The sequence below is a fragment of the Kogia breviceps genome, chromosome 2, assembly GCF_026419965.1.
Source record: "Kogia breviceps isolate mKogBre1 chromosome 2, mKogBre1 haplotype 1, whole genome shotgun sequence".
NCBI lineage: Eukaryota > Metazoa > Chordata > Mammalia > Artiodactyla > Physeteridae > Kogia > Kogia breviceps.
The window spans coordinates 26,093,491-26,309,686 of record NC_081311.1 but is presented as its reverse complement, the minus strand read 5'-3'; the positions used below and the strand labels follow the sequence as shown (position 1 = coordinate 26,309,686).

The window sequence follows — 216,196 nt, the reverse complement described above, 5'->3', positions numbered from 1 at the left end:
GCAGGGATTGTCAGAGATATTCTATTCAATCTTATCATTTAACAGCTGAGGAAAGTGAGGCCTTGGAAGATCAGGCTTGTGTAAGGTCACACAGATGGCGATGACAAGAATCCAGCCCTCCTGGCTCCTGGTTGGCTGCTTTTTCTAGGGGGAGTAAAACTCTTGGATTGAGAGCATGGGCCCTAGAGTCAGAAAGGTTTGGGCTCAAATTCTAGCTTGACCACTTTCTAGCTATACGACTTAAAATGTTTTATTATGTTAAAATAGACATAACATAAAATTTACCATTTTAAGTGTAAAATTTAGTAACATTGAATATACTCACAATGTTGTACAACCATCACCACTATCTACTTCTAAAACTGTTTTCATCACCCCAAACAGAAAGTGTACCAGTGAAGCAATAACTCCCCTTTTCCCCCTCCCCTCAGCCCCTGGTAACCTCTAATCTAATTTGTCTCTATGAATTATACCTATTGCACATAAGTGGAATCATGTAACATTTGGTCTTTTGTGACTAGCTTATTTCACTTAGCATAATGTGTTCGAGGTTCATGTACTTTGTAGCATATATCAGAACTTCATTCTTTTTTATGGCTGAATAATATTCTATTATAAGGATATACCACATTTTGTTTGTCCATTCGTCATGGACACTTCGGTTGTTTCCACCTTTGGCTACTGTGAATAATGCTGCTATGGACATGGGTGTACAACAGGGGTCCCCAACCCCCTGTTAGGAGCTGGGCCTCACAGCAGGAGGTGAGCGGAGGGCAAGTGAGCAAAGCTTCGTCTGCTGCTCCCCATCACTTCCCATCGCTCCCATTACCGCCTGACCCATCCCCCCACCAGCCCGCCGTCTGTGGAAAAACTGTCTCCCACGGAACCAGTTCCTGCTGCCAAAAAGGTTGGGGACCGCTGGTGTACAAGTATCTGTTTGGGTCCCTGTTTTCAATTTTGGGGGGTATATACCTAGGAGTGGAATTGCTGGGTCATATAGTAATTTTATGGTTACTTAGCTGTTCAAAGTTTCAGTTTCCTCCTCTATAATGGGGATAAGAATGGAATATACTTCTTAAGGCTGTTGTGACTCAGTGAGATAATGCATGTAAAAGTGCTGCCTGGCACGGAGTAAGTACTCACTCAATATTTACTCTTAACATTGCGATACCAAAATGGCCTTCCTACTTTTTCTGAACTCTTATCAGTGGATCTTCCTGACAGACAAAATCCTCACTTTCTGCTGCAAATCTTCAGTGGCTCAGTTAGTATTTATCAATGATTTGATAATACCAGGTAAGGTCACAGTCCCAAGACAGTGTCAGTCGTCACCAGCGTGACTCCTGGTGTCAATCATCGTAGAGGAGGTGGGTCCTCAGGTGGGCAACCAGGACTCACTGAGTGAGACTCACAAAGGTGAGAGATGGAATTTCTGCCCCTCTCGGGGGTGATCTGCCAATGTCTGTACTTTGAGAAAGGACTGGTGTGAGGGCTGCTGGAATTAGGCAGCCAGGCAGCAGGGTGGGGACCTCATGATGAAGATGAATCCTCAAGGCCTTGTAAAACCAGACTGTTTGCCCACTACTTCAACAGTTCAAATGTTGTGCAGACTTTTAGGCCCATTTGTGGTCAGAGGTACGAGCTGGGGTAGTCTTCGTGAAAGAAAGGGGATTTGAGCTAAGCCTTGAAGGAGAGTTGGGACTATTTATTAGGCAGCGGCATGGGGAGTGGGGGAGGAGGGTCACGCTGGAAGGGAGAGCAGCAGAGTCAAATATGTGGAGGCCGGAAGGGGCACGATGTGTGTGGGATGGTGATGGTCCTGACTACAGACGTGAAGGGGGTGTACTGTGGGGCGTCCCTGAGAAGTAAGATCTGACAGGTACATTGAATCAGGCTCTGGAGCCCTGAATTGGAAAGCTAGGGAGGGTGGGGAGCTATTGAAAGCTCTGCGGCAGGGAAGTGACGGGTACAGTGGTATTTGAGGCGGGTGAATCTGGCATCGGTGCTGGGGTAGATTGGATGAGATCTTGTGTAAAGATTGACAGCTGGGTGAGAAGTGGGGAGGCCTGTGATCCAGGCTGGGCCCTAAGTGGGGTCAACCAGCTGGTAGAGAAATACAAATGAGTACTTTCTGTTCCTAAAGTGAATGCCAAGGTGATTCTCTGACATTTCACCCCCAATCACAAACAAGAAACAGGAATTTTAAAAAATGGTTGCTTCACATCCTTATCACTATATTAGAAAAGTTATACATGATAATTGCAAAAAATCTGGAGAATGCAGATAGCTAAAAATAAATTAAAAATTTGAAACATATTTTTTAACCTACATGAGGCCATATTGCATTTTTTTGGGCATGGATATTTTTCTATGTTATTAAAGACTTTTCTACAACATTTTTTTTTTTTTTTTTTTTTTTGCGGTACGCGGGCCTCTCACTGTTGTGGCCTCTCCCTGTTGTGGCCTCTCCCGTTGCGGAGCACAGGCTCCGGACGCGCAGGCCTAGCAGCCATGGCTCACGGGCTTAGTTGCTCCGCGGCATGTGGGATCTTCCCGGACCAGGGCACGAACCCGTGTCTCCTGCATCGGCAGGCGGATTCTCAACCACTGCGCCACCAGGGAAGCCCTACAACATTATTTTTAATGGCTGCATATTATTTCATTGTCATAGGTTATTTCATATGCAGAGGATAGGTTAGCTGACCCTGTATTGTGTTCTTTCTGTTTTTGTCTTTGTTGTTGATATAAACAACACTAAGGAATAGCCTTGTGGTGAAAGTTTTGTGCATAAGTGTTATATTTTCTTAGGATAGAATCCTAAAAGTGGAATTGTTGGTCAGAGGCTATGTATACATATTTTAAAGACTTCTGACAAATACTGAATTATTTATGAGATGCGTTATATTGGTAGATTTCTTGGTATCCCACCATTCCTAGAATAATACTAACTTATCCAGAGTGTCTTCTTTTAATACAGAATTGGATTCTCTTTGCAAATTACTTAGGATTTTCTTTCTTTTGCATCTTTAGTCATATGAAAAAATGGGTTGTAGTTTTCTTACTTATGCCTTGTTAAATTTTGGTATTATGATTTTGCTAGTTATTTAAAGTTATTGGAGAAACTTTCCATCGTTTTCTATGTCCTAAAGCAGATTAAATAGCATAGGAATGATCTATTCTTCGAAGCACTAAAGAAAGGTGCCCATGAGAAGTGTCAGGTCCTAGTGCTTTTTTTGGAGAGATAATCCTCTAATGTAATTTTCCAGTTTTTTCAATAATTATTAGTCTCCTCAACTCTTCTGAGTCTTCCTGAGTCCGTTCTGGCAATTAATATTTCTTAAAATTTTACGTTTTCTATTTTTTTCTTGACTTGTCAGAAGTTTTATTAATCTTTTCAGTGAATCTCCCCATGGGTTTATTCAACCAGTCTTTGATTGTTGTGGTTTTAGTTCATTCTCAGTATTGATAAATGATCAGTGCAAAACATCTTGTATAACTTTATACTAGAATTCAGGCTGAAAGCTTGTATGAATTCTACTTCCCCTGCATCCCTGTTTTCCTTGTTCCTTGTCAAAACATAAGACCAATTATCTACTAGAGCTGAACCTATGACCTGGGAACTCTATCCTTAGGTGTATAACCAACAGAATGTGTACATATGTTCGCCAAAAGGCATGTGCAAGAGTGCTTACAGCAGCACTATTTGTAATAGTCCCAAACCCAGATATTTATGGATTGTAGAATGGATAAATTATCATACATCATACAGTGGGATATGATACAGACATGAGAATGAATGAACTGCAACTCCATGCACCAACATGGATGAGCTGCCCAAACGTAATATCGAGTAAAGAAACCAGACTTACTTTAAAAACAACGTTGTGGGCTTCCCTGTTGGCTCAGTGGTTGAGAATCCGCCTGCCTATGCAGGGGACACGGGTTCGTGCCCCGGTCCGGGAAGATCCCACATGCCGCGGAGTGGCTGGGCCCATGAGCCATGGCCGCTGAGCCTGCGCGTCCGGAGCCTGTGCTCCGCGCAACGGGAGAGGCCACAGCAGTGAGAGACCCACGTACCACAAAAAAATAAAAAAATAAATAAAAATAAAAACAACGTTGTAAATCAACTATACCCCAATATAAAATAAAAATTAAAAAATATAAAATACACATGAAGAAAAAAATTTACTTTAAAAAGTTGGGGGGACTCCCCTGGTGGTCCAGTGGGTAAGACTGTGCACTCCCAGTGCGGAATTCAATCCCTGGTCGAACCCTGGTGGTGTAACTAGATCCCACATGCATGCCGCAACTAAGAGTCTACATGCCGCAGCTAAGAAGTCCACATACCGCCACTAAAAAACATGCTGTAACAAAGATCTCACGTGCTGCAACTAAGACCCGGCACAGCCAAAATAAATAAATATATATTTTTTAAAAATTAAAAAGTTGGGTGTCCATGGAGTTTGTGACCTACCTGAGATTGCATGCAACATTTGCATGTATGTATAAATATATTTTTTTCTGGAGAGAGGATCCATAGCTTGCGTCAGCTTCTCGCAACAGTGAGTTCACCATTGACTCAAGGTTCCCTGCATCCTCACTTATTCCCATCCCCATCTTTCTTTGTTATTCTTCTGCTCCACCCATCCAATTGCTTTTCTCCTTCTCTCCAAAACCTTTCCCCTGACCCCTCTGGTATTCTCTGTTTCTAGAACAAGCATACTTCCTTTTTTTAACCAATAGATGATATTTTTAAAAATATTTATTTATTCGGCTGCACTGGGTCTTAGTTGCAGCATGAGGGCTCTTCACTGCAGCATGCGGGATCTTTAGTTGCAGCATGTGCACTCTTAGTTGTAGCATGTAGGATCTAGTACCCTGACCAGGGATCGAACCCAGGCCCCCTGCACTGGGAGTGCGGAGTCTTAGCCACTGGACCACCAGGGAAGTCCAAGCATACTTCCTTATTTTCCTTATCTGGCTATAGAATGTTCTCTCTACCTCCTGCCTTACCTAAACTGGCCTCTTCTTCGGACAGCCTTTCCCCCATATGTCTTTTTGTTTTCTTCCAATTTTATTGAGATATAATTGACATACAGTACTGTATAAGTTTAAGGTGTACAGCATACTGGTTTGGCTTCATATGTCATGAAATGATTACCACAATAAGTTTAGTGAACACCCATCACCTCATGTAGATACAAATTAAAGAAACAGAAAAAAAATGTTTTCCTTGTGATGAGAACTCTTAGGATTTACTCTCTTAACAACTTTCTTTTTTTAAACAACTTCTTTTTTTTTTTGCGGTACACGGGTCTCTCACTGCTGTGGCCTCTCCCGTTGCGGAGCACAGACTCCGGACACCCAGGCTCAGCGGCCATGGCTCACGGGCCCAGCTGCTCTGCAGCATGTGGGATCCTCCCAGACCGGGGCACGAATCCGTGTCCCCTGCATCGGCAGGCGAACTCTCAACCACTGTGCCACCAGGGAAGCCCCTAAACAACTTTTATATATAACTTACAGCAGTGTTAATTATATGTGGCATGTTGTACATTACATCCTAATATTGGGTTGGCCAAAAAGTTCGCTTGGATTTTTCCGTAACAGCTTACAGAAAAACCTGAATGAAATTTTTTTGCCAACCCAATATTTATTTATTTATATTTATTTTTGGCTGCATTGGGTCTTCGTTGCTGTGCGCGGGCTTTCTCTAGTTGCGGCGAGTGGGGGCTACTCTTCGATGCAGTGTGCAGGCTTCTCATTGCAGCGGCTTCTCTTGTTACAGAGCACGGGCTCTAGCGCACAGGCTTCGGTAGTTGTGGCACGAGGACTCAGTAGTTGTGGCTCGCGGGCTCTAGAGCGCAGGCTTAGTAGTTGTGGCACACGGGCTTAGTTGCTCTGCGGCATGTGGGATCTTCCCGGGCCAGGGATCAAACCCATGTCCCCTGCATTGACAGGTGGATTCTTGTTTTTGGTCTATAAGTCCTCATCAAGCACTTAAAAAAAAAAATTATTTATTTTTTACTTTTGGCTGTGTTGGGTCTTCATTGCTGTGCGTGGGCCTTCTCTAATTGTGGTGAGCGTGGGCTACTCTTTGGTGTGGTGCGCGGGCTTCTCATTGCGGTGGCTTCTCTTGTTGTGGAGCACAGGCTCTAGGCACCCGGGCTTCAGTAGTTGTGGCACACGGGCTCAATTGTTATGGCTCGTGGGCTCTAGAGCGCAGGCTCAGTAGTGGCACCCGGGCTTAGTTTCTCCTTGGCTTCAGGTGGATTCTTAACCATCGTGCCACCAAGAAAGTCTGCAACCCAATATTTATTTATCTTATAACTGGAAGTTGTACTTTTTAACTACCTTCATCTAATTCCCCCTCCTTCTACCCTTTCCTCTGGTAACCTCAAATTTGATCTCTTTTTCTATGAGTTTGTTTGTTTTGAAGTATAATTGATCTACAACACTATGTTAGTTCCTGTTACACATATAGTGATTGGATATTTCTAGACATTTCATAATTTTTTTTTTTTTTTTTTTTTTGTGGTATGCAGGCCTCTCACTGTTGTGGCCTCTCCCGTTGCGGAGCACAGGCTCCAGACATGCAGGCTCAGCGGCCATGGCTCACGGGCCCAGCCGCTCCGCGGCATGTGGGATCTTCCCGGACCGGGTCACGAACCCATGTCCCCTGCATCGGCAGGCGGACTCTCAACCACTGCGCCACCAGGGAAGCCCCTCTAGACATTTCAAAATGATCACCACGGTAAGTCTATCACCATACAAAAATATTACATAATTATTGCCTAAATTCCCCCCACTGTACATTTCATACCTGTGACTCATGTATTTTGCAACTGGAAGTTTATACCTCTTAATCTCCCCCATCGATTTCTTTCCTCCTCCTATCTCCCTCCCCTCTGGCAACCACCTGTTTGTTCTCTGTATCTATGACTGTTTCTGTTTTGTTATGTTTGTTCATTTGTTTCATTTTTTTAGGCACACGTATAAGTGGTGTAGTACCATATTTGTCTTTCTCTGTCTGATTATTTCCCTTGGCATAATACCCACTTGGTCCATCCATTTTGTTGCAAATGGCAAGATTTTATACTTTTTTCATGGCTGAGTAGTATTCCTTGTATATATATACCACATCTTCTTTGTCCATTCATCTATTGATGGGCACTTAGGTTGCTTCCATATCTTGGCTATTGTAAATAATGCTGCAATGAACATAGGGGTGCATATATCTTTTCTAATTAGTACTTTTGTTTTCTTCAGATAAATTCCCAGGAGTGAAATTACATATGATAGTTCTATATTTAAATTTTGAGGAACCTCCATACTGTTTTTCATAGTGGCTGCACTGGTTTACATTCCCACTAACAGTTCACAAGGGTTTCCTTTTCTCCACTAACATTTGTTACTTGTTGTCTTTTTGATAACAGCCATTCTAACAGGTGTGAGTTGATACCTCTGCTGTCCTTTTGAATGAAGACACCTGATATCCTGGTAAGCAATGGAATTGACATTCTCTTCATTCCCCACAGCCTCCAGACTACCACTCCTCCACCTTTGAATTCTTGCTCCTTTGAAGTTTCTAACCGTTGTTATTGCAAATCCTTATTGACCTCAGGTTGCTCATTTTCATTGAAGATTCATTTTAAGATTTTGGGCACGAAGCTTACAACTTTCCTCTCTTCTTGCCGTCATCGTGCATGACGTTACAGTCCTTAGGGGATGATCATCCAACATCCCAGCCTTACAATTCCTTCACCTCAAATCCAAAGATTGTCACCCTTTCTTCCATTTCAATTACTCCTCTGAATTTCAAACCCCATTCTCAACCCCTTTCCTTTCATGCTCAGGAGATAATCTTTCCTTTTACTTAAGGAATCTGAGACCATTAAGTTGTGTCTCTCTTAATTTCCACTTTATCACTTCCTTTCCTTCTACCTTAAAGATAAAGAATTGGTACTCCTGATTCTAATCAATCTCTTTAACAATTTGGCAAAATAATAATAACTTTATTGAGCATTTGCTATGTATAATATGTATTATTTTATTTAATCCTTAATAAGGTAGGTGCTATTATTATCAACATCTCCATTTTACAGATGAGGAAACAGACACAAGGACTTGCCCAAGGCTGTAAAACTAGTCAGCGATGAAGCTGGAATTAAAGCAATCTAGAGCTCTTAGCCCTTAACTGCAATGCTATTCTGCTTCTCATGATATAGATTGAAATTTTCTGTGTACATACCTTTGAACCAATTATTCAAGTTCTAAGAATTTATCCTGCAGATGTCTCACAGTTCAGTGTACGAAAACAAATCATTTCTGCAATGTTTACAATTGCTAGCAGTACATCTCCAGTCAATAGGAGACTGGAATAAAATGCAGTTCGAAAAAGGAGGAAACACTTTATATGCTTATTATAGAATTATTTCCCAAATATATTGTTAGGTTTAAAAAAAACAAAAATAAGGGCTTCCCTGGTGGTGCAGTGGTTGAGAGTCCGCCTGCTCATGCAGGGTACACAGGTTCGTGCCCCGGTCCAGGAAGATCCCACATGCCGCAGAGCGGCGGGGCCCGTGAGCCATGGCCGCTGAGCCTGCGCATCCGGAGCCTGTGCTCCGCAAAGGGAGAGGCCACAGCAGTGAGGGGCCCGCGTAAGAAAAAAAAAAAAAAATAAGAATTATGTGTATTGAATGCCCCCATTTGTGTAAAAAAAAGGAGAACGTATGTATTTTTTTTTGCTCGTATACGCATAAAGTAACTCTGTAAGGACACACAAGAAGCTCATGAGGGACTTCCCAGGTGGTACAGTGGTTAAGAATCCACCTGCCAACACAGGGGACACGGGTTTGGTCCCTGGTCGGGGAAGATCCCACATGCGATGGAGCAACTAAGCCCGTGCGCCACAGCTACTGAGCCTGCGCTTTAGAGCCTGAGAGACACAACTGCTGAAGCCCTTGTGACTAGAGCCCGTGCCCTGCAACAAGAGAAGCCAATGCAATGAGAAGCCCACACATTGTAGTGAAGAGTAGCCCCCAGTCGCCGCAACTAGAGAAAGCCTGCGTGCAGCAACGAAGGGTAAGCTGGGATGAAGTGAGAGAGTGGCATGGACATATATATATATATACTACCAAATGTAAAATAGATAGCTAGTGTGAAGCAGCCGCACAGCACAGGGAGATCAAGCTCGGTGCTTTGTGACCGCCTAGAGGGGTGGGATAGGGAGGGTGGGAGGGAGACGCAAGAGGGAGGAGATATGGGGATATATGTATATGTATAGTTGATTCAATTTGTTATACAGCAGAAACTAACACACCATTGTAAAGCAATTATACTCCAATAAATATGTTGGAAAAAAAAAAAGAACCAACGCAGCAATAAATAAATAAATAAGTTCATTTTAAAAAAAAGAAGACACTCATGAATTTGGTTGTCAATGGAAAGAACTAAGAAGCTGGTGGGAAGAGGTGCCTGCCTTTTTGGATATTTTAAAGCGTTAAATAAATAAATAAATAAAAATAAAGCATTGAATCATGTGAATCCATTACCCATTTCAAAGTTGAGTTAAACACTAAAAAAAAAAAAAGAAAAAAGGAAGAGAAGACTAGAAATTGAAACTGTATTCATGACTGTGTTAATTAATTAATTAATTTTTATTTATTTATTTGTGCGGTACGTGGGCCTCTCACTGTTGTGGCCTCTCCCGTTGTGGAGCACAGGCTCCGGACGCGCAGGCTCAGAGGCCATGGCTCACGGGCCCAGCCGCTCCGCGGCATGTGGGATCTTCCTGGACCGGGGCACGAACCCGTGTCCCCTGCATCGGCAGGTGGACTCTCAACCACTGTACCACCAGGGAAGTCCTGTGTTAATTTTTTTTTTTTTTTTTTTTAATAGAGGCCTCCCCCTACACTCTCGACACTGTTTCCTCAGACCTCCCACAGATTCTTGTTTCATTCATCATCTTCCTCCTGCATCTTCAACTCACCCTCTGTGTTGGCTTCTTCTCCTCAGCTGACAAATACGCTCAAGACTTTTATCCCAAACAAAATTTAAAAATCCTCCACTGATGCTGTGTTCCCTGTGCCCTTTTAATTTTCCTTTAATTTCTCTCCTTCCATGTTCAGACTTCCTGGTAGAATAATATGATGAACACTTGGGTCTCTATCTTATTCCGCATTCATTGTACACTCATGGTAGTTTGGCCTCTGAGCCCACCACACTGCGAAATCCATTGGATGTCTTTCAGACCTTCTTTTATTTATTTATTTATTTATTACTGAGATATAGTTGATATTATATTAGTTTCAGGTTTATAACGTGATTCAAAATTTTTAAAGGTTATACTCCATTTATAGTTATTATAGAATGTTGGCTATATTCTCTGTGCTGTACAACATATCCTTGTAGCTTCTTTTACACATAGTAGTTTGTACTTCGTAATCTCTTACCCCTATTTTGCCCCTCCCTGCTTCCCTCTCCACACTGGTAACCACTAGTTTGTTTTATATACCTGCAAATCTGTTTCTTTTTTGTTATATTCACTAGTTTGTTTTATTTTTTAGATTCCACATATAAGTGATATCATACAGCATTTGTCCTTCTCTGTCTGACTTATTTCACTTAGCATAATACCCTCCAAGTCCATCCATGTTGCTGCAAATGGCAAAATTTTCATTCTTTTTTTTTCTTTTTTTGTGGCTTAATAGTATTCCATTGTGTGTGTGTGTGTGTGTGTGTGTGTGTGTGTGTGTGTGTGTGTGTGTGTGTATTCATCCGTTGATGGACACATGGTTTGCTTCCTTATCTTGACTATTGTAAATAATGCTGCTGTGAACATTGGGGTGCATGTATCTTTTTGAATTAGTGTTTTCCTTTTTTTTTTTCAGATATATACCCAGGATTGGAATTGCTGGGTCATATGGTAGTTCTATTTTTAGTTGTTTCTTTTTTTGGCTGCTTTGGGTTTTCATTGCTGCACACAGGCTTTCGTTAGTTGCAGTGAGTGGGGGCTAGTCTTCCTTGCTGTGCACGGGCTTCTCATTGCAGTGGCTTCTCGTTGTGGAGCACGGGCTCTAGGAGCATGGGCTTCAGTAGTTGCAGCACGTGGCCTCAGTAGTTGTGGCTCATGGGCTTAGTTGCTCCGTGGCATGTGGGATCTTCCCAGACCAGGGCTCAAACCCGTGTCCCCTGCATTGGCAGGCAGATTCTTAACCACTGTGCCACCAGGGAAGTCCCTATTTTTAGTTTTTTGAGAGAAACCTCCATACTCTTTTTCACAGTGCCTGCACCAATTTACATTCCCACCAGCAGTGCACAAGGGTTCCCTTTTATCCATATCCTTGCCAACATTTGTTATTTGTGATCTTTTTGGTGATACCCATTCTGACAGGTGTGAGGTGATGTCTTATTGTGGTTTTAATTTTCATTTCCCTGATGGTTAACAGTGTTGAGCATCTTTTTATGTACCGGTTGGCCATCTTTATGTCTTCTTTGGAAAAAATGTCTATTCAGGACTTCTGCCCAATTTTTAATTGGGTTGTTTGTTTTTTTGATGTTGAGTTGTATGAGCTGTTTATATATTTTGGATATTAATGCCTTATTGGTCATATCATTTGCAAATATTTTCTTCCATTCAGTAGGCTGTCTTTCTGTTTTGTTGATCATTTCCTTGGCTGTGCAAAAGCTTTTAAGTTTAATTAAGCCCCATTTGTTTATTTTTGCTTTTATTTCCTTTGCCTTAGGAGACAGATCCAAAAAAATATTGATACTGAAAGAGTGTTCAGCCTATGTTTTCTTCTAGGAATTTTATGGTTTCCAGTCTTACATTTAGGTATTTAATCCCTTTTGAGTTTTTTTAAAATATGGTATTAGAAAATGTTCTAATCTCATCCTTTTACATGTAGCTGCTTTCGGACATTCTCTTATAAAAACTCTCAATTAGCATTATTGATTTTTTCATCTTCTTTAAACCCTCTCATATGAAATATCACATAGCTCTGGATTCTTGGTAATTCTTTCGTTCCTCTTCTTGTTCCCTCTGTCCTCTCATGGATGTCAAGGTTCCCTAGTCGCCTGTCCTTGGCCCTTCTCCATCAACATTCTCCCTGGATGATTTCACTGTTCTCAAGGTTTTATCTATCACCGATATTCAATCTTTTTTTATGGTCTTTTTTTTTTTTAACTAATGTTCAACATTTAACAAACAGATACTGCTCTTGACCCTCATAGAGTTTAGAAATGGATGGCTCCTGTACTAGAGATGTCAATCATTGCCTCCTATACTCATGTGACTTCATCCACAGTTTGTGCCTTTGTGTCTTGTGACTGATTGGAATAGCAGCATATGGCTGAAGGGGAATCAGTTCTCAGACTGAGTTAAGCTAATGACATTCTTTTTGAGAACTTGACCCTGCACCATCATGAACCATGCAGGCAGTGGTTTCAGATGCTGATTTAACAGCCCTACTCACAATGTGGTGTGGCTGTACATTTTGCTTTTCATCCTTCAATATCAGTGATACCTCTATCATCTATCTGATTGTTGAAGAATCTTAGTTTATTAAAACATTTATATTTTAATTAACTTATAAAAAATAAAGCTACCATTTCAAAATTAAAACAAAAATCCCCCCAAACAGCAGTCTATCCGTATCCACGGGGTATTGGTTCCAAGACCCCCATGTATACCAAAATTTGTGGATGCTCAAGTCCCTTATATAAAATGGCATAGTATTTGCCACTATCAAAAAATCCCTCTTAGGGACTTCCCTGGCAGTCCAGTGGTTAAGACTTTGCCTTCCGGTGCAGGAGGTGCAGGTTCAGTCCCTGGTCAGGGAGCTAAGATCCCACATGCCTCGAGGCCAAGAAACCAAACCATAAAGCAGAAGCAATATTATAACAAATTCAATAGAGACTTTAAAAATGGTCCACATCAAAAGAAAAAAATCTTAAAAAAAAAAATCCCTCCTAGAGTGTACGTACCTGGTGAGGATGTTTATGACCCCCATTTTCTAGATCAGGGAACTGAAGCTTAGAGAGATTAATTAGATCTGTTCAAAGTAGATTCCACAGCTGGAAAATGAGAGCGCCAAGGTTCAAATCCAGGGCCTGTGCTATTAACTACTGTGATTATGATGTGGCAGGCAAGAGAATCAGGAACGGGCAAGGAATCACACTCCCACTCACAAGTAGGTAGACAGTGCACAGCTCAACCTCCCAGCCTTCCCCCAACACATACTCCCCCCTCCCATTCATTAGCACCCAAACAGAAAGGCAGAAAGGAATTGGAGCTGCTCCTCATAAAGGATGCCAACTGAGGTGTGTACCAGAACAAAGTCTTTGGCGATATGTTTACTTTGGAAGAAGAATGCCAAGGGACACGATTCCTGCCCTCAGAAAACTTAGTCTAGTTTATACGCAAAGATCATTTCCTCAGTTTGTCCGCAAATGGGTGGTGTGCTCAGGGATTATAATAATGTGCACATATATATCACCACGTGTAGTAGAAGTAATAGTCATGTAAATGCACATGCATATGGAGAGCACTGTAGATTCTCTAAAAAAAAAGTCCTAGTAGTGCCACTCTACTTATTAATAATGTAATACCTCATAGAGCTGAGCTAAATGTACTTTCATCCTAGCTATGAGAAAAAAGGATGTCTACTAAATATGAGTATAACCTAGGCTTTAAGGATTACTGGTTAAACTATTAAGGAATCTTTCAAAGTAGGCTCAAGCACTTAGAAGTATCCATTTACATGCAAAACCAAGGCTCAGGTAATTGCAGATTCCTTAAGGAGCATGCTAGGTAACACGTGATTTAAGTTATATATATATATATATTTATGTAAATATATATATATATATATACACATATATATATAAACACACAGACAAATGATAATATAACATTCCTTCAAAAATACTGTATTTAAGATTTTAAGCTAATTTAAACTGGACTTCCCTCTACTTCCTCAAATATTCCAAGTTAGTATGGCTTTATTACACATGAAGAAATAAAGTAATGAAAATTCTAAGAGCTAAGCAAACCAATTATGAAAAGGTGAGAGATCAGTGTAATGAAGAAAATTAGTTGTCACAGCTCAGATTCTAAGATCATATACTGCAATTTTAAATGGAAGTGAGGGGCTTCCCTGGTGGCGCAGTGGTTGAGAGTCCGCCTGCTGATGCAGAGGACACGGGTTCATGCCCTGGTCCGGGAAGATCCCACATGCCATGGAGCGGCTGGGCCCGTGAGCCATGGCTGCTGAGCCTGCACGTCCGGAGCCTGTGCTCCACAACAGAAGAGGCCACAGCAGTGCGAGGCCCGTGTACCGCAAAAATAAATAAATAAATAAAGTAATCCAAAATAAATACTAAAAACAAATATCCATTTTAATCAATGTCTTATTTTCTTCCATTAATTATTTCCATCCTGTTTTAGCTAGAAGGATTACATGAGGGAGACAAAGTGAAGAAAAGGGAAACACTCTTTAAAAATTATAAATTTCCTAGGACCACAGTAGAAAATATAAAAATTGGATCTGTAGGGGTTCAGAACAAGCCTCCCCTAAATGGGCTACTTTTGCATGAGGCTCATTTTGAACTAAATGCAATCGAGACCCTGCGGGTTCAGGAGAAACTCACTGCCCCTCTCTTAACTACCTAGAAGAATTTAAATTGGGGATTTTTCCTAGAAAAGGTAATTACCAGAGATAAAATTTATCTTAGTGGCCCCATCTACATGGCAGAACAAACATCTAATTATCAAGCATATGCTCTCCTTAATGTCCTGTGAATGACCCTCCTGTCCTTGGAAGACCCAGACCCCTGCCCCATTCCTTAGCTCATGATGGCGTATATACCTCATTTTACATTTCTGTCTCTGAACCTCTTATGTATGTGGGGTCTTTGACCCTCTTATGTGTGTGGATTACCATACAAAGTTAAATTTGATTTTCTCCTGTTTATCTGTCTCATGTCAATTTAATACTTAGGACAGCAAGAAGAACCTAGAAGGATAGAGGAGAGTTTTCCTCCTTCCTGACAAGGGCTCAATCTTGAAGGGAGAGATCTCGTCTTACTCTCCCACAATAATGCAGATTCTCCATTTGGTTAGAGGACGGGATAAAAGAAATGAGAAGGTACATTTCTGTGATCTTTAAAGTTCCACACCCTCAAGTAACCGCACTGCCCATTAAGGAGGGGACTAAGACACTCCCCTCATACCTCACAAATCAAAAAGGGGGAAGGGGTTCAAGATTACACAAATGATTGCTCTTCTGCATTATAAAAACCCAGTATGAAGTTTCAGTAAGGAGTGTTCTTGATTAGGAATTGGGCTTGTTCTCTGCTCACCCCCCTCACTGGCCTTGTGTCCCATCTACCTGAAAGCTCAATGGATATGAAATGTAAGGGGCTGTGATGACTGTTATTATAAATGACACTCTTCCTACCAACACTAATTACCTTCAATGAACTAGGAACCCTAGAGTTCAACAAATGAGTGAAGAGGACACTTAAAAACCCCCGGGCTTCCCTGGTGGCGTAGTGGTTGAGAGTCCCCCTGCCAATGCAGGGGACACGGTTTCGTGCCCCAGTCTGGGAAGATCCCACATGCCGCGGAGCGGCTGGGCCCGTGAGCCATGGCCGCTGAGCCTGCGCGTCCGGAGCCTGTGCTCTGCAACGGGAGAGGCCACAACAGTGAGAGCCCCGCGTACCGCAAAAAAAAAAAAAAAAAACCAAAAAATAAAAATCCCCCAAAGTATCTTTAGTGTTTCATCTTCTTAGTTAGTCACACTCACTTCAAATAAGAATACACATTAAAACAAATTATTTTTTCTTCCCTGGCCTAACAGGCAAGCCTCAATTAACAAAACAAAACAAAACAAAACATTTTTTGCTGAAGTAGCCTCAGGGAAAAAAGGGAAGAAGAAAGAAGACCACAGCTAAGTTTTTAGATAAGACAAAAGTTACTCACTGAAAGAAGAGAAATTTTCTTCAGGAGCTGTTCAAGTTGATTGAAAAGATAATGGAAGTTTCCCCTGCTCATCCAGACGTGTTGCCAGGGCTTTGGTGACGGTGGTTTGCTCGTCTTCATGGACAGAAGTGACTCGGGAGGGGAACTTTAAAATTCCTCCTGTCTAGTCTTTGAAAAAACCAAGGGAACAAGAAAAGAGTTGAGCTACACCAAATGAGCAGAATCTTCTTGTAAAGCCAATGTAATTTGACAACCAGGGTTACTATATGCTATTTCTTATTCTAAATCCTCTACCCAGGACCTCTGATCTGTTTAAATTTGTAGGAGTCAAAATCATCCCCTTTGAAAGAACTTATTCACAGATGACTCCTGGAGCAACTGAGGAGAAAGAGTAAGTCGGTCACAAAAGTTACTAAAACCTCCCTCCCTGGAGAACAATCTCATTGATCAAAGCACCATCATGGTTTCCATGCTGGACTCAAGAATCTTGTCTCTAATTATGAATGGAATTATTCCTTTTCTTCATGCTATTTTTAGGTAGAGCTTAAAGCTGCCCGAAAGATGTGGAGAAGTTTATGATGGAAGAGAATTTCAGTTCACTCAAGTGACCTTGGTGAAGTCAGCAAAGAATGAGCTGAATTCACTGGATGCTGTAGGTGGGCTGCAGAACCTAGATCCTCCCTACAGTTGTATGCTGGGTTGTGTGTATGCATATGTGCATTCTTCTGGGGAAAAGGGCCATACTTTTGATAGAATTCTCAGAAGGACATGTGAACAAAACTTTTTAAAGAGCTGCAGACCTAGAGGCTCCTTTGTGGTTGAATGAAAACACTTCCAATGAATGTGTGTCATTAACTTCCATTTGCGCCTGTGAACATCCACAGGTTTCCATCCAAAGGTATTAATACTCACTGACTACAGTAAGGGTTTGGGGGCCTGTTTGTACAACACTTTGCAATTTTCAAAATCAAGTTATCTAGTACACACAGTGGGTTCCTAACAACAGGTCTCTAAAATTATCTCCAGCCATAGTTCAGGCCTTCACATTGAGGCCTCACAGAGAAGCCCCTGGTCTCTGATCTTTGGCTCCTGTCTTAGTCTCTCTGGAGCCTTAGTGTCCTCTAATTTAGGGAAAATAATGATAATACTGGCACCAAACATTCATATAATTGTTCGGAGTTGAACCAGTGTTGAACCAAAGAAGCTAATGTTCCTATTGCACTGGGCCATCTTGATGCCAGTTTCAGCCAATTAACACTGTCAACACCTTGTCCCTGCAAAACAAACAAACAAACTTAAAAAACAAACAACCCTAGCACTTTCTTCTAGGAGGTTTCTTATGCAAGTATAACAACTCAGGGCACCAGTACCTAGAAATACCCTTCATACATCACCATCGCCTGAGGTCCTGCCTCTCAAGGGTAGAGCCATGGATTTCTTCCCCCAATTCCACTACAACTAACCTGCTTTATCCTCTCTCTGTCAGCCTTTGTTCTCCTAGAGGAAAACACTCATCTCACTCCTTTATCCACCTCCTCTTTTGGTTTACTCACTGCAAACAAGGGCTGAGATCACTTCCCCGGGCAGAAGGAGGGAGAGAAGGAAGATACTACTACATATATTTTTGCTTTTCATCCAGGCACATACATATGGCAATGATCTTTGTAAACTTCTAAAGCATTATAAAACTACAGTAAGGAGAAAAATCACTGTCAATGAGCTTACCCACCCTGAAAACGAATGGCCTTCCTCAACACTCTCCTTATCACTGATGCAAAAATTTTGCCCGAAATAATCAGAAGCTGTCTCAAATCTAGTTTTCATCACATAACTCACATGTTTAAGGACTTAGAAGGGGAGATCCTTATCATTTATCTCATAAATACATCCTACAGGTGACTGTTTTCAAGCCTCTGGAAATTTTTCAGTCACATGCACACCCCATAACCATCATTTTTAATGGTATCTTCAGCTCAGTTTCAGTCACACTCACCTTACTCACCCCTATCCGAGCACGCCCATGCTGAAGCCTCCCACTGTCATCCCAAGAAGACCCCTCTCCTTTCTATGATTTAGCGCATGTCATACACTGCGATGTTGGGATCCCCTTCCTCAAGGGAAGGTCTGTTACTTCCCCCTCACATCCAGCATGGGCGGGCCTCAATGTTGTGGAACAGTGAATAAGCCTTATCTCCCCACCTCTGAGGCACTGATTCATGTCCATCACTCTTTTCGCAGACTTGGCTGCAGATTCATATCGTCTCTGCAGCCTTCTCTGATGGAGGTGTTCTACACCAACCCTTCTGCTGCTACCATCACCGTCAAGCAGTCCTTCCTGCAACAGATACTCACTGAGCCTCTAGCACAAAGCCAGGCACTGCTCTCAGGCTGGAAAGGAAGCAATGAACCAAACAGATAAAAATCCCTGCCCGTGTGGAACGTACATTCTAATAGGGGAGAAGTGGGGTGCCCTGGAAATCTCACGTTCAATTTGAACTTCATTATAATTTAGTTGTTTTGAGTCTATATCGAGTCAAGTGACTGTCTAGACTCCTGTGGGAGATATTCTGCAAAGATGGGTACCAACAACTCCTAAACCTGCAGACATAGGACTACTCTTCCTGTCAAGAGGTAGACTCTATTTCCTCTCTACCTGAACCTGAGCTGCCCTGTGACTTGATCAGCAGAATCATCAGAAGTGACTGCTGTGCCAGTTCTGGGCCTGGGCCCTAAGAGTCCTGACAGCTCCCACTGCCTGGGAAACCAGGCACCACGTAAAGAAGCTCAGCCTATCCTGCCAGAGAGGAGGCCGTGCGGAGAGCAGGCCCCGAGGATGAGAACCGTGGCACTCCGGGTGACAGCCAGCGTGAGGCCGCAGACACGTGAGTGAGGCCACCTCAGACCTTCCAGCCACCAAGTGAACGCAGCCCCGTGAGCGAGCCCAACACACATCACTGGAGCAGAGATCACCACCCGTGATAAATTCCTGAACTTCGCATCACCACCAATAAAATGGTGGTTGTTTTAAGCCACTAAATTTGGAGGGCCGGGAGGGGGAGTTGTTGTTAGGCAGCAACAACTTAGCCTTAACGAGACAGCGCTCTTAACCACAGCCAGGGGTGGCACCTTCTGCATGTTTCTAAGCCTTCATTATGTCCATTATGGTTAGGCAAAAAGGAGACATCCAGTCAAAATCTGACGAGGGAATATTTATAAAACTAAATGAGGGAGGGGATTCTGGGAAGACGTCGCAGCATGAAGCACCAGGAATCTATCTCCCACCTAGACAACAACTGCATTGGTAGAATGTCTGATCCAGCCATTTTGGAACTTTGAAGGCTTGCAACTTCCACGGGAAGACTTAGATGGTAAACTGTGGTGAATGTCAGTCAATTTGGGCTCTTAGCACAGTAGGAGCTACCCATCCTCCATCCCCAACCCCTTGGCAGACAACTGTGCATGTTTTCCTGGAACCACTGCCCACAGCTTGTGGGAGCTAGGGTGGGCCAAAAGGACCCTGTCCTCCAAATATCGGCATCTCTGCTCTGAGTGCTGATGGCTGCTTCTGATCACAGAGCGCAGACAAGAAGGTGGGCGGCCGTTGTTGTTGTACCTTCCCCACATTGTCACAGCCCCTTCATTTCTGGTTGAAGTGACTTCCAGGGGATTTAAAAGCCTAGAGCCCTTCTCCTCCCCTCCCTTCCACCTCCTGGTCGTTTTCGTTTTTGTTTTTGGCCACGCCACGCAGCTTGTGGGATTTTAGTTCCCTGACCAGGGATTGAACCTGCATCCTCAGCAGTGAAAGAGTGGAGTCGTAACCACTGGACTGCTAGGGAATTCCCGCACCCTGGTCAGTTTTTACATTTCCCACTTTCTGGAGCCAGACATTAAGGACTGGGACATTCAAAAATAACTGCATGTATGGAGAAAATTAGAAAGTGACTGTGTGTGCCCAGGGAAAGGCTCAGAAAAGACCGGGAAGACCTTCAGTTTACACTTTGGCTGATCCTCAGCAAAGAGACTGTGTGCAACAGTTAAAAACAAAAACAAACAATAAGGAAGACAAGCAGACCCTGAGAAAGGGGAAAATCTGGTTTCCAGAGTTATCGCATTATTAAATTCAGAAGTCCAGTGTTCATAAAAAAAAAATCACAAGGCATACAAAGGAACAGCAAAGTATGGCCCACTCAAAGGAATAAAACAAAGCAGTAGAAACTGTCCCTGAAAAAGACCTAATGTCTGCTATACTAGACAAAGATTTCAAAGTAACTGTCTTAAAGATGCCCAAAAGACTAAAGGGAGTTATGGAGAAAGAAAACAATGTGTAAACAAAATGGAAATATCAATAAAGAGAAAACTTATAAAGAACCAAAAAGAAATTCTGGAGCTGAAAAGTATAATTGAAATGAAAAATTTATTAGAGAGATTCAAAGGAGATTTAAGCAGACAAAAGACTCAGTGAACTTGAAGATAGGACAATGGATAGACCCTGATTGCTTGCTTTGCAAAAGGGATTCACTGAGGTGAGTTGTCATCGACTGAATATATTTCAAACAAGTTCTGGTGGTATATTAGTTTTCTATTGTGTGTAACAATATTACCACACATGTAGTGGTTTAAAACAACACATATTTATTATCTTATTATTTCTGTGGTCAGGAATCCAAGAACAGCTTTTCTGAGCCATGTACTTAAGAGTCTCAGAAGGCTGCAATCAAGGTGTGGGCTAGCTTCTCATCTGGAGGCTTGATAGGAGAAGGATCTGCTTCTCCACTTGCCTGGTTGTTAGTAGCAATCAGTTCCTTGTGGTTGTTTGACTGAGAGCCTCCTTTTTTTGCTGGCTGTCAGCTGGAGCTCAGCCCTCAGTGACTACATGACACTTGTAGTTCCTTGCCACATGGAGTTGTCCAATATGGCCACTTTCTTCCTCACAGCTAGAAAGGGAGAGACTCCAGCAAGAAGATGAGCCTTACAATCTTATGTAATGTAATCACATAGTCACTTACATATAATCACATATCCCCCATCACCTACACATATACTATTGGTTAGAAGCAAGTCACATGTCCCACCTACGAGAGGTGGAATACACAAGGGCATGAACACCAGGAGATAGGAATCATGGAAGCCAGCTGTCAGTGGCCAATCTGTCTACCACAGGTGGCTACTTGTTACCATGGCTCTACCATGGCTCAATCTTTTCCTAAGTTTATGGGTGTGCAGCAACTGGAGTCTCTTACACTGCTGTTGGGAATGCAGTGGTAAACTTTGAGAAATTGTTTGGCAGTTTCTTGAAAAGTTAAAGACTTACCATATGACCCAGCCATTCCACTCCTAGATATTACTCAAGATAAATGTAAACAAACTCACATAAAGACTTGTATATGAATGTTCATAGAAGCTTTATTCATAAAACCCCCAAATGGAAACAACCCAAATGTCCATCAACAGGTGAGTGGATCGACAAAATGAGATATATCCATACAGTGGACTATTTCTCAGCAATAAAAAAGGAACATACTAGTGATATACACAACTAAGTGAATGACTCTCAGAATGTTATGCTGAGAGAAAGAAGCCAGACCAAAAAAAGTACTTCTTGTATGATTCCATTTATATAAAATTCTAGAAACCCAAATTAATCTATAGTGCTAGAAAGCAGATCCATTGTTGCCTGGAGTGAGGGATAGATGGTCTACAAAGGGGCACTTGGAAACTTGTGGGGGTGATGAAAATATTCTGTATCTTAATAGTGGTGGTAATTCACAGGTGTACACATCCATCACACTCATCAAATTGTATGCTTTAAAAGAATGTAGTTATTGAACATAAATTATACCTCAATAAAGTTGATTAAGAATAAGAATTAAATGAAAGAATCAGAGACATGAATCTAGACACTTGGAAGAGAAAGTAATGTTGATATTGAGTATAGGTGATTTTAAACATAATTCGCCAATTTACCATTGTCATCTCTCGTGCATTAGCTAAAAAAAAAATAGAGCTACATGAAACACTTAAGATACTAATTCTTTTCAAGGTGATAATCAGTTTGCTTTAAATAGAACAAAGGGGTCATTTATCACTAAAAATTACTAGAGGTGGAAAACATTTGTCATACCTATTGACTATCTTATCTACTTTTTTAACTGCCTGTTTGTGAACTTTGCCAATTTTTCTATTAGCTTGTTCTTCCTGGTTCTTCTGTTTGTTTACATGCCTTCCTCAGCCTGGGAGCGCACTGGAGACAAGGACTGCATCTCTTCTCTTTCTTTACCTCAGCCCAGCAGTGTTTGGTATTTCGTTCATGAAATGTTTGCTAAAATTGAATTGATCTTAATTCATTCTCATACACTTTGCAGAATTTAACTTTATTCTGTTTTACAGATGAGGAACACAAGATGTTGCAGAGGCTGAATAATTTGCAGTCACACAACTAAACGGCAGAATTGGGACTGTAATCCAGGCCTTCTGATTTTAAACCATGGGATTAATGAAATTGTATTCCATCCCCTCCATTGATGTTTGCCTGGGCCCTGTCTTGTTCAGGATATCAACTGAGTATTTTAAGTTAATTTAAAGTTAGCAAAGCTCACCCTCCGCTACGCGCATGCGTCCCTTCCTTTTCCCATGGTAGGAAAAAAAAGACACCGCCTCCTTTCGCTTTGCTCCTCTTTTGGCCCCTGTGCTTGCCGTCGCCCGTGGGGAGGTGTTCACTGGTTGAAGTGATGGCGACTGGGACCCCAGATTCCCAAGCACGATTCGGTCAGTCTGTGAAGGGGCTTCTCACGGAGAAAGTGAACACCTGTGGTACTGACGTGATCGCGCTCACCAAGCAGGTGCTGAAGGGCTCCCGGAGCTCCGAGGTGAGCTGGGAGTGGACTCTCCGGGCTTAATACCCGGACACTCGACTTTCATAGCCGTGGGAAGAGGGTCGCGTTGCATCCTGGGAATTGTATTCCTTGAACTAGTGGAGAAGGGAGAAGACCTCTTTCCGGAGGGCGCGTGTTGCATTCTGGGGTGTGTAGTCTCTTTGGGTAGGACTAGCGGTCCTGTGAGCCGGAGGGGGGCGGGGAAGAAACGAAATGATGGGAATCGGTGCTTCAAAGCAGGGATCGCCGCAGACGACGGATGAGATAGTGGGCCTAACGAGTTCCTCATTTGTTTCTCAGAGTTGTCTCTAGTGAAGATCTGTCTGTTTCGGCCCCTAAATTCCGCGTGGTTTTGCCCTCAGCATTCCAGATTCCTTCCACACTTTTATGCATCGTCTGTCCACAGATTTATTCTTTTCTGACTTGTCTTTCTGGCCACATTCTTGGTTTTCTGCTTCTTAGATTAGGTTTCTCCTTTGCCGTGATTTTCCCCTCATCATCCTCTGGCTGATTCCGTGTGTGGGATTATTTGATAGCTTGTCACACCAGCAAGCTTTATATGTGTACACTGTCTCTCTCCATAAAAGGACCTATCCATTGTACCCTGAGGTATTCACCCAAGTGAAATGAAAATATATGTCCACACAAAGACTTGCACATGTTCATAGCACATTTATCCATAATAGCACCAAACTGGAGACAATCCAAATGCCCACGAGGCAGGTGATTGGACAAACAAAATGGGTCTAATGACCCAGCCTTTAAACTTCTAGGTTTTAACCAGGAGAAAAGAAAACATATACATCATTTTGTTACATAAACCAGTCATGCACATAACATATCATCTAAGGTGTCCAGGTTTGGAGTCTTTAAAGTGGAAAACATCTTGAATACACTTGTAAAACAATCTGGGGACAGAGTCTTTAGAGTTCTATGACTTTCTCCTGTAGGCCATTGTCTTGCTCATAATTAAGTCAGTAGCAGTGTATCTTAGCTACTTATTTTCAATAAGTATTTTTGATTTCCAAGTTAGTTTTCATAACAGTAGCACCTCTTTCTCTCCCACTCTTTTTTTACTCATGTTTCATCACTTTCTTATTATTTCATTGTTATGTAGTTGCAGTAGCAAACATAATATGTTTGCAAGCCTTCACATTTTATATGAATGTTCAAAGCAGCTTTATTTATATTAGTTTAAGGTCCAGTAGAATTATCCTTACAAAATTAGCTTTCACGTTATGTCCTTAGCTTCTGTTGATAGTGGCTGCAAGAAAAAGCTGAATGAAAAAAGTGTTTGTGGAACTTCCCTCGTGGCGCGGTGGGTAAGAATCTGCCTGCCAATGCAGGGGACACGGGTTTGAGCCCTGGTCTGGGAAGATCCCACATGCCACAGAGCAACTAAGCCCGTGTACCACAACTACTGAGTCTGTGCTGTAGAGCCTGCGAGCCACAGTTACTGGGCCCACATGCCACAACTACTGAAGCCTGTGTGCCTAGAGCCCGTGCTCCGCAACAAGAGAAGCCACCACAATGAGAAGCCCACACATCACAACGAAGAGTAGCCCCTGCTCGCCACAACTAGAGAAAGCCTGTGCACAGCAACGAAGACCCAATGCAGCCAAAAATAAATAAATTAATTTTTTTTTAAAGTGTTTGCGTTTACCATATACTATTGTTGAAGTCACTGATCTGATGATCCCAGATATGCTTTGTATGAGGTCCACATGGCACACTCATTTTAGGATTCAGTATCAGAGGAAAGTTTATCTTTTTTGAAGAATTGTTGTGTTGCCTTTTACCAACTAAGAATTACGCAACTTATTGTGTTTCACTTTTTGCCTTGGTTGCACAGAAGTTGCTTTGTCAGTTTTAGTGGTAGACATATCTGCTTCCTTCTCCTTTTCATGATTTTTAGATTCTATTTCAGCTTTTCAAAAAAAAGGTGTGTGTTTTATGTTGTTTAATTCATTAAGTCTTCACAATCACTAATAAAGGAGGTACTTCTCTTTTTTAAAAAAAATAAATTTATTTATTTATTTTATTTTTGGCTGCGTTGGGTCTTCGTAGCTGCTCGCAGGCTTTCTCGAGTTGTGGCGAGCGGGGGCTACTCTTCGTTGTCGTGCGCCGTCTTCTCATTGTAGTGGCTTCTCTTGTTGCAGAGCATGGGCTCTAGGCGCGCGGGCTTCAGTAGTTGTGGCACCTGGGCTCAGTAGTTGTGACATGCGGGCTCTAGAGCGCAGGCTCAGTAGTTGTGGCACACAGGCTTAGTTGCTCCGCGGCATGTGGGATCTTCCAGACCAGGGCTCGAACCCATGTCCCCTGCATTGGCAGGCAGATTCTTAACCACTGCGCCACCAGCGAAGCCCGGTACTTCTCTTACAGAGAGGAATTTCATTTGTCCAGGGTCCCCCAGTAGCTAGGAAGGGGTAGAGCTAGGATTCAAACCTAGGCAGACAGGTTCTAAGCCCACACTCTCTTGACGTCACTTCTCATGGCCGCTAGCTGGATTAAGTGGCCCAAAAGCCACAGTACCACCACTGACTGCCCTAATATGGCTTGCTGCTTCCCGTTCCTGCTCCTCGTGTATTTTTCATGAGGGCTGCTTCTGTAGTAGATTTAGACATGGTGCTCAATAAGCAGTGTGGATTAAGTTAAGCTGAAGCCAGTCCAATTGGCTTCAGAGTTGACACATATCTCAAGTCTAAACCTTTTCTTTTTTACTGGATCTCTTACATGACACTTACCACATACCATATTGTACTTTTCTGTAGTTATGTATTTTTGCCATTTCCTTTACTAGGCTCTGAGGTTACGGGAGTGTCTTACTGATTTTCAATCCTTCTTAGCCCACAGAGCATTGCTTCTCTCTTCAGCAGTCTCCAGATAGCTATTTTGTTTGAGTAACTGACAATTTCCATGTGTAAAACACTCCTTTCACAGCATCCACTTAACACATTTATAGAGTGTCTGCTATGTGCCAGGAACTGTTCTAGGTACAAGGGAGACGTTGGTACACAAAACGAAGTCCCTGTACTTAGAAAACTTCTATTGTAGTGAAGAGACAGACAAAAAAATGAAACACGAAAAAGGTGGTAGTAAATGCTACGAAGAAAAATAAAGCTGGGAATAGAGTGCTGACAGGGTTTTCCGTAAATAGGGTGGTCAGGGAAGGGCTCTCTGAGGAGGTAGTGTTTGAGCAGACGCCTGAATGAAGTAGGGAGCAAACCATGTGGACATCTGGAGGCAGAGAGTTCCATGTCGAGGACGTGGCAAAATGCAGAGGCCTTGAGATGGGAATGTACGTAAGGAATGCAGGGAGGCCAGTATGACTGGAGCACAAAGTGAGGAAATCATACTAACTTATGTCCATGGCACAAAGAATGCTTGTGACCTGCTCCTCTCGTGCACACCTGCGCTTCTGCTCCTCCCGGTGAATTGTGTGCTTGGTAAGGGTTCCTTGTGTTTTTTTCCTAAACCTGTGTAAGGCACTTGTGCTTGCTATTGCAACTACACTGTTTCATGGAATAATATGGGAAATGATGAAATACGAGCACAGAAAAAAAGAGGGTTTCTGTTGCTATGAAAACTAAGTTGAAAATTAGCAATACGTGTTGCAGAGAAGTACCAAGACAAACCGGTATTGAGTTAATTATGAGCAAGACAGTGGTCCAAGCCTGGGAGGAAGTTCATAGAAATCTAAAAAGATTCTGTACTCAGGTGGTTTTACAGGTGTATTTAAGATGTTCCACTTTAAGGAAACTGAAACTGGAAATCTTCGGTGATATGTGTGTGGTTGGTTTATGTAAGAAAATGATGCACAATGTCAATGACTACATCGTCATCACAGAAAAGGCCTTGGCCCTACATTCCAACAGACCCTGCATTCCAGGCCATCACAAGTCCCGTCAAGCCTATCTTCTAAATACCTCTCAAGCCCCCTGTGTCCCCCCCCTTTTTTTTGCGGTACGCGGGCCTCTCACTGTTGTGGCCTCTCCCGTTGCGGAGCACAGGCTCCGGACGCGCAGGCTCAGCAGCCATGGCTCACGGGCCCAGCCGCTCTGCAGCATGTGGGGTCTTCCCGGACCAGGGCACGAACCCGTGTCCCCTGCATCGGCAGGCGGACTCTCAACCACTGCACCACGAGGGAAGCCCACTGCCACTTCTGTGGTTCAGGTCACTCTCATTGCTTGCCTGGAATACTGCAGTGTTCTCCTAATCCGTCTCTCTCTGCCTTTAGTCCCCTGTCTAGTCCATCCTGTTTACCACATTCTAAAACAGTAAATCTGATCATGCCACTTTTTTTTTTTTTTTTTTTTTTTTTTTTTTTTTGCGATACGCGGGCCTCTCACCGTTGCGGCCTCTCCCGTTGCGGAGCACAGGCTCCGGACGCGCAGGCTCAGCGGCCACGCCTCACGGGCCCAGCCGCTCCGCGGCATGTGGGATCCTCCCGGACCAGGGCACGAACCCGCGTCCCCTGCATCGGCAGGCGGACTCTCAACCACTGCACCACGAGGGAAGCCCACTGCCACTTCTGTGGTTCAGGTCACTCTCATTGCTTGCCTGGAATACTGCAGTGTTCTCCTAATCCGTCTCTCTCTGCCTTTAGTCCCCTGTCTAGTCCATCCTGTTTACCACATTCTAAAACAGTAAATCTGATCATGCCACTTTTGTGTAACATTATATTACTTCGGAATTCTAAACACCAGCCATAAGGTCTCAGCTTAGAAGTCACTTTTTTTAGGCAGCCTTCCCTGAGTACCTACTCAGTAATGGGTTAATCACTCCTGTCCCCCGAATTCCCAGGGCATTCAGTGCTTCCCCATCAGCACTTACCACAAGGTATTGTAGTACCTTTGTCTTCTTTGTCATCCCAGCCTGTGAGCCCTGTAAGGATGGGGGTTAGGTCTCTAACTGGCTCATAAGCACTTAGTAACTATTTGTTGACTGAATGAGGAAGATTCAGTTAGAACTCTTTCTTTTCTGCCATCGGTTTGTCAGTCACCATCCATAGGAGTTTGGAGTTTGTCACTTAAAAGTGGCCACAAGGAGGGAACAGGAACTCTCATACCTGGTGGGTGGGAATGCAAAATGGTATAACCTTAATGGGGGGGGGGGTGGCAATATGTAGCAAAATTAAAACCCTCTGATCCAGCAGTCACAATCAAGATTCTGAGTCTTTCCAAAGACATGCTGGCAAAAAGATACAAAGAACTATGAGGTTTTTTTGTTGTTGTTGTTTTTTCTGGTACGCGGGCCTCTCACTGTTGTGGCCCCTCCCGTTGCGGAGCACAGGCTCCAGACGCGCAGGCTCAGCGGCCCAGCGGCCCAGCCGCTCCGTGGCATGTGGGATCTTCCCAGACCGGGGCACGAACTCGCGTCCCCTGCATCGGCAGGCGGACTCGCAACCACTGCACCACCAGGGAAGCCCCTATGAGGTATTTTTTGTAGCACTACTTACAATAGCAAAAGACTGGAAACAGCCCCAGAGTCTTTAGCGAAGGACTGGTTGAATAATCTTATGAGACATCTATTCAGTGGAGTGCTCAGCAGCCCTGAAAGAGCAGGGTGGAGATTCAGTATATACTGCTGCAGATCCATCTCAGTATATATTATCAAGTGAAAATAGCAGGGTGCAGAAGAGTGCACATGGTAGGTTACATTTTATGTAAAGGGGGCAGAATATATACATATGTCCATTGTTTGTAAAGGAACAATGGAAAGATAAACCAAACACTAATTTAAAAAATATTTTTGCATAGGGGAGAGATACTGGGGAGGGGAAGAGGCTGGATAGGTCTTAGTTTATTGTTTTGCGTTTAGAAGCATGTAAAGTTTTATTTTTTAATTTTTATTTGTACATTTATTTATTTTTATTTATTTATTTTTGGCTGCAGTGGGTCTTTGTTGCTGTGCGCAGGGGCTTTCTCTAGTTGTGGCGAGTGGGGGGCTACTCTTGGTTGCAGTGTGCGTGCTTCTCTTTGTGGTGGCTTCTCTTGTTGCAGAACACGGGCTCTAGGCACGTGGGCTTCAGTAGTAGTGGCATGAGGGCTCAGTAGTTGTGGCGCACGGGCTTAGTTGCTCTGTGGCATGTGGGATCTTCCCAGACCAGGGCTCGAACCCATGTCCCCTGCATTGGCAGGTGGATTCTTAACCACTGCGCCACCAGGGAAGTCCCAAGTTTTATTAATTTTTAAAGTTAAGAAGAAAAATAAAAGTTGCTGTGAGGGAAGGAATCTGGAGGCTGGAGCAGTGCTGGTGTCCTGGTTAATTTGAAGTCATCTGTCCCCCTTTCACCAGAATCTCTCTGACCCAAGGGAACAGGGAGGGTTGGTAGGACACACATAACAGTAGCTCCCTTTACATGGTTGGACTGCATGACTGCCAGGAACAGGGTGCCACAGGAGGCCAGAAACCTCTGTTGATCTCGCCTCTCTGTGAGGAGGCAGATCTGCTGAGCACAGGCCACCCAGCTGAAACAGAGCTCACTCAGCCTTTCACTCTTGGCCTCAGGGCCCAGCTATCCGTGAACTCATTAAAGTCTGCTGCCGCACTTTCTTTTCTCTTCCCCAGCTCCATCTGGCCATCCTTTACACGGTGGTTTCCCACTTCTAAAGCCCAAGCTTCTCCCCAGGCCTTTTTACCCCCTCTGTGTCTCTCATTCCATTTCTGGACAGCTACATTCCTTCTGTTCTTTAAAGCCCTATCCTAACTCCTGCCCTCTCATTCCTCTCAAACTACCCCAAATCTCAAGTTTGCCTTTAAAGAATCAGAAGTTAGGTTCTCACCGGGCTTGTGGAGCCAGAGTTTGTTTTCGCAGACTTTGCCTCTCAGCACTTGATTAATAAACTCATCAGTTATGGAGGACTTGATTTCTCAGGCTGTGGCCTTTAGAACAGATGTCGAGCCCATGCCAGAACTGCTGTAGTGACAATGAAATGGATTTTCAACATGAACAAATGGGAAATTATCCTCCTTTACATTTGGAGGGTTTATATTTGTGTGGGGTGGGGGGTTGGGCACAGAGAAAGGGTGGTGGTATAACAGCTGCAGAGAGAAGATTACAGGAAGTTTGGAAGTTTTGATTATTACCATTTTATTTTTGTCTTCCAGCTGCTAGGTCAGGCCGCTCGAAACATGGTACTACAGGAAGATGCCATCTTACACTCAGAAGATGTAAGAAACAATTTCTATTATGATTTGGGTTTTATATGCACAGTTTGTGTGGCTTCAGGGAAGTGGAATGTTCTATTTCTCTGTTTTTCTTTTTTTTTAAATTCAGAGTTTAAGAAAAATGGCAATAATAACGACACATCTTCAATACCAGTGAGTATGCCCTCTCCAGTGCCTACTGTACTTACTAAGTAATCGTTTTCTACAGGCTGTTTCTTGTGGCCTTTGTGCTTCAGCACATTTTCCTGTGGAGGCAGGAGCTGGGAGTAAAGGAGTGGTTAGTCAAGGATGTGTTCCCTCTGGAAGAGATGCTAGAGACTGTAGAAGAATTTGGGGTATGGGGTGTGATCAGAGTGGGGACCACCTTTGTGAACCTCTCTGATAATTTGAGGACTTCTCAGAAGGAGAGACTGCAAACCCCATAAGGGCAGGGCCCATCCAGGACCACACACATGCATAGCACTTGGCACCCAGTAGGCACTTAACCAGTATCTGTCCACTGTCTGTGCCTGAGGTCTTTCCTGGAGCGTCTGCACCTTCCCTGGAGAACCGAGTATAACTATGTTCTTTATCTTACATTCCCATATATAACCCCGCCCTAACTACATATAAATCATGCAGGAGATTTTGAAATATAGAGACCCCTTTTGGACAAAATTATAATTTATTTAACTTTTCATCTTATTTCATTTTGCTTTTTATTTTATGTAGTTGACATTATACTTATGTACCTATTAGAAATATCTGATTGGGAATTTAACTCTTGATATTTAAATAGCTAAATGTTCATTTTTTGGGGTGTGTACATATCAGGTATGTGACCGTTTGGCTGCATATACCCAGACTGAATTTGAGCCATACTTGTAGTTTGTTAGACCACATCCCTCACTCAGATAGAATATTATTACATCTTTAGGTTTAGAATCATCCTTTCAGCAACTCTGCACTCAGATATTGAACAATATCTGTGTTCAATAGCACAATCTTAGGATAGGATGGACAGAAATATAAAATGTGACAAGCTGGAAATTTGTTCTGCCTATATATACATATCTGACCAAAAATAACTTTTACTAGTTCACTGCATTTTCTTATCTTTATTTTCCTCTTTCCTTTTCTGATTTAGGCAAGAAGCTATTCAGAAGAAGTAAGTAACCCCAAAGGTAGAGGAGTGGGGGGCCAACTAACTGTAGCAGGCTGGGGGGAATTATGCTGCTGGGCCTAGGATCAGTACAAAACTATGGTTCACAGAGGCCCTTAAATTGCCGTGTGTTCTAGGATAGCTCATTGGGAATATAAAGAATATTTCAAAGGCATGCAGTAAGTCAGTTCACTGCTAGCAAAGGCTTTCTAAAAGTTATAGGGTGTAGAGACCAACTTTGAGGGTAGGAAACCTTTTACATTGGTAATATTCATTAAGTAAAGTAAATGTGCTAAAGTCATTGAACAGCCTTGTTTTTGTTTTAAGTGGATTAAATCTGTCCCTTGCAATGTTGTTTACACTACTAGTTGGCTTTACAGATCTTTTCTTCATAGTTTAAATATGTCTGGGACCCTAGTGGACCAATAGAAATTTTGATTTAGTTCAACAGAACTATGCATATAATATACTTTGTGCAAATCATTTGCACAGTGAGATGTCTTTTTTTTTTTTTAACATCGACCGCATTTTTTTTTTTTTTTCGGTATCTAGTCCTCCATTTTTTCTAGGGAGAACATATGAAATTGGACTCTCAGGGACAGGAAACCATTGCATACAAAGAATGTAGAGGAATACCCCTATCTCTGCATCCAACCATGGATCTGACCCCATCAATAGCCCCCACATTTAAAGCCAAAAGAAAGTACTATTGCATAGAGAGGGTTGCTATGACAATGAGATGCTCATTCTAGATAAACCTTTTTCTCTATTCTAATTTGTAGTGTTGAGCAGTCATCAAATCTACAGGACCAGTTAAATCATCTGTTGAAGTAGAACGTGTTATGAGAGTGCAAAAGCGCTTTGCCTGACACTGAGGAGGAAATATCTTACATAACCACTGTGCTATGGGTTTGATTTTCCATTTTCTTCTCTAAAAGTTAAGTTAGAATAAGATCTGTGATGATAAACAGTTTCTCCTGAAAGGAAGTTAAGTGACTGAATTTTGAAAGCACTTCTTGAATCAAACCAACCCATGCTTTTATTGAATTTTTAAGTTGCTCTGTTAATTTGATGTTAAAGCAAAATTAAAAGATCTTAGTTTTTCTCATAGAACTTTAATATGTCAAAAGCCATATTGTCTAAATGTGTTTCTTAAGCAAATACTGAGTAGTGTTTTAAATTCAGACTTAAGAGCTTCTATTGTGAATGTATAAGAATGATTAATATTGGTTTTAAAGACTTTTTTCTTTTAATCATACATTCAGGAAATATTTTAATTTCATGGTCACAGAATGGTGATTAGGTAATACCTGTTGTTTTCTTTTCTTTTCTAGTAACTAAGAGGAGATAGTTATTTTATTTGTTGTAGCAAATTCCTGCATGAAAATTAGGCAAATGGTATCATATCTGGCCAGCTGCAACCTCCTGCCTTGACCTTCATTCCTAAGGTTTCTTTGTTGTTGTGACTGACTCTTGATTAAGTGGCCTTGGGTTCATTTTGTAATTTTGCTAGTCATCAGCAAATTCACTTGTATGACGTTGTCAAGTCAGAATGCAGTTGAGTTACTGTGATTCCGGTATAGAGTTGTGCCATGTAGAAAACCTTATGTTTATAGATGTTTACCTATGTTCATTGAATTTATCTCATTAAATGTCATTACCGTTGTCTGTTGTTAAGTCTGAATGTCTATGCTTTATTGGAATTTAAAATGGGACTTCCAACCTGTTTTAGCTCAGTTCTTAATTCACTAAGGTATTGGGAGAAAACTGACATAAGAAAATGGTGTTTTTTCCGAAATAAAAAAAGCAAATATGAGTCCAATTTAATTCATATTCCATATCATCAAGTTGACTAATCATATCAGATTACATTTATTCCTCATTTTATATATATATACATTAACTTTGGGCTTCCTTGGTGGCGCAATGGTTGGAAGTTCGCTTGCCAATGCAGACGATGTGGGTTCGAGTCTCGGTCCAGGGCCCGTGAGCCATATATACATTAACTTAAAGTAAAAAAACAGTATGAAGGAATTCACTTATACATTCATTCTATAAATGTTTATTACAATTATTAAATGTAAACAGGCTCAATTTACCTTAAAAAGAAGGCTTGCAAACTTACAGCAATTGTCATATTAGTAGTAAAACCTTTGATGTTACTATCACAGTTTCTATTCAACATTTTGCTGGAAGCCACACCTGGTGCAGAAATTAAAATTAAATGTAACTATTAACAAGGAAGAGACAAAATTGTTATCATATGGTAGGATTATCTACTTAGAAAATCCAAGGACTGATTTTTTTATAAAGTCACCAGTTTAGAAAACAAAACAAAGTTTAACCATCCAAGTGTACACAAAGCAAAGAAATGTTTAAGATGAAAAACGAAGTGTGGTCTATGTTTTCTTCCTCATGCTGGAACAAATATTAAAGAAGCAGTGACTACTTATGTTATATCTGATAAAATAAATTTCACAATCAAAATTTGAATGGTAAATAAAGATGAAATTTATATTAAATAATGAAAATCTAGTAGTACTGATTTAGTCATTTTAAAGAACATAATGCCAAAATACATGAAAGAAAAGTAGACAGAAATGTGAGAGCAGGCAGAAATGATACATACTTTGATAGTTTGTTTCTTATAGAAATAGGTTAATATGGAGACAAAAGATACTTCTCTAAAATAACATCTGTGTTGTAGAGGATATGTTGGAGGATAATTTCAAAATAATGACAATTCAAATCTGTGCAAGCAAATTTATGTGATGATACCCAAGCAGTACTATAAAGAAAAAAATCATGCTCTAAATCTCTGTATTAGGGTAAGGCATAAGTAAATGTTTTCCTTTTTTTTTTTTTTTGAGGTGTTTGTTGTTAGAATTTAGAAAGAGAACAAAAGAAATAAAAGTGGAATAAGAAAACCAAGCATGAATGACAAAAGTTAGAAAAATCTATGAAACCATTAATTGGTTCTTACAGATTAAATTGGTAAAATGTCAGCTCAGTCGTAAAAGTACAAATTAGTACATTTGTAATTGAATAGGAGATATATAAAATAAATCAATTAGATTTGAAAAGAAAGATCTGTCAACTTGATGCTAAAAATTTAATTACCAGTATCAAAATATCTGGCTCCTTATAATGATATGATAAAACTGACGTTTAAAAGAGAATATGTCCAGACTGGTTCTGAGAAATAATCCATAAATTGTCAAAAATAACCAATTAAAATGTCATCTGCTTGTGATGGCTGTCCTGAGACTTTTCCAAAGTATCAAATAACAAATCATTTCCATATACTCCCAAAGTATAGAAAATGATAGCAAGATACCCAGTTCCTTTGCTGAAGTAAATGTAATTTTCATTAAAAAAAATAAAAAGCAAGATAATATAAAGACATTTAGGAGATTCTTATTTATGAACATAGATGCAAAAATCCTAATAAAATCTCAGAAAATTGAATAGAGAAATATTTGGAAGAACTGCTAAAATAATTCTAGAGTTACAAAGTTCATATAACAGCTGCAGAACACATTACATTAATAAAAAAACAATAAAATCATACATCACAGTAATATATACCAAAAAGGCATCAGAAAAAGTTCAACGTCTATTTCCAGTTAAACTTTAAAAAAAAAATCTCTCTAAAAGTATGTTTTAGAAGAAAGAATAATAGAACCCCAGAATATTAGAGCTGTATGGGACCTCACAAGTGATTAAATTCTAGCCCCATATTTTACAGATGAAAAACATAGCCAGGGAGATTAAATGACTTACCCAAGGTCACTGAACTTGATGGTAGGTCTTCTGACTACTAGTCTAGCTTGCTATTATGTTACTTTTCTTATAAATAGAAACAAGGGTGCTTCCTGTCATTTCTAGTATTTAGCATCATAAAAAAGAAAAGGAAGTAATTGAATCCAATCCATTTACCCCTGATACTTCATCTCTGGTAAGTAACCAGTTGGTCATCTAGCTTCTGCTTGAATACTTGTTATGTTTGGAGAATCCTTTACTTAGTGGTGGTGGCCATTTTGGAAAGCTCTACTTGAAAGATGGTTTTGTGTACTGAACCAAAAATCTGCCTTTCTGGACCATCCTGGAATTGTCAGACCAGTAGCTCCCAAGGTGGGATGTGTGGAGGTATGCACAAGGCCATCCTTTGAGGTAAGGGAAGAAAATATCTGTGTATACTTATTTTTTATCTTAAAAAGAGAAAATTAGCTTTTTGCTAATATTTAAAATATGGCTTGATATGAGATATCTGACTTGGCCTACATAGCATACCTATCATTTAGCAGGGGTGATATTAAAAACAAAAAATTCTGTGGCTGAAGCACTGACTAATCAGAATGAATGGTGGTCACAAGCAGTCTGGTCCAAAATCAGCCCTGCACACTAGATACCTGAGGGAAAACTGGGAATAACTAAATGTAAGTTGATGGTGGTTTGTTTTATTGAAGTTTATCTGTGTGTGGTTAAGTGGATTTAAGGCTTATCAAATGATTCTTGTGAATAACCACAAATTGAAGATAATATAATAAAACAAGCACAGTGAACAAGTGGAAAATGATAGAGCCTTTTCCTTAACCTCCCACTAATCTGTGCTTTCAAGATAAAGTTACCATTTTAACAATGAGTGAGAAAGTGACAACTTTTCTAAAGGAACTAATTTTATGGAGAGAGTGTTTTGAAAACGAGTATTTTGGAGTGTTTTCACCATTAAACAATTGCCAAAAAAAAGATATCTATAAAAACTATAAAATTTTTACACACTTAATAGAGGTATTCTAACCTATAAAAATATTCCAATGAGGATCATTTCCATGGGTTTAATTTGCTAAAAATATAACACCTTCCTCTTAACATTTAACAACAACTAATTGACATCTTGGAAGATTATTATTGTCAGATGAGATTGAAAAATGAGTATAATTTAGTAAATCTTCCATTCAGATATCCTTTCAGTTGGAACCCCATATCGCCTTACTATCCTAATGAATAGAAATTCTTGTTATAACCACAAAAGGAAATAATGTATACAAGTGTAGGAGTGTAGAAATTAATTAAATTAAAATTTTTTTTCTGCAAGATGAAATGACAATACTTAGAAAACAAGTGAATTGACCAAAAAAATACTAGAGGTTAAAAATGAACTTAGCAAAGTTGCTTTCCTAAATACAATTCAAAATAGACTGAGATTGATTGATATGGAATCACTGATATGATTCCATCACTATGACATTCTGGGAAAGGAGGGAGAACAGATCTATGGTTGTTTAGAAGCTGGGGTGGGGAGATTTACTATGCAAAGGGGCAGGAAGAAACTTTCTGGGTGAGAGTCTTGATTGCAGTGATGTATATACCTTGTTAGAATTCACAGAACTGTACACTTTATAAAGAAAGGTGAATTTTACTGAATGTAAGTTCTATCTCAATACACCTGACTTTAAAAAGTAGATTGAGAAAAGGTGATTTCATTCCCAAAGGGGGCAAAAATCAGTATATATGTGGGTGTTCATACGAGCGTTATAAAATGAAAATCACAGTGGAGCAATAAAGGAAGATCCTTAATAGTAAGGCTCTTCCTGGTTGGAAAGCCCAAAGACAGCCAAGCTGACATTGGGCACACTAGAGCCGGAGCGCGAGGTGAGGACTCGTGGTGGGACTGCGCAGGTGGGTTCCTGCCCGGGGGCGGGGCCTCGGGAGCGCCGGGCCGCCGGGGCCCTGGGCCCGGAGAGCCGGCTGCTGGCGACCCAAGTCCTGGAGTCCGGAGGCCGAGGAGACAGTGAGTGTGGGCCCTCGCCTCCCCGCCCGCCCCCAGGGCAGGCCCTCTGCCCCTAACCCTGCTCCCCACACCGCCCACCATCACCACCCGCTGCGCTCCCGCCTGCCGCCCGCCCCTAGACCACCCCTCAGTCCCGGGGCTCCCCTACCGCATTCGGGCTCAGCGCCCTCGCCTTTAAGCTGCCTTTTCTCCCTCCCGGCAGTGGCCACCAGCCGCGAGGTTGAGATCCGGAAGGACGTGTAGGTGCCCGCAGTAGGGCCTATGGCTGCGGTGGAGCCTCAGCTGAGTGGGAACTTGAGGCCTTTGGAAGCCCGGCCTGGCCCGCCGGGATCCCTGGGGTGGGGTAGGGCTAAGTCCGGGCTTCGAGCTTTGTAGCGAGCAAAGGCCGGCCAGGCCTGTGGGGGCTGGAGGGGGTTGGTGGGGCGTACGGGCACCTCCACCCTGAGGACACCAGCTGCAGCTCTTCTTTCCTCCCCCCTCACCCCACCCTTGGCCCCTGGGTCAGATCTACTACCGGCAGGTCCTGAAGAAATCAGCAGACCTCCAGACCAAATGTGTGTGTCACTGCAGCCAGGCCAGTCCCCAGGCACATCCGGGAAGCCCCGCAGAATGTAAATGAGGAAGTATCCTTGAGGTAAAGTGCCCTGTGCTGCCTCCATGAAGACCCCAGACAGCATCTTTCTCAAAATATAGTGATGCCAGGTCACTAGGGAATTAACCCATCTTCTCCAATCCATAGGGCTTGCCTTATCTATTTATAAAACTGGTAAAGCACAGCACTGATGGATCATCTTACTGCTCTGTTGAAGAACTTCCAGTGACCCACACACATACACCCCCTTTACTCACAGGATACATTCACACTCCTTGGACCTGACATTCAAGCCTGCCCAGGTTGGCCCTCCCTTCCTAACCAACCTTGGCTCCCTCTGATGCACTATACTACTCTAGCCAGACCTTTCCCTTCCTCCTGCCATCAACACTGCCAAGATGATTTCTGCCTGCCCGGCATGCAGTTATCAATCTGGAATGCCTTCCCCCTGCTTTCTTTCGTTCTTTTTAAAAAATTAATTAATTAATTTTTGACTGCATTGGGTCTTCATCCCTACGCGAGGACTTTCTCTAGTTGTGGTCAGTGGGGGCTACTCTTCGTTGCGGTGTGAGAGTTTCTCACTGCGGTGGCTTCTCTTGTTGCAGAGCACAGGCTCTAGGTGTGCGGGCTTCAGTAGTTGTGGCACACGGGCTCAGTTGCTCCGCAGCATGTGGGATCTTCCCAGACCAGGGCTTGAACCCATGTCCCCTGCATTGGCAGGCGGATTCTTAACCACTGTGCCACTAGGGAAGCCCCCCCCCCACCACCCTTTCTACCTTCCAAATCCTACCTATCCAACGCTTCACTGATGTCCTACCTACTTTGTGAAGCCTTCTTTAATCCTTGGGCACCACTTCCCCAAACCACTATAACACTTACTTCCTGTGCCACTCAGTTTGTAAATAAATCATGGAACATGTTTTCTGTGTTTGTGTTTTATCTCCCTTGTTAAATACACTTAAGGGACAGAATTCTTGTCTTACCTTTCTTCTTCAATAACTAGCAAGTCCTGGACCTGCATAAGATGCTCAGTTAATGCCTAACAAATATTTTACTTGGTTTATTTGTCTTAGTACCTGGTACAGTACCCATCAATTCAATGGTAAACAAAGCAGATAGAGTCCCAGCCTTCATGGAGCTTCCGGTGTAGTGAGGGAGACATCTAAAGAGAAATTGAATGAATGATGGAAGGAAGGAAAGGAGGGGGGGAATGAGGAAGGATTTATAAGATTTAATAGTTCCACATCTTCTCGCCTCTAAAGGGAAAAAAATGTGTATATATTTTCTATTTCCCAGATATTATGGCTGTGGTCTGGTCATCCCTGAGTGTCTGGAAAACTGCTGGATTGTGGACCTGGGGAGTGGAAGTGGCCCAGACTGCTATGCACTTAGTCAGCTGGTTGGTGAGAAGGGACATGTCACCAGAATAGACGTGACAGAAGGTCAGGTGAAGCAATTATTTCAAGGACAAGGAGGAAAAAATTCTGAAAAGCATTCTTTTAGAGATAAAGTTGTTTCCTTGTGACTCTTCAAGGATAATTTAAGAAGGGTGCTAAATGCTCACTTGTGCCATTACTGCTTCCTGACCTGGAAACCAAGAACTTTGACAATTAGGGGCTTCTCTGGGAGAACAGAGTCAAAGGTTTGATCTGATTTATGAATATCATGATGACTGAATGGAGTTTGATCATTTCCTTCTTTCTGCCATCTATCCTGAAAGATTTTCTTATTGCGTGAAGAGTTTATTCAAATAAAACCCATGTATCGAACAGGGGGTTTATGCCCTATTGAGTTGTCCCACATGCCCAGATGAACCTTGTTTACATACCTAAAACATTCTGGGGACAGTACATTCCATTTGTAATAGGAAACTTTAGGAAAAAAATGAGTGCATTCAAAAATGTTGATTATCAAATCTATTTTTTTTTTCTTCCTTTAGGTAGAAGTGGCTAACAAGTACATTGAATATCACATGGGAAAATATGGCTTCCAGGCACCCAATGTGACTTTTATTCATGGCTACATAGAGAAGTTAGGAGAGGCTGGAATTAAGAATGAGAGTTATCGGGCTTCCCTGGTGGTGCAGTGGTTGAGAGTCTGCCTGCCGATGCAGGGGACACGGGTTCGTGCCCCAGTCCGGGAAGATCCCACATGCCGCGGAGCGGCTAGGCCCATGAGCCATGGCCGCTGAGCCTGCGCGTCCAGAGCCTGTGTTCCGCAACGGGAGAGGCCACAACAGTGAGAAGCCCACGTACCGCAAAAAAAAAAAAAAAAACAAACAAACCCAAGAATGAGAGTTATCATATTGTTATGTAGGTCTATGTCCTCACTGTTGTGAATATAGCCCATTTCCTATTGAACACACGAATGTCACCACTTTTTGCTGAATGGATTCTTATTTGGGGGGTTAAACTAAACTTAGCATAACTTAATAAAGGGATGGAGCTGGCCTGGGGCACTTGTAGTCCACCAGCCACAGAACACACTAGCTTGAGAGAGAATGTATTTTTTTTTTTTTTTTGGCCGCGTTGGGTCTTCGTTGCTGTGCACGGGCTTTCTATAGTTGTGTCAAGCAGAGGCTACTCTTCATTGTGGTGCGCTGGCTTCTCACTGTGGTGGCTTCTCTTGTTGCAGAGCACGGGCTCTAGGGGCTCGGGCTTCAGTAGTGTGGCATGTGGGCTGTAGAGCACAGGCTCAGTAGCTGTGGCACACAGGCTTAGTTGCTCCATGGCATGTGGGATCTTCCCAGACCAGGGATCGAAACTGTGTCCCCTGCATTGGCAGGCGGATTCTTAACCACTGCACCACCAGGGAAGTCCCAAGAATGTATTTTAAACTTAACCGTGGTTTACGAATGAGCCCAAAAGACCAGCAAGACCAATGAGTCTGCTTATACAATATGTTATCTTCAGTATTATTTTCATGGCAAATTATAGGATTCTGAGTTTCTGTTTTTCCTCTGAGTTGTCAAATCATGCCTTAGTAAAGCTGCCTTTGAGGAACTTAGCCTATTTATATGTGGCGTAAGAAATGCCTTGTGCAGTAGGCATCTGGTCCCAGGTCATTTTGTTGCATGGTCCACATCAGGGCAGAAGCAAATAAGAAGCATGCCTCAAAATTTTTTCTGCACACTCAAACTTGCTAACAGTTTATTGAGATTTCAAACACTGTCCATCTCCCTTATCTTGCGACAAAGTTGAGTGTGGGGAAGAGAGGAGGGAGGTGGGAAGAATAGTGTAGCTTTGAGAAAATGGTGGGAACCACCTTTAGGGACTAAAAGGATTTGAAAGTGTCTAAGGAGTCTGCAGATGTGCTTGATATTCTGTCTGTTCTTTTTTAGATCCAATTGTGTCATTAACCTTGTACCTGATAAACAGCAAGTGCTGCGGGAGGTACATCGAGTGTTAAAGGTGAGGGAAAGAGGGAGACCAGTGGTCTTTGAGCATCAGTGAGAGCACATGGGATATGTCCTGTTCTTGTCCCCTTGAGCTGAGAGCTCAAACTCTCAATTTCTCCATTAAATTAGAAAGAGTGGCAAAATGTGGGAGTGACATGAATACCCTAGATATGAATTTGTTTTCCTCTAGGTTGCAAAAGGTGATGAAAGTCACGATTGTGATTGAATATGTTAAAATTTGCTTTCTTGGCTGTTTTTCCTCCTGCTTGCTGCTGTACATAATCCTAGAATAGCATCTGCAGAGCTGTGGGGACCTTTGGACTGACTACTAAGGTTATTTTGAATATACTTTCCTAGCACGGACAGTGTTTCTCAGGGATCCTTATTTTGTATCCATCAGCGCTCCAGATCTTTGGGAAATTAAGGAAGATGGATCTTTTCCATTAACTACTCTCTTAAAGGAAAACTTGCAGGAGCTCTGCACCCTCTATATGTATCATGAGATGTATCTCTTCATGACAGAAGATAGAAGATTATGAGATTCTTGGTTTATAGAGCTGTTTTAGAGATCAAATAAGAATATCTATGTAGAAATGATTTAACAATGTCTTAATGAGTAGGCCATTGTATAGACCAGCTCACTGTTTTCACCAGGGTGTATGTGTAGAAGGTAGAGACATTACTATAGAATCTAGACGTCCATGCTCTTGAAATTAGCTGAATAAAATCTTAAAATTCCTGATCACTCATATGCCTGAGATTTTAAGGACAATATTTTTAAAAGATAATGTGTTATAAAAATAACAACATTACAAAAGTTATATAATTTTTAAGGGAGAAGAGTTTATGAATACCATTTACTTCTGTTAGTTCTGTAACAACCTGGGGTTGCTTTTGCTTCAGATTGGTTAAGCTTGGAAAGTTATTTTACTACCTGTTGAGTGGGGCACTGAAAAAAATCTTGGCAGTTGGCTGTTGATTATAACTAGGGAGGCAGCTAGTAGTTATTTGTCCAAAAAGGGTCAACTCAAGAACTTCTTTTTTTTAAAAAAAAACTTGATTTTAGCCCCTCATTCCTTTCTTTGCTATCTGGGACTAATGTAATCTTTAACCTTGTTTGGATTAATTCTGCTGTTTTAGCACGGTGGGGAGCTATATTTCAGTGACGTCTATGCTAGCCTTGAGTTGCCAGAAGAAGTCAGGACACACAAAGTTTTAAGGGGTAGGTTTTTGTGTTTTATTTTGTTTTGAGGCAGATACTCGTCCAAGTACAGAGTTCCATCCTGCTAATATCCAGGATGAGGCTTTGTGATGTGGGAACATAGGATTAGTTCAGGAGGCTTAGGTTCTGTTCCTCCACTGACACTCAAATCTGGTATGACCTTGGACAATTTAATTAATCTCTTTGAGTCGTGTGTTCCGTACTGTAAAATGTAGGTAATAATTCAATCTGCCTTATAGGGCTGTTATGAAGATTAAATGGGATAATGAATGTGAAAAATTCTTAAAAGCTCTAGTGTGGAAATGATGGCAACTGCTCCAGAGTTGATGCCTCCTTAATTCCCCGTGTTCTCATCATTATTGTGTTGTTGATTCCTTTACTGTCATTTTCATGGAGTCTGTGGACGTTGAGGAGATAAATGCATGTGTTTGGTCAGTCTGGTTATGAAATCAAAAGTTCTTAACTTTAAAAATAAATTATGTAACTTTTTTTCTTATTATACAAGAAGAAATGGATATTGTTTAAAAGTTGGAAAATAGGGAATTCCCTGGTGGTCCAGTGGTTAGGACTCCGCACTTCCACTGCGGGGGGCCCGGGTTCAATTTCTGGTCGGGGAACTAAGATCCCGAAAGCCGTGTGGCGCAGCCAAAAAAAAAAAAAAGAGTTGGAAAATACAAAAGGAAAAAGTTACTACAAAGCACATAACCCAGTAATAACCTTAGCTTAGTATACACACTTTTCGAGTTTTTTTTTTCCTGTGGGTGTGTATAATAATATAGGGAGTATGCTGCATATAGAATTTAGTATTCTAATTTTATTTAGCATATTTCCTAAGCCTAAAACTTAAAAAAAAATTTAAATGTTTGTATTATGCAACTGTATTATACAGCTGTACCATAATTTATTTGACCATTTCTCTATTGGTAATGGTTTAGATTATTTCTAATTTGTTGATGTAATAAATTAAAAAACTGTAAAATGCCTTATGAACATTAATAGTAATTACTGTTTTAGTAGCAGATCGTTATGAGATTAATCTGGAACTAAGAGGCAGTTTTGGAATTTTTCTTGTATGTTTTTTTACATAACAGTGCTTTTCAGAATGTGACCTAATATGTACATGAATATTATGATTGATAGAACCAATACATTAGTGAGTGTTCTGAACAATGGTTCCCAGAGACCATTAGCTAGCATATCTGGTTTCAACCATGACCTTCTATACCTTGGGGGACACTCAGGTCCTTCTTCTATTTTTCTAGACCTATGCTTTAAGTAATACCATAGCCTAATCAATTATACAGAAGAATAATTCCCTTAATACCTAGTTGTATTGGTTGATCTGTGATTTTTCTTTTTTTTAGGTGAGTGCCTGGGTGGTGCTTTGTATTGGAAAGACCTTGCTATCCTTGCCCCAAAAATTGGGTTCTGCCCTCCATGTTTGGCCACTGCCAATTTCATTACAGTTCAAAACAAGGAACTAGAAAACATGATCGGTAAGAAACAGCAGTAGGGACTGTTATAACTGCACCCTGAATGGTTCAAATTTGGTGATTATCAAGTGTCTCCTGAGTGAGTCTCATTGAAGGAGACTTTGTGACATCTGGAAATCTCCATCTTGTCTCCTGTTTAATGGCAACCTCCCAAAGTTTGGCATTTAATAAAGCACTTTGAAGTTATTCAGTAAATAGAGTGATGTGCCCATAAAGATAATTGATGGCATGCAAAGAAGAAATCGTCTTTATAATATTAAGTCTTCGTCTGCTGAGCAAACCAATAGCCATTGGAGTGCTGGAGATGAACCTGAGTATATTCTGTTTTTAGGTGACTTCCGTTTTGTTTCTGCAACATTTCGCCTTTTCAAACTCCCTAAGACAGGACCAACCAAAAGATGCCAAGTTATTTACAATGGAGGAATCACAGGACACGAAAAAGAACTAATATTTGATGCAAATTTCACATTTAAGGTAAATAAAGATTTCCGTGACTTCCAGCATTCTTCCTATTCTTTCCTTTGCTCCAGAAACCATTTGTTAACCTTGCATTGCTTCTCACTTTTCTGGTCTTGGTGTATGTGTCTATATATATACACACACATATACATATATGTATATACATATTTGCTGAACCATTGAAAAGTAAGTTGCAGATATCATGACATTTTACCTTTAAATAGTTCAGCATGCATCTCCTAAGAATGAAAAATTCTCCTACATAACCAAATACCATTATGACATCTAAAAAACTTTTCTACGAGAAATGTCATTCAGACATTAGAGTAATGGAATTATAGAGAAAGAGGTTGGAAAAATAGGAGAGGACTGCATAACAGTATTTCAGTTGTTTAATTGTATTGTGGAATTAAGAATTGTTAGTGTTTAATGATGATATTGACATTTCTACTACTCTTTTTAGAGTAGGTTTTGTTTTCTCAAAACAGAGATGTACAGGCTTTGGAATTAGATACCTGGTTTCAAATTCTGGCTCTGTTATTTATTTATTACTCAGGTAAACTTGAATGTGCCACCAAAATTGTTTGAGATACAATTTGCTCCACTGTAAAAGTAGGGATAATAATATCTACATGGCAGAATTTCTATAAAGATTAGCAATAATATAGCAAAACATTGGTACTGGGAACTCAGTAAATAGAAGATACAGTCATTGTTTGCTCCAAAGGTGGAAGAACTTTACTGTTTCCTTCATCTGATTTTTTTTGTCTAGATAGCATTTTCAAATTTCTAAAATACTCCCTGGTGCAGCAGAGCCATTAATGCTTTTTCACTGATACACTTCCACTTGCCTGCTTCAGTAGATTCACAGGATCAGAGTGGGAAGGGCCTTTGAAATCATTACTCTGGTCTACTGGCTTTCAAAACAACATTCCTAATAGCAGAATTATTTTTTATTGAGATATGATTGACATATAACATTATATTAGTTTCAGGTATACAACATAATGATTTAATACTTGTATGTATTGCAAAATGATCACCACAGTAAGTCTAGTTAATGTCCATTACCATACATATTTACAAATTGTTTTTTCTTGTGATGAGAACTTTTAAGATTTACTTTCTCAGTAACTTTCAAATATATAATACACTATTATTAACTGAAGTCACTATGCTGTACATTATATCCTCATGAGTTATTTATTTTATAACTGACAGTTTGTATCTTTTGATCCACTTTAGCCATTTTGCCCACTCTCTAACTCCCCCAGAATTATTTTTTTCAGCAAAATTTTATTTAAAAGACCAATACTTACTATGTGTCCATCATTGCTTTATATAACCCCAGTATCTGAAGGGATACAAGCAGAGTTTATCTGATAGGAGCAGGGATTGGACAGCTCAGAATATCCCGTGTTCGCGCCTGGTTCCCAAGGCGTAGACCCTTTACGCACCTCCCAGGCACCCTGGGACTCAAGGAAATACACTTTATTTTATTTTTAGGAGTTTTAATTAATTTATCTATTCATTTTTGCTGTGTTGGATCTTCGTTTCTGTGCGAGGGCTTTCTCTAGTTGCGGCGAGCGGGGGCCACTCTTCATCGCTGTGCGCGGCCCTCTCACTATTGCGGCCTCTCTTGTTGCGGAGCACAGGCTCCAGACGCGCAGGGTCATTAATTGTGGCTCACAGGCCCAGCTGCTCCGCGGCATATAGGATCCTCCCAGAACAGGGCTCGAACCCGTGTCCCCTGCATTAGCAGGCAGATTCTCAACCACTGCGCCACCAGGGAAGCCCGGAAATACACTTTAAAAGCCACTAGTCCAAAGCCCTCATTTTAGCAATGAATAAGGTGAAACTCAGAGAGCAGTGGTTTTCTACATTTGCCTCTGAGCAGAGACTAGACACTGGAGCCACGAGTGCCCTTTTTTTTGCACTGCCACCAAAGGAAAACTGATAACGACACTGGTCAACTCCATGTGGAAATAAGCATGAAGCTAGCAGCAGGGTCTGAACGTGAGAAAATACTTATGTCAAAAGGTGTAGTCTCGGGCTTCCCTGGTGGCGCAGTGGTTGAGAGTCCGCCTGTCGATGCAGGGGACACGGGTTTGTGCCCCGGTCCGCAAAGATCGCACATGCTGCGGAGCGGCTAGGCCCGTGAGCCATGGCTGGTGAGCCTGCGTGTCCGGAGCCTGTGCTCCGCAACGGGAGAGGCCACAGTAGTGAGAGGCCCGCGTACCGCAAAAAAAAAAAAAAAATCGTTATGGTCACCACAGACTGCTAAAGCAAGAAACAAAGCATTGTTCTTTTAGTTGGCCACCATAACTTATTTCTAGCATTTTTGTACCTATAAAATGATTTACCTTCATAACTTCATTTTCCTGGGCTTCCCTGGTGGCACAATGGTTAAGAATCCGCCTGCCAATGCAGAGGACACGGGTTTGAACCCTGGTCTGGGGAGATCCCACATGCCGTGGAGCAGCTAAGCCTGTGCGCCACAACTACTGAGCCTGTGCTCTAGAGCCCGCAAGCCACAACTACTGCAGCCCGCGCGCCTAGAGCCCGTGCTCCACAGCAAGAGAAGCCACCGCAATGAGAAGTCTGTGCACTGCAACGAAGAGTAGCCCCCACTCACTTTTTTTTCTTTTAATAAATTAAAAGAAAAAAAAGCTTAAAAAAAAAAAGAAAGAAACCATAAAGGAAATGACTACATAAAAATTGAAAACATCTGTTCAGGAAAAAAAAGCAAATAAAAAGATAAATGAGAGAAAATATTTGCAAAATATAATAGACGATCTCTTATAGAGCAATTAAAAATGAATATCACTCTAATAGAAAATGGTTAAAGGAATTATAGGAAGTTCACAATGCTCTATGTGAACATTATAAATTTACTTCTGTTTTCTTTTAGTACTTTTTATAAATGAGATAAAATTCATGTAACATAAAATTCATTATTTTAACCATTTTAACGTGTACAATTTAGCAGCTTTTAGTATATTTATAAGGTTGTGCAACTATTACCACTATCTAGTGCCAGAAAACTTTCATCACCTGCAAAAGAAATCCCATGCCCATTAAGCCCTAATTCCCCAATCTCCCCCTCTCCCACCCCTGGCAATAACTAATCTGCTTTCTGTCTCTGGATTTGCTTATTCTGGACATTTCATGTCAGTGGAATCATACACTACGTGGCCTTTTTTGTTTGGCTTCTTTTAATATAATGTTTTCAAGGTTTATCCATATAGCAGTATTTCATTCCTTTTTATGGCTGAACAATAGTCCCTTGTATCAGGGACTAAAAATGAGGATAGACCTCATTTTTTTTTTATCCATTCATCAGTTGATAGACATTTAGGTTGTTTCCACTTTTTGGCTATTATGAGTAGTGTTGCTGTGAACATGCCTGTGTATGTGCTTCATGTACTTGTTTGAGTAGTTATTTTCAATTCTTTTGGGTCTATATCTAGGAGTGGAATTGTTGGGTCACATGGTAATTCTCCATTTAACTTTTTGGAAAGCCACCAGACTGTGTTCTACAGTGGCTGCACCATTTTACATTCCTGCCAGCAGTGTACAAGGGTTCCAGTTTCTCTACATCCTTGCCAACACTTGTTATTTTCTGTTCTGTTTTGATTGTAGCCATCTTAGTGTGAAGTGGTACCTCACTGTGGTTTTGATTTGCATTTCCCTAATGACTAATGATGTTAAGCATCTTCTCGTGTGCTTGTTGACTGTATAATTTCTTGACCATTTGTATATTTTCTCTGGAGAAATGTCCTTTGCCTGTTTTTAAATTGGGTAGTTTGTCTTTTTGTTGCAGAGTTGTAAGAGTTCTTTATATATTCTGGATACTAGACCCTTATCACGTACATGATTTGCAAAAACGTCTCCCATTCTGTGTGTTATCTTTTTATTCTCTTGATAGTGTCTTTTGATACATAAAAGGTTTTAACTTTGATGAAGTCCAGTTAGTTTTTCTTTGCTTATGCTTTGGGTATCATCACTAAGAATCTATTACTTAATCCAAGGTCATGAAGATTCTTCTAGTACTTCCATGGTTTGTTTTTCACATTTAAATTTTTACTCCATCTGGAATTTTTTTTTTTAAATGCTAAATTCCTCTTTTCCTTTTCTTTTTTAAAATTAATTAATTTATTTACTTTTCTTTTTATTTTTGGCTGCCTCAGGTCTTAGTTGCGGCACGCGGGATATTCCTTGTGGCACCTGGGCTCTTCGTTACGGTGTGCTGGCTCCTCTCTAGTTGTGGCGTTTGGGTTTTTTCTCTCTAGTTGTGACGTGTGGGTTTTCCCTCTCTTATTGTGGCGCACAGGCTCCAGAACATGTGGGCTCTGTAATTTGCAGCACGTAGGCTCTCTAGTTGAGGTACGTGGGCTTAGTTGCCCCATGGCATGTGGGATCTTAGTTCCCTGACCAGGGATCAAACCTTCATCCCCTGCATTGGAAGGTGGATTCTTTACCACTGGACCACCAGGGAAGTCCTTGGAATTTATTTTAACATAAATATTCAGGTAGAGTGTGGCTATTTTTCTGAATATTAACTAGTCAAATTTTCCTATTTATTAATTCATTCCTCTGCTGTTTTGGAATGCTAATTTCTATCATATCTAATTTCTTAAATGTATATTTGAGCCAGTATTCCAGCATATTCGAAAATGAATATTTTCTAAAATGTCTTAGATTAATATTTAGAATTATTCTAGTAACTGAAATACTGGTGTAGCATTTTTTAAAGCATTTTATCACAATTTATCTCAGGTCATCTCTCACAACTTCCCTGTGAGGAAGGCAGATAGGTAGTTATAACAGATATTAGCATCTCTCTTCCTCTTATTTATTTTTACCTTTTCCCCATTCATGCTATCATAATTATTTTATTAATCCATTATTTTATAGTATTTTATTATTTTGAACAGGCTTAGTGATGGATTTCAAGTCTCTTTTGTCTGATAGAACTTCCTCTTTTTAAAAAAATTTATTTTATTTATTTACTTTTGGTTCTGTTGGGTCTTCGTTGCTGCACCCGTGCTTTCTCTAGTTGCGGCGAGCGGGGGCTACTCTTCGTTGTGGTGCACAGGCTTCTCACTGCGGTGGCTTCTCTGTTGTGGAGCACGGGCTCTAGGCACGCGGGCTGCAGTAGTTGTGGCACATGGGTGTAGTTGCTCCGTGGCATGTGGGATCTTCCTGGACCAGGGCTTGAATCCGTGTCCCCTGCATTGGCAAGTGGATTCTTAACCACTGCACCACCAGGGAAGCTCCTCTGATAGAACTTCTAACATTCACCAAAGTTATTACAGTGATGCACCTCAAGGCACTGGATGTTGGAAGCCCAGGGAAATAAGCTACTGATCTTGCTGGGGCAGGGTGGTGGCACAGCATGGGGTTTAAGTACACAGGTCTTGGAGTCAGATAGACTAGGTTCAAATCTTGGCTCTGCCACTTATGTGTGATCTTGGACACCTTACCTAACCTCCCTAAACCCTCAGTTTCCTCATGTGTAATAGGGAGGTAATAATCCCTTTTTTTCTCAGGTTGTGAGAATCAAATGGAATGATACATGTAAATGTTGGCCAATGCCTGGCAAATAATAGATACTCAAGAAATAGAGGTGGTTATGGTTATGGACTTGTATTTGTTAATATTCTTGGTCCCTTGGAACCATGTTCTGTGTATTTGGATTCTGACTATCTTTGCAGGATTCTTTTCTCATTCTCTCATAAACCCTTTCTCCTGAGCTCAGAATTTCTGTAATTTTTTCTCCATGAATTTTACTTTCTGTTGCTTATATTTCATAGAAATTCTGGATACGTGGGGCACACACTGATACACAAGTAACTCTTGTGCCTTTTCGTCCCCCCCCCCTTTTGTTACCTCACAAGCAGTCTTTTTTTTTTTTTGGCCGCACTGGGCGGCTTGTGGGATCTTAAGTCCCCCAACCAGGGACTGAAGCTGGGGCCCTGGCAGTGAAAGTGCCGAGTCCTAACCAGTGGACCTCCAGGGAATTCCCAAGTAGTCTTTAAGAGTAAAGCTTATTGGGAATTCCCTAGTGGCCTAGTGGTTAGGATTACAGGCTTTCACTGCAGTGGCCCAGGTTCAATCCCTGGTTGGGGAACTGAGATCCTGCAAGCCAGGTCACTCTCCAAAATGGTAAATTTGTAGTTGAGGAAGTTCAGTTGGAGACAAGAATCCTGGGGCCAGAAAAACCTGGTATGTTCTTGTTTGGCCACTATTACCAGCATGAATCAAGTCCAAGCTAAGTGTAGAAGCCACCTCTAGAGGTAAGGAGCGATTTTCTTTCTTTGCTTTATTCAGTTCTTGAGCACTCTGCTATTGTCAACTCTTCTGTGTTTCTAAGGAGGTAACTTTGGGGGGGAAAGGAGAAAAAACTTGAATTCTGACTTTTCCATTACATTTCATGAATGTGTTATTGGTCTTTTGAAATTCTTGGTATTTCACTGATAACAAAATCTTGCTGGTCAGAATCAATGTTTATCTTGAAATATTTTCATCATTCTAATTCTCCTGTACCTGGTTTCCTGAAGCCTGGCTCTAAAAGCTGTCAGAAAATTAATTACAAGTAAAGGGAGTCTTTTCCCCAGCCATAACACTTCTACTGCACTCTGGCTGGGAAACTGTAGTTAAATGAGTTTGCTTCTGCAGGAGATGATTTTCTACTAGCATAGCTCTCCTAGCTAGCAGCACCTCATGTGCAGGAGGGTTCCTGACCTCAGGCTGGAATGCAGCATTCTACATGTTTGAACTGGCTTATCATAACAATCTCCCATCTGTCCTAGCTTATTTCTTTCAGCCTATGGTTGTGCCATTGTCTTGCCATCAGCTCCATGTTTCTGAAATGGGAATAATTGACACTGAAGGAAGATTTAAAGAATAAAACAACTGTGTGTCCTAGAAATATAACCTTGTGCTCTCGGGGGAGGACATTCTTATCTTTTTTATGGAGGACCTTAATGATAGATTCCTGAGTACCATAAGCAGGCGGCATGTAGGGAATTGCTTGTATTTCTGTTTTCCTATCAGTTACTGCAATAGAGGAATGAAAGTACTGCATGTTACTGAGGGTTGACTCGATAATGACTGTTTTTGAGAGCCCTTCTTTTCTTTTTTCTTCTTCTCCTCCTCCTCCTTCTTTTTTAATCCTGAGAAGCAAAATGTATTTTGCTATTTAAAAATATTATGTTATTAAAACACTGCAGCATCTGAAATGATGCAAATAGGAGGTGTGCTATGTACTGTCTCGCTCCAGTTAACAGTCGTAGTAATCACATGACAACAGTAGTAATAGTATAGAGGACTTAGCCTTTATCGAACAGAAGGCACCACGTCATTTACCCTTCACAATACCCTTTATCTTCATTTTACAGATGAAGAAACAGGCTCAGAGAGATTAATTTGCTAATCCAAGGTCACACAGCTAGAAAGCAGTGAATCTGAACCCACGTCTGATTCTAGAGCTGACATTCTTAACCAGTATGCTGCACTACCTCTCCGTATCTATACTGTTCATAGAAGTACAAGATGTTGGTGCTGGAAAGGACTGCTTGTCAAGGTGTTCCACCTTTTATTTCTTTCAAGTCTTGAGAGCTTTTTGGGCTGAAAGCATGCATTTGGAAGTGATATTGATATCACTTGTACACCCTTCTATTTGCAGTGACCACCAATAAATAATAAGAGTGTAAATTCATGTTTAATGAATTCACTTTCATTATTTAAAGTGGCTTGTTCATACTCTTGACTTCCAACCTTTTTGCCTGGTTTTTCTCTGACCCCGTTGGCACTGCTGTTGGAGGTATCTCATTTGAAGATGAAAGGAGGAAAAATAAAGACTGCCGTCTTATCTTTTGAAAATTCCACCTACTCTGCCCTGAAATCTTGCTGGTTGTGGTTGGCAATCTCAACATCTGAACATCAGCAACTGCTAATGAGGGTCCTGGTATCTGGGACTTACCTCCTTCTCTTGCACACGTTTCTAGAGATTAGAATAAGGGAAGGGAAGAAGTTTCAGCATTTCAGTAGCTCAGTTGCAAAAAGGTAAAAGGCACAAACAAATGGGAATCCCACAAAACGAAACAAAGCAGAATCAACTCTCTTGGCCCCAAAGGGAACACCTTTCCAAAGCTGTAAATGAAGTTTACCTTGAAAGTAGTGATAACTTGATTAGAAACTTCAGGAAAAGACAGCTACCTTTATAATTAGTGACTGATGCTACTCCCAGGACCTCACAGAATTGTAAAATTTTATCCTCCTTCTAGGTAAATCAACCTAAGTCCAACTGAAATGTTAGTGTTTGGGTCTGTTGAAACACCTTTAACTTGTCCTTTTATTTGGGTTTGTCTTTTGACAGGATATAATCACAGATCCATTCAAGCTTGCAGAAGGGTCTGACAATGCGAAGTCCAGAAGTCTCCCTGCAGCTGCCAGCGGCTGCTGAGGAACAGAGAAGAGCTGCTAAAACAACTGACCAGAAGACAGTGGGCAGGAGGTGAAAGAATGAGTTACACATGTCTTAACCTGCTCTTCCCCACAGCCCATACCACAAGAAAGAATAAAAGGCAAAACTCCACCATATTTTAGATAAAAATTAATGAATTATTTTTACAAAGTATTAATTAAAGGTTCACAGCAAAAGCATCTAAAGACTAGTTAAGCAGTTTTTCTCTTAACTGAGTCTGGTGCCACCTAGTGGCCAGAAATGGAACTGAGAAGCAGTCTGAAAGCTTGGCTGATGGGCAAGGCAGGCTTCAGAAATAACAGTTGGCCAAGGGCCTCAGGGAAAACATCTTCCTTCTGACCTGCATAGCACCTTTTGGACTTTTCACCATGTTTGCTCATTAAACAGAGCTCCTACTGAACTCACCTTAATCATGCCAAAAGATTGCTAAATCAAATTTGGTAGGAGTGCTCTTGAGGTAATTGGTCTTTTAAATCAAAGTGTTTTTTTTCTTCTTTTTAATGTGCAATTGAATGAAGAAAACAAACAGGTAATCATTTTTTAAAAAATATTTATTTATTTATTTTTGGTGGTGCTGGGTCTTCGTCTCTGTCCGAGGGCTTTCTCTAGTTGCAGCAAGCGGGGGCCACTCCTCACTGCAGTGCACGGGCCTCTCACCATCGTGGCCTCTCCTGTTGCGGAGCACAAGCTCCAGACGCACAGGGTCAGCAGTTGTGGCTCACGGGCCCTAGAGCTCAGGCTCAGTAGTTGTGGCCCACGGGCACAGCCGCTCCGCGGCATGTGGGATCCTCCCAGACCAGGGCTCAAACCTGTGTCCCCCGCATTGGCAGGCAGACTCTCAACCACTGCACCACCAGGGAAGCCCCGGTAATCATTTTTGGACCTCAGTTTACCCTAATGTGTGACGAAATAATGACCATCTGCAGTAAATCTTAACCGGATCAGGAAAAGAGTTTGATAATTTTAAAAAGACAAGCTAGGAGATGTAAAAATGATGAGTTTTCTTTTCCTTTATAAGGTGCCCTGGTTAAACTTTTAGGAAAGTATTAAATTTAGTTCTAGTTTTCATAGTTAAAGAAGAAGATTGAGGAATATTTCAAGGATGGTTATATCATTAGAAATTAAGAGCATTAAGGGAAGTTTCAAGAGTGAGTAAATAAATTGAAGACCAGTTGTACCTGAAGACTTTGTCAGGGGCATGGAAAGTGTAAGTCATATATAAGCCATGGTCCTTGTCATCAGGAGCTGATAGTTCAGTTTTTAAATAACAGCCTTTAAGCAATGAAGGATTTTTTAAAAAATTTTATTTATTTATTTATTTATATTTGTGGCTGCCTTGGGTCTTTGTTGCTGCGCGCGGGCTATTCTTCGTTGTGGTTCCCTGGCTTCTCATTGTGGTGGCTTCTCTTGTTGTGGAGCACAGGCTCTAGGCATGTGGGCTTCAGTAGTTGTGGCACTTGGGCTCAGTAGTTGTGGCTCGTGGGCTCTAGAGTGCAGGCTTAGTAGTTGTGGCGCACGGGCTTAGTTGCTCCGCAGCATGTGGGATCTTCCCAGACCAGGGCTCAAACCCACGTCCCCTGCACTGGCAGGCGGATTCTTAACCACTGAGCCACCAGCGAAGAATTTTAATAAGAAAATCTCAACTAGTTGCTCTGAGCTCAGTGCAAAAAGAATAAGAGGGGAGGGTCTTCCCTGGCGGTCCAGTAGTTAAGACTCCACGCTTCCAATGCAGGGGGTGTGGGTTCCACCCCTGGCTGGGGAACTAAGATCCCACGTGCTATATGGCACAGCCAAAAAAAAAAAAAAATACAAGAGGTCTTGTAAAACACTGGAATGAATTTTACAGGACAGACCCCTCTTTTAACAAAGCTGTTCAAAATGGAGAAATTCTCAGATTTCTGAGTGGGTTCAGCTATAGACCCTAACTTATTACTACAGAGTGAGGAAAGGGCAGGTGGTATCTTTTAAGCCCGACTCATCTGTGTGACCTTGATTCTAAACAGTGCTTTCTTGGTTCTAGAGTTCAATATCTACCCAATCATAACCTACTTCAGTGACATTAGTTAGAATGGTACAGCTGGGATTAGGCATACTTTACTATTCATGAATGCTCGATGGTCCTGTGAGGGGAAAAGGTGAAAAGAAAGGGTGTTCTGGTTATCTGGTTTATTAGGCTTTTCAAAATTTATGAGGAAGAGGTACTAGCCTTTTGCTTGTCATTCTGAACTTCTCAGTTCCCCAAAAGATGCTGAGTGATGATATTGGGCTAGAAATTCACATTGTTCTTTTCCTAAGAATAACATACTTTAGGGCTTCCCTGGTGGCTCAGTGGTTAAGAATCCGCCTGCTAATGCAGGGGACACAGGTTCGAGCCCTGGTCCGCAAAGATCCCATATGCCGCGTAGCAACTAAGCCCATGCGCCACAACTACTAAGCCTGTGCTCTAGAGCCCACGAGCCACAACTACTGAGGCCCACGTGCCACAACTACTGAAGCAGGTGCACCTAGAGCCCGTGCTCCACAACAAGAGAAGCCACCGCAATGAGAAGCCCCCGCGCCACAACGAAGAATAGCCCCCACTCACCGCAGCTAGAGAAAGCCTGTGCCCAGCAACGAAGACCCAATGCAGTCAAAAATAAATAAATAAAAATTTTTAAAAAAGAATAACATACTTTATACATTATTTTCATTTATTAAAAATCTACATTTTAAGAATTTTATTTGATCTGGAATCTAGAAAGGATATATATTAGACAATATAAAATTAAAGTAGATGTGTTTTACCCAGAGAAATGCCATAAACAGTTACTTAAATATTCAAAATTAGGTGAAATAGACAACTAGGAATATTTATTTATTTATTTTTTGCGGTACGCGGGCCTCTCACTGTTGTGGCCTCTCCCGTTGCAGAGCGCAGGCTCCGGAGGCGCAGGCTCAGCGGCCATGGCTCACGGGCCCAGCTGCTCCGCGGCATGTGGGATCCTCCCGGACCGGGGTACGAACCCGCGTCCCCTACATCGGCAGGCGGACTCTCAACCACTGCGCCACCAGGGAAGCCCAAGTAGGAATATTTGATCCTTATGAGAGTGAGAGGCAGTATGGAATGATGATTAAGCGCAAAAAGCTGATGCCAAACATTTTAGTTTTTTCCCTCTTAACTCTGCCATTTAGCATTTTGGCCTTGAGAAAATAATTTAACATCTCTGTGCCTTCGTTTCATCTGTATGAAGAGTTCTCTGAAAGAGTGTGTGGCACATCGTTTAGATTATTATTAGTTTAGATCTACTAATACATGGTTGCTGCGAGCATGTGATGTCAGGACCAGCTAAAGACCAATGCTTCTTTTGCTGCCAGGACATGGTTTATGAAGCTGCCTGTAGGTCTTTTGATAGCGGGTAGCTTTACCTCCAACATTTATTAGAACCATTTTCAAATATACAGAAAAGTTTAAAGAATTATAGTGATGACCCATTTACCCACCACCTAGATTATATACTTGTTAACCTTCTGCAATCATGTAATATGTTTTAACATCATATTTACTAACAGCAGTGCCATAGAAACAGGGGCCTAATTCTTCCCTCGCCACAAACCTTTTTCAAAAGATATTGGCCTTAAAGAGTTAAAGGAGCAGATTTTCTCTTAATTGATTATTGTATCAAATACAGTATTTTCAGTGCTTCATTATCGCAGGGGGAGGATTTATTAAAAATCATGGAAGCCTGCAGAGGCTTTTCAGCTTACCTCCTGGGGGAGGCACAGCAGTAGCCTAAACAGGACCCCTACCCCCACCCCCCACTTCAGGCACACATGGCTTTAAAGGTCATGCCAAGACAGCAGCAGAACCCTCTCCTCTTACTGATTCTTGGCCTTTCTTCCGATGGCTCCCAACCTTATTAGGTTGGGAGGCCTATTACATGAGTTCAGTAAGAAATGTGAACCTATCTATCCATTTCTTTGTAAAACAAAGAATGTTGCTTGCTGTCAGGTTCTGCAAGGATTAAGTCTTTACCTACTGCTGCCACTGATGACAGTACACCCTGAAAGGAATTCAGGACGAAAAACAGGATGAAGCACTCTGTGCTTTGGAAAAACAGGTCCCTTAGATAGTTAGATATATCTCAAGAAAAATTTTTATGAACCCAGATTCTTACATCTTTACATACATAGAAAAGCACTAAAATGATTAACTGAGATATCTGTTCCTCATGACTAGCAGTAACCTTTCACTGAGATGTATGCTTGATTACACATATTCCCTGGACAAAATCATCTTTACACTGGCTTCTCCCCCTAGCTTTTTAGAGCAGTCCCCCCAGAGCTACCAAGAGGCTGATTCCCAGGCTAGAGTCCTCAGTAAGACTCTGAATAAAACTCAACTCACAATTCTTACATTGTGTATTTTTCTTTCAGTCGACATTTTCATTAAGTCACTAAATATTTACTGTGTACCTACTGTGTACCAGGCATCCTCCTAGGCCTGCATTGCTAACAATGGAATATTATGCACCCCGGGGGGGGCCAACAGGATAAAAACAGCCAGGCATATTTTCTGAACTTTGTTGGTACCTGTCCTCACTTCTGTGCTTTGCCAAGTCTCTTCAAGTGTACACACGCCACAATTTGGGTCTAAACAGGGTTTCTTTTGTAGACCCTGCCCTGAGAGTCAGCAGAGGGAGGTCTCACTAGAGAGTCAAAATGAACTCTTTTGTAAATATGGAGCTGGAAGTAGACAATCCTAATAATAACCCATGACTTGAGCTTTACTGCTTCACTCCAGTCTCTGTTCAACTGCTGATCCTGCAGTTCCCGTAAGCACAACTCCCACTGAGGTTAATGGGAGTGTTCTGTGAATGTAAGTTTTGTACTTCATCTTCTGCCGAGTGAGCCTTGCTTGTCTTGCACAGTTGACTGTCGTCCCCAACAGGCCACACTAGTCCCTCCCTTCAGTAGCAGAGCAGTACAGCAGTGACAGGCTCCAGGTGAAGGGATAAAATCAATTGAGGACAGAAGTGTTCTGCCCATTGCCTCGTATAATAGCAAAGTGCCTCCTATACACTGTCCAGAAGCCAGAGAGAGTACGAAAGTAGAATGGTGACTTGATGATGTTCTGGGTGCTCTGTAAGCCAGACTTGTGTCTGCTGACTTTGCAAACTAGGCCAAAAGCCGTTAACCTTCCTCTCATTCATGGAAGGAAAAGTGATGCAGGAGACAGAAAGCAGGTGTTCTTTCTACGTCTGGCTCTACTGCTGAATCAGCTACTTGCCCCTTGGAAAATCACGTGTCCACTTTGGGGTTCGCTTTCTCCAGCTGTAAAATGAGGTTTTGAACTTGGCATACTCTACGTTCCCTTCCAACTCAGAAACAGACTTATGGTCTAGATTCTGGAGAGGTTACAGAATTTTAAAAAATTGTTTGAACTAGTTGTCCACATTTATAAATCAGAAGGTTTTCCATAACACATGAATTTCTGGCTTCTCTTGAAAAATTGGCAACATGAGCCCTGCACTTTGCAAAGCTGCCGTGGCCCCAGTATTGGCTTCCCTGTTACACAGGGCGTGTCCCTTTAGACACCATCCCTACCCGGTCAACGTTGCCAACGCCTGTAGGCTTTTTGAGTTTGTGGCCCCATTTTAGGACTAGAATTAGCACAGTTTCATCAAAATTAAAAGTGAGGGTATCTTCGCCATTATAGTTCAAATGATGGCAGGCCTATGGCTTAATCTATGACTCGCACTTACATGTTTAATTCATTACAAGCAGAAGCCAAGAAGGGCATGTGGAACTTGGCAGGGATGCTCACAGGAGGGAACCAAAGAGCACTGGGGCTGCTTATGGTAATTTGACATATAACTCAGAGCCTGTTTGTGTTAGGTGAGGCGTCCTGGACGGTTTATTCTCTGTTCTGAGTTAACAAGCTTCCATCACATCACTTTCTTTGTGAATATGAAATGAGCATCCTCAGGAAAGCAAAGCCTCAAAATGTCAAGTTGCTAGGGAGGAAAGGTTTGCACAGCAAGCGCAGAAGGATTTGTGTGGCTTCTAGGCTTAGTAGTTAATCTTTTATTAACTGTCCTTATTTTCTTTTTCTTATTAACCTTATTCCTTTCAAGGGACCTAACTAGGGAAATGTTGTGAAGGAGGTGTTTTTATTTTTGCTTTTCAGTAATGTTACAGAAGCCCATGAGGCAACCCTTTACGAATGGTGATTTCTCATGGTAAAGAGGAAAATTCATTGCTTCGTGTGCTATTTATAAACCATGTCAAATATCCCCAGTTGTTTCTTTTCTGAAAAGAACTCCCCTATGCCTCCCTCATAATGCTGATTTTTCTAATTTTACAGAAGAGAACACTGAGGCTGAGGATTTTAAATGACTTGCACGGTGGGAGTACAGTCTAAGACGGGTTAGAACCAATACTACACCTAGCCCTTCTGACTCCTGGTGTACCCCTGCATCAGAGGGTTTGTCCTTGCTCTCCTTTCGGGGATTCCCAAATTTTAAAATATAGAATTAAAAAGGGAAGTGATTACTGTAAAAGTAAAGATAATGGCTACATCTAGGGTAGAGAACATATGCGTGATCTAGAAGGGCTATATAGGGTTTTTCTCAACTAGGGGGTGGCTCCCGTTACCATTATAAATGATTACAAAGTGAACATAAGGGGCTTCCCCGGTGGCACAGTGGTTGGGAATCCGCCTACCAATGCAAGGGACACAGGTTTGAGCCCTGGTCCGGGAAGATCCCACATGCTGTGGAGCAACTAAGCCCATGTGCCACAACTACTGAGCCTGAGCTCTAGAGCCCGCGAGCCACAACTACTGAGCCCACGTGCCACAACTACTGAAGCCTGTGCGCCTAGAGCCTGTGCTCTGCAACAAGAGAAGCCACTGCAGTGAGAAGTCCACGCACTGTAACAAAGAGTAGCCCCCACTCGCTGCAACTAGAGAAAGCCAGCGCACAGCAGCGGAGACCCAACACAGCCATAAATAAATAAATAAACAACAACAACAAAGTGAATATAATCTTTGCCTGAGACTGTCCTAGTTAGCTTTAAACTAGGTTAATTTTTTTTTTTTTTTTTTTTTGGTGGTACACGGGCCTCTCACCGTTGTGGCCTCTCCCATTACGGAGCACAGACTCCGGATGCACAGCCTCAGCGGCCATGGCTCACGGGCCCAGCCGCTGCGTGGCATGTGGGATCTTCCCGCACCGGGGCACGAACCCGTGTCCCCTGCATCCGCAGGCGGATTCTCAACCACTGCGCCACCAGGGAAGCCCTAGGTTAATTATTGATCGTATCTTTATTTCCACTCTCAAACAGGTTCTGTTTTAAATGATAAATTATGTGGTCAGCTACTATACATTTATGCTTTATGCACCTTTATATATGTTTATTATATGTCAAAAACTTTTTTAAAGTTAAAAAATATATATCCAGAAATCTGACCTATGCTCAGGAGGCCAAGGCCAACTTGGGAAACCTTGTGTTTGCTCTAAGAGTCATGATTACTGCACAGACCACAGTGGCCACAGCTGTGATTCAGGTGTGGACTTCCAGAGTTGGGGGATGTGGTGTTCCATCTTGGTTTTCTGGGGGCTCCTGTGGCATGAGATAGTTGTCTCTGTTTGTTTGTCCTATATGTTGCTGGAGAAATGGTATATCCCTTAGTCATAGTTGTGAAGGTCAGTCAAGATAATATGTGAGAGAGTGCTTTGTAAACTGTGAAGACTTTTTTCTACATGGAGTGGTAGGAGTTCCCTAAATCCCTAAATTGGCAGGCAGGGCCCCAGCATCACTGCACTGGCACCTGTCAGTTAATCTTCTTGTAATACAGCTCTTCTACTTAGAACATTCTATAGCTCCTGAAGAATGAAATCTAAATTCCTAAACTTGGCATTCAACCCACCCCAACCAACTTTCCAACATTATTCTTGCTGTTCCTCTTCAAGGGCCATAGAACCAAATTCAGGCATATGGTGTTCTAAAAATGCTGCTCCCTTTCCAACTCATCTCACACTTTTCTCTCCAGTAGAATGCCTTTTGCCTCTTTCTCCTCTCTCAATCCCTTTTTCTTGGACTGAATATTTTTCCCTCCCCCTTCCATTCATATAGTGAAGCCCTAACCCCCAGAGTGCTTGTATTTGGACATGAAGCCTCTAAGGAAGTAATTAAGGTTAAATGAGGCCATAAGGATGGGGCCCTGATCCAACAGGATTAGTGTCCTTATAAGAGATACCAGTGAGCTCTTGCTCTCTCTCCATGTATGCACTCAGAGGAAAGGCCGCTTGAGGACAAAGGGGCCATCTGCTAGTCAGGAAGAGAGCTCTCACCAACAACCGACCTCGCAGGACCTTGATCTGGGACTTCAGCCTCCAGAACTGTGAGAAAATAAATTTCTGTTGTTTAAGCCACCCAGTCTATGGTATTTTGTTAGGATACAGCAGACTAAAACACCGGTTCTTTGAATAGCTTTTTCATCTGCATATCTAAAAACCTCTCTATTCTAACCTATTTTTAGTTCCTCTGGGATACCTATTTGTTTATTTTAAAAATCTCAAAGACCAACTCAAAGACCATGGAGCTTCCCTCGATTCCTGCATTTTCTTTTGTATTCCTTTTTAAGACATTCGATGTTCTATCCTGCACTATGTAGTTATTTAGTACGTTTCCTGATCTCATTACTAGTAAGTTTTTGGGGTAACCTCTGATTCACTATTATAGCTCCACAATGCCTAGTACAGCACCTGGAGCTTATTAGATACACAATCTACATAAGTTGAATGAGGGAACAAATGAATGAACGAGAAAAAAAGAAATGGGGTGAGAAATAAGACACAAACTTAAAGTTTAAAGAGGAAGCAGAGGGACTTCCTTGGTGGTCCAATGGTTAAGAATCCGCCTTCCAATGCAGGGGACTTGGGTTCAATCTCTGATCAGGGAACTAAGATCCCACATGTTGCGGGGCAACTAAGCCCGCATGGCCGCAACTCCTGAGCCCACACGCCGCAACTCCTGAGCCCACGCACCTCAACTAGAAAGCCTGCGTGCAGCAAACTACAGAGCCCACATGCTCTGGAGCCCGCGTGCCACAACTAAGACCCGATGCAGCCAAATAAATAAATAAAATAAATATTAAAAAAAAATAAAGAGGAAGCAGAGAATTGAGATGTGGTATTAATAAGTGGGAAGCAATAAGTTAAATCTTCAGTGTAGTGGTGTTTCAAATAGGTATCTCAGAGGAGCTAAAAATAGGAGAAGAATTCTTTCCCACTGAGGTCTGGCATATTATTTGTCTATACATGGAGATTTGACTAATTATTGTAGTAGAATTTTTGCTCCAGCTCCAAACGGTTTGGAAAAAAAGGCCATAGGAATGAATTCAGCTGATATGGGAAAACTGGCATTTTATGACTAGAGCCATAATCACAAATTAGAGCTCTGGTATCAGACCCAGGGCTCAGAATTGGACATTTAGGATCTGTTCTTTTCCCTGCAGTCTCATCCCTAGTTACCATCCTCCTGTCAGAGTCTGCCTTATCTGCCACCTCTTCCTCACTCCCCAAATGTAGTTTTTAAATTTAGATTGTTGGATGGGCAATATTCACATGGATCAGCACTTTAAAACCTAAACTCGCAACCTGGGTTGAGTGTTTTAGTCACAATGATAAGGATAATGGGGCTCAGAACATTTCTTTGTCCAAGACTGAGCTGGAGACTGCAACTGGGGTGGCACAGCAAGAACACCCTCAAAGATTCTAGAAAGTCCCACAGTCGCAGGGCCTGGCAGTCAGGAGGACGGGGGGCCCGGAGCAGGCCAAACAGTGGACATGGAGCAGCAGAAGAGGATACTTCTTGGGGCTGCCCCATGGAGGTGTAGGAGGGGCTGGATCCCTGGGAGAAGGGTAGTGGGTGTGGGGTGCAGTCCAGTGCACTGTGAAGGGGGGGGAGGGACCAGGATGCAGGGCGGAGAGGGAGGGAAGAGTCGCAGAATGGGAAGTGGCAGGGGGCCACCCACCATCCGCGGGGATTCGCTCTCAAGGAGCTTGCACCCTTCTCAGAGGAGGAAGCTTTTGTCACAACTCTGTAAAAAAGCCATGTTTTCCCTTCTCTTTCTCCACAGTGACTATGTCCAGAAAATATCTAGCAAAGGAGGGAAATAGGAAAGCCCAAAACAAAAAGCCTGAAAAAGAGAAGGTAAACTGCATTGCTGACTTTATTTTGTTTGCCCTCTGTTGTGAAAAGTTCTTTTTTTTTTTTTTTTTTTTTGCGGTACGCAGGCCTCTCACTGCTGTGGCCTCTCCCGCTGCAGAGCACAGGCTCCGGACACTCAGGCCCAGCAGCCATGGCTCACGGGCCCAGCCGCTCCGCGGCATGTGGGATCTTCCCGGACCGGGGCACGAACCCACGTCCCCTGCATCTGCAGGCGGACTCTCAACCACTGCGCCACCAGGGAAGCCCCAAAAGTTCTCATTTGAGCTAAAAGAGTTCTATGTCTTTAAACAAGTGGACAATGTTGTTTCACGGGGAGCAGGTTTGATTGGAGGGAAAGTTTGGGCAACTGCAGCTTCACCCAGTTCCTGTTTTTCCTCTAAAGATCCGGTGCTTTGGTGACATTAAAATGTCACTGTTGAAGCAATAACTTTGAATATTTTTCTATAACTAGGCATTTTTTTTTCCTAGGGGAAAAGGTTTCTGTATAAAATTAGAGCTTTATGTTGAGAAACCAGATGCGTAGAGAGCCATTTGGTGTGTTACTTGCTGTCTTTAAAATCAAACTCTAAGGGCTTCCCTGGTGGCGCAGTGGTTGAGAATCCGCCTGCCGATGCAGGAGACACGGGTTCGTGCCCTGGTCCGGGAGGATCCCACATGCCGCGGAGCAGCTGGGCCCGTGGGCCATGGCCGCTGAGCCTGTGCGTCCGGAGCCTGTGCTCCGCAGCGGGAGAGGCCACAACAGTGAGAGGCCCGCATACCGCAAAAAAAAAAAAAAAAAAAAAAAAAATCAAACTCTAAGTCTTTCAGGTCTGGATGCAGCGCCTTCCCAAATCTCTGAACCTGCAGACGTGGGAGCATATTCCATGCAGACAAGAAAACTGAACAGGTACCCTTCCCCTTGAGGATTCAGTAAAGGATTCTAGCAAGAGAGGGTTGGTTAGGGAAGGTATTTGCTAGGAGGTTCTGCTTTACCTAAATGATGTGCTGAAGGTCAATGTCAGAACCTACCTAGGATTAGACATCCACAGCAACCAGTTAGCAGTCTTGAGGTTTTTGTAGCCCTTTCTGGAGGTGAAACCTCCTAACCACTGGACGCCCAGGAAATTCCCTACATGGAGACTATGATTCCCCCCTTCTTACCGCTCCTGCCACTCAGGATGAACGTCACATTCACACAGGGGACTGCTGAGCTTGTATGTGAACGTGAGCTTGGCTGGTTTTATATTGTAAATTGTCTTGATGGGTGCTTTCTGACATTTTGCTATGAACTTCTAACTTGCTTCTAAATTGCTGAATGCCACACTTTCCTGACTGTTCCAGCTTTTTCTGAAATGCACAGGAAATGTCTGTAGGTTTGGCAAGCTTCTCCCCACCTCCATCTCCACACTCTTATTCCGAAAGTGTACATTCAGCATTTAAGAGCCTTTAATCATCTTCCCTCTTAGCTCCCTTACACACACTTGTACTCACACTTTTTATGAAGTTAAAAGTTTTATTTTCAATCAGTTGACTTAGAAGAGGACTGTATCTATCCTTTGTCATATATCCCTAAAAAGCTCAATTTTTCTTCCAAACTTTGATAATGTTATTTTTATAAATGCATGCCAAGTGTGTGAATCAGGGTTTTTTAAATATAAATTTGTTTCTCAGATATAGCAGTATGAGAATTGTGGGTGGGAGAAGCAGCATCAGAAGCTGAAGGGCTGGAAACTAGATTGAGGGCATTATTTGAAATAATCAGAATTAAAAATTATTTCACTTCTTTAACATTCTCCAAGTACTGTTTTGAGCATCTACCATTGTTCTAGGCCCTGATGATACAGCAGTGAACAAAACAGACAAAATCTTTGCCCTCAGGAAGCTTAAGTCCTAGTAGAAGGAGACAGATGTAAACTAAATTAAGGAAAATACAGTAGAGATGGAGTATAGGGAGTGTTTGTTCACAAATTTATAAAGGTGGCCTTTGGGACTTCCCTGGTGGTCCAGTGGGTAAGACTCTGTGCTCCCAATGCAGGGGGCCCAGGTTCGATCCCTGGTAAGGAAGCTAGGTCCCACATGCATGCTGCAACTAAGGAGTCTGCATGCTACAACTAAGAGTCTGCATGCCACAAATAAGAGTCCGCATGCTGCAACTAAACATGCTGCAGTGAAGATCCTGCATGCTGCAACTAAGACCCAGCACAGCCAAATTAATAGGTAAATGAATGAATAAATAAGTAAATATTAAAGGTGACCTTTGAACAATCTTGAAGGAGGTGGACTAACGTTCTATGCTGACATCTGGGGGAAGAGAGTCCCAGGCACAGGAAACAGCTGCAAGTGCACAGGCTCCCTGAAGGAGCATCCCTGGAGAGAAGGAACAACAGCCAGGAGAATCTGGCTGGAGCAGCAGGTGATGAGGTTATAGAAGAAAGTGGGTGGGCAGCAGCTCTTTTAGAGCCTTGTCAGATGTTGTAGCTACCAGTGGCTTTTACTGTGATGAGTTGGGAAGCCAGAGTAGGGTTTCAAACAAGGAAGGGACAGCGTCTTATTTAACAAGACCACTCTGGCTGCTGGGTTGAGAAGGGAAGGGGGCAGGTGTAGAAGAGCAGAGACCAGTGAGGAGGCCACTGCAATCATCTCTACTAGAAATTAATAAAAAATGTTTGATTGGTTTACATAAAGGGAAGAAAATGTGCTTGCAGAATACAGAATAAAAAGGAAACAATTCTTTTTCAGATGTTTAAGTTGCAAGAAAAAAACCCACTTTGGCAACAACTTTGCTACTGCATCTCCTCCAGATACAGAATGGGCTTGGGAGTCCTAGGTCTTCAGGGTTTTTTTACTCCTGAGTGACCGATGAACCTAGCTGGGTTTGGTCAGTGTGTTTAAGAATGAGCCTTTATGGATCTGCTTAGTATGTCTGCCCCTTACCATTTCCCAAATTTGCCTGAGTCCCAGTTAGAAACACAGATTCCTGGGTCCTACCCATTCAGTAAATATGGAATGGGGCCAGGGACTTTCAGTAAGAAAATGAAGGGATTCTTATGACTTGGAAAAAGGGGAACTACTTTAATTTCCGCACCTCCCGCTCACCTTATGGGGTTTGCGACGGACCTGGAAAGCGTTGCAGGGCGCCCGTGATACCGGCAGGTGGCACCACGTGACCGTGAGCTGCAGAGGGCGCTTGTCTCTTAGGGATAGGCAAGAGGCTCCAGCAGAGCGGGTCTGTGCGGTGCTGGGGCCCACCGGCCACCGCTTATCCCGAGTGGCGAGGCGCGCACGAGTAAATAAGGGGGGCGCGGCCGGTGGCTCGGCTTCATTTTAGGCTACTGTGCATCTTAAGCCTCTCTAGTCGGCTTCTCGGGCTCCTGGGGCAGGAAGGCGCAGCCCTCTCTGCACGGGCATTGAGCACGCGGAAGCCGGCGGCGTGGCACAGCGAGAACCAGCCGCCTCGGGCCGCAGGACATTAGTCCAGCGGGACAACCCAACAGCCGGGATGTACTACCGAGGTCCCTCCGGGCTGTCGGACTCGCGAATGGCCCCTTTTCATTGGCAGCCGGAAGTAGGGCCCCGCCCCCTTTCGTACAGCTCTCATCTGTGACTGGCTCTCGGGCACCGGCTGGCCACACCTCCTCCCCTCGCACATACACAACAGTCACGCGCCTTTTAGTTGGAAACTTGGCGTGCAGAGGAGGACGCTGGCCCTCGTCTCCCCACCCATTTATCTTGCCATTGGTTCGCGGCGCCGCTCACGGCCACGCCCCCATTCCAGCCCCCTGGCTGGGAGGGCGGACGCCCGGTCGTGATTAGCTGGTCCGTCTGCCTCTTGCAGGAGCGGCTGGCACTTCTCCCCCCTCTCCCGCCTCCCGCCAGCCTCGAGGTTCCTGAGCTGGCCCAGGCCGAGTCAGTGTCAGTCAGGGAGGCGGACTGCTGAGCAGTGGGTGCGAACACTGCGTTGCAGTCTCGCTGAGGGGCCGGTGCCTGCGCTCGCGCCGCAGGGTGGGAAGGATGAAGCCGCAGCTGGAGCAGCCACCCTATGATTGGCTGGGGCACTTGTGAACCCGAAGTAAAGATGGCGGGCGGGCAGGCAGCCGCCGCACTGCCCACTTGGAAGATGGCGGCGCGCCGCAGCCTCAGCGCTCGCGGCCGGGGGGTCCTGCAGGCGGCGGCTGGACGGCTGTTGCCGCTGCTTCTGCTGAGCTGCTGCTGCGGCGCGGGCGGCTGCGCAGCGGCGGGCGAGAACGAGGAGACTGTGATCATCGGGTTGCGGCTGGAGGACACGAACGACGTGTCGTTCATGGAAGGGGGGGCGCTGCGGGTGAGCGAGCGGACCCGGGTCAAGCTGCGGGTGTACGGGCAGAACATCAACAACGAGACATGGTCCCGCATTGCTTTCACAGAGCATGAGCGGCGGCGCCACAGCCCGGGCGAGCGCGGGCTGGGGGGCCCTGCACCGCCGGAGCCGGACAGCGGCCCCCAGCGCTGCGGCATCCGCACATCAGATATCATCATCTTGCCCCATATCATTCTCAATCGCCGTACATCAGGCATCATTGAGATCGAGATCAAACCGCTGCGCAAGATGGAGAAGAGCAAGTCCTATTACCTGTGCACGTCGCTCTCCACGCCAGCCCTGGGCGCCGGCGGCCCGGGGTCTGCGGGTGGCGCCGTCGGGGGCAAGGGCGGCTCCGGCGTGGCCGGGCTCCCGCCGCCCCCGTGGGCCGAGACCACCTGGATTTATCATGACGGCGAGGACACCAAGATGATCGTGGGGGAGGAGAAGAAGTTCCTGCTGCCTTTCTGGCTGCAGGTGATCTTCATTTCGCTGCTTCTGTGCCTATCGGGCATGTTCAGCGGCCTCAACCTGGGACTCATGGCCCTGGACCCGATGGAGCTGCGCATCGTGCAGAACTGCGGCACGGAGAAGGAGAAGAATTACGCCAAGCGCATCGAGCCCGTGCGCAGGCAGGGCAACTACCTGCTGTGCTCGCTGCTGCTGGGCAACGTGCTGGTCAACACCACGCTCACCATCCTACTCGACGACATAGCTGGCTCAGGCCTCGTGGCGGTGGTGGTCTCCACCATCGGCATCGTCATCTTCGGGGAGATCGTGCCCCAGGCCATCTGCTCCCGGCACGGCCTGGCTGTGGGGGCCAACACCATCTTCCTCACCAAGTTTTTCATGATGATGACCTTCCCCGCCTCTTACCCCGTAAGCAAGCTGCTGGACTGCGTCCTGGGCCAGGAGATAGGCACCGTCTATAACCGGGAAAAACTGCTGGAGATGCTCCGGGTCACAGACCCCTACAACGACCTCGTAAAGGAGGAGCTGAACATCATACAAGGGGCTCTGGAGCTCCGCACCAAGACCGTGGAGGACGTGATGACTCCCCTCCGGGACTGTTTCATGATCACCGGTGAAGCCATTCTGGACTTCAACACCATGTCGGAGATCATGGAGAGCGGCTACACTCGGATTCCAGTATTTGAGGGGGAGCGCTCCAACATCGTGGACCTCCTCTTTGTCAAAGACTTGGCCTTCGTGGATCCAGATGACTGTACTCCCCTGAAAACCATCACTAAATTTTATAATCACCCTTTGCACTTTGTTTTCAATGACACCAAGTTGGACGCTATGCTGGAAGAATTTAAGAAAGGTGGGAAATTTTGCTATCTTTCATTGGCTTGCTCTTTCTCTCTCCATCCTCCTCCCTACTTGAGTCCTCTACCCTCAGAACAACCCCCCAAGGCGAATTGACCGGAATTTCTCTTCTCTTTTAATTGCAAAGTTGAAAGGATGGCATGGATTTGGGGATGGATTGAACTAGTAAGCGCTTCTAGGTTCTTTAAAAGCACAAGACTGCCATCACTTGCTTTTTCCTATATCAAAAAGCAGGGTTCCTATTTTCTGTGCATGGTACTCTTCCCCGCTGCAGTCTGATCTTGAGAGGTCTGCTGCATTCATTGCCCGGATTCTGAGTGGGTAGATGAAAGTAGGGACCCGCTCATACCGTGCTATGCCATTTGGTTGACATGTACTAATTGCAGGCATTTGGAAAACGTTTAAACAGCTTTTCTAAACCCTATACAGTCACTGGCGTTTCAGAGATTGGAAGTGCATTTTCAGTAGTTTCTTTTCCTGGTTGTCTGGTGACCTGTGGGAGAGATTAGGTCCGCTTTTGAGAATATGGTATGGGATAAGCCAGGTATCACCCAAAAAATTCACTCATTTGGATGACTTGCCATAGCTAGAAAAGAGGATTTTTTAAAAACTAAAGCTGTGCGTTAATATATAACTTGGAAAGACTAGAGGTAAGTTAACCTTTTATGAGGCTCTATCTTACCTAGCTTTCTTCACTATTTGTTTATGTTTATCTAACAACAAATAAAATTTCCCAAACCAAGTGTGGTTTTGGCAGAAAGCTTGGATCTTTAACAATGGGATGAATTCCTCTATTATGGTTTATTTATTTCTTGAGACTTTGTGGTTTAAAAGTGTTCTTTTTAACCTTGATCACCTGGTACATTAAATTGAAGCATGTCTCCAAGTCACTGTTCACTGTTCCAGGGAGTTTTGCCAGGGAAGAGAAGTGCAGAGTGTGGTGTGCTCACCTTTCTTGCATCGTGGTATTTTTGGTTTGTTTTACCATGTAATGAACAGGTAAATAGCAACTCATACTATTATCACTGAAATTCTGGCTTTAAAAACGTTTCCAGTAAATAGCTAGTTTTGTTATTTGAAAGCCAAGGGATACTCAGTTTTTAAATTGTTATGATGCTGGTGCATGTTCATGTATTATGTTAGAATGTGTGTGTAACCTTTAATGAACTGATAGTCCTCAAAACTAACTTTTCCTTCTTCAAATAGAATTTTGATCACTGATAGTGGTCTCTCCACTGAAAAAGGTCATGTGTAAGTGGTGACAGCTCACTGGATGTGATGATTTGAACATAGAGTGTGTAGTTGTCCTAATTCCATTTTCTTGCCTGAATGGTGTCCTCTCTGGAACAGAATCACATTGCAGTAATTTTCAGATGAAGGAATAGAGCAGAATGTGCTTCAGAGATTGGTAATTTGCATTTAAAAGCAGAAGGAGATTCTTCTGGATTCTTAAACAGTAAAAAGAAACTGTCCATTATCTCTAGGTGACAAAGCTTCTTTTGGGACGTCATTGTTCTTTCACTACTAAATTGTTAATTAGAGCATCTAACCAGTCTCTTCTTTCATTTTGCTGTAGTATCTGTAATATAGAAAAATATCTTGAAATGCTTGAAAATGGCTTTGAAATACTTTACTTTCTGTTGCTAAATTTCCCAGTATTGATACAGATAATATAGTCTATTTTAAAAAAATTATTATTCAGAATTTTTGCATATCTACTGATGGATTGGTAGCACTGGTGTGTGCTCCCTGCTGAAGTCTTTTCTTCACTTCTGTATCTTTTTTCTCTTTGAGAATTTAGTTCTGCACCTTGCAACTCGTTAATCCTTCCCCTAACTCAAAATTTCAAAATTTGCATTATTTTGAAATTTGTTTTTGATAGTCCTTGAACAGTTTTCCTATGACTGATTTATTTTTACTAGGAACTTTTTCCTCTCCCCAAATTACTTCTCACAGTATTTTCTTTGAAATGTATCCTTTAAAGATTGAATTGCTAATGTTTTCCCATGAATTAAAAAAAATATATTTATTTTATTTTTGGCTGCGTTGCATCTTCGTTGCTGCACGCGGGCTTTCTCTAGTTGCGGCGAGTGTGCGCAAGGCTTCTCATTGCAGTGGCTTCTCTCTGTTGTAGAGCATGGGCTCTAGGTGCATGGGCTTCAGTAGTTGTGGTGCATGGGCTCAACAGTTGTGGCTCGCGGGCTCTAGAGCACAGGCTCAGTAGTTGTTGCACACGGGCTCAGTTGCTCTGTGGCATGTGGGATCACCCCAGACCAGGGCTCATACCTGTGTCCCCTGCATTGGCAGGCGGACTCTCAACCACTGCACCACCAGGGAAGCCCAAGATGTTATTTTTATCTGTAACCAGAATGATGTATTCAGTTAAGAAGACAGTACAAATTAAAGGTACATTCAAGCTAGTAGCATATTAGGAAGAGTGGGCAAAGAAAGTTGGTTGCAAATGGGAAATTTAAGCCATGATCTTAAAGGGATAGAGTGGGTGCTTGTTAATGAAACTGTAGGAATAACTAATTTTTCACCTTCCCTTCCTTGATCTTTTTTTGATGAGTTTGGTTACTTTCACCTTACTAATAACTGTGTTATTTCTTTCTTTTGTGTTAGTTAAAATATTTCACCTGATTTTTTTTTTCTTTTTCATTTTCTAATTCAATTATGAAGTTATGTGAACAGTCAACCTGCTGTTGCTTTTCTCTATTGAGTAATAACGTGTGGGATGGTTTGAAGGCTTTTTCTTCTTTTTTCCTCTTTCTTCTAACAACACCAACTATACCAAACTGGTTAGATCCTTAATCCAGATCTGGATCCTTAATCCAGATCTCATTGAAAGTTATCTTTTCTAATTAAAAATGTCTGCATTGAAGCCTTTCCTGGATATAGCTCTACATCATTAGCTTGAATTATTCTTTACTAAGGAGGGGGAAAATTTCTGTAGTGTGGAAAGAAATGAAAAGAAAGAAAGAAAGAATTCCAAGAAAGAAATGTAGTGTATGTAAATGTCTTCTTTCTAATGATTAGAAGTTTTTGCCTGGCCGCCAGGAAACTTATAGCTTTACTTGAGGTTAGAAGACAGTAATTATGCTAATTTTTACAGTTAGCTTACTATTATTATTACCTATTTATTTACTCTCTACCAGGTACAGGGCTTAGTGCTTTACATGAATCACCTTGTTTAAATCTGATAGCTGAGCAAAGCATCATCTCCATCTTACAAATGAGGAAATTGAGGCATAGGTGAAATGATGTGTTCAAGGTCATTCAGTAGTTTGTTGATTTGGGGTTTTAACTTGGTCTGTGTCACAGCCAAACCTGCCCTCTTAACCATTCTATTATGCTGATCCCCTTGATCCAGATTTTACATTTCTGTTTTAATTGAATGTGAGGTTTGGTCAAAGCATTGCCTCAGGGCTTGTTGAGAGCAACAAACACAGAAATGTATTTAGAGATATATATATGGCCTTACCCAGTGCTTCTGTGATGTTGTACCTAACAGTTGGTGTCCCCACTTTCACTGTTAAATCAATTTTTGGCCTGTATGACCCTAAATCTAAACAATTCTATTTCCAGTATTTGCAGGTCAAGCATCAAAATTCACTTTGACAGTGTTTTATGCTAACGCTGTGGTGTTTGACTAATAGCTAAAGTATGTAGTCATGTTTCATTCTTAGTCTCATATCTGTTTGTGTTGCAAGGCTGACCCAAACCCAGTTTTGTGTTTCAATCTTGATTTTATTTACATCTTTTGTAGCCACTTATGTGACAAACGGTTGCCAGTGAGCATCCTATACAGCCCTGCCCCCCTGTGGTCCACGCCATCAGTCTTTTTCTTTTGTGAGTTTTATAGTTATTTATAAATCTAAAACAGAGAGTAAAAGTAAATCCTACTAGTGGATTATGAGAATTTTGGAAAAACCATCTAAAGCAACGTAGTGTAGAGGAAGGAAGAGTTAAATAAGGTTGCTACCTTTGTGTGCAGAAAGTGCCCTGGACGCCCTCCCTATACCTGACAAAACCTTCCTAACAAAAGATAGTGAGCTCTGAGCCACCCAGTTGTTTGTTTGTTTTGTTTCTTTTAGCTTTGTAACAATTGCATTCCAGTATTGCAGAGCTGTTTCATAGCTGCTAGAGACAGACAGGCTGTTTTTTAGCTTTTTTAAAACTAGGAACAGGTAAGCTCATCAGATAATGTTCTTTAAGGGAAGAACGCAATGTGTAGTTTTCACTTAAAACAGTTGGTGTACAATTCTCTCCTCCTATAACACAAGTCTTTCCATATTAATGTGCTGAGAGTTTAATATTTAAAACTTTTTTCCTCACCAAATAAAGTGTTCCACTTGCCTAGAATCTAGGAGGATGTCTTTATTGATGTTTAAAAGTATGAATGGTGTTGAGGGTGAAGGGGTGGATGTATTTGTTTCTTTGATCTTGTATGTTTATTAACTTTTTGCAGTCACACATGTGATACTATTATAATTTTGCATATTTTTCGAACATCATTTTGAAACATCCAGATAGTATAGAATCAGAGCTGGAAGGCAGGCAGCTCATGGATCATCCAGTCCAGTGTTTGTGAAGGTTACCAGATGATAAAACTTACTTGGATCACTTATTAAGAATTAGTTCCTAAGCCTCACTCAGAGACCTCCTCAACCAGAATCTCTTAGGGAAGGGGGTTTGGAATCCATACTGTTAACAGTTACCCTGAGGTAATTCTTGTGATTAGGTGAGTTTAGGAAACGTTGGTCTAGTCAACCTCTTAAATAAGGAATGTAAACCCTGAGGAGAGAAAGCTAAGTGACTTGCTTAGGGCTACCCACCTAGCTAGTAGCATCAACAGGACTAGAACCTGTGTCCCTGACTCTAGCATGGAGTTCTCTCCACTCCAACAAGCAGGACTTCTGGTTCCAAGTTCAAGGTACCTTTAAACTCTTGTTAGAGTTAAAGGCAGCCGCATCACTGAAAAAGCAAGTATATAGGTTTGCCATTGGTTTTATTTGCCCTGTGATTTTGATGTCATTTTTTTTTTTTTTTTTTTTTTTTTTTGCGGTACGCGGGCCTCTCGCTGTTGTGGCCTTTCCCTTTGTGGAACACAGGCTCCGGACACGCAGGCTCAGCGGCCATGGCTCACAGGCCCAGCCGCTCCGCGGCATGTGGGATCTTCCCGGACCGGGGCACGAACCTGTGTCCCCTGCATCGGCAGGCGGGCTCTCAACCACTGCGCCACCAGGGAAGCCCCCAATGTCAATATTTTTGATATCCAGCGTTCAAACCATCTTTGACAGGCATTTTGTTACATGGAAAATAAGTCTGAATGTGTGACCTCATTTTATTTTAGTTTACTTTAATTGAGTTTTTTTACTCTGCTAAGGTTAGACTATGAGTGTGTTTTAAGAAATGGGTATTGATACCTAGATTGAAGCCTCAGGTAGTTCAGTGTAAGCTGTTTCTTTTTCTTTTGAGTTAACTTGTTTTAGATTTCCTCGAATGATTTTGCTGTTGTTGTTGTTATTTCTTCTGTGAGAATAATGAAGATTGGATTTGGGACTATGGGGTGAAACTTCTTTGGCGCTTTTAATTTTTGTTCAAGGTACAGGTCTGTGAAGTTTCCATTGAAATAGCCATCAAAGCATTTGAAGCATGTGTTCCATTCATACATCTATGGGCCCCTTTTTTCAGTTTTTTTATAATGTAAGCTAAATTCTTTCAGATGATCCAGTCTGACTTGGGGGTTATTTGTGTTAGAATCATGGAAGCCTTTTAGGTCAGTAGACACCATAGTTGAATATCAGCTCTGACTTAGTATGATCTGGACAAAACAGGAAAGCATCTTGTTTTGCTTTTTCTCTTGGTTTTTATGGGGATTACGTAGCACCTGCCTCTTCCCCTCAAAAGGGCCTCAGAATTATTTAAATTTTGAACCATTCCAAACTACTGTGACGTACGTGTGAATTTTAATTATTAGCAAACCTAAACAAGTTTAAAATATTTTTAACCAGGAAAATGCACAAAATAGACTGAGCCAACATAATATTTTATGGTTTTATTTGCTTTTGAACTCCTTAAACTTTTAAGAACAAACCTCTGGACTCGAATTAGATGTTTACGGTACTTTAGTTACATATAAAGTAGTATATTTCTTTCTAAAGGGCCCTTTTCTCTAAATGCATGTATTCTAATTGGTAGTCAGCATCAATTCCAGTAAGATTTGCTTGGCATATAAAGAACACTTATTAAACTAAATACATGGAAATGGATGACTGGGACTGAATACAATTTTAGTATTGTCTTTGCATCATCTTTTTCTCAGAACACAAATGCGAAACCCCAAATCCTACCAGCACTGCAAAGGAGAGACAATAAGAAGCATCCTTTCTTTCAAATCACATCACTGGCACCTCCAGAATGTCTACATAGAGAGATGTTAGGGGTGGCAGGCTGTGGAAGGGGAAGAAAGGGGACTAAGAACAAGCATCTTCTGAAGATGTGTTTATTAGACTGGCTTAGGGCTTGATGGAGATAATGGGGGTGCTGACTCTCCCCCACTTTTACATCTGTGCAACCGTTGATCATAAATACTGCTGTAATGACGGTGAGATGCTCATTTCTTCATACTTAACCCCCTCTTGCTGTCAGACCTAGGTGGGATTTTTTTTTTTTTTTTAATTCACATCCTGTGGGGAGGATACCACCTGCTACCATAAAGGTTAAGAAAAACGTGCTCTTCCTGCATCTACTTTGGACAAGTAACTTAGCCTCCTTAAGTCTCAGTTTTTTCCATAGTAAAATGTGATATTTTGTAACTCATAAGGTACTTAGTAAGGATTCATGTGATAATGAATATGAAAATGCTTCTAGTAGTACTTGGCACTTAGTGCTGTTAACCATTAACTTTTTTTTTTTTTTTTTTTTGCGGTACGCGGGCCTCTCACTGTTGTGGCCTCTCCCGCTGCGGAGCACAGGCTCCGGATGCGCAGGCTCAGCGGCCATGGCTCACGGGCCCAGCCGCTCTGCGGCATGTGGGATCTTCCTGGACCGGGGCACGAACCCGTGTCGCCTGCATCGGCAGGCGGACTCTCAACCACTGCGCCACCAGGGAAGCCCGTAACCATTATCTTTATGTAATGGATCTGTAGACTCTTCCACGTTGTTCTTGGTCTTTCTCTAGGCTGAAGATTGCAAGTCAAGAGAGACACCTTGGGTCATGTGTGCTGACAGTTGTTATGAATGTTGAAATCTTTTTTTTTTTGGCCGCTGCGGTTGGCGGGATCTTAGTTCCCCGACCAGGGATTGAACCCGGGCCACAGCCGTGAAAGCGCTGAGTCCTAACCACTGGACTGCCAGGGAGTTACCCTGGATGTTGAAATCTTTACAGTGGCTAATTGTTAGGTTTTTCTTTTTATTGTGATTGAATCCTAGGTTTTTTTAGTGGTTGCTGTTACTTATGAGATGGCCACGTGTATATATTTTAAAGGAAAACAAGGCAATTGATTACGTGTTCTACCCTCCTTAGAGTAAGAATAATGAATTTAAAATAATTCTTCATTCTCCATAACTGTAAGAGACTGAAAAAAACAACAAAGTTTAAAAGAAATAGAACAAGTGCTCATGGATTTTGGAAACCTTTGAATAACTAGAGTTTGAAGACTAAAGGAAGATCTCAGATTACTCAGATAAAATCTTTTAACATTGATTACATCAAAAGCATAAAAAATGGCAGTGTCTAATATAGCAAGTTTTTGTTGCTTATAGCATTGTAACTTTTTAATACTTTTAGAAGGCAACCAGGAGTCATAAAAATGTCCTACGAAGGGTTTAGTAATTTCCCCTGGAAATCTTAATTCAGTGATATAATTCAGGAGAAGAAAAGAGCTATGTTGGCTTTTCATGTTGTATGTATATTGCAAAAAATATCTAGAAATAGTGAAAAATTTGAGATAAATATATCTAACACTTCAAGACAGACATGGAGGGGAAGGAGTTAAGAAAATTGTAGGTGTCAACTAATGACAACCATTTAATGATCATTTTGAAAGCCATGTTGCAGTACGGGAAAATTTTTGCTGATCATTTTGCATAGATTATCGATATGTAAAAATATACCTGTATACGGACTGAAAGGAAACATGGAAAAAGTGTTAATAGTTGATGTTTTAGGATAGGGTAATCATAGCCAGTCTTTGCAAAAATCCCTTTGTTAACTTTGTAGAATAACATACCTGGAAAAAATTCAAATCTGCTGAGAACATTGAGTCCTGGTCTTAGGGAAAACTAACCTTTACTAACAGAGAACTCATATTATTCCATTTCTCCTTAGGAACATTTTACTGCTGAAACAAATGGTTACTTTAAAATTTTTAAAAATTGAGATATAATTAACATACCACAAAATTCACCCTTTTAAAGTGTACATACAACTTGGTGGTTTTTAGTGTATTCACAAAGTGTACAGCCATCACTACTTCCAGAACATTTCCTACTCCAGAAAGAATCCCATCAGTAGTCACTCTCCATTCTCCTCTCCCCACAGTCCCTAGAAACTGTTAATCTACTTTCTGTCTCTATGGATTTGCCTGTTCTTTACATTTCATATAAATGAAAGCATACACAATGTGGCCTTTTGTGTCTGGCTTCTTTTACTTAGTGTAGTGTTTTCAAGGTTCATCCATGTACATCCATATGTCATGTATCAGCACATCCAAGTACATACATGTAGCATGTATCATTATTTCATTCATTCATTTTTTATGGTCAAATAATATTCTGTTTTATGGATATACCACATTTTGTTTATCCACCCATCAGTAGATGGACATTTAGGCTGTTTCTAGTTTTTGGTCATTATAAATAATGCTACTGTGACTACTCATATACATGTTTTTGTGTGGACATAAGTTTTCAATTCTCTTGGGTAGATAACTAGAAGTAGGATGGCTGGGTCATATGGTAACTCTATTTTTAACTCTTTGAGAAACTGCCAAACTGTTTTCCAAAGTGGCTGTACCATTTTACATTCCCACCAATAAGGTATGAGAGTTCCAATTTCTCCATATCCTTGCCAGCTCTTGTTATTGTGATTTGTTTGTTTGTTTAATTATAGCCATCCTAGTAGGTGTGACGTGGTATCTCATTGTGTGTGGGTTTTTTTTTTTTTTTTTTGGTCTGGGCTGGGTCTTAGTTGTGGCACATGGGATCTTTAGTTGAGGCATGCATGTGGGATCTAGTTCCCTGACCAGGGATTGAACCCAGGCCCCCTGCATTGGGAGCGCAGAGTCTTTAGCCTCTTGACCACCAGGAAGACAGGAAGTCCTGTCTCATTGTGGTTTTGATTTGTATTTTCCTAATGGCTAATGATGTTGAGCAGCACTTCATGTGCTTATTGGCCATTTGTTTATCTTCTTTGGAGAAAAGTCTCTTCAGATATTTTGCCCATTTTTAATTGTCTTTTTATTATTGAATTGTAATAGTTCTTTATGTATTCTACATACTAGTTTCTTACCAGGTATATAATTTGCAAATATTTTCTCATATTCTGTGGGTTGTCTTTTCACTTTCTTGGTAGTAACCTTTGAAGCAGAAAAGTTTTAATTTTGATGAAGTCCAATTTCTTTCTTTTTTTTTTTCTTTTGTTGCTTTGTTTTTATTGTCATATCTAAGAAACCATTGTCCATTTCCAGGTCACAAAGTTTTATGCCTATGTTATCTTCTAAGACTTTCATAGGTTATCTTTTACATTTAGGCCTTTAATCCATTTTGAGTTAATTTTTGTATGTGCTGTGAAATAAAGGTCTAACTTCATCCTTTTGCATGTGAATATCATGTTGTTCCAGCACCATCTGTTGAAAAAACTACTCTTTCCCCATTGAATTATCTTGGCATCCTTGTCACAAGTCAATTGACCATAAATGTGAGGGTTTATTTCTGGACTCTAAATTCTGTTCCACTGACCTATGTCTCCATATGTTAGTACCACACTGTTTTGGTTCTTGTAGCTTTGTACTAAGTTTTCTTTTTTAAAATAAATAAATTTATTTTTTAATTTTATTTTTAAAATAAATTTATTTATGTATTTACTTATTTATTTTTGGCTGCATTGGGTCTTCGTTGCTGTGCATGGGCTTTCTATAGTTGTTGTGAGCAGGGGCCACTCTTCCTGCAGTGCACTGGCCTCTCATTGCAGTGGCCTCTCTTGTTGTGGAGCATGGGCTCCAGGCGTGCGGGCCTTAGCAGTTGCAGCACATGGGCTCTGTAGTTGTGGTGCATAGGCTCAGTTGCTCTGCAGCATGTGGGATCCTCCCAGACCAGGGATCAAACCCATGTCCCCCGCATTGGCAGGCAGATTCTCAACCACTGCGCCACCAGGGAAGTCGCTTGTACTAAGTTTTGAAATTGGGAAGTATGAATTCTCCAACTTTGTTCTTCTTTTTCATGATGATTTTGATTGTCAGGATTGCTTGCATTTCTGTATGAATTTTTCATGGATCTTCTTGTCCATTTCTGCAAAGGCAGTAGGAATTTTGATAGAGATTGCATTGAATCTGTAGATCAATTTGGGGAGTATTGCAGTGTTAACAATATTAAATCTTTCATCCATGAATATGGGATATCTTTCCATTTATTTAGGTCTTCTTTAATTTCCTTCAACAATGTTTTGTATCTTTCAGTGTATTTGCAATCTTTTTGTTAAATAAAATACTTGGAATAAAAATTTTTTGATGCTATTGTAAATGGAATTGTTTTATTACTTTTATTTTTAGATTGTTCATAGGTAGTATATAGAAATATAATCTATCTTTGTATATTGATTTTGTAGCCTGCAACCTTGCTGAACTCATTTATTAGGTAACACATGGTTCTTAAAATAGGAAAGTGCTTTTCAAAAATATGTGAATTTTGGGGGGGTTACCTTTTGTTTCATTTGATTGTAGTGGACTTTATTTTTTCCTTAAAAAAAGTTAGGCATTTTTACTTAACACTTTCATATGTATAGAGCGAAGCTCTATTGATGACTGACATTGTCATTCTTTGGGAAATTTGATAGGAAAGCGTAACATTTCTATTTCAGATTCAGATTAGATATACAAAAAAAAGAAATAGGCTGTTTGAAATGTGTCAAAGAGACCAAAAATATAGCTGGCTGGAACTTGGGAGTTTAAAAGTTAATTTGTTTCTGTCTAATGTTTAGAGTGGTTTTGTATCAGACTTGGGATTTGGGCTAGAAGATGAGCACAGAAAAGGCTGCATTTGCTTAGTATCTAAGTGGTTCTGTAGTGCCTTTCTTCTCCAACCCATTTTACCAAGGGTTTTTCTTTGGGTCGTTTTTACAGAGACTAGGAAAAACCCTGACTTTTAGTCACTCTGCATTTCATACTGCCATTGTCAGTATGATTCTTGAGGTTTTGGGGTACCAGGTAACCAGAAGAGACAAAATGAAACTCTATGCTCTTTTTTTTTTTTTTTTTTTTTTTGTGTGTGTGTGTGTGTGTGTGTGTCGGGGGGGAGTGTGGGGCGCGGTGGCTGGTAATCTGAGAGAGAGAATGTTTTCCCATGCTAGCAAAGACAGACTGAGGGCATCATCTGATCTTCATGGGAGTGTGCAAAGCCTCAGTTTTTCCATTTGCCCATCTGCAATCATAAAAACAATGTGCTGACTCAACTTGAAGCCTCTGCAGAATGGCATTCGGGGCTTAGGCAGTATTGAGAACCATGCAAGAGATGGAAATATTTGAGCAGGTTTTTAGAGGTAACATTAAAAACAGCTAGAATGAGACAACATGCTCTCTCATCTCCTTCAAGATTTGTTTCCTTTAGTCACTAGTGTACCACCTTGATTTAAGGCATGGCAGGAATAATTTGGTCTCTATAGAGTTGATTACTGAGCAGAGAGATTTTTCTTGCTCCAGTGGTTATACTCTAGGGGCATGAGATTGTTTGGGGTGGGGGTAAGATTCTGCTACAAGCAAATCAATTGGGTAAAATACTATTAAAATCATATTGTGTGGGCCATCTGCTAAGTTTTTTCTTTAAAATTTTTACTTCCTTGTTCCTGTGTACATATATTTACCTGCAAAGGCTAGAAGAACATTTACTAAAATATTAATTGAAAATGACTGCCGCTTGATGGTGGGTTTTAGGGTTTTAGGGGAGGAAGTATGTTTTTCTATGTTGCTTCAAGTTTAAAAAAAATTTTTTTAATTGAAGTATAGTTGATTTATAATATTGTATAAGTTTCGGGTGTTCAGCACAGTGATTCAGTTATATTCTTTTTCAGATTATTTTCCCTTATAGGTTATTAGTTCCCTATGTTATATAGTAGGTCCTTGTTAATTCTTTTTTTAAAAAAATTTTATTTATTTTTGGCTGCGTTGGGTCTTAGTTGCTGTGTGTGGGCTTTCTCTAGTTGTGGTGAGTGGGAGCTACTCTTCATTGCGGTGTGCGGGCTTCTCATTGGTGGCTTCTTTTGTTGTGGAGCATGGGCTCTAGGCGTGCGGGCTCAGTAGTTGCAGCACACAGGCTCAGTAGTTGCAGCACACGAGTTCTAGAGTGCGGGCTCAGTAGTTGTGGCACATGGGCTCAGTTGCTCCACGGCACGTGGGATCCTCCCGGACCAGGGATAAAACCTGTGTCCCCTGCATTGGCAGGCGGATTCTTAACCACTGTGACAGCAGGGAAGTCCTGATTATCTATTTTATACATATGTTAATCCCATCAAGTTGTTTTTTTAAGCACATGTTTTGTAATGTTTGGGGAAAAATGAAATCCATTAAAATTTTATTAAAAGTGTAAATTTTGTAACGAACTACTGATTTAGGTATTTAAGTGAAATTCAGTATACTTAGGTGAAACTTATCCTTTTTTTTCCTAGGAAATATGGAATATTTTGTCATAATGCAACCATGCTGTCATTTGTGCCATTTTATCCTCCTCACTGGAATCCTTAGTGTTTGGAATGAAAAACAAATAGCCTTTTAAAACCCACAAGGTGTGTGTGTGTATGTGTACACGTGTGTGAGTGCACGTGTGCATGTACAACAGCTTAGCAAAATTAATATTGGAAAAAAAGGAAATTAGGTTTTTGTGTTGCATTTGTTTTCAAAACATGTTATCATTTGACAAAATCCAGTTTAGATTTGTATCTGGACTGCCTGGAATGAAGCTGTTTGATACTTACTTGATTGCCCTTATTAAATAAAAGATTGGTGAAGTAGTTGAGTTTCACCTACATTTGTACTTATAGCATAAAGTAATCCTGAGATACCTCTCACTTGGGGACATTGAGATTCTGGAAACTGATGCTTCCTTTTACCTATAGAAATCGTCCTACAAAGGACAGGGAACCCTACTCAGTGCTCTGTGGTCACCTAAAATGGGAAGGAAATCCTAAAAGGAGGGGATATATGTAAACATACAGCTGATTCACTTTGCTGTACAGAAGAAATGAACACAGCATTGTAAACCAACTATACCCCAGTTAAAAAAAAAAAAGAAATCATCACTGTAAAACCAGTAATAATTATTAAAAGGGGACAAAAGAGTAAAAGGAATGTACTGGAACCACACACGCTTGCAGTTCAGTAGTTTCCAGACTACCTTATACATTTGCTACAATAAAAAGACTTTTAAACTTTGATGAGATAAGGTATTTCTTTGATTGTATTCCTATGAAATTATACACCTGTTATACATCATTTATCTCAGATAGATAAAAAGATGTGATTTTCTTTCTTGTTCTGAACATATACAGAAACTTTATATTTATTTATAGGATAAGTTAGCTGTCATTTAGGCATCTTTCCTAAAGTGTGTTTTCAAATGAGATAAAATGACAGTGGATTTTGCCTCTACTCCTTTTATCTAACTTCCCAAGAAAACTAAGCATTTTAGGAAGTGAAATTGATATTTGCTTTCTTACAAACAGTAGTGTTCTTAAATAGTCCCATGCATATTAGGCAGTCAAATAAATTTATTATTACTCAGTTCCTTGATATTTAAAAATATACAGAGGTGTTGGCATGGTTACTCTACAGTGAAGCTCATCAGTTGACACAGAACCTTTGCCAGAATTTAAGCGTAACCCTCTTAAATATGAATGGACAGCCAAACATCTCCGGATGTTTGAGGAGAGCCTCTAACAGTCTCATAGTGAGACTAAACAGACAGAAAAAAGAATGTTAATTGACGTAAGCTGGTTTAGCACACGTTAGCTAAAATCCAACAAACCAAGTTCTCACTACAGGTATTACTTTCTCTGACCTCTTAAGGCCACTTACCAAACCAGCTGTTAGTAGCAACTGTGAAGACTTGCTGCCTCTTCATACATGGTACAGATAGAATCTTTCCTGTATTCATTCAACCCACCTGGTTGTTTGAGGCTCCCAACTAGGGCGAATGTTGTAAATACTTCCTTAAAGCTTCCTTAGCCTAACTGCATGTGCAGAGGCCAATGTAGGCATTTCTGGCAGAGTTATGCGTGTTCAGGAATCGTTACCTGTCTAGTTTTCCTTTATCCTTTTACTACAAGATTTCCTGAAGAACAGGTAGTTACTTCCTTTTCCTTGCCCCTGGCTTCATCTTTAATCCTCTGCAGTCTGGCTTCAAACTGTCATGACCAGTGACTCCTTTTATTGTCAAATCCACATCTTGGTTGTCAGTCATCCTTCCTCACTTCCTTGACTCCTTTGCTGTTTTTCACATTCAGGTTAGCTCTTTAGCACAGTCTTGTTTCTCTTCCTGTTTCTCTGACTCCTTCCTTTTCCTTTTAGATTCCTGATTTCTTCCTTCCATTTCTAATTGAGCATTCCTCAAGATTTTGTCTTTATCTTCCATGGTCTTTTTCCATCTTTAGAATGTTTTCTTTGACTCACTTTTAATCCTTAAGCATTTATTCAGTATCATAATAAAAAAAAAACCTGTGTGGGATGCAAAGATGACTTAGGTATTTTTCCTGTTCTCAAGTCACTTGTAATACATAGGAACTTTATACTCTGTTTGCCCCCTGTATCTTGTTACCAAATTTAATTGACATTTTTTGAAAATACCTCTTACACTTTTTGTTTTCTTTCCATTCCAGCTTCTACTACTGCAGCCCTTAGTTGCTTTTATTTGTGCCTCATTCAGTGCCTACTGTGTCTTAGGTGCTTCATAAATGCATTTTCAATGGATGAATGAATCAATCTCTTCATCTTGATTATTGTAAAACTTCCAAGATTGCTTCCCTTATTTTGTCTATTTCATCAAGTATGCCTCTACTAAGTTGATCTTCCTTAAACATAATTTTCATCTTACTAGTCTATTAGAAACCTCCTGTAATCAAAATAGTACGATATCATCTTCCATGGATTGAACTGTCACCCCCGCACCCCCAATCGTATGTTGAAGTCCCCAGTGTGATGGTATTTGGAGACGGAGCCTTTGGGAGGTAATTAGAGTTAGATGAGGTCATGAGGGTAGGGCCCTCATGATGGGGTTAGAGGAAGGAGGAGACAGAGATTACCCTCTCTCTGCTGTGAGGACACAGGAAGAGGGCTCTTACCAGGAACTGCTGGCTCTCTGCCAGCACCTTGATCGTGGACATCCCAGCCTCTGGAACTGTGAGAAATAAATGTCGGTTGTTTTTGCCATTCTCTATGGTATTTTGTTATAGTAGCTCAAGCAGACTAATACATTGTCTTTTTACCTATCAAAATAGCCAGGATAGAAAAAAATGATAAAATTAAGATGAATGAGTTCCAGATGTCTGCTATACAACATTGTATCCATAGTTAATAATACTGTATTGTACACTTAAAATTTTGTTAAGAGGGTAGATCTCATATTAAGCATTCTTACCATAATGAAATCAAATTGAAACGAAAAGAGAGAATGATATGTACAGTTATCAAGGCCCCGTGACCTCTTCTCTGATTGCATCTCCTACTACTTTTTCCCTGACTCTTTGTTTCGACCACAGTGGCCTTCTGGCTGTTTCTTGGATACTGGGGGCATTCCAGGCCTGCTTTAGGGTCTTTGTAGTTGCTGTTCCCTGTCCCTGGAATGCCCTTCCCCCAGATAGCTTTATGGCTTGCTTCCTTCCTTCAGATCTTTACTCAGATTTCACTAAGTCAGTGAGGCTGTCTGTGGCCTTCCTATCTAAAATTTCAGCCCCTCCTCTAAAATGGTTATCTGCTTTCCCTTCTTTATTTTTTTCTTCCTTTGCCCCATACTATATCAAATCTTTTTTTTTTTTTTTTTTTTTGCGGTACGCGGGCCTCTCACTGTTGTGGCCTCTCCCGTTGCGGAGCACAGGCTCCGGACGCGCAGGCTCAGCGGCCATGGCTCACGGGCCCAGCCGCTCCGCGGCATGTGGGATCCTCCCAGACCAGGGCACGAACCTGTGTCGCCTGCTTCGGCAGACGGACTCTCAACCACTGCGCCACCAGGGAAGCCCTTCTTTTTTAATTTAAAATTTTTTGGCCTGCTTCTCTTACCAGAACATATACTCCATGAGGGCAGGGACTTTTGTCTGTCTTGCTCCCACCTGTGTTCCCAGGGCCTGCAACAGGGCTGGGCACAATAAATATTGTTGAATGATTGAAGTGAATATTATTGAGGGTGTGGTGTGAGACTCTGTTATAATATTAATGGTGTGATGATATTCCTAGAAGGTAATTTGGCAATATGCTTAAGAACCTGATGCTTGGGGCTTCCCTGGTGGCGCAGTGGTTGGGAGTCCGCCTGCCGATGCAGGGGACGCGGGTTCGTGCCTTGGTCTGGGAAGATCCCACATGCCGTGGAGCGGCCGGGCCCGTAAGCCATGGCCGCTGAGCCTGCGCGTCCGGAGCCTGTGCTCCGCAACGGGAGAGGTCACAGCGATGAGAGGCCCGTGTACCGCAAAAAAGAAAAAAAAAAAAAAAAAAAAAAAAAAAAAAGAACCTGATGCTTTTTGCACACCCTTTCATCTAGTAGCTCCACTTTCAGAAATCTCATCACAGGAACTATCAGAAATGCATGTAAAACTTAAAACATAGAGATACTCATCTAAAAAATATTTTTTAAATTATAAACTTTTATTAATTAAAAATTATGGTAAATATACATGCAATATACCATCGTAACCATTTTTAAGTGTATAGTTCAGTAGCGTTAAGTACATTCTCATTGTTGTGCAAACCAGTCTTCAGAACTCTTTTCATCTTGCAGAACTAAAACTCTGTACCCATTAAACAACAACTCCCCATCCCTCCCCACCCCAGGCCCTGGCAACCACCATCCTTCTTTGTCTCTGAATTTGACTACACTGGGTACCTCATGTGAGTGGAATCATACAGCGTCTTTTGTGACTGGCTTATTTCACTTGGCATAATGTCCTCAAGGTTCATCCATGTTGTAGCGTATGTTAGAACTTACTTCCTTTTTAAGGCCAAATAATATTCCAGTGTGTGTATATACCGTCTTTTTTTTTTAATCCATTCATCCATCAGTAGACACTTGGGTTGCTTCCACTTTTTGACTATTGAAAATAATGTAGCTATGAATATGGGTGTACAAATATCTGTTCAAGTCCCTGCTTTCAGTTCTTTTGAGTATATACCCAGAAGTGGAATTGCTGGATCATATGGTTATTCTATTTTCAATATTTTGAGGAGCTAAATATTTTTTTAAATAGCAAACATTTATAAACAATCTAAAAATCTAGTATTTAGGAATGGTGAAGCAAATCTGGATATGTACATTTGATGCGACCATTTAGAGTAATGTAAGGTTTTTAATAACATAGGGAAAATGATTATTTTAAGTAAAAAAAGCAACACGGGCTCAGCTATGATTCTAAAACTACATAAAAAGATGGTATGGGGACTTCCCTGGTGGTGCAGTGGTTGGGAATCCGCCTGTCAATGCAGGGGACACGGGTTCCATCCCTGGTCCGGGAAGATCCCACATGCTGCGGAGCAACTAAGCACATGCACCGCAACTAGAGCCTGTGAGCCACAACTACTGAGCCATGTGCCACAACGACTGAAGCCCGTGCACCTGGAGTCCGTGCTCTGCAACAAGAGAAGCCACCACGGTGAGAAGCCTGTGCACCGCAACGAAGAGTAGCCCTCGCTTCTGCAACTAGAGAAAGCCTATGTGCAGCAATGAAGACCCAATGCAGCCAGAAAAAAAAAGATAGTAGGAAATACACCAAAATGTTACTAATAAAGATAGGATGATTTTTATATTTAGCTTATTACTTTTCTATATTTTGTAAATTAAGCAGGCATTACTTTTTTATATATAGTCATCTTTATTATAATTTATGAATACATTAGAAACTGACATGGATCTCTTTAATAAGACACCTATGTTCCCATGGGCATCTGCTTTCAATTCATTGTTATGTAGTTAGAAAATCCACTTGAGAGTGGTAAAACAGGCCAAGTAATTGTGTCATTATGACAGGTTTTCACCTCATAGACACACTGAAAGGGCCTCTGGGCCTCCCAGGTCAAAAGACTATACTGTCTTCACAGACCTATCCACACACAAGTGTCTTTTGGAATTCCTTATAAATTTCAGCGGGCACCTGGCCAAAAGAACATTCTATTACTGTACTGGTTTTTAAGGTGCAATTCCAGGGTTAAACATTGTGTCCAAACTTAACATTTTCAAACTGTCCAGCCTTATCTTCCAAAAATAGTGTATTACTCGCTTTACCAACTCTCCCTGCCAAATAAAGGACCCCAAAGCCTTAAGTGTTAACTGCAGAGAAGTTAGGCGAGGCTTGTTTTCTCTCCCCAGGTCATTTGGAATCCCAAGTGAATGCAAGCACCACAAACACAGGGCAATAGTCTTCCCCCAAAGCAAGCAGGCCTTACTTTATTATTATTTTTTTAATTAAACATTTTTTATTTATTTTATTTATTTTATTTTTGGCTACTTTGGGTCTTTGTTGCTGCATGTGGGCTTTTCTCTAGTTGTGGAGAGCAGGGGCTCCTTTTTTTTCGGTGCACAGGCTTCTCATTGTGGTGGCTTCTCTTGTTGCAGAGCATGGGCTGTTGGCGCAAGGGCTTCAGTAGTTGTGGCACGCAGGCTCAGTAGTTGTGGCTTGGGGACTCTTGAGCACAGACTCAGTAGTTGCGGTGCACGGTCTTAGCTGCTCCACAGAATGTGGGATCTTCCCAGACCAGGGCTCAAACTCATGTCCCCTGCATTGGCAGGTAGATTCTTAACCAGTATGCTACCATGGAAGCCCTTTATTATTTAGAGGGAAAATACAAAAAAACTTCCAAGAGTTCCCTTTATCTTCTGTATGGAATCCAGACCCTTCCAGAGTTTGCAGAGCTCTTCATATTCTGGCCCTAACCCATATTTGTACCTTCTGTCCAAAAGGGCAGTCCTATAACTTCATATATGTAATATGTATATGTCTGTATGTCTATATGTCTATACTTACATGTGTATAAGTGTTTCTATATAAACATACTGTGGCTGCCACACTTCTGCTCATGTTCCTTTTGCTAAAAGACACTTAGTTCTGCCCACCTAAGACTCTGTTATACCTTTAATACCTTGTTAAAATGCCATTTTTTTCTTGAAATCTCTGCTGATCTCTAACTCTTACACCACTTATAATTATATCCTATATATTTAACACCTCTATTTCTTAATTCTTTTTGGTCTTTAAATTACTACTTTTGTATCTCTTATACTGCCTCTTTCAAGATTGACTTTGGGCTTCCCTAGTGGCGCAGTGGTTAAGAATCTTCCTGCCAATGCAGGGGACACGGGTTCAAGCCCTGGTCTGGGAAGATCCCACATGCCGCAGAGCAACTAAGCCTGTGAGCCACAACTACTGAGCCTGCGCGTCTGGAACCTGTGCTCCGCAATGGGAGAGGCCGTGACAGTGAGAGGCCCGCGCACCGCAATGAAGAGTGGCCCCTGCTCACTGCAACTGGAGAAAGCCCTCTCACAGAAACAAAGACCCAACACAGACAAAAATAAATAAGTAAATTAAAAAAAAAAAATGATTGACCTTGTTCTTTTCTGCCTAATTTTCACTGATTCTCCCCTCATGCAACTTTTTATTTTGAAAAAAATTCCAACACAGAAAAGTTTAAATAATGGTATAATGAATTCCTGTATACCTCTCATCTAGATTTATTGTTAATATTTTGCCACTTTTGTCTTTCTTTCCATATATACATATGTACATATATGTGTGTACATATATGTCTTTGGTTTTTTTTCCTGAACCATTGATCATTTGAAAGTAGGTTGCAGATATCATGATACTTCACTCCTAAATACTTCAGCGTGGATCTCTTAAATATAAGGATGTTCTCCCAAATAATCGCAGTAACATTATCACATTGAAGAAATTTGATATCAGTACAAAAATATTGTCTAATATTCAACCATATTCATTTAATTGTCTGATCTCTTTGGTGTCCTTTAAAATTTTTTGATATATATATTTTATTATTTTTTTATACAATTTTTAAAGGTTACTTTCCATTTACAGTTATTACAAAATATTGGCTATATTCCCTGTGTTGTACAATACATCCTTGAGACTATCTTACACCCAGTAGTTTGTACCTCTCACTACCCCACCCCTATATTGCCCCATCCCTCCCCTCCCCACTGGTAACCACTAGTTTGTTCTCTATATCTGTGAGTCTATTTCTTTTTTGTTATATTCATTAGTTTGTTATATTTTTTTAGATTCCACATATAAGTGATATCATACAGTATGTCTTTCTCTGTCTAGGTTATTTCACTTAGCATAATGCCCTCCAAGTCCATTCGTGTTGCTAAAAGCGGCAAAATTTTGTTCTTTTTTATGGCTGAGTAGTATTCCATTGTGTGTGTGTGTGTGTGTGTGTGTGTGTGTGTGTGTGTGTGTGTGTGTGTTTGTGTGTGTGTGTACATATACTACATCTTCTTTATCCACTCATCTGTTGATAGACACTTAGGTTGTTTCTGTGTCTTGGCAATTGTAAATAATGCCTCTGTGAGCATTGGGGTGCATGCATCTTTTCTAATTAGTGTTTTTGTTTTTGTTTTGAATATATTCCCATCAGTGGAATTGCTGGGTCATATGGTAGTTCTATTTTTAGTTTTTTGAGAAACCTCCATACTGTTTTCCATGGGGGCTGCGCCAATTTACATCCCCACCAACAGTGCACAAGGTTCCCTTTTCTCCACGTCCTCGCCAACATTTGTTATTTGTGTTCTTTTTGATGATAGCCATTCTGACAGATGTTAGGTGATATCTCATTGTGGTTTTGATTGGCATTTCCCTGATGATTAGTAATGTTGAGCATCTTTTCATGTGTGGTGTCCTTTAATCTGGAATAGTTCCCTTTCCTTTTTTTCTTTCATGACATTGACATTTTTGGAGTCCAGGCTAGTTGTTTTGTAGAATGTTCCACAATCTGGATTTGTCTGATTTTTTTTTCCCTCATAGTTAGAATCAGTTTAAATTTTTTTTTTTTCTGGCAAGAATACTACATTGAAAAGTACCTTCCTCCCTTGATAATTAATGAGTAACACAATTTTGAGATTGTGTTTTCCCCGAACCCTCCCACACTTTCATCCAATGGTTTTGTCATCTTACTCCTTTTAAAAAGTTTCGTTCTGCAAAGTCTCTCTTGTCCATCTTTGTTGATATTAAACCGTTCCTTCTTCCATTCTAGTGTGAAAATAGATGTTTGAGATAGGAAGACATAGTAGTGAATCTATTTCAAACATCTTATTTTCTAGATGAGCACTAAGTGTTTTGCCCAAGAGCAGTTGTGTAGTTAGTGACAAAGTTAGGACCAGAACCTGGATTTCCTAGTTCTTAATCCAGTGCTACTTCCAACTGCCTCCTATTGACCCTTAACCAATAATACAAGACACAAAGCAAGTATGTATTATCTCAAATAGAGTATATATATATTTGCAGGTAGAAAGCACATATTAGTTTTCCTTTTACATGCATTCCTTTATTCACTTATTCAAAAGAGGCACATCAGGCTCTTCTCCTACCTGCCCCTCCCATATCCTTCAAGCTGCAGCCGTGCTCAAGTCGAGCTCCATGCTCTCCACCTCTCTGTCTCCCTAGGTGCTGTTGCTTTGGCTTGTTACATTTGTCTTTCCTTTCTCTTTTTTATTGATTTTTATTTTATTTTTAAAGTGAAAAATTTAAATTATTTTTTGATGAATTAAAATTGTGTATGTTTAAGGTGTTATCTTTTGACTTTTTGATAATAGCCATTCCAACAGGTGTAAGGTGATATCTTATTGTGGTTTTTATTTGCATTTCCCTGATGATTAGTGGTGTTGAGCATCTTTTCCTATACCTATTGGCCATTTGTATGTCTTCTTGGAAAAATGTCTATTCAGGTCCTTTGCCTATTTTAAAGTCCAGTTATTTGGGGTTTTTTTTTGGTTTGTTTTTTGCTATTGAGTTGTATTAGTTTCTTATATATTTTGGATATTAACTCCTCATTAGATATATGGTTTGCAAATTTCTTTTCCCATTCCACAGGTTGCGTTTTCATTTTGTTGATTGTTTGCTGTGCAGAAACTTTTTAGTTTGCTGTAGTCCTATTTGTTTATTTTTTCTTTTGATGCCTGTGTCAATGCCAAAAAATCATTGCCAAGACCAATGTCAAGGAACCTTTCACCTACTTCCCTTCTCTTTGTAACTATTACATAAGCTGAGTTGAGTTCTGCAGAGGAGGCCTTTAACTACCCACCTTCCAGCTGAGTTAGGTGCCCTCTTCTGTTATTATAGGACCTTGTTCACACCTCATGTATCACTGTGTGGATTTTTTTTTTTTCCTTTTGGTAATTGTTGTTTACAATTCTCTTCTCCTTTATTGGACTGTGAGCTCCTTGAGGTCAGGAATTTTTGTTTAGTTCATCTCTGGGCTTCCCACTTAGAGAGCTCAATCAATGTGTACTTTAGCAGTGAAGCCATTTCAACTCTGCGGTCATTGATTACTTTACCATAGAGACATGGTCGAGACTCAAAATTCCAAGTCCCTCCAGTTCTGATAACTTCCATAAATATTTGATCTAGAATGTGTGAGGCAGTATGGAAAATGGAAAGCTATTTTATATGTTATGTAAGTCCTCAAGGAACATGGGGGGAAAAGTCCTGACTGTAGTTATAAAATAGACAGAATGAGTTAATTGGTGCTATAGGGAGTGTTCTGCGGTGCTCTAGCACTGAGAAGATAAAGGTGTACTAGGGCTTCCCTGGTGGCGCAGTGGTTGAGAATCCGCCTGCCGATGCAGGGGATACGGGTTCGTGCCCCGGTCCGGGAAGATCCCACATGCCGCGGAGCGGCTGGGCCCGTGAGCCATGGCCGCTGAGCCTGCGCGTCCGGAGCCTGTGCTCCGCAACGGGAGAGGCCGCAACAGTGAGAGGCCCGCATACCACAAAAAAAAAAAAAAAAAAAAAAAAAAAAGGTGTACTTAGGGCAGTCTCAACGAAGGCCAAAAGCTGAGGGGAGGGTCAGAGCCTTTCAGTTGGAGGGAACAAGCTGGGAAAGGCATAGGATCAGAAAAGTTGTGTTTGGAAGAATTTGAGCAGTTGATTTGACTGGTTTTTAAGATTCTTTGCCTTATAAATAGTGTACATGTAAATGGTTCTTTGTACATATTGATTGCTATCCTGAGTCTTTTCCATTTTGCTTTTAGGGAAAAGTAGGGTATATTTACTGGTACTAATTGAACACCTGTATTGCCAGAAAAATCTCTTTGTTGGGGTAATTTCTACCTTGGAGGACTTTTTAAAGCAAGGGCTTGAGGTAGCCCGTTGTTCCAACCCAAGTTTTGTTTTGTATTTTGTGGTACGCGGGCCTCACTGTTGTGGCCTCTCCCGTTGCGGAGCACAGGCTCCAGACGCGCAGGCTCAGCGGCCATGGCTCACGGGCCCAGCCGCTCCGCGGCATGTGGGATCTTCCCGGACCAGGACACGAACCCGTGTCCCCTGCATCGGCAGGCGGATTCTCAACCACTGCGCCACCAGGGAAGCCCCCAAGTATTTTTTAAAGGTCTTTTCTCCGCTTCTTGTGCAACACCTAAGAGCCCCAATTCTTTACTCCTGGGTTAGATACGTGAAGCGTCAGGGGAAGTTCATTAGTGATTGAAAACCTATGAGCCACTACTGCTTCAATTCTGAACTTGTTTTGTGTAGCTTGAAAGCTTTACTTAATTATTTTGATATACATCCAGAATAGGACTTTAAGCACATTGAGAAAGGGCTGGGGACTTCACCCTGGTATATTTTCTAGCTGTTTACTTTTCAAATGAGGAGAAGACCTTGAAACATACTAATATAAGGTACCAACTTGGAGAACACAGTATTTGTTTTCTGAGAAAGAACTAAACACGTGCCTTTTTTAATACATAAGTGTCCGCTTTTTTCTCTCTAAAATATACTTCTGCTTATATTTTGAATAACTCTTCACCAAATGCCAGAATTTTTTTGCCCACAGTAAATGTTAGTAAGATGGGAAGTGTGAACCATGAAAGAACCGATGTTTTTTTCTTACAATTACTGGCTTACTCTAAGCAAGTTCTTAGTTACTAAACCTCATTGTCATAAATTCCCCAGTCATATGTTTTGTAATCTCTTCTCTGGCATACACTTTAATTGTTTTCTTACTGCTTCATAGGTGCTATAATCCTTTTATAGTTCCTTGGGTTTTGAAATAAACCTATGAAAGTTTCAGTTTTATATTTAATAGCCATGTTTCACAGTGTTCTGAAGCTGTGAATAAGTTCAAGCAGGCAAAAGCTTTTGATGTGGAATGCCTTTGTTTCTATGTTTAAAAAAAATGTATTAGTCCTCCAGTGTTTCACATCGTGATGATTTTAGATATTGGCTGGGATTTTAAAAATATTTAGAAATACCTATAAAGAAGAAATGTAGAAAAATACTGGAAATCCACAGGTTAAAAACACTGGTCTCATAATTTTGTGTTACCGAGTTTCGAAAGATCATTTCTTTTTTGAAACATACTGTGTTTCTGTTGATGAGTGAGACTGTCACTGTCCTCTTGGAGCTTGCAGTTAAGTGGGGGAGATAGACATGGATCAGATAATTGCACAAATAGACTTGCCATCATGGGTCATGCTGGGGAGGAAAAGTGCTTGGTGCCATGAGAGAATGTCAGCAGGTGGGAAGTGAGGGAAGGAAGTGACTTTTGAGTGACTTGAGATCTGACAGTTAAGTCAGAGTCAACTTGGGGAAATTTGGGTGTGAAAAGAGAACATTAGAGGGAGATATGGTGAGGAGGTGGGACGGTAACATTGTATATTCAAGGAACTGAAAGAAGATTAGTGTGGTTATTAGTGTGGTTATTTAAGTCTAAACTTTTTAGATACTGATTTTAGTACTCTTTTAAAAAAGTGTTAAATAAGTACTGTTTCAAATATAGGCCTGTTGGGATTTATTAGCGGGGTACTGGGGAACAATATTTCAAAACCCAGTATTAGGGCAGCACAGTATTCCATGCCCCCTGGTTGAAGCCCATGAGACATGTTCTGTACGTCTCTGAAATATATCAATGCAGCTGTTAACTAAAAAGTAGTTCTCCCTCAATACTTGAACAGAAGGCCTTGATGGTTCTGTGCTGGAAACATATAGGATGTGCTAGTGGGGTTAGTTGGTGATATCATTGTAGGATCAGTGGGTATATTACAGGGAAACTTGGAATTATTTTCTACTGGTGAGTGTGCAGGAGAAGAAAATATGACTGTGTTATGTGTTGAATTAACTATTGAGTCAGTTTACACAGCTTTAATAAGTCAGTATCCCACGAGTTATATAGTATGGAACTTTATGGACAGTGATTTGTGATTTCTCAGGGAAGACTTATGCGAAATGAAGTTCTAAAAAGTAAAAATTGCTGGCTTCAGGTTTTATTTAGATTGCTACTTAAAACTTGCCTAGCAAAAAGGAAGAGTTTTCATGTAATAGTGACCCGTAGCTCCATTTACTATTTACTACAGGCCAGGTACCGTGCTATTTAATTTTACCTGCCAACAGCCCAATGAAATAGATATTATTATTCCTAACTTACAAGTCAGGAAACTGAAGCTCAGAAAGGCCAAGGAACGGTTTAAGGTTTCTCCGGGAGAAAGTGGCCGAGCGAGGGTGAATCTCAAACTGCTCAGAAACACTTAACCACTGTGCTATTCTGTATGTAAAATTGTTTTGTTTTGTTTTTTAACAGTTTGGTTTTTGTCAGTTCATAAATCAATTAATAAATACTTATAAGACAGGGCCCTGATATAGATCAACCTTCAACATCTCCTCTTACATCTATTAAGAAGTATTTATTGACCTGACTGTGTGCAGGGCACAAAGCTGCTAGGCTAAGGCGAACAACCCAGAGATGAGGAAGTCTTAGCCCCCCATTTGGTTCAGGGCTTTGCAGCAGTGTCTCAGCAGAGGAGAAAGACATTGCCGGGAGTTACTGGATAAGCTGGTGCTTTGAGACAGATGTTGTCTAAGAGCCACTTGGGGGAGGGCCAGACTTCAAGGAGAAGTGGGCTTTTGAAGAAGACCTTGAAAGATGAGTAGGATTTCCGCTGGTAGAGACAGGGAATGGAGAGGCTGTTTCCTCTTGAGGATGAGTGTGAAAGGAAGGCAAGGAAGAGAGAGTAGTGGGGGATTGGGCTGGAAAGGAAAACTGGTCTAGAAGAGAAAGTGTGTGAGTGCCAGGTTGAGTGACTTGAACTTTTTGCAGTAGGTAATTATATGTTCATTAGCATTTATCAAGCATCTCTTATGCTCAGTTACTGTTTTTATATTAGGAAATCAATAAACTATTGTTTTTAGGGTTGTATGGTTTTTCTTCTCACTAAAGAAGGCTCTTCAATAGCCTTTATTTAGGTCAGGATTTCTTTCATTTCTAAGGTCTTGATTTGTCCTTTGAATTAAACACTAATGGAAGAAAACCATCTTTTAAAGACAGGGACTAATTTCTCTGTTTAATTTTGATACAGTTTCAGGTGCCATATAGTAATTAATCTGGCATTTTGAGCTATATTAGCCTGGAGAACCGCTCACTTGGATATTACTTTTAGCTTCTCTAATAAATCCCTACACCTACCACAATCTAGAATACTACAATACTAAATAGCAGTTGCTCTGGGAGAGAAAATTGAATCATGTGATATGTTAGAAGGTCCACTTTTCTTTTTTTCTTACTGTGTTGAATAATTTGAGACTCTTCTATATACTTAGTCTCAAAAAGTAATATTGTATGGACAACAAAGGAATTAAAGTGAATATAATTTGAAATTGGATAGTTTTTGGCATGGCCTCATCTTAAAGCTATTCCCTTTTCCTATATAGACTGTTGAGTCTGAATTGACTTGTTTTAAATCCCAGCAACTTGTGTTTGTTTTTTACAACTTGGTCTTTGTGCTTTGGCTTGTGATGGCTCTTTCAGACTGGTGCTTTTAAAAACCCCTTTTAGACGACAGCCAGAATTCAGTGTGCACTTTCAGAGGCAGAGATGGTAATCCTGGTTTTGGAAGTTTTGAGTGAGATCATTTTACTGTTACACATTTGCTAGTATAACCACACGTGAAAAAATGGATCAAATAAGTTACTTCTGTTCAGGAGGGATTCTCAAGCTTTCTGTGGAAGAGTAAATGGAGTTGTGATTGTAACCCAGAAAGCTACAATCTGTATCTGGAATGTACATCCGTAATGTTGGATGTAGCTTACACACTCAGTGTGGTTATTAACGAAGAAATGCCAGTGTCTCATTCTCAATAAAAGCATGAGCTTTGGCATTAAACATCTGACTTTGAACCCTGGCTTCTCCACTTCATAGCTGTATGACACTGGACCAGTTACTTCAGCTTATCTGTAAGCCTCAGCATCTTCATCTTTAAAATGAGAATAGTGATAATATTGTCTAGATTTGTGAGAGGGTTAAATGAACTAATCCATGTGAAGGCTCAGCACAGTGCCTGACACATTAGGTTCTCAGTAAAAGTAGTTTTAAAAAATCACTGTGATCTTTTACTTGCATTTCATTTAAAACTTGGTGGATACTTTGTATACTGAGAGTTGCAGTACCACTTTCCTGTTTTAATGGTCATATTATTGTGTACAGGTATGTATGCACTCTGCAGATCATGACTGAAGGGTTATTGGAGGGACAGTTACTAAAGAATTACGGAATCTTTTGTTGTTGTTACAAGAATGCATAATATTATTGCAATAAAACAACCAATATTTAACTATTGAAAGCAATGTCATTTGTTTTTCTTCATCATTTTGACATATCTTTTTTCTTCCCAGTGCATATTTATCTTTATTTTTAACATAATTATAGTGAGATTATGTGCTATGATTTTAACATAATTATAGGGATTATAGTGTTGTTATCTTCCACTCATTTAATGTTATGTCTTAAACTCAACACAATTTTGAATGGCTACACAGAAACATCCCACCAGATGGAGCAGACCATTCTTACCTCCCTATTGTTCTTTCTCCATCAAATAATGTCAGAGGCAACGCCAGGCTCTTGAAATAGATCATTGAGTAATTTGATTCTGCTGTTTTAATTGATATTTAAATGTTCTTGATGAGCCAAGAAATCTCTCTCATTTATAAGAAGCTGAAATTATGAAAAGAAAGAACATTTACTTATACTCAAGGATTGATGATATTTTTCTGCAATGCTGAGGCTATTTCTCTAGTAACTCATTTTGAGCGTGTCTTATAAAAAAGAAATATTTACACTTTAACAAAAGAAACATTAATGAAATGTTTTTCTTCCTGTAAAATGGGGAATTTTATATTGTTTTTAGCTCCTGGATTTAATGCTATGTAACTAACTTAGCATTTTAATTGTAAAATTCAATGGTAAAATTTTAAAATTAAGTTAACTTAGATGATATGAAATTCTGTTTTAAAGATATTACTTTTTTTTTTTTTTTTTTGCAGTGGTTTATCTGTCTTAAGAATAGCCAAATCTGTTGTGGTATAGAATAAAGCCTTTTGGAGCCAGTTGCAATTTTACAAAGTTTTAAAGAAGCCTGTGTAATCATGCTAATGAAAAACAGACTTCTGACTTGAAATAAGCCACTTAAATTTTAAAAAGTGAAGATAATTTCCACCTTGGTAATACAAGAAAATGAAAACAGCAAGATACCGGTTTTTGCCTAATTAGCAAAAAAAAAAAAATCTTTAATGGTAAAATTCAGTGTTGACCTGGGTGTGAGGAGATGGGCACTCCCACTGCTGGTGGGAACTGACACACCCTTTCTGGTGAACATTTTTGTTTGGGATTCCTGTGATTATTCTTTTAGTCATCTTTCCTGAGGACATGGTCTAACTCAGACATAGAAGTGTGCACAGAGATGTTTATCAAGGTATTATTCAACCAGAAAAATATTGGGAACAATTCAAATGACCAACAAGATATATCCAAATGATGAAATATTATATAGCTATTAAAATGATGTACTTAAGCATAATTAATAACATGGGAGAATTGTCACAGTGTGATGTACATTATATATTACAATATTATACCAATTTTGTGATAGTCAATTTATTTGCACAGAAAAAAATTTATAGACTTTACAGAAACAAAATAAAATGGTTTTAAAATGTCCCCAGTTTTTTTCATGAGCTTTTTATTCTCTAAGCAGAAAGAAGTAAATAAACATTAGTATAAAATAATGATTTTGAACAAATGGCCCTAAGTGGGTTCACTTTAGATGGCCAGAGTTTTTCTATATAGGTCACAATACATTATCCTTAATGGAAGAACTATTTGGTAGCATTTAATAATTAATGTTTACCTTTATCTTGGAGCCATTCATTTAAAAAATGAAAGATTTCACATTTAGATGGCCTAAACAAAGTCCTGAGAGCTTGCATCAGAAATCAAATGGCAAATCAGTGTAAGTGAACCCTAAACTTTGATGAGAACTTTGGCAAAATTTCATCAGTTCTATGAAAATACTTCTGCATTGCTGAGTAAATGATATGAGGAAGTAAAATGGGAAGAGGACTAAGTAAGTAGCTCCAAAAGGGGAAAACTTTTTAAAATAGAAAAAAAAAAAAAGTCCCTGTCTTTAATTTTGTTCCCCGTTACAACGACCCCCTTTCCTTGGCCTAGCTGGAATGCACAGTAACGTTAAGTGATCCCTTTCCCTTGGACCAGCTCTCTTGGTTAAAGTTCAGATAGCCATCTAGTGGAAAGAAGACTCTTGAAGAATGACTTTCCTCTAGACATCCAATATCATGTTTGTTCAGTTGGCTTGTCCAAACAATTTTTCTGTGTTTTCACCAGAGAAGGATCAACTTAGCATGAAGATTAAAGCTGTTCTCCATCTGCTTTATCTGCCGTTCTTAATTAGAACCTGATGACAGAAATCGACTTGGATTCAAGGCTGATTGTTCCCAAAGAATCTCATTATTATTGTAGAAATCTTTTTTATTAACCACATTGATTCTGAGCATCTGTATGGCAGAAATGTGAGGGAGAAAAGAGGAATAATTTGCTTCATTTAAACATTCAGCATCTTCTATTCAAGATGTTGTGGGGCATATTAAAGTTGCTTACAGTGTGGTAGAGAAGGTAAAGCAGGCACGGAAATAATCTTAATCCACAAAGAAGATAGTAAGTGTTTAAAGAGACAAACACAAAGTGTGTGGAAACTCAAAGAAGGCAATAATTTCTGGTCACGGAATCGTATTTTGGGGGTTTTCTTTTGGAAATTAAGCAAATAAACCATTGTTTATTGCTTTCCTTTACTTTAGGATAAATGAAGGAAAGATGAAAATGTTTGGATGCCAGTCTTTTAGGTAAGGAACCTCAGAGACGCTTAGTGGATTTAAAAAAATATTCTACAAATATTTATTGAGTCACTTCTCAAGGAATTTGTAGTCTACCAACTGTAATGAAATGTAATTTTATGCATAAAGTAATACTGAAAGTTACTTATAGAAAATGTTCACTTAATTGACTAATTAGATGTTCTTAATGGAGAAATCAAGAGAGTAGTATTGGTGTCAGGTGTCCTGTAATTAATTAACTGGCAGTGAGAGCTAGTTAACCGCACAGACTGTTCACCTTAGGGAGGTGGTGTGAGATGGTAGGAAAGACAGAAACATCGGCTCTGCTACTTACCAGCTTTGGGCCTTGTTCAATATTACTTCGCCTTTCTGTTCCTCAGTCTTCCCCTCTTTAAAACACCTCATAGGAGTCTGGTTAGGATTACATGAGATATTATATGTAAAGCACGTGACACATAGTCAGTTCTCAATCATTGTGGTTCCTCCCCACCCTGTCTGGGCTTGTTTGGAGCATCAGCCATTAAAGGATGAAAAGTTAAAAATGCTTCCAATATTTTCCCCCCTCTTACTCCCATATTGGGATGGCTTATGTTTATTTAATAAAATCACAGCTAGTACTAGAGGGTTTACACTTACTACAATCACAGATGTTTAAAATAGGTGTCTGATTATTAGCAGGTCTGAGTGAAAAGGCAAGTGGCACTAGCTACTGTAGCTACTTTTTCACTAGCTACAGTTGTGTGCCTCCTTTCCCAGTGGTGTGTAATCACTTCAGACCATCTTCATAGTTAATACTTGCTGTTTGACTGGAGATTGAACGTCTTAAAATCTCAGATTTGTTCCTTGAAGATTACCAGTAGATGGTTTTTGTCCCTCATAGCGTCTGCTTCACTGTTTTAAAGCTTGTTTTTCTAAAGTCTTGAGTCAGCTTTTTTATCCTTATCAGTGTTTGGCCTTTATGTACTCTATCTCAGTGCATCATTTTTGGGAGAGTTAAATTCCATCTGACGCAAGTTGTGACTTTAAAAAGAAATTGCCTTGTCTTACCTTCTTTGAAAATACGAGCAAATAATTTTCAGAAGTCACTTATATATGAAGTTAAATAACCAAAGGCCAGTGTTTGAGAAGTCGTAGAGTTGCTAGAACATTTCTAAACTTCAAGGTCTCTGTGTTGTCTGTTTCAGGCAAAAGTGACCAGTGAAACCAAGTCCCCCTAAAACCGAGTTCCCCTGCCGACTTTATGATTAACCTCTCTGTTCAAAACTTTATTCTCTTTCTTTTCCCTCCTCCTATTCCCCTCAGGATTGAAGAGTATCAAAGAAAAGGGGGAATTGAAACAAAGCAGGACCCTGCGGGGCCCTCTTGGGTACAGAAGCCCCTCTGTGTCCCCATTTCTTGTTTGTAGAAAAAGACTTTGGTCTCCTAGGCCTTCCCTGAGTTCCGAAGAGCAGACTCGAGCAGTTACTAATTAGGGAAGTGAGGGATGCAGAAACAAAGGAAAAGCAGTGGAGAAACAGTAGTGCAGTGATAAAAGAGTCCTAGCTCCCTCCTCAAGGGACGTGCATAGCAATCTGACACTTATCCTTGAGTTGTTCTGCTGGAACTAAGACCCCCCACCCAGGTGAAGGATGGTAACTATGTTGCTGAGCACAAGCACATAGACCCCAGACTGGTTGAAACCAGTTTAGGTCGATTCCTAAAACACCAGGTGTTACCTCTAACCAGTCAGAAGAAAGTCATGCGCCCTGCAGCCCTCACCCCGACGTTGCCTTTTAAAAACCCTTCCCTGAAAGCCATCAGGGAGTTCAAGTCTTTTGAACATGAGCTGTCAGTTCTCTTTGCTGGGCCCTTCAATACACTGTACTTTCCTTCCTTCACCACAACCCGATGTCAGTAAATTGGCTTTGCCGCGAGGCAGGCTTTGCCGCGAGGCAGGCTTTGCCGCGAGGCAGGCTTTGCCGCGAGGCAGGCTTTGCCGCGAGGCAGGCGAGTGGACCCATGTTCGGTTTGTAACACCAGTACTAACACTTCTTAAGATAAAAGGTAGCCTCTGTCACAGCTGAGGATCTTCATTTCAACCAGGATTTTGCCAGAAAGGTTTCTAAAGATTTTTTTTCTAGTTTGGGAATTTTATATGGGTTTAAATTTGTATTTGGTTGAGGTATATGGAGCCATATTTTCTTGTGTCTCATTAAGTTTTCACTGACTTGCAGATTTCATGCCTGGCTGTCAAGTTTGTTTGTGCTCAGCATTGAAATGTGATTCGTGATTCCTGTATTTGCTTGATTAAAATGGAAAAGTCTGCAATGAGCCTACTAGAAATGTTTTCTGAACAATTGGAAGGGATATAGATAATGGTTTGTTGGAGGAGGGTGGGGGAAGTAGGTAGTATGAGTGAGTTTTAAAGGTTTAGATTTTTGCCGCTTTTCATGCTAACGTACAAGAGGGTTTTGTTTAGCACCTAATCCCATAGATTTTGTAACTTAATATTACAAATATTCATTGAGTGCCTGCTCTATGTAGGGTGTAATGAAGACTAGATAGATGAATGACACACAGTTCTTTCCTCAAGGAATTTATCACAGAATAAGAGGTTAGGACTAAAGGTGACTAAGATAAAAGGTCCGAGCACAAAGTGCTGGGAAGATTCAAAGAAGCAGCCACCTCCTTGAGAGTGAAGTGGGGGTGGGTTAGAGTTTCCAGGAGGACTCGGTTAAGGAGGCCTCCCAGCTCCCAGAGCAAAGGCACAGAATCAGGGAAGTGCCTGGGACATGCTGAGAGCTGTGAGCCACCTGGTGGGTCCACTGGGCTATCTTCAGTCTCTCTCCCCCTTTTATTATTCTACTTATTTACTTATTTTTAAGGTGCAAAAGTCAAATTGACTCTCTAAAAGTCAATGTATAGAGCTGTGCGGCCATCACCCCAATCTAGTTTTGGAACATTTGCTTTCTTCAAAACCCCAAAGTTCCTTCCTGCTGATTTACACATAATCTCTGCTTTTGCCTCCACAAGGCAATCACTGATCTGCTTTCTGTCTGGATAGATTTGCCTTTTCTAGAAATTTCATATAAGCGAGAGTCATATAATGTGATACTGTGATGTATGATAAGAAATAAATAGTTGGTCTTCGTCCCCTGTTTCTGGCTTAGAGCTCCTAAAACTCTTGGAATTTCCCAAGTGATAAGAGTGTTAAAGATGTCTGGATATTCACAACTGATCCCTCTCAAACACACCTGCGTTTATGTTAATGAGGTGACTTCTGGAAAGCACTTAAGGATGGGGGCTGGTTGCCGGGAGACCAGCCTTGTGATTGGAGGGTTGAAACCTTCAGTTCCACCCCCCTCCTCGTACCTCCCTCTAGAGGTTGAATTGAATTGGTTGGAGATGGAATTCAGTCGCCAGCTGCCAGTGATTTAATCAATCATGAAGCCTCCATAAAAACCCAAAAGGATTGGGTTTGGAGAGCTCCCAGGTTGGTGAACCAGAACGCACGCAGCCTTATGCTGGACCCTGAACCCCTCAGGTACAGAAGCTCCTTTGTGTCTTTTACGTATCTCTTCATCATGCTGTTGTTGATTTGTATCTTTTAATATCCTTTGTAATAAACTGGTAATCTAGTGAGTAAACTACTTTCCAGGGTTCTCTGAGCCATTCTAGAAAATTAATCGAACCCACGGAGGGGGTGATGGGAACCTCTGATTTATAGCCAGTTGGTCAGAAGCACAGGTAACAATCTGGACTTGTGAATGGCATCTGAAGTGGGGCACAGTGGGACTGAGCCCTAAACCTGTGGAGCCTGATACTATCTCTAGGTAGTGTCAGAATTGAGTTGAATTGTAGGACACCCGGCTGGTGTCAAAGAATAGCTGGGTGTAGGGGTAAAAAACTGACATATTGGAATTCGGTACTGAATACTATATATTACATAGTCTTTTATGTCTGGCTTCTTTCACTTAGCATAATGTTTCGTTCAGCCATGTTGTTGCTTGTTCCTTTATATTGGTTAATTGTATTGTACTGTGTGGGTAAACTCCGTTTATTATTTGCTAGTTGATTGCAGTTGTATAGCTTCTAGGTTTGGGGCTATTATGAGAATAACACTCCTATGGACATTTGCATAAATGTGTTTGTGTGGACGTATGTTTTCGTTTCTCTTGAGTAGATGCTTCGGAGTGAAGTTGCTGGATCATATAGTAAGTATATATTTAACTTTCTAAGAAACCACCAAGCTGTTCTCCAAAGTGGCTGTACTATTTTACAAACCAGCAATATTTGAGGGTTCTGGTTTTTCCACATCTTCAACATTTGGTATTGCTAGTCTTTTGCATTATAATCATTCTAATGGAAGTGTAGTGATACCTGTGGCTTTAATTTGCATTTCTCTAGTGACTAGGAATCCCTTTTAATATAAATTCTGTCAGCCATTTGAGAGAAAGCTCCTTTTATAATAGTGGTAATTGGCACTGTGGTTCACTATATATATTTAAAGCTCTTGAAAAAAATTTTCTATGTAAAAACTCCAGACAGTATTTTACTAGAGACTTGTTTGCTTGTTTTTACTCTTTTTGAGATTTGTAAAATTATCTTCTAATGCAAACTACTGCCTGTGGCCTACTACCTGCTTCTGTATGTCTGCAGAGTAATGAATTTTTTTTCACTTTTAAATGGTTGAAAATCAAAAGAATAGTATTTCATGACATATGAAAACTACATGAAACTAAGATTTCAGTGTCGCATTCTGATGGGAACGTAACCAGGCTTACTGGGTTAGGTATGATCTCTGATTGCTTTGGTACTATAATGGCAAGAGTTCAGTTGTGATGACAGAGACACTATGGCCTGTAAAGCCTAAGATGTTTACTCTCTGGTCTTTACAGAAGATGTTTGCCAACTTCTTGCTCACCTGTTCCATCTCTTGCTTGGTCTCAGAAAAAATTTTACTGACTGTCCTTCTTGTTCAGTTCTTGTGTTGGTTCTGCAGTTTGTTACTGAAAAACCCAAGTCCATTTGCAGACTTGCTCTGGAAGGGAAAAGAGACTGAAATTTTGAAAGACTCATTTGTTAATGAGCTGTTTCCTGACAGGTGGCTCTAGTTAGAAGGGTTAAGTTAGAAAAAGCACCCAGAAAACAAAGGGGGAAGGGACAGGAACTTTTGTAGATGAAGGTATCATGTTAACTGTTTGTATTAAGTTTGGAAAGTGATGATGTGCAGCTGATACTTTTTCATTAATTGGGAAACTTAAAAAAATTGCTTATTGTAAAAAATTGAAACAATAGAGAAGTACAATATATAAAGTAAGAGTTAAGTCTGTCACCCACCCCCTCACCTTACTCTTTCTTATTGGTCATTACTGTTAAGAATTAGGTCTTTACTTTTAGACCTTTTTTCTGTATGGATATAAACATACCCAGTTGGATTTTGTGCTTTTTACAAAAATGAAATTATAGTATACATATGGTTTTAACATCAAAGTGTTTTTTATAACTTGGCACAGTCTAAGGTGGCCAGTTTTTCCACATGCATACAGATTTGCCTAATTTATTTTAGCAACTGCAGAGCTTTGTATGATTCTACTATAATTTACTTAACCATTGATGAATTTTTGATTCTTCTATAGATAATGCCCATATGCTTCAGGTAGCCTTACCAAGCACTGGCTGTTATTCATCTTTTAAAATTTTTGCCTATTTGAGAAGTGAAAAATAGCTCATTGTTACAATTTGCACTTCTTTAGTGAAACTGAACGTTTTTTTCTTGTATTTATTAGCCATTTGTACTTCGAATTGCCTATTGCTTTGCTTATTTTTCTTTTTGGGTTTTTTCTAATTAATAGGAGGTCTTTATATATTTTGGAATTAACTCAATCTGCAAGTATTTTCTCACAACTTATTTTTCTTTATGGTGTTTTTTTTTTCTTTAAATCTATTTATTTTTGGCTGCACTGGGTCTTCGTTGCTGCTGCACGCGGGGCTACTCTTCCTCGTGGTGCACGTGCTTCTCATTGCGCTGGCTTCTCTTTGTTGTGGAGCACGGGCTCAAGGTGCATAGGCTTCAGTAGTTGTGGCACACAGGCTCAGTAGTTGTGGCTTGCGGACTCTAGAGTGCAGGCTCAGTGGTTGTGACGCACGGGCTTAGTTGGAGGTTTTTTTTGGTGGAATTTTTCCTTACAGAAGTTTTATATGTTTATGTTGTCAAATTTGCCAACCATTTATCATTTTTAGGTTTGAAGTTAAGCTTAGAAAGAGTTTACATGCTTGAATATTTTAAGTGTAACTATCTTTTTTTTTTTTTTTTTTTTTTTTTTTTTTGCGGTACGCAGGCGTCTCACTGCCGTGGCTTCTCCCGTTGCGGAGCACAGGCTCCGGACGCGCAGGCTCAGCGGCCATGGCTCACGGGCCCAGCCGCTCTGCGGCATGTGGGATCTTCCCAGACCGGGGCACGAACCCGCGTCCCCTGCATCGGCAGGCGGACTCTCAACCACTGCGCCACCAGGGAAGCCCATAACTATCTTTTAATTTAGTGGTTCCTAAATAGAGGAGTAGCAGAATGACTTAAGGGAGTTCTTCCAGTACACATGCTGTGATTTCCTACTAAGTTATTCTTACTTGGTAGATCAGATGTGGGGTACAATTCTGTGTTTTGTTTTGTTTTGAAGGGAGAGGAAGAAGCTGCCTCATGATTGATGTCAAACCCTGGTTAAAAATCACAGTACGTAAAGCAGGTGTCTTTTCTTAGAGAGAATGAAGGGAGTGGTGCTGCTTGGTTACTTTCACCTAAATCCGTTGAATTCCTGTGACAGGTCTGGAGATTTAGTAAGGAGAGACTTCATGTGCTTGATAAAAAGAAAAACTTCTGTATATTATATCCTGAAAATAAGCAAGTTTCTTGATCTCGAGCCAGTTGTGTTAAATCCAAAACTGTAGGCTATATTTCATTGTAAATGTACACTTTTTTTTCACATTTTAACATCTATGAAATTGTGAGGACAGCATGTCATAGTTTACTTGGCAACATGTTTTTAGTTGTACATAAAGTAATTGGTGCATTTTAAAACCATCTTAGATTCAATGAAATATGGATGATTTTCTATTTTCACTTTTGAATCTATCGTACATCAATACAGTTTTTTTCTCTATTGGTCTTCGTGTTCCCGAGTGGTCTGTTCTCTAGTATTTCTTTCCCTCTAATTAGTTTTATACACTGCTTTCAGATCGATCTGCTTAAACTGTGATTCTGATTAAATCACTACTTTATGCAGGAACTTTCAATGGCAAACAACTCTAGCAAAGTCTAGCCTTCTTAGTGTGGCATTTTAGACCTTTTGAATGAAATATTAGTTCTTTTTTTTTTTTTTTTTTTTGCGGTACGCGGGCTTCTCACTGCTGTGGCCTCTCCCTTTGCGGAGCACAGACTCCGGACGCGCAGGCTCAGCAGCCATGGCTCACGGGCCCAGCCGCTCCGCGGCATGCGGGATCTTCCCGGACCGGGGCACGAACCCGTGTCGCCTGCATCGGCAGGCGGACTCTCAACCACTGCGCCACCAGGGAAGCCCTGAAATATTAGTTCTTTTACTCTGTGTACTCCAGTTTTTAGTCACTAAGCGAGCAGTATCTTTCATATGTACTAGTTTTTCGTCCTCTGTATACTTACTTATTGAATTCTTATGTGGAATTGCTTCCTATAGTCTTCCAAAATTGCTGCGTTTTAAAATTCTACCCATCCTTTACAGCTCAGCTTCTCTGTCAGCCATGTCCTTCTTATTGGGGGTGAAAGATAACTATTAAAAGAATGAGGAAACTTAAAAAAAAATTTTATTTTCAAAAAATTTATTAATTTTTTTGGCTGTACCACTATGTGGTTTGCAGGACCTCAGTTCGCTGACTAGGGATTGAACCTGGGCCATGGCTGTGAAAGCCCGGGATCCTGACCTAGGCCACCGGGGAACTCCTGGGGAAACTTTTTAGGAGCATTGCTGTTAGATAGACATTGAAGGAACCAGGTAATACCATTTCCTCGCCTTTTCCTCTTGCTGATTGCGGTTTTGAAGGGGAGCTGAATTCCAGGTGGAAATGTTTGAAATGATTTCTTTTTGGCTTGAAATGGAGGGGTTGGAAGGGATGTTTAGGTTAGTATGTGTGAGCCTGAAGCTAGGTCATCTGATCAGGCCTTTACTTTGAACGGAAAGGGAGAGAGAAAAGCACAAAAAACAGATCTAAGATCTAGAGGACATGTACATGTCCAAACTGGAATTGTCATGTTTTTGTCAAAATAAGTTGGTGGACTGGTTAAACTCAGATGAAATTTAACTATTTTTGGCCCATAAAGCCAATTGTATAAGCACAGGAGAGGGCTTCCCTGGTGGTGCAGTGGTTAAGAATCTGCCTGCCAATGCAGAGGACACGGGTTCGAGCCCTGGTCTGGGAAGATCCCACATGCTGCAGAGCAACTGAGCCCGCATGCCACAACTACTGAGCCCATGTGCCACAACTACTAAAGCCTGCACACCTAGAGCCCATGCTCTCTGCAACAAGAGAAGCCACCTCAGTGAGAAGCCCATGCACCACAAGGAAGAGTAGCCCCCGCTTGCCGCAATTAGAGAAAGCCTGGGCGCAGCAACAAAGACCCAACGCAGCCAAAAATAAATAAATTTATTTTTTAAAAATGTAACCACAGGAAGATGTTGGGGGATACATGGATGATAGTAGCACTTTGGGGCATAGGTCAACAGCTGAGTGCTAGTCAGTAGTGAGGTGTGGCAACCAAAAAGTCAACCTCAGGTGCATTATTAAAAAAGGAACATCTAGAATTGGGGGAGATGATAATTGTATTTTGTTCTGTACTAGAGTGGATACAACTATTGAGTCCAGGTCCATTTTGGAATACAGGTTCTGGAATGTGTTCAGAGGTGGTAGACAAGATGGCGAAGGGACTGCAAGCCACATACAGAAGAATGATTGAAAGAATATTTGGTTTGGAGATGAGAGAACTTGGGGCATGGGGGAGGCCACAATCAAACATTTGTAAAGGAAGAGCATTTGTACCTCGTGCTTCCAGGGGATAGAAGTAAGGCCAATGGATGGAAGCTACGGGAAGAAAGACTCAGTTTAAGCTCAATTTAAGGAATAATCAGTGAAAGCGGTCTAACGATTGAGTGGAAGATAAATTTCTGTTGCTAGAGGTGTGAGGGCGTCAGTAGGCCAAACACTTGGCAGGGGAATTTAAGTCAGATTGCTAACAGCTGCTCACTTTTAAAATTGAAAAGACGATAAACATCCAAAGTTTATCATACTCAGATTTTAATAGGCTATCATGACATAAGGTTATCAAGTTCATTGATTATTTTGCAACTGGTAGTAATGCCTTTAGAGAGCATGAGCCAGCGGATGCACTTCAGCTTTCTTTGCCGCTCTGCTCAGTTCAGTGTCAATGAATGAATGCATAGCAGGTTTACCTAAGGTGAATTGTGTGGGCTGGAATCTTTGAAAAGGCCCTCCACAGAGTTACAGCCTTTTCTCATCACTGACACAATTATAAGAACCTGCAAGTATATGTGCATTGAGAAGGCAGGAGGAGCTTTATGCCAAGGTCTTCATAAAACTGAATGAGTGAATTCTTCACATTAAAATTTGAGTGTCTGGGGCTTCCCTGGTGGCGCAGTGGTTGAGAGTCCGCCTGCCGATGCAGGAGATACGGGTTCGTGCCCTGGTCCGGGAAGATCCCACATGCCGCGGAGCAACTAAGCCCGTGAGCCATGGCCGCTGAGCCTGCGCGTCCGGAGCCTGCGCTCCGCAACGGGAGAGGCCACAACAGTGAGAGGCCCGCATACCGCAAAAAAAAAAAAAAAAAAAAAAAAATTTGAGTGTCTGTGTCAGCAGGGCCTGTGAAGCACTTCTCTGGAACAATCTGCAAACCACGGCAATAACTGATCTCTAAGGACTCCTTCCAGTTGTAAAATTCTTTGGTAAATGATCTTGTAATACATGTTACGCAGCAGTTTAGGGTTACAGAGTAATAGAAGCATGGCCAGTTAAAATTGAGGAAAATTTAGGTGGGCTGTAATTGGCTCCTCTGGAGTTTGGCGACGGCTCTGGGAATCACAATTACAATGAAGTCAGCAGTTTGAAACATGGCCTCACCACAAGGGAGAAGGGGATCTCCTTGCGGTAAACGCCTCTCTTGGTTCTGTGAGCCACTTCCAGCCTGAAGTGAAAGTCTGCTCCCTTGGGAAAGAACCTTACTGGGTCCTTTCAGCTGAGAAACCTCAACCTTCTTAAGAGAAGGGGAGAGAAATTTGGATGATTAATGAAAATAACATTTGGTGAGTATGAGCTCATTAAGCAGACTGAAGGGTTTAGAAGCTGAAAGATCTTGAAGCAGTCTCAGCCCCTAATAGGCTAAAACATACCTCCTTATGCTAATTTTCTTTCAAGTTCACAAACTCTTTGGAGGGGTAGTAGATTTAAAAGGAGAAAAAGCACAGTGCGTGGAATTTTAGGACTAGTGAAAGAAGAATGTAGTAAAGAGTGATGCAGAATTGCTGCCCTCAGCAAATTCCTCCTCATCCTTCCTGTTTTAGCCTTGCCCCAGCCTTCGAGTCTGGGTTAGGTGCTCACCTGGTACTTTACTTAGCCTGTTATAACATGTTTTACACTACTTTGTAATTGGCTGGTGGTTTTCAAACCCCCTAGACTGAAAGCTTCAAGAAGACAGGGACCACACTTGTGTCTTTGGACTCTAAGGGTTGGTTGGATGTATGGGAAGCTTTGATAAATGTTTGTTGACCGAATAAATAGGAGCCCGTTTACCTTTTCTTTCATTGTGCTACTTACTTGTCTTGGCACTTCACTGAGATGTCCCTGGTCTCATCATGCAACTTGTCTTGGCCATTAAAACTTAACCTTTGCAGGCTAATAATTGGTCACGTAGGGTGTTGGGTACAGGGAGGCTCATTGTATTATTCTCTCCCTAATAAGATTTTAAAAAGACATTGACCCCTGTGAAAGTAATTTTCTGAAGAGCTATTCTCATCTGACTTACAGGGTAGAAAGCATCTGATAGCTAAATTATAATAAGTTCTTATTAGTTACTCTCTCCTGGCTATTATTTTCAACTGGAAATAGTTTGTTTCTCAAGCTAGAGTTCTCTGATGGTTTGGGAACTTACTCTCGGGATCCTTGTTGTCTGTTTAAAAAAAAAAAAGTGTTTATTTCAATAATCTTTCAAAATTAATATAAATATAATGTGGATCTTCTGGATGATCACATTATCATTGAGCCCTGGCACTTCATTTTGGGTCTGTACCAGATCATACTGCCATAATTATTGTGTGTTAATGAGAAAAGGTCTTAATGCTGTCTTCCTGCTTAATGGCTGTAAAGACACACTGTACAAATGAGGATTTTACAATTGTTTGACCAGAGGAAAGTGGCAGGACTATGTGCTGTGTAAGCTGGTACCATATTCACGTTGTGAATGGTGGTTTAGTTTTAGGAGGACATTCCTTATCTCACTAAGTTTATATAATTAATTTGGATATTTTTGGTTTTTATATTTGTAGAGAGTTTTTTTTTACATCTAGTTTATATTGAACACTTGGAATCTTCTTTCCTTGTTTAAAAACAAATTCACATTTGAGAAATCTCTCCTTGAATTCACAGGCATCGATCTCGTAGTGATCTTTGAGGCCTAAGTTAACAGGCAGATTAGTGAGGGAGGTCGTTTGGACCAGGAGGCTTATGTCCTTTTCCAGTTTTACTGTATAGGTACAGAGAGATAGGAACCAAGGCCAAGTGCAATCTGACTTCAGATGTTGTTTATTTTTTTATTGAAGTATAATTGACTTAATAGTTTCAGGTGTACAACGTAGCGATTTGATATATTTTTTTGATTTGATATTTTTATACATTACAAAATATTCACCAGGATAAGTCTAGTTATTGTCTGTCACCATACAAAGTTATTACACTATTACTGACTATATTCCCTGTGCTGTATATTACATTCCCATGACTTATTTTACCTCAGATATATTTTTTTATTGGAGTATAATTGCTTTACAATGTTGTTAGTTTCTGCTCTACAACAGAGTGAATCAGCTGCATGTATACACATACCGCCTCCCTCTTGGACCTCCCAGATGTTGTTTAAAGTGATTCTGGGGCCAAGATAATTATGGAGAGTCAGAAGTATCATGGCTTATAAAGGGTAAAGGGTCAGGAAAAGAAAGGATCAAATAAGAGACCCTGAACTCAGATCTGTGCTGTCCAAATAGTAACAGTAGCCATGTGTGCCTATTTAAATTTAAATTAATTAAAATTACATAAAACTAGAAATTCAGTTAGTCACAAGAGACACATGGCAAGTGCTCAGTAGCCATATGTGCCTTGGGGCTACTGTATTAGTCAGCCCAGGTATAGAATATTTCTTTTCATCTGCACTTAAACTTCTGTTGGATAGTGCTGCCCTAGAGGGAGCCAACTGAGAGGAAGCAAGGTCAGAGGCAGCGTGAAGGTAAGAAGGAAGAAGTGAGAAAATAGGTGATGGGAGGAAGGAAGCTAATAGAATCCCCAGTTCTCAGTGTCTCTCATTTTCCCTGTTTTTGAGGATCTTGACAATTTTAAGGAGTACTGGTCAGGTATTTTGTAGAAGAGTTTGTTGGGAGTTGAGGGTTTGGGGAGGAAGCCACAAAGTGTCACTCTCATCACCTCATATCATCACTTCATATCAAGGGTACATTCCGTCAACATGACTTATACTGAGTGTTGATGTTAACCTTGATCACTTGGCCGAGGTAGGCAGTCCCTTGGGTTTAAAACTATGTGCTTGTGCTAACAACTCCCAGATTTATTTTCCAGCCCAGATTTTCTTGATCTCTAGATTTATACACTTATACATCAGGTTTAACAGCTCTACTTGGACCCTTCACAAAAATAAGATGCTCACAAATATACAACCCCCACCCCACCACGCTCTTCAAATCTATACTTTCTGTAGTCTTCTCCACTTCGGTTAAGACACTTCTATTTTCCAGTTGCCAAGGTAAAAAATCTTAGTGTTGTCCTTGTTGCTTTCACTGCTCCGTAGAGTCTGTCAGGAAATCATGTTGACTTAAGCTTCAAACTATTCCAGGATGTGGCCACTCAACACCATCTCTACCTCTCCCACCTGAGCCACTATCTTTTTTTTTTTTTTTTTTTTTTGCGGTACGCAGGCCTCTCACTGTTGTGGCCTCTCCCGTTGTGGAGCACAGGCTCCGGACGCGCAGGCCCAGTGGCCATGGCTCACGGGCCCAGTCGCTCGGCGGCATGTGGGATTTTCCCGGACCGGGGCACGAACCCGTGTCCCCTACATCGGCAGGCGGACTCTCGGGCCCAGCTGCTCCGCGGCATGTGGGATCTTCCCGGACCGGGGCACGAACCCGTGTCCCCTGCATCGGCAGGTGGACTCTCAGCCACTGCGCCACCAGGGAAGCCCTCCACTATCATCTTATACTGGAGCATTACCCTAGCTTCCTAACTGCTCTCCCTGCTATTTCTTCTTTGCCTCCTTAGAATCCATTTTCCACACAGCAGTCGGATTCATCTGTTAAAAAGAACTTTACTGACATGTATATACACACAGAAAAGTGCACACATTATGGGTTTGCAGTGAGTTTTCACAAGCTGTCAGACCTCTAAGTCCAGCACCCAGAGCAAGAAGCAGCACGTGACCAGCAGCTTCTCATGTTCCCTTGCAGTCACTGATCCCCCGAGGATGACCACTGTCTTGACTTCTAAGAGCATAGGTTAGTCTTGTCTGTTGTTTATGTAAATGACATCATACGATGTGTAATTTTTGAGTCTGGCTTCTTTTATGCAACATTATGTGTGTGAGAGTCATCCATGATGGTGTGTGAAATTTGGTTTCTTCATTGCTGTGAACTATTCCATTGTGTTAATATACCACAATTTGTCCATTCTACTGTTGATGGGCATTCAGGTAGTTCCCAGTGTTTGGCTATTACGAATCACGCTGCTCTGAATGTTCTAGTACGTGGCTTTGGGGAAATATATGTATATATTTATGTTGGGTGTATACCCAGGAGTGGGATTTCTGGTTCAATATGTACTAGCCTTGGCCTTAGTATATGTCGCCAACTTTTTTGCTAGTGATTGTACATTGGCAAGTGATCTTTTTTAAAATTTTAATTTATTTAATTTATTTTATTTTTGGCTGCATTGGGTCTTCATTGCTGCACGCGGGCTTTCTCTAGTTGCAGTGAGCGGGGGCCAGTCTTCGTTGCAGCGCGCAGCCTTGTCATTGCGGTGGCTTCTCTTGTTGCCGAGCACGGGCCCTAGGCGCGCGGGCTCTAGAGCGCAGGCTCGGTAGTTGTGATGCACAGGCTTAGTTGCTCCGCGGCATGTGGGATCTTCCCGGACCAGGGATCAAACCCGTGCCCCTTGCATTGGCAGGCAGATTCTCAACCACTGCGCCACCGGGGAAGCCCAGCAAGTGATCTTTTAAAAAATAAAAGTTAACTCCTATTACTCCTTATTTGAAAACCCATCAGTGGTTTATTAGCTCACTCAGAATAATAGCTAAAGTACTTACAATGGCACATAAGGCCCTATAACTGGTTTACCAACTTGTCTTTGAACATGCTAAGGACAGTTACATCTTAGGGCCTTTGCATTAGCTACTCTCTCCACCTCCTTTGTCCTTCTGACACATCTGCATGGCCTGCTGCCTTATTAACTTCAGATGTCTGCTTAAATACCACCAACGTATATCAAAAACCCTTCCTACTCGGTTGTTTACTTTGCATTACTTTTCTTCTTACCACTTACTTCCTGGCCTATCTATATTTATATATTTTTTGATGTGGACCATTTTTAAAGTCTTTATTGAATTTGTTACAATATTGCTTCTGTTTTATGTTTTTTGGTTTTTTTTGACCACGAGGCCTGTGGGATCTTAGCTCCCCAACTGGGGATTGAACCCACAACTCCTGCACTGGAAGGCAAAGTCTTAACCACTGGACTGCTAAGGAAGTCCCTATCTATATGTTTAATATATCTAAAATATTATGTGTGTCCCCACTAGAGACTTAGTTTTTTGTTAATTGCTTATCAAAAACTGGACATTAGTAGCTGTCCAATAAATAGTTGAATGAATAAAAGAATTCAGGAAATAGTTCTAGTTGTAATAGACATAAGGTGTCTGGAAATAGAAATTTGGGGAGAATGGAAATAAGGCAAATGAGGTTAAAAATTGATTTAAAAATTTAATTTTTATTAATATGAGCTTTAAAAGACACTGACTGGGCTTATGATTAAAAATAGCAGCCCTGGGCTTCCCTGGTGGCGCAGTGGTTGAGAATCCGCCTGCCGATGCAGGGGACACGGGTTCGTGCCCTGGTCCGGGAAGATCCCACATGCTGCGGAGCAACTAAGCCCGTGAGCCATGGCCGCTAGGCCTGCGCGTCCGGAGCCTGTGCTCCGCAACGGGAGAGGCCACAGCAGTGAGAGGCCGGCATACCGCAAAAAAAAAAAAAAAAAAAAAAAAAAAAAAAGCAGCCCTCTGTCTCCTCCCAGTTCCTACTCCCCAAAGTTGACTACTTTCAACTTTTTTTTAAAATAAAATTTTAAAAATCATTGTGTTCTGAACTCTCAGCATAAAAAAAATAGTTTTTAAATTATTTATTTTGGGCTGTGTTGGGTCTTCGTTGCCACACATGGGCTTTCTCTAGTTGCAATGAGTGGGGGGCTACTCTTCCTTGCAGTGCACGGGCTTCTCATTTTGGTGGCTTCTCTTGTTGCGGAGCACGGGCTCCAGAGCACAGGCTCAGTAGTTGTGGCGCATGGGGTTAGTTGCTCCGCAGCACGTGGGATCTTCCCAGACCAGGGCTCAAACCCGTGGGCCCTGCATTGGCGGGAGGATTCTTAACCACTGCGCTACCAGGGAAGTCCCAAAAGTTGAGTACTTTCAATGCTTAGCTGTTTCTTATGCTATTAAATTTGATATTTTAAAAAATTTGTGGTTAGGGGCTTCCCTGGTGGTGCAGTGGTTGAGAGTCCGCCTGCCGATGCAGGGGACACGGGTTTGTGTCCCGGTCCGGGAAGATACCACATGCCGCGGAGCAGCTGGGCCCGTTAGCCATGGCCGCTGAGCCTGCACGTCCGGAGCCTGTGCTCTGCAACGGGAGAGGCCACAACAGTGAGAAGCCGGTGTACCGGGAAAAAAAAAAAAAAAAAAAATTGTGGTTAAATTGTGCTTTTTTTTTTTTTTTAATTTCAGTTTTAGATCTTATTTAATGGCTTCCTACACTGGAAGATAAGGATCTGCTTTTCCTAAACTTCCTTCCTCCTTCTAATATACAAACATCTTTCTCACTCTTCTCCCAGTGTAATTATCCAAAATTTAAAGACATGCTTTCAGTTGGCTTCAGATGCCACTTTCTCAGGGAAGCATTCCCTAACTTCTCATATCAAACTAACATGTTTAGTGTGTACATTATTATTATTTTTTTTGTGGTACGCGGGCCTCTCACTGTTGTGGCCTCTCCCGTTGCGGGGCACAGGCTCCGGACGCGCAGGCCCAGTGGCCATGGCTCACGGGCCCAGCCGCTCCGCGGCATGTGGGATCTTCCCGGAGAGGGGCACGAACCCGTGTCCCCTGCATCGGCAGGCGGATTCTCAACCACTGCGTCACCAGGGAAGCCCTAGTGTGTACATTATTATGAACATGTGAAAATTGTTCACTGTGAGCCAGATAATGTATTATCACATTTTATAGTTTTTTCCCTGGAATTTTTCCATAATTCTTACTTTTTTGTTTGCTTACTCTTCTTCACATCACTAGCTTATTAGCCCATACTTGTTGCCAGAATTCTAAAACACATGGGGTTATGTATCAGTTCTTTAGGTTGTTTTGGAGGCATCTGTCCTAGAATTGCCAACAGGAACTATAGAACTGTACAGCCTGTTGATCTGATCTTACCTTCACAAACTAACCTAAAAATTCTCTTTATCTTTTTTCCTATGTTTAAATCCTTCACTTCTGGATCCCAGCTCGGAGTCTTTCATAGTTTACTCACTTATCTTGGGAGAACATATCCTTCAAGAGTTTCCAGAGAAAAGATACAGGAAGAGTAGTTTTTTAAGATCTTGTATATCAGTTATCTATTGCCATAGTAATGCTGCATAGCAGATAACTGAGAAACGTCAGTTGCTCACAATAAGTATTACTCTTCACATTTCTGGGGGGCTGTGCTGACTGTGGGAGTTGTCTGGCATTCAGCTGGTCTTGGGTGGTCTTGGCTGGGACGACTGGGGTGACCTAGCTCTGTTTCAGGTATCTTATCCTCCTTGGGGACCGCCAGTCTAGATAAGGTGTGATCTTCACATGGTGATGGCAGAGGGCAAACAGAAATGCTTACATGCTTTTTTTGTATTTTAAATATACCTGCTGACCGTTTTTTTCTGATTTGCCAACATATACTTTATTATAGTTTTAAAATGTAAGCAACTATTTGAAGAAACAAGGAAACAGTATACATTGAAAGCAAAACCTGAAATTACAACACTATGGAAATTTAAAGGTCATCTGTCAGTAGCTGTCTTTCTTGTTGCCACTGCAGAGACCTCTGCTTGCCCTGAGAAATCACTGATATGTGGGGCTTTTGCTAGGAGTATGACAATTTCACTTTCTCCCTTGTCTGCCTTGATTGTCCCAGGAATGAGGCAGAAGCCAAGAGGAGTTATTAAGAAGGAGAGTTTTACAAGCACTGGTGTGCTGGTGAATGGGTTTTCCAAAAAGAAAAGCCCTGATTTGTAGCATTTGCCAGTTCCCATGGTATAAATAGTCCCACCATCGCCAATTTCAAGGATGACTGTATTTAATAAACAAATTGTGCAATTTGTGAAAATTTAACAATCAGTTCTTATGAGCTAGTACTGGCCCACTCCAGCACACTGCTGCTTAGTTCTAAAATGGGATGTTTTTTAATATGCAACTTATTTGACCAAAAACAAATATCTGTGCAAATGTGCAGAGAAAAAATTAAGTAACTTCCTTCAGCTGTCTGATTAAATGTCACTTTCTCAGGAGGGGTGTTCTTTCCCTTTTTATATTATGTAAGATTCTCCTCTAAGTCTTTTAACATTGTTATTCTTTCACAGTATTTATCACACTGATTATTTGTTTCATATTGGTCTATCCCACTAGACCTTAACCTTCAGGGAAGAGGGGGGCCATATCTATCATAGGGTTAGCCTCGATCTTGCAATAGTGAAGTGTATAGTAAATGTCAGATAAATGAATGACTAAATCTCAGGAATATGAAATATTTTTTAGGGTTCTTTATTGAATTGTATGTGAAGTGTGTTCCTCCTTCAAGGATTTGGCAGAAAAGAGAGGAAAAACATTACTACTTTGCAGGAGAGAGAAGCTGGCTTCCCTTTGGGCTTTTTGCTGGGCCTCACCACATTCCCCTGTGTAATCAAGGCTGTAAAGCTTTGATTAGTAGTATTTTGTTTGTGGCTTTAGGGCCTTCAGATACTAGTAATTGTTTTCATCAGTGTATTAGTTATGACTCTGGGACTTGTAAGCAGCTGGAAACAAGAGTGTTCCTACTGGTAAATATGAATGTTTATTGTTCTGAATTAGATGACAGTACTTTCATTGTTATTTCAGACGAGAGTTTGAAGAACATGTTTTAAAACTTGGTGACTGAGCTGCAGTACAGTTTTGTGATTGGTATTGCATTCAGTAAACTTCTGCAGCATGAAGTTTTGAAAAAATGAAAAATTAACATTAATTAAACTAACGTAAGTTATAGAAAGCCTTCTATAAATGAACTAAAAAACTAACTATAAAAAACTGTTTCTAAACATGAGCTTATGTAGGTTTAAATTACCTATCTATAATGTTCTATTTAATCATTTCAGCCTTTTCATAATTTGGAAAGAGATTCACATATTTGTGACCCATTGTTTGGTCATTACAGGCATTGACTTTGTTTGGACAGGAACTTGTGATAGAGCTAGAAATTTGCTCCCCAGATTGAAGCAGACCTTGCTTGTGTGTGGTCTAAATATTTATATTTCTTAATAATGACAAGTTTTTGTTCTTTTTTTTTTTTTTTTTTTTTTTTTTTTTTTTTTTTTTTTTTTAGTAATAGTCCTTTTGGAACTTTAAAAAAAATATTTATTGGCTGTGCTGGGTCTTGGTTGTGGCATGCGGGATCTTTTTATTTGCAGCATCCAGAATATTTAGTTGCTGCATGCAAACTCTTAGTTGTGGCATGTGGGATCTAGTTCCCTGACCAGGAATTGGACCCCGGCCCCCTGCATTGGGAGCGCAGAGTCTTAGCCACTGAACCACTAGGGAAGTCCCTGTCTTCTGCTTTTTTGATCCAATTAAGTGGTAAATATAGGTGATCTTTTATATCATGAAATTTTAGATCTTAAAGGGACCATAACATCTTAGTCTAGCCTTTTCATTTTATATAGCACTTGGATTGTAAGTTTTATGAGACGGTCGTTGGCTGGCAGTAGTTGTCAGTAAATATTTGTTGAATGAGTAAATAAATGAATGTACCTTGTGGATACAGAATGAAGACCAGGGCTTCCCTGGTGGCGCAGTGGTTGAGAGCCCTCCTGCCGATGCAGGGGACACGGGTTTGTGTCGCAGTCCGGGAAGATCCCACATGCCGCGGAGCAGCTGGGCCCATGAGCCGTGGCCGCTGGGCTTGTGCGTCCGGAGCCTGTGCTCCGCAATGGGAGAGGCCACAGCAGTGAGAGGCCTGCGTACCACAAAAGAAAAAAAAAAAAAAAAAAAAAAGAATGAAGACCAGAGAGATTAAAATACTTTCATGCTTATACAATTAGTGGAATAGCCAAGGCTATTTAATGGCCATTTTAAGAAAGCTGAAGAGTAGGATGACTATAGAAGGTGTTATAAATGAATAGATTTCAGAGAAACACTAATAAAAATATTTTCTATTATCATAGTTCCCAGTAACCATTAAGGGAATTCCAATATTTTAAGCTATAGCAATGGCTCCAAGTCTCTCTGTGTACGAAGTTTTTGCAGGAAAAAAATTTTGATGCGTTTAGTGATTTTAAAGAAGTATGTGTAAAAAGCTTAGGAAATATTCTCTCTAGAACAAGATATTTCATTGACAGTGCAAGCTCAGAATATAACTTAAATATAATTGTGTGACTACATTTTAGTTGCTGTTAAGGACTGAAAGACTGAATTTTACTAATATTTTCTAACATGTAATAAATATGAAAGAGATCTTTCTTTTCTGCAGCAAGTGGACAAAATTCTTGCTTTGTGCAGGAAACCTTGGCAGACCTTGAGAATTCGAAATTGCTCTGTTTTGTCTTTTTTCCCTCAGAAGAATTTGAATAGTTTTTTTTCTTCTATCTGAAACATGTTTTTCTTCTCCTCACCCTCATGTTTAACTTAATTAGGACTCCTCTTCTGTATCTACATATTTTGTCTGATACAGCCAAGTCTTTTTTTTTTTTTTTTTTTTTTTTTGCGGTATGCGGGCTTCTCACTGCTGTGGCCTCTCCCGTTGCGGAGCACAGGCTCTGGACGCGCAGGCTCAGCGGCCACGGCTCACATATCCTAGTCGCACCGCGGCATGTGGGGCACGACCCCGTGTCCCCTGCATCGGCAGGCGGACTCTCAATCACTGCGCCACCAGGGAAGCCCCAGCCAAGTCTTTTTAAAACATCATTGAGAGCTCTCAAAACTTTTTAAATAAAATTTATTTATTTAATTAATTTATTTTGGCTGCATTGGTTCTCCGTTGCTGCGTGCGGGCTTTCTCTAGTTGCGGTGAGCGGGGGCTACTCTTTGTTGCGGTGCTCGGGCTTCTCACTGCAGTGGCTTCTCTTGTTTCAGAGCACGGGCTGTAGGCACATGGGCTTCAGTAGCTGTGGCACGCGGGCTCAGTAGTTGTGGCTTGCAGGCTCTAGCGCACAGGCTCAGTAGTTGTGGTGCACGGGCTTATTTGCTTCGCAGCATGTGGGATCTTCCTGGACCAGGGCTCAAACCCGTGTCCCCTGAATTGGCAGGCTGATTCTTAACCACTGTGCCACGAGGGAAGCCTTAGAGCTCGCAAAGCTTCTTTTACTACCAAATTCCTCATCATCAGAGCTAGATATAGGAAGTCTTTCTGGTCCCTTGCTTCTAAGTGGATGGCCCTAAACAGACCAGAAGACCACAGTCTCATTTGTGTTCTCTTTGGTATTCTCTAGGTATATTCCTGGCAGACGTGTCACCCTGCACTATTTCGGATTCTTCCTTGGGTTCTTACTGGCTGCTCTTAGTCCTATTCCTTCTAGCCATCAACTTGTCCAACATCATGACCAACTCATGAGTACCCAGAAGCTCCTAGTGTTTAAGTAAGCCCTTGATGGCTTATTCTACAACAGAGAGTGTTTTTGTTTTGCTTTTAAATTGCTAGATCAGGTTGATGGAAAAGATTTCTTTTTTTTTTTTTTTAAACATCTTTATTGGGGTATAGATGGAATAGCTTTTTAAGCTAGTGTGTATTCAGTTCACAACATGTCATCAAGGGACAGTCGTAAAAGTAGGATTGGGAGCATGGAGGACTTGCCTAGTTCCCTAAACAGAGAATGAACACACCCCATCAACTGAAGAGAGACCTCAGACTTGGTATCATCCATCAGCTTAGAGATCCATAGTTTCTTATATCTGCTAGACTATGTTTTAGTCCTGGACATTGTTCTGTGCTTGCCCTGATTTACCTGTAGCATTCATTGCCTGTTTTGGTTTATAGGGCGCAAACTGGCTTTGATATTCACCTGCCCTGTTTTACTTGGAGAAGGTCATCATGTCTTGCCACTGAAACTCAAAGATTACAAAGATAGTGCATTTGATTTAGATTTGAGTGTGGGTAGTGAGACCTCCAAAGCCAAAACTAGAACCAATATGGAAATTACAGGGAAGTCAGTTTCAGCTTAATATTAGTAGAATTTCTAATAAGTAGAGCTGTTAGAAAATATTCTGTATTGTTCCTAGATTTGTAGTTACTTTACTAGGGGTGATTCAGCAGGAGCTAGATAAACAGTTGGAGGGTTTTGTGTGGGCATTGACAGTGTGGGTGGGGTGGGCTAGATATCTAGATACACCAGTGGTGAGATTTTTGACTCTTGTGTAAATGTTCAGTGGTTATAGACTAATGCAGAGAGAGAACAAGCTGAGAAGACTTCTGGCAGTGGTTAGTCACTGAGCAAGATGAAATTGCCAAGGGAGGATGTACTTGGAAGAGCAGAAGGCCATACCTCAAAGCCCATATTTAAAAGGTGGAAGCAGGAAGTGGAGCTGCTGAAGGAAAACATTGAGAGGAAGAAAACTGGAATAGTTTAGAGTACAGAGGCCAGGGGGAGAGAGTTGGAAGGAGGAAGGAGGAATTCGAGAATAACATAGAAACTGGTTTAATCTAAGGCAGTCGTCCCCAAGGTAAGATGCATGCACAGCCAACCACTAGGATGCAGTAGGACTTGCATGTCTATTCAAACATAAATAGCTTTATAGAAACACATTTATACTTATTTTTGAATTTATTTTTGAAGGTATTTCATGATGTACATAATGTATTAATATAGTAATATTTGTGTATAACTTATAAATAGATACAGTATATTGGAGGAGGTGTGGCCAACATTTAACTAATAGAATACACAGTCAAAAAATGATTTGAGTCCTCTGTCCAAGAAAGAAAATACTCTAGGTCTCTTCTATGCTTATAAGTATCCCATTTAGGTTTTTTTTTTTTTTTTTTTAATTAATTATTTATTTTATTTTTGGCTGTGTTGGGTCTTTGTTTCTGTGCCAGGGCTTTCTCTAGTTGCGGCGAGCGGGGGCCACTCTTCATCGCGGTGCGCAGGCCTCACTGTCGCGGCCTCTCTTGTTGCGGAGCACAAGCTCCAGATGCATAGGCTCAGTAGTTGCGGCTCACGGGCTTAGTTGCTCCACGGCATGTGGGATCTTCCCAGACCAGGGCCCGAACCCGTGTCCCTGCTTTGGCAGGCAGATTCTCAACCACGGCGCCACCAGGGAAGCCCCATCTTAACCATCTTTAAGTGCACAGTTCAGTGGTATTAGATATATTCACATTGTTGTGTAACCGTGACCTTCTTCTATCTCCATAATTCTTTTCATCTTATAAAACTGCAACTCTATACCCATTAAACAGTAACTCCCATTTCCCCCTACCCACAGCCCCTGGCAGCCACCATTCTACCTTCTTTCTTCGTGATTTTTTTTGACTATCCTAAGTACCTCATATAAGTAAAATCAGAGTTTTTGCCTTTTTGTGGTTGGCTTAATTAGCATAACATCCTCAAGATTTATCCATGTTGCAGCATATTATAGAATTTCCTTCCCTTTTAAGACTTAATAATATTCCATTATGTGTATATACTACATTTTGTTTATTTTTCAGTCCATGGACACATGGCTTGCTTCTTTGTTTTAGCTATTGTAAATGATGCTGCTATGAACATGGGAGTACAGATAGTTCCCCCACACCCTTCTTTCAGTTTTTCGTTTTAAAATAGACCCAGAAGTAGAATTGCTGGATCATATGGGGATTCTATTTTTAATTTTTGGAGGAACTACCATACTGTTTTCTACAGTGGCTGTACCATTTTACATTCCCACCAACAGTTCACAAGGGTTCCACATCCTCTTCAACACTTATCATTTTCTGTTTTTTTGATAGTAGCCATCCCAATGGGTATGAGGTGGTATCTCTTGATAGTTTTGATTTGCTTTTCCCTAATGATAAGTGATGTTGTGCATCTTTTCGTGTACTCCATGGCCATTTGTATATCTTCTTTGGAGAAATGTCCATTTGAGTTCTTTGCCCATTTTTAAATGGGTTGTTTTATTGTTTGAGTTGTGGGAGTTATATGCTGGATACTATTCCTTTATTAGATAAACTATTTGTAAATATTTTCTCTCATACTGTGGGTTGCCTTTTTACTCTGATTATTATCTTCTGATGTACCTCATTTTTAGTTTTCTTGAAGTCCTGTTTGTCTTTTTTTCTTGTTTCCTATGCCATTGGTGTCATATCTAAGAAATTATTGCCAAATCTAATGTTGTGAAGCTTTTGTCCTATATTTTCTTCTAAGAGTTTTATACTTGTAGGGCTCATATTTAGGTTTTAGATCAATTTTTTGAGTTAATTTTTGTACGTGGTATTAGATAAGGATCCAACTTCATTCTTTTGCATGTGGATATCCAGTTTTCCCAGGTCTATTTGTTGAAAAGAATATCCTTTCCCCATTGAAGTTGGCACCCTTGTTTAAAAAAAAAAAAATCATTTGTCCATATTGCAAGGGTTTATTTCTGGGCTCTCTAGTAGATTCCATTGGTATATAGGTCTGTCTGTTCACTAATACCACACTGGTTTGATTACTGTAACTTTGTGGTAAATTTTGAAATCGGGAAGTATATCCTCAAGTTTTGTTCTTTTTTAAGATTGCTTTGGCTACTTGGGAACATTTTGAGATTCCATATGAATTTTAGAATTTTTTTTTTTTCTATTTCTGCCAAAAACATGATTGGGATTTTGGTGGGAATTGCATTGAATCTGTAGTAGCTTTGGGTAGTATGGACATCTTAACAGTATCAAAATTTCCAGTTAATGAACATGGGATGTTTCTATTTATGTGCTTAATTTCTTTTGTCAGTGTTTGTAATTATCATTGTACCATCTTTCTCCTTCATGGTTAAATTAATTCCTTATTCTTTTTGATACTATTGTGAATAGAATTGTTTTTGTGAACAGAATTGTTTTTGTAGTTTCCTTTTCAAATTGTTCATTGTTTGTATATAGAAATGCAACTGATTTTTCTGCATTGGCTTTATATTTTGCTACTTTACTGAATTTGTTAGTTTTAACAGTTTTTTTGGTGTGTGGAATCTTTAGGGTTTTCTTACATGTAAGATCATATCATCTGCAAATAGAGAATTTTACTTCTTCCTTTCCAATTTGGTTGCCTTTCTTTTTCTAGCCTAATTGCTCTGGGTGGAACTTCCAGTACTGTATTGAGTAGAAATGTTTAGAGTGGGTATCCTTGCCTTGGTCCTGATCTTAGAGGAAATGCTTTCAGTCTTGGACCATTGGGTATGATTTTTTTTGTGAGTTTTTCACATATGGCTTTTATTATGTTGAGGTAGTTTCCTTCTATTCCTAGTTTGAGTGTTTTTTTTTTTTTATCATAAAAGGGTGTTATTCTATCAGATTCTTTTTCTGCATCTATTGAGGGATCATGTGGAATTTTTTCCTTCATTCTGTTGATATGGCATATTACTTTTTTTTTTTTTCAATCTGTTGAACCATCCTTGCATTTCTCACTTGGTCATGGTATATAATCCTTTAAATATGCTGCTGACTTCTGTTTGCTGCATTTTGTTGAAGGTTTTGGTATCACTGTTCACAAGGGATATTGGTCTGTAGTTTTCTTGCTGCGTCTCTGTCCAGATTTGGTATCGAGGTAATGCTGGCCTCACAGAATGAGTTTGGAAGTATCCCCTCCTCTTCAGTCTTCTGGAAAAATTAGAGAAGAATTGGTGTTAGTTCTTTAAATGTTTGGTAGAATTCATCAGTCAAGCCATCAGGTCCAGGGCTTTTCTTTGTTGGAAGACTTTTTTATTTTATTTTATTATTATTATTTTTTTGCAGAACGTGGGCCTCTCATTGTTGTGGCCTCTCCTGTTGTGGAGCACAGGCCCCGGACGCGCAGGCTTAGCGGCCATGGCTCACGGGTCTAGCCGTGCCGCGGCATGTGGGATCTTCCCGGACTTGGGCACGAACCCGTGTCCCCTGCATCGGCAGGCGGACTCTCAACCACTGCGCCACCAGGGGAAGCCCTGGAAGACTTTTTTTTTTTTTTTTTGCGGTATGCGGGACTCTCATGGTTGTGCCCTCTCCCGTTGAGGAGTGCAGGCTCGGCGGCCATGGCTCATGGGCCTAGCCGCTACGCGGCATGTGGGATCTTCCCAGACCAGGGCACGAACCTGTGTCCCCTGCATCAGCAGGCGGACTCTCAACCACTGCACCACCAGGGAAGTCCCTTTGTTGGAAGACTTTTGATTACTGATTCAATCTCCTTATTAATTATAGGAATAGTCAGATTTTCTAGTTCTTCATAATTTAATCTCGGTAGATTTTGTGGCTCTAGGAATTTGTCCATTTCATCTAGTTACCTGATTTGTTGGCATCCAGTTGTTCACAGTACTCCTGTCCTTTTTATATCTGTAGAACCAGTGCTAATGTCCCCACTTTCATTTCTGATTTTAGTAATGTGAGTCTTTACAGCTTTGTTCCCCACCCCTTTTGGTTGGTGATGTCAGGTAATTAACATCTTTATACATAGTACACTCAAAAACAAAGTTATGATTCTTTAAAATGCACTAGTCTCAAATTATGTAGAAAACAAGATTTGGAGTGAGAAACCTAAGTTAGGGTAATACTAGCTTTTACACTGATAGTTTTTTTTTCTTTAAATGTATTAGTCTCTTAAGTCATGTAGAAAAAGTGTAGTTACAAACCACTGTTACAATAATACTAGCTTCTGCAATTGCCAATGTACTCACCTTTACTGAGATCTGTATTTCTCTGTAGGCTTCAAAATACTGTCTAGTGTCCTTTCATTTTGCCCTGCAGGACACCCTTGAGCATTTTTTGTAGGGCAGGTCCAGTGGTCACATACTCCCTCAACTTTTGTTTATCTGGGAAAATCTTGATTTCTCCCTCACTCTTAACAGTTTTGCCAGATATAGGATTCTCGTTTGATAGTTTTTTTCTTCTAGCATTTGACTATATTGACCCATTGTCTTATGGCCTCTGAAGTTTCTGACAAGAACTCTGAGGATCCCTTGTATGTGATGAGTTACTTCTATTGTGCTTTCAAGATTCTCTTTGTCTTTTGAAAGTTTGATTATAATGTGTCTTGGTGTGGGTCTCTGAGTTCTTCTTACCTGGAGTTTACTGAGCTCCTGTGATGTTTATATTCATGTATTTCATTAAATTTGGGACATTTTCAGCCATTTCTTCAAATATTTTCTCTGCCCTTTTCTCTCTCTTTACCTTCTGTGACTCCCACTATGCTTATGTTGGTCTTCTTAATGGTGTCCCATGTGTCCTTTAATCTCTATTGGCTTTTCTTCCATCCTTTTCTCCTTCAGATTCAGTAATTTCCATTGTCCTATCTTCAAGTTTGCTGAGTCTTGTGTCTGCTGAAATCCGCCTTTGAATCCTTCTAATGAATTTTTCATTTCACCTATGTATCAATACTCTTCAGCTCCAGAGTTTCCTTTTGGTTCTTTCTAAGTTTTCCATCTCTTTATTGATATTTCCATTTTGTTCACACATTGTTTTCTTGACTTTTTCCATATCTCCCTTTAGTCTGTTGGGTGTCGTTAGGACAGTTAATTGAAGTCTTTGTCTAGTGTACCAGCTGTTACATGTTTTTCAGAGACAATATCTGTTGATTTTATTTATTTATTTATTTATTTGGCTGCGTCGGGTCTTCCGTTGCGGCACGTGGGGTCTCTCTAATCTAGTTGTGGCACGTGAGCTCCAGAGCACGTGGGCTCTGTAGTTTGTGGCACATGGGCTCTAGTTGAGACCTGTGAGCTCAGTAGTTGTGGTGTGCGGGCATAGTTGCCCCGCGGCATGTGGGATCTTAGTTCCCTGACCAGGGATTGCACCTGTGTCCCCTGCGTTGAAAGGTGGATTCTTTACCACTGGACCACCAGGGAAGTCCTGATATTTTTCTTTGAGTGAGCCATACTTTGCTGTTCCTTTGTATGCCTTGTGATTTATTTTATTTTACTGGACTTTTGAATTTAATAGTGTGGTAACTCTGGAAATCAGATTTCCCCCTTCCCTAGGGTTTGCCTGTCCTTCTTATTGTTTGTTTTTGATTGTTGTAGATGGTCTCTTTGCTGAGGATCAGTCTGAGATGTAAACTGAAGGACTTCCCAGGTCTTTTCTGAGCCGTTGCCTGGGCGTACACAGTCACTTTCTAATTTTCTCCATATATGCAGTTGTTTTTAAATGTCCTAGTCTTTAAAGTCTGGCTCCAAAAGGGGAAAAAGTGAAAAATGAAGGGGGAGAAGGGGTCTAGCCTTTTAATCCCCCTGGAAGTCATTTCAGCCAGAGGGAAGGGGCTGAAATAGGGTTGGGGAGGCACAGTGACAGTGGCCGCCCACCTTCTTGTCTGTGCTCTGTGATCAGAAGCAGCCATCAGCACTCAGAGCAGAGATGCCGATATTTGGTGGACAGGATCCTTTTTGCCCACCCTAGCTCCCACAAGCTGTGGGCAGTGGTTCCAGGAAAACATGCACAGTTGTCTGCCAAGGGGTTGGGGATGGAGGATGGGTAGCTCCTACTGTGCTAAGAGCCCAAATTGACTGACATTCACCACAATTTACCATCTAAGTCTTCCCGTGGAAGTTGCAAGCCTTCAAAGTTCCAAAATGGCTGGATCAGACATTCTACCAATGCAGTTGTTGTCTAGGTGGGAGATAGATTCCTGGTGCTTCATACTGCGACGTCTTCCCAGAATCCCCTCCCTCATTTAGTTTTATAAATATTCCCTCGTCAGATTTTGACTGGATGTTTCCTTTTTGCCTAACCATAATGGACATAATGAAGGCTTAGAAACATGCAGAAGATGCCACCCCTGGCTGTGGTTAAGAGCGCTGTCTCGTTAAGGCTAAGTTGTTGCTGCCTAACAACAACTCCCCCTCCCGGCCCTCCAAATTTAGTGGCTTAAAACAACCACCATTTTATTGGTGGTGATGCGAAGTTCAGGAATTTATCACGGGTGGTGATCTCTGCTCCAGTGATGTGTGTTGGGCTCGCTCACGGGGCTGTGTTCACTTGGTGGCTGGAAGGTCTGAGGTGGCCTCACTCACGTGTCTGCGGCCTCACGCTGGCTGTCACCCGGAGTGCCACGGTTCTCATCCTCGGGGCCTGCTCTCCGCACGGCCTCCTCTCTGGCAGGATAGGCTGAGCTTCTTTACGTGATGCCTGGTTTCTCAGGCAGTGGGAGCTGTCAGGACTCTTAGGGCCCAGGCCCAGAATTGGCACAGCAGTCACTTCTGATGATTCTGCTGATCAAGTCACAGGGCAGCTCAGGTTCAGGTAGAGAGGAAATGGAGTCTACCTCTTGACAGGAAGAGTAGTCCTATGTCTGCAGGTTTAGGAGTTGTTGGTACCCATCTTTGCAGAATATCTCCCACAGGAGTCTAGACAGTCACTTGACTCGATATAGACTCAAAACAACTAAATTATAATGAAGTTCAAATTGAACGTGAGATTTCCAGGGCACCCCACTTCTCCCCTGTTAGAATGTACGTTCCACGCGGGCAGGGATTTTTATCTGTTTGGTTCATTGCTTCCTTTCCAGCCTGAGAGCAGTGCCTGGCTTGTGATAGAGGCTCAGTGAGTATCTGTTGCAGGAAGGGCTGCTTGACGGTGATGGTAGCAGCAGAAGGGTTGGTGTAGAACACCTCCATCAGAGAAGGCTGCAGAGACGATATGAATCTGCAGCCAAGTCTGCGAAAAGAGTGATGGACGTGAATCAGTGCCTCAGAGGTGGGGAGACAAGGCTTATTCACTGTTCCACAACATTGAGGCCCGCCCATGCCGGATGTGAGGGGGAAGTAACAGACCTTCCCTTGAGGAAGGGGATCCCAACATCGCAGTGTATGACATGCGCTAAATCATAGAAAGGAGAGGGGTCTTCTTGGGATGACAGTGGGAGGCTTCAGCATGGGCGTGCTCGGATAGGAGTGAGTAAGGTGAGTGTGACTGAAACTGAGCTGAAGACATGGCTAAAAAATGATGGTTATGGGGTGTGTGTGTGTGGCTGAAAAATTTCCAGAGGCTTGAAAATAGTCACCTTCAGGATATATTTATACATCCTGAAATGGTGAGGGTCTCCCCCTCTAAATCCTTAAACATATGTTATGTGATAAAAACTAGATTTGAGAGTTTCTGAATTTGGTGTAAAATTATTTAATATCAGTGATAAGGAGGGACTTCCCTGGCAGTCCAGTGGTTAAGACTCCATGCTTCCACTGCAGGGGGAGCGGGTTCCATCCCTGGTCTGGGAACTAAGATCCCACATGCCATGCGGCATGGCATAAAACAAAAACAAAAAATAATGATAAGGAGTGTGTCAAGGGAGACCATTCATTATTAGGATTGGTGAGTTAATTGATGATGATTATTCACCTTACTGTAGTTTTATAATGCTTTTTTTTTTTTTTTTTTTTTTTTTTTTTTGCGGTATATGGGCTTCTCACTGTTGTGGACTCTCCCGTTGCGGAGCACAGGCTCCCGACGCGCAGGCCCAGCGACCGTAGCTCACGGGCCCAGCCGCTCCACGGCATGTGGGATCTTCCTGGACCAGGGCACGAACCCGTGTCCCCTGCATCGGCAGGCGGACTCTCAACCACTGCGCCACCAGGGAAGCCCTGTAATGCTTTTAGAAGTTTGCAGAGATCATTGCCAAATACATGTGCCAGGGTGAAAAGCAAAAATATAAAATTATTAGTATGTAGTATCTTCCCTCCCTCCTTCTTCCGGGGAAGTGATCTCAGCCCTTGTTTGTGGTGAGTGAACCAGGAGAGGAGATGGATAAAGGAATGAGATGCGCATTCGGAACATTGAGTTCCATTAGGTAAACAGGAGTATTTTTTTTTTTTTTTTTTTTAAACAGAAGTATTTTTAAAGTCCTCTCCCCTGAGTCACTTCTGTCCATACAGACAAGCAAACCACTGTCGCTGAACCTGCGGCAGCATGTCCCGATGAGCAGGGGAACCTTTTGTTATCTTTTCAATCATCTTGAACAGCTCCTGAAGAAAGTTACTCTTCCTTCAGTGAGTAACTTTTGCCTTATCTATAAACTTAGTTGTGGTCTTCTTTTTTCTTGCCTTTTTCTCCTGAGGCTACTTCAGCAAATAAAACTTTTAAAAATTGAGGCTTGCCTGATGTGCCAGGGAAGAAAAAATACTTGTTTTGTGTGAGCTCTTAGTTGAAGTGAGTCATGTCTAACTACACTAAGAAAATGAAACACTTAAAGGTACTTTGGGTTTTTAAAAATGTCCTCTTCACTCGTTGAACTCTAGGGCTCCTGGCTCATTGAAGGTTATTAGTTTGATAGGAATAGTGTCATTTATATATTTAATTTTTTGGCTGCACTGCACAGCACATGGGATCCTAGTTCTCCAACCAGGAATAGAGCCCGTGTCCCCTTCAGTGGAAGCATGGAGTCTTAACACCTGGACCACCAGGAAAGTCTCCCATGTCATTTATAATAGCAGTCATCACAGCCCCTTACATTTCATGTCCATTGGGCTTTCAGGTGGACAGGGCACAAGGCCAGTGAGGGGGGTAAGGAGAGAACAAGCCCAATTCCTAATCTAGAACACTCCTCACCGAAACTTCATACTGCGTTTCTTTTGTGTAAATTTTTTTTTTTTTTTTAGTTTATTAGCTCATGTCTTTCGTTAATCAGTGTACAATTACTTGTCTTCCGGTTTCTTAAAACAATAGATTAGGTCACATTTGCCACAATAGCATCTGCCAAAGTGGCTGGCCGTGGAAACTCCAGCACCGCATTCATCTGAAGGGCCCTCCCTGCGAAGGTGGCTGATTTTACCATTCTCATCCACCTTATGGTATTTCAGGACAGCCAGCTTAGCCTTCTTTCTCTTACGCTTGCTCTTCTTGGGAGTGGTGTAAGACTTCTTCCTTTTCTTAGCACCACCACGAAGTCTCCACACAGATGAAGAGTGGACTCCTTTGAATGTTGGAGGCAAAGTCCATCTTGCAGTTGCTGGCCAGCAAAGAAGTCTTTGCTGATCAGGAGGAATTCCTTTCTTATCCTGGATCTTGGCCTTTACATTTTCTATTGTATTCCAGGGTTCAACCTCCAGAGTGATGGTCATCACAATAATCTGCATCTTGGCTGCAGTTCTTCTGTGGATGGCAGATTTGAAAGCCTCTTTAGTGTAATCTTGGTCCTCTTTCTAACCCTTCCCACTTTTGTTTTGTTTTGTTTTGCGGTACGCGGGCCTCTCACGGTTGTGGCCTCCCCCGTCGTGGAGCACAGGCTCCCGATGCACAGGCTCAGCAGCCATGGCTCACAGGCCTAGCCGCTCCGCAGCATGTGGGATCTTCCTGGACCAGGGCACGAACCCGTGTCCCCTGCATCGGCAGGCGGACTCTCAACCACTGCGCCACCAGGGAAGCCCCCCTTCCCACTTTTTGATTTGTGAGGTATGAGGGAATGTCTTTGTCCCTTCCTTAATGTGCATGCCTTGAATGGTTGTTTGAGGATGTGGAACTTTAAATATCTTTGCAGAAAGGTATCTTCTTGTTTCTTTTACCCCATCCTCCAACTAGATGGAGAATTTGCATTATTGTTGGAGAGTAAGACAACATCTCTGTCTCTTCAAGACTGAGACCCGTCAGGAAGGAAGAAACTCTCCTCTACCCTTCTAGGTTCTTCTGGCTGGTCTAAGAATTAAATTGACATGAGTCAGATCAACAGGAGAAAATCAAATTTAATCTTGGGTTGCCAGATGGGATGGGGATGTGGGGAGAAGAGAGGTAGGTAAGGGATATTAACAGGTACAAACTTCCAGTTGCAAAATAAATGAGTCACGGGTTTGAAATGTAAGGTGTGGGAATATATGTAAATCTTTGTATGGTGACAGATCACAACGATTTATTGTGGTAATCCTTTTGAAATGTCTAGAATTATCACATCACTATTGTGTAATATTAAACTGTTAGTTCCTAGGTCAATTATATTTCAGAAACAAACAAATTCATAGAAAAAGAGATGAGATTTGTGGTTACCAGAGGTGGGAGGGAGAGGGAAGAGGAATTGGATGAGGGCAATCAAAAGGTAGAAACTTCCAGTTATCAGAAAAATAAGTACTAGGGATGTAATGTACAACATGATGAATATAATTAACATTGCTGTGTGTTAACATATGAAACTTGTTAGGATTTACTATCAGGAATTCTCATCACAAGGAAAAAAACTTTTTCTGTTTCTTTAATTTATATCTATATGAGATGGTGGATACTCACTAATCTTGTGATAATCATTTCATGCTGTCAAATCATTATACTGTACATCTTAAACTTACACAGTGCTGTATGTATGTCAAGTATGTCATTAAAACTGGAAGAAAAATATTTGTTATGTATGGGAACTGCATATACATGAGAGGTTGAGAGACAGAAAGGTAAAATGAAGTATACATGCAATCCTGAACTAAGGAATGGGATAAGGGTCTGGGGCCTCCAAGGACAGGAGGGTCATTTACAAGACAAGAAGAGCAGACATTTGATGATAAGATGTTTGTTCTCCATGTGGATGGGATCACTTAGATAAAATTTCTCAGATAATAACTTTTTCTAAAAAAAATCTTCAGTATAAATTCTTCTAGGTAGTTAAGGGAGGGATAGAGGTTTCTCCTGAACCTGCAGGATCTTGATTGCCTTTAGCTCAATTGCCTCATGCAAAAATGGCACATTTTTGGGAGGCCTGTGCTGAACCCCTTTAGACCCAACTTGTTATATTTTCCATTGTGGTCCTAGGAAATTTATAATTTTGAAAGAGTGTGACCTCTTTGTTTACTCTTCTCCCTCATGAAATCCTTTCTAGCTAAAATGGGATAGAAATAATTGAAGAAAATAAAATATTGATTAAAATGGATATTTTTATTCTTTTGGGTTACTTCCTTTTAAAATTGTGGTATATGGTCTCAGGATTTGAAGTGTGACATCTAACTTTTTCCATTATGCTGTTATGCCACTTTTTCCTAATTGGTTTGCTTAGCTCTTAGAATTTTCATTACTTTATTTCTTAAATTCCATCATATGTAGTAAAGCCATACTAACTTGAGGGAGTAGAGGGAAGGCCAGTCTAAACTAGCTTAAAATCTTAAACACAGTATTTTTCAAGGAATGTTATATTGTCATTTGTGTGTATATGTATATGTACATAAAACGTAAATCACGTTACCTAGCATGATCCTTAAGGAATTTGCAATTACCTGAGCCTTGGTTTTGCATGTAAATGGATACTTCTAAGTGCTTGAGGCTACTTTGAAAGAGTTCTTAATAGTTTAACCAGTAACCCTTAAAGTCTTGGTTATACTCATAGTAAACTTAAAAAAAAAAATTCTCATAGCTAGGGTGAGAGTCCATTTAGCTCAGCTATGAAGTATTACGTTATTAAGTAGAATGGCGCTACTAGGATTTTTTTTTTTTTAGAGAAAATCTATACTGTTCTCCATATGCATGTGCATTTACATGACTATTATATCTACTATACACACAGTGATGTGTATGTGCATATGTATTACAATCCCTGAGCACACCACATATTTGTGGACAATTTGAGGACATGATCTTTGGGTATAAACTACACTAAGCTTTCTGAAGGCAGAAATTGTGTCCCTTGGCATTCTTCTTCCAAAATAAACATAAGTGCCAAAGACTGTGCTCTGGTACCCACCTCAGTTGGGGGCATCCTTTATGAGGAGCAGCTCCAATTCCTTTCTGCCTTTCTGTTTGGGTGCTAATGAATGGGTGGGGGGAGTATGTGTTGGGGGAAGGCTGGGAGGTTGAGCTGTGCACTGTCTACCTACTTGTGAGTGGGAGTGTGATTCCTTGCCCGTTCCTGATTCTCTTGCCTGCCACATCATAATCACAGTAGTTAATAGCACAGGCCCTGGATTTGAACCTTGGCACTCTCTTTATCCAGCCGTGGAATCTATCTAGAGCAGATCTTGTTGATCTCTCCAACCTTCAGTTCCCTGATCTAGAAAATGGATCATAATTACACCCTCCCAGGTATATGTACCCCAGGTTGGATTTTCGATAGTGGCAAATGGGTAATCCACGTGTCCCCCATCCGTGTATGCAACAAACTGGTGGGTATAAAGTATTCAAAAAATTTCCAGAAATTTCCAAGAAACAAAACTTATTTTTGCTTCTTGCTAGCAACTATTTACATAACATTTATATTGTATTTACATCTGTTTACATAGCATTTACATGTATTAGGTATTATAAATAATCTAGAGATGATACAGAGTATCGGGGAGGATGTGCTTAGGTTATATGCAAATACTGTGCCATTTTGTATGAGGGAGTTGAGCATTCCTGGATTTTGGTATGGAGGGTGGTGTGGAACCGACCCTACCCCCATACCAAAAGATGACTATATAACACAGGTTTCTATATCTCCTTTCTAGGTAGTCAGTTCTTCTAGGACACTGTCCTTGACTTATTTGTAACTGACTTATAGAACTTGATATTCAGAAACTGTTAATTGAATGAATGCATACTCCCCTTTGAGCTTACCATACTATTTGGATTTTTGATAATTATATTTACTACTTGTGTGCATTAAAAAAACATATAGTATGGGCTTCCCTGGTGGCGCAGTGGTTGAGAGTCCGCCTGCCAATGCAGGGGACACGTGTTCATGCCCCGGTCCGGGAAAATCCCACATGCCACGGAGCGGCTAGGCCCGTGAGCCATGGCTGCTGAGCCTGTGCGTCCGGAGCCTGTGCTCCGCAATGGGAGAGGCCCGCGTACTGGAAAAAAAAAAAAAACAACAAAAAACAAACATATAGTAGAAACACACCATATAGGATGGTGTGTTTCATACTTTTCCAATGGCCAGGGTAGATTATTGGCCTGGTTTGGCTAGACATTTGTTAATTCAGTCATTCCTTGGTATCCTCGGGGGATTGGTTCCAAGACCCCGACGGATACCAAAATCCTCGGATGCTCAAGTCCCTTATATAAAATGGTGTAGTATTTGCATATAACCTATGCCATTCTCCCTTATATTTTATATCATCTCTAGATTATTTATAATACCTAATACAATATAAATGTTATATAAGTAGTTTAAATATAATGCAAATACTGTGTAAATAGTTGCCTGTGTGAAGTTTTGTTATCTTTTTGCTTTTCTTTTCCTGAAATCTTTTTTTTTTAGCATCTTTATTGAAGTATAATTGCTTTACAATGGTGTGTTAGTTTCTGCTTTATAACAAAGTGAATCAGTTATACATATATATATATGTCCCCATATCTCTTCCCTCTTGTGTCTCCCACCCTCCCTATCCCACCCCTGTAGGTGGTCACAAAGAACCAAGCTGATCTCCCTGTGCTATGCAGCTGCTTCCCACTAGCTATCTTTTTTTTTTTTTTTTTTTCCTGGCGGTACGCGGGCCTTTCACTGCTGTGGACTCTCCCGTTGTGGAGCACAGCCTCCGGACGTGCAAGCCCAGTGGCCATGGCTCACGGGCCCAGCCACTCCGCAGCATGTGGGATCCCCCCGGACTGGGGCACGAACCCACATCCCCTTCATCAGCAGACGGACTCCCAACCACTGTGCCACCAGGGAAGCCCCTAAAGTTTTGGAAATCTCTTTTTTGGTTCAGCAGCCATGGCTCATGGGCCCAGCCACTCCGCGGCATGTGGGATCTTCCCGGACTGGGGCACGAACCCATGTCCCCTGCATTGGCAGGCAGACTCTCAACCACTGCACCACCAGGGAAGCCCCACTAGCTATCTATTTTTTTAGCTATCTATTTTTTTTGTGTGTGTGATACGCGGGCCTCTCACTGTTGTGGCCTCTCCCGTTGTGGAGCGCAGGCTCCGGACGCGCAGGCTCAGCGACCATGGCTCACGGGCCCAGCCACTCCGCGGCATGCGGGATCCTCCCGGACCGGGGCACGAACCCGTGTCCCCTGCATCGGCAGGCAGATTCTCAACCACTGCGCCACCAGGGAAGCCCCTAGCTATCTATTTTTAAGTTTGGTAGTATATATATGTCCATGCTACTCTCTCACTTTGTCCCAGCTTACCCTTCCCCCTCCCTGTAGCCTCAAGTCCATTCTCTAGTAGGTCTGTGTCTTTATTCCTGTCTTGCTCCTAGGTTCTTCATGACCATTTTTTTTTTTTTTAGATTCCATATATATGTGTTAGCATATGGTATTTGTTTTTCTCTTTCTGACTTACTTCACTCTGTATGACAGTCTCTAGGTCCATCCACCTCACTACAGATAACTCAATTTTGTTTCTTTTTATGGCTGAGTAATATTCCATTGTATATATGTGCCACATCTTCTTTATCCATTCATCTGTTGATGGACACTTAGGTGGCTACCATGTCCTGGCTATTGTAAATAGAGCTGCAATGAACATTGTGGTACATGACTTTTTGAATTATGGTTTTCTCTGAGTGTATGCCCAGTAGTGGGATTGCTAGGTTGTATGGTAGTTCTATTTTTAGTTTTTTAAGGAACCTCCATACTGTTCTCCATAGTGGCTGTATCAATTTACATTCCCACCAACAGTGTAAGAGGGTTCGCTTTTCTCCACACCCTCTCCAGCATTTATTGTTTGTAGATTTTTTGATGATGGCCATTCTGACCCGTGTGAGATGATACCTCATTGTAGTTTTGATTTGCATTTCTCTAATGATTAATGATGAGCATTCTTTCATGTGTTTGTTGGCAATCTGTATATCTTCTTTGGAGAAATGTCTAATTAGGTCTTCTGCTCATTTTTGGATTGGGTTGTTTGTTTTTTTTGATATTGAGCTGCATGAGCTTCTTGTAAATTTTGGAGATTAATCCTTTGTCACTTGCTTCATTTGCAAGTATTTTCTCCCATTCTGAGGGTAGTCTTTTCATCTTGTTTATGGTTTCCTTTGCTGTGCAAAAGCTTTTAAGTTTCATTAGGTCCCATTTGTTTATTTTTGTTTTTATTTCCATTTCTCTAGGTGGGTCAAAAAGGATCTTGCTGTGATTTATGTCACAGAGTATTCTGCCTAGGTTTTCCTTTAAGAGTTTGATAGTGTCTGGCCTTATATTTAGGTCTTTAATCCATTTTGAGTTTATTTTTGTGTATGGTGTTAGGGAGTGTTCTAATTTCACTCTTTTACATGCAGCTGTCCAGTTTTCCCAGCATCACTTATTGAAAAAGCTGTCTTTTCTCCACTGTATATTCTTGTCTCCTTTAGCAAAGATAAGGTGACCATATGTGTGTGGGTTTATCTCTGGGCTTTCTGTCCTGTTCCATTGAGCTATATTTCTGTTTTTGTGCCAGTACTATCCTGTCTTGATTACTATAGCTTTGTAGTATAGTCTGAAGTCTGGGAGCCTGATTCCAGCTCCGTTTTTCATTCTCAAGATTGCTTTGGCTATTCGGGGTCTTTTGCGTTTCCATACAAATTGTGAATTTTTTTGTCCTAGTTCTGTGAAGAATGCCATTGGTAGTTTGATAGGGATTGCATTGAATCTGTGGGTTGCTTTGGGTAGTATAGTTATTTTCACAATGTTGATTCTTCCAATCCAAGAACATGGTATATCTCTCTATCTATTTGTATAATCTTTAATTTCTTTCATCAGTGTCTTATAATTTTCTGCATACAGGTCTTTTGTCTCCTTAGGTAGGTTTATTCCTAGATATTTTATTCTTTTTGTTGCAGTGTTAAATGGGAGTGTTTTCCTAATTTCAATTTCAGATTTTTCATCATTAGTGTATAGGAATGCAAGAGATTTCTGTGCCTTAATTTTGTATCCTGCTACTTTACCAAATTCATTGATAAGCTCTAGTAGTTTTCTGGTAGCATCTTTAGGGTTCTCTATGTATAATATCATGTCATCTGCAAACAGTGACAGCTTTACTTATTTTTTTCCGATTTGGATTCCTTTTATTTCTTCTCTGATTGCTGTGGCTAAACCTTCCAAAACTATGTTGAATAACAGTGGTGAGAGTGGGCATCCTTGTCTTGTTTCTGATCTTAGTGGAAATGGTTTCAGTTTTTCACTTTTGAGGACGATGTTGGCTGTGGGTTTGTCATATATGGCCTTTATTACGTTGAGGAAAATTACCTCTATGCCTACTTTCTGCGGGGTTTTTATCATAAATGGGTGTTGAATTTTGTCAGAAGCTTTCTCTGCATGTATTGAGATGATCATATGGTTTTTCTCCTTCAATTTGTTAATATGGTATATCACATTGATTGATTTGCATATGCTGAAGAATCCTTGCATTCCTGGGATAAACCCCGCTTGATCTTGGTGTATGATCCTTTTAATGTGCCGTTGGATTCTGTTTGCTAGTATATTGTTGAGGATTTTTGCATTATGTTCATCAGTGATATTGGCCTGTAGTTTTCTTTCTTTGTGACATCTTTGTCTGGTTTTGGTATCAGCGTGACGGTGGCCTTGTAGAATGAGTTTGGGAGTGTTCCTCTGCTATATTTTGGAAGAGTTTGAGAAGGATAGGTGTTAGCTCTTCTCTAAATGTTTGATAGAGTTCTCCTGAAATCTTTGATCCACAGTTAATTGAATTCAGATGTGGAACCCACCGGTAAAGAAGGCTGACTGTATTATGTTGAGGAATTTTGCATATAAGTTTATAAGGAAGGGACACTGGTCTGTAGTTTTCCTTTAGTGTTTTGGTCTGGCTTTGGAATCAGGTTGATGCTGGTCTCTGTAAGATGGGAAGTGTACCTACCTCTTACATTTTCTGTAGAGATTATATATATTTAGTGTTACTTTTTCAAACGTTTGGTAGAATTAACCAGTGAAATCATAGGGGCCTGGAGATTTTTTCCCCAGAAGGTTGTTTTTTTTACCTGAAGTATAGTTGCTATATAATATTTTATAAGTTACAGGTGTATAATACAGTGATTCACAATTTTTAAAGGTTATACTCCATTTATAGATACTGTAAAATATTGGCTACCTTCCCCATGTTATACAGTATATCTTTGTAGTTTATTTAAAATTTATTTATTTTTGGCTGCACTGGGTCTTTGCTGAGCGTGGGCTTTCTCTAGTTGTGGCGAGCTGGGGCTACTCTTCGTTTCAGCGTATGGGCTTCTCATTGCAGTGGCTTCTTGTTGCAGAGCATGGGTTCTAGGCACATGGGCTTCAGTAGTTGTGGTTCACAGGCTCAGTAGTTGTGGCGCACGGGCTTAGTTGCTCTGCGACGTGATCTTCCCAGACCAGGGCTTGAACCTGTGTCCCCTGCGTTGGCAGGCAGATTCTTAACCACTGTGCCACCAGGGAAGCTCTGTAGTTCATTTTATACCTAATAGTTTGTACCTCTTAATTCCCTACCCCTATATTGCCCCTTCCCCACTACCCTCTCCCCACTGGTAACCACTAGTTCTCTATATCTGTGATAAAGAGATAAAAACAGAAGGTTTTTATCTACAATTAAATTTTGTTAAATGTTCGGGTTATTTATTTCATCTTGGGTGAGTTTTGCTAGTTTGGAGTTGAAGGAATTGGCCCCTTTCACCTAAATTGTTGAATTTATGTGTTGTAGCATTGTTTGTAGTATTCTCTTCTTTTAACATCTTATTAACTTTTTAATATCTGTAATGAAATTCCCTCTTTTCATTCCTGATAAAATTTGTGTTATGTTTTTCTCTTTGTTACTCTTGCTAGAGATTTAGCAATTTTTTTGACTTTTTCAAAAAACTAAAGTTTGGTTTTATTGGTTGTTTTTTTTCTGTTTTCAGTAGTTAGAACAGTAGTTCTTTTTTTCATCTTCCCTCTTATAATTCCAATTTGTGACATCTTTTTACTTTTTGTTATTAAAAGTAAAGGACTTTTATCAATATATTATCAAAACTGGTGAGATTTTGATTTCATTCTGTAAGGTAACTACGGTTGTCTTAGATTCAAGCTATATACAAATCAATAAATCTCTTACATTATTATGACTATATAAATATAAATACTGTTCACTTCTCATCCTAGTACTGTACCTTGATTACATTTCCTTTCTTGTATAGTGTCTCATTATTTTTTTTTGGCTGCGTTGGGTCTTCGTTGCTGTGTGTGGGCTTTCTCTAGTTGTGGCGAGTGGGGTCTACTATTTGTTGTGGTGTGCAGGCTTCTCATTGTGGTGGCTTCTCTTGTTGCAGAGCACGGGCTCTAGGCGTGTGTCCTCAGTAGTTGTGGCTTACAGGCTCTAGAGCTCAGGCTCAGCAGTTGTAGCGCATGGGCTTAGTTGCTCCGCAGCATGTGGGATCTTCCCGGACCAGGGCTCGAACCCGTGTCTCCTGCATTGGCAGGCGGATCGTTAACCACCGCGGCCACCAGGGAAGCCCTGTATGGTGTCTTTTTTTCTGCTTTTCTTGTTCTTTGAGGTGCCTGCCTTTACTATATTGACAATTATTTTCAAACTCTCCATTTTATTATATAATCTACTGAATTCTAGTCTCCCTCCCTCCCTGAAACCTCCCTGGAGCCCATTGTTGCTCCAGACTAGACTAATAACTAGAAATAAATGCCTAAAGAGTAATCATCCTGTGAATTCCCATTATTGCTTTCCTAGATTGTTTCCTGAATCCCGTATTTCTTCCTTTCTTGACATACTCCCTAATAATGATGGAACACATCCTTAAGGACCATCTTATTAAAAGATGTGAAGAAAGTACACTTTGAGTCCTTTTATTCAGCCTGTATGTGTAATGGCTAGTTGGGTGTGGAATTCTAGGTTGAAAAAATTCTCCCTGAGACTTTTGATGGATTGCTTTATTGTCTGCTAGCATCCAGTCTTTAAGTTTAATTTAATTTATTTTTGGCTGTGTTGGGTCTTTGTTGCTGTGCACAGGCTTTCTCTAGTTGCGGTGAGCGGGGCCTACTCTTCATTATGGTGCTCAGGCTTCTCATTGCAGAGCATGGGCTCTAGGTGCACGGGTTCAGTAGTTGTGGCACACGGCTTAGTTGCTTCATGGCAATTGGGATCTTCCCGGACCAGGGCTCAAACCCATGTCCCCTTCATTGGCAGGTGGATTCTTAACCACTGCACCACCAGGGAGGCCCTGCTAGCATCCAGTCTTAATGGTGAGGAGGCCAGTCTTATCCTAATTCTTGTCCCAATGTAGAGGACTGATTTTATACTTGATCTTTGAAAGACTGCAATATGTCTTGACATATATCTTTTAAATTTGTTGTATTGGCCAGTGGTAGGCCATTTTAATTTGAAGATGCATATTCTTTCTAAATACTACTTTTCTAGTTTTCTTCTGTTTTCTCTATTTTCTTTCTGGAATTCATTAACTGTGGGAACTCTGTTACGGTTATTAGTTGCCATGTAACAAAGTACCCTCAAATGTTAGTGGTTTAAAAATAATCTTATTATAATATTATTTGTTTTTTCCAATTAACTGCTATTGTGTTAGTTTACTTCTTTCTATGTTTTTTCTTAGTATTGACATTATAGACATTGAGGACCTCATCAAATCAATTTAAAAATGAGTGTGAACTACCAAATGTAAAACCGATAGCTAGTGGGAAGCAGCCGCATAGCACAGGGAGATCAGCTAGGTGCTTTGTCACCACCTAGAGGTGTGGAATAGGGAGGGTGGGAGGGAGGGAGACGCAGGAGGGAAGAGATATGGGGATGTGTGTATATGTACAGCTGATTCACTTTGTTATACAACAGAAATTAACACCATTGTAAAGCAGTTATACTCCAATAAAGATGTTAAATAAATAAAGCTGACCTGTAAGCTCATCAGCTTGAGATGATCTCAGTTAGCACTTGCTGTATAACCTATTATTCTTCCAAAGTATCCCTGAATTTATTTGTATTTCTTCTTCAAAGCATTAAAAGCCTATAATTATGGGCTTCCCTGGTGGTGCAGTGGTTGAGAGTCCGCCTGCCGATGCAGGGGACGCGGGTTTGTGCCCTGGTCCGGGAAGATCCCACATGCCGCGGAGCCTGCGCATCCAAAGCCTGAGCTTTGCAATGGGAGAGGCCACAACAGTGAAAGGCCCACGTACCGCAAAAAAAAAAAAAAAAAAGCCTATAATTAGATTGGAAAAAAAAAATGAGTGTGAAGGGGGAGCAAAAGTCAAATTTTTTTTTTTTTTGCGGTACGCGGGCCTCTCACGTTGTGGAGCACAGGCTCCGGACGCATAGGCTCAACTGCCATGGCTCACGGGCCCAGCCGTTCTGTGGCATGTGGGATCTTCCCGGATGGGGGCATGAACCTGTGTCCCCTGCATCGGCAGGCGGACTCTCAACCACTGCACCACCAGGGAAGCCCAAAATGTTTTTAAAAGATCTTAAATAATGCCTTTGCTAAGTATTAAAAATAGTGTTCCATTTTATCACAATTAATGCTTAGGTTACTAAGCCCACAGAAGTTTATTGACTCATTATTGCTGAGTCCAATACTGTATTTTACATAGTAGATTTTAGCAACTCTAATAAACAGGTTTTTATGAAAAATCTTATCAAATTTATGACATTATTCCTGTGGGAAATTTTACTTCTGATTTAGAAACATAGGAATACAACCTGTTTGTAATTTAGATACTGAGTGTATGTAAAAGTTTGTTTCAAATTCCAATGAATAATTTAAATATAATGGAAAAACAGATGTGAAGTCTAGTGTTTTGGTTTTAATATGTGTGCAGCATCTAAAATGTAAATTTCACATGCTATAAACCAGCTGTATTTAAATTGTCTGTTTAAATATTTGTAAAGCATAATTTCTGTGAAAAAGCAGTTCAGGAAAAAGACCCATATAATATAGATGAAAGGCACCATTGTGTGATCCTGTATGAAGTTTCTAATCAATGTAATGTATTTCATCCAGAGATAAAGCTACAATATTAAGCAAGAAGGATATGCTTACTTTTCTTGGCATTCCCATTAGATTTCTTTTAAAAATAATTATTTAGTTTTGGCTGCATTGGGTGTTCGTTGCTGTGTGCAGGCTTTCTCTAGTAGCGGTCATCGGGGGCTACTCTTCATTGCAGTGTGCAGGCTTCTCGTTGCGGTAGCTTCTCTTTGTTGCAGAGCACGGACTCTATGCACACGGGCTTCAGTAGTTGTAGCACGCTCAGTAGTAGTGGCTTGTGGGCTCTAGAGCACAGGTTCAGTAGTTGTGGCTCGTGGGCTTAGTTGCTCTGTGACATGTGGGATCTTCCTGGACCAGGGCTCGAACCCTTGTCCCCTGCATTGGCAGGCGGATTCTTAACCACTGCACCACCAGGGAAGTCCCTGGCAGTCCCATTAGATTTCTAACATGATTTTATAGTTCATTCATCCCCCTTAAAAAAAAAAATGACTGAGTATATCATAATATGTAGCAACTAAAAGAATAAAACACTGAAAGAATAAAAGAATAGTGACATTACCCCTAGACTACATGAAGGTTTAGAACAGATATCTCCTTCAGCATAAAACATCATGTATTTAACGTGGCTTGTACTACATAGGACATATACCACCTTTATAGCCTTAGGTCAGCATTCAAATTTTATTTTTTCCCCCTGCTTCTGGATATCTCTAAGTTATAGAGAGTTTGTAAAATCTATTTTGATGCCCCATAAAATTGTGCCCACCTAGTTGGCTTTTAGAAAAACATTTTCAAGAGTGCTTATGTAAAAACAAGATTAGTTCCTTATTTCTACTGAAGCTTCATTTGTGGCTTTCTTACTCATAATGCACATGTGACTTCAGGCAGTGAGATGGGAGCTCAGTGAATGCATACTTATATTTGCAGAGTAGTTTTACCGGCCTCTAGAGCAAGGAAGCCCATCAGGGCTTTATTTAGTGTAGTAGCAAAGGAAATTAGAATGGCCTGGCTAACTGCATCAATATGCATAATTGACAAGCTACTCAATACTCCTAAAGATAAGTACTTTCCACTCTTTTCTTTCGCTATCAAATGTAACCCCATGTGAGTATTATATTATTCCTAGGCTACTATTTTGTTCTAGAAATTAACATGTATCCTTAATGTGTGTATGCCAATTCAGAGTGAACAACTTCAAGGAACTTGAAAAATACTGTGTTGCCTCTAGGCAGGATGGTCTTTAAGACAGCTTATTAATCACACATTACCATCACATTAATATCTTTTTAAAAAAATAAATTTATTTTTGGCTGCTTTGGGTCTTCCTTGCTGTGTGCGGGCTTTCTCTAGTTGTCACGAGTGGGGGCTACTCTTCGTTGCGGTGCATGGACTTCTCATTGAAGTGGCTTCTCGTTGCAGAGCATGGGCTTTATGGTGCACGGGCTTCAGTAGTTGTGGCACGTGGGCTCAGCAGTTGTGGCTCGTGGGCTCTAGAGAGCAGGCTCAGTATTTGTGGTGAATGGGCTTAGTTGCTCCGCGGCATGTGGGATCTTCCCGGGCCAGGGCTCAAACCCATGTCTCCTGCATTGGCAGGTGGATTCTTAACCACTGCGCCACCAGGGAAGCCCTCTTTTTTTTTAAAAAAAATATTTAATTTATTTATTTTTGGCTGTGTTGGGTCTTCGTTGCTGTTTGGGGGCTTTCTGTAGTTGTGGTGAATGAAGAGTGGCCTCCGCACGCAGCAACGAAGACCCAACACAGCCAAAAAAAGAAAAAATCAATGTGTGACGAATAATCTATAGCCCCTAAAGAAGGATAAGGTAGGTACCCAGATTGGAAAGGAGGAAGTAACACTATGTTTTCAGATGACACAATCTTGTATGTAGAAAATCCTAAGGAATCCACTACAGAACTATTAGAATTAATAAATGAATTCAGCGGATGGAAGGGAGGATACAAGAGCAGCAGTATAGGAAAGTCACTTGTATTTCTATGCATTCACAATGAACAATAAACAATGAAATTAAGAAAGTTTTATTGACAATAGGATAGAATATTTAGGAGTATATTACATTTAACAAAAGAATTGTAAAACTTGTACTCAGTAAACTACAAAAAATTGTTGAATGTCCAGTATAGGCAAATCTGTAGAGACAGAAAGTGAATTAATGCTTGCCTAATGGTGGGGGTAAGGGGTTGGGAGACATGGGAGTGACTGCTGATTGGTATGGGTTTCTTTTGGGGGTGATGAAAAAGTTCTGCAGTTTTAGATAGTGGTGATGGTCATACAACTCTATACTAAAAACCATTGAATTGTATACTTTGGGTGAAATGTATGGCCTGTGAATTATATCTCATAGCTGTTTAAAAAAAAGAGGGGAGAGAGGATAAGGTAGATTTTAAAATATTGACATGAAAAGATATCTATAGCTTAACAATATAAAAGTAACATATTTTTGGTTAAAGTTTTTTCTAACACCACAGAGCTCAACTTGAGGCATTGAAATTTTGTTTGTATTTTCTCTACTAAGCTAGCTGGGTTCCTCTTTTCTTTAGGGACTTTTTGAAAACTGGAAAACATTATGGTAATTCATAGAACAAATTTTGTTTCAGTTTGCCTTGTATGTAGGTGACATAAATTAGATTTTTAGAAGTAAAATGTTTTTATTCAGTTATAGTAAGAATTACTTAGTTTTTGAATGGTTTCCCAGTGTCACTGAAACCTTTGGGGAGGTCACCACTAGGGATAATCTCCCAATCTTCCTCCACAAAAATTTGTAAAATAACTTATTAAATTAGTGTCCTTAGTGGTATAAAATAAGAAATTGAGAAACTCAGAAGAGTAAACGAAAGAAAACCATGATAAATCTTATCTCCCAGAGATAACTATTTTTTAGATTTTAGTGTATTTCCTTCCAGAACTTTAAAAAAAAAGAAAAATAACAGATTTATTGAGAGAGAATTCATTTTCTATATAGTTGACCCATTTAACCTTCTGGTACTTCTTAATGAAAGTTTTTAAAAGTATAACATACATACAGAAAGTACACAATATGCAAGTATATATACAGCTTGATGGATTTTCCCACCCATGTAAAACTATGCATATCAAGAAATAGTAACTAAGAGGGAATAATGGTCCCATGTCACCTAAAGGTAATAACCACTGCCCTGACTTCAGCATTGATAGCTTTTCCTTTTTTTGTATTTCACGTAAATGAAAACATACCAGGTGTATTCTTTTGGTCTGCTGCTTTTATACAGCATTATATTTGTGAGTTGTAGTTACGAGTGTTCCTTCTCATTGTTGAATAGTACTCTATTTTGTGATTATCCCACAACTTATTCTTTCCATTGTTCAGCATTGGGGCAGTTTTTGATTTGGGCTATCAATAGTGTTATTATAAATACTCTTGTACATGTCTCTTGGTGGACATCTGTATGCATTTCTGATGGGCATATGTATACCAGCGAGTGAAATTGATGGATCCTAGGGCAGTGCTTCTCAAACTGTCCTGTGCACATCAGTCACGTGGGGGTCTTGTTAAAATGCACATTCTAGGGCTTCCCTGGTGGCGCAGTGGTTGAGAATCCGCCTGCCGATGCAGGAGACACGGGTTCGTGCCCTGGTCCGGGAAGATCCCACATGCCGCGGAGCAACTAAGCCCGTGAGCCATGGCTGCTAGGCCTGTGCGTCCGGAGCCTGTGCTCCGCAACGGGAGAGGCCACAACAGTGAGAGGCCCGCATACCGCAAAAAAAAAAAAAAAAAAAAAAAAAAAAAATGCACATTCTGCGTCAGTAGATTTGGGATGGGGCCTGCATTTATAACAAGCTTAAGGGAATTCCAGCTGTGCTGGTTCTGGACCACACTTTGAGTAGCAAGGTCATAGGATATACTTACATTCAGTTTTAGTAAATAATGCCAAACAGTTTTCAAAGTAATTGTGTCAGTTTACATTCCTACCAGCATTTTATAAGATTCCTTTGTCTATGTTTGTTTGTTCTGTTCCATTGATCAGTTTTTCTATGGGTGCCAGTACCATACTCCTAATTACTTCAGTTTTGTATGAGACTTGATACTTGCTAATATAAGTCCTTGAACTTTGTATTTCTTCTTCAACATTGTCTCAGCTTTTCTTGGACCTTTGTATATTCATCTAAATTTTATAATTAGTATCAGTTTCCACATACATGAACCTGCTGGAAGTTTCATTGGGATTGTATTGACTCCAGAGATCAGTTTGAGGAAGAACTGATGTCTTTACAACATTCAAATCTCTGAACATGGTATATCACCCTCTGTTATTGATGTAGTCTTTAATTTCTTTCAATAACACTTGTAGTTTTCTGTGTAGAGGTTTTATTTTGCTAGTTTATTCTTAAATATTTCATTTGTAAATGCTGTTGTAAATGGTTCTATTTTTAGAATTGTTGGTGGTTGATATATAGAATAATTGACTTGTATATTGACCTTTAATCAAACATATTGGTAAATTCACTTTATTTTCATTGTTTATAGATTCTTGTGGATTTTTTTTGTTTGTGAACTCAATCATGTCATGCAAATAATGAGTTTTATTTCTTTCCTTTCCAAACTGTATACTGTTTGTTTTTTCACCTAAATGTACTGCTTAGGACCTCCAGTATAGTGTTGAATAAAAGAAATAGTGGGTATCCTTGTCTTATTTTCCATTTTGGGGGAAAGCTTTTACTATTTCACCATTAAGGATGATGTTTGCTTTAGATTTTGTGTAGATATCCTTCATCAGATTAAAAAAGATTCCTTTTTTCTTTAAATGGTACAGTTACTTTTTATTTATTTATTTACTTTTGGCTGTGTTGGGTCTTCATTTCTGTGCAAGGGCTTTCTCTAGTTGTGGCAAGTGGGGGGGGACGCCACTCTTCATCGCGGTGCGCGGGCCTCTCACTATCGCGGCCTCTCTTGCTGTGGAGCACAGGCTCCACATGCGCAGGCTCAGTAGTTGTGGCTCATGGGCTTAGTTGCTCCGCGGCATGTGGGATCTTCCCAGACCAGGGCTCGAACCCGTGTCCCCTGCGTTAGCAGGCAGATTCTCAACCACTGTGCCACCAGGGAATCCCAAGATTCCTTTTAATCCTAACTTTGCTAAGAGTTTTTTTGTTTTTGTTTCTGAAATCCTGTCTAGATGGTGAATTTTGTCAAATACTCTTTCTCCCTTTATTGAGGCGATTATACCTGTCTTTTCTCCTCTATTCTGTTAATGTAATGAATTACATTGATTTTTTAAATGTCAAAGCAACCTTCTATTCTTGGAATTTGGGATGTATTGATCCTTTTATATATATATTTGGATTGATTGGCTGATACCTAGTTAAGAATTATTACATTATGTTAATGAGGGAGATTAGCATATGATTTGCCTTGTTATATGTATGTCATATTTTATGCTGACCTCATAAAATGAATTGGGAAGTATTCCACTTTTTCGTTGCTGCCCGTGGTCTTTCTCTAGTTGCAGTGAGTGGGGGCTGCTCTTTATTGTGGTGCACGGGCTTCTCATTGCGGTGGCTTCTCTTGTTGAGGAGCACGGGCTCTAGGCCTGCGGGCTTCAGTAGTTGTAGCGCACGGGCTCAGTAGTTGTGGCTTGCAGGCTCTAGAGCGCAGGCTCAGTAGTTATGGCACATGGGCTTAGTTGCTCCGCGGCATGTGGGATCTTCCCAGACTGGGTCTCGAACCCGTGTCCCCTGCATTGGCAGGCGGACTCCTAACCACTGCGCCACCAGGAAAGCCCCATACATCATTTTATACTTGTGTAAGTTTATCTGTAGGACGAATTCCTAGAAATAGAATTGATAAATCAAGGAATGTCTGCAGTTTTGGTACATTTGGCCAAATTGACCTCCAGTGAAGTTAAAGTACTTAACACTTCTACCAGCAATATCTGAGAGATTTTATATGTTATTGTTGCCTAGGTATCATTGATAATGTTTAAGAATTTTTTATGTGCCTACATTAGTGATCAAACTCGACATTGTGGACAAGGATAAAGTATATACTTTTTGTCAGAGGAATATGAGCTAAGACTTATAAACCATGTTCTAAAAACAATGGTTCAGTACAGTTTGGATGAAGTGCTGGGCATTAAGAAATATGAAACCTAACAGAGGCACCATCCTGGTCATGTATTAAAATGAAGTATCGGTTTATTTATTACATTTGAAGTATTCGTTTTCAGTTTTGGATACTATAATACAGGAAAAACGTGTTGAGTTGGAAAAGGATAACTAACATAGTTAAGAGAATGACGGGCTAAAAATATTCTTGTTTAGAAAAACAAATGACAACTAGTGAGGGTGGAATAGATCTAAACTTTTTAAAGTCATGAAAAATATGAATGTGACACACTTTTTGATCAACTTAGAATTTTAGAATTTAGGAGTATATATGACCCTCAAAAGAAGGAGGTGGCCACCTCTTGGGCCAGAACAAATTGCAGATGGATCAACTGCAGGAAAATACATAGTTTTTATACTTTTGATTGGAAGGCCTTTCTAAGATTACACAAAACCCAGAATTCATGAAGGAAAAGATTAATAGTTTTTGGGTTCTGGACAAATCTGTTAAAAGACAACCACAGGTTGGGATAAATATTTGCAAAACAAATGATAGCACAAAATACTTAATTTACAAAGAGCTTTTAAATGAAACTTTAAAAGGATAAATATGCCGGTAGAAAAAGAGAGGATATGAAAAAAAGAATACCAGTAGTCAAAAACATGAAACTATGTTAAGTCTAACCTAGTAATCAACAAGACATCATATTTTACAGATTTCATTAAATGAAATGCAAAGATTGACTATTCATTGTTAAGGGTATAGAAAAGTAGGCTTTCATTCTTCCTGGAAAGCAGTTTCATGCAATATATATCAAAGTAAAATAAACCTTTCTTGTCTATTTTAAACATTGTCTATTAGAATTGTAGTCAACGTATACTATTAATATACAATAAACTGTTTGCTTAGTAAAGTAAATTTTATATCAGTCCTTAATTAGGGAGATGTTTATGTGATTAGGACATTATTTGAGCTCAATTTTGTGAACACCTTTAAGCTGCAGAATTGAGGACACTTTTGCACTTTTTGTGTAAGATTAGATTGCAACATACAGTAGGTTTCAGGTCAGGAGTATTTAATAATACAATTTTCTAGTTGGAATGTTAAATTATTGAGCTCAGTGAAAGTTTGATAATTAGTAAATACTGCATGAGTATTCCTTGAATTCCCATTTTAAATTCTAAGCTCATTTGAAAAAACAAATACTTAAAATAAAAAAAAAAACCCCCAAAACCTTGCTAGAGATACCATTATTAGGAAATAACCTGGTATAACTGATTTTTTTTAAGAGTTAAATTGAACATTGAACACTAGGTTGAATTTTAAAAATACTTTCTATCAGTAAGAATTACAGAATGAGAGCTTCTAAAAATGAGTGGAAGTTCATCAATCAAAACTGGGCTGTTGCAGAATAGCGTATATTTGGGTTTTGAGAGAAAAGACAGGTGACTTGACACATCTATTAAAAATAAAATCTTAAGTTGAATTGCAAAAAATGGTTGAATTTATTTACCTGGAAGTAAAGCAATTTACTGAAGTTCTAAAGACATTGAAGAATGTTCTAGAAAGGGTTCAGTACTTAATGATTTTACTGTGATCCTAGTCAGTTTGGTATAATCTGTTTTACTTTTATTTTATTATTTTTTTTAAGTTTACATTTTATTTCTATTGGACAGCACCAGTACAGCTAATGTAGATGCTTTTCTTCCCTGCATCTGTCTTTCCTCCATATGTGGCTTTGTCCCCTTTGATTTACTCTCTGCCTTTATCCAATCCCCCTTCTACCTCTCAGCCTGAAAACCACAACAGCATTTCTTTCTTCAAGGGGAGTTTTTTTCCCTCTTGGTTCCTTTCCATGTTCTGGAGTACCTAGGAGTCTACCCAAATGAGCACAGATATTCTTCTCTGTTCAGTATCACAGGTTGGAAGGATGGGCTCTAGTCATGCAAATTGGAGTTTTAGGGTCTTTGGGGTCTTGTTCATGTTCCTCATCAGAAAGAGCCTCAGGCTGGCACCGAGTCCAAGCTCGCTCTGCTCACCACATGACAGGCCAATGAATCAGAGACAAGGTGTAGAGGTAAGGAACACGACTTTATTTGGAAAGCTGGCGGACCGAGAAGATGACAGACTAGTGTCTCTGATAAACCGTCTTATCTGGGTCTGGATGCCAGTTTCTTTTATCTAATCTGTTTTAAATAAGAGCTTAAAACCCTTTGGAGACAGAAGTTGCCATAGCCTTTCCTTCCTTCTTTTTCCTTTTTTTTTTTTTTTTTTTTTTTTTTTTTTTTTTTTTTTTTTTTTTGCGGTACGCGGGCCTCTCACTGTTGTGGCCTCTCCTGTTGCGGAGAACAGGCTCCGGACGCACAGGCTCACAGGTCTAGCCACTCCGCGGCATGTGGGATCCCCCCGGACCGGGGCACGAACCCGTGTCCCCTGCATTGGCAGGCGGACTCCCAACCATTGCACCACCAGGGAAGCCCTTCCTTCTTTTACAATACAAAATAGAACCTTTTCAGGCAGATTAGCTGAGGGTGGAAGGAAGTTCTATGAAAGGGCTTATTCACTTGTGTAGATAGCATGGCAAAATAATTAAGATGGATTTTGGAATCAATTAGAATTCATGTTTGTCTGTGTACTTCTTAGCTATAAAACCTTTGACTTTCCATTTCTTATAAAATGAAGACAGTAGTTCAGCAGGCCCTATTGTTGTGTGAGGAACCGTTTTGAGTAATCTACTTAGAGTTCTTTGAAGGGAAGACAGAAACCCAGGGAATGTTAGCCTTTTTAAGTCTGTTTTGTGTTTTATAAAATGGAATTAATATCTTCTTCATAGGGTTCTTGGATAATTAAATGAGATATACAAACACAGTGCCTAACATACACAGGCCCTCAATAATGGCGAATTATTACTATTACTGCAGTCATGTGATGTCTGTTGATGGAATTATAACCTCTTTGGCCTTAATCAGTACTCTAAGAAAAGGTAAATCTGCTAACTTGGTGGGTTAGATGAAGCATGTTGCTTTGAAAGGTCATTTGTAGAAGGTAAGCACAGGGTGTACTCAATGAAGTGTGACTATGGGTCGCCAAGAAAAATTGGGGTTTGAAGTAACAGCCCCTTTTATCCAAGCAGAAAACAGAGTCTGACGCAAGCAGTGCTTTCTAAATGGCTATGAATGGAACAACCTACCAGGAAAATTTTCCATCTAGAGTATGGTAATTAACTGAAATGAGACTAAACTGCTGGAAAATCCAAGAGCAATGGAAAATCAAAAGGGTGTCCTGAATTGAATGGGTTAAGGCTGTATTGTACTTTAACTCAGAAACAAGTTTTGGTGGTTGGAAAAGTTAAAGTAATTTAATTCTGCAGTGAACTGTTAGATTAAATTTATTGTGGGGGAGATTCTCATTCTTCAGTGAATCTAGTGTAATTCTAGACTGAGGGTCTAGATTTTGATCAACTATTACTATCTGATCCCAATCAAACTCCCTTAGTACAAGGTAGACCTTGAGAAACCCAGAATAAATTTTTAAAATACCCAAGAAACGATATTTTTTGACGGTATAAGATTTGGGGTCTTGTTTTTATTGGCCCTTTTATCTTTGCTCCTGCCATTTATCATGATGGTTCCCTTAATGTGTTAAAGCTTGCAACCTACAACCTGATAGCTAGAATTTTAGAATTAGTTAAATTCAGGCAATATTTATTGAGTACCTGTTGGGTACCAGGAAGTGTGCTAAATGCTGGAAATATAGAGACAAATAAGACATTGTTCTTGGCCTCAAGGTATTTGTAGCCTTGCCAGGTTTTATCAAGAATGATGATGATAATTACAGCTAACATTTGTAGATCCCTTACAATTTTCTCCAACTGTTTAAATGCTTTATATGTGTTAACTCACTTAATCCTCACAAGGACTTCGCAGGTGCTATTATTATTATTTTGTTTTACAAATGAAGACCATGAGGCACAAAAATTCAAGTACCTTGCCTGAAGTGGGATAGAGGGCAGGAATTTGAATGTAGGCTCTCTGGTTCTACTCTCCCAGGCAGCCCCTGAGTAACTTATGCTTTGGTCAGAGTTTAGCTTACTAAAATTATAATTTTAAAAAGCCTATTTTCTTTAAACCTTTAAAACACAACAAAAAGATAATAAATCCAGTAAAATAAAACAAGGTATTCCAGTCCCATCCTTATGTATCCCCCCTACTCACCCCCCCACCCCCGAGACTAGAGTCAGATATTCTCTGCGGAGTCAGTAGCTTTTGTGGGAGAATAGTGTTAGATACTATTAGATATGTTAGAAATTTGATTACATATGAAATTGTTCTGTTGGATTACTGATACTGCTCTTTAGTGACAAAGATCTAAAAGATCTATTTTTAATGGGTCATGGAGTTTCCAGTTTAACTCTAACTTTATTAAATCCTTAAAGTATTCTTCTAATTAAAAAGATTTTCCATCTCTCTTCCACTTATGCTTTGAGCTACCATCTTGTTTCCCCTCTGTCGTACACAGCAGCATTCACTTACCAACTTCGATATATGCTTCTGTGTCAAACTGTGATGATGTCAATGTTGTCTAAACTTTCTGTGATGTGTACCGAATTAGATCCTGATCCCTCAGCCAGGCTTCATTTGTAATCCTTCTGTAATCACATGTTCAGTAGGGAAGATAGATGACCAGCACCTAGTTCCTAACGTGGCCTTGCTCCTCCTCCTGGTATCTCCATGAATACCCCACCAGGCCTCTGCTTCCTTTTGCCCACTTCCCTAGTATTTCTTCTCCCCTTTCTTTTGTTTTCTCTGTTCAAAACCCCCAATCTCCCTGCATTATGGAGGCTTGTTCCCCCCCTTTTTAAAGTACTTATAGTACTTTGTCAAATAGTTTATTTTTCATTTTGAAAAAAGCAGATAAAAAAATAGGTGAATCAAAAAATACTTTTCTCTCCTTTATTTTTCTTCAAATCTGGTATTAACCTGCCTCAGTGGAGTGGGTGGGTATTCCTGGGGCTCAACTGTATTTATAATGTTTTATTACTTAAACTGGATAATAGATATATGGATGTTTGTTTTCTTTTATACTGTTTACGTCTGAAATATTTCGTAATAACACATTTTTTCTACATTGTTCTTGTCTGAATCCCCCTTTTTTTTTTTTTTTCCCCGTTGCGGAGCGCAGGCTCAGCGTCCATGGCTCACGGGCCCAGCCGCTCCGCGGCATGTGGGGTCTTCCCGGACCGGGGCACGAACCCGCGTCCCCTGCATCGGCAGGCGGATTCTCAGCCACTGCGCCACCAGGGAAGCCCTTGTCTGAATCTCTTGATTTTTTTTGTAGGGGTAGGAAAAGATGCATCGTTAGCCCTTAATAGACAAATACATGAAGATGTGTGGCTGAGGATGTGCAGTCAGTATTACTCAAAGATTTGGTGCCCTTTATGTGCCAGACAGTGTCCAGGCACGGAGGACACAGTGTCACTAGGATAATGTCCCTGCCTTCGTGCATTCTATATCTAAGTGGGGAGCAGACTAAGCAAACAAGTATGAAATATAATATCAGATACTGATAAGTGCTACATATAGCATAGAAAGAGGACCTTTGGGGTCGGGGGGAGCTGTTTTAGATGGGATGGTGAGGGAAGGCCGCCTAAGGGGTGACATTTGAGCAGAGACCTGAATGAAGTGGGGGACTAAGACACCCGAAAATCGAGAGAAGAGTGGTCCACAAGTGGGAACAGAGAGAGCAAAGATCCTTAGGCAGGAGTATGTTTGGCTTATTCAAGGAACAGCAAGAAGCATCTAGAGAAAAGTAAGCCAGGAGTGGTGGGGGATGAAGTCACAAAGATCCGCAGGGGTCAGTAAGGCCTCGCAGGTCATGGTGAGAGGTGTTTACTCTAAGTGTGGTGGGGAGTTTTTGAGCAGGGGAGTGACAGAATCTTAGTGAACTTGAAAAGATTACTTTGGGTGTTCTGCAAAGAATTTATCCTGGAGAGTGAGAGTAAGGCAGAGAGACCAGTTAGTAAGCTGTTGTTGCAGTTCAGGTGAGAGATGATAGTGGCTGTGGGACCAAGGGGGTCACTGTGGGTGGTGAGAGAAGATCAAATTCTAGATATTTTTCAGAGGATTAGAAGTGAGGAAAAAGTTAAAGATGAAGACTAGGTTTTTGGCTTGAGCAACTGATTTTGGTGAATGTTGGTACATCCCCTCCCCCACTAAAGGAGGAACAGATTGAGAGAAAGAAGGTTTCATGTTCTTGGTAGACAGCCTGGTGGAGATGTCAGGTAGGCAGTTTGGATATATACATCTGGCATTCAAAGGAGTGATCTGGATGGAGATGCAGGTAGGGATGTTGGATGTATAAATGATATTTAAAACTTTGAGACTACACCACTGTAAAGCAATTATACTCCAATAAAGATGTTTAAAAAAAAAAAAAACTTTGAGAAATGAGATAATTACTCAAGTGAGTAAGTGTCCATAGAGAACAGAAGAGATCCAAGAGTGAAGAGCAAGAGTACCCTGTCTTCTTGAGGTCGGGGGAACGAGAGAAACTAGCAAGGCAGCTTGAGATGGAGTGGCCGTTAAGGAGAGAAACCAGGGAAGTGTGGTGTAAGCCAAGTGAAGAGACTGTTTCAGGAAAGGAGTAATCGAAAATTGAGTAAGATGAGGGCTAAGAATTGATCTTGGAATTTATCCAAATAAGAGGTAATTGGAGAGCTTCATAAAAGTAGTTTCATTGGATACGACTAGTTTGGAACATATTGAATAGAACAGGAAAGATGAGGAAATAGAGACAGTGAATGGAGACGGTTCCGTTAAGGGTTTTGCTATAAAGAACAGTAGAGAAATGGAATGATAACAGAAAAGAGAGAGGGAATCTGGAGAGCTTTTTCAGTTTTAAAGATGGGAAATACTTGGCGCTTTGAATGTGGTGATGAGAAGTATCCAGTCGAGAAGGAGAGCCAAGTGATGGAGGGGGCAGTCTTATTACATAAAACTCTGTGGGCCTTCTCTAAATTCTGTGGAGGTCAGGGAAGGGTAGTTTTCCCAGGAGGAAGCATCAAACATTATATGAAAGATGAAAGATTGGAAGCAATTGTGAGATGTCTAACCCAGAGGAAATGAAATACCCTGGATATCTAACAATTATGGTGATATAAAATAGAACTACAATTTACCCACTAAAAATCTTTATAAGGTTCCACGTTGATTGATATGCAAAGATTTTCAGACTTAAGTGCAAAAAAAGGTATTTTTTGTGGAAAAAAGTATGTAATAAACACTTCAGTAGAGAAAAATGTCTGAAAGGTGGGATTTTATTGGTGATTTTTAATTTCTTCGTTAGATTCTAATTGTTTTCCAAATTACTTCATCATGTTTTCTGTACAGTGAGCATATATTACCTGTATCTTTTAAAAAGTTATTCTGTGAATGTCAGTGAGCTTAAACCCATTTATATCGATCATAAAATATTTCTGTATTTTGACTTTTTAAGCTATTTTATTTCATGTTTTCTGTTTGCTTATTTTTGCTGTCTTCTTCCTACCATCTATTGGCTAACTCTAATAGTCCTTCTGTTTGAAAGTTATACATTCTATTTTTAGTCTTTTGGTAGTTGTCCTTAACTCTTATTTTGATAATATATTTACTGGTGTTTGTTCCTATTGAAAATCTTTCCCTATTTTAAACCTTTAAATGTATGTATTCCCCACACACACATCAAAAAATACTAATATCTTAGAAGTTTTCATCTTATTCGCTATACCCTCCAGCCCCTACACCCCCCCTACCGGGCCCCCTCCAAAGTACTTTGATTTTTAAAGAATTTTAGTTTTGGAATTGCTATGGATTTACTTTTTGTTTTGTACCTTATTTAGACAGTAATAAACTTGAAAAGTTATTTACTTACCTCTCCCATTTTTATAGTGTATTCCAGAATATGTATTTCTTGTTTTTAAGTTTGAATTTTTTTTTTCTCATCCCTTTGAACCTATCACTCTGTTGACTTCTTACAACCAGTGCTGCTTTTAAGATTTCTGGAGTCAACGTGATTCTTGTTTTTCCTTTGTAAGTGATTTACTTCTCCGCTAAACTTTAGGAATTTTTTTCTTTTTGTTGTTCTTTCATTTCATTATACTGTGACTAGTTATAAAATTTTCCCCCCTCTTCTTTTCCCTTTTTATGGGTTTTTTTCAGTTCGAGGTCTTACGTCTTTTTCTAAATTGGGGAACCCTCAGTTTTTTCTTGTTCAACTATTTTCTCCTTCTGTTTTTTCCTCCTCCCTTTCTTCTGGGCCTCATTACATACATATATTGATGTTTCCACTTCTGTCCTCTACCTCTTGATGTTTCTTATTTTCCATCCTTTTTTTCCCCTCCCTAATATATTCTAGGAGAGTTTCTTAAACTGATCTTTGGCTCTTCAGCCCAGATATTGGGTTCTTTATTATCTTGGCTCTTAATTTTTCATACCATTAACTCTAGTTCTTATTTTAAAACTTCCTGTTCTTACTGCATGTTTCCAGTTATGGTCCCTCTTTGAAGATATTTACTAATTCTTTTCCATACTGATCCATTAGCTTTATTTTGGCTGATATAGGTGCTTTAATTTTGTTTTTCTCTATAGCAGTTGTGCCCCTAAGATGAGCTCATCTGTCTTCTCTATGAATCTATTTTTTCTGGCTCTTTAACCATGTCATCTGTTGATGGATCCCTGGACTCCCAAGCAAAAACAGAGGCACTGGCTCGTGCTTCTGAGAGCTTTCTCTGACGATAGTCCTCATCTTACTCTGGCTGGGAAGGAGGGTAGGAAGAGGAAGATACACTTAGGGCTTTGCAGTTGCTTGTACCTACATTTAACTGTTCCCCAACCCAGCCCACTTGAGCATACCACCCTAATACTGCTGGTAGAGCCAACTGGGCAGGACCAAGAAAGCATGAGCAACATAGAGAAAGAAACACAGGTAAAGAAACTTCTCTTCCTGGTCTCCTCTATGCTACCTGCTCAGAGCATAGCATGGGCCTCTCCTCCCAGCTGAAACCTGGCTGCTGTCTGTTGCCTGAGGTTTTTCTCACAGCTTTTATGTTAGTGTGACAGTTTTATTAACCTGTCTCTGGGATCTCCAAGATTCTGTTGGGAGCCCAACAGAATCTGTCTAGTTTGACATCTTGTCAGAACCATGTATATATTACAAAAAAATCATTAAAGAGAGGTTGTTAAAAAAAAAAAAAAAAAAAAAAAAGATAGGGATGGAAGTATATACACATAATCTGCTTTTTTTAATGATCTCTCTTACAACAAGAAGCAGTTTGATATTCTAGAAACAATGATTCATTTCACTTTTAGTGTTTTCACTTGAATACTTATGTTGAGCATTGGATTTTATTATTTAAACCAGTCAAGAAATAATTGAGTATCATCCGTTTATTGGGGACCGTTTTCAGCTTTGGGAATACAGCAGTAAACAAAGAAAGTGAGAATCCTTGCCTTCATAGAGCTGTCCTTCTAATGGAATAGAAGACAATAAGTTAAAACATAAAATATGTACTATTTCTTAGATAATGAGTTGGATTTAACCCGGGTTGTTGTTTAGCCAAGCAAATAAGATGGAGAGGGGCCAGGGAGTTGAGGGTCTAATTAAAATGATTGACAATGGAATGAAGTAGAGCTAGATTAGGAGGGGAAAGAGGACAAGTAAGGGTGGTGGAAACAACGGATTGAAAGTAAGGCAAAGGATTGTTGGAATTGGGGTACTAGCAGGAGTGTCCAAAAAAAAAGAAAAAATAGGAGATGGTGGTTAGAGAGTAGATGTTCGGAATTGAGATAATGAGGGATTGCAGTAATTGTGAATGACGAGGTCAAGGGAGTGACCGTGGAAGAAAGTGACTAAGTTAGGATGAAAAATAAACATCAAATGGAAGAGAGACTTCCATTTGTGCCCATGTGGAGTAACAGGGACCAGATTTACCCTCCTTCCTTAAATGAGCAGAAAGCTGTACAAAGTATATTGAAATAGTGGTTTTCAGATGTTGGACAGCAGGCAATGCAGGAAAATGATCCTTGAGATAAGGTGAGCCCTTATGATTGCCCCAGCTTTCTACCTGGATGGAGGTCATGATACAAGGAGGGGAAACCTAAGCAGAACCTGGCAGTCTCCCTGAGTTGAGGAGGTGGAGTTGAGAATTCAGGGAGGTGAAAGAGACTGGAATTCAGAGAATATCGAAGAAGAGAGAGCTCCACAGATCTCCTGAGCCTTCAGCAGAGTGCTATTGAATGCATGCGTGAGAGGAAACCACTTAAGGCTGGAGAAAAGTAAGGGATGGCCTTGGAGTCCTGGGCTTTTTGTGAGCCGCGTAAAAGGCATGATGAAATTAGTCGACGATCCCAAGACAGACATTGGTGGAGAGGCTGCATGTATTGAAGGGGAGACCGGGGAGTGGTCTTGCCAGAAACACAGAGTTCTGGGGCTCCCACTTGACCTTGATGATGGAGGAGGCCTTCAGGGGGATTCTTTTACTCCTAGGATTGCAATTCCCTCTTGACTTCTGCTGCTTCACTTGACTCCTGCCCATGGAGGCACGGAGTCCTACAGAGAGTTGGACTCACCACCGCTAATCATCTAAGAATCATGTTTACGTGCTCCTTTTTCTATGGCCTTTTCCCCCTAGAAGAATACACCTCTAATTTATGGTTTCAAGACAGGATTCATGTAACAAAATGTGTTTTCCATCAAATTTATGAGAAAATATTGGTTCCTTTAAGTAAGAATTGTTTCTACTGTTTATATATATAAATAGTAATTTTGGCCTAAAGATAGTTGCCCAAGATTAGATAAATTCCTAGTAAAGGAAACTCTCCAAAGCCAAGTTTGAACTCCTTAGAGTTAGAGAGAGAATTCTATTCATGTGTGTTCCCAGACCCAAAGACATAGAAGGAGCTCAGTAAATACTTGTTGAATGAATGTATTTTGGAGTGAAATGTGGCATTCTGAGTGATTGAAGATTTCATGTGAATCTTATAGTGGGTACTGAGGCAGCCAAGATTCTAACTTTTCCACATATAAATAGACCTGTTAAACTGCAGTTTCTACCATGTCAGCTGGGCATGATGATTTGGAACTTTTCTTATTGGTTGTGGTTGTTGATTTTTAATTTCTTACATTAGGAATGATGGAGATGAATGCATAACTGCATACATGTCAGGCTAGGGACTTAAGGTGAGAGAAGAGCTCTTTCAAGAGACCCATGTCCTAAAATTTATAGATTGCAATTTCATTTATATTTTGAATAAGTAATACATTCCCATTTTTCAAAATTGAAAAAGCTCAAAGCAATAAAGTAGCTTCCTCCCATTCCTGACTATAAGTTGCCCAGCCATTCAGTTCTCCTCCCTAGAAGCAACCCCACCATATGACATCTTAAAAAGATGAGATGACCTTTTAGATTAGGCATCAGGTTAGAAAATAATAGTATAATAATAGGAGGAGGTACTCAGTAAGTTAGTGATTACTGTATACCAAGCAGCATGCTGAATATTTGTATATAATTTAATACGTTGCCTTCTGTGTTCACACTTCTGTCTCCTCCCCCGCCTTGCCCCTTGTGGGCTGATGACCTTGCGTTTTCTGCAAACCATCTTCTCCCTCTCTCCTGTTATGGCTGGTATCCTTCTGTTATGATCTGGATTCAGTGGTGTGTTGGAACTGGCTCTTACTGTCTGGAAAGACCAGTTGTACTCATCTCTTCCCAACTCTGTGTTCAGTGACATCATGTTAGTAATTTGGAATCGGTTGTGGTAGGAATATTCATACCCTGGGAACTAGTGAATGCTACATGCCAGAGCTGTTTTCCCCAGAGAGCTGGTCGTTATACATGTATGTATCAGCACCCCACGTCTGGGTCCTCTCCCCTCTTACCTTTTCGTTGGTTCACCAAATAACAAAGTTAACTGAAATATGGAATTTAAAAAATTATATACATATCTTAAATATATTATTTTGAAAAAAGCATTTGCAACCCTTTGACAAACTTAAAACTTTTGATTATGAAAATGTTCAAAAATACAGAGAAGTTAAAAACTTGGTATAATGAATATTCATATACCTATCTCCTAGATTGGATAGTTCTTAGTGTTTTTTTAACCATTTCAAAGTAAATTGCCAGCATCATGACAGTTGATCCTGAATGTTCAGCATTACTTCTCCTACATCATCCTCATTCCATTATCACTAAGAAATGTATTGTTCCCCCAAATCATTTATTACCCAGTCTATATTCGGATTTTCTAATTGTTATTTTCCCCAAATATCACTTACAATTGTTTTTTTCTAACATGGATTCAGTCAAGGTTTGTGCATTGCATTTGGTTGTTATGTCTCTTTTAAGCTAGAATAATCCCCCTCTCAGTTTTTTCGTGATGTTGAGTGTTTTCTACTCTTTATGTTTCGAACGTATATACGGAAGTAGTACGAATAGGCAGTTAACCCCAATATATTCATTGGTTCAGTAATTATCAACATTTTGCCATATTTGCTTCACTTATCTTTTTTCTTTGCTTTTCTTCTATTTTAAAAACAAATTCAAGACATATCATTTTACCCCTTTCAACTCTGGAAAAAAAAAAAAAAGACATATTCTTACGTAACGAAACTGGTATCATAATGATACCAAACAGAATTAATAATGGTATTGACTTTTTAAAGAAACCAAGCTAGTTCTTTGGTAGAGTATTCTACATTTTGGGTCTCTATGATTGTTTTCTCATTATCATCATTTAATTTCTCTGATCTCCTGTATTACCTATACACTGGAAATTAGATCCAAATTCTTAAACACTTTTGGCAAGAATACTTTATAGGGGATGAACTGTACTTCACAGCACATCACATCAGGTGGCACACAGTCTGGTTGTTCACTGTTAATAATGTTGAATCACTTGATTAAGGTAGCAACTATCAATTGTCTCCACTGTAAAGATGTTTCCCCCCTTCCACGGATTATCACGGTAATTCATGGAGTGATACTTTGGTAACACATGTAAATTATTGTCTCCATCAACATTTCCACTAGTGTTTAGCAGCCATTTATGTTCTTTGCCTGAATCAGTTTTCTACAGGCACTGGAAAATAGTATTGCTTTTTCTTTGAATGTGGGCTGATATGTGTTCCCTGTAATGGTTGAAGGAGACCATCTAACACATGTATTATATCTTGTCTCAATTCTCTAACTTTGAGTTTTCTTTTTAAGTGGAATAAACCATACAAAGGATTTATGAACAAACAATACAAAGTGCAGAATCATTAAAGATTTTTTTCCTCACTTTTCGTGATTCTCTTGCCCACTCCTAATTCAGTATAAGTTTTTGAGGTGCTTTTTTGGTTCGTTTTTTAATTGGAGTGTAGTTGCTTTACACTGCTGTGTCAGTTTCTGCTGTACAGCAAAGTGAGTCAGCCATATGTATACATATATCCCCTCTTTTTTGGATTTCCTTCCCATTTAGGTCATGAGAGAGCACCGAGTAGAGTTCCCTGTGCTATACAGTAGGTTCTCATTTGTTATCTGTTTTATACATAGTAACATATATATGTCAATCCCAATCTCCCAGTTCATCCTGTCCCCCCGCTTTTTCCCCCTTGGTAGCCATACGTTTGTTTTGAGGGTTTGTTTTTTTTTTTTTAAAGCAACTTGCTTTCACTGATTCTTTCCAGAGGATTCATTGTTTCCAGAGGATTCATCATAGTTTACATAGAAACAGGAATTTCTTTTTATTGTCATGAGTTTGTATAATATTTAAGTTGCAGCATCAAGTGCAGATGTCATAAATAGGTTTGGGAACAAAAATAACCAATTCTTGGTAAACATTCTGCTTACTCTATGCGAGTACAGTGTGCAGAGTAGTAGCTTTACTAGCCAGAAGCTTTCAGTGTGCTGCGGGCCTCAGTCGGTGTGTTTCACAGAGAGAATGAGTGTGTCAGTTAACCAGCAAATTGCCACATGGAGGTCCCTTGAGAGAGTCTACCATGTTATAATTTTATTTCTCTTTCACACTAGGCTCCTAGTTCCTTGACAGTGAAGACTAGTCTTATTTGTATGTGTTTGTTTTAATCCCTCATGCCCAGTACAGTGCCTAGCATGTAGTGAGTGCTCAATAAAAATATTTGTTGAATGAATCCAAGACCAGCACCAGAGGAGACCATATTGACCTCAAGTCAATTCTGATCTTAAACATAGTAATCGTCACAGTGTTTTTGCAAATGTCGGGGTTGGCATGGTTGTCGTATATAATTTATTCTTTCACTGGCTTTTCCGCTTCACGTTCCCTCAGTCTTTGAGTCTTTCTCTGCTCTGTGCCAGCTTCCTTCAATTTATGGTGTATGGCAGGCTACCTGTGTTCATTATCATTTCCAGTTTCCTGATCAAGATGCAAAAATGTGTAACAGTTCTGCTGCAATGGCGCTATGCACAAAGAGAGATGAGATTTCTAGGAGAATACAAAGTAGTTCCTTAGTTCTCTATTCTAGAGCTTAACCAATCCCAGGAACTGAAGTCTTCTGTTTCTTCACAGAGGAAATATGACAAAGGCAGTGGCTGTACAAGCTTCCTTCATGGGCCGCCCTCCCCACTGCCTCATCCAGTAAGCGGGAGCAACTACTTCTAGAGGTGAGAGGGGAGGGAGGACAATCTCCATAACCCATTTGAATCCACCCAGCTGCGAAGTTTTGGTTTTGAGAAACTGAGTGAACAATTTGTGGGGTTGCTATGCTGAAGAACTTTAAAACAAGCCTGCATAGGATTGAATGCTCAGGTGATGTAAATTACCCTTTTCTTAGAAGCCCATAGCCTCTATTTTAAAACAAGCAGATTGTAGCTGAACATTCCCAGTGATCCCAAGTTCCTGTTTCTATAGATATTAATAGTATTATACATCTTCATTTGAGATAATTATTAGCTTCTGGAACCAGGAGAAAGTTCATTAAGAATATAATCATTATCGTTTATTGCATACTTGCTATGAGCCAGGTACTGTGTTAAATTCTAAACTTTTTCATTCAATTTTCATGGAAACGGGATTTTTATCTCTATTTCGCAGATGATTAAAGTGAGAGGCCAAGAGAGGGTAAATGACCTGTCTTTGGTTACACAGCTAATGTGTAGCAGAACCAAAGGATCCAAACCCAGATCTGTCTAATTTTAGTTTAAGCCCTTAGTCACTGGCATTATTCTCTGGGGTCCCAGCACACATATTTGAGCTCTAAAACTGACTTTTTAGGTGAGGGATTAGTGACCAAGGATGACCTAGGTTTTTCTGAATGTTGTCAGGAACCAAGGTGATGTTCTTATCAGGCAGTTGTTGTACCTACTCCCTGAAAGCTTAAGACATGTCATTTTGACTGAGGGGCAGATACCTCAAAAGGTGTTTGAAGAATCTTTGTGTAAGCAAATGAACGTTGACTTCTTTTGAACATTCATTCATTTAGTAAGCTAAGTTCATTTCTTTCTCTCTTTTTTTTTTTCAACTTGACAAACCATCATATTTCAATATTTGAGTCTTGGTTTCCAGGCTGAATTCATGTTGTGTATTTAAGAAGACAATGAAAATTCTTTGAAGATATTCTCAAGCCCAACAGGAAGGAGCACAGGGTTTGATTTGTACTTGTTTTTCAAGCTGGCTTCATCTGGGGACAAACTCTATTGTAACTTTTCTAGAATTTGGTGCCAATAGGAGCTGAAATAATAAAATCAGTAAAATTAAATTAAATAGGAAATGAGAGTCTTTTATGTACCAGGCCTTAGATTAGGTAAGAACAATTGGTCCCTCTTCTGGGAAACTGTTGCTAAAAATTACAATCAACTGGCAGTCGCTGATTGGCCTCATTTACTACATTGTGTCCCAGGAAGAAAAACAATCTCCTCTTATGACAAGAGCTTGCAGAGATAATACTGGTTTTTTTCCCCTAATCTTCATCCCCCTTCTCATTTTCTTATGAATAATTTGAGCTATTTATTCAGCATTTATTGACTGTATTATATACCTGGCACCGTGCTAGCTTCTGAGGCTTTAGGTATAAAAGAGAACTCTTGCCTTCAAGAATCTCACAATATAGTATAGGAGAGAGAATATTATAATACAGGGTAATAAATCCTCTGGTGGAGCTAATGAAGGCTCTATGGAAGCGCCGAGACAGGACATCAAACCCAATTGGCATAGGTGAGGTTAGGAAGACTTCAAGGATGAGTTGATAGTTGAATTGTGTTCTTTTTTTTTTTTTTTTTTTTTTTTTTTTTGTGATCTGCGGGCCTCTCACTGTTGTGGCCTCTCCCGTTGCGAAGCACAGGCTCCGGACGCGCAGGCTCAGCGGCCATGGCTCCCGGGCCCAGCCGCTCCGCGGCATGTGGGATCTTCCCGGACCGGGGCACGAACCCGTGTCTCCTGCATCGGCAGGCGGATTCTCAACCACTGCGCCACCAGGGAAGCCCCTGAATTGTGTTCTTGAAGGGGAATCAAAGTAAAGGAGCCAAGGGGAGGAAGGTGTTCTTGGCAGAGGGAACTGTAAAATAGCACAGGAGAGTGACAGAAAGTGTTCTCTGACATTGAATGACCAAAGATGTAGGAGATGAGGCTAGAGAAAGAGCTAGGGATCTTGTCATGATAGCCTTGTAGGCCATACTGAAGTGTTTAAACTATCCCAAATGCAATGGGAAGCCATTAAAGAATTTTAAGCAGTAGAATAACACGTTCAGATTTGCTTTTTTTTTGGTGGTACGCGGGCCTCTCACTGTTGTGGCCTCTCCCATTGCGGAGCACAGGCTCCGGACGGGCAGGCTTAGTGGCCATGGCTCACGGGCCTAGCCGCTCCGTGGCACGTGGGATCTTCCCGGACCGGGGCACGAACCCATGCCCCCTGCATTGGCAGGGGGACTCTCAACCACTACGCCACCAGGGAAGCCCCAGATTTGCTTTTAAGAAAGATTACTGTGGCATCAGGAGGTGGCTTTGGGAGATTACATTAAAGTTAGAAGGTTATTGCAGTTCAGAAGAGAAATATATATATATTTTTTGTATACGTTTATTTATTTATATTTTTTATTTTTGGCCGTGTTGGGTCTTCATTGCTGCGCATGGGCTTGCTCTAGTTGCAGTGAGCAGGGGCTGCTCTTTATTGTGGTGCACGGGCTTCTCATTGTGGTGGCTTCTCTTGTTGCAGAGCATGGGCTCTAGGCGCAAGGGCTTCAGTAGTTGTGGCACGTGGGCTCTAGTTGTGGCTCCCGGGCTCTAGAGCACAGGCTCAGTAGTTGTGGTGCACGGGCTTAGTTGCTCCAGGGCATGCGGGATCTTCCCGGACCAGGGCTCGAACCCGTGTCCCCTGCATTGGCAGGCTGATTCTCAACCACTGTGCTACCAGGGAAGTCCCAGAAGAGAAATATTGAGGGCCTGTAACTAAGGTGAGCTGGTGTTGGGGATGTCTCAGAATATGGGAGCGATCCAACAGATATTTAGTAGGTGGTCTTAAATTTACAACTCAACAGCTTAACACGGTGTATAACCAGTTTGCCATAACAGGGTGAAACTAGAGAAAAAGGAGAAATCTAAGATGACTCCCATAGTTTCACACTTGATATATTCTGGTACCATTAGTCAGAAAGAAGAATAGAAGTGAAGGAACAAGTTTGGTAAAGAAGATGATAGATTTAGTTTGGGGCGTGTTGAACTTGAGATGCTCATAGGACAAGTGAAGAGGATCAAGTAGGCAATTGGAATATTTTTATTTCTGAAGTTTAGGAGAGAAGATTAGACTGGGGATGGTGGTAGTATATAGATTTGACCCTTTTCAGTCTTTGTGTTCTGTCTACTTTTGTTACAGTTACTTGATTAGTACATAGTGAAAAGCAGATTTACCATAAAGCTAATTAACCTTAAACTTAAATGCTTCTCACATGCATGGGCCCTAGCCAGATGTGTTTATTTACATGGTCATGTGTTTTTGTAAAACTTGCAAAATCTAGATATTTTAACTACAATTGATCAAAATTTCTCTCTTGGCATTTTTAATTACCCTCTTTCACTCTTTTTGTCTCTAATGTTGGAATGGTCCCAGGTGTTTTTTGGAATCTAGCTGTGGGGAAGTTGAACTGGGGATACAGTTAGTTTGGATTTGCAGTCACTTCGATGTATAGTCATTGCTAGCCATCCCAGTGTAGGAATGACCTCGAGAAATACTCCTGCATGATGCCAGCTCACCTGGTATTGTGACACAAAAGTACAAAACCAGTATTGTATCGAGATACCAGTGCCAGAGGTGTTAAGTCACATTGGTATCATGGAAACAGAAGAGGATGAAATGTACAAAGCCAGAAACTGGTCAGTAGAAAAACTTCCGATGGCGTCTTAGCGTGAACGCTGGCCTGATACAAAGGCTTGCGTGCTGGGATGTTTATTTGGAATAGGATCCCAGGGAGCAGGAGTTCAGGACGAGGGAAGTGAAATGGGAAGGAAGGAAAGAAAATTCAAGGATGTGATAGTGTGTTAACTTCGGCTACAGGCAACAGGTGTTCTTTCCTACCTAGGACTTCTAGTTTTGAAACTATTTATTTATTTATTTGGCCGCGCCGGGTCTTAGTTGTTGCACTCGGGATCTTTTAGTTGCGGCATGTGAACTCTTAGTTGTGGCATGTGGGATCTGGTTCCCTGACCTGGGATCAAACCCTGGCCCCCTGCATTGGAGTATGGAGTCTTAGCCACTGGACCACCAGGGAAGTCCCCTACCTAGGACTTTTAAAGGAGCCTTGTGAGATGCTCTCAGAATGGTGCTTGAGTACAGAGGGGGACGTATTTTCCCATTGGGCATTATTTCCTTCTCTGTTCAGGAGAAGTCCCAAGGCAGAAGTGAGAGGTGCAATGAGCTGGGCCATGAGCTGTATATGAGATGATTTCTGTTTGCACTGGTCACACGGGCATGAAGCCAATCCAAGCCTGTGTGGAACTGGTCGCTGTGGCAGTGGAAGGGGTGAAAGGGGGTAAGCAATGGGGCCGAGAGGATTTTGAAGTGGTGCTTAGGAGGCATCTAATGTTGACAGAGGATTCTGTTCTCATTCATTCCTAGTCAAACATTCTCTCTTGTTAGAATTTATAAATCTCCATTCTTTTTTACTTTTTGATGACAATCACACAAAATAGACTTTATCAGAATTATTGTTGGTAGGACACAAACTTTTGATGGTTACAAATTTCAGTCAACATGCTACTGTTAACTGTTTCCCCTGTAGGACGTTTGGTCCTGTCTAAAACGTCCTGAGCATATTTGGTCCATGCCAAATGGTTTTGGACAAGACTGAATATCAAGGATATCTTACAGACATTTTGGATAGGACCAAATGTCTGCTAACCAACTAATGCTTGCCAGAATTTTCCTATACATATACAATTTATACAAATAGGATCATACTATGTAAAATATTCCAGTTTTTTTTTCCTTAATCTATTTTGGGTAACTTTTCATAACAATTTAGGGAGATCTACTTTGATCATGTTTAATGGCTGCATAGTATTCCATTGTATGGATTTACGAGAATTTATTTAACCAGGCTTCTCTATTAATGGATGTTTTTTCTTATAGAAATTCAAAAACCTGGGACTTCCCTGGTGGTCCAGTGGTTAAGACTCTGTGCTCCCAATGCAGGGGGCCCGGGTTTGATCCCTGGTCAGGGAACTAGATCCCATATGCTACAACTAAGAGTTAGCATGCTGCAACTAAAGATCCCTCATGCCACAATGAAGATCGAAGATCACACGCGTGCTGCAACTAAGACCAGGCACAGCCAAATTAATTAATTTAAAAAAATACAAAAACTTCTTTCTTTTGTCTCTGACACATTTTTAAGAGATAACTGGGAGGAAAGATAGATAATAGGAGTGGTGAGAAGGAATTGTGAAGGAATTTTAAACAGAAAATGTTTGGTTTTTAAAGTCATCTGATGTATCATTTTTTCTCTTCTGTGGTGATGATGAAGTGCTTGAGGTTTCTAGGGACAGGAAATAGAAGAGTAAAATGCTAGGATTTCTGTTATCTCAGATCAGCAAGAAAAATACTCATTATTTTTTGCTCCCTTTATATTTTTTCAAGTTTATTATTTGCTCAAAATTTGCAGATGGGATTAATGCACTGGATGAGAATTTAAACTAGATGACTTTTCATTTTTCCCTGCAACTCCAGGACTTGGTGATATTTTGATCATTTTGATAATCCTTTCCCCTCATATCATGTGATTATTAACTATATGATAATACATAATTATTAACTTTTATTAACTGTATAATAATTTATAATAGCAATTCCATTCCCTCATTACAACTCGAGGTCATCAGGAAGGACTTCTGAAAAAAGGAGACTTTAATAAGAAAAGGGGATAAGGTTTTCCTTAGTAAAACCAGCCTTTAGTTTTCCCTTTAAGCAGGTTTTAAAAGAAGTGATGACGTCACCTCTCTCCTTAAAATGCCTGCTTCTAAAGCAAATGTTGTAAGGGGTGGTTTCATCTGTAGTGTTTTTTGGCACGTCATCTGGACTTAGGTATTTTTTTTTTTTTTTTTGAAAAGTTAAAAATTCCTTAATTTTTTATTCCTGGTACCAGTACCACAATTTACAGGGCAATATACCTGATGTAATGAAAAGAAAACGAAAAAGAAAAATCTACAACGATAAAAGACCTCAGTAATGTACGTCTAATTGACACTGCATTGCATTAATCAGTAGCTGTACTTTTTGCAAACTGTGGCTATGACAGTCCTGAACAAGAAGGGTTTCCTGTTTAAGCTGCAGTCACTTTTCTGACTATGGTCATCGTTCCTTCTGTGGCAGATTTTTACAGTTCCTCTGATGCATTTGGGACGACTGTCTCAAAGTAACCTGCAGCTTTTCCTTTTCCTCGCTCTCTCCTGCTAAGAACTGTAGCCCTTTTCTTCTGAGTTCTTAGAACCTTCTGCTACCATATCCATGGACTTAGGTAATTTTTATTCACTGTATCACAAGATAACCATGTTTTCATGTCTGTCTAATTACCGATCTTGCCTCCTTGTGTTGTAGAAATCATCCAAGAAATTAGTTCAGTTGATATTAAGAGTTTTGGACTACAAAACAAAGTTCTAAATGTTACTGATCCAAAGACTGAGACCCAAGGAAGGAACAGAAGAACAAATCATAAAATTAAAACACTGACAGTTGGCCTTACCTTAGCAGTGGAAGTACATTTCCCTTTTTAGAATCTCCTATTAGTGGGTTTGTTGGGCAATTACTAATATTTTGGGCTGTTACCTCACTAAGATGGTCAGTCCTCATTTATCATCCTTACGAAAACTACAAGTCTAAAGGAAAGACAGAAATAGACTCATTGGTTCTAAAATAAGCCCCTCAGTTTTATAGAAGAACTACCCATCTCTTGGGAAAGATGGGAAGATTCCCATCATCTCAGCCCGAAAGCCATCCTTTGTCTTAGCCACGTTTTCCGTTGCTGCTCATTTACTAGGAAAACATTCCAGTGAGTGTACAGTGAGTGGTATAGACCACGAAAAAAGATGAAGTGGAGATGCCCGGCATGCCTCACTATTTATGAGAAAATATTTCCCCAAAAGATGGGAAAATCCAAGTCTTTAAATACTCTGGGAGAGGAGAATAATGGAAAAAACTCTTCAGTTTCTATTCTGTTGGTTCATAAGATTTTTCTCACAAATCATTTGGACAGGCCATTAGGCAAGTTACATAGTGACTGGAATCTTCTATTAATTGCCTCACTTTGGGTTTCTGGCTAACATATCTGGCAGCAAGACTGAAGAACAAGCAAAAGAGAATGAACAGCTGGTGGTGGTGTGGGAATGCGAGGCCATCTATTATTTGTGGCCTGGAATCCTAAGTTAGGTGGGAGGACCACAGGGCTGTCCTTAATAGGATAGACCACGTGGATGGTTTGAAGTAAATGATTTGGCTTCTTGTCTTTAAATACAACCGCGGTTTAGTCTAGGTTAATTTTTTGTTCTGAAAATTTAGTTTACTTGCTATTTCTACCAGGAAGTTCATTCAGCAGATCTCTCTGGCATTTAGTGCATACATTAGTACGTACATAATATTAGTTTGTCTTCCTAGACAATCAGACACCCATTGTCTTGGGTTTGGGAAATATCACTTAGTCTAATCCTGGTTTTTCTTTTTGGCCACGCCATGTGGCTTGAGGGATCTTAGTTCCCCAACCAGAGATTGAGTCTGCACCCTCGGCAGTGAAAGTGTAGAGTCCTAACCACTGGACTGCCAGGGAATTCCCTAATCCTCGTTTTCCTTGGGTATCTGCCTTCTAAATCCCTTTGTGGTGTGGATCCTGAGTAGGTCCATCATGGTTCAACAAGCAGAACCAGTAGAAGACAGATACCACATTCACTAAGGAATTTTCTTAAAAGGGGCAAGCTTATGTAATTGCAGAGGCTGTCTAAGAGAAAGTACAGAGTTGGTAGCGGAGGCCATGAGGGAGGGAAGATCGTGAACAGGTGGAAACCCCACGGGTGTGGTCTGCAGCAGCCTTTGACCGGTGGAAGGTCTTCTCTCCCTCCGAAAGCCTTCGCCCTGCTTTTAAGGCCTTCAGCAGATTGAGTCCATCCCACCCAGGATAGCTACCCTTAAAGTCGACCCATTAGGGACTTTAACTACATCTGCAAAAATCCCATTCCAGCAGCACCTAGATTCACGTTTAATTGAATTACTGAGGGCTGTTACCTATCCAAGTTGACACATCACATTCAGCGAAGCCAGAGGAGCTGCCTGGAAAACACTGCCACAGAGGTGCTTCTGCAGACATTTATTAAATCAGGGCTGGTATCTCTGCTGCTTTTTATAAGCAGTCCCATCTGAGCATTCACAGTCGTAGAACTGCCTGCTGTGTGCCTCAGCCAGGGGAGCCTGGTTAAGTTAATCTTGTGAGGACTGAAGCCCACTTTTGAGTTTTCAGAAGTTGCATGTAAAACAGGTTTTTGTTGACTGAAAAAATGTTTTCCTACTGATCACCCTTTTGTGAGTTTTTAAATATTTGTTTACACTTAAAAGCTAAAGCTTAAGAGCCACTCTCAGTGGAAAACTAAGCACTTACTTTACCAGAGAAGCTATTAACATGGTTTGTTCTGGGGGGTGGAAAGGGAAGGGAGTGTGGCTGTGAAAGGGCAACAGGAGGGGTCCCTGTGGTGACGGAAATGTTCTGTACTTTACTGTATCGATGTCAGTATACTGGTTAAGGTGTGCTGTCACACAATTTGGTTTTGCAAGATGCTCCCAAGAGTTTGTGGGATCTTGGGTGAAAACACATGAGACCTTTCTGTTATTACTTATGGCATAAGAATGCACAGTTATTTCAAAATAAAGTTCTATTTAAAATGATCCATTTTATAAGGCAGTCCTTGTATAATATGATTAATCTTTTTCTAATCTGTCTTTTAAAAAGTCATGTTTTCTTAAGGAGGTAGGCATGTATATGTCTTAGCCCTATGCTCGAATAAACTACATAATATATATTTGAGTGGATGAAAGTATGCCTGATGGGAAAATTGTAGGTGACAGATGATTTTTTACAAAACATTTTTATATTAAACACAACACAGAAGCTTCAATTCTTAGACGAAGTATTGGACGTACTGTAAAAAGATGGAGTCTTCACTCTGTAATAATGATGACCCGAGAAAAGATGTGATTTACTACCTCAAAAAATAAGGCCAGACGTAACCTAAAACATAAGTCGAGAGGAAACCTCTAGAAATGTGCAGCTGTAGGACAAATACTACTTTAGCCTGGAAAGTTGTATAGATTGAAAGTAAAACTACTTTCGAAGGATTTAGATAAGTGTGTGGATTCGCTCATTTAGTGAATATTTGCATGCCTCTGAGGTGCCAGGCAGCTATCTGTAGTTTTCATGTATTTCAGGAACTTTTCCAGATGTAAATGCTGATGTCCTTGAAGGCAGCCACACCTTCCCCAAATCTCCATGGATACAGCTGTCAAAATCTGAGAACCACGTGGATTGGATTTTCTCAGTGTATGTTTCTAATCTTACTGCAGCAGAGATATTTATGGAGAAGTGAAATTCAACCAGTCAAAAATAATAGTAACATTCTAAAGATATCTACAAACATAATTCTTTTAAACATTGATTGTCTTAAAAGATATGTTCAACTTAATGTTTTTCTCTTTCAGGTATTTCTTTCTTTTTTTTTTTTTTTAATATTTATTTATTTGGCTGCGCCAGGTCTTAGTTGCAGCACGCGGGATCTTCGTGGCTTCGTGTGGGATCTTTTAATTTTTTTAGTTGCGGCATTCGGGATCTGGTTCCCTGACCAGGGATCGAACCCGGGCCCCCTGCATTGGGAGCACGGCGTCTTAGCCACTGGACCACCAAGGAAGTCCCTCAGGTATTTCTATTTTAGGGATACAGAATAAGAAACTACAGTTAAGAATGGGCAGGTGGGACCAAACTTAGTTTAAATGTTAAGAAGCAGGTATTTATAGCAAATTGAAGGAAGCCTGGGACAATCAGAGAGGTAGCCTTCAGGGAGCAGCATTGAGGCTGGGCCCTGGTAAACTCAACCTAGGTGCTCTGACTCCTGGGGGGCTCCCTGCACTGTGCCCAGGTCTCTGCAGTCAACCTTCAGGGAAGGCATAGGCTTTGCTTCTGTTTTTTTTAAGTCCCTTAGAGGCTGCGCACCTCTGTGAATGGTTGCCCTTCTTACTTTCAGAGCTTGGTCAACGAATTTCCCTGAAAGCTGTTGTAATCTAAATTAGTAGATCAATTCCGGGTTCTACCCAGGAAACGGCCCTATTAAGAAATACTGTCTGCATCAAAAACTCCTACCCTCACCCCCCACAATTAGATTATTTTTTAGGAAACCATGGTTCCATGTTCCACCCTAGTAAATGTCCTGGCAGACATGACCTAACTGGGAGTGTCGATGGCTGAGGAACCCCACATACCTGGAGCGGAGAAGCTGTCCTGCTAGGGAGATCTTGGTCAGCCACTTAGCTGGTGGCCACTGGAATTTTTAGAAGTAGTAAAACTTCTGATAAAAGAGGGCTTTTGTCTCCCGGAATAGCAACAGTTATCATCACTTAAAACCAGTGTATTTCTATATACAGCAAGTGCTTCTATAGATATACTCCTGGATTATTTATACAGGACTATTTTAAGATCTGTGTCACATTTTTCTGGTGTATTTTATGGTGGGAAAATTCACTTGGAAAAAATGCACTTAGCTGTGGCTGGGATGGTGAGGTAAAATAAGTACTTAAAAAACATGAAGGTTGTGGGTTTGGGGGGGGGGTTTTTTGAGCTTTAAACAGGACAGAAATAGCAAGGTGATAGCTGCCTGAATGAAATTGTGTTGCTTCTCCTTAAGCAAACTTTACCATTGTACTCATGTCATAATACTAGATCTATCACCGTATGAGTCAGTAGAAGATCCTGCAAGACGTGTGTAAGAATTCATCCATGCATTCATTACAAAAATCTGTGAGAAAATAGCTGCTTTTGTGTACTATAGCTTGTTATTCAGGGTTTCTTTTTCTTTTGATTTTGCACCTGTTGAACTGAGAGGGCGATGGATAGGGTAAGGACCTATCTACCGTTAAGAGTAATGTGGGTGTAGAGACCCAGGCACTCCCCGGGCCCAGGTGTAGCTGAGGTGGGGCTGTGTTAGGGCTGTGTGTGCAGGAGTCGGGCTCGGGCTCCTGTGATCGCTGATCGCTTCCCCTGAGGAGAGGATCCTTCTTACCTCTTCTGTGGGGATTAGAAAACCATGGAGGTTATGATTGGACAAAATCAAGTCATTTGATTGGCCAGGACAATGAGAGCATAAGAGGAGTAGGATGGCCTTTGAACCCCACTCGCAGACGTTTTCCTTTAAATTTAGCTGTTGATGGGAAACGAGCACTTTTTGAGTAATAGGATGATATGATTGTGTTGCGGTTTAGTAAGTATTACCTTTGTGTACGTAGGAGTGTTAGGTTATTATGCTAGGCTTGGTGGGGCCTGCGGATGAAGAGTAAGACAAAGATGAAGAACACAGAGGTCCCTGTGGTCAAGGAGTTTATGATCTAAGCAGGGAAACAACTAACCTTGTGGTAAACGAGGTTCGAGTACACGGGCAGCATTGTCAGCTGAGGAGGAGCCACGAGAACCAAATGGTTACTTCCGTTTCAGAGATTTGAAGGCTGCCGTCCTGCCTCATCCCTGCCCGGGTTTCTCGTCTAGCTCAATGTCTCTGGCCTTCATTTACTCCTCATGTGCCACTGCTTACACATCTTAGGAGATCTTGGTAGTTCTCGCCTCAGTTTGCCTCTTACAAAAATGCAAGACACAGGGACTTCCCTGGTGGCGCAGTGGTTGAGAGTCCGCCTGCCGATGCAGGGGACATGGGTTCGTGCCCGGGTCCGGGAAGATCCTATATGCCGCCGGGCGGCTGGGCCCGTGAGCCACGGCCGCTGAGCCTGCGCGTCCGGAGCCTGTGCTCCGCAACGGGAGAGGCCACAATAGTGAGAGGCCCGCGTACCGCAAAAAAAAAAAAAAAAAAAGCAAGACCCAGACCTGAACACACTATTCCACATATGGCTACATGTAGAAGGAGCATTGCTTCCCCTGTTCTGAGGTTGTACTGCCATTGAGTCATCATGAGATAATATGCTGCTGGACCACCAGGTCATCTATTTTATGGGGACCTGCTATTAACAGAGAAGGGGTTGCTGACAGGTTCTACCTGGGAGGCCACAGGCAGGCCTGTGCTCCCCTTGGAACCTGCATACGTCTGCTTATCCGACTTAGCTGCTTCTCCTGTCGCCACGTGGCACCTTCCTGCCCCCGCCTCCCATAGCCCTGAAGTCCCCTCTAGTCCCTCCTGGGTGGTAGTTCTGTAACTACTCCTTGAGCTATGCATTTTCTTTCTTGTTTGATGTGGCCCAATTTTTTTAAAAAGTCTTCATTGAATTTGTTACAGTTTTGCTTCTGTTTTACGTTTTGGTTTTTTGGCCGAGAGGCATGTGGGATCTTAGCTCCCCGGCCAGGGATCAAACCCACACCCCCTGCATTGGAAGCGTGGAGTCTTAACCGCTGGACCACCAGGGAGGTCCCTGAACCGTGCATTTTATACACGTTACTGCATGTAGGTATCCATCCATTCATTCACTCTTCGTTAAAAAGGGGGGAAAAGGGTGGGGAGAAATGGAGAGAAGAAGCAAAGGTGATTTAGAGTTTTAAGACTGGTGGTTGGAGATCTAATGGCATCATTTCCAGAAGTGGGTATTCAAAAGAGGGGGAGGTGTTATTTGGGGGAGGACAAACCAGACTCTGTCTAAAGACACAGGCCTTTTTTTCTCCAGTGAAGGCTCCCTGGCAGAAGCAGGCCAGTGTGTGTCCCTGTTAGAAGTAGGAAGGGCTGTTGTGGAAATCACAGTGGATGGCACTGAGATGATAATCTTTGGATTCTTCATCTATGACCTTTCTTATCTTGAGCATCTTTTGTCACCAAAATCATCTTTCACAACCTTTTGACTACATGTGATACTTTTGACTCTTTTCTGCTTCTTGAAGTAGTTTTTTAAAAGTTTGGCTTCCAAAACACTGTTCTCTCTATTCTCTGCTCACTCCACTGGCCCCTCCTTCTCAATCTCCTTTTTGGCTGTGTCTCCACTTCCTGCCCTATGAGACATTGGCCTGCCCCAGGCTCAGTGCTGGGATCTTTTCTCTGCCCACACCCTCTCTCTCTCAGTGATCTCCTCCAGTGTCTGGCTTCACTAGCCTCTCTTCTCTGGGGGTTCTCGCTCTTCACCTGTAACCCGCATCTCTCGCTCGCTCTCTCTTTCTCAAATTCTGGACTTAGTTTTGTAACTGCCTGTTTGACATTTCCACTAGGATGTCTAGTAGACATCTTGAACTTAACCTGTCTAAAATTGAATTGATTTTTTTCCTTCCAGACATGTACCTTCCACAGTCCTCCTTGGCAACTCTATCTTTTCCACGGTTCAGGCCCCAAAACCTTAGAGTCAGCCTTAGCTTGTCTCCTTCTCTCTTGCCTACATTCACCATCAGCAAAACCTGTTGGCTCTTCCTAAGATATATACCTGGAATCTAAGTACTTCTCATTCCCTCCGCTGTCAGCATCTGGTTCCGGTCAGGTCACTATCTCCTCTCACTGGGATCGCTGAAATAACTTCTTTTTTTTTTTTTTTGCGGTACGCGGGCCTCTCTCTGTTGTGGCCTCTCCCGTTGCGGAGCACAGGCTCCGGACGCGCAGGCTCAGCGGCCATGGCTCACGGGCCCAGCCGCTCCGCGGCACGTGGGATCCTCCCGGACCGGGGCACGAACCCGTGTCCCCTGCATCGGCAGGCGGACCCTCAACCACCGCGCCACCAGGGAAGCCCTGAAATAACTTCTTGATTGGGTTTCCTTTTTACCCCCCGGCACTGCCTTCCCCGCTGCATCTTTCTCCCACCAGCTGCCAAGCCTTTTCTCACCACAGCAGCCAGTGATCCTTTCAAAACAATACAGATCAAGTCACTCTTCAGCTCAGAACCCTCCAGGGACTTCCCATCTCCGAGTAAAAGCTAAAGTCTTTGTGACGGTGACATGATCTATCTGCCCACCCCGCTTCTGCCCCCGCCCCCATCTTTGATTCTTCCTCCCCTAGTCACTCTTTTCCAGCCACACTGGCATCCTTGCTTTTCCTCAAGCACGCCAGGCCTCCCCTCTTCAGGGCTCCATTGTTCCCTCCACCTGAAACATCTTCCCCAGCCCCTTACTTACTGCATTTGGCTCTTTAACGACCTTCAGCGTTGCTCAAATGTCCCTTTTCCCTGGCCAGCCTAAATTAAATAATTCGGCCCCTGCTTTTTTGTTCTCCACGGCACATTTTAGACAATCCGACATGCTTTCATGCCGTCTCTTTCCCTTAGTGTCTGTCTCCCCTGCTAGAATGTTCCCTGAAAGCCGGAGCTTTGTTTTGTTCCCTGAGGTATGAGCCTGGCACATAGTAGGCATTCAGTAAATATCTACTGAGTGAATGAATGGATTTGTGTGACTCTAGTTCATTGATACATACATAGCATTGTATTTTCTGGATTATAAATTATGTGCATCAACATTAGCTCATTGATCGGTTCACTTTTTGTCAGTCAGACTAAATCTAACTCTAATGCTATTTAAAGTATATTGACTTCCTTGACGACTAACGTGCAAACGGGTTTCCTTGGGAGATCCTAAGTATGGCCATTCACATCTCTCCTCCATCCCGTTTTGTTTTAGTGATGGGGGCCCTGAATTCTGATTTACAGAGCATTTCTTTCTTTTATCACTAGTTCCATAGAACAGCGGTCCCCAACCTCTTTGGCACCAGGGACCGGTTTCGAGGAAGACAGTTTTTCCACGGACGGGGGTGGGGTGATGGAGGGATTGGGGGGGACGGTTTAGGCGGTAATGCGAGCGATGGGGAGCGGCAGACGAAGTCTTGTTCGCTCACCACGCACCTCCTGCCACGTGGCCCCGGTACCTGTCCTCGGCCCGGGGGATGGGGACCCCTGTCACAGAACTCACTCTTAGGAACTTTATTAATTCGTACCTATTGAGTTATTATAATTCTTATGTTAGATAAGCTGGGAAATGGTTAAAAACAAAGGCATATATCAAACGCTTCATTTGCCCTACCCTTAAGTGAGGGGCCACGACACTGCACGACCTCAGGGGAACCGTTAGGCCTTGCATTCTGTGCCCCTACGGTGGTGTGACACAGCAGCCACGGCCGATAGAAGACGTTTGGCTTTAGTTTCTCATGGCTGAATCTTCCGTTTGTTTTCCTCCTGCTGTCCGAGTGGCGTTTAAGACTCTGTCTGCCTTGCGCTTGCGTTGTTCGGTCTCTTGGACTATTTTTTTTTTTTTTTTTTTTTTGCGGTATGCGGGCCTCTCACTGTTGGGGCCTCTCCCGTTGCGGAGCACAGGCTCCGGACGTGCAGGCTCAGCGGCCATGGCTCACGGGCCCAGTCACTCTGCGACATGTGGGATTTTCCTGGACCGGGGCACGAACCCACGTTCCCTGCATCGGCAAGCGGACTCTCAACCACTGCGCCACCAGGGAAGCCCATGAACCTTTTTTTTTTTTTTCTTTCTTTTTTTTTTTGGCGGTACGCGGGCCTCTCACTGTTGTGGCCTCTCCCGTTGCGGAGCACAGGCTCCGGACGCGCAGGCTCAGCGGCCATGGCTCACGGGCTTAGTTGCTCCGCGGCATGTGGGATCTTCCCAGACCGGGGCACGAACCCGTGTCTCCTGCATCGGCAGGCGGATTCTCAACCACTGCGCCACCAGGGAAGCCCGGTCTCTTGGACTATTACCTGTCACTTGTTATTAGTGCAGCTGTGTCGAGTTGTTCCTAATTCTATTCTACTTCATCTACCCTCTTGGCTTTCTTCCTTAGCTATTTCAGTTACTCTGTCTACTGTTCCATTTCACTTGATCGACATCAAACTTGTATGATAGCAAACGAGTCCATCTTCTCATCAGGCAGTTAAGGTACCCTTTGTCAGCCTAACCGCTGTCTAGTTAATTATTTCTATCAAAATACAAATGGTATCTGTCATTCAGAATTCGAGCCTAGCGTCGTGGTAAGGTTCAAAAACGCGAGTGTGGCAACCTGCTACCATGCTGGGCTGATTCTCCAGAGAGAATAGGCAATACTTTGATTTAGGGAGCAGTGAAAGTAGGCAGAGGCAGAAATCGGATCCCAGCTTTACTGTGTGTAGATGATTTTACTTAGCACACCTCACAATGAAGACATGTTCTTGTAATTTAATCTGTGCAAGTGCCCTGTTTTGAGCACGTAGCAGTCAAAATCTAGGTGATTATTTCATAATAACTTGCTTATGATACTGAATTTGAATAGAAATATATTGATAGAGCCCTGTACTCTGAAGAGAGGCCTGCATAGATTCTCTTAGGTCTAACTTAGTGATTGAGTCCTTAGTGAGCTAGGACCAGACTTTGTGAAGAGAGGCTATGGGTATAAAGTTCAGGGCAGGTGGAAATGACATGAATACTGCAAGACCTCTTACAGCTAGCAAAAAAGGGCTGTCTCCAAGCCCTAATGTCTGCTTTATTCTGTATATAGTTAATCAAGTTTATTTAATCCATGTATATTTAAAAGTTTTAGTGCTACTTAATGCCTATAATTGCATATTGTGCTGATTGCTGTGTTTTCATTCTTTGGAGGTTAAGAATCCAAAAAAATTCTAGTTTTTGGTTTATAAATACCTTTTATTAGTTTCCCCAAAATTGCTTTGCTGCTTTCAATCCTGGCTTAATGCCTCCAACACTCAGATTCAAAAGGATGCTATTTGAGCTCAGTTGTAAAAATTTCTGTATTGACAGGTTTACATTTTCTTTTTGATTGCTCCATTGATGAGGCCAAAGACTGAACTCCCTGCAGCAAATGGTTAAGTTGGGGAAGAGGTACCTTGTATTGTTGTCCTCCAAAAGCATGATTAGAGAAGAGGGGTATCATTTTTTTTTTTTTTTGTACAGCTTAGTGGGAAGAAGGTTCAAAAAAACAAGACTTCTCACCAGGAATTCCAAAGCTAAAAATATGTGGCTCTGGGGCAGATGAAGAAGTTTCAACACTGGAGGTGGGGGTGTGAAAGGGAACAAGTGAGCTTGGAAGAAAACTTAATAATTTTCAATCTCAGAAGCCTACCTTACATGAATAATTTCTCCGAGAGTAAGGCCCTTTCCAGTCAGATCTGTTGGTGCTGCTGAGCTGGTATTTCAAGTATGTCCATCTGCATTTAAACGAATTGCTCCAAGACAATCTGATTATGCGGTAGTTACTTTGGTGAGAATAGCGCCTCAGTGGAATGGAAACTTCATTTTGAGTCTAATATTAGACCTTGCTTTGGAAAATTCCTTTTAAATGATCACAAGCTGGGAATAGCAAAAGAATTTAACTTTCGACAGACAGCATTCACCAAGAATTTTTAACTGCTTATGTTTGGGTCCTTGGGAAAGCAGATGTGAGAAACTGAACGGACCAAATTGACTAGACTAGAATTGACTTGACCTGATGCAGTGTTTATATCTATTGCTGATAAGTTTCCCTCCTAGTCTCATTTGCTCAAAATATTTTCATTCTTTGAGCGTGAGCATGCTAAGGATGCAGATTGTTAGGAGGCCTAATTGTCTAACAATCTAAACTTCTAGGCCTCCAGACACTATTGCCTATAAAGGGGTCTGAGGCAGAGCGGAAAAGGGTGGACAAGCCTACAGAACCAAAGCCAGTTTCTGAGTAAGTGCTGGGAACTTGATCAGACCTGGCCTTCAGGATATTTTTAGTTGGTCTGGCTGATTGTGTCTGAGCAAACTCACCCAGTTTGAAGTTTTAAGTAAACTTTATTTAAAGGACACCCCCTCACTGCCCCCCTTGCAAAAAACCCCCCCCCCCAAACCTCACTCTGACATTAAAAAAAAAATAATATACGTGTTAACTGATCATGAAATTTCCAGATATCATGTCTCCTTGGCTTGACCTAAGGATAAGTTTCAGATGCCTTGTGTGCCTTGGGTTGGTAAAGCCAATATTGCAATGTGTTTGAGATAAATTTAATATTTTAAAAGATCTTTCTGAAATTGAAATGCATCTTTTAACCACAGTGTACATTTAGTATAGTAGGGTTTCTTTTCTCTTACTAAGCTGGCAATAAGTTGATGGTGCCTTAGAATTGAGGAGAAATATTAATAAATTAATAGGAGCTACCATTTATTGATCACCCAGTGGATCCAGGCAGTGTCTTTGCTAGGTACCAACATTATCTCTGACACTCACGATAATCCTGTGTGGCAGTGGCTATCATGAGTGAGCGTGGGTTTCGAGGAGACTGAGGCTCAGAAAAGTTCGGTCGTTTGCTCATGATCACACAGCTGGTGATGGCTAAAGTGGCAATGCTGGAGTTCACATCCAGGACTGGTCAGCTTCACAGCATGTGTTCTTCCTTGTAGGTTATATCTTTTTTTTATGTTTACTATATTTGAAATTAAACCTGAGAAATTTTCAACATTTACTTATTCGTTTTTAAGGGACAATCATAAATCCATTACATGTTAACATAAATAACATTTTTATTAAAAATAACTTTTTCCCAAAACATAGTGTCATTGTCTACCTTTATGTGTATCTCTTTATTATCTAGCTAAATGGAGGGCAGCTGGATTCTCTTCTGCATTCAGTCTGTGCTGTAGAGTGTTTTAATTGAGGTATGTGAAGAAAATCTGGCCTCACACAGATAATGTATTTGGAAAAGGGAGGGGTATTTTAATAGGCTTTTGAATAATTGTGTATGTTCTTCTTTGATAATATACCAAAACTCCCCAAGTGGTAGTTTCTTAAAGGTTAGTTGCAATGTAGAATCTGAATGCCAGTGGACTTTTGGTGCACTGTTACTTACATTAAAATCTTTTGGTCTGGAATCTTCCTTACAGAAGAATTCTGAATAATGTATGCAGCTACCCTCTGACTCCAGGAAGTAGAGCTTAATTCCTACCACTCACCCCTCCCTGGGGGTGGGCTAGACCTAGTGACTTGCTTCCAAAAAGTAGAATGAGGGAAAGGGAAAAATTAGTAACTTTGCAGTGGAGAAGAAACCTGGGAAACTCTACCTTAACCAAGTGGTGAAGGTGTGATGTCATGTGGCTGCCATGTGAGCCCTGATGTGATGTAACTAGAAAACTCATAATCCCAGGATAATCGTGAGAAAGACATATCCAGATAAGAGGTCATTCTGCAGAGTACCTGACCAGTGCTACTTGATTGTCAAGCTCATGAAAAACAAGGGAGGGCTGGGAATCTGTCACAGAACAGAGGAGCCTGGGAAGACATGACAGCTAAATGCAATATGGTACTCTGGATTGGATACTTGAACAGAAAGAGAACATTAATGGAAAAACTGGTGAAATCCAAATAAAACCTGGAATTTGCTGAATATTACCATGTCAGTTTCTAGTTTTGATGACTATATCATGGTAAAGTAAGATGTTATCAGTGGGAGAGAAATTGAGTAAAGGGTATACAGGGACTCTATTGTCTTTGCAACTTTTCTGTAAATCTAAAATTACTGCAACAAATCCACTGTTATGTATTGCATTCTGAATAAATCATTTACCCATGCGTGATTTGGTAAACCATGGCTGTGGTCATTTAGAAAATACTTGTTCACAGAGTTATGCAGATCTTTGAAATGTTGACACATTTTATTGTTCAGGGCTTTCAAAATCTCATTTGTTAATAGCACCACCTGTCACATCAGAAAAGTCTTTACTGAGAAGCTCTTAAGCTCATGGGGGTGGATACAAGTTTCCCCAAATTCTAATTTTCCCTTGAAAGCTCAGATGTTATCTCTGGCAGCAAGTGCTGCTGTTGTTTTCCTTAATGTAACAGGCTCATCTTGTTCATTTTCAGGAAAATGTCTGCCAAATATCCAAGTCTAAATAACCGTAGTTTGGTAGTCATTCTTTCAAATAAAAAAGATGTTCAGTGAAAAAAAGTGGCCGATCCAACTTGCAACTCAAACAATTTGCGTTGAGTCATTTTCCTCAAAACAATTTGAGTCCTTTTCCTCAAAACAACTATCGTACTTGAGAAAGCAGCAGAAGTGTTTCACCGTACTTCACAGCTTGTCAAATACAATATTGAAAGACAGGTCCCAGAAATCAAGATTTAATGAAGCTAATAACTTTTACTGCTTCATCAAGGATATTCTTTTTTTTTTGTCCTGAAAAGAATTATTTTTAAATTTTTATTGAAATATAGTTGATTTACAATGTTGTGTTAGTTTAAGGTGTACAGCAAAGTGATTCAGTTAAATATATATGTGTGTATATATACACACACACATATATATTTATATACGTAAAAAAATTCTCTTCCATTATAGGTTATTACAAGATATTGAGTATAGTTCCCTGTGCTATACAGTAGGTCCTTGTTGGCTGGCTATCTGTTTTATATATAGTAGTGTGTATATTTTAATCCCAAACTGCTAATTTAAGGGATATTCTTAAGAGGAACTAATTTTTTCCCCTCTCACTGTGTGTGTGCGTGTGTGTGTGTGTGTGTGTGTAGGAGAAGACATTGACCAGCATAGTGACCACTACTATCGCTGCCTTGATTTGTGCTCAGGCACTTTACACCATTGGTGCAAATATCAACACAGTGGAAAATTCCAGGAACATTTTAGTGTTCTAAATGAAAATAGTTTGACCTTTCTGACTCTCCTAAAAGGGTCTTGGGCACCCCTAGGGGTCCACAGACCACACTTCGAGACCTGCTCTCCTAAAGTAAAGTAGCAGTTGCTAAAAGGTCACAAAGGAAGAGCTGACATAACCGAAGACCAAATCCATTAGGAAGCAAGTGCTAACATGGTGGTACCATGTGTGTAGACGATGATGCTCTTCTGGATTAACTGGTCTTAGTTTTCATGGCCCACGAAGCTTTTCCATTTATTTGTGGTATTTCCAAACCATTTTTAAACACTGAAAGATAGACTTTCATAATCTGGTATCTGTGTTTGCTGCTATTTTTACCATAATCATTTATAAGACTTCAGGAAATTCTGAAAATCACCTCTGAAAATTACCTCTTTGTTTTCTTTTCTTTAAAGGTAAATCTCACCTGGCTATTGTGCAGCGAGTAAACAATGAGGGAGAAGGGGATCCATTTTATGAAGTTCTGGGAATTGTCACATTAGAGGATGTGATTGAAGAAATCATCAAATCTGAGATTCTAGATGAAACAGATTTATACAGTGAGTACCATCGCCTGAGTGTAATTTTCCAACACCTTTGCTTTTATTTGTCGTGTTGTTTGTGAGTCATCTGACATCTCTCCAGCTGTTGTCTGCCTGTTTCTAATTATGCACTGTGTGTGTAGGCTGGGTACCACCTACCAGTATATTCCAGTCCCTTCATCAGAGACGAAGAAGAGGCAGGTCCTGTAGTGTCAACTGGCCATGTTTTTTTGAAAAGCCAACTGCTTCTAACTATTGATCTGGGCATTGCTTGCCCTGAACAGAAAACTCCATTCCTGGTTTTCACATTTATTTTACATCTGGAGGAAGACTTGTTCTTTACTAAATTTTCATTTTACACAATTAGGCAAATTGTTTTCAGATAAATTTCTGTCTCTACCTATGGTCATAATTCAAACACTTAAAAAGTGAGGGGGGGTTTGTTAAATTGATAGATAGCAACTGTTGAAATTTCTCTATTCCAGGACCCATGGGCCAGGGTAGTGGTGAGGTTTGCAGGCATAGTTTTGCTGGGGCAGCGGTGGTGCAGCGGGGTATATAAAGAAAGCAGGACGGGTTAGGGTACACAATAAAAAATGTGTTTTTCTCGTTCTGTGCTTCTCTGCCTTTTGAGAGGTGGTCTTGGATCAGGGCAGGGGAAGGGAAGTATCCACACCTGTTTGCCCAGGAGTCGGCTTGATTCTGGGCTGAGTGTTGAACATGAATCTTGTCTCATTAAAGTCCACAACTGTTGGACTGTGGAGCTTAAACCCTCTTCCTCAGCCTTCCTCTTAGCAAAGTAAGACTCTTTCAAGAGTTTCTTAATGCCAAAGATGGCCCAAGGCCTGAGATGTTACGGGCTGTCAAAGGTGGTATAGAGAAAGAGAATCTGGGCTCTTTTTGTCCTGTTTGGCTTTTAAAGCATGACTTGGAGGGGAAAATGCACTGTTCAAATGGCCTGGAGCACCCAGGACAAAGCCAGCCTTGCTCAAAGCGGAATGATTTTTTTTCAGTCCTGTTAGAAGGGAATGTCCCTCATTTTAAAATTTGAAAAGTCTTCCACGCACCCTTAAAAAAATACACTTTATGTTTAGCTCTTGACCTGCTTCTGAAAATGTATCTTATTTTCCCCTCACATCTGTATAGTGTTCTTTAAAAAAAACACCAGCTCCTATGTGTTTTATCCTTTTGACTCTTGGAGAATAATCAGAGATTTCATAATAGAGAATATTGTTAATTGTGCATTTACATTCTTTTCATCCTTCCTCACAGTGACTATTTAATACCAAGTGTGTCTCTGCATGTTTATGTGTTTCCCCAGGGGTAATCCTTATTGTAAGAAAGATAATCTAGACATTTATGAGCTTTTATGTTTACACTTTAGCTCACTTCTTTTAAACCTTGATGAGACTGATTTCATACATGGCTTCCTGAGATGAGATGCTGAACTTGTGGTTCAGGTATATTCTTGATTCAGATGAGGGATGATGGCTACCTTTGTCATTAGAAAATTATTTAGGATGCTTGCATTGATTTATGCTGCCTGATTCTAAAGAGAATTTGAGACAGGAAAATTATAGGTTGTGTTCACCATCTCCCCAGGACAAGCCTAGTTAGTAATGACTCTGTTTTGCCCTAGGCATGAAATGGTAATGTAAAGACTCATGATTCTTGGGAGAAAAAAAGGAAGAAATTAGAATCTTGTCTCTAACCTAGTTTTTTCTTGATCATTACTTTGTCCAGAAAAATACTTGATTTGCATGAGACACCTTCTAGATCAAGGATTGGCAAACTACAGCCCTTAAGAGCATGCCACCTGTTTTTATATGACCCAGAAGCTAAAATTTCTTTTTACATTTTTCAGTTGAAAAAAAATCAGAATAATAATTTTTTTTTGTGACATGCAAAAATGATGTTAAAATTTCGTATCCGTAGTAAAGTTTTACTGTAATACAGCCCTGCTAATTCATTTACATATGGCTGCTTTTTGCTGAACAGCAGGGTTGAGTAGTTGCAACAGAGCATACATGGCCCGCGAGCCTGAAGTATTTGCTGTCTAGCCCTTTACAGAGGAAGTGTGCTGACCTCTGTTCTGAATCACTTCCTTTGTATTTGGTTGACCTTGAGGAGCTCATGGTCTGGGGTAGAAATGCAGCTAACAGTTATTATTATTATTAAAATGCTGTTCCATGAAAGCGTTCTTGTTTGTTTCTTGAGATTTTGTGTGTGTGTGTGTGTGTGTGTGTGTGTGTGTTTCAGCAGAGGCTGGGAGCCTCTTAAAGGCAGGGACATGCTTCCCCGTGTCTTCTGTAACATGATGGCTCTCCACTGCTGTGTGGCAACCGGAGTAGCAGGAGCGGGTGTGCACTCTGGGCTACAGGCTCTGTTGTTATGTGGCTGTATAGGCTCCATGAGGGGAGGATTCTTGCCCCCAGCTGCCCAATAATGTACTTAAAAGGGCTCTGAAGATCTTCACGAAGTGTGTCGATAGTTGCTCCTCATCAGGTTGCCTGTGATTTCCTACTCTGGATTGTGTCACAGTCATGACTGTGCTGCACTGATTTAATGAGGATTCTCTCTCCCTTCCCCTTTCCATGTGGTGCTTGTATGTAGCGTGCCAACCATCTGGAGAGAGAGCCTAGCCTTTTCCATATATTATGTCATTTTCATTCGAGAGGAGCCCCAATCTAACGGAAGGCATTTCCATTTCTCCCTCAGCTGATAACAGAACGAAAAAGAAAGTGGCCCATCGAGAAAGAAAGCAAGATTTTTCTGCCTTTAAGCAGACAGACAGCGAGATGAAGGTTAAAATATCACCACAGCTTCTCCTGGCCATGCACCGTTTCCTAGCAACAGGCAAGTGCAGCTTATCACAGTTTGAAATCTCTGCCAACCCTGGAGCGAGTTTCTCAGCCACCGCTGACTGGGGTGGGCTGGGGGTGGAGACTGGGAAATGGGGTGATAAGTAATGCCACTTTTGTGTTTTGTTTTTTGTTTTTTTGTTTTGTTTGTTTTGTTTTGTTTTTTTCTTTTTAAATTCTCTCCTCTCCTATGTTCAGTGTCGGCATGAACCCTCTGAGACATTTACCAGGGGTGGACCAGTAACTTAAAATTGGTCTGAAAGGTAAGGATGAATGTTAGTGCCACACTGCATGTGAACAGTAGGCCAGGCCATCCGCTTCAGCTAAGTCCAGGGGAGAGCCAGCTGGCGGAGCAGGCGGACAGTGCAAACCAGACACTACCTCGTTGTGTGTCGGACAGTTGAGTAGTTCTCTCTTCAGCTTGCCTCAGAAGAACAGTTGGACATCGGTGGTGACACAGGTGCTATGATTTGCAAAGAAGAACAATAAATTTTCAAAATAAAATCTTTACCCTTTGTGGTTTTAATGAAATCAGAAATTCTAAGAACTCTGACATGGATTTCTTGATGGCCTCTTCAGATCAGATTGTTAACTTGGGCCCATTCCAGGAGGCAAGTGTTCACATTATTAAAACCACCAACCCAGCCAGCACTGACTGCTCCAGAGAGGTCAAGGTCGAACGGACTTGAGAGACCGACTGACCCTGCTCACATCCCCAGATGGCTCTCTAGGCGAAGGGTGAGCTCTGTTGGCCAGGGGAAGTGTGAGAAAGGCAGAGTACCCAGTGGCCTGTAGAAGACGTCTGTGTCCAAGATGGGCAGCCAGTGCCTTTCAACTGAATGCAGTATACTTGAGATATTTTGAAAAGAATGCTAACGGCAGCCATGTGATGGAATGTTATGCACTCTTTAAGATCATGTTTTCAGATACCTGGACATGCTCACCATATAATATTTATGACATGGGAAAATACTCATAATTTAATGTAAGGTGAGAAGAAACAGTATAAAACCGTGTGTACACAAGATTATCCTTGTATTTTTGTGTGTACACACACACACACGTACATGGCACACATGCCCAGGTGAGGTATTAGAAAGATGCTCACCAATTGCTCAGAATGGTTACGAGTGGTTGGTTTATAGGTGATTTTATTTTCTTCTTTATTTTTTCCGCGTTTTCCATAATTTCCACAATGTACCGTCTAATTTTGTTATTACAAAAAAGTCACAGAAGCTAATGCAGAATTTATATTGCACATATCATTTAAAAAATTTTAAAACATATAAACAATGTCTTTAACTTATTATTTTCTATTTCTCATAATATTGTTCATCATTTAAGAACCACAATTTAAAACTAAACGTTATCCTACTCTGCCTCTGAGATACCATAAAGTCCACTTTTCAGTATGGCACCCTTAAGTCAGTAATTTTGGGTTTTGTTATTTTAATCAAATCAATATCTTTGTAAACTCAGATCAACATTACTTTTTTTTTTTTTTTTTAAATTAGCAAGTTGGAGTGCATGTTGATGTGTGCACGTGCCTTGCTTTTATTCTGAATCTCTACCTTCCTTTGTTCCCGGACTTTCTCAGGGTAGTTGAATGGGAGAATGAGATGTGGAGCACTGCGTCTGTGCACCTGGTACTAACCCACACCTAGATGCTTCCTGACCTTTGCTTCTTCCTTTGGCTGTTGTTGGCCAGTCGGTCCTTTGTGGCCTGTTGCAGGGCGTCCTGGCAGTCATGGAGCCTGCTTCTGGTTGATTTTCCTTTGTGTCAGTCAGAAAATGAGGGTATTTTTATGAGAACTGAAACCAATGACAGGTTGAAAATGAAAAGTTTTAAAGCAACAAACATGAGAATTCAGCATTTTCTAATTTCTCCCAGGTAATCTGCCCCCAGCGGATGACCAAACGGAAGTCTCGTTAATCCATACACTGTTATCGCTTCAATTCCAAGTATTCTTTTCTCTAAACACCTTAATCACTAGTGTCATTTTTTTCCATCCATTTGAAGTGTAATATCAAGTTGTGTTTATATCTATAGAAGTAGAAGCATTTAGCCCATCCCAGATGTCAGAGAAGATCCTTCTAAGGCTGCTAAAGCACCCCAATGTCATCCAGGAACTGAAGTATGACGAGAAGAACAAGAAAGCCCCAGAATACTACCTCTACCAGCGAAACAAACCTGTAGACTACTTCGTTCTCATTTTGCAGGTCAGAAGAATTAATCAACAGTTGTTTGATCTTATTGAGTACCCACCCTTCCAGTTTGGAGGAGAACTGATATAGGTGAATGGGTGTCAAGGATAACATACTTAACTTCTGGGGTGGCCTTACAGTGGGAGAATTTCATCTCCTTGTTTTCGTATCTGCAAACAATTTCAATATAAAGCAATGTGATTAATTAATTTCCAATACAGACAGGCACTTAGTGATTGCTGAGGCATTGAAGCAGTCATCTGAAGAAGGGTGAATTCAGGTGTTTGTATTTTTTTTTTTTTGAAGAGTTTGGGGAATTACCTGTGCATGTCTAAATCTTGGCTGGGCATTTGAAATTTAAGTGTTGTGAGTTCCTTTGGTCTTCTTTTTATCATCTTTTATTTCTTTCATCCCTCGTTAGGACTTGGTCTTGCACAACTTCCTAGAGATGCCTTATGATCTCTTCCCTTAATGCCATCAAAATAATCCATTTATTATTTTTATTCCTGATTACTACCAGCTTCTGCTTTTTTTTTTTTTTTTTTTTTTTTGTGGTACGCGGGCCTCTCACTGTTGTGGCCTCTCCCGTTGCGGAGCACAGGCTCCGGACGCGCAGGCTCAGCGGCCATGGCTCACGGGTCTAGCCGCTCCGCGGCATGTGGGATCCTCCCGGACCGGGGCACGAACCCGTGTCCCCTGCATCGGCAGGCGGACTCTCAACCACTGCGCCACCAGGGAAGCCCCAGCTTCTGTTTTAATGAGGAACTGATGGGATAATTAAAGCCTCTCATGGCAATGGTAACTTACCTCCTTCTCACTGTAACATAATCCACTACATAAGGTGAGAAGGTCCATCCATTCTGAACCCTCCTAGGGGCCCTAGAGGGGCTTTTGTGCTTGGATTGACAGGAGGCCCTTATTATCTCACAGTTTCACTTGGTAGAGAACAGTTCTTGGCATGGAGACCAAGATGAATAGTACAATGAATAGCATGACAGTTTTATTGATTTCTTTTGTCTCTTTATTGAAGAATTACTTTTATAGGAATTCTGAGTGTATTTCAGTATAAGAATACTAGTCCCTTAAGCATTCTCCTGTTTCTTGGTTACTTCCTAGGTGAGAACTGGAGGGATTTTTATGAGTGTAATTAGCACTTGGTAGACCCATCTACAATTTACATTGAGTCCAGCAAGTCCCAATTATCTAAATGAATCGAGATGTTTCTTTTTATCTGAAAATAACTCTTATCAGATGTCTAGATGTTAGAAACTCTGGGAAGTGTTGTGTTCATGCCCCGTGTTTGGACTGTATAGTGAATTCTGGAAGCAGAAGTGAGGAACTGTAGAAAAGTCTATGGATTAACCAGGTATATGCTGCTTTCATATAGTGTTTCTTGGAAACTTCTGTTTGCAGGTTTTCTAAGCCAGTACCCTGATTATTCTACTAACCTTAGTCTCATTCAATCCTGAATTGTTTTTCTTTTTCTCTGGGGATAGACAAGCTTGAAACTCTGAGGGGGCTGGGAATTTATTTTATTTACTACGGTGAAGGAGTAAAGCATTCATGTTTCTCATAAAATCTAGATGTGAATATTCCTTAAACCTAGAGAAACTTAATGACATTAAAGACAGTTTATTTAGAACTTTGAGGATTGACATTGTGAATTTCGGTAATATTAGAAACTCTGTGGCTTTCCATCGTCGATTTTTATATAGTTAGCATTTATGAATTCTGATTCAGTAATGCTCTATTGGTATGTAAAAAAGCCATTTCTTGGCTGATGGATCTAAAAATAGACTTTATGGAAGAGGGACTTCATAATTCTTGTCCCTTTATAAGTAAATCTTTAAAGATATTTTTGATAAGGCTTTTATGTCCATGTACCTATATTTGAATACCTATGTCATGTTAAATATTTTTACAAATGTGACAAGTTCTTGGAACTGACGATGTCATGGGAGTTTTTAAACATTTTAATTTTATTTATTTATTTTTGGCTGCGTCGGGTCTTTGTTGCTGCGTGCGGTCTTTCTCTAGATGCGGCGAGCGGGGGCTCCTCTTCGTTGCGGTGTGCGAGCTTCTCATTGCGGTGGCTTCTCTTGTTGCAGAGCATGGGCTCTAGGCGCACGGGCTTCAGTAGTTGTGGCTCGTGGGCTCAGTAGTTGTGGCTCACAGGCTCTAGAGTGCAGGCTTAGTAGTTGTGGCGCACGGGCTTAGTTGCTCCGCGGCATGTGGGGTCTTCCCAGACCAGGGCTCGAACCCGTGTCCCCTTCATTGGCAGGCGGATTCTTAACCACTGTGCCACCAGGGAAGCCCCATCATGGGATTTTCATAGAGATTTCAAGGATTTATGGAGGTGTTCAAACTGTAGAGTTTGGTGAAATACATGTTCTTGAAGGCCAGGCAGTTACCTGAGGTACCCAGAGTATGACAAAATGAAATATCATAATACCCTGTCAGTCTAGCATAGCCATCACCATTTACAGAGTATATTCCACCCTAAAATATCACTAATCCATCATTGGAAATTCATGCCAGGTTATTGAGCATGTTCCACTGCATTTCAAGAGCATTAAACCAGAGGAAAGCAGCTGTAAGCTGCCTTCCCTTACTGGCCCCAGTGCCAGCGAGCTGCCTTCTTCTGCAGACACTAGAAAAACTCTTTTATTAAGTAATTGATGTTTGGAATACAATTATAACTAGAAACAATCACTTTGAGTTTAAACCCTAGATGGAATAAAGTCTAATTTATTCAAAGCAAACCATTTAAGTAAGCTTACTTAATATCCTATAGGTTATGGGGCACATACTACATATGAATAAAAAGGCACATTCAAGTTTTATCTGAGAAAGTAGATTTTTAAACTAAAATGTATTGTGATAAAAGCACAATAAATAGTGAAAGAAAACTTTATTGCCTCTACATGCCTTAAATAACTTAACGGAATACACATATAAAAGTAGGAATGGGTAGGAACATAATCTTGGTGGAAAAATTTTTTCCACCATCGTAAAAGAGCAAGAAAAAATAGACTTTTAAGTTGTGTATATAAAATTAACCAAGTTGAAGAAAATATAAAGCCAGGGAAATACACTTAAAAAAAAAGTTTTATGTGACTGCTTCATAGAAATTGGTCATTTGCTCTGTCACATGTAAATTCTAATAAATTCAGAAAGATAGAAATTTCATAAAACTACCTGCATAGATCATAATGAAATAAAATTAGACATAAAAATGCATAATCGAAAAGTACTAAGCTATTTTAAAACTGATCAATTCTCTTACAAAGGTTTATACATAAGGTATAGAATAAAAGGCTATTAAATAATATAAATGCCATATCCACATTATGTCAAAGTTTAAAATTTTATTCCTCTAAGTACTTACATAAGACAAAAAGATATCTCTGATTTTCTATAATAGAAAAAGAGCAAAGCAACAAACTAAAAACAAATTAAATAATAGAGTGTCATGAAAATAACTTTTAAAATGAAAGTTTTATATTCCATAAATCAAGATTGGTTCTTCTAAAAGATTAACAAAATCATTATTCTATTGGCATAATTAATGTGATAAGAGAAAAAAGAAAACTAGAAGTTCTCCCTTCCCCCCCAGAAAAGCAGCTAGAATCAAAGGAATTGCTTGGAAAAAAAAAAAAAAATTTGAGACTCTAAAGAACTCGATTTCTGAATTGTACAAATAGAACGAGATGATTTGATAGCTAAATGCATTCTTTACGACAGTATGGCCTAATCTAAAGTCTGATAATGTTCTGGGCCAGTCTCACTTGTCCACATTGATGGAGAATTCCTAAATAAAAAGGAAGCAGTTAGAGACTAATAACGGACCCAAAGAGCTATTCACTGTGACTGTGACTGAATTAGGATTATTTTAGGTATTCAGGGCTTAAACAATAGAAGAACAACAAAACTAAAATATGCCATGTTAATTAGGGAAGCAGTAAAGGAAAAAATCCCTATGCTTAAATCAATAGATATCAGGACAAAATTAAGCATCCATTCTTGATTTCTAAAACAAACCAAAAACAAAAAATCTTTGTAAAAATCCATGATGAACAGTGAACGAAAAAGAAAAAAATGCTGTAAACCAATCACATGCTTAAACTGGCAGCTTCCTTTTGGGAATAAATATATACAACCCCTCATATACATGCATTTCAATAAATTTTTTTTTTCTTTTTTCGGTATGCGGGCCTCTCACTGTTGTGGCCTCTCCTGTTGCGGAGCACAGGCTCCGGACGCGCAGGCTCAGCGGCCATGGCTCACGGACCCAGCCGCTCCGCGGCATGTGGGATCTTCCCGGACCGGGGCACGAACCCATGTCCCCTGCATCGGCAGGCAGATTCTCAACCACTGCGCCACCAGAGAAGCCCCAAGAAATTATTTTTTATAAAGCTTTTTATGCAAATAGATTTAGAGCAAATAAATTATCAATTATAATTAAAGTAGTAGAAATAGTCCATATGTGTAAGCTAATCAAATTTCAGTGTGGATAATATAAGAGATCATTATATGGTCATAGAAGAAGTAGAAAGCATGTACAAAAATATGTCAAAAAAGATAGTGTGCCTGTAATTATAACTATTATAAACCATTTTTCTAATATATATAGTTGATATTTTACAGTGAAGTATTTGTTGGTCCTTTGGGGAATAAAATGTCTAAGCAGATAAAAAAATATCATTGTTCTTACATAACACATAATTAGGCTATGATTTTAGTAAATATAAAGAATAATAGGAAAACAAGAGGAATAGCTTTTTTCTTTGCCAATTATGTAATCAATGGAAAGGGATGCCTTTTTTTCTGGGGTTAATTTTTGTTGATTTCATGCCCCAGATGTTTTGTTGTTCAATTGCCCCATCCACTCTTTTCCTTTAGGGCTTCTGACATAGATTCGAAAGGGTTTTTCCCTACGGAGTGAAATCTGTTCTTTTGTGGAGGTGGCAGGTAGCATCTTAGAACTAAACAACCTTTGACAATATTTAATATCATTTCACTTGTTATTGGGAGCGAATTGAAGCCTTCAATACCAAACCTTCTCAAGGAGTTTTGAGTTGCAGGGTCTCCGTGTCCCAGTGAATAATGTTTCCTCACTCTTGAGTTGTGTACAGATAACACAGCCATGTTACAGGAAAAAATTATTTAGATACCTAGTGTTGACTCTATTTTTAAAAAAATATGTATAAATATAAAAGTAGCATGAGCTCCTTTTGAACCCTTTGAGCTGAGAATTCTTACATAGAACAATAAAGAAAACAAATTTGTAATTAGTATTTTAAATGTGTAAATGACACTGTTTGACTGATAGGAAAGTGCCACTGGTCCCAAGACGGTAGCAGGGAGCTCTGGCGCTGGCTCTTGCATTCAGCACACTTAGGTCCCTGTGTGCCTGGCGAGGATGGCACCCTCCAGCCCTGTGCTCCGTTTGAGCTACTCTGTATGTTTGTACAGTGTGTTGTGTTGTTATTTGGCCTCCACTGGGTGTGACCGGATTATTTGTATGTTTAGTCCTGCCCTGTTCCTTTCTCTTTGGCTCAGTGCTTCTCACACTTCAGTGTGCTTGGGAATCCCTTGGGGATTCAGTACCTCTCGGGTGGAGTCTGAAATGCTTCATTTCTAACAAGCTCCCAGTTGGTTGAGTAGCAAGCCTTGGCCACGATGATTCTCGTAGTAAGAACAACTTAACAGATTTGAGCACTAAGGCAAATGCTGGCACTGACATCTGGTGGCAGCACTTGGTTAGAAGGTGGTCAACCAGATAGCCTGAAATATATGTAAATTAATTTTTGACTGTATTTTTGTTTTTAAATTTAAGTGTGTATGAAGCAAACTTGCTGAGTCCTAGGACTACATCTGTGGACTGCAGATTGAAAAATGTTGCTAGAGGATGTCTGGGTGGTGCGTCCCCTCTTACTGGGCAGTGCTGGTGAACACAACCAGGGTCTGTGACCCTGGTGTTTCATTACCTCCTTTTAGGTGTCAAACCCTGTTTTGTGATGGTGATTTAAAAAACAAAAGCAAAATGAAAAAAGAACTCAATTCCAGAGTGAGCAGGAGACCAAGTAGATGCTCAGCACGTGGGATCTGAGGGTCTTCAGCCCTGAGTCCACGGCTTCCACTGAGTGCTTGATCTTGTTTGTGCCGAGGAGGATAGCTTAGGCTTCTGCCTTGAGGCCAGGTACAGCACGTGACTGCTGGGTACTTTGTCGATGCTTAGAAACTTTGAAGAGTTGTCTAATACTTTTTCTAAAGGAAGGTAGGATTCTGTAGTATTAACTTTACTCGGGGAGCCAGGTTTGCCTGGGACAGTGAGGCCTTCTTCATGTTTTGTCAGTTTACCAACATGAAGCCCTAGCTTCCTTTGGGAGTCTGTCCTGTCTCGATTTTTTGTTGTTGTTGTTGATATATACTAGATTAGAGCAAATTCGTTAATGTTTCAAAAGTAAAATTGATGCGGAGCTCCTTCCCTATTTGGAAGAAGTTTGTTTTCTGAGAAGACACCTGATTGAACTTGGGCCGGGCAAGCCATTTCCTCATGGGGCAGCCCTGCTTTGTGTACTGGTAGGTTTACTTGAAAACAGTCACTTTTTGAGACATTGACACACATAGATGAGTTAAAAAAAAAAATGTGTTCACTGGATGTTTCTAAAACTTGCCTACCAGGAAAGCTTCAGTCCTCTAGAGAAGGAGATAGGGCTGGGCAGTTTTTTAAACTTTTGGAATTGTAGAATCACAGGATGTTAGAACTGAAAGAACCACAGGTCTCCTCTCCTTTACTGCAGTTTTATAACTGAAGCAAAATTAGTCTAGTGCAGTGGTTCCTAAATGCTGATACTTGGCAAAGTTTTCGCCAGTTTGAGGCAAAATGAGAAAAATAAAAACAGTTGCAGTGAGTTCTTCATAAAGCTGTGTGTATTCAGCTTAAAGACCTATTATTCTGAAATTATATATTTTCTGTATTTTGGGGGTTAAAATGTCTGTGCTTTTGTGGAATGAGGGTCGCAGTAGATAGCTGTGTTTTTAAAATATCTTTATTTTATGAAATAAAAATGCGGCAACGCTCTCTCTGTTTCTGAGAAGGAAGATGGATTTTCCTAGTTCTTGGAATCCAAGCAGCTGGGAACCACTGCCCTAGTACACCTGCCTGTAATCTGGTGGATCTAGACTAGGTAGGCTCCAGAAGAAAGATAGCACATCCTCCCCACCACCTGCCAGCTGGTCTTGGGGGGCAGGGAGAGATCAGCTGAGGGGCTGCAAATCTTTGAGCAGCTGTCCTAATTTAATTTGCAGACTCACAGCTCCTGGGGGAGTCTCTTGAGAGGCCAGGGTGAACAGAGGTTCCAGAGCTGGCACCCATTTGCAGGGACACGGAACACAGAAGGCCCTGTAGCTTGTTTAAAAAAAAAAAAAAAAAAAACAAAATTAAAGGATCCAGATCATCAGGAGATCCATAGAAATGGAAGTCGATATGAGGCTCTAGGGCATTTGATCCTTCCTCCTGATTTTCTGCATAGAAATGCAGGTTACATGATGGTCCTACAGACACTTTGGAGCTTACAGTCACCGAGGCAGACATTTTCAGTTAGCGTATACGTACATCCTAGCTCTCTGATACAAGATCAAGGATTAGTCCATGAAGAAATGGATAAGCAACTGAAGGTATACACAGCGGGCACTTCCATTTCTGCTGCTCTTCGTCTCTGGATATTGTGTCCCTGCCCCCCTCTCTTAGGGACCCTGCCTCCCGTTCTTTCCCGCCAGCTTTTGGCTTTTGCTCCCGAGTTCCCACCTTCTCTCTCTGCACTAACTTTCCTCCCTTTCTGCCCCAATTTGCCGAATCCTAAACAGGCCTCATTTGACCCCAAGGCTGCTGCCAGCTCCACTGTGGCCCTGCTGCGGGTGCTTTGTCCCTCCTGCCCTCCCTTCCCTTGCACACAGTCTGATTTCTGCAGGAAAAGACACCCTGAGGCCACAATGGCTCCCTCCTCAGTGACTCTCTGACCATCCCTTTACTCTGAGGTTCTTCCCTCTCCCAGCTTCTGTGGTGACACGGTTGTCCGGTTCTACTTGTATCTGTTTCCCCTTTGGTCCCATATTTGTTTCTTTTTCTCCTCCTACTCCCAGTCAAGGGCTGTAATTGCTCATTTTCTCTCCTCCTCTCTCAGACCCCCATCTCCAGTTCGGACCTTTTCCCTGACCTTCGTCCTTCCATTTCAGCCTTTTTGATGGACTCTTCAAAAGGCCTTGTTTTCTTAAAGGGAATTCGTCCCCTCTTCCCGGCCCCCCATCACTGATGCATCCCCTTCCCAACATTTCCATCTCCACTCATGGGGTCCCCGTTCTTCAAGTCGCTCAGAGCAAACTTCTCTTGTGATTATTGATGCCCCCTCTCTCTCCTTGCGCTTCTTTCTCCCTTACGGTTTCACCAAATTATGTTGATTCCTTATCCGCAGCTCCTCTCATAGTGATCGTTTTCCAGTCCTGTGGTTACTGCTCTCGTGTACGTCTAGACTTGATCTTCCTGAAACCGTATTCCTCTGCTCAAGAACTTGACCTCATTAGCCCACCCTTCAAGGAGCTCTGCAGTCTGACCTGCTCACCAAACTGCTTTTCCAAACCTATCTCCCCTTCTTTCCTGGCAAAACCCACTGAGCCTAGAAGTCTGCTGTCACCCACCTCTGACCTTCCCCAACACCGTTCCCTTCCCTTGGCTCAAATCCTACTCCTCAGATTTTCCTTCCTTTATAAAATTTATCTTTGTACAAGAACAGGAAGTCATTTTTTTTTCTCTCTGAACTCCTTATATTCTTCTTGTCTTTTTCCTCATGTAGAATTTTTGTTTACTGCCTTGCATCGTTGAGTGTCATGTGCTCTCTCCTTTTCTGGATTGTGTGCTCTCCCCTTTTCTGGATTGTATGCTCTTGGAGGAGCAAGGGCTGTCTTCTCACAAGGCTGCACAGCCTCTCCTGAGGACCCTGCATGGACAGGGTTTTCAGTGCCTATTGGTTTGCAGGTTGACTTTATATTATAGCAAGAGAATTGGTTGGAGATTGATAAAACTAATATTTTCCATTGAGTGAAGGAAAACCCCAAAGAGAGACAACAGATAGTTTTCTGAAGAAGCGTTTTGAAAAGGGCTTCCATAACTGGGAATTTGGTATAGAGTAATAGGGAGTGATCACAGTGATGGAGTTTGTATTCATAGGTGGCACAGTGTAGCATACTGGTGAAGAGTTTGTTCTTCGGTTGCTTCATCTTTCTAAGCCCTGCTCTCCTGATTTATAAGAGGGTGGTAATTGTGTCTGCTTCGTAGAGTTGTGAGCATTAAATGGATTAATAAGCACTGTGAATTGTCAGCACAGTTTCTCTTCAATAAATGGTAGCTTAATTTTTGTTTACCCGGTGTAAAGGATGCACCATAAACGTACCCTCCTACTAGAGAGGCAATAATTATAGGTAAGGTGAGCAAGAGCTGTTCTGACCCTTGGCTTGGAAATCTAGAATGCAACTTGCCTATGAGGGTTTTCCAATAGCCCAGAAAAGGATTATGGTGAACCGTAAGGCTAGAGAGATGAATAAGGCACAGTGTGTCCCAGAGGAGATGATGAGAGGAAAGAAGTTGAAGTCAAGTTAGAGGAAGGAAAGAAAAGGGAGAACCTTAGCAGAGGTTTTGTCCTGATGGAACGAGATTACTTAAGGTGCTTTGCCGAGAAGTACCGTGGTGTCCCAGTGCGTCTGGAGTGTCTGGATGACCAGGGATTGGCCTGCGACGTGTCTGCTCAGTTGGTCAGGACCCATGCTAGGGAGATAAGAGGGAGTTCTGCCGCTGGGAGCCGGTTTAGTCCTCCCTGTTTCATGGTGACAAACCATGTTGGCCCTTGACCCTGACTGTGCTCCGACTCAGGCTCCCGTGGAACTGCTTGGGTGACAGTCACTGAGCACCTTCTCAGCGTTTGTCCCATGGGTGGAACAAGAGCCCGATCTTTCAATTACTGGGAGGGCTCTCAAAGAACCCACGAACTGGGATGCTGGGAAATATTGAGTGGACTCGTGGAAATTAAACATCACACTACTTTCACCTCTACATCTCCAGCTAAATCCAATTTTTCATATTTAAGATGAATTAACCCTCTCCTCCATCTAAGTGGGAAAGATTATCTGAGGATTTTTTTTTACTTCCTTGGGATTGTTGGGAAAGGAGTTTAGACAAAAATCTGAGGAAGGACTGAATCTTGCATACAGTTTGCAAAGAAATTCATGTAATTGGACTGAACATGCTCCCTTTTTTCTTTTCACAGGGGAAAGTGGAAGTAGAAGCTGGGAAAGAAGGTATGAAGTTTGAAGCCAGTGCTTTTTCATACTATGGTGTAATGGCCCTTACAGCCTCCCCAGGTGAGTTTCCTTCTCAGCCTCAGGGCAGGGCTAGGTTTTGGGAAATAATGCCCTTGTATTGTCATCTTTCTGTACCTGCGGGCTAACCCTATTTATTTACTTTTTGAACTTTTTATTGAAGTGTATCATGTATACAAAAAATACCGCTCACATCACACATATATACCTCCATGAATTTTCACAAACTGAACTCTCTTGTGTAAGCCGGCTCCCAGATCAAGAGACAGAACATCACCAACCCTAGAGAACCCTCCCCCACCCTCCCCTTTAGTCACTATCTCCCCAAAGTAACCACTGTCTTGACGTGTAAGCATTGACTAGTTTTGCCTCTTTTTGAACTTCAGGTAAATGGAATTATACAGGACATATTGTGTTGAGTCTGGCGGCTTTTACCCAGTGTTGCCCTGGTCACACTCATCTGTACTGCTGTGTGAGCTTATACTCTGTTTCTTCTCATTGCTGTACAGTGTTCCATGGTATGAATATACAGCAGTGCATTTATTCTTTTCACTGCAGATGGACACTGGGGTAGTTTCCTGTTTGGAGGCTACTCCGAATTGTGTGTCTGTGACACTGTCCGCGTCCTTTGGTGAAGACTGTTGGGTGTATGTGTAGGAGTGGAATGACGCGGTCGGCGTTAATAGTTGCAGCCCCACCGTTTCCCAGGGTGGCTGAGGCAGTCACACTCCTGCCCGTGCTGACCGGGGTTCCAGTGGCTCCATATCCATCACTTGATACTGTTGACTCTTTTAGATGTTAACTCTTCTGGACGTTTTTTAATTTGCATTTTTCTGAGGATAGTTGAGGTTTTAATGTATATCCATTGCCTATAGCCGGCTCTTCTCAACTAGAGAGCTGGCCAGTTAAGTCAGCCAACTAAGGGTGGGTGTGCCACGGGGTATCGACCCTAGTGCTCTGAGCACAAGATGCCAGAAAGCGGTGTCTGTTCTAATAGGAACATGGACACGGATACTTGGCTCACCTCTGGGATGGGACTTGAATGGTTCCTCTTTGCACCACTTGCTTTGCTACCTTATCCCCGCTGGACCAGGGCAGGCAGGTAAACAGGGGCTGCAGTACCACCTTGTGGCCAAAATGCCAAATGACACGCCGTGCTAGGAAATAACCTTTTATAAACCTCAAACTTTAAAATAGCCGATCCTAAAAGAATGCTGTCACTTCTGAAAAACCAGTCTCAAAAAGGGGAGGGGACACCTGCAGACAAGTCTGTGTTGTGACGTTGGTCCTCATCTACTGCTCCACACAATGTCTCAGGCGCCCAGAGATGTTACAGTTAGAAAGCCAGGGAAATGTCAAGAATTCTGACATTTCTAAACCTCCCCTGTCCCCGATGCATCTGCTCACTATCCTGGTGCAGGTTTTTGAGTCACATGGGCCAGTGTCCCCATTGTCTAGCACCCAGTGTGAACACAAGCCTGTCGAACCCAACTTAATTAGTAGGTGTCTGCTGTCAACTTCAAGGTGATCTTCTGTTTTCACTGCTAGTGAGAGGACGGGGAGATTCTTAACTAGGCCATAGAAGACCTGGGAGACAGCCTGGGTTCCACTTATGGGTTATCTGACTGAGAAAGGCCCTTGGCTTCCTCGTTATTAAAAGGGTATAAGATTACCTCCTGTGGCTGTTAGAAGCATAGAATGTGATGATACTCACATGAGTACTTTGTCACCTTTAAAGCACAAGAGGAAATGTTTGTATAACACAAGTAGGTGTTGAGATTGTGACTATTGCTTGGCAACCACCCTCAAATTTGCCCCAGGTTAGAATCAGGTATGTAAGGTGGCTTTGAAAGGACAGCTAGAGGAGTAACTTGTACGTTTTTATGCATCATTAGTTCTTGAACCCTAAATATTAGCCCAGTTCATATTAAACCATGGATTTATATAGGGTAAATCACGTTCAGGAAAGGAATCGAAGAGCAGGCCTTCCATATACGAAGCGTGTGGGGCTGCAGTTTCCTACCTAATGTGGTAGGAAATGCTCGGAAGGAAGGGAGTTTCATTAACAGCATCTCACTTACTTCAAAGCCCAGCGTTTGGGCTTCCCTGGTGGCGCAGTGGTTGAGAGTCCACCTGCCGATGCAGGGGACGCGGGTTCGTGCCCCGGTCCGGGAAGATCCCACATGTCGCGCAGCGGCTGGCCCGTGAGCTGAGGCTGCGCGTCCGGAGCCTGTGCTCCGCAACGGGAGAGGCCACAACAGTGAGAGGCCCGCGTACGCGCAGGAAAAAAAAAAAAGCCCAGCGTTTTACTTGACTTTACATTGAGGATTCAGGATTTTGTATATTCACTGAGATGCAATAATAAGTACAGTAACCCCAAGATAATGTTTCTATTTATTAATGTTGATCGCCTAGAAAGACCCTACAGTAATCAGTTATCAAGACCGGCCCAGTTATTTGTCAATTACACCTCAATTAAAAAAAAAAAAAGGGCTTCCCTTGTGGCGCAGTGGTTGAGAGTCCGTCTGCCGATGCAGGGGACACGGGTTCGTGCCCCGGTCCGGGAAGATCCCACATGCTGCGGAGCGGCTGGGCCCGTGAGCCATGGCCGTTGAGCCTGCGCGTCCGGAGCCTGTGCTCCACAACGGGAGAGGCCACAGCAGTGAGAGGCCCACGTACCGCAAAAAAAAAAAAAAAAAAAAAACAAAACTGCCCAGAAAATATGACCCCTGCCTGGTAGGTAGAGCATGTTGATTGACTTTGGTCTGCCATTCCCAAGAAATCTGTATATGATATTCTTTATTTACCTTCCTCTAATACTTTGAATTGCTATGGAATACAGTGACATTTCGAAGCATCTGTCCAAAGTTACAATCAGACCAATTGAGAATGTAAATGAATTGAATAATTTTTTTCCACAGATAGGGACGCTGTAGGCTGTGCTGTGAACAGGTATCGAGGTGCTGGCACAGGCAGCTTGGGTCATGCTCTTGGGGCAGTTGATGAATCAAGCTCTCCTTTTGCGTGGCTAGCTGTGATTGAAGTCCTTAAGAGCACGTTTTGAGCTATAAACTGCAACGGGGTATTACTGGCTTAAGAGATTTCTAGGTTAGTAAAGAAGCACATGAGTAGGATTTCTCCCGATTTCGGCCTCCCTATGTTCCTCTTCCTGGAAAGCAGTGTGTGTTCAGTTGATTTACATAATATCATATAGGCTTCTGCATTTCCGGAACTGAACTCTCCTATGGGTAGAACAGGTATCCACTCCTGTCCCCTGAATACAGAGAGCTCCTTTCTTGCCTTTTGATATGGTCTCACCCTGTTTTTCTCCATTTTTCAGTTCCTTTGTCCCTGTCTCGTACCTTTGTTGTCAGCAGAACAGAGTTGTTAGCAGCAGGTTCTCCAGGTAATTCTGCATGTTTCCTTTTCATAATTCTGATTGCCTCCGTTGACCCCACCAAAGCCCGGCTGGCCGGGTCTGCTCCCTTTATTTGGTCAAGGCCATTTTCAGTTCTTTGAGCTCTAAAACTCCATGGTTCTGTGACTAATAGTGAGCTATCCAGGACAGCAAAAACCCACAACTGATGCGCAAAGGGTTTGGGAGATGGGAAGGGAATCTTGAAACTGGGAAGGGGAGAGTGGGTCTGACATGGGTTCCCTGCGTGACCCATCCACACTGCTGACCTTGGATTTTTGAGGCTGCCCTTTGGTCTTTTGGTGACCTCAGCAAAGTCATGGTGCATGGAATTTGCAGAGGCCCCAAACCTGAGGCTTCTTCTGCAGAACACATTCAGCCAAAGGGCTGAAGGGACTATGAACTTTTCTTGGTGAGGCCCCCAAATCTCTGTTTCTTTGGTCCTTTCTGTGGCATCCATGTGGACGAGGTGCATGTATTTTCCCGCTTCCTCGGGCAGGTGGCCCCGCTTCTCCTGTCTCGCTCTCTTTGTTTTGAAATTAGTACTGTGCACATTCCTAACAAGCTGCTGATTATTGCCCTGCAGGAGAGTATGGTCATGCCTGGCTAATATGTCCAGCTGCTAAAAAAGAAAGGCAGAGGTTTAATCTCTCTTTAATTAAAATTGCTGGGCTTTCCTATTTGGTAGTACAACTTTTCTGTATTTATTTTGTTCCATACAGCTTACATTTTAAAATCTGACTGAGATTTGCATTTCATAATCCAGTTTCTGCAAAACTCTAAAATGCAGATGTTCGGCAAAGGAGGCAATACTTGTCTTAGAAAGAAGCTAATATTCCCTCAGGTCTTTGCTCTTTAAAAAACATTGCGGGTGTTTGGGCATACGATATTACTCATGGGGCTATTTGAATCAAATCAGCTGACAGAATATACATGTATACACATATATGTATACATAAATATGCATTTATATGTATGTTTGTATTGTTTCCTCCCCATTTTATTTGCTGGCATCTGCTACCAATTTTAAATGTCACAGATGCTGAACTAAAGTGACTTTTGGCCAAAGGTCACGGAAATGTCATTTGTGTCCTTCTTTTTCCGTAGATCTTAGAGATTTCTTAGTTCTGCCCATTCCATCTGATCTAGTAATGAGGAAATCCACTTTGTGGGTCCAGGCCTTCGAGGTGCTGGCATTACAGTAATATGATACCTGATAAATGGGGGTTGAGCTACACCAGTGATTTCCAGCCAGTTCCACAGGGTGCCTGGTGGCTCTCAGGGAGGAGGCTGGGAATGTTTCTTTATTGTGTCTTTCTAGCTTACTAGCAAATGAAAGGATCCCTAGGTAGGATGAATAAAATAAGCCAAGACAAAAAAAAAATAAACAAACAAAACAATTCTGAGAAGGCATAAGAGGAATTAAAATTGAAAGTCTTTTTCAAAATTATTGTCATAAAACCTTGGCACATAAATTTGGCAACAAAACATGAACTGCACTGGGAGAAGGCCACTTAAAGTCTTTGTTCTCCTTGGTGTGAAGACTCGCACATCTCCCCACATGCCGATGAAAGGTGACTGTGCTGGTTCCTGTCGAGTTGCAGAAGAGGTCCCGGAAACCGTTCTGCTGCTCCAGACTGTGGCTGTGGTGCCAGGCAGCGGGTTCCTGGCAAAGGAGAGGGTTCATCTCTCAGAGAACAGAGGGCAGTGGGTTGAGAGGAAGCTGACTGGGAGTCTAGATACTTTGGGAGACCAGAGAAATTGCCCTGTAACCTTCCTCAGGAGAAAATAACAGGAGATTGAGAAGCACTGCCTAAGGCCTCAGACGGTGATCTGGCCATGCACAGGGTCTGATCAATAAGAAAATTGCCCTTTAAACGTTTTGTTTTTATAATCTTAAATTGTAACCCACCGAAGGGAACACCATTTCAGAAGTATCTGTAGATCTGGGGCTAAAGCCCAGGGATACAGTGGGATCCCTTGTTTCACGGACTGTTCCATCCATCAGCCTGTGGGAAGTTATCACACGTACAGAGTAGCTTGATCCTGAGGGTAGGCGCGTGGTGGAGAGGTCTGGGATGACACTTATGGGAAAGAATATAATAATGTTAACAAGCCTCCTTTTTCAGGCACTTACTGGGTGTCAGATGCCGTGCTAAGCACTTTATAGACCTTATCTCATTTTGAATCTCCATAAGACCTTACGAGGCGGGTGCTATTACTATTCGCCTTTTACAGATAGGGACTCTGAGGCAAAGTTGGGTCATCTGATCAAAGTTGGGTCATCTGCTAAATAGAAAACATCCGATAAATTAATCTGCCTTGTTCTCGTAGATAAGTGGAAGCAACAAGAGGAACTGCTGTTGAGTTTAATTTTGACTAACAATGGAAAATTGGTTCATGACATGAAAATTGTAGAGAAAGTGGTTACATGAAAATTTTAGGAGAAAGGGGACTCGCCATATGAGGTTCCTTGAATACTTGCCATGTTTTGTTCTGCATGTCATATTTTAAGAGGGACTTTGCTGGGACTTTCTTGGAGGTCCAGTGGTTAAGACACTGCACTCCCAATGCAAGAGGCACGGGTTCGATCCCTGGTTGGGGAACTAAGATCCCGCATGCCGTACGGTGTGGCCTTAAAAAAAAAAAAAAAAAAAAAAAACAAAGAGGGACGTCTGCTGAATGGACTCTCAGACAATGGTCAGGATGGGGTAAGCGGGGGGATAAAACATGTGAGGTGAACAGTTGAATCATTTAGCCCGGAGAGGAAGAGACTTAACTATCTTCAGACTTTTAAGGGTTATTCCAAGTAGCAGAGGAGTGCAAGGCATTCCGTAGAGCTCCACAGAGTGGAGGAGAGTGAAGTTGGGGAAGCTGATGTTGATGGGTGTGATGACAGACTTTCCGATAGTTTAAGGGTGGGACCAGCCGAGGGCCAGTCAGGGACACATTGCAAAGAGGAGCCAACCATCAGGAGGGAGAATTGGTCCCCTTCAATCCCGTGACATTGTGCAATTCAGCGTGGGCACCCAGTTGATATTTGTGCAATAGGTTTGACTAGAAAAGCAAAAATGGAAGAAGCCCGGGCGAGGGTGTAGGTTTTATTTTTAATGACATTTATTAGAAGCTATGGTGAACATGCCTCTAAAAGCAGCAACACTTAGACTCACCTGGATTTCCTTTCACTTTGTTTTAATGAAAGAGTACTGTCGATCTCATTGAAGACTCCCCCAGCACTTAAGGTGACCTAATCAAACTGGCTCAGGGTTTGGTGTCTTCCAGGGTTCTTAACAATCCTGAGATGTCCTCGGGCTGCCTGACAGGGATTTTACTGGGGTCAGAGGCAAAGATAACAGGTTTGGCTGCCAGGTATGGCATGAGCAGACAGAAGCGTTTTGATCCCTTTAAAAACATGTACTGATTGGGGTTTCCCTGGTGGCGCTGTGGTTGCGAGTCCGCCTGCCGACGGAGGGGATGCGGGTTCGTGCCCCGGTCCGGGAAGATCCCACATGCCGCGGAGCGGCTGGGCCCATGAGCCATGGCCGCTGAGCCTGCGCGTCCGGAGCCTGTGCTCTGCAACGGGAGAGGCCACAATAGTTAGAGGCCCGCGTACTGCAATATGTACTGATTTATGAACGTTCTCAAGAGTCCTCTGTTTTTGCTTCTGGCAAAATAATGCAGTGTTGCCTTCCTACAGCCCATGTTTCGTATCAAGTAGCTTCTGTGTCTCGGACCTCGCCTCCCCAGCCTGTGCTCCTGACACCGTGTGCAGCCACGGGGTCTTTGCTATTGGAAACTCGGAGGATTGGGTCTGCTGGCGTGGCCGGGGGCCGGGAACGTGTTGCAGGAGAAGCCGTGAGCGTGCTGTAGGAGACCCTGCAGCTGAGCTGCATGGCCGAGGCGTCTGGTATAAGTTGATTGAGCTTGTCTATTCATTATTATTGGGAAAATAAAGAGCTTTGAGTTGCATCTACCTCACTTAAAAGGCAGTTGGGTTTTTTCTCCTTTTCCAGGTGAAAACAAGTCACCTCCCCGCCCATGCGGCTTGAATCACTCCGACTCTCTCAGTCGCAGTGACCGGATCGATGCGATAACGCCGACGTTGGGGAGCAGCAACAATCAGCTCAGCTCTTCATTCCTCCAAGTCTACATCCCTGACTACTCGGTGCGAGCCCTCTCTGATCTCCAGTTTGTTAAGGTAAGAGGAGACAACGGCTTGGCAGGACCCAGCAGGCGGCGGTCAGCTTCCACCAAGAGCGTTTGGCTCCGCGGCCTCTGCACCGAGCCTGCCTTGGTCATTTTGCAGGCGCCCTGCCTCCAGCTCCTGTGCCCTGACTCCGGCTGGGGAAGAACGTCGGTCTCCTTGGCTCTGTCCAGTGAGCTGCCAAGTCAAATGTGGCTTTCTCAGGGAACGAGAGCTGGAGGGGATGAGAAAATGAGTAAACGTTTCCAGCCGGTCTTCACGAGAGATGCGGCTCTTTTCTTAGTCTGAAATAAAGATGGCTTTGGGGGGGATGAGCCAGCTTTAGCTGATGGAGGCCATTTTCTATGTGAAATGTCGAGACAGAACTTGGAAATGGCTTAGATATCAGCAAAAAGTGGCTTGTTCACTAGAAACAACTTGAACTTTAAAAAGTGGCTCAGTTTATACTCAAGGATGGTTTTTCTTCTAGAGCAACTGCTAGGGGCCCTTCGGGGATCGTAAGGTGTAATAAATACCATGTGGAGACGAGAGCCTAAAAATAAACATGATCTCGGTTTGTTTTCTGGCCTCAGATCTCAAGACAGCAATACCAAAATGCCTTGATGGCATCCCGGATGGACAAAACTCCTCAGTCTTCAGACAGTGAAAACACTAAAATTGAATTGACTCTGACGGAGCTGCATGACGGGTTGCCAGACGAGACGGCCAACCTGCTCAATGAACAGAACTGTGTGGCGCACAGCAAGGCCAACCACAGCCTGCACAGCGAAGGCGCCATCTAGAGCCCCGGCCTCGGCCTCCGCATCTGACCGTGAATCCCATTAGTGTGCGCTTGTGTGCCATGCTGCATCCTGCACCGTCCTGAGACCAAAGACTTTGTCCCCTTCCTGGAAGCAGCAGAGGAGGCCGGGGAGGGCAGGAATGGAAACTGGAGACGTGATATCGACAGCCAGGGCGTGGCATTCGAGATCATGGAGATGAATTTCTTCCACCCAAATAGAATCATGTTTATTTTTTCAGCTGTACCTTTTATCATTATCCACTCTCCTCCTCCCTCGATTTGCATGAAGTTGGAAATTGTTGCGATTTATTTTTTTCCGAGAGATCATGTTTTTAAAAAGTGTCTTTTGCAGAGTTTTAAATTGTTCTGTCTGAACTCTGCTGTGACCCCACGATGTAACCTTAGAAGGATGGACTTGTCCCTCCGGTGGCCTTCCTTGGCCCCCGCCCCAGGGAGGGGCACCCTTCCTCTGTGCCCCAGTGGGTGTCGCTGTCGAACTTCAAGGATGAATGACACAGACCTGCCCAGGCTGTTGGCCCTGCAGGGTGGAGCCTGCACTGGGACCCGCAGCCTCTCTGAGCTCAGTGTTGTTTTAAGTTAATGTTTAACGGTGTCCCTTTCCCCTCAGAAAGGTTTAACATTTGCTTGGAATGTGATTTTGCTCCCACTCTAAGGAATTTTTATCACCAAAATGAATGTTAATGGATTTTAAACCTATGGTTTATCTTTGCAAGAGGCGAGGTGGCTTCACCCCAACATTCCCACAGCCTGGGGCCTCCAGCTCAGCCAGGCCTCTTCCGCCCCAGCTTACAGAGCGCCGTCACCCACCGCCCCGTCCTTGCTCTTGTTAACCCACGATGCTGCTACACAGATGCCAAATGGAAATCTTCCACAGGGCCCTCGAGTAAACTCGTGGTGTGGAGTCCACGCTCCTGCCCTTCCCGCTGGGATGTATGTCATTGTCAGAAAAGGAGTCAGACCTTCCAGCTGTGCTCTGTGCGCCCTGCCAAGAAGGCACGTCTAGACCCATGTGTCTAAAGGAGGGAACACTGGAGACTGCCGGCACCTGCCCCCTTCCCCCCTGACCCTGGGCCCGCGGGGCCCAGCACTGGCTGTGTCCCCGCCAGAGGACCTCTGTGTCTCCCGCCTCAGACGTGGCCCACGCCAGAGAGGCTGCCCATACAGCCAGGGTCAGTTTGGCCCCCAAACAGGGATTCAGAAACCAAATGTGTGTTGTGGCCATTTCATGTGTGTCTCTGTCTTCTTTTACTATCAGATTCATCACGTGTAGTGAAATTAACATCAGGAGGTATTTCTTGAGTGGATGAATTCCTAACTCTCTTATCTGTGTTTTAAGTGTTAACCCGAGGGATATGTGCATTTTGTCGGCAACATTCGTACACTGAAATGACTTCCTACTGACCACAGTTTTCATATAGACCTGTCAGTCCTCGCTGCGTCCAGTCACTAGGCGAGAAGATAGCATCTTCTCCACTGGGTCTCACTGCACGAAGGGAAGCCCTGGGGCTAAGCAGCAGTTTCTTCTCCTTCCTCCAGGTAGGACTGTGCACCCCAGGCTGCACGCTGGCGGGTGGGAGCTGCGGTTGGGGAAGAACCAGCAACACGCTGGGCTTGCCTCCCGGTGAGCAGCCTGGTGGCTCCAGTGTCATGTGCGCACCTGGCGCAGTGTTTCCCCTGGGATGTTGGTCCTAGAGCATCTTCCTCAGAAGGTGCCGTGCCCCTTAGTGAGGGAAGTACTGGTCTCACCTGGTAGAAGTCACCGGGTGCCCCCTCAAGGGGCTGAGTGGCCTGCTGTTGGCACCCAAATCACAGCGCCGTGGGATGGTGCTCCCACCGCGGAGCTTGACGTTAGTGGAACCCTGTACTATGAGTATTTGCTTTTATAAACAAACCCATCCGAGTGTAAAGGTCTCACTTTCCGAAGATGCGCCTAGCTGAGCACGTCAGTATGACATGACACGGGAACTGGGATTATCTGTAGGGGGTGCAGAAATGAGAGTTCCCTGTAACAGAGTGAAACCTGGGCCTTGCTGGGGGAGGAGGCTTCTGCCCCAGCCAGCACGCCACGCTCTGGGCCGGGACAGCAGTGCCGTCCCTGGGGTCTGGCGCAGCTGGGCTGCCAAGCCGTGGTTCCTCTGGCCTCCTGGATCTTCGCCCGTCAGCTTCCCCTGGCCTATCTCCTTTGATCTGCCTCTCCACACGCAGTCCGTCTCCGGGCGCCTTGCTACTGGAAGGAGCCTCTGGAATCACAGTTACTGTGCTGGATCTTTTTTGGAGCCTCACTGCTGCTCTGTGAATCCTAAAGCCCTTTTGAGAGGATTCTAGCTGCTGGCTCCTTGACTTCAGGGAGAAATGGTTAACGTTTCCATACTGTCTTACCTGCTCCGTGTGTGGCTTTTTGAAAAGTCCTCTCTATAAAGGAGCTGGCACAGGGGGGCTTTGCAGTAGGGCTCCTGGAGGATGAAATTTTAGCCTCCCAAGTTCGTATTTATTTTCTATAACCTACTCTTTACCTTTGATTTTTCACACTGTTTTATAACAACAGGGAATCCCAAAAAAGTGCTGTCTGGTCCCTGAAGGAATGAAGGCTACCACTTGGCTCCAGTTATATCTGCTTTGGGGAAGGCTCAAGACCCTTCAGATGGTAACACTCAATATCTGAGCGACAGATTCCTCTTTCAGGCCCCCCACTTTCCTTCTGGAAACTAACTTCAGGCTGTTGAAGGAGAAATGCTGGCTCATGGCTTCTGTGGGGCAGCAGGAGAATGATTTGGGGAAGATGTCTATGCAGTTCATGTCTACAAAGTAAATGGGAGTAAGGCAGAGAAAGACCATCAAATAGTTGAGATCTTGATGTGCAGCTGCCAGTCCTTAGCACTACTGGTGGGTCGTCCTCTTCCAGGGCTGCTGGCTTCGTAAGCGTGGATGGGGAGCGGGCTGTGGAGCAGACATAGGGCCCGGGGTCCTGAATTCTGTGGGACCCCCATTGTCAGGCCAGGGCCTCGCTCTCCTTTTCAGTGGCCCCCGCTGCAAGCCCTGGCTCTGGGGGACCAGACAGGGCCTCCTCCTGCTCCTAAGCAGCCACTCTGGGCATCCCGAAGCTTCCTCCCGGAACTGGATTCCTAGTATCCAAGTGTTCCTTGGACAATCTGCTTTCTCTTCATAAATGAAGGGGACTTTCTTTCTACTGCTTTAGAGGTGCCCTCCCTTTAATTCTGTTTCACATGCATCAGGCAAGTCTAAAATCATATGTTTAAACTCTTAGGAAAACAGAACCTTAAGATTTGTGTATGGAAACTGGGATGTTAATCAACTAGCTTAAGCCTTGGTTCTTACATAATTTGAATGTGAAAGGTCACCCCATGTAACTCTCTTTACCCCTCCTTCCTGACCTCACTCTGGAAGAGAGCTCAGTGCCCACGCTGACGGTGTTGTCTTCCCCAAGTGGGAGGAGTAGGGCATCTTGCCATTTTCTAATAGTTCAAGGAGCTTTTGTGCAAATGTTGAATGCAAAACTTCACACTAATATGGAACATTAACTGTGAATATATTTACTTGTGCTATCCCCCGTATCACACAACTAAAGGTCCAGCTTTTCCAAGTCTAGGAAAATAGTGCTGGATACAAGTAGAATTGCATTTCCCTTAGGAAATGAAGCAACGGGAATGTGGGCTTAGCAGGGACCATGAACTTCTGTCCTCAAATTACCTCAGGTTGAGGAGCAGACCTAACTAGGCCCTGGCCAATTGAACCTGTATCCTGGCTGGTCAAAAACCAAACCAAAACCCAACCCTGTCATCTTCTGAAAAACCAGCCAGGGATCTGACCATCTTTGCCTTTCCTGGGCCAGGAGACCAGGATTCCTCCAGTGTTCCCCAGGGCCCGGCCCAGGCAGAGGACTCACCTGGCTGGTACAGGAAGGTCCTCACCTGGTTCCCTGGGATTCTAAGCAGAAGGCCACCCAGGGAGGGTTGGCTTGTGCATGTCACACGACACAAGCTCCTTGCTAGCACGAGAGCAGGAACTGTTCCCTCTCAGCTTTGATCCCGGAGACGGTTTTTCTTGCAGAGCATTGAAGACTGCGAGGCTGAGCTGGCAGTTCAGGGAGTTGGAGGCTTCTGGGGCACCAGTGCTCACTCTCTTCCTTGAGGACACAGGCTCTTGTCCTGGGTCAGGTGTGGTTCTATTCCGCTCTCTGGACTAGTGGTGCTTCTGTCTAGCAAGGGCATCTTGGTGGGCTGCAGGTTAGCCCAGAATTAGGAGGGATTTAGAGAGTTCAATATGGAAGTGATCTGGGGCTTCAGAAACTTTTCCCATGTAAGTGGATCAGTGAGCAACCTACTCAGTGGATTTTTATACCTCAGGGCCATTTGCAAATTTTTATCTTTCCACATTTCTTTTGTATTTGCGTGGGCTGATAGGAGAGGTTGAGTTCAGAGGATTCTAGGATGATGTTCATTTGCCTTGGTTTGAGGATGTGCGGGACACCCGCACCAAGCTTGCTCAAGGCTGTGGCAGTGGGCCCTCCTCCTGCAGCACAGGCGGGCACCCTTCCTGCAGGGAGTGCTTACGTGCTGCTTTTCCTTCTGCCCTGCCTGAAGATGCCAGAGCCCCTGTTCAGTCCTAAGAACAGGAGGAAGATGGCAGTTCACAGCAGCTGCAGAACTTGGAGCAGCTTTCCTCCCACTGTCTTGGGCTGGAGACCTTCGTTGATTTTCAGACCTTTGTGGTTGGCTCAGCTCAAGTAAGCTTTCTCACTGTATAGGCTACAGCCACTGATGTCATCTCAGAAGAATTGTTTTATCAGGCTGTACTTGAAGCGACATGGAAACGAAGGTTCTAAGTGGCAAGAGAGTAAAGTTCTAGGAGTTTGTATGCCGAGGTTTATATGTACGCAGATCCAACACATACTATACGACTGGAGTGAGTACACATTTTCAAGTTTCAGTACCCACTGGGTATTAAACATAAACGAATTGGAAGAATGACTGGGAGTATTGTTTTGCCTCACTTGGCAGGGTATCTTCCAGCATTTGCACACATCTGACCAACATGGATTCACTCGAGAAGGGTTTGTTTTGGGGCCAGCTTCCTCTTCAGACTCACCCTGGAGAGAACTAGCAAATGGACCTGGTGGGCCTTGGAGTACCTGCCCTTTTTGTTGGAGGCCCAGGCCCCTTGGATATAAACAGCTGGTTTCAGGCTCCCAGAGCAGAAGGGAGAGGGAGAAAAGTAAGGCCTCAGGACTCTTGTTCCCCAGAGAGCCCCAGCCTCGCTCCTGATTCATTACTTCCCGTGTCTAAAGTCTACTGTGAAGGTGGAATGTGTCAGTCCGTTGACTTTTCTTGTTTCTGGAGTCCTTTTAAGTCCACAAATGTATATGCTTTATTTTATATTATTATTTATTATGTACATACGCCTCTACTGTTAGTACATCGTCTACGACTAAGATGAGATCTGTTCTGGAGCCCCTCATCCATGGAGCCTAGGGTTCTGTTGTCTTTTAAAGTGGGTGAGAAGGAGCGGTTTTGCTTTTGTCTTAAACAGGTTGCTGCTCTTATGTTGGTCCTAGTGTCCCGGCCCCTTTTATTGGGCCCACCTCTATTCCTGATGGCAGGTGTTTGAGATGAGGATGGTGGAGGCAGGTCTTTACTTCATGGCAGGGCCTCTCAAGTACCTCTGTGAAATACTTTAGAGGTGGTTTCCTGGTGACTGGGTCTATTCTCTGGGTAACGGTACAGTGTGGCTGTGAGGCCAGAGCCTCCTTCCTCACTCCCACACTCCCAAGCCAGGTTGGTGGCCTGGTCCCACAACAGTGATGATCTCTAATTCCCACCTTGGATTGCAGAATCCATCTCTCTGGACCATGGAAGCTGCCTGCCCACCTGGGCTTCTAATATGCCTTTTCTTGGTTTTGAGGCCCAATGCCAACACTGCCTTGGCGCCTCAAATAAGACCCTGCTTTGAGTCTGATTTCCATCCTCTTTAGCCTTTACTCACTGTATCATAGTGTACATTTCATGCTTTGTAGCAGTGAAGTTTTCTGAACACAGTATCCAGAGCTGTGTATATAAACCTAAATAAGCACAAATGACATGTACAGGTTTCATGAGCTGATTGTCATAATGAATGCATTTTATAATTCAAATGATGTTGTAGATTTACAATCTCTCCTATTTATTTTGTATCAATTTATTTGTAAATTTTGTGATTGTTTTAAAAAGTTTTTGTTCATTTCTATTATTCTGTTTAGATAAATGATTTCTGTTCACCCTTCTAGCGAATGTGTGTTCCCTCTTTCCCCTGTCACCTATGCAACACTGGCCTCGGTCTCCTGCCTGGTGGGAAAGCTGGGATTGGTGGTCGGCATGGTAACACAGCAAGGCGTTTCCTTTGGCCGTACACCACCAAGTCTTATGTTAAAAGACAAGCGGGTGCTAGAGCTGAGCCTCCAACTTCCAGCCTGGTACAGCCAATGCCAGGGGTGTGTTCTCTTTTTCGAGGATTGTAATCTGTCCCCCATCAGTTCATTTTAGATAAAGATACTGGGGCTACCCACTCAAACTGCCCCAGACATTTGCCACTCAGTCACTAATAACACACACTTCAGCTGGCAAATCTCTAAGCTGTTTTTTCCTAGGCAAGACCAGAGGTCTCACTCAAGCCTCCCAATTGGCTCTTAAAGATGAAAATGGCTCTGCAGATCCTTCTCTGCGACGGGAAGCCTAGGAGAATGGTTGCAGCAGGCACAGATGGTCCACCCTCAAGTTAAAAACACTGGGCGTGAGTGTGGTGAGTCATGGTCAGATGCTCTTCAGGATTCAGGGGGCCTCCCAAGTTCCCTGATAAGCTACATCCTCTTCCATTGTCCCTTCTGTTCCTTCTACCCTCCTCACTCATGTGACCGGACTCTGAAGATCTTCCGGTCGAGGTTCGTGGCCCCTCTGTGATCTGTTCCTAGACCACATTCTTTTGGAATCCTTCTTCCTTCCACTCTTAGTCTCTGTTTTTCATTCTTCTGAGAATTGAGCCTCTTGATGACCGGTCCCTTGTTTTTCCTGCCATATTGTTTTAACCATGATGTTCTCGGTCTGTTTTACTTACACTAGTCCTGTGGATGGAGACATTTTAGTGAAGAACTGCTGACATTGGCTGAGACATTTCCTCACCCAACCAGTGCTCCCACCTCCCCAATCATCACCCCCAATCTCCCAAAAGTGGAACAAGGTAGATCTACATTCCAGTGAAGTATTATCTTCTTGAGAGCCTGTTAGAAGCAGAGCAGAAAGCAGCAAGCACTGCTGCGAAGGGAATTCTCTCTCTAGCACGTCTCCTCCCAGTTGGCTGCTTTGCTTAGTTTTTCCTGCTTTACTCACTTTGTCTAGATGAGTCCTGAGCTCAAATGAGGAAACTCT

The 216,196-nt window shown here is 41.5% G+C and overlaps 3 protein-coding genes, 1 long non-coding RNA gene and 1 pseudogene across 9 annotated transcripts; 4 read left to right on the top strand and 1 right to left on the bottom strand.

Moving 5' to 3' along the window:
- Positions 1 to 8,795: 8,795 nt before the first annotated feature.
- BORCS7 (BLOC-1 related complex subunit 7) lies at positions 8,796 to 32,837 on the top strand. 3 transcript variants are annotated; one of them, XM_067024778.1, is made up of 9 exons: positions 8,796 to 9,081; positions 16,307 to 16,373; positions 16,520 to 16,638; positions 18,221 to 20,505; positions 22,370 to 22,848; positions 29,965 to 30,027; positions 30,134 to 30,177; positions 31,151 to 31,171; positions 31,948 to 32,837. In XM_067024778.1, exons 5-9 carry the CDS (start codon positions 22,711 to 22,713, stop codon positions 31,997 to 31,999), a joined length of 318 nt encoding a protein of 105 aa, XP_066880879.1. In that variant the 5' UTR covers positions 8,796 to 9,081; positions 16,307 to 16,373; positions 16,520 to 16,638; positions 18,221 to 20,505; positions 22,370 to 22,710; the 3' UTR covers positions 32,000 to 32,837. The 3 variants fall into 3 exon arrangements, with proteins under 3 accessions (XP_066880879.1, XP_058910156.1, XP_066880880.1); XM_059054173.2 differs by lacking the exons at positions 8,796 to 9,081; positions 16,307 to 16,373; positions 16,520 to 16,638 and adding an exon at positions 22,168 to 22,278 and having other exon boundaries at positions 19,423 to 20,505; XM_067024779.1 differs by lacking the exons at positions 8,796 to 9,081; positions 16,307 to 16,373; positions 16,520 to 16,638 and having other exon boundaries at positions 20,399 to 20,505; positions 22,620 to 22,848.
- Positions 32,838 to 35,226: 2,389 nt separating this feature from the next.
- AS3MT (arsenite methyltransferase) lies at positions 35,227 to 52,695 on the top strand. Its single transcript, XM_067022755.1, is given in 12 exon segments — positions 35,227 to 35,314; positions 36,807 to 36,959; positions 37,162 to 37,202; positions 37,465 to 37,509; positions 37,511 to 37,593; positions 38,848 to 38,998; positions 39,491 to 39,633; positions 40,892 to 40,961; positions 42,089 to 42,170; positions 43,535 to 43,666; positions 43,995 to 44,137; positions 52,506 to 52,695. Coding segments are annotated over 12 exon segments (1,218 nt in total). The 3' UTR covers positions 52,593 to 52,695.
- Positions 52,696 to 60,974: 8,279 nt separating this feature from the next.
- On the top strand, positions 60,975 to 63,668 carry LOC136793683 (uncharacterized). The gene is made up of 3 exons (XR_010839295.1): positions 60,975 to 60,996; positions 62,737 to 62,810; positions 63,636 to 63,668. It is a non-coding gene; the product is annotated as an uncharacterized lncRNA (long non-coding RNA).
- A 2,924-nt stretch (positions 63,669 to 66,592) lies between these two features.
- Positions 66,593 to 209,102, top strand: CNNM2 (cyclin and CBS domain divalent metal cation transport mediator 2). 4 transcript variants are annotated; one of them, XM_059054084.2, is made up of 8 exons: positions 66,593 to 68,467; positions 184,795 to 184,938; positions 187,639 to 187,776; positions 189,832 to 190,001; positions 200,309 to 200,402; positions 203,701 to 203,766; positions 207,789 to 207,973; positions 208,552 to 209,102. In XM_059054084.2, the coding sequence occupies exons 1-8, from the start codon at positions 66,847 to 66,849 to the stop codon at positions 208,759 to 208,761; spliced, it is 2,628 nt and encodes an 875-aa protein (XP_058910067.1). In that variant the 5' UTR covers positions 66,593 to 66,846; the 3' UTR covers positions 208,762 to 209,102. The 4 variants fall into 4 exon arrangements, 2 of the variants coding, with proteins under 2 accessions (XP_058910067.1, XP_058910068.1); XM_059054085.2 differs by lacking the exon at positions 203,701 to 203,766; XR_009334036.2 differs by lacking the exons at positions 200,309 to 200,402; positions 203,701 to 203,766; positions 207,789 to 207,973; positions 208,552 to 209,102 and adding an exon at positions 187,980 to 188,044 and having other exon boundaries at positions 189,832 to 189,865.
- On the bottom strand, positions 130,863 to 131,303 carry LOC131750981 (ubiquitin-ribosomal protein eS31 fusion protein-like; annotated as a pseudogene).
- Positions 209,103 to 216,196: the final 7,094 nt, after the last annotated feature.

What these genes read in the sequence shown, in the direction of transcription:
- BORCS7 (XM_067024778.1), top strand. Translation starts at nt 22,711, where the DNA reads ATGGCGACTGGGACCCCAGATTCCCAAGCACGATTCGGTCAGTCTGTG. An exon ending in CCATCTTACACTCAGAAGAT is followed by an intron (nt 30,028 to 30,133) that starts GTAAGAAACAAT and finishes TTTTAAATTCAG; the next exon opens with AGTTTAAGAAAAATGGCAAT. An exon ending in ACGACACATCTTCAATACCA is followed by an intron (nt 30,178 to 31,150) that starts GTGAGTATGCCC and finishes TTTCTGATTTAG; the next exon opens with GCAAGAAGCTATTCAGAAGA.
- CNNM2 (XM_059054084.2), top strand. Translation starts at nt 66,847, where the DNA reads ATGATTGGCTGGGGCACTTGTGAACCCGAAGTAAAGATGGCGGGCGGG. An exon ending in AGATGAAACAGATTTATACA is followed by an intron (nt 184,939 to 187,638) that starts GTGAGTACCATC and finishes TTTCTCCCTCAG; the next exon opens with CTGATAACAGAACGAAAAAG. An exon ending in GGCCCTTACAGCCTCCCCAG is followed by an intron (nt 200,403 to 203,700) that starts GTGAGTTTCCTT and finishes TCCATTTTTCAG; the next exon opens with TTCCTTTGTCCCTGTCTCGT.